The 262,147-nt window shown below is 32.6% G+C and overlaps 1 protein-coding gene and 1 non-coding gene across 2 annotated transcripts; both read left to right on the top strand.

The window, feature by feature from the left end:
• The first annotated feature begins 67,805 nt into the window (after nt 1–67,805).
• Sytbeta (Synaptotagmin beta) lies at nt 67,806–210,267 on the top strand. The gene is made up of 8 exons (XM_072520311.1): nt 67,806–67,994; nt 167,351–167,578; nt 190,405–190,642; nt 199,132–199,416; nt 203,116–203,323; nt 206,240–206,463; nt 206,788–206,942; nt 210,012–210,267. Exons 1-8 carry the CDS (start codon nt 67,806–67,808, stop codon nt 210,168–210,170), a joined length of 1,686 nt encoding a protein of 561 aa, XP_072376412.1. The 3' UTR covers nt 210,171–210,267.
• A 41,195-nt stretch (nt 210,268–251,462) lies between these two features.
• On the top strand, nt 251,463–251,565 carry LOC140432959 (U6 spliceosomal RNA). The gene has a single exon (XR_011949863.1). It is a non-coding gene; the product is annotated as a U6 spliceosomal RNA (small nuclear RNA).
• Nucleotides 251,566–262,147: the final 10,582 nt, after the last annotated feature.

Here is a 262,147-nt window from a genome sequence, read left to right as displayed (position 1 = left end):
TATTACCAAGTAATGCATATCAGAGACCAATTCATAGAGTTCGCTGCAATTTATGCGATTCGCCAAGCCTCTAGTGTGCAGGATTCCGAGTTCACGTAAATTTAATGTACTCGGAACTTGATTCCAAACATACTTAATACAGTTAAGATAAGACGACCTTAAGGGTAATGGAAAATGAGAAACAGCTTGAGGTTTGTCGACTGGCAAGCCGGTACGAAGTTGCATTATTAAATATTAAGAAGTAAAAGTATTAAAGACAAAATATACGTTTTGACCGAAGCAGTGAGAAAATTTTAAACAACATTGTTGATGATTTTGAAATTCAATAATTTGTACGTTGATTAAAATTCCACACCATAATGTAAAATCCACACCTCATATGAAAAACATTGTGACTCATTTTTGCTTAGTTTAGGGGAGAGCGATTTAATTTTTTTTTTATTTTTTTACTTCGTCAGCTTTAATAATATTTTTTGTAGTTTTCTTAATCCATATTTTATGTCTTTTCTTCAACTTTTCACTTTCACGTATCACGTTGTTAAAACTTCCTGATTTAGGTCTAGTTACCATACCAAGTTTTTCAAGAATTTTAGGTGAAAATCATTTTTTTTAATAGAAAAAAAGTCGCATCCACGGTTATTGGATGGAGAAAAATTAAATAACTACAGATTATAGCAAATGTTTAAAGATTTTAGAAGTTTAATTATATTATCATAGGAACACTCTTGACTTAGAACTTCTGCTAGAGAGTCCGAAATATTGTAACGATGTCTTTCTTGATCATATTTACCACAATTTATTAATAAAAAGTGTTCAACTGTTAATTAAACGTTACACTGATCACATACGGGTGGGTTATTCTTTGTGAAAATGTAAGTGTGTGTTAACTTGCTATGTCCTAGACGTAGACGCGCAAGCACAATTTGTTCACGCCTGTTATGTGACGATAGAATCCACTGGGAAACATTACTCTTTATCTTATTTAGCTTAAAATTAGTATGAGACCACTCACCTCGCCACAAACACAGTACTTTATTTTTACAATAGGCTTTTAAGCCATTGGAAATACACTTGTGTATAGGCTCCGAATAATCGCTTAAAATTGCCTGTCGTGCAGTCCTATCAGCTTCTTTGTTTCCCGTTATTTTGATGTGTGAGGGTACCCACAAAAATTGAACTCTTCCTCCATGTTGATAAACTTGGGACAGCTGGTATTTTAGTCCCTCCTCCTCTATCCTTTATCCTTCGTTAGGATGTGGTGACGTTATGGTATTTGACAAATGGTTGCTATTCATTCTTCTCTCCCCTGGGCGCGGTGTGCTGCCTCAGACAGAGAGTAAGCGGTAGCGCACTTTATTTGGTCTGACCATCGGAGTGGTGATCTTCCTCGGGTTCTTTTACCATCTACCTTGCCTTCAACCACCAACCTCTCCATGCCTTCCATTCGTCTGGTAATGTGTCAAAAGTACTTCAATATATTTTGGTTGATGATTGTGGTAAGCCTAGTATTGATGTCGAGTTCTGTCAATATTGAGAAATTTATTCGATGTGATGTCCAGGGTATGCGCATCATTCTACGATACTTATACCCACATTTCAAAGGCGATTATACGTCGTGAGTCGGACTTTTTAATGGTCCAAGTTTTTGACGATAGGAAAGATAAGCGTCCATACTAGGCGCAGTTTCGTGTTCGTGGTTATGTCCGTATCTTTCCAGATTTTAGTAAGTTTGACCGTTTTTGATCTGGCTGGTATTTTAGTAACTTTTCAAAAAAATATGTTTTAAGGAGTTTAGAGAGCTAAAGGAATCTGTTATGATCAGGACTTTTGTGAAGGTAAGCCCGATAAAAAGTTTCACAACACGGAATATAGCGTAGAGCTCAGCTGAATGTGTGCTATATACTAAGGGTACACGGAAAAGAATATTGTTTTCTAAGGAAACGATTGATGCCCCCACTCCGTCTTGGCACTTGAATGCATCTGTATATATTTTATAGTAGCCAGGGTACTTTTCTAAGAGGGCTTCAAACTTTAGCCGATTAAGGTGTAACCTCGGAAACCTTTTTTGGATGGTGCTAGAAAGGTCATCAATGGAGATACTGCGGACGGCAGCCAGATGGTTGATGGAGAGCGAGTCGTGGGTTCGAAACTAGCTTTGGAACCGGGAATGAGTCCAACGGACGAAATAAGTAAAGATAGGATAAGAGATATTAGAAAAGGTACAGAAATAAACAAAAAGACAGATGGGTTAAATAACCAAAGATAAGATAAGATAGGGAACAGGGCGCCACTTAATTTTTTTGGGGTTTAAGGAGAAAATTAAGAAATCTTAGAAAAGAAAAGGAATAAAGAAAGATATTTTGGTTCTGAGACCAAATATAAGGAAAGATCTCAACAGTTAACTATTCAATAAATTTGGTCAACACTCTACATAAACAAATAATAAATATATTAGGTGGACTCCGTCCGTCTACTTACCTACGAAACTTAATCGGCCTGATCTTTCTACTTATCAAAGGTATAGTAATATTTAAACGTAAAAAGCAAATATTCAGTTAAGGTTATATCAGGAAACCTTGTTAGGAGTCGACAAATAAAATACATACATAAAACAAAAACAATATATTCAACAAGACAATGATGTCGGTAGCTGAATGTACATACAAGTAATAAAAATACACCATCAATTATGAAACAGTGGTGTACACATAAAAATAAGCAGTAATATGAATAATAAGTACCCTTTACAAATACAACAATATAATAATGCACAGATTTAATTATCAGCGAAGAGAGCCTGATAGTGAGTAAGAAAAAATTCAACCAAGGTTGATTAAAGAAGGTCTCTCGTGGCTGTTTAATGGCATATCTCGAGACACTGGGTTAAAAATGCATAACAATTATTATAAATTTTATTTATATAGTACATTTAAAATTTGGGACTATTTGGGAGTAGGAATGAAAGCTTTGACTTAAACGGTCCGCTGTGCTGAGAAAGCAAAGCAAATTCTCCCAATATTTGAAGCACTGTCGAAGACAAGCAAAAATACGGTTTAAACTGATAATATATTTTACATTCATTTAGATAAATCTACAATTATTAGTGCAAAAATAGAAGAAAATAACCAATTTTATAAATAAATTAAGTTTATTAAAGATTTTTAATGAGTCATTTGATTCAGCATGAATCATATATAAAACAATACTACAATATACAATAAAAATTTTAGAAACCATGCCGTCAATTCTTCTCGTGTTCTATCGGTACAGGTGAGTCCCAGGTAAGATAAACTTACTACTCAAGAAAGAAGGACTTTTTGGTGAAACATAATTGTATAGCATTTATGACTTTGGTAGGTAATACAAAAATAATGGAATTGGTCAGGCAAATAGTAGATCATAACAAAAGAATAAATACCGAGCTTAAGGATATTAAAAATATGATAGGAAATATAGTAGAGGAAATAAAGGATATCAGAAAGGAACATAGTAATTATAATCTAAAAATAAAAGAGTTTGTAAAAAAAATGAAAATTCAAGAAAGGAAATGTAGAACATGAACAAAAAATAGAGAAATTAGAAACAAACACTTCCAATTAATTGGCAAAATCACTGCCAGGGAATGGGAATCCCCATATCAAATGACGTACTGTTCTTCCTGAACTTTGCGGATGACCAAGTCGTCCTAGCTCAAGATTCTTATTATCTAGAATTTATGATAAAGCGTCTATATAGAGAATATGTAAAATGGGGGTTACAAGTCAGCATGAAGAAAACAGAATAATTAGTTATCAAGTCAGATGCAAGGTTTGAACTGTTGATAGACGAGGACGTGGAAATCAAACAAGTGGAAACATTTTAATATTTAGGTGCACTCATTAATAAGGACAGATTATGAGAAACTGAAATTAAACACCGAAATAATCAGGGACGTAAAATTGTAGGATGTCTTAACTTCTTATGGTGGGATCGCAACATTTCCAAAAGGAGCAAAAAAAGTATAGAACAAACCATGGTTGAATCATTTCTTTGTTATGACTTTGAAGTATGGACAATTAATGCAGACCTGAAGAGAAGACTGTTGGCTGTTGAAATTGATTATTTGAGAAGAAGTGCTAGAACATCAAGACTGAAAAGGAAGACCAACGAATTTATAAAATATAACATGAATGCTACAGAAACGGTCATTGACAAAATAGAAAGAAGACGTTTAAAATGGTTTGGACACCAATTGAGAATGCCTGACGAACGTTGGCCCCAAAAACTTCACAGATAAAAGCCCCCTGAAAGAAGAAAAAGAGGTAGACCGTGAAACTCATGGAATGAAGGAATTAGAATAGCGATGGAATCGAGAGGTTTGGAGGAGGAGCATGCCTTGGATCGGGAGGATTGGAGGAGGAGAACGGGGATACGGTAATAGCCGTCTCCAAAATTTATTGTATTTACAATTTGGATCCTGTAATGTAGATATACGTGTGCCAGAAAGAAAAGAATAAAACCAAATTAATATTGAAAAGCTTACCAATATACACATAAAATGAAGAACAACTAAAAAACAAAATAGAAAACTTTATAAATAAAGGATTGGGGAGAATACAGAAACAAATAGAGCATAAAATAAATAATATGTTGTGTGAATCTGTAACAGTTGGCACCGTCTGTTGCTCACCGAAAAGTATCATCACGACGAAACAATTCCAGATCAAAATCTCTAACCTCCAAAACCAAACAAAAAACAATATATTACTTTTATTATTCTAATATTAATCCTTCAGTGAGCGCACCAGTTTTGTAACATGCAAGGTCGCTTGCGGACTCTGAGTCCTCACTCATTTATGACTTTATTTTATTTGAACTAAAAATAATTACCTGAAAAATATTGTGTTTATCTTAATTAAAATTATAGAAAATGAGTCAACAACAGAAACGAAAGAGGAAAGATATATTTCATATAGAAAATGAACAAACTTTTAACACATGTAAATTTTAACAAAAAAATTTCTAAAAAACGGTAATTTTTACAAAAAATAACTAAAAACAACTTAGTTTCTATTGCAATCATTGTATATAAAATTAGCATGTTACAAACACATACATTTGTGGCATCTTTTACAAAAGCATTTCGTAGGTCTATTTTTCTTACGGTCGCAATATTTACATCTGAATTTTTGGGGAAAAGACATAACTGGTTGTTGTTTTTCTTTTTGAAAACCACAAATTTCCCCAATTCTTAGTTTCAAAGTTTTTAAGACGAAGATGATTGAAGCCCTTGTGTGCAAATGATCTTGAAGTAACGCAAAACCTCATCATCAACTTTGGTGCTACAGCCCTATAAAAGAGCCTCGACCTTCCCAAGTTTATTATGCCAGTCAGTTCTATCCATTGCCAACTGTTGCCAGTTTACTGCGCCTATTTTTCCACCATCCTTATCTACACCATCCCTTCATCTGAGTTTTGGTCTACCCCTAGTTCTACTTCCCACAGGTTGTGACAAGGATTCTTCTAGGAGGGTTGTTCTGCTGTGATCTTGCCAGATGTCCTGCCATATCTTAGTCTTCCTATTTTTATAGGGGATATATCTCGTAGTTGTACCTCCTTCTCCAAACACCATTTTAACAAATGCCACCGAATATTCTTCTCAGGATCCTTGGGTCAAATATAAGCAGGAGGTTTTCATCTGCCTTGGAAATGGTCCATGTTTCGGATCCATCTGTTAACACTGGCTGTATAAGTGTTTTGTATATGGTTATTTTTATTTTTTGGCTTAAGTTTCTGCTTCTCATATGTCTACTCAGTCCAAAATAGCATTTGTTTGCTAGGATTATTCTTTGCTTGATTTCTTTCGTCATGACGTTCTCCTTGGTGATCCTAAGGTAGGGAGCCTAAGTATTTGAATTTGTCCACCACTTCAAAGGTAGAGTTATCAACCGTGAACTGGTGGCCGATGTTTCTGGCTCTATTGTTGGGTGTTCATGCCATTATCTTAGTTTTCTCCTCATTTACTTGCAGGCGCATATTTTTTGAGGCGTGTGACAGGTTGGTATACATTTCTTCTAGCTTGCGTGTTGTGCGGGCAACTAGGTCAACATCATCTGCATATGCCAAAATTTGGGATGATTTATTAAAAATGTTTCCTCTGTTGTCTATTTGGGCATCCCTGACTGTCTTTTCCAGAGCTATGTTGAAAAGGAGACACGCCAGCACATCTCTCTGTGCATCATTGTAGCCTTAACCAATCTTATCAGTTTATCGCGGATGAGGAATTCATCTATGGCTTCTTAAAATTTATTTCTTATGACACTATCATAGGCCGATTTAAAATCTAGGAAAATATGGTATGTGTCGATATTAAATTCATTGGTTTTTTCCAGTATTTACCTTAGCACAAAGATCTGGTCTGTTGTTGATCGACCAGGTCTAAAACCACTTTGATATTCGCCAAGAAGCTCCTCTGAATTCAGGCGACCATATAAAATACTCGAAAATATTTTGTATGCTGTATTAAGGAGGGTTATTTCCCTATAGTTTCTATATTCCAATTGATCACCCTTGTTGTGTAGCGGACAAACGATCTCAATACACCACTCTTCCGGGATTTGTTCCTCATTTCAGGCTCTTAGTATGATTTTACATATATGATTAGTCAGAGTAGCAGAAGTTCCGCGGGTATACCATCACTTCCTTGAGAATTATTATTTTTTAGGTGTTTTATTGCATCCCTTACTTCTTGAATTGATGGAGGCTTCAATGGTGTATTGTTTCTTGCTCCTGGGGGTGGTTGATTTGGATCTTCTACTTCGATAGTAAGTAGTTCTTTATAGTGTTTCACCTACCTTTTCAATACTTCTTCCTTTGTATTGAGTATATGCCCCTCCTTATCCTTACATAGTCAGATCCTTGGTTTAAATTAAATTATCCGGTTTTAAATTCTTTTCTTGCTTTATTTAGATTTTTATACAATTTTCTTTTTTGATTTTCTTTTTTTAATGCCTCAAGTTCTTCCAATATTCTATTTTCCTAAGTTCGCTTTTTCTCCGATGGATGTACTTCTCTTCTCTTCTCAGATCTTTATATTTTTCTTCTTTGCTGCGTCTTTAATATAATTTTTACACATTTCCAATGCAAAATCCAGGTCTCGTAAAAATTTTCGTCTTACCATGGTCTTCTCTTCAGTATTATTTTCATAATAACTGTTGATTCCAGGAACATTCAGACAAGCATAAAAACGTCCATTGGCCACCTTCTTGTAGTTCTTGCGCAATTATATGTCGCACATAACTTGTCGACAACATCGACGCCGCCTTTGGTCTGATTATATGTTGTCAATATTTCAGGTTTGTGGGCATTTCCGGTTTCAGCATCTTTTCTGTCGCCAAAATACATACTTAAAGCCAAAAGCACAACATTCTTCTTCTTTATATAATAAGAAACAATTGTACAATTTTTTCTAAAGGCAAAAATACTTGACCTTTCAGGGTGATTTCCTTGTACAAATAAAGGACGCAATTCTCTTTTATTCTTCCGTAGAGTTCCTACAATGCTTAGCATAATATTTTTCCTGAATTTAAAATTGGTTGAATATGTCGCTCGACAATAGAAGAAGCTGAAGTATCTACAAAAAAACGACCCTTCTGGCTGACGACCAACTCTAAATTCGCGGTGTAGAACATCTTGGCGACGCTCAAAGCAAAAATTTTAATGTCATACTTGTTTGGCTAGCTGGATAATATATTGTTGAAAAGAACAGGCTTCTAATTTTTTGTCAATAGTTACGAATTCGGAAAGGCTATACCCAGCTTTGCAATTGCCAACAAACGAATAAAAAAACTGTCGAATTGCTGATGAAAAAAGTTTATCTAACTTTTTTCTCTGCTCACAGTCATCTTTTTTATCAAACCTGATACATCTGAGAAGAAACTTAAACCGTTTCAGTTAAATCGTGAGATTTAACTGAAACGGTTCCTTCAAAACAATTCCTTCACCGCTGCTTTCCCACAAGACTTCCAAATTGACATGGCACTTTATATATTCTTGCAATATGTAAGAGGCCAATAAAAGCTCAAATTTCATCTATATTGGTAGATCTAACATCTCTAGCGCTAGCATAGTCACTGGCCAAAGATTTTATATACGTATTAATATTTGCCACTATTATTTTCAGCATATTAACATTTATAAAAAAACTCCAAATGTCCTTAGTATTTTTTAAATTTTTAGTATCTCTTTTTGGTCCAGACAGCTACTCTAAAATTTTTTCCTTGGTAACTCTCATCCTTATATTTGAGCGGGGAAACATAATCCACTTTCTACCGTCCTTTCCCATGGAAGAGAGTGAGACTAACTTACGTCTATTCTCCAGAGAATGGTCTTTATCCTGGTAACCCAATTTAGCTTGGACTCGTTTGTGTTCTGATTCGCTTTCCCTACTTTCTTCCACCACATCTTATTTGTCAGTGATTATGTCATCAACACTTTTCTCAGCTTCACTGTCTTCATCTAGGCATTCTTCCATTAGACTCTTTAAAATGATCTGTTCTTTCTCGTAACTCATTTTTCTAAAAAATAAATAATTATTGATTTTTGTTTATTATACTTTGTATGCAACGAAAAAAATATATTACGTACAAAGTACCGTGCGCAGTGATACTGCTCGAACATGATTCTGTTAAAATATTATACTTATATTATTTCTAAATATTTATTTAACCCTGGAACCTCATACTTGGGTGTGAGATACCCATCAAAACACTTAACTGAATGTAGCATGCGCGAATCGCATTTCAATGTTAATACCGCTTCATGTAAATTCAGTCTGTAGTCTGCCAAGGACAAGTTTGTAGTTGCTGTCTCATTTGAGCGACATTTCCGATCACGAGAATTTATTGAATAAGCGCTAGGGTATGTAGCACCCATGTGTGAGGTTTCCGATAATTTATTAATTTTTCTTATAATTATTTTTTAGTGAAATGGCTTCATGTGGCTGGAAAGAAAACTGGGAAAAACGTCGTCCGTTGACCCAAGCTGAACTGGAAAGGGAAGCTGAACATTTATTTGTTAATGAAAACAACGAGGATGATGGTGAAAATATCTTTGGTACCGATTCTGAATCTGAGGAGGATTATGTCGAAGAACAAAACTCCAATACCGACACTGATGAAAGTGAACAAAGTGATAGTGAAACAGATCATGAACCAGTGAGAAATGTTGCAAGTTTACTTGGAAAAAACGGGCATCGTTGGTCTATAGAACAGCTCTCAAGGCGTGGTCGTACAACAGCCGCAAATCTTGTTATACGTTTACCGGGCGGCAAAGGAAATGCCAGGATATTTCAGTCTTCTGAAGAAGCCTGGAACTTACTATTTAATGAAGAAATGTTAGATATTATCGTTCTTTTTACAAATGAAGAAATCATTCGCAAACGTGAAAGTATCACAGCGCAAAGTTACACCAAATTGACAAATAAAATAGAAGTTAAAGCCCTTATTGGGTTATTGTTCATATCTGGTGCATTACGTATTTCTAACTCTAGTGTTGATGAACTTTGGTCCCTACAATTTGGAAATGGAATATTTCGTGCTACGATGTCGCAGCAGAGGTTTGCATTTCTAGCTGTATGCCTAAGGTTTGATGATAAAGATACAAGAGCAACAAGAAAAGTAGCGGATAAATTTGCACCCATACGCGAATTATGGGAAATCTTTATAAGCAACTGTACATCATACTACACCCCTTTTCAGCATTGTACTATCGATGAACAGCTAGTAGGATTCAGGGGGAAATGCCCATTTAAAATCTATATGATTAGTAAGCCCGACAAATATGGAATAAAGATAATGATGATGAATGACTCTAAAACATTTTATATGGTTAACGCTATTTCATATATTGGAAAACTCCAAACACAGGATAAGGAGTCAGTACCAGCTTTTTACGTTCGGAAATTGTCGGAACCAATACATGGAACCAACAGAAATGTAACAGTAGATAATTGGTTTACTTCAATACCTCTTGCTGATCAAATGATGAGACAATTCAAACTAACTATCTTGGGTACACTAAGAAAAAATAAACGAGAAATTCCACCGTCTTTTCTCAGTAAAAAAGAAGTAGGTACATCATTATTTGCATTCGACGAAAATAAAACTATCATCTCATACACTCCAAAGCCCAAAAAAGTTGTTTCTTGCTGTCAACATTACATCCTGATAATTCATTAAATGCTGATACAGGAAAACCAAACCTTATACACACCTATAATGAATCAAAAGGAGGTACAGATACGTTCGACCAATTATGCCATTCTTATACTACATCACGAAAATGCAGACGATGGCCACTAAGAATTTTTTTTAACATGCTTGATGCAAGTGGCATAAATGCAATGGTGCTATTTTCTCTCGCAAATACCCATTGGAAAGAAACTGCATCTAATAATAGAAAATCTTTTCTGAAGTCTTTGGGAATGGCTTTAATTGAACCACTAATGCGAGAGAGACTTCAAATACCTTCTTTACCGAAATCACTCAGGCAATCAATTTGTGGCATTCTCCAAGTTGAAGACCTTCCAACACAACATCCCACAAGTTTAGTGAAGCAAACTAGGTGTTATCTCTGCAAAGGAAAAGATAGAAAAACGAAGCATGCATGCTCGGCTTGCCATAAAGCATACTGCATGGAGCATAGAGCGAAACTTTGTTGTGAATGCAGTCACCAAAATGAGTGAAATTGAAATACCTGGCTAAGAATGACTATGATTTCTTTAATCAAAAGGTGTTAGATTTTAGTTAGAAAGACCATTTTGTTGTTATATTAACCCTGGAATATCACACCTATTTTTTTTGACATACACCTCACATATGGGTATCAGATACCCATTGATTTTTTGTGAAGAAATAAATAAAAAAGTAAATATTTTATGATTTCCAGGGACTATCTAGTCACTATTGAATACACATGAATCATTAAATCAATCATTTTATTTTCTCTCTCTTAATTGTAGTCATACAAAAGAAAAAAATAATAAAAATGTTTAAAAATATTTAACAAACATTTTCTAAAAAACCAGAAACCTAATTCAAAATATTTTACCTTAAAACCACAGCATTACTAAGTAACTTCACTTATATTAACATATTTTCACAACGTACTCATCTTTTTTAGTGAAATAAGATTTCTGAAAAAAAAGGTAACACAGAAAGGCGTGCGCGCTTGCCCACTGGAGGCTTAAAAATGCAACAATTCTGTTTGAAAACTCTAGAAGAAAAAGCACTAGAGTTTTGGAGCTTAGTACATAGTACATACAAAATTTGGCAAAGGCTTCCGTGACAATCAAGAATTCAGTCGGCTAAATATATTTAAGATTTTTTTGGAAAAATTGTTTGATAAAAATTTATTTATTTGTAATATTAGCATATTATATTATAGTACAACATTTCAAGAGTATTATTTGAAATTTTGGTATTAAAAATGACGAAAATAACAGCTAATTTTACAAGATGAAAAAAAAAAGTTACTTTGCGGTGAACATCATAATTGGATCATCGGTTGATGAAAAACTAAAAAGATTTCGCTAATGTTTGAGTTTTTCTAGATCGCAAGGTCGAGATATTAGTCATGTTATAGTTTTTTACAATTTTAGAAATAAAAAAAACGAATATTTTTAATTTTGGAAATTTTTTTGTTAAAATTTGACTTTTTTGATGTTGCAAAAATTAATTACAACAACAAAATAAACAATATCTCGATGATGCGACCAAGTAATTTATCTAGAAAAGAAGTTTGCAAAATTTGAAAAGGATCAATCAGTTAGTTTTCGAGATATAGTGAACACCGACTTGAAAAAATTAATCCGAGAAAAACACAATAAAAAAAAGCTTATTTTTTTATACCCACCCAGCATCGTCTATTGCAGGCCCATATAGCGACGTGCTTCCTGCTTAAATAGCTAGAGCATTTTTGGCTTCTGCTTTCGACAAACTCTACCTTTTTTGTTGCATCTGCAGCCATTTTCTCCACTCTAGCAGCTAGATTGTTGTCAGTAGTTAACACTGTACTTCTTTCAATTTCTATGTGAGTCATGTCACTCACCTCAGTCACTCATCTCACTTACTCACCAAACTCACTCACCTCACTCACTCATCAAGCTCACTCACCTTACTCACCTCACTCACTCAAGTCACTCACCACCTTCCTCACTCAATGAACTGGAGATACTCCTGAAGAGTTATACTATTCATTAAAAAAAATAAAAACTCTCCTCCCCCCCCCCTTAAAACGAGACGTAGGATAAGGTACGTGTTCTATAAAATTGGCTCATTTTCATAAAAATATTAAAAAAATAATATCTGCCTTGTAAACTTTTGTTTTTTAATTTCTTACTTATATTTGCTTATTAAACTTATTTGCTAAATATATACATGTCATATTTGTTCCTGTTATTTATACCAGTCTTTTCATGTTCTCAGAAATATTTTCCCATTAAAATGCGTATTTTACATTTTCGGGATCACCGAAGGTTATCCAGGGAAATCTTTGATTTCTCACCCGGACCTAATTACAAATTAGGCTTTTCGTAGGCTTTGAAATCTCTCGTTATAGCAATATTTTTCCAACGAATTTAAATAACCTTGACAAACAACGAAAATAAAGAAAAATCAGCCCGGTGCGTCTGTATTTCCTTTATCGTTATCGGAAAGTAAGAGAGATAAAAATTTCCACGAATCTGGACGATCTGCGACGATGACACGGTGCTTGATAATTTGGAATTCATTCAAGTTGCCGGCTCTTCCCAAGGAACAACCTCGCGATCGCATCAAAACAACGTTTTGATCTGAAACAGCTGTTACATCTTTTTGGGAGATTAAAGAAAATTAAGCGCCTAGTTACTGGCAAATTTTGGCTTTTGGTATGTAATGTGTGTTTGCTTTGTGTTCTATGTGCGCTTTAAGGAAATAACTTCCAAAAAACTTCGCAAAAGTCTATTTAGTTTGGATACCATATTTCATAACAATATAAATTATATTATTTTATGTATTATTTTTGAATTAAAGAATAAAAAAAGAAAACAATTTCATTTTCATTTATAGTTAATAAAGTCTTTTATACCAACAATTTTAATGATTTTGAAAATTTTATACTTGTGTTGCCTATTTTTTGGTCGTCCCTGATTGGATGAAACTATATTATTTGCTTAAACCACATTCTTAACATAATAGTCGCAAATAGGATGAAATTGCTTTTGATAATTACCGTCAAACTCTTGTTACATATTTCATTGTAAAAGATGATAAAAAAAATTAATAATGTTCTTGTTTTTTCATTCGTTGTTTTATCTGTGTAGTTTGTCTTTTTAGATTAGTAACTTTTTCAATATGGTTAAGTCAATTCTACTACAGTTTGTAGATGAACTTGCAATAAATTTTATTTGGTGTAGGAAAATTAGTGTGTATTATTTTACTGAACGTTTGTTTTCTAAAGTTCATCAAAAAGTACTGATGAACCATTTCATTTTCTTGTATTACTCTCTGATTCAAATAGACGATTGCATACCAGATATTTACTAAATTTTCTATTTTTAATGTAATATCATTACTTAATTATTATACTATTATTTTAAATTATTACACATATAACACTTAGTGACATTGATGCATATTTTGAATTCAAAACATATGTGATAAATACAATTGTTTACTTCGAATTATACTTTTAAACGTATTAATTGTTTTATCTAATGTTTTAATATTGTATTTGCTGCTTAGTAGTGGTTCATTTGACACACCTTTGACATATATATTTCTGGATTCATTTCATATAAAATTTTTATATTAACAACAATTATTCTAAAATCGTTCGTTTGCAATATTTCTTTACCGAAAATTATATATGTAATGTAATATATATATATATATATATATATATATATATATATATATATATATATATATATATATATATATCAATACATGTATATCTTCTTCTTCCTCTTTATAAGCAATTCTGCTTGTTCATTCTGTAGAAGGTTGTCACTTCATCTTTTGCTTCTTCTGCCGATTGGTGACTTATCTCTTGCTATTTTAACGACAGGTCTCCCTATTCTGCTTATATAATTATTCCATTCTTTCTATTTTCTTCTAATGTCTTCACTTCTCTTTCGATCTCTCGGCGTATTTTCTGTAGTTCTTCTCAGTACTCATCGCTCTACCGTTTCCAGAGGCCTTTGTTTCAATTAATTGTTTATACAACATAATCTTAAAATGTCCATTGTCGTAAGCTTCTTTACATATTTAATATCATTGACTGTTACATGTCTTTTTAAGGTAACACACTTATAATAACTTTTCTATGGATGTTTGGTTTTTCATATTGTTCTTTTTAGATGAACGGATGATGCTTTCTGATTAGAAAGCGAAACGTCTTCAATAAATAGATGAAGTAGCCACCTTCTTTGTCTTTTTTCTCTCCACCTTTTGACCGAAAAACCCACCATTCTTCGAGTGATACTTAATTTATATTGGATTGACGGTCGTACTTCTTTTCTCGATATATATATATATATATATATATATATATATATATATATATATATATATATATATATGTATATATATATATACATATATATATATATATACTTATATTATATATATATATATATAATATAAATATATATATATATATATATATATATATATATATATATGTATATATATATATATATGTATATATATATATATATATATATATATATATATATATATATATATATATATATATATATACTTATTCTCAAATTCAATTTGTTAAAAATAGTTATTTTTAACATACAATCAATAATTACATCCACTTACATATAATCACTACCAATTTTTGACTACCAATTTTTACATTTTCGCGGCATCTGTCACCGCTCCCCACCTGTTTAATTTGTTGGTTCCATTTCGGTGCCGTTTTTACTTTCAACCTGTTGAATTGCGTTAATAGCGGCTGGGAATTAATATTATAAGATATGTATTCATTTTTAAATTTCCAACGGTGTGCATGTAGTACCATAAAAAAAGGAAATAATTATTGTTATCTAATAATTTTTTAACTATTTTACTACTTAAAGGTACTGTGTACTTACAATTACAATTAAATCCGATTAAATCTGTTACATGGATTAAGTAATTTTCACTACAAATCTTTCAAATACGAATACACTATGTAAATTTTTAATTTTTATCTTTTAAGTTTTTGTCAAACTGGGTTGATTTTTTACCAATGGAATGTATTACTTCACATGTAGGTCACTTTTTTACATTAATTATCTTTTTTCATTTTATATTGCGATGCAATTTTTTCAACATACCTTTTCCTTTTAATTCAAACGAACGGTTTTTCTTCTAAGATCAGCTTTGTTCTTACAAATATGAACTAATACTGTTTTGTAAATATAAATAATTTTTGATTTTCGATAATATTTGGAATGGTTAACATCTTAGCTTGTTTCTATTTCCTCCTCTTATCTAGCTGAGATCTTCAAGAGTACAGCGTACAAGGGATTTTAACTCATTTCATTTTTTTTTTCACTGATTCTTATTTATTTTGACAATGTATATATATATATATATATATATATATATATATATATATATATATATATATATATATATATATAAGAATAAGAAAAAAGAAGTACTTGTGACTCGTTTGGAACAAATATATAACTGTTTTGGATGGGTTGGAGTCAATAATAGGGCTATTGGTTAACTATTTTTTTATCTCGAGCTTTCAATTGTGTTTACAATTATTATCAAGAGCTAAAAAAGACAAAATACTTACAAGGTTGAACTAAAAAGAAAAAACAATTTTTGTTAACTTACCAAATAAAAATTAGTTTGGTAAGTAAAAAATCACTGCTTACATGTTCAAAATATTTTATATAAAAATGTTTTGATCTAAAAAATGTTTCTCCGAAAATTTCTATAATTTTGAAAACATTTTTTTAATATAAAAATAATTGAATTTATAAATAAGTTCAAATAGCAACCAATTACAAATAGCCTCAATGTCATAAATGCCAACATAAAATTTTTATTTTTGACAATTATATTGTCAAAAGTAAAACTTCGTTTAAACATTCTTTTTTGTTTAGTAACAAAAAGAAGAAGATTTATTCACCCTTGACAGATGTCTGAAAGAATGTGATAGATATATGGAGAATTGAATATGACATTTTACAATTTTTATATATAAATCATAAAGAAAGAATATAATTATATATTTTACTTAAATTTTGAATCTCAGATCTTTTGTTTAAACTCTTATCATTTTTGCTAATACAAACCATTTCCAAAAAAGTCCTTTTAAATTTATTACTTTCACTACATAAAATTTTAATGTTATCAAAATCCATAATATGGTCTTTATCGATTACATGTTCTGCCAAAGCACAAGATGGTTTTTTAATTCTGCAATCACTTTTGTGAGAAATAATGCGATTTGAAAGATTTCTTCCGGTCTCACCAACATATTCAGCCTCACACTGAGTACAACTAATGCTGTATACTAAATTCGTTTTTTCAAATTTGTCTATAGGATATTTAGTTTTAGAATATAAAGATGAAATAGTTTTGATGTTCTTTGTTGCTATTTTTATATTGTCAATAACCTTTAGTGTTTGTATTAATTTAGGTGTTAATGATGGTATAAAAGGTAGTGAATGATAATAGATGTTCTGATTGTTAGATACAATGTTTTGAGATTGAGCAAAAAATGGTGTTAAATTATTTATATTACCAATATTAGAAAAAAGCATCCTATGTAGCATATCTGGAGGATAAGAGTTTTCAATTAGAATATTTTTTAATAACTGAAGATCTTCCTGTAGATAATCTACAGGAAGATCTTCAGTTATTAAAAAATATTCTAATTGAAAACTCTTATCCTCCAGATATGCTACATAGGATGCTTTTTTCTAATATTGGTAATATAAATAATTTAACACCATTTTTTGCTCAATCTCAAAACATTGTATCTAACAATCAGAACATCTATTATCATTCACTACCTTTTATACCATCATTAACACCTAAATTAATACAAACACTAAAGGTTATTGACAATATAAAAATAGCAACAAAGAACATCAAAACTATTTCATCTTTATATTCTAAAACTAAATATCCTATAGACAAATTTGAAAAAACGAATTTAGTATACAGCATTAGTTGTACTCAGTGTGAGGCTGAATATGTTGGTGAGACCGGAAGAAATCTTTCAAATCGCATTATTTCTCACAAAAGTGATTGCAGAATTAAAAAACCATCTTGTGCTTTGGCAGAACATGTAATCGATAAAGACCATATTATGGATTTTGATAACATTAAAATTTTATGTAGTGAAAGTAATAAATTTAAAAGGACTTTTTTGGAAATGGTTTGTATTAGCAAAAATGATAAGAGTTTAAACAAAAGATCTGAGATTCAAAATTTAAGTAAAATATATAATTATATTCTTTCTTTATGATTTATATATAAAAATTGTAAAATGTCATATTCAATTCTCCATATATCTATCACATTCTTTCAGACATCTGTCAAGGGTGAATAAATCTTCTTCTTTTTGTTACTAAACAAAAAAGAATGTTTAAACGAAGTTTTACTTTTGACAATATAATTGTCAAAAATAAAAATTTTATGTTGGCATTTATGACATTGAGGCTATTTGTAATTGGTTGCTATTTGAACTTATTTATAAATTCAATTATTTTTATATTAAAAAAATGTTTTCAAAATTATAGAAATTTTCGGAGAAACATTTTTTAGATCAAAACATTTTTATATAAAATATTTTGAACATGTAAGCAGTGATTTTTTACTTACCAAACTAATTTTTATTTGGTAAGTTAACAAAAATTGTTTTTTCTTTTTAGTTCAACCTTGTAAGTATTTTGTCTTTTTTAGCTCTTGATAATAATTGTAAACACAATTGAAAGCTCGAGATAAAAAAATAGTTAACCAATAGCCCTATTATTGACTCCAACCCATCCAAAACAGTTATATATTATATATATATATATATATATATATATATATATATATATATATATATATATATATATATATATATATATATATATATATATACTTCTCCTTTCTGTCCTGTATGCTGCTTTATTTCTTCAATTTGGGATTTTAAGTTCTCCTACGTCTTTTTCAATACATTCTTTTTCTACCTAGTTTTTGGCATTCCCTTCTTCTCTTTCCTCCTATTTCTGCCGTTAGTATTCTTTTGGGTAGTCTTGTGTTTGGCATCCATTGGATATGTCCCAACCATCCCGTTCTTTGAAATTTTATAATTCCTACGATATTCAGTTCTTCATACGCCTTCTCTTGCTCTATAGTTGGTCTTTTTCTTTACATTCTATTCCATAGCTTTCCTCCACATATTTTCCTAACGAATTTTCTTTTCCAATTTTAAAGCATAACTTGTTTGGATTTGTTCATTGTCCATGTTTCACTGGCATATAATGCTATAGGTCTTATTACTGCCTCATATATTCTCATCTTAGACCTTGTACATTATGTTTTTACTACTTATATAACTTCTTTAGTATGTATTCAGTACTTTGCTTTACGGTCTTGAGGCATGGACTCTTAAACAGAAGAATGTTAAAAATCTTGAAAGCTTTGAGATGTGATGCTACCGCCGTATACAAAAAATAAGTTGGGTGGATAAAATTACAAATGAAGAGGTAATACGCAGAATAAATAACGACCCAGAAGTTATACTGAATATAAAAAAGAGAAAACTTGAATACTTTGGCCACCTGATGAGAGGACAAAAGAACACATTCCTACAAAATATAATGCAAGGAAAAATCCAAGGACGCAGAAATCTAGGCCGTAGAAGAATGTAATGGATGAGAAATTTAAGAGAGTGGTTTGGCTGTACCACTAACAAATTATTCAAAACAGCAGTAAATAAAATTAGAATTGCCCTAATGATATCCAATCTCCGATAGGAGAGGCACTCAAAGAAGAAGAAACTTCTTTCGAGCAAAGATACTATAATTACCATCCATAATTCTCGCTTGGATGTCCTCCTTCATATTTGGTTTCCTGGTAAATTTCGCTCCTAGGTAATAGAATATTTATATTTTTCTATATATTCCATATAATATAATTTATATATTTTTCTTTGTGTGACCATTGTCGTTATTTTGTCCATTCCGCATATTTCGTCTTTTCTTCATTTGTTTATTTATGTATATCATTTTTTTCTTGCTTTTTCTTCTAGTCTTTGTAGTATTTTTGGTTATTTTTGTTTATTTTTGGCTATCAATACTATTTCATAAGTGAATGCTAGGCATTGCTGTTTTCGTTAATATAAAAGTCCTGTCCTGTTGACTCTGTTTTTTTTGACGACAATTTCAAAAAGGATAAAGGATAATGGATAAAACTGATGACAGTTGGTCCTCTTGTTGCATTCCCACACTGACTTCAAACTTTTTACTCCATCAAAAGCTTGCTCAAATTGGGTCACTGTAGATTTCCCATATTCGTAGCTTTCTACTTATATTTCGCGTAGCAGGAAAATTTGATTTAATGTTCTGCATCCTCTTCTGAATCCACATTGATATTCTCCTATGACGTTATTTATTTTTTGTGATACCATATGTTTTATATATACTGCAAGTAATTTATATGCAACATTTAGCAGCGCTATTCCCCTGTAATTATGACATAAAATTATGTCACCCTTTTTGGAAGTTAGATACAGTGTGGCTTTGGTCAATTTTTTCCGTATGTGTTCTTGTTCTCATATTTCTCTCAGTAATTTTTTTAATTACTTAATTTGTACTCGCAGTTTCTTTTTTACTTCTTATATTTCTTTTTAATTAGTAGGTTTTTCCTCTGTTGGTTTTTGATCGGTATTTTTCTTCAGTTCTTCTTTTTTATATTCTGGTGCAGATATTTCATTAAAAATATTTTTAAAGTGTTCTTTTCATCTGTTCAGTTTCAGTATTTCCTCGTATTTTACTAAATTTCTTCTATTTTAGCTTTTGTAATGTACAGGTTTTATTTGATCACCCTTTTTATCATTTTCTCTCCTTAATATCTTTGTTTCTAATTTCTCTATTTTTTAAGCTTTCGTCTATGCATTTCAATTTATCTTAATTGTATTTTTTTTTTATTTTGATTTTTTGGCTCATTTTCCTTGGTCGTTGTATTTTTTCTCTAAATCTAGTGTTTTTCTTATATTATTTTGAGTCTTAATGTATTTCGTTCACCTAGTTCTATTTTAAATTCCTCATAGACTCATTGCTCGTATTAATTTTTTATATTTCTGATTCGCGCTACTTTGGTCATACATACTTTAATTTAGACCCATGTTTGTTTAACATTTTTATTTTCTGCAATATATAATTCTCTGGTGACTACTCTTTCATATTTACTTTTTTCTTCTTCTAAAAAAAGTCTAACAGATTAATTTTGCTTTATACTTTTTTTCTGTTGGTTTCTTAGAATTGGTATAAACTGATTCATTTGTATTCTGGCTCTAAACTTATCTGAGCGTGAATCTGATCCTCTATATGTTTGTATGTTCTTTACACATTTTTCCATGTCTTTTTGGACCAGCTCATGATACTGATTTATAGTTTTTTCATCTAGCGATCTCCATGTTCCTTAGTATATTTTTTTGTGTTAGAAGTACGTGCTTATAATGATCAAATTTCTTTCTTTTGCGTAATCTATTAGAAAGTGACCGTTTTTGTTCTTTACTTCATGCAAACTATATTTTCCTATGGTAGGTTTCTTCTTTTTCTTCCTTATATTTCTTCTTTTCCTATTTTGGCATTAGCATCACCTATCACAATTTTCACATCGTATTTATGAATCTTTTTGAATTACTATATCTATTTGATTCTAGAAGTTTTTCTTTATTTCTGTATTTTCTATATTTTTCTCTTTACTTAGTGCATGTATGTTTAGAAATAATATTTTTTGGTATTTCCTTATTCTTAGTATGCCTATTCTCTCTGAAATTAATTGAAAGTTAACGATTAGCTTTCAGATTGTGCTCAACATTTTATTTTTCCCCCCGGTATGAAAAAATAAATAGTCGTTGATTTCCATTGGGTTTTGCCCTAGTTGTTTATTTTCCTGTAGTGATACAATTTTGAATTTATATCGTCGACTAGGTGTTTTAATTTTCCTCCCTCGTAACTTTCTTTTACATTAAATGTCCCTACTACTACTACTTGTCGGTTTATAACGTTCTCCGCCGTTTTCCGACTTCCAATCGCCACTTAGACCGGTTGTTCCATAGATCTTCTTCTATGACCCTCTCTCTCAGTTCTTTATTTATTCCTTCGCTCCAACTTTTCCTCGGTCTACCTCGTTTTCTCTTTCCTTCTGGTTGCCACTTTAGTATTTCTTTTGGCATTCGTTGTTCGTCCATTCTTTGTAAGTGTCCGAACCAGATAAGTTGTTTTGTTGTTAGGTCATCTGTGATTGTTCGTTTGATTCCCATTATTTCTCTAATGCGTTCGTTGGTAATCCTTTCTCTTCTAGATCTTCCTGCGGCTCTTCTCCAAAAATCCATTTCCGTCGCTTTCAGCGTTGACAGTGTTCTTTCTTTCAGTGGCCATACCTCACAGCTGTATAAAGTGATACTTTTTACTATAGTCTCATATATCCTCTTTTTATTTTCTTTGCTGATGGATTGGTCCCATAAAATGGTGTTTAACATTGTGATGGCTTTTCTCCCTGACGTATTTCTCTCTCTTATGGCTTTGTCTAATGTTCCATCTTGTGAAATAGTGATACCTAGGTATTTGTAGTCACAGCAGTGCTTTATCGTAGTGTTATCGTCTAATATGAGATCTTTTTGTTCTGCTCCAATGCACAGGTATTCGGTTTTCTTTTTATTTACTTCTAGACCCCATATATCATACTCTTCAATTAATGTTCGTGCCATATAGTTTAAATCGTCATAATCTTGAGCCATTATTACTTGATCGTCTGCAAAGTTAAGCGTATATACCATAGTATTGGTGAGCGGTATCCCCATTGTCCTGCATTTTTGTTTCCATCTTTTTAAAGCACTTTCGAGGTATATTTTAAATAAAGTGGGAGACAAGCAACATCCTTGCTTTAATCCTTTTGATGTTATAAATCCTGTTGTTATTTGTGTCCCCGCTTTTATCTTTATTATTGGTTGGTTGTATAGCACTTTGACGGCTTTTATTAATTCTATATTAATATTCGTGCTTTCCATTGATTGCCACAGCTTCTTCAGTGGAACGCTGTCGTAGGCTTTCCGTAGGTCGACGAACAACATATGAATCTCTTGATTCCTTGTCCCTATTATGTCCCTATTAATATATATTCGTTTATTGCTTTGTTTCTAATAATAATCTGTACATTTTATCCATCTCGTGTACCTGTAACTTGCGAAGTCTCCTTCGTTATTTTAGTCTGTCGTAGTTGTGCTGCTAGTTTTTGGATTTTGTTAATATCGATGTTAATATTTCTTCATCTCTGAATAGTTTCTGGTATTCTATTTTGACATTTTTTCCATTATGACTCTGCTATAGCCATACTTCTAATTTCTTTCTGAATAATTCTTTCTTTCTATGAGAAATTGTCATTTATATAGAATCGTTTCTCCGTTTTTTTTATTTATTTTTATTTTTATTACTTCGAGAACTACTGGAAAACTTAAGTTAATATTGTAACAATTTAATTTTAAATGATTCTAACTGAGGTTTGTCAAACTCCAAACCATCTCTAAACTGACAAGAGAGCTTACCTTTTATATTATTATGGTAAATTTATAATTGATCTCACTTTACTTTTTATTCTTTGTGATATTTCTGGTCCCAAATGTAAGTCTTATGTAGTGTTCTGCTAATTTATACTTCGTCTTTTTATCTCAAATTTCAGTAGTCAGTTGATCTGTCATGAGCTTTCTTTTATTCAGTTAAGTTTTTCTACCATATATTATCTGCTTCTTTCTAACTTTATACTTCAGCACTTTACAAGCACTCCTTCTTTGGATTATGCTAAAATTCCAAAAATAATCCTGCACCAACTTCTAAGTAGTTTTGGATCAAATAATATGTTCTTTAATATTATTAGTTTTTTTACCTTATTGAAAAGTCAAAGTCTTTCTTTATTCTTTATTTAAAATTGTTTTCTTTTTAACGTAATTATTTAACCCTTATGAGTAGATATATATATATATATATATATATATATATATATATATATATATATATATATATATATATATATATATATATATATATATATATATATATATATATATATATATACTCATTCAGATTCCCCAATATTTAAGAGTTTACTATATATATATATATATATATATATATATATATATATATATATTCTTAATAAATTTAGAGATAGATTCACTGATTTGATTTATATTTAATTACAGAGACAATCACTTTTTAATAAATCTGTATTTGATTCTTTACTCCACCTAATTCTGTTCTGAAGCAATTTTCTTGTGGCATGTTAAAGTTATTGCTTATTAATGGAAATAAGCCACAATTAAAGATTAATGTACGTTTATTAACGTTTCAATTTCCACTTCGGAAATCGTTCTCAAAATACAAACATTAGCAAATTAAACAAATTTTGTTTTTTTTTTGTTACTTGGTGAAACATTCTTCTAATAATTTAATTTTATCTGTCTTATTTATATTGACAATTCAGACATACATTATACATTTTAAAGTAGACGACTTTAAAATGATATTGCCAATATTGTTGAGTTGCGTTCCTGGGACGACTTTACTTGTAAGATAGTTCATTCGATTACATGAAATCAATTTTAACTTGAGAATATCCATCAGAAAAAATCATAGCATGTAATTCGTCTTTAAAAAGACAAATACATGCTATGATGACGATAAAAATCTCTTGTGATTCCATCGTAAATTATGAGGGAAAAACCAGGAAAAAAAACCCCATAATACTATCCCGACATGGTAAGTATTTGCTCGTGCATTTAGTTTACTTTCAATAAACACCAAGTTCTTATTTTGTATGTTTGTTATTTAAAAAACATAAATTATGTATCCTCTATATGTAACCGACTTATAGATAAGTATAATATATACTTATAGCATGGGATAATGAACATAGGATTCAATGGAATGATTCAAATATACTCCTAAAAGAAACGGATGGTAAAAAGAGAAAAATCAAAGAAGCGACTCTAATTTTGCTAAATGAGACCAATTGTGTCGCAAATTCCTCTGCAGAATGTAGTAGAATCTGGTTACCCATATTAAAAGAGGAAGTTATTAAAAGGAAAATACCAGTATTAGTAAGTCGGTAACATATAGAGGATACATCATGTATGTTTTTTAAATAACAAACATATAAAATCAGAATTTGGTGTTTATTGAAAGTAAACTAAATGCACGACCAAATACTTACCATGTCGGGATAGTATTATGAGATTTTTTTCCTGGTTTTTCCCTCATAATTTACTATAGAATCATTAACAGGAGATTTTTATTGTCATCATGGCATATGTTTGTCTTTTTAAAGAGGAATTACATGCTATGATTTTTTTTATGGATATTCTCAAGTTAAAGTTGATTTCATGTAATCGAATGAACTATCTTACAAGTAAAGTCGTCCCAGGAACGCAACTCAACCATATTGGCAATATCATTTTAAAGTCGTCTACTTTAAAATGTATAGTGTATGTCTGAATTGTCAATATAAATGAGTCAGATAAGATTAAATTATCTTAAGAATTTTTCACCAAGTAACAAAAAAACAAAATTTCTTTAATTTCCCAAGTAATGTTTGTATTTTGAGAACGATTTCCGAAGTGGAAATTGAAACGTTAATAAACGTACATTAATCTTTAATTGTGGCTTATTCCCATTAAGATAGTAATTATTCCACCTAATTTTAAACACGTAGGCGTTCCGATAAGTTGTTAGCCTTACCGCTCGATGGCGCCAATATTATAATATATACAATAAGAGAAATCCACTATCGTGTAATACATTCTCGTAGTTGGATAATGTCAAAATTTTAGCCGAATCGAACTCATAGTTGAAGTGATTCAGTGGTGAAAGCGGACATGTTGACAGATTAAAAAAAAAATGGAAAAAAACCAATATCAAAATTAAAGGGCGCTTAGATGCTGTGTACGGTGACTCGTGTACTTCGATGGTAACCGTCAAAAATTGGTTTATTGAGTTTCAACGTGATCGCACATCAGTTTTTGATGAGCCACATCTCGGTACCTCGAAAATGGCACCACGAAAGATAACGTGACAAAGGCACGCAGGTATGTCATATCCCGTATAAAATATAGGTCATGAGCAAACTGACAACACAATGGCTGCCGCGTTTACTCAATTCAGATAACATGCGCAACCGTAAGACCACTTCAGATCAGTGTTTGACGCTATTTAAGCGTAATTCAAAAGAGTTCCTATGTCGTCATTTATCCATCGACAAAATATGGATCCACTGGTACACACCAGAGACCAGTGAAATAGTCAAAACAGTGGACGGCAGCCGGCAAACGGCTGGAGGAGGGCAAAACTGTCACAGGGCACTACTATGCCAAATTATTGGTTCGATTCGATGCCGAATTGCAGAAAAAACGACCCCATTTGGCAAAGAAAAAAGTGCTTTTGCACTATGACAACGCGTCAACGCATACCTCCATCACCGCCACATTATTCTCCAGATTTGGCCCCCTGTGTGACTTCTTTGTGTTTCCAAACTTGAAAAAGGCATTCGCTGGGCAGAAATTTAAGTCGAATAAAGATATCATCGCCGCACAGAAGCCTACTTTGTAGACCTCGAAAAAACGTATTATTCAGACGGGTTAAAGAAGTTGAAGCATTGTTGGGTCAAGTGTATCGAGCCAAAAGAAGACTAAGTTAAAAAATAAATCGCTACTTTACCAAAATTTTCGTTTTTCTTTTGTAGGCTTACTTATTGGACCGCCCTAGTATTCTTAAGTGTGAATATTTAGTTAATATTCCATCACCAATTCACATTTTTGCATCTGATCTATGAATTTTGTTTTTAGACATCGTTTGGTAAATTTAAAACATGGACAGTACTTAGTATTTTGTGATTCGTTCAATCGAAATTAAGTAAACTTTAGAATTTTTTATTTTTTGTCCTTAATTAATTTATTTTTCTTCTACCTTTCTGCTCATCATCATTATAATTAACCTTTTTATTAGCATAATTTTATTGTATCCGATTTTGAATACTTTGAATCCAGTTGTGCTGAATGCGCTTATTGGCGGACGTCCTCGATTACAATGAGCATCATGTCTACCTCTCCATTCTAAAATTTTCTTGATCTATCTTCCACCTCTGGCTCTGGTAACATGGCTTGCCAGTTCCATTTCGGCTTTGCAATTCTGTTAACTGCGTCCGTAATACCAGTTTTTCTCCTATTTGATTTAAAGACCTGTCTCTGAGAGATGTATTCAACATTGACCACTCCATTGTTCTCTATGCCATTTGCATTGTATTGATTACTTTTCTGGCAAGAATCAATGTTTCTGCTCTATACGTTAAAAGTACACAGTGTGGGAATACACACTGATCAAAGACTTTTCTTTTCAAGCACATAGGAATATCTAATCAAAAGAGTTCCCTCAGTTTTCCGTAAGCTGCCCATGTTAGTCCTATTCTCCTGTTTAACTCTGTTGTTTGAATGTCTCTTCCCAATTTAATTTCGTGGCCCAGATATTTATAGGTTTAAACTTGTGTTTTGTAAAAGTTAATTTTAAAGCCATCTCACAGCCTCTGGAATGATTATCTTGACTATATAATTTTCTATAGTACTTGATGATTTTCAGGTTTCCTTGTTAATTTTTGTAAATATAAACTGCACACTTAACTTTGTAGCACACCGTTCTGTATATCGTGTGTTTTAAGAATACAGATATATAAAAAAATTACAGATATATAAGAATACTATGACATTTTAATTTAAGTAAAATTATTTTATTGTCTTGCTATCTGCTCCCGTTAAGCTTTTTCTTCCAGTACAGTAAACAATTTATTGAAACCTAAATGTAATTTATTTCTGTGATTTTCCGTCTGGAAGATATAATTATGTCTGTTGGAATAAACCAGACTTTCAATTTCCCATCCCTGCTACAATAATATTTATTAGTTCAGATTAAAGAACGGTACGAGTGAGCACTCTACATAAGCCCTTATTTGCTTTGCGTGCTTTTCATATATGAGTTTTCAGACAAATTTTGATGATACTTTTAGCGAACGATACGATTTGTATAAAAAAACGAGTTGATTTAAACTTAATTATTATTTTATAGCTTTGGAAATATAATTTTTTAATTTAGAATTAATGTAACTAAATAATAAACATTTATTTAAAGTGCATTCTAATAAAAATAAGCAATTATAAATACGTATATACCTATATATATATATATATATATATATATATATATATATATATATATATATATATATATATAAGAAAAAAGAAGTACTTGTGACTCGTTTGGAACAAATATATAACTGTTTTGGATGGGTTGGAGTCAATAAAAGGGCTATTGGTTAACTATTTTTTTATTCTCGAGCTTTCAATTGTGTTTACAATTATTATCAAGAGCTAAAAAAGACAAAATACTTACAAGGTTGAACTAAAAAGAAAAAACAATTTTTGTTAACTTACCAAATAAAAATTAGTTTAGTAAGTAAAAATTACTGCTAATACATCTTCAAAATATTTAATATAAAAATGTTTTAATCCAATAAATGTTTCTCCGAAAATTTTTATAACTTTAAAAACATTTTTTTTAATACAAAAATAATTGAATTTATAAATAAGTTCAAATAGCAACCAATTACAAATAGCCTCAATGTCATAAATGCCAACATAAAATTTTTATTTTTGACAATTATATTGCCAAAAGTAAAATTTCGTTTAAACATTCTTTTTTGTTTAGTAACAAAAAGAAGAAGATTTATTCACCGTTGACAGATGTCTGAAAGAATGTAACAGATATATGGAGAATTAAATATAACATTTTACATCTTTGTACAAAAATTACATCTTTGGCAGAGCATGTAATCGATAAGACCATATTATGGATTTTGATAACATTAAAATTTTATGTAGTGAAAGTAATCAATTTAAAAGGACTTTTTGGGAAATGGTTTGTATTAGCAAAAGTGATAATAATTTAAACAAAAGATCAGAAATTCAAAATTTAAGCAAAATTTATAATTATATTCTTTCTTTATGATTTATATATAAAACTTGTAAAATGTCATATTTAATTCTCCATATATCTGTTACATTCTTTCAGACATCTGTCAACGGTGAATAAATCTTCTTCTTTTAGTTACTAAACAAAAAAGAATGTTTAAACGAAATTTTACTTTTGGCAATATAATTGTCAAAAATAAAAATTTTATGTTGGCATTTATGACATTGAGGCTATTTGTAATTGGTTGCTATTTGAACTTATTTATAAATTCAATTATTTTTGTATTAAAAAAAATGTTTTCAAAATTATAAAAATTTTCGGAGAAACATTTATTGGATTAAAACATTTTTATATTAAATATTTTGAAGATGTATTAGCAGTAATTTTTACTTACTAAACTAATTTTTATTTGGTAAGTTAACAAAAATTGTTTTTTCTTTTTAGTTCAACCTTGTAAGTATTTTGTCTTTTTTAGCTCTTGATAATAATTGTAAACACAATTGAAAGCTCGAGAATAAAAAAATATTTAACCAATAGCCCTTTTATTGACTCCAACCCATCCAAAACAGTTATATATATATATATATATATATATATATATATATATATATATATATATATATATATATATATATATATATTTATATATATTTATATGTATTTATATATACATTTATATATATATATATATATATATATATATATATATATATATATATATATATATATATATTTATATGTAGTATATACAGGGTTGGCCACTCAGAAGAGTCCACCCTGATATTATTTGGCAATATTTTCTATAGAAAATATACCATGTGTGGCTCATTGTTAGACAGGTATTTTGCTGGAGAACTCAGACATCCATATTTCCTCGATATTAACTCTATTCTTGTAAAAAAGTATCTGTTTATTGAAAGTGTTACACATTTTAAAAACTAAACGTAATGTCCATGTTGTGCTATTGTCAATTTCCGTTCATATCAAAAACTACATTAAAATGAATTTTGCAACATTAATAGGAAACTTTATTAAATTTAACGTAAATAAAATGAACTAAATGTCAAATTAATAAATTCGTAGTTCCCAGAAGTTTACTTATCAGCTGTAACTATTTAAATGTTCAACATTATATCCACTAATGTCCATACAACTATAAAGTCGCTGTTCGAAATTACGAAGAACATTTTGAAGCATTGACACTACCTTTGAACCAACATTTTGGAGCAGTATATGGGCTACTAGACTATATTCATGTACTATTCATTATTTCAGTTCTTCCAATGAAGATGTAATGGTATTAAAAATCCTGATTTTTTAAATAACCCCATATCAAGAAGTCTAGAAGAGATAAATCGGTGGCTTATTAAAGCCGCAATTGGAGAGCTGCTTATGGGGCAGCAAGATCACCAATTTAACTCTCCTAGACTTCGTCATATGGTGTTATTTAAAAAGAAAGATTTGTAATACCATTCCAGCCTCATTGGAAGAACTAAGACAACGAATAGTACATGAATGTAGTCTAGTAACCACTAAACTGCTTCAAAATATTCTTCGTAATTTAGAAGAGCTACTTTATAATTTTATGGACGTTGGTAGATATCATTTTAAATATTTAAGTCAATATTTATAGCTGACGAATAAACTGTTTGGATTTATAAATATATTAATTTAAAATTTAGTTTATTTTATATACGTTAGATTTAACAACGTTTCTCTATTAATGTTGAAAATGTAGTTTTATTTTAGTTTTTGACATGACCGGAAATTGACACCAGCAAAACGTAACGTTTAGTTTTGAGAGGTGCAGGTTACACTTTTACTAAACTCTTACTTTGTCACAGGAATAGAGTTAATGTGGAAAAAAAGCTGGATGTCTGAATTCTCAAATGGAACATTATCATTAATGCTCTATCGGAATTAATGATTTAATTATTCACCACTAGGTAAAAGGGGTTGCTTGTTTTCTGTTTTGACCAGAATTTTGACCAGAAAGCACCACCATTACGATAATCAAGACTAGAGGTGGCCCACTATTGGCTGGCTTATATATTCTTCACCTGCAAATTGATTATCACCGACAGGCGGTTATAGTCTGTTTTAATATGAGGGTTTCGAATGCATTACAACTGACATAAGAGTCGTTTCTTTTGTTTGATTTTGCTGATAATATCGGGTGGAAGTGGTGGTTTCGTAGGGTTGATGACTCTATTAGGGACTGATATCTCAATCGCTTGATTTATTAGATCATGAATAACTGTGATACCATTATTGATATCATCAGAATAGTTTAGATTACCTAAATGTGGAGTGTTAATAGACAGGCGTTGTTTGAAGAGGTTCCAGTCGGCGTGATGATACCTTAAATTAATGAAACAGTTTCATTAATCTAAGGTTTATAGTCTCTTATTGTACAGAGAGGATTTTAGGATAAAGGATTTATTATCTGTTCCGTGTATGTGTATGTGATCCGAAGTGATCAAATCCCAATATGCACTCGTCTCCCAATACGTCGACCACATCATAATGTGCATATGACGTGATCTACGGACGACATGGCGTGGGCATTCAAAAACGTCGGCTCACGGTTATTTATTCGGTGTAAAGGAAGGTAAGGAGTACGTCGGCTAGGAGTTACAAGCAGATGCCCGTTGTTGGAGTTTCCGATGATGATCGCCTTATTCGGACTGGAGACATATTCAAGCAACGTTTGTGAGAGATGTTGGAGGGGGTATTTGTAACAAGAGACTAGTGTGAGTGTAGTGTTTTTATGGAGGTGGATGTCCACTGTCAGAAAGTCTTTATCATTTAGGATTATGTGTGGGAGATTTGTATGAGGGGAAAAGGATTCCGTATTTTATCAGGATGCCGTTACCATGTGATATCCAGCAGCGGGGAAGGTGGAGAGTGCCAGTGAACCTGAGAAGATATAATCTGTTTTGTACAGGGTGTAGGTGAGGGCTAGGATTTGTATGCTATTTTTTAAAGTGGGTTTTTGTGATGGAGGCTCTATTGCAATGTACCACTAGAATGCTTTTGTGGCTAAATACAAGGGAGGCTAAAAATTGGTAGCATCAAGTATGAGTTGACGTCTGTCAGGAAGAAGGTTAATGAAAAGCTTTCATGTCTGATTAAATGATTAAAATTCGTATGAAGAGATGTATTTTTCGGTGGTGATGGATTGTGTTTCTTGGGAAGTTTTTGAAGATTCCTTCATGTGGGGGCCTTTCCTTGGCTGAATATGCCGCGTGGTCACCGCCACAGTTAGGGTGAGATAAACAGAGTAGGGTATACTCCCACTGCTTACCCATATATTTAAATTCTTATTTATAATTATACCACAAACACTTATCACCGGTGACAACTTAATCCGCTTAGGTAAGCTTAAGTATCGCTTAAGTTCCCGAGTCTACATTTTTTAGAATTTGCAGATAAAAATTTACCTTATTACTTATTAACACCTTATTAGGAATCCTTATGTTTCTTACAAAAATAAATTGACGTTAGACAGGATTTTAGGGACGCTTAGAATTATGTTATATATTAGTCAAAATGGTACTAGCACAAATATTATAACAAATGAAAATATAGCAAAGCAATATAAAAATGGATCTTTGATCGATTTTGGCAGTATTTTGGACAAGATTTAGGAGTTTTCTGATCTTCTTGTACTGGACAGTGATCAAATCTATCAAATCTTGTATGCTTACAAGGCGATGTATATCTCACCGTCTTAGCAGACATTCTTTAGTTTCATCCATCGGAGTATCTTCATAATTTAAATTCTTTTTTGTTCCAGAAATTATAAATTCTTTTATTGTTATTGACATAAAGGAGGAATTTCTTTAACTTTAAATGGCTGCTTTACCCATGTTGGGGTTGGAGTAGACTTTATTGGATTTTGCTAACCCTAAGCACTTCATGGTTACAACTATATCCACTCTTAATATCCCTGTAAAGAGTCAGAGAAAGTTTGTAAAAATAAAAAAAAAAATTAAGTATGTATCAAACAATTATGTAGCGAAAAATTTAATATATAAATTTTTTTAAATTTCCGTTTATTTAAAATCTCTTCTTTTTCTCATGGCGCCGTCTCCTTTCGAAGGTTGGCGATCCAAATGGCAATTGTAGTTCTGGAAACTGCTGCGCGAAAGACCGGATGAGCGGTCGAACCATCTCCTCAGGTCTTTCAGCCACGAGTTCTGGCGTCTTCCTACTGATATTTTGCCCTGTACTTTTCCTTCCAGTATAACTTGAAGTAATTCATATCTTTCGCCTCTCAACACATGACCCAAGTATTGCATTATCCTCTGTTTGATTATTCTTAGTAATTCTTTTTGTTTAGACATGCGACGAAGTACCTCAACATTAGTAACTTTTTGTACCCATGGAATTCTCATCATTCGTTGAGAAGGATATTATATACATCTCAAAGGCATCTATTTCAGAGTCCATTGTCCAACTTTCACAGCCATACAGTAAGACAGAAAAACGTAACATTTGATCAATCAGATTCTAAGCTGTAGACTAAGGTCTGATCTTGTAAAAAATGTTTTCATGCTCATGAATGTTTTCCTTGCTTGTTCGATTCTTGATAGGATTTCATTTTTTTTTTTGATTACACTGACTATTGATATTTGCTCCCAAATATTTTATGGAATTTACCTGTTCTATTATTTGACCCTTGGAATACACCTGTACGTTTATTGGTGTCTTTGAAAATACTAAAGTTTTAGTTTTGGAAACGTTTAGATGTAAACCGAACATTTCGCTGTGGTGAACTACCGCATTTAATATATTTTGTAGTTCTTGTGCGTTGCTTGCTATTAAGATGGTATCATTAGCATATCTGATGTTGTCTATGCTGATTCCGTTAATCTTAATTCCGCCTTGGATCTCCTCTAATGCTTCTCTGAATATAGACTCCGAATACAAATTAAACAGTAGCGGTGATAAGACGCAACCCTGTCTCACTCCTCGTCGGATTTGTATATCTACGGATGTTGTGTGCTCTATTTCGAGATAATTCGCAAGTCTTGTTCGTTAACTCCAGTTGTTCTCAGAATTTCGATAATCTTTTGATGGTTAACGCAGTCAAATGCTTTTCCATAGTCAATAAAACATGCATATACATCTACATTCATGTCTCTGCATCGTTGCGTTAACACATTTAAAGCAAAATTTAGAGTTAAAATCTCTAATACTATTAAAAAAAGTAAATTGGGTATAACAAAGTATTAACTTTTTGGTGATAATGCATCATTTGGTGATAACTCATCAAACGCCATAATAATAATGCTAAAAACAAATTATTTTGTTATACAGTAAACAATCATTAAATCTACAAAGCAACAGCTTTGTGATAGCAATTTTATGAATTATACAGTTTACAGTTTTCATGCTGTTTCTCAATATGTTGAGAAAGTTATTTGACTATAATGAGTCACCCCCATATAAAAACAATTGCAGTCACCATAATTTTGAGGTATTGGTGGATATTTGTCAGTTATAAAAAATCGAAGGGCAAATTTAAAAAAATGTATTACAACTATTAAGTCAAATCAAATACTTAATAGACTCCACCGCTATAGCGATGAAGTCATTAATATTCTGACCAAATATATTTATTTTTACAATTATATTTTTTCCTTTTTCAAATAAATGGTTATCTTAATATATATAACACGGTTATTCTGAGACACAAAAGTAAGGATATTATGTGCGACAATGATAGTTAATTTCGACAGAGTTGCTGAAAGAAATCGTCATTTGTTTTCATCTTCTTTATCCCACACATGGTTTTTACGTGAAAACACGAGACAACATAATAGAGCGTTCAAATTAGTTATCCAGTTTATATTACTTCCATGAAAAATATATCGCGCTATTTTTAGCGGTGTTACATTTTATTTCTGATGAAAATTTTGTGTTTTATTTTATTTTTTATTGGTTTAAACTTTTTATACGTTGGTCCAAATGTTTACAGGAAAAGTTCAAAGAGTCAACCGAAAGTGAAATGAAGTTAGATTCAAATATAAAAGTCGAAGAAATTGCGCTCATATTTTTAGCTCGTAATCAAAGTTTGTTTATTGTTTAACGAAGACACTCTGAAAACTCTTCTACTTCTACAAAAGGAAATGACCTTCCGCACAAAAGCTAAGTCTGTTACTATAGGCTAGCTTAAAACTAGGGTTTACAGACTGGTGAGCCTCCTCCGATAGGGGCTGCAGGACCTTGACGTTGGTTCGGAGGCTTAAGCTGACTGTTCAGACAGGGCTGTAGTCTGGCGTAGGAAGTGGAACAAGTATGTGTGTGTGAATGAATGGGATCTCCCTAATAAGGAGCTCTCTGTTGAATGAAGGTACCCCCTATAAACGGGCTAGGCCTAGTGAATGGGAAGTATAGAAACGTGTGAAACGACCACGCTAGAACAGTTCCTGTCACCACATAGCCCTCTGGGGTATCTGGGAATCTTTCCCAGGTATTCGAGAGACTAGGAAGGGAAGAACTGTTTCAGCGACCAAGAAGCAGCCTACCCAAGCTAAGGTGTGAGGTAATCGTGCCGATGGCTGTATGGCCACAGGGTTTTATGTGGTCGTGAACGATCCCCCTGGGGAACCAGGCAAACCCCACTGTATAAAGCCTTCCCCTGGTAATGCGGGGCTCTGCCAGGGGCGACCAAGCTTTCCCTAGCTACTCGTGGGAACAACATGTATACGAAAAATAAAAAACCAAAACCAAATTCTGAGGTTGGACCAAAACGTTCACCTCAGTCTGAAGCCGCAGATAAGGATGGACAGCAATGTTCACCTCTAATCTCGGCCAAACCGGAGGCTGGACCAAAACGTTCACCTCAGCCTGAAGCCGGAGCTAAGGATGAACAGCAATGTTCACCTCAAGCTTCGGCCCAAGCGGAGGATGGACAAGGACCACCTCGGGAAAACCGGCCAAAACGCCACAGAATTAGCGGCGCCGAGGCAAAAAGAAGGAAGAAGGCCAGAGAGGCGATGGGAAAAGCACCCACGGGAGCAGCTCATCCCTCTCCAGCCCCTCCCAAAACAAAGGTGAAGATGCCCACATCGGAGGCTGACAACGGTTCCACCTCCAAAAGAGGACAGGAACCAACAGCCCCCGGTGTGAAGCGCCTTCGCCCAAGTACCTCCACGGAGGGCACGCCGAGGAAGCATAAGAAGTCACGCGGTGGTGGAAACACCGCTGCGCCTTCCCAAAGCTTCGCCGAAGCTACCTTAAGACATCTTAAGGTTGCTATTATAGATAAGTTAAACCCGTATGGAAAGGTCACCGCCGACCGGGCAAACCTTATCAAACAAAGCCTAATCGAGGAATTGGACAGAACAATCTTGTCACCCTCGAGCAGCCAGGTAAAAGCACCCACGTTCAAGTCGTGGACTTACTCAGGTGAGATCATCAGAGTAGTCTGTGATGACGATGAGGCGCTTGCATGGCTGGAAAAGGCTACATCTGACCTCAAACCGTGGGAGGAAGCATCACTGGCTGTTGTCAGTCAGGATAAGCTCCCAAAACTTACCAAAGCCTCTCTATGGATCCCGGAGGATGCTATTAGCACCTCTGATGACCCAGAAAGAGTGCTGCGGAGGTTAGCGGCGCAAAATCCAGACATGGCAGTCGCGAGATGGTGCACTTTTCACCATGAGGTAAAAAAGGATCCTAAAGGACACCTGTTTGTCTTCGGAATCGGAGACGATGACATGGTTGTCCTTAGGAAAAGGGCAATGAGGCTGAGCTGCACGTTTACCTCATTGTATCTAAAAACAAGCACAAGCAAAGTGCAGGATACCTCCTCGGAACCAGGAACCTCAGACACGCGGCAACCGACTGCGGTTGCTGAGACTGAGACAACCCTGGTCCCACAGCAGGGAGAAGATCATCAAATGATGGTTGACGAACTCTGCGGAGGAAGTTCCGAAATAACTGAGGCTGCCCCCTCCTCAACTGAGGAGGAAATGGACACCTAAAAAGAGCCGAAACGATACCTAAGCCATTGGCAAGGATGTCGAAAAAAATAAGGTCACTATTATTCAATGCAACCTCCAACACAAAAAGGTGGCAACGGCAACACTATGTCGCCGCCTGGATGTAACGGAGGATGCAATAGCACTAATCCAAGAACCTTGGATAAATAAGACCAAAATAACTGGTCTTAGCAGCCTAAACGGTCAAATTTTCAGCTTACCAAGCAATCAACAACCGAGAACAGCAATATATGTTCCCAGAAAAATCAAAGCCTCCCCTATGGCGCAGTTTTGCACCTCAGACGTAACTGCGGTTAAAGTGAAGTGCCCATGGGGAAAGGGCAAAAATAGAGAGTTGATACTAGCATCAGTCTACCTACCCTCAGATGCAGCCACCCTACCACCAACAAGGGAAATGGAAGATCTGGTAGACCATTGTCTCAGTCAGAAAGTAGAACTTATTATCGGCTGCGATTCGAACTCTCACCATCTAGGCTGGGGCAGCAGAGATAACAACGCCCGAGGTAAGTCTCTTTATAACTATATTACTATAAAAGATTTGTATATCTTAAATAAGGGCACCGAACCTACCTTTATTAATGTTCGTAGCCAAACAGTCATCGATATCACGCTGGCAACAGCTGAAATATCGAATAAAATTCAGAACTGGCAGGTATCGGAGGATATTTCTATGTCCGACCACCGCTGGCTAACCTATAATATTAGTCTGGAAAAAAGCCTTATCAAATCGCGCGACCCTAAGAGGACGGATGTAGAACTCTACAACCGACTCTTAGAAGATGCTCTGCGGAATGAAAGGGCTTCAACTCCAGGAACTAATACAGAATTGGAAAGGTATGCGGTATCTATCCAAAACAAAATAAGCTATGCTTATAAAAAATCCTGTCCAATAAGGATGGTCCAGGAAAGTCGCAAAACCAACTCTTGGTGGTGCACTGAATTGGAACACCTTAGGAAGACAGCAAGAACAGCTTTTAATAGAGCAAAACGCACCAAACTCAAAGAGGATTGGGATTCTTACCAATCAAATCTCAGAGAGTTTAAAAAAGTCTGCAGACAAAGACAAAGAGCTGCTTGGAGAACCTTCTGTGAGGAAATCGAAGATTTCCCGCAGGCTTCCAGGTTACAAAAAGCGCTCTCAAAGGACCCACATCGGCATGTCGGCATACTAACGAAGGAAGATGGGAATAAAACTTCCAACCTTCGCGAAAGTGCTGAGGTCCTGATGAAAACACACTTTCCCGGTTCTAGTGTCTCAACAGCACCAAACCGGATGGAAGAAGCAATCATACCGTCAACAAACGACTGGCATCTCGCCAGAACAATGATTAATGAGGAAAAGGTAAAATGGGCCATACTGTGCTTCACCCCTTTCAAATCACCAGGGCCTGACGGCATATATCCAGCCCTACTACGGTGGGGACTGGATATCCTTCTGCCGCACCTCGTGGAAATATTCAGAGCCTCTTTGGTTCTGAGATATATTCCTAGGAAGTGGAGAGAGGTACGTGTGGTCTTCATACCAAAACCAGGTAGGATGGACTACACCCTACCAAAGGCTTTCCGACCAATTAGCCTAACATCCTTTCTGTTGAAAACGATGGAAAGGCTATGCGAGAGGTACATAAGGGATGAAGTTCTGGTCCATAACCCACTTCACCCAAATCAACATGCATATACTTCGGGAAGATCTACCGATTCTGCACTGCATCATGTAGTGGGAAGAATTGAAAGATCGCTGGATAATAAAGAATCCACCCTAGGTATATTCATAGACATTGAGGGAGCGTTTGATAAAACCACATTCCCAACTATCACCCAACAGCTCAACGTCAGGAATGTTCCCCTGGCCATAAGCGAATGGATATTCAGTATGCTCTCTAATAGAGCAATAAGCATAAATGTAGAAGACGTTTCTGTTAGAGGCATGGTTACGAGGGGCTGTCCACAGGGAGGGGTGCTATCACCACTACTCTGGAACATAGTTCTAGATACCCTGGTTGACCAACTCAGCAGCAACGGTTTCTACACAATAGCCTATGCAGACGATATTGCTGTCCTGCAAAGCGGTAAGTTTGAGAGCACACTATGTGAGAGATCACAAGTTGCTCTCCGACTAATAGAAACATGGTGCAAGGAACACTCACTATCTATAAATCCAAAGAAAACTGAGATGGTCCTCTTTACCAGGAAAAGAAGAATCACGGGCTTAATACCCCCAAGGATTCTAAACTACAGTCTAAATTTTTCTGACGAGGTGAAGTACCTTGTTATTACCCTTGACAAGAAGTTAACATGGAACTCACACTTAGATGGTAGAGCTAAAAGAGCATATATTGCCTATGAGCAGTGTCGACGAACGGTCGGACGCACCTGGGGCCTCACGCCCAGGGTGATCGCCTGGGTCTACACCGCTGTCATTAGGCCAATGCTAACTTACGGAGCTATTGCTTGGGTACCAAAAGTGCTACAGGCAACAGCGATTAACAAACTAAACCATATTCAGCGGATGGCTTGCATAAATATAACAGGTGCCATGAAAACAACACCAACTGCTGCAATGGAGTTGATCATTGGCATCACGCCTCTAGATATATATGTCAAAGAGGTGGCGCTAGTGACAATGATGCGACTGCGCTCAGCTGGTGCAAACCTTGATGTAGGAATGGGACAATTGAGAACTCGTTTCTGGCGAGAAGAGTTGGATGCGTTACCACTTCTACAGGCAGGCTGCGACTCAATTGAACCAAAGTTTGTCTTCAACAAACCCTACAAAATTGAAACAGGACAGTACATGGAGACAAACGTGGCAAATGCCTATTGCATATACACCGATGGCTCCAAAATGAAAGAAGGCTCAGGATGCGGGATATACTCCAGATCACTGAACCTAAGAATAAAGTGGGGTATGGGCAAAAATGCCAGCGTAGTTCAGACAGAACTGACTGGTATCTCCATAGCCGCAAAAGAGATAACCCAAAAAGGTATAGCAGGTAAAACTATAATCATCTGCACAGATAGCAGACAAGCGCTACTAACCTTGAATAGACCACGTGTCACATCAGGTTTAGTAATGGAGTGTCACAAGTCACTAACCCAAGCTTCGGATGGTAATACCATCATCCTGAGGTGGGTTAAAGGACACAATAGGAATAAAGGCAACCGCATTGCTGACCAATTAGCTAGGAAGGCGGCAGGCCTAAGACTCTTAGGACCTGGGGATCTTTTTGGTTGGTCAACTACAACAATCGCGGAAATTGTCAAATGTCACTCCCATACTCAAACCGTAAAAAGATGGGAAGAAGGGAAAGGATGTAAACTTGCCAGGGTAACACTAAGTAACCTTGAAGAGTCAACATCTAAGAAGTACTTGGGAATGACCAGGAAAAACCTACGTTTGGCAGTTGGTTTTTTAACTGGTCATTGTCAACTAAGCAAACACCTCCATACACTGGGGCTAGCAGACACACCTCTATGTAGGAAGTGTGAACGAGAAGACGAAACTGTAGAGCATGTCCTATGTGAATGCCCAGAGTTATCGTTAATACGAGAGTACGCGTTCGGCGAGTCCTGGCCAACACCTGCCCACATAAGAGAGATGTCTCCTGGTGACTTGTCCACCTTCCTAGAATTGGCAGGATGGACAATGAGCTAAGGGTGACAGCTCCCTGGGAGGATGCACAATGGGTCAATTGTGGCCTAAGTGCTGTGAAACTTAACTCGCCCTCCCTACTCTACAGATACAGATACTGGCGAGCCTCATAAGGAAAGATTTTATACCCAAATTTGGTATATTAGAACAAGAAAAAGGTCAGTTTCTGAGGACGATGTCATTTGTAATCACCACTCTATAAAAACTGTCCAATACGCACATTGGGGATGGAGTATTAGTTGAAAGCCCAACACGTCAGAGACAGTATATGTAAAGAGCAAGATTTTCTACGGAAACAGCAGTAAACCATCTCGTACAGAGGAAAAACCAAGAGAAACCAACCATATTGGATTCATTTCTCGATATAGAAAAAGCATTTAACCTTCTGTGCAGCAACCACAAGGACGATTCATTTAAAAAGAATAAACAAAATAAGCTGCAAATGAGGCAGCATGTAAATGGGGCTGCATGCTAAGCAGTAATACAAAGAGATACAGTGTCGGTACAAACCAAGATCTGCGTGCAAGGGATAGTCTGTGAAATCTGGATAGGCTAATATCTAGACATAGCAATAACAGACGTCCTTTTTTGGGTTGTGCAGATGGCGTCTTAGCCCACGTCAAATTAAATTTCGCAGTCAGAGATAGAATGCACCTGGTTATAACTAGTTATAGAATTTATTTTTAAATGTAGGGCGTATAATAAGCCCCAAAAAGTACAAAATTATGAAATTTATTTCAACGAGAAGTTCAGAAAATCTCTGCTTTTGGTAGTTGCTGGATGTATTAAGTAGCTTAGTATATATTAGTTCCGGTCACAAGTACGAAAAAAGGAGGAGAATTTGCACCAGGAAGGATCTCCGGCAGTAAAAACCTTGCTAAAATCATGAAAAGAAGGATTATGGAAAATAGTATAGATAATAGGGCGTTTCCCTTAACCGACGAGCAGTTGTGGCCTAGCCTGACCCCCGTGAAAAGTGAGCTAGGGCTACTCCTTAGAGGATGGAAGCGGCCAAAGTAGCTAGTTCTGAGAGTTGCAAATCTCAACGTCGGAAGCATGACAGGTAAAGGAAGAGAGCCCTATGATTTCATGCAGAGAAGAAGAATTGGTGTACTTTGTGTGCAGGAAACTCATTGGAGTCACGGCAAAAATGGAGTAGGTATTATTTTGAACAACAAATAAAAGAAACATTTTGTAAAGGTAACCAAAAGAAGTGATAGAATAGTGAGTGTTTAACTGAATACAAGGAATACCAACGTAAACATCATACGTGTTTACGCCACGCAGTTAAGATGTGAAAACAGGAAAAGCAAAAACTTTGGCCTTCGATTGCGAGATGCTTGAGATTTCTGTAGACGAAAAGTCTTTTATAGAAGGTGATTTAAATTGCCATATTGGTAGAGAAAGAGCTGGAATAGAAAGAGTTTAGGGAGGTTTGGGGATAAGAATAAGAAATAATAAAGAAAATAGTGCGATTGACTTTGCAGTGGTATGGAATCTGACTATTAATAATACGTTTTATATAAAGACTGAAGACCAAAATGTTATCTATAGAGGCAGGGAAAGGTACAGTCAGATAGATTTTGGGCTGTGTAAAAGAAGTCAGCTAAAAGCGGTTACCAACTGTAAAGTGTGTAGCTAGTCAAGAGCGACCGGTCATAGTGAATACGGAGACAAGTATGTGGCGGAAATGAAAGAAGTAGAACACTAGAAAGTAAAGTGGTACGACTTAAAGGATAAGGATTTGGCAATAGTATTTAAGAGTAGAGTACTGTAAGAGCTTAAGAAAAAATATAGGATAAATGACTGGTGAGAAGACAATAGGTAAGTTGTGACGCAAGTATGGAGAGAAACTACTAGGAAAAACAATTGGTAAATGACCTCTAAGAAACAAAGAAACTTAGTGGTAAAACGATGTAAAGCAACAGAAGGTTAGAGAGGAGAAAGGGACTAGAAAGTATGACAGGTCTAAAAGAGAGAAAGATAAGGATATATGCAACGTAGCAAAGAGGAAAGCAAAGCGCGCTATAGCTACTGCAAAAAAATATCATCTACACAGCTGTATAAAGAGTTGAAGACACCCGAGGGGATAAAAAGATTTTACAGCATTGCTAAAGTAAGGGACAAGTCATAAAAGACCTTGACTCACGTGCGGCAGATTAAGAGTGCGGATGGAAGAGTGTTAAGAACCAATTTTAAAATATAGCAAAGATGGTGCGAGTATTACGAGAAAGTTGCTACATGAAGAACACCAGAGGAGAGATGCAAGGTCCCAAATGAAAATATAATAACGGAGATAGCGAGGAATGAAGTTGTCAAGGCGTTAAATAGGATAAAGAATGGTAAGGTAGTAGGACTTGATGGAATACCTGTGGAGATTGGAAAGGCTTTAGGAGAGGAGGCGGTTGATATTTTGTTGCAAATAATGAGAAAGATATATAAAAAAGAAAGAATGCCCAATGCATGGAAAAAGAGTGTAATGATTTCATTGTATAAATATAAAGGGAACATTCCGGACTGAATGAACTATAAAATGATAAAGTAAATGTCGCACAAAATAAAAATTTGGGAGAGAACTGAAGAGCAAAGGTTAAGAAGCGGGGCATCAATAGGAGAGGAACAGTTTGGGTTTATGCCAGGAAGGAGAGCAACGAATGGGTTGTTTGCTTTGAGACAGTTGATAAAAAACACAGCGAAAAGATCTTGAAATACTTAGATATTTAATATTTATAGATCTTGAGAAGATGTACGACACAGTTCTTAGACCAGAGCTATTGAGGTGCATGAGAGCAAAATGGTTCCCGAGGAGTATTTAAGACTTGTGAAGGATATGTATGAGGAAACTTACATTAAATTAAGTACTTCTGTCGGTTTGACCAAAAATTTTCCAGTGATAGTTGGTTTGCATGAAGTCTTTTCAGTGAGTTCTTACCTGTTTAACCTTTTTATGGATGTACTGATAGAGAAAGTAAGGGAGGGGTTTGCTTGAAAAATGATCTTTGCTAATTATATCCTGGAGAATGGTTAGGGACATAAACTTGCTTGTAAAAAAACTGGAACAAGTAGGAGAAATTAAATACCTTGACTCCTACATAACGGAAAATGGGACACTAAATTTAAAAATTGCTTACAGGATACAGATACAGGCTGATACTTTATGATTGATAAATTGGGAAGGGGCTGAAAGAAAAGGTATATAAGAGTATGGTAAGACCTGCATTCAGGCAAAGAAGTTGGAAATAGCTGAAATTAAAATGTTACGGTGGATGTTGGTTAACACCAGAAAAAACAGGATCAGAAACGACTTGATTAGAGAAAGAGTCGAGGTGACTAGTCTTAAAAAATATTTAAGAACAAAGACTGCAATGGTTTGATCATGTCATACATATAGATGAAAACTATGTAAGACAAGGAATAGAGCTAGTAAAAGTTGATGAAAGCAGAGGTAGAGGAAAAATGAAGAGAAGATAAAGGGACTGTGTGGCAGAGGACTGAACAGAGAAAGATTTAGGTGAAGAAGATCCGATGGACAGAAATGAGTGGCGACGAAGAGTAAGGGAAAAGGGAAAAGCTGAGGAAGAAGAAGAACAAAAAGTATACAACGAGAAATGTAGTGGAATTTGGTTCTCTAAGCCAAAATGGTACAAATCTTTAACTGGTGAGTAAAATTAAGTTCCTTAGGGGTAATATTAAATTCGAAGTTTACTTGAAATCAGGAAATACGGTAGCCAGGCGCACTTATTTAAACGTGTGGAATTTATACAAGACATGTTTACAAACATGATGGTACTTATATCTGTAAACGAAAATTTATGAAATTTATTTAAATTTCTATTTGCGTCTTCCATTCTGTTCCAACCATGTTCCAAGTTTTCTTTTGTATTTTGATGTCTACAATTATTGATATATCCAATATAAAGTTCTTTTTTATTTATATGGTTAAAATGATCTCTTTTAAGAATTTATCTCGAAAATCTTAAGGATACATTTTTTTATTTAAAATTTTAGATATTGTTATATTTTGTATTATACAATTATTTTTTATTTTCATTTTATATTATAATAGTTATCGGTATTTAATATTTTAATATAATGTAATGTAATATTTTAATAATTTTGTACCCTATTCTTATTTATCTAAACCCTATATTATTTATTATATAATCCTTTATGTGTTATTTCCTAAACGAGACACGTTTCAAGTAGTAGCAAGCAACATGAGTGACCTCAATTAATTACAGCCAGGATAACCACAACTGAATCGATATCTCAGTGGGATAACATTTGATATTGTCACATTAAAGACCAAATTTGACCAGAATGCACGTATACGCTAAGCATAAGGCAATATTAGAACATTATTAATGGCTTAGTGCTGCTAATACGAGAGTATTATCGACAATTAGATGTATATTCTGTACATCTTGCTCGAAATACCGTCTTTAAGCTTTAAGTTAAGATTTTCCAACATACCAAAAGGCAAAAAAATTATTTTAAAATATAGTGGTGTGTTTTAATTATGTTAGTTATTCTATTTTAAAATAAATAACTAATTGAGGAGAGATTTATGGTGACGAAGCTTTTGGTGGCTAAGATTGAGTCCATTATTCTGTGATTCTTTTATTAGTTTCATAGTCCCGATGATAGACTATGAATAATTGTTCGAATAAAACTCCGAAACCGGTCTAAGAAATACACCATCAATAAGTAGTTAATTATCTCAAAGGATTGTGAGTAAAGACTTTTCTTTTCACATTATTTAGATAAACTCACATAGGCAACCATTTCAACACCTTTGTTTAGACCCACGGATAGTTTGCCGTGAGATATATTTGAATATAACATTATTTTATTAATTTAGAGTATTATACGACAAAAACTGAATAGAATGTTTATTGTTTGTGATAGTGATGTTTACATGTTTACGTTCAAATGGGTAATGATAGAGAAAAAATGTTCTACGTTGCAAAACTATACAACAAAATGTCTATTATAGGAGGGATAACAAAAAGCAGTCTTCGCATCTAAAATTATACCTTTTTAATTTGGGTAATTTTTAAGGTGCGCACACACAATTCATAATGATCCTTCTCTGAGAATAACAAAAGTACCAAGCAAAAAATTATTCAAAATAAAAACAATAGCCAGCTTTCTATTTTCCCTAATTCCATAGCCATTTACCAAGATAACCATTGCACTTGTCGACCTTCAACAGAAAGGTACCGGGTGGTCTAATAAGCCGATCTCTCGGCTATATATCAGAAAGTATTCATGTTATAACTTTAGGAGAAAAAGTTACTTTGTAAAAGTGGAGTGTTACATGGAGTGTTGTTATCGTGCCATTTATTGCAATATGGGAGATTATGAAAAAGAATAGAGCCGTCTGCAAGTTATTTGGGATGAGATTGTGTCTGATGAGGACAATGAAAGCGAATTTGCCGATGCTTATTTGTCAGAAGAATATGAACCTGAATCTTCCAATGAGTTTGAACGAAGGATCCTGAAAAGAATATTTGGTGGCATCTGTGAAAATGGTGTTTGGAGAAGGAGGTACAACTACGAGATATATCACAGATATAAACATATATTTGTTGGTAAAGACGTAGTATCCCTTATAAAAATAGGAAGACTAAGATGGGCAGGACATCTGGCAAGATCACAGCATGATGATCTTCCAATGAGTATTCTTCTGATGGTTGCGAGAAGCCAGTTCCCAAAAAGCGTGTCAAGAAAAATGATGAAAAATCTGGCAAAGGTACTTCTAATGTGGTTTCTGCAACCGTAAGTTATTGAACTTTATTTTTATTTTGTCAACAATAAACAGGTAAACTTTTTGTAGATGGATTTGAAATCTGGTTAACATGAAACTATTTCACTCCAAGGAACAAGGACTGTTGAACAACAAACAAATATTATTGATGTTACTATACAAGAAGTAATTGATATGGCCACAATTACTGAAGAAGTGTGTCATAGCGAGCAATTTCAGTAGAGGAAAGTTGATGGAACATCGCTGAAAACATTCGATTACAGTGTAAAAAACGATGGAATAAAATCTTCGTATTACGAGAATTATATAGATCAAGAACCATATGATTGTTTCAAGATCTTCCTTAGTGGCGACATAATAAATTATATAGTTGAACAAACCAACTTATATGCACAGCAGGTTTTACAAAATTATACTACACCGTCAAATAAGAGGAAACACAAAAAGAAGTGGGTTCCCACAAATACTTCTAAGATGGAAAAATTTTTTGGCAATATTATGTGGATGGGATTAGTCAAATATCCTCAAATAAAAGCATACTGGAGTAACGACATTTTGTATACAAATTCGATAAAAAGTATATTGTCTCGAGATCGTTTTGAAGAGCTATTAACGATGTGGCACTTTAGCGACAATAATGACCAAGAAGCTAATTGAACAGTTTCAAGCAGTAATGGTGCCATGTGAAGAAGTATGCATAGATGAGACACTTGTGCCGTTTAGAGGACGCCTAAAATTTAGGCAATATATAAAGAACAAACGGCACAAGTTTGGCCTAAAACTGTACAAATTATGTACTATAGGTGGGTACACATACAATTTCAAAGTGTATTCTGGTAATGATGATGATGATGATGGTGATAATCAAAGACTGATGATGGTAGTGCTTCCGCAGGAGTTGTGTTGCATTTGATGGATAATTTACTTGACTGTGGGCGTACTTTATACTCCGACAACTATTACACAAGTGTGAGTCTTGCAACCAAGTTATTAAAAAGAAATACACACCTAGTTGGCACTGTAAGAGCTAATCGTAAACTCAGTTCACCCAAAGTGGTTAATACTAAATTAAAAAAAAATGAAAATGTTGTTGAAGAAAGTTCTACTGGTATAGTAATGCTTAAGTGGAAAGACAAACGTGACGTGATGATGCTTACGACAAAACATCAAGCAGACACCACTAAAATAAAGAACAGACTCGGTGAAATACAGAAACCAACTGCTGTCATTTGTTACAACAGGTGCAAGAGCTACATTGATTTATCAGATCAACTCAAGTCTTACTCTCATTGCCTTAGACGAGGTAATAAGTGGTACCAAAAATTAGCAGTTGAACTGATTTTTGGCTGTGCATTAGTAAATTCCTTTCTAATATATAAGGAGGTAACACAGAAAACAATTCAAATAACGGAATACAGAGAGCTGTTAGCTGCAAGGTTATTATTCGGAAAACATCGTGTGGACCACTAAGAGAACGAAAAAGCAGATGATATAGAACTAGAACACGTTTTGGTACACCATAAACGAAACCGTTGTGTTGTGTGTTATAAGGCCTTAAAAGAATCAAATGACAGAAACACTGCAGCGAATACTTGTTCCCGATCAGTTTGGCAATGCTATGGGTGTAAAAAGAATTATTGTATTCCTTGTTTTTTTCAGGAATATAAGATGAACAAGAAATAATATTTTTTTCGTAATTTTACATGTTTTGTTATAATTTTTTGTTATAACCGTTTTGTAATACACGCCGTCTAAGTGAAAGTATACCATGTGGTACACCATTTGTGCCACGCCGTCCAAGGATCAAATCGAGTGTGAGACACTTATCGTCTCACGACGTACGCAACGTGTTAAACTTTCTAGTTTGTATAATTTATTCTGTGGTTTTTCTGATATATGTTTTTTTAAATTTAATTATTTATTAGATAGTTTATTATTATTTACATTTTTAAACATAATGTATGAAAATCTGCATTGTAGAAAAAAGCATAAAAGACTCTACTTCTTGTGTTCGATATAACTTTTACTTTCCTATTCAAAATTAGCATCTCCAATTCTTCATTCATACGTAATTAATAATTAAAAACCCTGTAATTATTTTATATTTAGAACATCGTATTTTTGGTCAAAATAAACCAATATAGCATTGACTAAAATAACTTGCGAGGAACAAAAATAATCCAAAACATCAGTTTCAGTTTGACTTGATTCATGGAGATGATAACCTCATTTATATATTGATCAATAGTTTATCTGTCATATTGTTATGTTCAATTCCTAATCTAATTAATCAGATATATTACGTTGTGTTCTGACGTAAAACACTACTATATATAGCAATAATTGGTTGGTGTCGTTTTTAGATGTGTATATTGGGATGTAACTGCATTATTCATTTAATTAATAATAATTGTAATTTAATATTTCAATGTCGATTTAACTCAATAGATAGGAAGGAAATAAGTAATAGATTAACAAAATAAATATATAAATACTTTTTAAATAAATAAATAAAAGATTAAATACATCAAAGAGAGTTTATACTGTTTAAACACGTTTTTTAAGCAACTCAATCAGCTACACTGGATGTGGAGAAGTCCTGATGACAGTACCAAAACTGAATTTATTTTGTAATCTCAAATATTAAAAAAAATTACATAATATACGTTATAACGTACAATTGCCTGTACAATTCCTAATAAAATAAGAAATAATTCTTTATGCCCTACAGAAATGATTCAAATATTTGACCTTCTACGGCTGAACAGTATCCCTATCTGTCTGTCTATCCCCTGTCTAAAAAGAAGTCTATGGGTGTTAGATCTGGAGATCACACAGACCACTTAATATCGCCTGTTCCACTGATAACTCAATTCGAGAAAGTATTGTTCAAGTACTTCCTATATATTGCAGTGTTGTGAACTAAACAGCCGTCTTGATAAAACCAAACATTCTCCAGATTTACACCAGGAAGATTAAGAATAGCAAGAAGAACATGATTCTGTAACAAATCGAGGTATAGGGGAAGGTGGGAGAATATCGACCGCACGGTAATATCGTTCACTCTTAAATTTCATCCAATTGACGTCGCAGAGCAAAACGAATGAGCACATGTTGAACGCGTCAACAACAGGTGGTGCATTGGCAACTTGATTTTCATAAGCCATAGGCTCTTAATGTCTAGTAAATTTGTGTTTTGTGGAAGATTTTTATAAGATTCTACAATCGTATTTTAAGGTAAGGGATCCTTTATTAGCCGAAGTCAGCATTTTAGTATTCACAATGCCTGAAAACATATTAGTGATGTAACGAATATTCGCATTCGCATTCGTGAACATTCGCATATTTTTGCATATTCGCATTCGCATCCGCATTCGCGAAATTTGTGCGAATGTTTTGCGAATATGTATATGAGAAAAAAATTTGAAGATTCGGATAATAAAATAAAAATCCATTCACTTCTCAGTTTTTTTATTAAGAAAACTCACTTTATTTTACAAGCTTAGAAAACTATAAAAAAAAAAGCTAAAAAAATAAAAACAAATTATTCTCTAAAACTGTTATTATCCTGAAGTTTTTAATTTTAAACAATCATCTTGAAAAAGCTAAGAATTATTCAACTACAAACTAAAAATATTCTATATGTTTTTATGTAAAGAGTTTAAACAAACAAACATAAATAGTTCGACTTCAGTTAGATAAGTTCAGATAAAGTTAGTAATTGTAATTCAGCAATTTTCGGGACAAGATACATATATGTATTGTACGCTACACCGTAATGTAATACAGTACAATATGATCAGTATAATTGTTCTGACAATTGCTGAGTTACTAAATTTATCTGAACTTATCGCTGAAAAAATTGCCAATTTAAAAAAAAAGGAATATTCGCATTCACATTCGCATTCGCGAATGTCGGTGGCATATATTCGCATTCGCGAATGTTCAAAAAATGACATTCGTTACATCACTAAAACATATTTCTAGAATACAGATAATATAATTTCAGGTTAAGTGTTTTCTAAAAAAGTTCATGTCAACAATGAACACACTTTCGGATAAAATCGATTATAGTGGTCGATTTTACCTCAACTTGATCGATATTACCCTAATTGTGATAGATCTCAGTTAATGTTATTTATTTCAGATCTCACAAAACTATCACAGAAAAAAAACACGGTCCTCATGGGGCGAAGAGGCGATGGAAAGACCCCCTTAGCTATATGGCTCACAAAATACTTTCGATAAGAGGAGCATCCAAGTTATACAGCATCCCTTATGGAACATTGCAAGACCGATAAAAAGGTCGTTTCGAGATCAAAAGAATTACACTATAATGAAAAGCTGTCTTTACCAAGTAAGAGGAATCCGAATTTGTATCTAGAATTTTAGAACTGTCGAAGGCGTTTGTTGGCCTTACGTCCCATATCATTCCTCAAATAGTTTTTGAATATGCAGAGCAAAATTAAATATATATTTAAAATGGCAACGAAAATGTGTGGATTATAGTGGTCGATTTTACCTCAACTTGATCGATATTACCCTAATTGTGATAGGTCTCAGTTAATGTTATTTATTTCAGATCTCACGAACCTATCACAGAAAAACAACACGGTCCTCATGGGGCGAAGAGGCGATGGAAAGAGCCCTCAGCGATATAGCTCACAAAATACTTTCGATAAGAGGAGCATCCAAGTTATACAGCATCCCTTATGGAACATTGCAAGGCCCATAAAAAGGTCGTTTTGAGATCAAAAGAATTACACTATAATGGAAAGCTGTCTTTACCGAGTAAGAGGAATCCAAATTTGTATCTAGAATTTTAGAACTGTCGAAGGCGTTTGTTGGCCTTACGTCCCATATCATTCGTCAAATAGTTTTTGAATATGCAGAGCAAAATTAAATATCCATTTAAAATGGCAACGAAAATGTGTGGAAAAGACTGGTTTTATTCATTTATGCACCGTCACCCAGAACTCAGTTTGCGTAAACCAGAAGCAACAAGTTTAAGTATAACCACTGCTTTTAATCGTGAAGAACTAAAGATATTTTACAAAAACTTGGCAACTCTATGTGATCGTTAAAAATTTGAATGTCATCAAATTTTTAATGTTAATGAGACGGGTATTAGTAATGTTCATATTCTCTGTAAAATTGTTGCTGCCAAAGGCCAGAAACAAGTTGGTGCAATTACCAGTGGTAAACGAGGACAAACCACGACGCTAGTATGCGCTTTTAGTGCCTCAGTTCATTATATTTTACCTATGTTTATCTATAGAAGAAATCAGATGGAAGAAGGTTTGGACACAAACGGTCCTATTGGGGCAATATACAGATGTTCCAAATCAGGGTGGATAACGGAACAACTTTTCTTGAAATGGTTGAAACATTTTCAGCGGCATGTTAATGTTAATAAAGACCATCCAGTTCTTTTAGTGCTAGATAACCACACAACGCATTCAAGTCTGGCTTTCTACAATTTTTATCGTAACACCGGAATAAATCTCCTTTTACTGCCGCCGCACACCCCCCACTGTCTCCAGCCTCTAAATATCACGTTTTTTTTCTCCATTCAAGACAGCTTACTACCAAGAATATGACAAGTATATAAAACAAAAAAATATAAGAAAATCAATACAACAAACGTTGCGGAACTTGTTAAAAATGCCATTAATAGGGCTGCGTCTGTTGAGAAGGGTGTAAACGGTTTTCGAACCACAGGGATCTGTCCCTCCAATCCTGATGTTTTTTGAGAAAAAGAATTAATATCTATACTAGAACTTGTATGTGTCTTCTCTGCCCGATACACATCAAACACCATCGCCAACACCAGTTCCCCTAGATAAACTACCAGGCCCCAGTGGAGTCCAAAATAAAAAACTGACACCAAAAGCAACACCATCATCAGAAGATTCTTTATCTAAATCAGAATTAAAGAAAGTTTCAGACATTGATCTGAGCGACGATAAAGATAAATCTGTGCACCTAAAAAATGAAAGCTTATCTCGTATATCTTTCAGTGAATTATGCCCTTTACCGGCACTATTAGTCAGTAGTTATACAAAAACTAGAAGCAGGCGAACTCAACACTCGACCATTTTAACATCAACACCATTAAAAGAACAATTAGAAAATAAGGAACAAAAAAAAGCAAAAGAAGAATGAGGTTGAGAAAGTTAAACGAACAGTTGGAGCTACTAAGATAAAAACAGAAAATGTACCCAAGAAAAAGACTAATGGCGTGAAAGCACAGCAAACACGAGAAAGCGAAAAATATGTTCATGCTCAAATATGCAGCATTTTCAGAGTTTGGATTAAATGAATTATGGTGGAGATGTCGCCTCTGTGGTCTCTGGGCTCATGCAGACTGCACGGAAGCGGATACTGCTACTATTTATATTGCTCAAACTGTAAATGTAACTAAAGAAATATGTATTAAATGCTTAAACCTAAGTAAACTTAACCATGGAACTTGTCCATCTGTGATCGATATTTCCCATCCTTGATCGATATTACCCATCTCCATTGTTTGATTGATTGATATTACCTGAATTTTATGAGTTTTAAAAATATATATTTTTTTAAAATATTTGTAATTATTTTTTCCTTCCCCTACTCTACTTTACAAGTTGCTCTCAATAAAAAATGATCCTATTATGTGGTCTCTTAAAATGCCAGTCCAGACGTTAACTTTTTGAGAACGTTGAATTCGGTACACAGGTTTTGCCGCGCCCCATACCTCGTAATGAAAGGATTGTGTCTCCTTACTAACGAAACAGAAGATTCATCAGTAAATAAAATGTTTTTAATATAATTTGGTTCATGATTAGCCTTTATTATTAGAGTTTCACAAAACTCCATTCTTCAAAAGTAGTCCTCTGAATGAATAAAGATGATCTCAAAAAGAAAGACTATTTCTGATCTTTCTGATCTCTCTCTAGCTGTAATAAGCGCTTTATTAACAATTAAAAACAATGTTTTAAAATGAAATAGGTCCAAGATACTTATCGGAAACGATAAAACAAGGTTTGAACTTGAATTTAGGTCCTCGATGAATTTAAAAATAATGTTTTTTACTAGTGTTTTTGAACCTTGAAACTCGTAATTTTGCGTTTTTCTAAATTTTAAATTATTTATAACTCGAAAACAATTAAGTTTACAGAACAACTACAAGAGACATATTCAAAATACTAACTGAGAAGAACTTCAATATAGTTAAGCACCAAATAGAGAACTGGGAAAGGAATGCAATACCTACCAACTGAAATATACTATGTTTTAAAAGCAAGTGTGTTGTTTAATATGAAAATTGGAGTATTTTGCCCATGTCATGCGATACACAGAACGGTGCTTTGGAATATGGGGTCTTTATCTTAATATCCAGGGAAAAATATGTAAAAACAGGGGTGGTCGAAGAAGAATTATCAATAACTTAGCTTCGTAACCTACGTGAGTGGTTGGTTTAATTAGTCTTCGCCATTCTTCTTTGGAGTTGCGGTAAATACAATTATGATAGCCAATGTTTAGTAATGGACGTTGTACGAAAAGAAGAAGAAGAAGAAGATAAACAAGTCAAAGGATTTTTACCAACCAAGACGGATAAATTAAGAAGAAATAGATAAAGTTTATGAATTTAAATACTTGGACTATGAGATAAGAATTAGTAAGATCAAACTTTCGAGATATATTGCCATATAAGCATGGGCTGAGCGGCTTTTAAGAAGCTGAGAGACGTATTTCAGTTGAACATTCCTATTTATTTAAAAAATAGAATGTGTTTTACTTATGATCACATACGCCGCCGAAATATTAACGTTGACAAAAGGTTAAATAAACAAGCTAAGAGTGGCGCAGAAGGAAAAGGATAGAGCGATGTTGATAGTCGCCAAAAAAGACAGAATACTGAACGCCGACATAAGACGGAGAACGAAAATAGTTGATATTTTACAATGTATCACACAGTCTACATGGAGATGGACAGGTCACATAGCTCGAATAATCAGCAACCGTTGGACCAAGAGCCTACTAATATGGAGATCCAGAGAGGATTAAAGAAGTAGTGGTAGACCACCAATTAGAAGATATAAAGAGGATAACAAACAACTAGATAAACAGCGCTCAATATCAGAATATGTGGAAGAAGTTGGAAAAGACCAATGTTTAGCCGTGGACAAGAATGACTGACTGAGTTATATGTTAAATAAATAAATAAATTTGTTCACTTTTATTATTTCCAGTAAAAGGTTTTAATAACAATTTACGGCAGATATAAATCAAAGAAAACATCCACAAATATTAAACAATAGATATAGACACGGCGGAAAGCTCGGGTTCGTTCGGAAAAATATTTTGCGAGAGATATTTTTATATAATTACTTTCATGAGATACCTCAAAATAAGATTCAAGAAGTAGACCCGCGAAAAATTGTTAAACTTTTTAAACAATTTTTTTAAACAAATTATAACAATCAATTTTTTTGGCCCAGGCAATTTTTTTAAATTTTTTGGATCATTCTGAACAAAATAAGTCTCCTGCAGTTTTTTTGTAAACTTGATGTGCGAGATAAAGTTTTAAAGTTATAAATAATTTAAAACTTTTTAAAACTGTGTAAATAAAATCTTGTTCTATCATTTTTCAATAAGTATTTTGGGCCTATTTCACTTTAAAACAAACCACTCTGCTATACGGACTTCATTATTATTTAAAATACAATGGCTTAATAATTATTTATGGACCAAGGGTATTGTTAAGATGATAACGCCTGGAGAGCAACATAATCCAGCCAGAGGGCATCTGGCCCGAGGAATGGATGTTGCTCAATGGGCGTAATTATCCGGTAACACCAGTGGTACATACAAGACTTTTCACTTCACATAATATAAAATTAAAACTGAAATATTTTTACTTTTTATTTTACTGCGCCTACAAAATATATGTGAGTATGAAGCGCATATGGCAGGGCGGGCGCTCATTTGTACAATGAGAATTAAAACCGTCAAACTTTTTTGTCCGATCTTGTTTCTCTCTACCTATAATAAGTGCTTTATTATAATAAATACTGTTTGCTAAATTATTTACAATTAAAAAACAATGTTTTAAAATAAAGGAGGTCCAAAATACTTATCGGAAATAATAGAACTAGGTTTGAACTTGAATTAGGCCCTTGGTGAATTCAAATATAATGTTTTTTTAACTGTGTTTTTGAGCCTTGAACATCGTAATTTTGCGTTTTTCTCAATTTTAAATTATTTATAGTTCGAAAACAATTAAAGACATTGGTGGATAAAGGTCATATGTCACAAAATTACGTTTTTGAGTAATGAAAATTTTAGTGTCTTTTGTTCCAAGTTATTTATTTATTTTATAAATTTGCATTGCTACAGTTTTTTAAACAGGTATCTGAAGGTATTTTTTACACTTTAAATTGAATTTAAAAAAAGTTACCTTAAACGAAATATTTCAAATTTTTTCGACATATTGCCTGAATCCACATAGTAAAAATAATTAAAAAATGTTAGGGTTAAGTGGATTAAAGAGTTAAGTATCAAAAATGGACATTTATTAAAAAAAAACAAAAAAAATACAATACAGAATGTAAAATTAATAAAAACAAATTTTTTAGTAGGTTCTTCTTTTCTTTTTGAGATTTTCTTTCCTCTATCGCGTTTTCATAAAACCATCTGTACTCTTCGGAAACCAATTTTATTCGGTCTCTTAAATTTTCCAGTTTTTCCAAACTTAAACCACCAATTTATTTTCCTCCAGTCTTCTTGGTCAATATTCAGTTCTGGTAAGGTGTGCTGTCCTTTTTTGTCTTAAATCTACTTGCTGAAATGCCATGTAGTCATTATGGCATGTCTTATAGAGATAGAGGCCAAATTCGTTCACTCTTATCCATTTTACATTATCACGAAAATTAACCTTTTCCTTTGAACTATTTGTTTGCTTTTTATATAAATAAAGGTTCGTCAGCAGATCTTCAAAGTCGTAGAAAAGATTCTTTATATTTACACAAATGCTATCTTTTGTGCTTGTTGATGTCGTAATGTTACGATATTGATCTGGAATAAAAATTGACTGATGTTTCCGTAGAACTTTTTCAATCCTTCCAAAGTCCCTGTCAGAATCTAAGTGGCCAACTTCAGGAAATTTATGCTCTATTATTTTAAAATAGAAAACATTGAAGACATGTGGGGGAAAATTAAAAATACTGTCTTGGAGGCACCAGACCAAAGTATACAGAAAGAAAACCGTAAACATAGAAAACCATGGATGACAAACGAAATATTACAAATTGGAGAGGAGACGGATGGTAAAAAACAAAAACCTAACAAGATACAAAGAACTCAATAGGGAAATGGAGAAAAAAATAAATGTAGCTAAGGAAGAGTGGATAAGACTACACAGAAAGATTAAAGAAGTAGCTGGAATATGGAAACCCAAACACTTATCGATTGTAACAAACAAAAAAAACCAAATGGAAATGGACCCTGAAAAACAAAAAGAAATATGGGAACAATATCTTAAAGATTTGTTTGGTGATCAGAGAACAGAAGAGCCCCCACAAATAGATACAGATGACGAAGAAGATACACCGAAAAAGTTTTCCAGGCAATAAAAGACGCAAAGAACAACAAGGCACCCGGCGAAGACCTAATATCAGCCGAACATTTTAAACACCTAAGTGATAATGCTGTCTGGAAATGAACATCCCCCTACAACATTATATATGAACATGGCATACTACCGCATGACTGGCTAACATCCACATATACAGCTCTTCCTAAGAAACAAAAAGCAAGGAAATAAATGTGAAGACCATCGAACTGTATCCCTAATGAGTCATGCCGCTAAGATTTTTATGCGAATAATTTATAACCGAATTCAAAATAAGTGTGAAGAGTAAGAGTCGTTCTCAATATGGCTTTAGAGAGGGTACAGGCACTAGAGAAGCAATTATGGAATTGACACTGATGGCGCAAAGGTATCTTGAGGTTCAAAAACGGCTGTATGTGTGCTTTGTCAATTAAAGAAAGGCCTTTGACCGCATCAAACACGGAAAATTGATCGAGGTGCTAAAAGAAGTAGGGTTGGATGGACACGACATAGCTATCATAAGTAATACATACTGGAACCACATAGGATGCGTTCGAACAGAGAACGGAAACACCAAGTACATCAACATAGAACGAGGAGTGCGTCAAGGGTGCATTTTATCCCCCGTATTATTTAATGTATATGCCGAACATATAATCAGAGCTTCTCTTGAAGATCGCCCTGAAGGTGCCAGAGCCAACGGAATCATCATTAACAATATAAGATATGCCGATGACACCGTAGTATTAGCAGAAACAGAAGACCAACTAAATATATTGATGAACATATTATCAGAAGAAAGTCACAGGCTGGGCTTGGACATTAACTTTTTCAAAACCAAAATTCTGGTATTCAAATATGCGTAATATGCTCTGTAACTCCAAGCTATCAGTCTCAATAAAATTGAGAACACTAAAGTGTTATGTGTGGTCTCTATTACTTTATGGCTGTGAGACCTGTACATTAAAACAGTATGACGTCAACAAATTAAATTCATTTGAAATGTGGATGTAGCAGCAGAACTACGAATGAAGAAGTACTGAGAGCAATGAACACACGCCCACATCTGGTCAATACTATCAAAATAAGAAAGACGCCATATCTAGGACACATAATGCGCTATAGGGAATTTAAGCAGCTCCAAGTAATATTAGAAGGCAAGATTGAAAAAAGGGGCATAGGACGAAAGAAAAAATCTTGGCTACAAAACATCAGTGATTGGACCCACACAAAAGGAAATGAATTAATTTATCAAGCCCAGAATAGACAGAAATTTGCCATATTGATCGCCAACCTCAACAGAGAAGGCACTTAGGAGCAGGAGGGATTTTAAAATATCCATTTAAAATAAGATCTTGATATAGACCTACAATCATAAAGTTTTTGTTCTGACCAGAACATGAATCTGACTATATGATCAAATGATTAATTTGGGGATGGTCTTCGTTTAAAAGCTTACAAAATCAGAATAGACAACTCGGTATTTCAGTACTACCTTGCTTGGCTACATCTTCAGTCTACCTAAAAAAGTAAGATTTTGATCCTAATGAAGTTATGCAATGTATACCGAAATTATACAGCCACATTCGACGTAAATAGAATGATCTTGATGTTAAAAGCTTAGGTAACGGCATCGTTTGTTGTAGATCCATTATAATGTAGTAGATATTGTTGTCAGTTATTGGCTTTTGCCTATCTACTTTTTGAAATTCAAATGCAATGCTACAGTTTTCTTTATGCTCAATAGTATTTTCTCCAGAATCACATGTGCTACATGTGTCACTTTTTGGATATCCAAATGATAGATTGCATTTAGTATCGAACACATGGCGATACATGGAAAGTTTAACTGAATATTTTTCACCAATTTGTTGTTCATCACATCTTTTTAGGTATAGTTCAATCATTTTTGTTACATTTAATAATGGTGACAAATACTTTCTATTCTGATTTTTGTTTCGAGATTAATGAGAGCTCTCAGCTAGAAATATTTGAACATATTGAGTAATGTAATCTACTACCTCTTCATAGATGTTGTAACGCCTATTTGTATGTTGCCCTTATTAACTTGGACTTGGAGCTGCTTGACCTTGTTTAAGTTGTTTTTAAATATTTAATATTTTCTTTGAGCCAACTTTGTATAGCGAATAAATTGCATCCTTACAACAGATGTTTTTTCTCTTTCGTAAGTTACTAAGTATTTAAAAGAACACTTTCTTAACTTTTGCTTTTTACCTTCAGTGCTAGTTCGGTGTCTTGAAACTTGATTTATGTCAGTGCTTTTAAATAAAAGACAATTTTTTGCCTTATTTTTTAATTTATAAAACTTGTTCAATATAGATTCTTTAGCTTCTAGGCTGAATTTGGTTCCACACTTTAATCTGCATGTTGCTTTACATAATACTAAATCTTCCTCAATTTTTTTACTGGTACAATTTTTCCATTTTGAGAAACATATTCCAACCCTTTTTCTTTTTGAATCGCTGCCTTTTTTTCTTCCATTTAACAGGGTTGATTTTTTTACGAGCTTTCTTCTCTTTAAGCTCAAAAATTTTTTTTGCCGTCCTTTGAGGTTTGGAAACAGCAGGTCCTTGTCCTTCTGCGAAAACATGTACCGCACCTTGACTGTTTTCAATGTTGGTTTTTATTTGAAATTCTTCTGTCTTATTTTCGGCATTAACTTTTACTTGGTTGTGTATATTCGGCATATTTTGTTCCTTTTCTTCATTTAACATATTTTTACTACATACTAAGGAATTATAAACCTTTCCAGCCAGGCTTACGTCCTGTATTCATGTGTTTTTTTCATTTTATACCAAATATTTCAAAAGCACAAAACCAAATTTTTACTTATTAAAACCTCTTGGAGAATAATTTTATTGAAGTTTGGACGATGCATAGTGTCTATGAGATTTTGAAACAGTCCAAATGACTGATATTGCAACAAAATAGTTAATACAGATTAGAAAATATCTAAATAACTTTGATATTATCTTAAAAAGAAAATTATTATTATATTACCGTGTCAACGAGGCTGGAAAGGTCAAGTAAATATTCCCTTACTGACAAAATTTCCAGAAGTCGATGGTATATCTGAATGTCTGTACAATACTGTTTATTGAATAGCTCGTCAACTTTACGGGTTTTTAAATCAGACGAACATTTAGGAGGACATACACCTAAAACCAACAAATATTATAAGTATGTGATAAAGACTGCAGTAAAAAGCATTAACTGGTAGCTACTTTGCAAAAAACAAGTATTAAATATACTTATTTGAACCTTCATATAATAAAAAGGTAAAAGAAATAATAAGTTAGACTTACTCACAATCAATTTAATTTAACTAATCGGACGACCGGTTTCGCTTTCTATAATATGCAAAGCATCTTCAGGTCACGATACAAAGTTAAAATGCTGAAAATAATAATCCCATATTAGGGTGTTGTCTAATAAAGATAAAATAATTTTATCTTTATTAGACAACACCCTAATATGGGATTATTATTTTCAGCATTTTAACTTTGTATCGTGACCTGAAGATGCTTTGCATTTTATAGAAAGCGAAACCGGTCGTCCGATTAGTTAAATTAAATTGATTGTGAGTAAGTCTAACTTATTATTTCTTTTACCTTTTGAAATGGACTCACACAAGCAACACATTCATGATTATTCATATAATAATGTACTATTACCTTCTTTAACAGTACTTTCTTCTTTCTGTTGAACATATAGTCTGTAAATTATTTTTCCTCTACTCTCCATAACTTTTTCGTAGCTTTTTGACTTAAAAACTGTAAAAATGTTTGCACAATATAAATTACATATATTGTTCTGAAGCTATTTTCTTGTGGCATTTTAAATTAATTTATATTAAAATGGGAATAAGCCACAATTAAAGGTTAAAATACGTTTATTGACGTTTCAATTTCCACTTCGGAAATCGTTCTCAAAATACAAACACTAATGTTAATGTAAATTAATTTATATTTAAATGGGAATAAGCCACAATTAAAGGTTAAAATACGTTTATTGACGTTTCAATTTCCACTTCGGAAATCGTTCTCAAAATACAAACACTAATGTTTGTATTTTGAGAACGATTTTCGAAGTGGAAATTGAAACGTCAATAGACGTATTTTAACCTTTAATTGTGGCTTATTCCCATTTAAATATAAAATAAATTACATAGTTACACTGATTTCCATAACATGACCTATAAAGTTAAATGTCAGACAACCAACTGCTGAGATACTAAACATTTGAGTGGATAAAGTTAATATGTCCGCGATTTTGGACATAATAAGTTTATCCACTAGAATTCGAAAATCTAGTGTGACATATTGCTTTAATACCTTCCTATTTTTTTTAATTAGCTAAAAATAGGTAATTTTAAAATTTTACAAGGTTAACCAGTACATTAGAAGAACAAAAAACCAATAAAACAATTTTCTCAAAAAAGTGACATATGACCTTTATCCACTTATGTCTTCAATTAAGTTTACAGAAAAACTACAAGAAACCTATTATGTTCAGAATAACCCAAGAAATTAAAAAAAAAATTGTCCGAATCGAAAAAATGATTGTTACAATTTGTTTAAAAAAAAAATAGTTTAAAAAATTGTTACAATTTGTTTAAAAAAAATTGTTTAAAAAAATTTGGACAGCTTTTTCCATGAGAATACTTTTCTGAACGAAACCGAGTTTTTCGCCTTGTAAAGCCTAATAAACAGATTTAAAAATTATGTGTTGATAAATGTTTTTTTTCAGTCCATAAAAATATTTACTTATATTGGACTAATTGAAATTTTTTATATCAACAAACTATAATTTGTACACAAACAGTAGAACTAAAATAGAAATCAAAGGAGAATTAATATCATAGAGTCACAATATAAACCCATTATTGTAGAGGCATACACAAAGATTTCCAATAGAAGACAAGCAGTTGCACAACAATCGAGCCTAAAACATCCCCTGAACCTTTCTCTATTAACGTCTAAATAGCAAAATATTGACACTAATTAAACTAAAATACCATAATTTTAGTACTAATGGAATTTAAGGACCCCACATTTAGTCCACAGAGAACTACAAATATAGTCTGAGATAAAGTATATATACAGAATGGCACGAAAGCAATACCATAGAAAATACAATATATTACAAATAAAAATATTTCGATTACATTTCTTTAATATTATTGAAAATTACAAAAAAGAACGGGCTAGTTTATTATGATGATGAAAAAATAAAAATGCATATATACGCCAATCACGACAGTCACAGAGTTGTTATAGAAGATATAATTTATCGATTAAAGAATAGAAAGTTTTAAGGATTAAAATCATATCAAAACTACATGTAGAGCCAGGTGACCTAAAACATAACATAAAACAAAGATCTGCCAGGCTATACAATAGATTCACAGCTATATAATTCGCTATATTCAGCTAGACGACAAGTATCTGGTTTTACGAAAAATCTGAACTCTTCAGTTTTCAATAACTCCCAAACTCCAACTTCCCTTCCTTGCCGTGATGATCACCAAACACCTATCTAAACGGCCTTTAAATCATCATCACTCTTGGCAAATACAGAGAGTTGAGATAACTCTCTGGGGAACATTGTGAGAGGTGAAAAGTACGAACTTTTAAGAAATATCATGCAGGGCAAAATTAAGGGCAAAAGAAGTGTGGGAAGAAGAAAAATATCGTGGCTTCGTAATCTACGTGAATGGTTCGGGTGTAGTTCGATTGAACTTTTTAGGCGCGCTGCTAACAAAGTCGCAGTGGCCATGATGATTTCCAATCTCCGCTAGGAGTGGCACGAGAAGAAGTTATCATTATCATTATCCTCTGATAAAGGCAGACATGTGCATTTGTCTGAATTTGATTTGGATTTTAAAAATTGGTTTAGATTATCTAAAAATTTAGCAATTATAGCACTTGATTGGTGTTAATTTTTCTTCGTTTTTACGTCACAGAATCATTTCAAATATGTCCTGGTGATCACTGGAATGTTTCAAAGGCAGCAGTCTTCCATACTGTAAGAAAAATATCTCATTGCATTGCTCTATTACGTCCTCGGTTTATACAAATGCTCCAGAACTGCAGTGAATTAAATAAGGTGCAATTTAAATTCTACCACACTATAAGATTTCCGAGGGTTCTTAGAGCGATAGATTGCACATATGTGCATAACAATACTAGAGCGTACATAACTCACCAATATCGTTCTGAAACACTTTTATTGTAGGATCTAAATACAATTTACTATTTTTAGTATGAATTTTACTTTACACAAAGTTTTACTTTAAAATTAGTTTATTTTGAAGTTTTAATTTCCACTTAGGGAAATCGAATTTCCTTCAGAATAGAAGAACACAAACTGTATCTAAGGAACAAGCAAATCAGTTAGCCGTATATATTTATAATATACCATTAACCTCATGGAGTATAACAGTTTTGATCCTCTCCGTTAAGAGTTCCGATCTAATTTCTCAACCATCATCATCATAAGTAGCTCGACAATCCGTTGTGGATCTTGGCCTGCTCACAAAGAAGTCGCCACTCCTGTCGATTCCTAGCAACGTCTCTCCATCTTCTGACCCTTAGAATCTGTAGGTCTTCTTCCACATCATCAATACATCTCCTTCGTGGTAGTCCTCTACTTCTTGTGCCCTCTGGTTTTAAAAATGTTCTAGCTGATATCCTAGCAATGTGTCCAGCCCATTTAAGTCTCTGCACTTTAACGAATTTCACAATATGTGGATCGGTGTATAACTGATATAGTTCAAAGTTGTATCTTCGACGCCATAGCCCATTTTCCTTTACGGCCCCAAAAATCTTTCTTAGAAATTTTTTCTCAAAAATGCCAAGATATCTTCTATCATTTTGAGATAAGGTTCACGTTTCAACCCCATATGTCAAAACCGGTCTTATTAAGGTCTTGTATATATTAAGCTTTACTGCACGTTTTATATTTTTATATTTTAAATGTTTCTGGAGACCGTGAACAGGTCTGTTTGCTTTTGCCATGCGTCTTTTTATTTCGTCGCATGTCGTGTTTGTTACGTTTACTAGCGATCCAAGATATGCGAATTCTTAGACTTTCTCAAAAGTATAGTTGTTAATTTGAATTGTCTGTTGGATATTTTGGGGGTTTTTCGGAAACCAACATATACGAGGCATGTATTATAAGTAAGTACCGTTTTGCGATTCCGCCGCCGCAGCGCTACGGTCGGCGTTCCGCGCATGAGCGCTGGTTACCTACATCTCTTGTCTACGCACTGACGCCATTACAGTCTGATTCTTCATTGTATACTTGTTAACTCCAGTGTTTAAGATGCCTCCAACAATCGTGAGTCACGCTGATTGTGAGGTACGGTCTGTTATACGATTTCTTAGTGCTAAAGGCGTAAAACCGATCGATATTCATCGTGAGATCGTTGAAGTTTACGGACAAAACATTATGAGTGATGGAATGGTAAGGAAATGGGTTAGAGCATGGCCGCACAAATGTGCATGATGAAGAACGGAGTGGGCGTCCTTCGGTCGTTAATGAAAATTTGGTGCAGAAAGTGGACGAAAAGGTGAGAAAAAACAGACGCTTTACAATTTCATCATTGTCCGACTGCTTTCCTCAGTATTCTCGTAGTGTTTTGTATCGCATTGTTACCGAGAACTTGAATTACCGGAAAGTGTGTTCACATTGGGTTCCAAAAATGTTGACGGATTTGCACAAAACCCAACGTTTAGGCAGTGCACTGACTTTCCTTGAGCGGTACCACAGTGAAGCTGAAGATTTTTTAGACCAAATTGTTACTGGTGACGAAACGTGGGTGGCCTACGTCACACCAGAATCGAAACAACAATCCATGGAATGGCACATTCATCATCACTCAAAAGAGTGAAGTTTAAGCAAACAATTTCTGCCCGGAAAATCATGTGCACAGTTTTTTAGGACAGAAAAGGAGTATTGCTAGTGGAGTTTCTGCCTCGTAATGAGACAATCAATGCAGCGTCTTATTGTGAGATATTGAAAAATCTGCGTCGTGCAATCCAGAACCAAAGACGTGGCAAGTTGAGTAAGGGTATCGTTTTGCTGCATGACAATGCCCGTCCACATGTGGCAAATCAGACCAAAGATCTCATCAAATCATTTAAATGGGAAACTCTAGATCATTCTCCATACAGCCCTGATCTGGCGCCCAGCGACTACCATTTGTTCCAGCACTTGAAGAAAGACCTGGGCGGTCAGCGTCTTCAAGACGATAACGAAGTCAAAACATTTGTGATGCAGTGGTTAACAAGTCATTCGGCAGAATTTTATCAGGAGGGTATTCAAAAACTGGTGCCACGTTATGACAAGTGCCTCAATATTCACGGAAATTATGTAGAAAAGTAGATTAAGGTACAGGCTTTCATGTAAAAATAAAATTATTGCCATATCTTTGCACGTCTTTTTTTAATTCCAAAACGGTACTTACTTAAAAAACACGCCTCGTATTTGGTTTTTTTTCGTTTAACAGAAGTCCTAATTCACAGAACTATTAAAAATAGTATCGTTAATTCTAATATTTAATTGTCTGATTGCCTTTTCCAAGGCAATATTAAAGAGAAGATACGCCAGCGCGTCCCCCTGTCTGAGACCATTTGTATTGTGTCAAAGAACGTAGAGTTTTCTCCTACAATTCTAACGCATGAGCTTACGTTTTGCATTGTAAGTTGGGTCAACTTAACTAACTTAGGTGGGATCCCAAAAGTCTATCATTGCATTATATATAATACAGTTCTTTTCACACTGTCATAGGCTGCTTTGAAGTCGACGAAGAGATGGTGTGTATCTATGTTATATTCTAGTGACTTTTCTAGAATCTGCCTATGTGCTTAAATTTGATGTGTAGTTGATTTTCCAGCAGTAAATCCGCATTGATATTGACCAACAATATCCTTTGTAAAATGTTTTTGAAAGTCTTTGAAACAATACATTGCCAAAGATGCAGATGCCAACAGATTAATGCCTTTATAGTTCTTACACTCCAGTTGATCACCCTTTTTATGCAACGGACATATTATTCCCTTTAGCCACTCTTCTAGTACCAATTCTTTCTGCCTTATAAGTACTATTAGTTTGTGGATTGCTGCAAAAAGTTAATCATCACCTTTTTTAGACATTTCCGAACAGATTTCATCAATTTCTGGGGCTCTATTGTCTTTAAGTTTTGGAAATCATTTGACACTTCTTCTCTTGTTGGGTCTTCACTGTGTAGTTGACGTTTTAGATTTTGTTGATTGGCTATGTTGTAACCTCCTTTCTCAACCGCTTGGATTAATTCCCCCCAGAGATTATATGGAAGACATTAATTTTCACGTGTTTGAATTTTTTAATGGACTGTTCATTAGATGTTATAATTAAATCCAGCAATCTTTAATATTTATATAATACTCCGGTATTTTTTTATATCTATGTACGCAAGTTGATGGCTGATGGATCGCGACAATGGTATGTGGAGAATATGGTTCAATCACGAGATATACTAATATTATAAAGAACCCTCCATAGCAAAATTTTTAAGGGAAATTCTCAGTGGTTGGCTGTATACCATAGCTTAAAAAACTTACCATGAGGTAAAAACTTCTTTTTGTAAAATGCTATAAAATTTTATTATTAAAATTTTTAAGTATTATCCAAAATTATTTTTCAACTTTTTAGAACGTTTTTAATCCTATCAGATCATAATCAGTGAAAAACCTACAAATCAGTATAACCACTTAAAAATAAAAACAAAAGTGTAAAATTTTAACTGTTAAATTAAAACGTCGTTAATACTTACCTTTATAAAGTAGTTGGAACTAGCCTCATAATGAGGTCAGATGACCCTTAAATTACATAATTTGAGTAAAGATTACATTTTTTAAGGGAACGTACAATTTTCCAGTTCGAAAAAGAGAACCTTACGCCTTGAGAGGTAACAACCAACTGTTGACAAAAGGAAGTAAAATTGATTTGAAATGACAAGACCTTCAAGACAAGTGATGGGTATCTAGTTTTTTAAAAAATAATCTAATAGTATACGTACATTAAGGGTGGATAAATTTCTTTAAAAAATGTATCCAAGTGTTGCTACGCCACTGGTAGCAATTAACTTACACGTCTTAAATTCTACCTAGGGAAATTCTCCAGCAAATTCTCATTAAAGCCAAAATTTATTAACTTTCTCCAACCAATACCCAAAATTTCTCTGTCTAAAAGAATTCAAAAGGTGAGTTTTGTCCCCCGCAAATCCCTTACAATAATCAGGCATTGCAATAAGAATTTTTAGTATTTCAGTATATATTTGTATCCCAGCTAAGCTGGTCGCTTCTTGTTTAGAGTTTTAACTCTCGCATTTTAGTTATCGTTACATAGCTTATAGTTAAAACCTGAACGCTCATTATTAATCAAGTATATTCATGTGGAAGAAAACGTCCTTAGTTGAAGTGATAATTATTGGTAACATTTAAATCTGTATCAGTGCTAGTGTAGTGTGTCGCAAACTAGTGTATGGACAGTAATCGGCGGTTTCAATAAAAGAACTTGCGCTAAAACTTTGGCTAGATAATAACTTAGTTGTAGTAACATTCAATTATTAAATTACGTATTTTTTGAACTGCTTGTGTGCTTATTTCCCACGCCAGTGGGTGGTCCTTCGATTTGAAAGTAATTACATGACTTAGTACGCTCTAAATCGTAGGAAGATCGCCATCCTAATTTGTTGGGTAAATGCCTGTTTAACTCTATTAAGGGGTGTTAGTTAGAATTAAATTTATATTATTGTTTAGATGATATATAATTAAAAAAAAATTGTTATTAAAGAAAAAATATTATTTGTATAATGAATAATTAAAAAGGTTGATAAATAAAGAAAGATAAATATTTGCCTTTAAATAATGACGTCATTTAATAAACGGACTTAAAAAAATGAGGATTTGATAATAAATCAATAATGGTAGGTTGAATTTGGAGAATATACTGTTGATAATATAAAGGTTTCGAAGACATGACCGAATAACTAGAGATTCTAATTAAATTTAAAAAGTGTTGATGGTTGCCTATGTGTGAGTATCTGTAGAAGTCCCAATTCATATACGTATGGAGAATCTATAGTCTTAAATTATAAATAAAATCCTCAAAAAAATTATATTTTTTAATTTTAAGACCTATAGAAATCCATGTATCAATAAGATTTTTTCTTAAAACTTTTGAATGGCATCTTTTATACGACGCTTGATATGAATTTTTAAAAATAGTACATATTTTGATATTTTGATGTAAGGTATTTTTTATATTGTTTGGTCTTTTGTTTAATAAATGTTTTATTACAATTTTGTTTCAATAATCAAACAAACATTTATAATAAATTTAATGATTTAAAAATATTTCCATTCCAATAAGTGACAGAAAAACACTTATTACCTTTTGCTATAAATACCTAAATACTTATTAAAAGATCTTTTTAGATAATGGTGGGGACCGCAGTCTTTGGGGCGGCCCTCGGAACCGGGACAGCTTTACTAATAGCTATGACTATAGTGGTCTACAAGTACTATAGTCTTAAGAAGAAATCAAAAGAATGGCACTCCCTGGACAAAATGCCGCTACCACCGACACTAGAACGATTCAACAAACCTTTCTATCCACTGCTGAAAACGGTGAGTAAAAATATAAATCTTGACATAATATTTTAACTCCTTATTGTATGTTACGTTGTTCGTGAAAAAATTTGACATTTTTGGCATGTGCCAGATTTGGCTAAAACTGTACTTATCTAAAGAAAATGAAAAAATGAAATCAAATCATATTTAATATATAGTAAACTTGTGGTTATCCGAGTTAATTGGGACCGTAACAACCTCTCATACGGAAAAACTCAGTTAACACCAAGATTGGTGGTATAGGTAGAAAAACACGTAAATGACGATAACTGTAGTTATTTTAAAGACTAAAAACTAATGCAGTACTGTGGATAAAAACATTTACATTATTAATATCACTGTTTAAAAAAGTCTTTAATTCTTGCGTAAGCTTCATTCCTATTTTTAAACCTGGCGTCGACTTTTTAAAGCTGGCGTCTCTTTAAATCGACTGGCGTCGATTCTATTTGCTGCTTAATGTATGTGATAGCTGCTTGCTTCAAGGGCCTAACCCATCAGATTCAAAAATATTTTAAGTTATCTCATCTGTATCTTCTTCGTGGTTCATGTTTAGAATTAGATCGGCAATTGCGTCATCTTTGGAAGGAGTAGGCAGAAGAGGGCAAAAACATGTTATGACGAGAAATGTTCTACACAGCTGGAAAAAAGAGAAACAGTAAGGAAGACTTGGATACAACTGCAAACAGACCAAAATAAAAAGGAATATGACGACTGCCGAAAAGAAACAATAAGAATAATACGCACAAAGAAAAGAAACCATGAACAACAAAAATATGAAGCTATGGAGAGAGACCGGCCCAAACCATGCTCCAGAGAATTCTATAAAGCAATTTCCTCTGAGAAAAGAGTAAATAGAACCAATTCCATCCATACCCTGTGACAATCAAGGCCGTATAATAATCGACGGTAAAGAAGTAACTGAAGAATAGAAAGAGTATTTTAGGGACCTTCTAAATATCATACAGGAAGAACATCACAAAGAAGAGATCTATATGACAGCGGACATGTCCGTCAAAAATCCCTTCATTGAAGAAACCCACAAGGCCTTAAATAAGCTGAAAAATCACAAAGCTCCGGGTACGGACGATATACCAGCAGAACTTCTGAAATATGGGGGAGACGCACTACATCGCCAAATCCACCAGCTAATAACGCACATATGGTTAGAAGAAAGAATACTAGCACGATGGAAGGAAAACATAATAGTGCCCATCCACAAAAAAGGGGACAAAACAAAATGCGCGAATTATAGAGAAATTTCACTCCTAAACACGGCATATAAAACCCTCTCAAACATCATTCTTAGTAGACTAATCCCTTATGCTGAAAATGTCCTAGGCGAATATAAAGCCGGTTTTAGGGCAAACATATCAACGACAGATCAACTATTCACGCTGAGACAACTTCTAGAAAAGGGTTGGAAGTATAACAGACCCATACCCAATCTTTTCATAGACTTTCGACAGGCATATGATAGCGTATAAAGAAGCCAAGTATGGAATGCCATGGCGGAGTTTTTTAATGCCAAAGAAACTCATTCAGAAGACCAAAGTCTGTTTGGAGGGTTTAATATCTAAAGTACGTGTAAATAATAAACTGTCTGGCAGCTTTGAAATCAACACTGGACTCAAACAGGGTGATGAGTTATCTCCACTACTTTTTAACCTTGTATTAGAGAAAGCCATGAGGTCGGCCAAAATAAAAACAGAATTGCTATCGGTTCAAGGTTCCAAGGTATTACTCGCATATGCAGATGCGAAAATCAAAAAACCTTACAAGAAGTTCAAAGATCAAAATCTATAAATCCATCGTCAGACCTGTAACAACATACGGATGCAAAACGTGGACCATGATCAAAGCAAACTAAGAAAAGCTCAGACGCTTTGAACGAAAAATACTTAGAAAAATTTTCGGACCTCGCCATGACATCACCACAAACCAGTATAAGATCAGAACCAATATTGAATTAAAAGCACTCTACAATGACGCCGATATTGTCCAAGAAATTAAATCACAGCGACTAAGATAGGCAGGCCACGTGCATAGACTGCATAACGATAGACTGGTAGAACTGGTATGGGAAGAGATTCCCACAGGCAAAAGACCCCTCGGACGTCCCAGAATGCGATGGAGAGATAACATTCAAGCAGCTCTCCGGAAAATGAACATTCCATTTGACCCTAGGTTGATGGAAGACCGAGCAAATTGGAAAAAATTTGTACAGTCAGCCAAGACCCACCCAGGGTTCTAGCGCTACGTGATGATGAATTGCGTCATCTCTCACTTCCATTTCTTTATCTCCATTCATCCAATCAATGACGTCTTGATTTCTGATTGGCTAGATTGGCTATAGTATCAACTTCACAGTCATCAGTTTTTTTGAAGATCCATTGTTTTGCTTTCTATCTGAATCAGATGCAATCCAATAGCAAATATGTTAAACCGTGATCTTCTTTAATGCGTCAATTACAGTCAGCCCTTCACTTCATTGCTTCTCTCACGGCCTAGGTTGTAGACAAGCATTGAATGCCATTGTATTTTTGGATTCTCCTGTTGAAATAGGTCTTAATTTTAATAAAACAGAAGCATTGTTGCAGATCATGATTGTAACTCTCTTCTTCTTTATCTTTTAGAATAATTTTTTGTAATTTGGAATAAAATGTTCCAATTTCAGTTTTTCAGTTGAGTCAGCAGAAAGTTTTTCGCCACAAAGAACGGATTGTCAGATACCATTTTTTTTTTCTTACATGAGTCAATTCATCCCTTACTAGCATAAAAGTTTTCACCTTCAGCCATAAACTTTCTGTAAAATGCAATAGCTTTTGCTTGGAGTATTGGGCGACTTATCGGGCTGCCCAATCCTCTCATTTGTAAAAACTACAAGAACCTCAGAAGTTTATTCATGGTCTTCTTTCTTCATGGACTTCCGCGCCAATCCACTTCCACCACTCACACTTCGGTTAACCGACTGTTCGATTTATTTCATTCCGTTTACGCTTCCAATCTCCAACAGTTAAGTATCCAACACCTAACTTTGAAGCAACCTTCTTTATTGATTTACTCTTATCCAACTCACTCTGATTAACATAGGAACAATAATTGTAAAAAAAAACGCGATACAGAAATTTCTGGAAATAGAGCGATGACCAATTTCTGAAAGTTTCTGCTCGACCTAACAGCGCATAACAGTTCGCAATATTTTGACTCACCAGATAAGACTTTTGTCTCGGTTAACCAATGTGCTCTGATATCCTAGACCTGATATCTAAAATATGTACAATTGCTCTTCTACTTAACGATAAATGATGAAAAACTGTGTTAAAAAGAAGGTTTAAAGTACCTACATCCAATGCTAAGAGAAAGGAAGAAGGAATGTGAATACTGGACTTTATACAGAGAATTAATTGATGACGATGAAAAATATTATGGATATTTTAAAATGAATAGGATTCAGTTTAAATATGTTTTAAATTTAATTTCACCTTCAGTTAAAAAACAAAATACTACATTTAACGAAGCCATACATATCAAACCAAAAAGTATTTTTAAAAAGAAGAGGTATCACTTTCGTACAAAAGTCCTAATTGTTTATCACTTCCGTGATTAATTATCACAAATCAATAAAAACACATGCATAAATGACAAAATAGCCTCGAAAATTATTTTTTTAAATAACCGGTATCAAAATCAAATAAATCCCTAAATAAACAACGGGGGGAAAACGACGGACATCTAATTCACATTATCCTTACCAACCGGTTACGACTCGTTATGTAGCCGTCGGCATCAGTAAAATATTGATTTAAAACCATTTAAATTATATTTTTCGGAAACTAAACGCTATGTGCTGGAAACGCAACGTGCACGATAATATGCCACGACCTTTTAGTTTAAAAATTGTACAGTTATTTAAAAAATTCCCTAACATCTATTCAACAGATTTCAATAATTTTAATCGAAGTCCTGAATGCTCTTTTGAATGTAAAAAATTTACAAAACCAAGTATTAACAACTTTTCTTGGCTCTGCATAATTTTGAAAATTAACTTTTATACTAAAAATATTTTTTTGTGTAATTAAAAAGGTTGCATATTACATTTAAGTATATGAACAAAATTTTTGAAAAAACATTGAGTTTTGATTCTTTTTTTATGGTTTTTACTAATTTTGCACTAATAATAACTATTTATCAATTTGAAATTTATTCTATTTTATATGAAATTATTAAAAACAAACAAACATTCAAATGTTTCTAAAATGCACAGCTGCCGAGATATAGCAACGAACATGAGAAAAACCTTAACGGATGTTTTTTCGCAAATTAGAACAGAAAAAATTTAGCCCGCCGTCTGATATATACAGGGTAAGTCATAACTATTGGGACATAGACTAAAGACAGGTTATTTGGGCCAAAATATGGCTATTAGGCCAAATATGCCTTAATAAAATGTTGCTGAGAAAAAAGTTAATTTTTGTTTTTCGTTTTTTGCTAATAGTTTCCCTGTATATTTATAAATTGCTATCAAAATTGGCACAGAGGCATAATCTTAGACAAGAAATAGTATTTTATTTACAATTTTATGTTTTGTCATAGAGGGCGCCACGTGGATCATTCCTAATGATCAAATTGATTCTAAACTTTTTCTGATGAAACTTTTTAGTAATTTTTATTAGAAAATATGACGTAAACATCATTTTTACGTAAAATTGGTACTCTTATTTAAACATGATAATTTCAACCGTTTTCGATAAAAACGCAGTCGAACTGCTTAAAGTCTTAAAAAAGGATTTCAAATATTATTTCATTTATGAAAAGTATGCTTTGGACTGTCAGATAATTGTTGTTGGTAAATGTCATTTGTTCAGAGTAAATTATTTTTGATGTGACAGTGTAGTGTAATGTTGCATTTTTTAAAAGTAATCATTACTTTTTTTGATTAAAATGCCTCGTCACAATCATTTTACTAATGAAGAAATGCGATTTAAATAACTATTGGGACATAGACTAAGAGCAGGTCTGCCTTATATAAATATGCCTTAATAAAATGTTGCTGAGAAAAAAGATACAGGGTGTTAAAGTTAATTTTTTTTCGTTTTTTTGCTAATAGTTTTCCTTTATATTTATAAATTGCTATCAAAATTGGCACAGTGGCATAATCTTAGACAAGAAATAGTATTTTATTTACAATTCCACTATCAATTACCAAACTAATAAACAAAGTTGCAACTAACGTAAGGTTTCCGTTTTGACGATAAATCAAAACTAAACACACTTTAACTTAAAATACTTCACCAAAACTCAAACTAAATGCCTTTTCTAATTTTTTTTATAAAGGATTTTCGGACGTTAAAAAAATATTATTCTGTCCCCTTATAAGATTAGCTGCATTTTGAATGTATCTCCAAAGTTCGTCTCATGTATTAATTTCATTAGCATAAACTAAGGACTTCATATGTCCCCCAAAAATAAAAATCTAGCGGGTTGTACTCAGGACTTCTTGGTGGCCATTGAAAATCACTGCCTCTGCCAATCCATCGTTGAGAAAATACGTCATTAAAATGATTTCTAACAGCTAATGAAAAATGAGGTGGCGCTCCATCCTGCATAAACCACATTTTTCTTCTTACATCCAATGACAGATCATCTAAAATATCCCTAAGAGTATTTTCCAAAAAGAATAAATAAGAATCTCCATTTAAATTCGAAGGAAGAACATAAGGCCCTAGTAGTTGGTCGCCTATAATTCCACACCAAATATTCAATTTAAACTTATACTAGAAATGTCTAGCTTTAATAGCGTGCGGGTTTTCTTCTTCCCAATAATGACTATTTCGCCAATTAAAAACCCCTCGTCTGGTAAAAGTTGCTTCGTCGGTGAACATAATATTCTTAATAAAGTTTCTGTCATTGCGATGTTTATTCAGAATACGTTGGCAAAACTGTAACCGTCGTGGAAGATCTGTTGGAAGTAAATTTTGAACAGGAGTGAAGTGATAAGGATGAAGGTTCTCTTTTTTTAGAATTCTAATAATAGACAACTGACTTACTCTTGTTGCTGCTGATAGATGTCGTAAACTTATTTTAGGATTTTCATCTACTCGAACCAAAAGTTCATCTTCTTGATTAGTGTGAAATGACCCAGTTTCACCTAAACTACGATATAATCTTGCAAAAGTTTTGTGATTTAGTTGCCTTCTGTTTGCGTATAACATTCCATACCTTCTGGCTGTAATCTGGCATTTCAATCAAAAAAAGTAATGATTACTTTTAAAAAATGCAACATTACACTACACTGTCACATCAAAAATAATTTACTCTGAACAAATGACATTTACCAACAACAATTATCTGACAGTCCAAAGCATACTTTTCATAAATGAAATAATATTTGAAATCCTTTTTTAAAACTCTAAGCAGTTCGACTGCGTTTTTTCGAAAACGGTTGAAATTATCATGTTTAAACAAGAGTACCAATTTTACGTAAAAATGATGTTTACGTCATATTTTCTAATAAAAATTACTAAAAAGTTTCATCAGAAAAAGTTTAGACTCAATTTGATCATTAGGAATGATCCACGTGGCGCCCTCTATGACAAAACGTAAAATTGTAAATAAAATACTATTTCTTGTCTAAGATTATGCCTCTGTGCCAATTTTGATAGCAATTTATAAATATACAGGGAAACTATTACCAAAAAACGAAAAACATAAATTAACCTTAACACCCTGTATCTTTTTTCTCAGCAACAGTTTAATAAGGGATATTTGGCCCAATAGCCATATTTTGGTCCAAATAACCTGTCCTTAGTCTATGTCCCAATAGTTATGACTCACCCTATATAATTATATGTATTTTTTCAATAAATAGACTTGTAATTCATCTTTTGTCGGCAAAAGTCTTACCAGTACATGGGTGCCTACAACGTCATTATAGGGTGTAAAAACTTCAGCTGTAACTATTTACCTGCAACATTGACAAAAAAAAATTAAAAAAAGAATAAAGTGAACTACAAGACTATCTTAGAGATATCACGGAATCGGAACTCAAGGCGATTCTAAATTAAAAAAAAATATTATTGAGAACTACAAAAGTTACTTAAGTACCTTTCCAATCACATAAGGGTTACTGGTACTTTTAATTAATCTTTATAATTTATTCCAAGAAACGATTACGCACTGTTTCATTGTTCTCCTTGTCAACTTAGGGTTATTGGTATTAAAGAAGGAAATGAAAACTGTAATTCAAAACAGAATTAATGTACATTATCATCCATAAAAGTTGTAATAAATGAATATTTTAGCACAATAATTTGAATAAATTCTGATGATACCGTTTTGTTCTCCATCCATACGTTTTATTCCAAAATTTCATCAAATCGTTACACAATCTGTAAGGACTTTCAAAATAACTACGGCTGCTATCCGGTAGATGGCGCCAGCACCGTCAGAACAAAATTTCTGTAAAACGATCTGCCTAATTCCCGCTGATATCTTAAAATCAATATTTTCGCTGTCAGTATCAATTTTTCAATCTGTTCAAATACGTTTATCGTTATACGTAGTTATAGGTTGTTTATACAGGACACGATCGATAGCTTCAAGCTATAGCTTTTTGTACAAATACAATAGTAGGCAAGCTTGTCTGAAAGCTTTAAGAGACATTTCCCTCATAAGAAATTAATTCATTTACAGGCTAAAAAACTAAATAAAAATAACCTGGGATTTATTAGAGAGATAAAAGTTGCTTTTGTGTATTAAAATAGTCTTACTATTTATTTTTTATAAAGGGATACCTAGTAAAAGATTGTAAAAAACACAAGCTTCTCTATTACATATATATATATATACCTATATATATATATATATACAATGAGTAAGTCCCAAAAGAACTAAATCTTTTGGTCACGAGGATATCGGTCAAAGGAGAAATAATATAAGGAAATCACAGTTCCATTCCTATATTTGACGACGTTTCGCTTATTGTATTTTAAAGCTTCATCAGTTCAATCTAAAAGAATACAATGGTAGTAGGCAAGAATATAAAACATGGAAAAAGAACTTACGAGTGGTGAGTGAAGAATGATAAGGTGTAAAATAAACACACCATTTTCTTGGTAACCGTGGTCAAAATATTAAAATGGTGGTGTTAAAATGGTAGCTAAATGTTCATATATAGTAGCATTCATGTATAACAACGAGAAAAAATTTTACTTTAAAAGTGAAAGAAATGAATAAAAACTAATACGAAGCACTATAAAAACCCGTCACATTGCACGTAAAAAAACTTTTAACAGTAAGGTGTAAAGATAAAAACAAAAAATTGACAAAATACACCGGCACAGAGCTGTTTGTTATAACAAAGTTAACATTTAAAAAAGATTTTATACTTTCCTTTAGGGCGCATCTCAAAATTAAAGAGTTCTAACCGGAAAACGAATGTCAAGTTACCGGCATTTACGTTGAAGTAGTTGTATGTGTTTCATGGTTGTGTGTTGAGACAACTTATTGGAGTGTGAGACGAGTAGGCGCAATACACAAGAGCGCAAACGAACAACGCAGAGGACGCTGAAGGAAATAAAATTTTTGAGTGGAAATGTCTACAAAACCAATATGTAGTGAAGAAAGGTTGAAGTCTGAAATTTATTCGGCGATTTAGTCAAGGAAGGAGAATATAGATTGTAAAATAACTAGAGGTTTAAATATAAATTAGGAATGAATCAGTATAAATGTATAAAGGTTGGATATAAGGAAGTACTAAGATGGAATAAAAAGAAGGTTGATAGGTAGCTGGGATGTGATGATAAATGATCAAAGGAAACGGAGATGAAACAGTCTAGACAAACGAACGTCGAAAAAATTGTTTCATTTGATTTTGGGAAGAAGAGAACGAACAGGTCAAAATTCTTTGTACAGAAAGCAACCATTTCAAGAGAAGCTTCCTAGAAATGTGCAACATTTTCCTCAATCCTTCCACCATTAATAAACGTACTGACATCGACAACCTCAGTTTAATATACCATTCTCTTCTTTCCAACATCAAATAAAAAAAATTTTTCGACGTTCGTTTGCCTCTAGACTGTTTCATCTCCGTTTCCTTTGATCATTTATCATCACATCCCAGCTACCTATCAAGTGCTATCTATCGTAGTTCTATATCCAAGATACGAAAGATATGTGAAAAAGGTACTTAAAATGCAAGTTACAGAAGAAATACCATTTTAAAATCAACTTCTTTTAAAACACGTTTCTCTAATATTCTCTCGTACACTTTGCATAGGATACCCAGGAGTGTTAAACCTCTATAGTTACTACATTCCTGCCCATCCCATTTTTTGCTAGATAGGTAGAATAACCCCCACTTACCAATTTTTTTTATTTTGCTCTCACTCCATGCCTTAGTACAAACTTTTGCTAGCAATTTAATGCCCTAGTCGCCAATATTTTGTATCATTTCGCTGTAATTTTATCAAATCCAGCAGCCATACCTTTCTTAAATTTTTGTATAATTTCTTTTATTTAACTTATTAAGTTAATTTGCCTGAATTTTGGTCTTCTTCTCTACCACTTCTGATACTTCTTGGTTGCTGTCTACATCATTTTGGGTGTTCAGTAGGTTCTGGAAGTATTGTTTCCATCATCTAAGATGTGATAATTGTCATGCAATAGGTGTCCTTAGTTGTTTCTTATCTGCTTTGGTATTTGTGGAGACTTTTTGGTTCTTAGATTCTTCAGAGTTTTAAAAAATACCTTTTGGTTAGTGTGGTCATCTTTTTCCATCTTGTTTACACATTCTTTCGACATTTTCTGTTTCACTGCTAGTACCCTTTCTTTGACTTTGGTTCTCTGCTGTTTGTATTTTTGGTAGTTGCCTGTGGTTTCCCTTCTTAGATAGTTATTCCAAGATTCTTCTTCTTGGTCTTTACTTCTGCTTTTTTTTGATTGTTCTACCAGTTTGTACACTTCTTACTGTTGTTACTTATTATTCCCTAAACTTGTTTACCACTGTTTAGGAGCGCCTTTTTTAGTTCCTGCCAAGCGTGGTCTAAGTCACAGTCCTATTCAGTTTGCTCTGTTAAGTAGTTATACCCATCTTAGTGTTGCAAAAATGTATTCATTATTATTAATTTTTTTTTCTCTGCATAGATCGATAATACTTTTCCCATTGTCTTTTTTTATTGCTTCTTCATATGGTCCCAATACATTTGGAGTTTGGGATAGGGATAATATTGACCAATTTATCTTCAGCAGTTACCAGTCTTATCTTTAGAATCCATCCGGACATGGATTCCCACTCTTTAATATTTTTTATTAGGTTATTTGGCAACCTATACCTTCTTGTGGCCTATCACTGCTTTGTGACACTCGACTGGTGATAAGGAAGTGTCCATTTTTCAAAAATTTGTACTTTTTCCTTTTTTTGTTTCTGTTATACCTACTAAGTCTATTTGAGTTTTCTCAAATTCTTCAGCAAGTTCAACTTCTTTGCCGTTAAGACTTCTAACATTCAATGTTGCTAATGTCAATCCTTTAAGATTGGGAACTAATCTGTTATTGTGGGCTATGTTATTAGACTCTTTCTTCTTGGATATGGGTTTGAAATATTTGCCCATTATTTTCTCGCTCGTTGCTGGCTACATTTTTAGCGGTTTTTATTCCCTTGTCACTCTTTGCCCACAGTCTTGCTAATTATTTATATATCTTTCTATGTCTTTGCTGCTTCTTTCATAATTGCTCGTGTCCATTGTTATTGCCTGATTCGTAATAGTATATTTGGAACAATGGTTTACTAGTTTTTTGTCTCCATTAAGACTATTTTGTTCTCTTTATTGTCTCATTTCCATCCGACCTTATTAATCCATATTTTATTTAAAGCAATTCGTACATCATTATTACCTATTATCTGTCATTATTTCGTTCACTCTAAGATCTTCTTTATTCTTCATCTTTGTCTCAAATAGTACTTTAAACGGCGTAGATTCAATGCTTCTTTGGTAAGTTAAAGTAAAGAACTGTTGCACATTTTGGTTATTACTGGGATTAATGTTCTATTGATACGTTTTACTTGTCCATTGTTCCTTGGCACACCTGTCGTAATTTTAATGTGGTTTATTTCTTCATTCTGATAATACAGTCAGTGTATTGTCAATGCTGTAGAAAAAATAGAACAGATAGTACATATATAGTGAAACTGGGCTACACACGTGGTTAGACACGTGGTAAGAATAAACGATCGACAGACTAAACAGATAATGACGTGACGTCCTAGATTTAACGCATATAGGAGAAAACCTTCGGTACGACGAATATGTGCTATAAAATGGGTTACGGCATACTAAATGTGTTGATGACTTCTAAGTTATTCCTATCTTCGGGCATTCGATCTTTTAAAAACAAAAATTAGTGCGTAATTTAGTTATTCTACATGCATAACTGGAATAAACGAACACTACGTTAAAAATTTCGTGTTTAACTCTATTTGATTTCTCTATATTTGCCCTACAGGGTTTTCTATAAAATGCTTTATTTATATTTTCGTATCGTTTTGGTAGGACTATCAAAAGCTTACTGACTTACGAACTTCGCAATTATGTTTTACGACTCTAATTTTTCATTCAAATGCCTCTGGTATTCTTCTTTTTTTTTGTTGGATGTAGCTGAAATAGTTTCGGGTAGATATAGTGCTTTAGAGCAGCCATGTTAGTGCAGTTTGTTTTCTGTGTAACAAACCACATGGTTCGGGAAGTCCCACCACAAAAGGGACAAGGAAAATTTCAATTAAAGCCACAAAACTAAAACAAAAGATCTTATGTTAGCAACACCATAAATTTTAAAATATTGCCTTGCTATTAGGTTTTACAGAATTACAAGTTTTTAAAAAGAAAATGCTAAGTATTTATGGTAAGGGATAAATGAATGTGCATACACCTACATATAAGTAAGTTGAAAAGAAACGTGGTTTAGAGAGTGAGGTTATGTCAAGTCAAGAGTCGTCAACTGAAAAATATTTTGCTTCTCGTTAAGCTCATAGACATTTATATGTCTATTGTTAAGCTAACTACAGGGTTTGAATACGGGAAATATATTAAAAATAAATAAGAATATAATCGAAATAAGTGAAAATTAAAATTAAAGAAAAATTATCATACAGAATATTTAGTAAATATAAAGTGAGTGCTAACTAATTCTAAAAGAAAAATAGTAAAACAAAACAGGAAATTAAAAACTTATAAAATCAAACGAAATTGGAATAAATAATTGTTTAAAAAAAATATCAAACATTACTCCAATTAACTCTCTCTTTAATTCTGGTTTTTTGTTATTAAAATAATTTACATTAAATATGACATCTTAGAAAAAGTATCTTTCTTAAAAAATAGAGAGTATTTGTGATCGTGGAAAAATCAATAAAGTTGTCTAAAGTGGAAAAAATAGCATTGTTTTGGATTGTGGTTTAAACAAAAGCCCTGGATGATAGCTAAGAGTAAACTTTTGTTGTAATTACTATGTAAATGGGAATAAGCCACAATTAAAGGTTAAAGTACGTTTATTGACGTTTTAATTTCAATAAACGTACGTTAACCTTTAATTGTGGCTTATTCCCATTTAAATAGTAATTACTTTAAAATGCCACAAGAAAATAGCTTCTAAACTTTTGATAATTTTAATACCTTTATTATTTTTCTTCTTCTAGTGCCGTCTCCATTAATGAAGGTTGGCTATAACGATTGAAAATTGGTCTCTATTTTCTGCTTTTCTTAAAAGCATCTGTGTGTTTAACCTTGTCCAGTCGCGAATGTTTTTCAGCCATGATATTTGTCGTCTACCAGGACCACTTTTTCCATAGATTTTACCCTTTATGATCAGCTGCAACAATTCGTACTTATCATTTCTAAGTATGTGCCCCAAATATGCTGTCTTTTTCCTTTTAATATTGGACAAAAATTCTCCGTCTCTTCCATCTTCCATCTTCCAGATCTTCCGTAATCCAGACTTCTAAGTATTTCATTTTGTCCACTTGCTCAATATCTTCATTTTTTATTTGGATCCTTGTAATGACTTTGCCCCTCTTACTGATAACCATGGTTTTTGTTTTCTTTATGTTTATTGTTAAACCAAACTATTCCTCAGTATCACAAATTGTGTTTAGTAATGTCTGCAGGTCGGTCTCACTTCCAGCGATAATGACTGTACCGTCAGCATAACGGATGTTATTTAAATTTTCACCATTTTTCTTTATCCCTTCTGTACAGTTTTCAAGTGCTTGCGTAAATAACTCTTCGAAATATATTAAATAGTATTGATAAAAGTACATAGCCCTGTCTCACTCCTCTACTTATCTGTTGCGCATCCGTATTATTTACATTTAATGTTACCACAGCCTGTTGGTTTCAATAGAGATTTCTCACTATGTTAGTATAATTTGTGTCGAGTACTTTTCTCTTCAGACATTTCATGAAAATGTTATGTTTAACTTTGTCGAAAGCTTTCTCATAGTCTATAAATGCAACGCACAGATCCTTTTGTTGATCTCGATATTTTTGGGCAAGAGTTGTGAAAATATACAGAGCTTCCACTGTTCCGAAGCCATTCCACTTCACTCTCTGAATATTTTTGCATGTATAATCTTTAAAAATGTTTTTATTAAGTGTGACATTAAGCTGATTAATCTAAAGTCATTAAAGTGTTTGGGGATTTTCGTTTTTGGTAGCGAAACAAAGGTCGATAGCAGCCATTCTGTAGGTATCTCATTAGATTTGTATATGTTGTTAAAGAGTATATTTATTGCACTTAAATTGTCTTCGTCTATAAGTTTAATCAGCTCGATATGAACTTCATCTGGCCCAGGACCTCTGCCATATTTTGAGTTGTTTATAGCATGTTGGACTTCGTATTTTAATATTATTGGAGCTTCCTCGTTATCAATTTGTGTTGGTTCCGTTCTTGTGTCCATGAAAAGATCTTCAATATATTTAGTCCATACTTGTTTGATTTCAATTGGGTTATTAATCGGTTTATTGTTTTTGTCAATTAATCGGTTAGGTGCATTTGATCGTGATTTTCCAGATAATTCTTTCACTTTTTTATGTAAATTATAATGATCATGCTTTTTCTGCAATTCTTCCACTTCGATGCATGTTTCCATTATCCACTTGTCCTTAGACTCTTTTATTTTGTTCCTTATTAATTTATGTTTTTCTCTGTACTTATTTGAGTTTTTGTTTCTATACTTTCTTCTTTGTTGCATGATTTCCAGTATTTCTTGAGTCATCCAAGGTTTTCGGCTTTCTGTTTTTGTTTTGTATAGTTTTCCTCTATTATACAATATTAGAAAATTTTTCAAAAGGAAAAAAATATCTTTTCAGTAAATTTCGGGGAAGGCAGCAATTGTAAATCTTTCTACAGTTGACAATCTAAATATCGAAAAGCTAAAATATACTGTACAGAAATTCCCAAAAATAATATAATGACATTATTCATGGGCGTAACCAGGTTTAAGGAATTGGGTGGAAATTTAGGTTAAAAAAACGACTAAAATTTCATAAAATAACCTTTATATTTGTGAGAAAAATATAAAAGGTGTAAAAAATAGATAGAGAAAAAACTCCTAAAAGGAATAGGAAGAGTCCTTTTTCGAGTAGGGTGACAGTATAGGCTAAATAAAAAAATGTACTGTTACATAGCGGTACACATTACAGAAATAACCCTTTAAGTGACAATATTTTTTTCTTTATTTATTAATTACATCTCCTCGTGCATATTCAATGTGACCTTAGATTTACGAGAAAAATATTTAAAAAATTTCGCGAATGATTTTTGTTAAATTTACGCAAAAAGTGACTGGTAAATATAGCTACCAGGGTTGTTTTAGAATGGCAACAAAGTGCCGAAGGATCACTGGCAAATATAAATACCATTATATTTTTCTTATGTTTTTTTTACAAAACTTAAAATATACAAGTATATAAACTTATGTATTAACTAACAATTATAGAAACCAATATATTAATTGTTGTGGTATGGTTTAAAACAAGTTTTGCATAAAGCAACATTACATTTTTTACAAATTATATTTGACTTGGTTTGTTTGTTTATTATGGCTACACCTTGCATACTTTCGATAGGTTCCCTTGACGATAAGATGTTCTGTATTTTTAAATTGGGTCGAATTTCTCTGGGTTCCTGTGCGTTTTCGACACGTAAATGTAGAAATAAGAGAATTTTGCCAGATCACTTCTGAACTGCAAATGAGACATGAGCTTCTGATTACTTTTGTTATTTCTTATATCTTCTTTGTACAAAATGTAGCTATTGTGGACTTCTGGACTTACAAATTATTATACAGGGTGTTTCAAAAAAAGGTAACCCCGTCTCTAGGGTAGGTAAAAAACTGAAAAATAATTGGGATTTGCTTAGTAAAAAATTTTTGTAACGCAATCCGTTTTCAAGATACAGGGCGTGGAAGAAAAAAAAATTTACGTATTTTTTACGATTTTGCCGAAACTACCTGGCAACATTGTAATGAAATTTTATACGAATATGTTTTGGAAGCTGATACATCCCATGAATTTGTTTTTATATCTGATTCTCATAGAGGGCGCTAGTTCCACGGATCGTACTAAGTATTAGTCAATATAACTTTTTTAAGAGTATACTTATTAATCAAAATTTCAAGTAAACTTAAACATCATTCAATTTTACACTAAAAAGGTACTCTTGGTAAAACTCGATACTGTGTACCGTTTTCGGAATCATTGAGTAATCATTTTCCGAATCGATGGGTTGGTAGAGGTGCAGAAGCTTCGATTCATTGGCCTCCTCGGTCATGCGATTTTAACCCTTTGGACTACAGTTTGGTCGTATATTAAGGAAAAAGTCTATGCTGCAGAAGTAAATTCACGCCAAGAATTAGAAGAAAGAATTCAACGTCAATTTAATGACATCATAGCTGATCTCTTATCGTTTAGAAGGTTAATGGAATCTTTAGAAAAAGGAATAGACTTGTGTATTCGCGAAAACGGAGGGCATTTTGAACACTTACTGTAATTGAATTTTATTTTATGTTTTTAGTCATTAATTTAATTTTCTTCTTGTGAGTTTTGTTTAATTACTAACTATTTTATACCAGCATCAATTATTACTTCATAATTTTCAAATCAAAATATTCCGAAAACGGTACACAGTATCGAGTTTTACCATCAGTACCTTTTTCGTGTAAAATTGAATGATGTTTAAGTTTACTTGAAATTTTGATTAATAATTATACTCTTAAAAAAGTTATATTGACTAATACTTAGTACGATCCGTGTAACTAGCGCCCTCTATAAGAATCAGATATAAAAACAAATTTATGGGATGTATCAGCTTTCAAAACACATTCGTATAAAATTTCATTACAATGTTGCCTGTAGTTTCGGCAAAATCGTAAAAAATGCGTAAAATTTTTTTTTCTTCAACGCCCTGTATCTTGAAAACGGATGGCGTTACAAAAATTTTTTACTAAGCAAACCCCAATTATTTTTCAGTTTTTTACCTACCCTAGAGACGGGGTTACCTTTTTTTGAAACACCCTGTATACGTTAAATGCCCATATATCTGCTGTAGTCCACTATGGCCATAGGACAAACAACTTTTTCCGATTGCCCTATTTTATTGGTACGTGATATTTCTGATATATTTTGAATTTTATTAATGTTACTGGCAACGGTCACACATTTCATATCCCTAAAAATAAGTCCGATTGACTCATTTTTAACTTCTTGTCCAAGCATAAGATCTTAGGAATTTATTTTCTAGTTTGCCGGATTGTACCACAAGCACATAGCTTCTTTCTAATGAGTTTTTCAAATAGCGAAATTGTTGAAAAAAAAAGTTATCAAAGTAAAGGCAATAATCTGTTTCGGCAAATGATTTGCTTAAATTTAGAATGACATTTTCTTCGAATGGATCACTAGTATCCCACATTTTTTGCCCTAGTAGAGCTCGAAATCTAATAAAAAACCAGTTTCGAACCAAGCTGATACCTTAAAGCTTATTTGGATAGGCTTCATAGGCATGTATTGCTTCAGTGATGATCTTCCTTTAAAAACGATCATACTTTCATTTATGGAGAGATGCCTAGATGGTGTGAAAGCGTACAGAAACTTAAACAGAAAGAGGCCTAATTTTAAAAAGTTTATTAAAATCCGGATTTTAGGTGGGGGAATTTTTGTGTTGTCGTTTATATGTAAATATCTCAAGACTTTGAGGCAGCTTTCCACCGTGAAGATATCGGTGATTCGGTTTACTCGAAAATTAATGTCGTTAGATCAATTCGATTTTAATTTAGGTAAAGAATGAAACCACATTATTATAAGAACTGCTACAAAACCATCAAATTCTGTGCTATCTAGCTCCCACGTAACATTTCCTTGTTCGGCATATAAATTGAATTGTGTGCTAATTTAATTACACAAATTCTTTTTAAAAAAGGTTAAAGTATGTCCTAGGAGAAGCAGCATGTATACCACCACAATTATTATGCTTTCTAATACTTTTTTTGAACTCAAAATTCTCATAACTCAAGGGAGTTTTTTTGACATATAAATTCTAATGATTTTTTATTTACTATTTCTTTATCTAAACTCATGTGCCCCTGAACATTATTAATTGATCCCGATGGATTATTGTTTATTGTTCATTCATTCTCGCTACTCGATGAAGAACTATGTGTTAATGCAAACATTTTTTTTTAGCTTTTTTACGATTTCTAGAAAAGAATGTGGAGTCATCGTCAGAATTATAGAAAGTGCTTTTAACTTCTATTTCAACATCTGCTAATTTATGTCCCAAATAAAGAAGGGCTACCCAGCACCGAGTATCCTTGGCATCGAAATCTCCTCCATAGTCCGAGTAATAGCACGCATTATTTTCGGATGTTTCCAAAAAACGTTGCAGTTCTGCTTTATTGAGATGTTTTTTGACAGTTTTTTTCAACAATACCGATTTTGTTTCTGAAATAAATACGGACCATCAGCCTAACTCACAATAATGTTACATGGAAATAATTGGGATACCCTGTATGAGATTATAACACTTCTGTAAATATAACTATATAAAAACAATGTGATAAATTTTAAAACTTCGTTACTGCTTATCAGTTTTGCAAGATGTAATAATGATAACTGGTTTGATTTGACAAAAAAATTGAATATTTGAGTCTTTACACAAGAGGTTATATATCCACTAGATACCTTTCAATGGTGTTTAGCTTAAAAAACACCATTTTCTTAACAAAATTCACACCACTACAACCTATTAACAATACTTACTAAATTATTTTAATTTTTTTTTTAATTCTAACAGGACAGAATGAAACGCAAAAACCACTTGTTTTCGGTGTAAACGGACGGTATGCATTCTTACCAGAGATACTAAAGAGATCAAGAAAAGTGCGTAACACTCAATTTTGGAATGACTGCCGTTCCAAAATAAACTTTAAACTCATACGGTAGCTATTGCTACCACTATCACTTATAGGGTTATTGTTTTGTTTTAAATATTATATTCTGCTCTTATGTTTCCTTATTTTGTTTAAATATGTCCACTACTTCATTCGCATCGATTTCTATTCCATAGTGAATGTTCATGAGCCGTTCATTTTTTTTTTCTTTCGTTGTGTTCCGCAAGTAGTCTTCTTTGGATTGAAAAAGTCCTTTCTGGGGTACCAGTGAAAATAGGTATGCTAGCCTATATTTTCAGTCATGTATAAATAATTTGTATATAGTTTTCGGTCACACTTATCTAAGCATTCCAAAGCTGATTTTGGAGTAGGAGCGGTGAGAGTCATATACGCTTTTCACATTTCAAGTGTTGCTTTGAAGATAGATGTACTTTTACGGGCAGAACTACCGAATATATATAAAATGCCTATTCAATTTCACAACCAGCCGCAAAAGTTGACGATGACACACCAAATAGTGTGATAGTATTTTAAGGTATTTTGTAAACCTCTTAATGAATTTTTAAATTATATGATCATAAAATGACATAAATAAACTTATTTTGTAAGACGTGGATATAACCGACGCAGAAATGTTACAACGTTTCAAATTCCTTCCAAGGATACGTGAAATAAGTAATATACCACAACTTTCTTTGAGCAAAACCTTAGATTCTTCATAGAGATGGAGGTAATCTTTGTCAACTTTATGCCTTAAAAATTGTAAACTAATAATAACATCATCCACGTAGCTAAATGCCGTGATGAAGTCTGTGTTATGTCGTACGGCCGTAGCGTCCTCCTGGTTTTCAGGGGTTTCTGGAAGATCTACGACCCCGCTCTTAAAGAGGATCTCAAGTTTCGAGAGTCCATCTTCGTTTGGCGGAGTTAAATTGGGATTCCGGCCTCTACGGGTGAGAAGCTCCGCCAGCCTCTGTGGTAGGTGATGGTACACCGGCAATCAGAATTCTTTAACAGTTCGAGCTTTCTTACAGACAATATTCTTACAATGACTTAATATTTGTGTTAGAATTCTGATGCGTAGTGTATGTCTCAAATTCCACAGAGATGTCGGCCTTCTCACTTCGTGTAGCCGCGTTCCCTCTTCTCGAGAGAGGTACAAGAATGCCGGCAATGTCGACTCTTCCTGCTGCCAGTCGCTTCGGGTTGCTACCTTTCGCTAACAGTAATTCCTATAGTTAATATTTGCATAAGGTTTCTGAATACAAAGTGTTATTGCAGCTCGACCTGATCGAAAAAGCAATTACAAGTCCCCGTCGGGGCTTTCATTCGCTCTTTGCCGTGACAGGCCCAAATAACGCTGTGGTCAGTTCGACACAATTTGAAATAGTTCTAAGACCAATGTCTTTTCTATATTAGAAAGTCGTGTTCTACTGCCAGGAAGCGTTTTGTAGTCGACACGCCAGTTCTCGTACTCTTGATAATTTAACTTCTAAATTGGATAATTGTTCTTGAATTCGACGTCTTCGACGATAGCAGGATATTGGTTAAATAATAATAAAACTCAAAGTAGCGTGGTAGCACACCGAGCCAACAAGGTCTAACAGAACTAGTAGTGTATGACGACTGGATCCCGATCGGAAGATGTGCTGCTCTCTTATACACATTGTTTTTGAGAATTTGCAGCAATCTTCCGCCGAGAGGCCAATGACAGCGTAGTTAATAATATGCGCTGTGATTGGCCGGCCAAAGTAACAATCTTTGTTGTGATTGGTTACCTTGGCGACAGTTAATTGCCTGAATTTGCATTGGTGGCGACAATATATAGCTCATGACTTCATCAACAGGTACATAATAAAATTTGGAGATCAAAGTGTGTTAATAATTTAGACGACTTGTTGCGATGTCTCTATAATGTGGCTAGATTGAAGATCTTTGAGAGCATTCACAATCGCTGAATAAATTCTTTTAAATCTTACAACGTAAGAAAGACCGCAACAGATCCCGAATTTTTTTGGAGCAGCAGTGCGTTGAGCTGAATGTCTAAAGCAGTAACCAACAGGCTCTACTCTAAAAACATCTCCTTAAATTTATGTTGTATAATATATTTAAATGAAAATATCGCAAGCACAGCGAGACTTGTTTCATATGCGCAATGTAAATCATTTCTTTAGCGAGAACCGCAAAAAATTTACTGTTGCTGTTTCTTTCTTTCAAAAGACAACTGCTCATCGACTGAAAAACCGTTTTAAGTCTTAAAATTTTGTGAACGTTTATATCTTATCTTCTTGGGTTTGGGAGTTTGAACCGTCAAAAACCTCCCTCTGGTTACGCCCGTGATATTTGCTATCTTGATGGATGCTATCTAGATACTGTACGGCTTCCTTTTATTTGTAAGGTATTGTACTATTTCTAACTTGTAGATAAACAATCAGTACTATTTTTATTATAAAATAAAGATTTTAGATTTATTTATATTATCCGTTTTGGTGCTAAGGGTAAAATAAAGCTTTTATTTTAAAAATAGATAGTCTGCGTCAGTCAGGATGACTTATTAACTCAATTACTATGCTATTACTCTCCTTCGAGAGATTTAAGCTCAAATAAAAAAGACGTGACACAAAAAGGTAGGAAGAGAAATTTTTGAAGTATCAGAAAGAAGTTAATTGAAGGTTACTTAATTCAGACGTGGTGCGATATCCAGATATTGTATTACGTCACAAATTTGTGCAGAGAAAGAGAAATAAAAATACACGGATGTGGAACAACACGACAGTATCATTCCATTTAAGATGAAAGCTTCTGCATAAATTTTTTGAAATGTTTAGTAGGTAAAAGATTATAAAGACACATAAAGTTAACAGAATTCCTATCAATGGCTATTTAAGTAAACTGCAAAATCAGAGCTTGCTAAAATTGTCCACCTGGCAAATTTGATTTAATAGTGTAAGAGGGTACTCTTGTAGCGATAATTGTCATCATCACTATCTAGTTTTTCGCATCCACTGCTGGACATAAGCTTCCTTTATATGCCGATAGAAAATTGTATGTAAGTTTTATCTAGTTATGCTCTATTCTCCTTATGTCGTCTTATAATGTCTTATATTTCCGTTCTTTTGCGAATCTCTTCGTTTTGAATGCTTTTTTTGTAAGTTTAATTCCAAATATTAATTTTTCTATTTTTTTTTTGATTTTCAGTTTATTAGAATTATTTTAACTAAGCGTGAATGTTTCGGGTTCATATGGTATAACTGGAAGCATGCATTAATTGTATATCTTTCTGGATACTACAAACCTGGATTTGAAGAAAAACCGCTATTGTTCTGCAGTCTTCTTGGTCATCACACAAGGCTTTGATAGAGTGTGGCATACACGTTTGCTGTATAAAATTAAACAGCAACTACTATTTGAATACTATAGGATATTTGAGTCCTACATAACAAACCGATATTTCTAAATAAAATAATACGGTACCTCAAGCTGGTGAATTCTTATACCTATTATACAAGGATGACCTACCTTCTTCTGATCAGTGCTCCATAGCAATATTTGCTGATGACACCATCATCCTTTCGTCCCACACAAATCCATTCGAAGCATCTAGAAGGTTACAAGACCACTCAAACACCATTCAGATATGTTTAAGGAACTGGCGAATCAGGGCTAATAATAGTAAATCAAACCAAGTATTTTTTATAACTAAACGAGAGAGTTATCTACCTATCTACCTATCTACCTATCTACACCTAAATAATGGCTTTTATCTTAATAGACGGCTTTCTTGGAGAGACCACATCTTCAGTAAATGAAAATAACTTAGATTAAAATTAAGAGAGACTTTCCTGGCTACTTGGAAAAAGATCTGATCAACTTTCTATTAACAGAAAATAAATTATTAGTGTATAAATAATTCTTAATATGGACCTATGGCATATAACCAGAGATTTTAATCGAAGGTCCTTAGGCAGATTGTTAATGCACCATATTACGTCTCTCGAGTAAGTCATACATCGTGGTATTTTAGGGATCTTTGTGCGCGAAGAAATAAAAAAACTACAGTGCTAGGTATTTAAAGTGGTTAGAAGTTCGCCCAAATTCTAGTACTTTTGAACAACAGCAGTCAAGCGAGAAGACTTAAAAACACGAAATTCTTAATGGAATATATTTAATAATTAAATTGTTTATATTAAAAGAAAATTTTTTAACTAGTAAGTTTCATGAGAAGCAGGTTGTAAACAGACTAGAGGAAGAAATAAATAAAAAACTAGAGAATCCAGTCAATCGGGATATAGATGAAGAGTGGCAGACCATACAGACAGCCATGTCAGAAGCAGCAGAAAAGTGTATAGAAAGAGAACATATAAAAAGACGGCAAGACTGGTTTGATGAAGAATGAAGGAATAATGAGGATGTATGGAAAACCAGCCATTACAGTGAAAATACGAGCCCAAAGAGCTAGATGGGTTGGTCACATTAAACGAATGAAAGTGAATCGAATTGTTAAAACAATACTAAAGGAGGAAGAAATGGGGAAAAAAAGAAGAGGGCATCCAAAGAAGAAATGGTTGGAAGCAGTAAAACAAGACATATAAAGCAAGATATATATATATATATATATATATATATATATATATATATATATAATAAAATAGAAGCAGCCAAGTTAGAAAAGGAGCATATTAACATATATATATATATATATATATATATATATATATATATATATATATATATATATATATATATATATATATATATCATCATCATCATCATGTGCAGCTTTATTAACCGTTTCCAATTACGGTGCAGCCTCCCTTATTTCAATGTTATTCTATGTTCTTATTATTATTCGACGATGTCTTAGTTATTCGTTGTTCTAATAATTTGCGCTCATTTGCGCCCATATTTTTCTATCTTGTGCTATTCGAGACCACGTTGTTCCTGTTAATTTTCATATATCATAATCCCATCTGAGATTCGGGCGCCTCTTTGGTCTCTTAGCGTTCCTGGGGTACCACATAGTTGTTCTAGTGGTCCATCTGTTATCTGTTCTTCTTGCCATATGTCCTGTTCATTGCCATTTCAGGGATTTTATTCTTTGGATTACATCAGTCACCTGGGTTTGCCTCCGTATCCATTCAATTCTTTTACGATCCCTCTTTGTTATCCCTAGCATACATCTTTCCATTGCTCTTTGAGTTACTTGAAGTTTCGACGTTATTTCTCTCTTTAATATCCAAGTTTCACATCCATATGTCAAGACGGGTAATATGCATTGATCAAATACTCTCTTCTTGAGGTATAGTGGCATTTTGGACTTGAAGACTATGGAATTTCGTCCGAATGCTGACCACGCTTGTTTTATTCGTCTGTTGATTTCTGGAAGTAGTGATCCCGATTTATGTATGAGCTGTCCCAGGTATATGTATTCATCTACTACTTCTAGCGAGGTTTCATTAATTTTTATTTCCACGTTGGCGATCAGATCATTGCACATTATTTTAGTCTTTGCTAGGTTCATTTTTAGGCCTACCTCATTGCTGGCTGTATTAAGTTCATTAATTTGTAGTTGTAATTCTTCAGGACTTCTAGCAATTAGAATGATGTCATCAGCGAATCTAAGATGGTTTAGGTATTCTCCATCTATACATAGACCTTGGTTGTTCCAGTCTAATTTCCGGAAGATATTTTCTAAGGTTGCAGTGAAGAGCTTAGGGGATATGGTGTCTCCTTGTCGCCTATATATATATATATATATATATATATATATATATATATATATATATATATATATATATATATATATATATATATATATATATATGTATATATAATAATTTTAATTAAATTTACTTGAGAAGATACCATCACTGGCAGGTAATCTCTGCCCATGTTAACTTCTTTTCGTTTGGTTACAAAGAATCGCTTATTTTATCCCTACGTTCACGTTTATATCCTTATTTTTAAGTTGTAACTGCATTTTTTTAGAAATTAAATCTAACCGAGGAGTTAAGTACAAATGATAAATATTTATTAGTATTATTTAATAACATTTAACATTTTCCTTAAAAGCCCCACGTTTTGTCAAGGTGCGATTTTGTTAAAAGTCATTCAGAAATGGTTACTACAAATCATATATGTGCTCATTTTCAATTCATGTGAGCTTGGAATTCAGAAAATCGTTTAGAAGAGTCAACATGTAACCTAAATCGAATTTGCGAAAATCAAATATTGAAATTATGCAAAACAGGGAGCGGAGGAATCTGGATATATACTAGCGTCTTAATTTGTATGGAGTGTTCGTGGAATTATCGAAAGAAGACAAGTATATATATATATATATATATATATATATATATATATATATATATATATATATATATATATAGTAAAGCGATTTATTCTACTAGACGAAAACTAGTCACAAATATCAGTATTTTTAATATTTGGTCGTCTATTTACTGTTTCAATGTACATCTTATCTTATGGGACAGTTTCGACCGTATCAACACACAGACAACCCTAAACACTTTCGAATCTAAGACTGAAACTCAGAAGCTAAAATTAGCGCATTTAAAATCTAAGACTGAAACTCAGAAGCGCAAATTAGCGCATCTAATTGCCGAACAAATTCCAAAAACAACAACGTTAAAACCCACTACAGTGGTTCATATTTTTTTTAATACTCATATTTCGTCCATTGCCACTCAAGCTTTAGCAAAAGGTTTCAATTACTCTGTTACCCCAAGTCACATTTCAATTGAGACAATCATGTGTCAAACTGAAGAAGCCATCTCCAGTTTACCTTCCGAAGATGCTGAAATAACTGGACAAGGCACCGATAGAGTTCTTAGAAACTCAAAGCCTCCTACTCCGAACATTAGACAATCCGAGAAAAAAGCCCTAAGAGAACTTCAGTAAAATCCAAATCTAGTCATTCTTACCGCCGATAAAGACAATGCCACCGTCATCCCAAACACTTCTTCTTATATTAATAAACATTCAAATCTCTTTAATACTCTACACTACTGACCAATTCCTAATAATTCAACAACCAATCTGAAGAAAACAACAAAAGCCATTATCTCTTCCAGTTGACATAAAACAATCTCTATTTCCTCGTGTAAAGTCTTCCAGAACACCTCGAATATATGGCTTACCCAAAATTTACAAACAGGATATCCCTCTTCGTTCCATTGTCAGTGCATACAGCTGCCCTACACAACCATTGGCCAAGTACTTGGCCAAAATTCTACAACCTCCCGTCGAAAATGCTTCATCCTTCGTCAAAAATTGTTTTCATTTGATCAAATCAAAAAGTACACCATTTTAGAAATAAACGTATTTTGTTAATGATACGCATGCTTGTATTTAATTTTTCGCAAAACAAGCAGGTACCTAGGTATGCTGTGAACTTAATAGCAAAGTCAAGGCGTAAATACGAATTTGTTTTTTATTAGTTGTCAAAGTGCCGTGCGAGTCATTATTTGTCCAAGTGCTATTAGGTTTTTTTTATAAACCACTTAAGTTAAAGGTAAAATGCCACGTAATAGTGAATTTTCTAATGTAGAAATAGGCGATATGATCTGTTTGTATGCCCAGGAAATTTTTGTTCTAGTACTTTACCCAATATCCCAATAGAAGGCAACCAAACCAAAAAACTATTAGATCATTTTTCGACAGATTAGGCGAAACGGGTCATTTCATCCCAAAAACAGGAATGCTGGAAGACCGAGAGTTCCGAGACCGATTGATGCAGATATGGAGGATGAAATTGTTGTGCGTATTGCAGAAGATCCAGAAACTAGTACAAGGCTTGTTTCTGCAGCCACTGGTATAAGCAAATCTATGGTGTCAAGCATAATACGGACAGAAAATCCGTATCGTTTTACTCTAGTACACAATCTTTTACCGCAGGATTTTCCAGCAAGGCTCCGATTTAGTCAGTTTATGATAGAGCGGCATTTAGACGATCCAATGTTTTAGGCCACATTTACTAGAAGAGGTGTGTTCAACTGGCGCAATAGCCATACCTATGCGACATAAAATCCTCATGCATTTCAAGAACATTTTTTTCAACATGAATTTTCCATAAATATATGGTGTGACATATTTGTAGGACTATTCGAATTACCAACTAGGCTTGACGGAGTAACGCTTTCAAATTTTTTGAGAGCAGATTTTCTAACCTAGAAGTTAGAAATTATCTAGATAAAATTTATCCTCAAAGGTGGATTCGTCGAGGTAGTGTATACCCATGGCCAGCACGTAGTCCTGAACTAAATCCCCTAGACTTTTATTTGTGGGACTACCTAAAGTCACTTGTTTATAAAAAAAATAAATAACCGTCAAGAGTTATGGCAAAATATTGTAGAAGGAGTTAACGTAATTAGGATTAGAGTTAACGTAATCAGGAAATTGTAAATTTAAAATAAGACAAAACTTACACAAAAGATTTAGATTATTTAGTTTATCTAATGGTAAACATTTTGAACACTTATTGTAATTTTTTTTTGTTTAGTTTTAAATTATTCACTTTGTCACTTTGTCAAAATTGTTTTATATTCACTTCATTATTTTTGTAGCATTTTTTTATTTCATGCACGTCTCTAAATAATACGTTTATTTATTTCGATATAACGGTGTACTTTTTTGATTTGAAACAAGAATAACTTTTTTGTGTATAATTAAATGTTTTTTCATGTTTTTTTCCTAGAATGTTTATACACAGCAGACAAAAAATTATGGTCACATTAATGAACCAATGTTATGGTAGGTGGCGCCACCTAGTGTCAATGGTAAAACTAATATCATTTTCATATTAAGCATACTAAATAATAGTTTTCAATATATTCCTAAAAATAATGTAAAAAAATATTAATGAATCACCCTGTACAACGAAAACTAGCAATATTTTACCTAAGCAATTTGAGCTCAAACTTTTTATTTTGATGTCAGCTATCACCCATTAGCTGATGTCCAATTAATTATGGGACACCCTTTAGACAAAACTTAAAATATTGTGAAAACTAAATACAGTATCCAGCAAGAACATTTATATCTCATTAAACATTTTATGTCCAACACTTATTTCATCTAAAATAGGGATAAAACTGTTTTATCACTACCATTTATTGAAGTTATCATAAAAAAACCAATCTTAAGATTTTCATTACTTTGTTTATCAAAAACCCACCCATACCAATCGTTACTTGCATGCAAACGCTCATCATCCTCCTTCACAAAATAATTCAGTCATTAATACCCTTGTCTCCAGATCAATACGCCTTTGCGATGATACAAGTAGACCCACTGAGTTCTCTAGTTGGAAACAAGCCCTCATCCAAAAAGGTTACCGCGAAAATCACATCAATAAGAGCATTCACAGACATCAATCTCCCAATCAATCTCAACCCAAAGACTCAGACTCTCATCATACAAAAGTTTTTCTTCCTTATATCAAAGGTATCACTGACAAAATCGGCAATCGTCTACTGTCAGAAATGTTTGCGCCAACCCCCTCGCCAATGACCACACTAACTCCCACGCCAACCTCCATACAAACCACGTCACCATCGACGGTATAAATGACCCGTCCTCTATTCCCATCACCAGTAATGCATTGATTAGTGATCAGTGTAGTAGTGTCTGTGGGCTCGGAAGCCCTGAAGAAGACATCAAAGAGGATGTCGAAAGCTCGGCGCACTGATAATCGACGCAATTCAATCCGAAAGACTGTTTGATATTAATTCATGTAATAGTATTAATTTGAGATTGTTTAATACATATATATATATATATATATATATATATATATATATATATATATATATATATATATATATATATATAGAGGTATGGAAAAAAATTATCTAACTATAGGGCATTAAGACAACGCAACGAACTGAGAAAAAATATTATATAGTATACATGTAACCACATGTCTGTCTGTGATAGACCCGTAAGCACTATGGGCAGTGTTGTCTGTACATTATTTCCGAAAGAAAGTTTATTTTTTAGATAGTCTAGGGAGATATTTCAACCATGTGATTACAAGATTTCAAAGCAGGTTCATATCTTAGATTACATCAACAGTTTCTTTAATCTCAATTCATTAAAAATAACATATTAAATTCTTAACGGCATAAATTAAAACAATTGATTCTAAAAATAAGAATTTTGTAATTTTTAATAAAACTAAACTAAATTCAATTTTTAAAAAGTCCACCACGTTTAGCCAAACAGTAGCATAATCTAATACTGACCAACCGAACGCTGGCCGTTCAACTGGCCGCTTATGCCGATTATATTATTATTATGGGTAGAACATCAACAGGAGCACAGGAAACATACACAGAGTTAAAAACGCAAACAAAATGGCTAGATCTGGAAATTAACACAGAAAAAACAAAAATAATGATACAGACGAGAAGAAATATAGTCCCACAAAACATTATACATAAAGATGACATTGAAATGGTTGGAAAGTTTACATACCTGGGAGTAGAAATATATGTCGACGGATCAGAAGATAGAGAAATACGGAACAAAATAACGCAGGCAAACAGAGCCTATTTTGCCCTCTTCCATACACTTCGGTCTAAAAATGACCACCGAACTACAAAGATGAGAATCTATCAAACCTTAATTCGGCCAATAGCATGCTATGGCAGTGAAGCATGGGTCCTGAAAGAAACATTAAAAAGCAAACTCGACACATTCGAAAGGAGAGTACTGAGGAGAATACTAGGACCTCTAAGGGAAAACGGAATCTTTAGAAGTCGATACAACAACGAGCTTAATCAACTTTATAAGGAAGCACCACTGTCAGACTTCTTTAGAATACAACGATTGCAATGGGCCGGACATGTGATAAGAATGGGAGAGGATAGGCTACCAAAAAGAGCACTAAATGCTAGAATGCAGGGAAAGAGACCGGTTGGAAAGCCAAGCAAGACACAGTAAACACCGAGGCACAAGCCATTTCAGGAGTCCGTGTATGAAAAAGATCAGCCACAAACAAGCAAGGGCGGATGCAAAATATTAAGGAGGCCAAGGCTTAATTTGGGCTGTAGTGCCGTAGAAGAAGAAGAAGTCCAATCTATTATATAATTGCCTTTGGGTGTTCAATAACATTTCGGGTGTTATGCTTTGAAAAGCCTGAAATAATTTCTAATGTAGTTCGTCTAAATTTTCGGCACGTGTATGTTCATGTCGGTAAATTTGTTGCTTCACATAACTCCATACGAAAAAGTCCAAAGGTGCAAGATAAGGAAAGTGAGGTGCATTTTTATGGTACCTTTTGTACTAATAAGTCTATCTTGAAAGGCAATGTTTAAAAGATCTAAGACCTCCCATGCACTGTGAGATGGACAGCCGTTTTGCTGCAACCAAATTTACAAATAAGAACATACTTTTTGTAAGCTACAACTCTTCTTGGGCTGGGTTTACAGACTTCATAAGTACACCAGTTTTTTGCTTGTTTATAAACTATATATTTTTAAGAAATTTTTTTCGATAAATACTTACTTTCTGAGTTATTAGTGAAAAACCGTCTGAAAACGTAGTTTTTATTTTGAAAAATGAACATTTTCACTCGCGAATAACTCAAAAAGTATTAACTTGTTATTTAAAAGTTATTAAGTGAAAAAAATCCATTTTAAAAAGTTGCTTAGAATTAGTTAGTTTGTTCATTTCCGGACTTATTTTTAACATATCTTTTTTCATCCCCGAGAAGGGGTGGTTTTCACTTAAGTAAAAGCAACAATGGGTCTAAGTCCAAACGAGATGTGGAGAATAAGAGGAACCTTAATCGAAATTTTACAAATCCGTGGTGACGAGGAAAATTACACTTCAAAACGGTCATATACTGGAGTAGTCGATGAAAAGAGATATTAAGCAGATTGCATCGTATAAGTATCCAAATTCGGTTGAGCAGAAAAAAACAGATATATTATGAGCTCCCAGATCGCATAGGATTAGTCTGAACAGCGTTTGCTAAATTAAACTATTTATTTAAATCAGAGCTACCCATATGCCTTAAAAGGAAATCTTTGACCAATACGTGTTACCTATACTCACTTATGGATCGGAAACATTAATATTTATAAAACAGGTAGTGAACAAGATTTGCGTGACTTAGAGGACTATGGAGTACTCTGTTGTGTGTCTTTTTGATACACCGAATACCAAACAAAGAAATACATTGTAGAAGAAAAACAACAGCCGTTATCAAAAAATTCGGGTCGCTTAAATAGAATTGGTCAGGACATATCACCAGACTATCAAATAACTGGTGCACAAAACGTATTGTCGAATAAAGGCCAAGATGAAAAGCACTACGGAGCAGAGGACGTCCACCATCCAGATGGACTGACGACCTGAAGCGTATTAGCAGTAACTTGATGCTAGCCTCACAAGATAGAGACAGGTGGAAAGAGCTGAGGAAGACCTATGTCTAACAGTGGATGCATACATGTTGATAATGATGATGATTATTTAAGTAATTGCTCTAACATAAATTAGTGAAGAGCATGAAATAGAAGAAATCTCTACACATTAAATAAAGCTTATAAAAATAAAAAAAGGCAATCACAGTTTTAATCGGCGATTGTAATGCGAAAACTGGAAAAAGAAAAGAAGACGACCTAGTAGAAAATTTGAGCCTATTATCTCAAAACAACAAAAACTAATAAATTGTGTGTGGCATTTTTTGTAGCGAAAACGAGTTTCTAAATAAATAAAAGCGTTGACTTTTATGTAGATTAAAGGAATAAAGGATATTTTGAAGAAAATAATAATAAAACCTATTTTAGAATATTGTCAATATTTTCAATCTATTATAAAACTATTACTTTAACTCAGTCATGGAAAAGGTAGCAAAGCAAATCTTTTGAGTAGCTCAAATAGAGCTACGCGTAACGTGTCAACCATAAATCACTCTAACGATATTAAAAATTCATCCCTATGTCGTGGCTCGTTTCAAAGCGTTAACCTCGCGCGTTTTCCAATCGGCATCCCCCTAGTCCAACCCTGCGGGAGTGTCCCCCCTCAACCTGTTGAACCCTGGCTCGAATCGTAGCGCCCTTTCCTCTATCATCAGTATGTGAAACGGCGTCCTAGGGCGCTAGTCGCTCTCCTTTACAATGTCCGATAAACGAAAAAATAATCGTAGATAAATATTAGTAAATAGATTAAAACAAGAGGAAAGATGTCTGGAATAAGCCCGGCTAGTTGTTGGATGACACACAAGAGGCTGGAATCATGGGCGAGAGCGGCAAAGGAGCGGGCTTTGGGCAATCATTACCATCATCCTTTGATTGGGAAAAGTGAGAGTCAAGGAAAAAACGACAGCAACAGCTCTGGCAGTTTAGAGGTATGAAGATTTGTTTATAATTAATTGACGCACACTGTTCCACGCGCATTCTAGTTTTCGATGAAAATCAATATGCCATTTTTTGAGGTTAAATGGATTTATATCACATTTTCTGTCATTATTTCCTCTACACATCCTTCGCGCATTATTGGAGGCAATTAATAAATTATTATGAGATCTTAAAACAATCATGGACCTACTTTGGTGTGTTTTGTTCAACATTTTGCCATTTTGAATACAACAATTTTCTAATATAATAAAATTATTTAAAAATATTTATATGGTCTTTTTGTACCATATAATTTTTAATAATAACTTAAAACACATGCTTATATGGTAGTTTTCTCATGTCTGTACAGTTTCTATAACAACCATCTATGACGTATGCGTGTTTAATTATGGCACGTTTCGAATAATATTGACAGTGGAAAAATATGAAATATCAATTCGCTTGGATCTATTTCGTAGTGATCAGGTGAGATGCAAAAAAGTAACTTGTGTCCATTATGCAATTTCTTTAATTACGTAATAAATAGAATGTTTATTTGGTGTAAATATTTCCAGAAATTATGCTTTAACTAAATTTTTATTAAAATAAATATCTAAATGTCTCAAGGTAAAAAGAACATTTTTCTTCAGAAACCTAATTTATTTCAAGATTAAAACTACTATTTCAGCAATTATTCTTCCTCTTATATGGGTACATTTTTAGGTGTAATATTTATAGGCTATTGATTATGTCCTTTAGAACGGAATTACAACGTTAAAGGGGTTTTATTGTTTCATATGGTCAATGGACCCCAAAATCTAAAAACACCGCAGAGTGCTACCATTTCAAAGGGTTTTTTTTTAAATAGATTAAAAAACTATTTTTTGCCCCATAACGTTTTTATATAGGGCTATAGGTAAAGGCATTATAATTTACAAAAAAAACTTTTCATCCTTCCTCTTCAAAATGACATTTAGTAGAAGTCTTTAAAATTCACAGTATTCGAGATACGATTTTTTAAAATTTGCCACTACACCATTTATGGGACATTTTTTCTACTTTTTTTGCAAAAATTGTTCTTTAATTGTTCTTTTCCACGCAGTTTTAGGTTTATGTAATGGTACAATAATTTTAAAGAAAAAACACTTTAAAATGGTCTACTGTAAAAGATTGTATGAATAATTTTAAGTAAGATATGATTCTTTAAAATTTTTTATTTTTAATGGTTTTTGCTATTTACGGCAAAATGCAAAAATTACGTATGATAGGACACTTTCATCAAATCTATCGAATTTTCACCATCGATTTGATACAAATTCGATTAAAAAATTTATTTCACACGTGTAACACATTTAACAGGTTGACTGTGTTCTCAAAATATTTAAACCACGGAACTGTGCATTATCGGTCCCCCGGGACCGGTAGCTTGACGCGAACACGATGCGTTACCGACAGTCGGGGACCGGTAATGGCGTAATTAGCTTTGATATTTTTACAGTTCTATAATATAAATTATACCTGTTTTAAGATCAACTTAAAAAAGTAAAAACATATAAAAACTTACCACTGTCATCCGTTTTTTGACCAGGTTTCCTGTTAAGAATGTCTTAAAGTGTCAAGGCAGCCTACTATTTTTTACTTAATTAGAGTTAGATTAAAAGATCAAATTACAGAAGACTTCTTAATATTTTATTAGTATAAATGGGATTTAAACAGAAAAATGTGTAAACTAAATAATATGTACTGTATTAAAAAAAAAACAGTAAAGATTCAGAAAAACAAATTATTTTTTATGAATGCTATCAAAGCAAGATAAACATCCCTGGTTGTCCAGGACATTCATTGCAACAACTTGTTACTTTTGTCATCATTTTACTTGTCTGTTTGCTTGAATGTGTTTCGCTGAATTTATGATAGCATCCTTGGCATTGTCTTTTCCTTTTCTTTTTAGGTCCTAAAGGTTTAACAAAAGTATGTAGAATTCTTTTGCATTGGTGTCTTCGTGTGCAACTGAAGTAAAAATAACTCCCGTGCAAATCTTCTTCTAAATTCCAGTATACATAATTTTGTGGAACAACTAATCTTGTTATAAATAATCCAGGCATTTATAATAGCTGTTTCAAGCAAAAATTTAAAGGCTAGTTTTTGGTCTTATTTTAAAAAATTTTTTAAAACGGAATTATAAGAACTCATCTGATCACTAAAGTCTACTCCTTTTTTTGCTTAATTGTAATCAATAATTGCCTTTGGTTTTAATACAAGCTCATGTTGCCAGTTTCGCTTTCATGTTAGTTCCAAGTTAGTTTTATGGTTTGGATCAGTACTTAACACCAGAAATGGCCGTTTGTTTATCTATTTTTTAATACCTAAGGAGTTATTCTGAGTACCATAAATTTCTCCCTTTTTAATTTTTTTTTGGCAAATATTGCTTTATTTGCAGTCTTCTTTGACTACCAAAATCCGTTCTGAAGTTAACGCAACTTAAAAATTTTTGTTCGATACTTTTAAAACTTCACCTAACTTATAAAGCCGATCATTTTTATTACACTGTTTACTATTACAAAAATAAATGCAACGTATTAGTAAAAGGAACCTGTATCGTCTTATGGTATTCGTAATAATTACTATTTAAAAGGGGATTAACTCCAAAATTAAAGGTTAAAGTACGTTTATAAATCTTTCTCAAAATACAAACATTAGTAAATTAAACAAATTTTGTTTTTTTTTTTTTCGTAATAAACTCATTCCTGAACATGGGATCTTTCGACCACTATCAATTTATTGCGGGACCATCAGCTAAGCCTAGGACTATACATATTGAAAAAAACCGTTAAATTCTGCTATATAGCAGTCAACTTAGGAATGTATACGGGATTTTCATCGATACATATTCAACAATATTTCTCAAGCAAATCTATTTGTTTCAGTAATAATATTCTGTAAAATATCATCGGTTTCAAATAATTTGCAAGCATCTATAAGATTTTTTATTTCTATCTATCTATCTATATAAGGATTTTTACAGCTGTCGCCGCCTTCCTTCTTTTAGCCAACGTCTCCAGTCCTTTTTGTTTTGCCATTCTCCATCTCTAAGGTCTCGTCTTTCCATGGCCTCGTCCACTTCATCCCTCCATGATCTTCGGGATCTACCTCTTTTCCTCCTTCCTATTGGACTCCAATCCGAAATCTTTGCTATCCACCTTGTACGATCTGTTCTTCTCACATGTCCATTTTTTATTTCGTTAATGTTAAAATGTAATATAGATATATCTTGATATTGTTTCAACTCACTAGTTCTCACTCTCACATGCCACTCGTTTTCATTATCATTTTCAGATTCTGACATTTTTTCGCTTTTAATTTCTGTCTCATTATCATTATCGAATAAATTACTCGCACTTACATCACTGTACAATTCTGAAGAAAGAACATAGTTTTTGCCAATTACAGAATCGTCCATTTTCATTGTCACTATTAGGCAACTCTGCAAGCACATGGTCTCTTCAATCAGTTGGACTTTGGCGTGCATTCACAATACTTGGGTTATCTTCGTTATATTTTTTATTTTCAACTGAAGTACTCGGTTAAAAACCGCTAAATGTTTTTCTTTTAGAAACGTTTCGAATCTTAAGACAAGTATAGCTGTTTTCAGCATTTTGAACGAACATTTAAAAAAAAAACTTAAAGAACAATTTTTGCGAACAAATAGGAAAAATGGTGTGAGTGGCAAATTTTGAAGAACGATATTTGGAATACTATAAATCTTATATACTTTTACCAAACGTCGCTTTAAAGAGGAAGGATAAAAGTTTGTTTTTTTTTGTAAAGCAAATCCTATGACTATGTTCCGTGAAAAATGTTATGGAACAAAAAGAAAAATCGTGTGTGTTCCTATTTTTACTTCGGTTTTTGAATACATTTTTGTTAAAAAAAAATATTTTTGACTTTAAATGTAACATTTTAATAAGAAATTTAATTTTAAACAAATTTTCTGTAAATTAATGTTTACGAATACTGCATATAATTCACCGAAATGCATATAATTCACCGAAATGCACGCTAATGTACAGAAACAAATTCACCCCTTTCATAAAAACGCACCCCTGTAAATGGTAGTACTTCGCGTTTTTTTTATATTTGAGGGTGCATTATGAGTGATTTTCTGCTAAAGTAGTTTGTTCTGATATATTTGGTATACTAAAATAATCTTTAATGATCCTCTACATTTTAAATTAATATTACCAATGTACAATGTAAAGGCAAAAGGGAAAAATATGGAAATATGAAATACTAAATAAAAAAATTAAATTAGTGTTTATTTAAATATTGTGCAAATTAGATACAAATAAACAAATAATGTGCAGTTTTTTAGATATGCTACCCGAAAGATAAACTCTGTGCTGTTTTTAAAAGATCATCATCTTCATTCATCCTTCTGCAGCCAAAGTTAAACATAGACCTCCCTTTTTCTTTCTTTTCTCTGTCAGTTCTGTCGGTTTTAAGCTATCTGCTTACAGTGCTCGTCCATTCTTTTAATGTCGTCTGTCTATTATGTAGGTAGTCTACCTTTGATTCTCTTATCTGCTCGTGGTCTCTACACCATAATTTTTTTGGGCCACCACTAGTCATTCATTCTATCTACAAGGCCCACCCAATTCTACTTCAACCATGCTCTATGACTTCCGTGAGACCTGTCTTTATTCTTATTTTCTCATCTCTAACCGCATTTCCCCATTCTTTGTGGAATGAAGGAGTTTGAGGGCGCCTATGTCCAGCACTGAACGTGATGAATGAAGACTGGATGATGATGATGATGATGAACCATATTTCTATCAGTCAGTCCAAATAACAATCGTTTCTTGTCTTCTTTGGGCTACTCTGAGTTTGGTTGCTGTGATTTGGATGTTTGATAGACCTCCATATGCGGCCCATGCTAAAGTGATTCCTGTTTGTAGTTCAGTGGTTTTATTGTCCCTAGCAATTTAGATTGTATTACCCAAGTATAGAAAACTAATTGACTGGCGCCCAAGAGAAGACAAACGCAGCAGAGGACGACCACCAACACGCTGGATGGACGACATTGGACGAATATCCAAGAAATGGCAACAAGAAGCACAGAACCGTGAAGAGTGGCAAAAAATGGGAGAGACCTATGTCCAGCAGTGAACAGAAGAGGTTGCATGATGATGATGACCCAAGTATTTATATTTATGATCTAATACTATGTTAACAGCGAAACCGCTGTTAAAAGCCTAGGTTTAAAAATTGCTTCCCAAGTATCATTTCTTAAAGCAGGCATTTCGGAGGAGGAATTCTCACATATCCTTAGCTTTAGAAGGCAAGTTTATGTGTTTTCGCCCTCCGAAACTTTTGAGCTTCAAACATCTCTTGTTCTCTCCTTCGAAGATAATGAAAACCGCATCTTCTTTTCTACTGACAAAATGGAATGTTTCGTCAGTAAAAGATCGGGGCAGGTCACTTCAAATTGCACAAATTCACCAGAAAGTACCCCTTCTGACCAGACAATTGTTTCATCTCCTGTAAGAGCCGAATCCACGTTTACTGAAAAAAGCCCAGAAACCAACACTATATCTTTCTCACCAACAAAGATATCTCCTCCAGTCAATAATATACAACTTACATCATCGAAAAACAACTCGTCATTAGAACAACTAAGTCAACATATGACAGATACACAAACATACTATAAACGCACACACTCAGAACTTTCTTCTCCTAGCGACAGAACTAGCATAACTGAAGAATCTACTCATAGTGAACAAACTAATATCTTTGCCGAGTTTTCCAAACGACAAAGCAAACAAAAAACTTAAAAGGTCAAATTGAGACTCAACCCTATCCGAAATGGCAAAAAACAATCATACACGAACTTTATAAAAAAACTCCACAAATATTTTTAATCCAGCAGATAACATAATTGCTCTTCTTGAAAACTGTTACGGTAGCAGCGATCCATACGCAGAAGCATTAAAATTTACACCAGACATCAAATCACTTATTTCTACGTTATACCAAATCTATTCCAACCTTAATGAGAAATCAACCAAAAATAGACTAACTCGTCTTAAAAAAATTTAAGGACAAAACCGAACACTTAAGGGGTGATTCTACAAAGTTACCCAATCTTGACTTCTCACACGAAACAACTGATGATGAGTACATCTCTGACACATCTCAAAACCCACAGATATCTCAAAAATCGTCTTATTAACAATAAGAGGATTTTTGAACCTTTGGAAAATAAGCAATACCAACTTCTACCACCAAACATTTTCTACCACCAGATCCCACCAATGAAAAGAAAGGACAAATCTACTATTCGAAGATTGAGAATGGGGCACACACGCCTTACACATGGACACCTAATGAATTCCAGGAATCAGATTTTGTGCCAGTTCTGCAACACCACGACTTCCGTTACACATCCACTTCTTGACTGTCAACACTACCTAGCGGCCAGAAGAAAATACAATCTTGGTAACAACCTAAAAGACATACTTATTTCAAAAAGCAGCAACTATAAAAATGTATTAAACTTTTTAAAAAACAAAAATTTATACAATTTAATTTAAAACAAAATTTATTATAAAAAATGTATTGTAACTAATTTGTACCCAATGTAAAGTATTAACCATGTAAACATTAATGTAAATTGTACCTGTCTCAATAACCATTAGCTGTCGAGACACGTATTTTCTAAATAAAAAATAAATGTCTATCTATCTAAAAATACTTATAATTTGATTTTAGTTCTTTTTTACATTTCTGAAACCACTATTTGTATGGCTCAGTTAGCTTAGGATTAAGTCCATTTATTGTTATTGAATTATTCTCTACTGTATATTAAATATACCACCTATTACAATAAACAAATAAAAAAATAAACTTGCTTTAGACTCAACTACCGTGGTCTCTTTTCAGACATTTGTAATTTTTATATACTTTCTTTCTGGTAGGAACGATTGGTGATACGAATTAACCAATCTCTGACACTCGCCAATCATTTCACAAGTATACCAAGTTGGGATACCACTTTATTCTAAACACTATATTTTAAATTTTTATTTAGTTTTTTTATTAAGTAGGTACGTAGTTTCTGAAATTTTAATAAAAATGTTCAATTTAAATTTCAAGATTAAAATGTCACCTTCAAACTGTTTTCGCGAAATGGAAAAGTTTTCTTTGATCCGACATTTAATTTTTCACAGTCTACTCTTTATTATACATTTTGATACATGCATACACACAAGTAAACACACCTTTTGAAAGTTGTACGTACACTTTGTTGCTTGTTATTATAATATATATTTAGATTAAAGGAAACGGAATTAAACCAAGAATTTATTGATGATACATGTTTTTTATGTTTTCTCAATAATGTACGGATTCTTTTAATAAAAACCTTCGAGTTGGAAATCGGCAACAAAAACAGCGTGGAAAGTCCCTTTTGTTTTAGCTTTATAATGATCGCCAAATTTGCTGTCGAAAGCAATAGGCTTGATATAAATGATATTAATAATGAAGGTCCTAACTTTGGGAGATTTAGGATATTATTGTTGTTTTTAGTATTTACGCATAGCCTTAGGGCGGTTGAGGTGCTATATATAGCTGCAAGATTATATATAAAAGTTAAAACCTAGAAATTATACAGTTTAATAATTCTGATCCAAATTGTTGTAAGTATATACACATTTTGGGAATGTTTAGGATTTACATTGTAGAACTAGGTACATTACGGTTTGTTCTGTGAGTTATATTTATTAAACAAAATATAGTGTATGTATTTAACTTTTGAACTTACTTTAACATCCAATTCACTTTCTAATCATATTAAGACCTCCAACAAAAACACATTATCCTCTGAGAAGTTTTAGTGGATCCTGTATTTTATGGTACAGCTGGTTCATAAAAAAAAAGATGTGCCTCTTAGTAAGATTTGATCATTTTGAGCAGTGTATTTGATTTATCTGACATTATATTATATTTGATTGGTATGACATTATGACAGACAAACAAACAACAAACAATTAATTACATATTGTTGCTGTTATTATTTTTATTATTGTTAAGGAATAAAACAAACGACCTAACTCAATAATATATTAAAAGAAAGAATTGTAACCAAATTAAAAGGTAACTGGGCATTATCAGAGCCAGCAAAACATTTTAACAGCTTGTAGTCTTCGGTCCATCTGCGTGAAAGGAACTATGAAATTGTCTTCTTCAGAGAGCTCTTCCCAAACCTGTTGTATACCGTGCCACAGCTCTTTAGCATTTTGAGGTATAAAATTACTGATACAACCGTTTTATAATAACCCCCCACACATTCTCGAGTGGGTTTAAATCTGGACTGTAGCTGGGCCATGGTAAGGTTTCGATGTTGTTATTCTGGAGGACAGGACAAATATCTTGTGGAGAATAAAATTATTTTCTAGATACAACTATTCCCATTCATCTAGATGCTCGATGTCTACCAACATACAGAGGATTAAATATATTATTATATGGTCTATATACCCTAATTTTGCCCTTTTTAGAAGATTGAAAAATTTTCTCCTCTGTAAATATTACCCTGACCCAAAAATCTTGATTTTGGAGCTGATGGTTTAAAGCAAATATAAGTCTTGATAGCCTCTGTTGTGGTGTAAGAGCTTGTTTTTTTTTGCTGCAGGTAAGGAACCTAAGATGCGATGCTTTAATTCTGAGCCAAGTTGTCTATCTTCCCGAAAACTGTGACATAATTCTAGCAGTTTTCGCATATTAAAAAGGATTCTCCTCTAATCTCTGCAAAAGCGAACGATCTTCATGAGCGGTAGATATTTTTGGTATTCCAGAACCTTGCTTTCTTTCGAGAGCTTCTTGTTTTCTCCATCTTTTATTAATATTAAAAACTGTTGTTCTGCTTACGGTAAAATGGTTTGCTACGGCAGATAGTGACCAACCATCATCTAATTGTATTACAATTCTTGCTTTTAGTTCTTTGCTAGCATGTGGAACCATTTTTTAAGGTTGAACAGAATAAGTTATCTGACAAATTTAAGATTTGACAGTGACAGTGACAGTATGTAAATTAAGTATTTATCGTCCAAAATACGCTGCTCAATTTTCTACAAAATACGCTTTAAGAGTCGTATCAGTTTTACCAATAAAAAATGTTTTCTCAAAATAAAGATTCCATAATATTAAAATCAAAGTATTATCTTACAATAATCTTTCTCAGCAATTTGTCGAAAATTAAGATTTTACTATTTTTTGTTAATTCAGTTGTGCAGTACCTACGCAAAACTACTGCAACTACTGCAATTATTTTAAGGAAAATAAAATTAATGGCAATTCACAGTGGCAATGAAACTGAAAATTCACATCAATTACAATAAATTTCTTTCTACTCTATGTAAAAAATATTTTTTTAAAAGAAAATGCAATTTACTATATTTATTTGTCCCAACAATCACATCATAATGCTTTGTATCTTCTTATTCCGCCGTCTACTTTCGAAGGTGGGAGATTCAAATGGCAATTCTAGCTTTGGAAATTGCTACACGAAATATTTCCGCGGATGAGCAATCAAGACATCTCTTTAAGTCTTTTAGCCATTCGAATACATGTTTCGAATGTTGAGTGCTTTATTTTAGTTGTTGCCGTTTGGTACTAATATAGTTCTGAAATAATTCGCGTCTTGTTTGTCAATTCCAGTTGTTCATAAAATTTTGATCATATTTTAATGGTTAACGCAGTCAAATGGTTTTTGATAATCAATAAAACATGCATATACATCTACATTCAAGTCTCAGCATCGTTGTGTTTATGGCAAAAAGAACTTCTTGTGTTCCCAATTCATTTCGAAATGAGTGTCACTCATCTGAAACTCACCTTTCCTGTAAATTTGTATATGGATGATTCTGAGAAAAGTTGTAAGGACATGAGACTTCATGCTTAATATTCCATAGTCATTGTATTATAAGCAATAAGGTTTTTTTGGTAATGTTGCGAATGTTGATTTTAGCGAGTTAGATGGTAAATTACCTATGTCAATATATTTTATTGAATAATGCTGTTATCAAGTCTAGACCATTACTTTCATTATTTGCAGTTACTTTAAGTACTTTGTTATTAATAGTGTCTGGACCGATGGCTTTTGCGTTTTTCCGAGATTTCACTGCATAAACTTCTTCTTTGGACCTTTTTCATTTAGTCGATCACTTTCTCATTTAGTGGATGTTATAAAATAAGGTCTATCACCTTAAAAAGAGTGTCTAAGTGTAGTCTTTCAATCTCCCTAGTTTGCCTTCTGTACCTATAATTATTACGTTATTATTATTTCTTAATATTGTCTCTTGTCTCTTTCTGTATCTACTTGTCATTTCTTTTACTTTTTCATGGACATTAAACTTATCTTTTTTGAAGTTATTTAATTTCTAGGCATTTTGTTGGTATAAAGTTTTCTTTAGCTGCTCTGCATTTTTTCCAATTACTGTATTGATTCTTTTGTATTCTATTGCATCTGTTTTATGTTTTCGTTTAACATCTATGAGATAGATCATTTATTGTATTATCTATTTTCTTGTATCTTTGTTATTTTCGGTTTTAGAGCAGTCCATGTTACTTCGTCTGTCTATACCCAGTTTTCCATCGTTCCTATTTCTTAACCTTGACACTTATTTTTTTTTTTCTTTAAAGGTTTTTAAGTAGTGAGATGTCTATTTTTTGTTACTTTTCCCTTTTATTTTAGCATTTCTCTTTTGTTTAAATTATTCTTACTCCTGGTTAAATTTTGTATAAATTATTAACAAAAGATCAGAAATTCAAAATCTAAGCAAAATTTATAATTATATTATTTCTCTATAATTCATTTATGAAACCAGTGAAACATCACATTTTTAATTTAATTTTCCATATACCTGTTACACTTTTTCAGGTATACTTCATCTAATTTACATACCGTTGCACGTCATCGGCGTCATAGCCCGTGACGTCATATGATACCAACACGAAATATTTAAGCGGTAGGTGTGTTCTTTTTTAGAATCACTTTGCCGAGTCGACTGGCATTACAGCCACTAGACATATTTTATTATTTACGCGTAGAACTAATATTTAAAGATTTCTATTAATGTTAACTTAAAAAAATAGACAACAATATGTTTAATTTAATTTGTATAAATGCATTATAAAGCGTTTTTATGAAGAACATTTATTCGGAACACACTGTAACTGTAATCGAACCAAGGTGAAATTTTGGCATAAATTGGTCACACTTATTTGACAGTTGCGGTGTTGACACTTTTTGTACTTTATTATTTTAAATTTTAAAGTGATTACCTCTTGTTTTATATTTTTACCTATCTAATAAAATCTGTTCTTTTTAGATCAAAATTAGTGTGTTTTACTTCAAAAATGTCACGTAAGAATTTAAATAGTCGCTGTAAAGAGTATAATAATAATTATGTGACCTATTTGATTTAAAATGGATTCAGGATTTTTTTATACTTTGGCAACTATGTCAACTTCGATCTCTGACGTAGATAATGACGTGCAACGGTTTGTAAATTAGATGGACTGTATCAGTTAATAATAAATAAATCTTCTTTTTATTATTAAAAAAAGTTGGCATTTATGTCATTGAGGGTTATTTGTAATTTTATTGGTCGCAATTTTAATTTAATTATAATTAGTACATAATTATAATTACAGTACTTAAAACTCTCCACTCCTTCAAAGTTATATGGGTCTATTGTAACATTTTGCATTATTCTATCTCGTCCCCTTTGTCTGTTGATGCACATGTATTTGGTTTCTCTTCGTTTACCCTTAGACCAGTTTTCTTTGCCTCTATCTCCAATTTATTAAAAGTCTCCTTCACATTGGTGACTGTGTTTCCCACAATGTCAATGTCATCTGCGTATGCTAGTAGTAATTTTGGTCCATTTACTGTCAGTAATTCTGTTTTAAGTTATGCTACTCTTACTACTTTCTTCAGGATGATATTAAAGAGGAGAGGGGACAGCGCATTTCTGTGTTTCAGGCCACTGCTTATTTCAAAAGATTCTAAGAGTTTGTTACCTATCCGTATTCTGGATGTAGACCTATTCACGCATAACTTAACAAGCTGGATAAGTTTTTTTGGAACTGAAAGTTCTGCCATTGCATTCCACATCTGATCCCTTTTATTGCTGTCGTACGCTTGCCGAAAATCTATGAAGAGATTATGGATAGTTCTATTGAATTCCCATCCTTTTTCAAGCAGCTGTCTTAGAGTAAAGATCTGATCTATAGTCGATCTATGTTTTCTGAAGCCGGCTTGGTATTCCCCCATGAAATTTTTTACAAACGGTGTCAGCCTACTTAATAGCATGTTCGCTAAGATTTTATAGGCCGTATTAAGTAGGGAGATGCCTCTATAATTAGAGCACTTGGTTTTGTCTCCCTTTTTATGGATGGGGATTATTACACTTTCGTGTCATTTTGTTGGTATTTTCTCTTCTTTCCATATAAGTGTCATTAGTTTGTGTATTTGTCTATGTAGAGTTTCTCCTCCGTACTTAAGGAATTTTTAGCCAGTATATTGTCAGAGCCTGGAGCTTTTCCGTTCAATAATTTGTTAATTGCTTGCAATGTTTCATTTATTTTGGGGTCCTCTACCGGTAGGTCTACCCCAAAATATATATTTTCTTCATGTTCTTCCTCTTGATGTATGTTTAGTAAAGTTTTGAAATACTCTTGATATATTTGGAGCAGTTCTTTTTCATTTATTATTAATTCATCATTTTTTCTGAGTACAAACACACATCTAGATCTGAAGCCTTTCTTTTCGTTTGCACTGATCTGTAAAATGCTCGATTATTTGACTGTTGCCTATTCCTTTCCATTTTTTAATATTTCTGTTGTTCTTACTTTCTTTTTTTCTCTCTAATTAATTTTCTTGTTTCTCGGCATAAAGTTACATAGTTTTCTTTACTTTCTGCTGTTCCTTGTTGAAGCATAATGTTTCGCTTTATCTGTCTGTCGTGTAGTTCTTCTTAACATTCTCTATCAAACCATTTCCTTGTCCTTTTCCTGCTTTTGCCTATTATTAGTCCTGCTGACTCACTAATTGATTTTTCCATTTCTTGCCACAGCCTTTCGACATTATTGCTCTGGTCTACTGTATTTAGATGCTGTTTAATTTCTTGTTTGTAATTTTCTTGGATTTCCTCATTTTGCATTTTCTCGATATTCCATTGTCCCAATGCTTCGTTGGCCTTAGGTTTCTTTGAAGATATTCTCAACCTGATTTTTGCTCTTAATAGGTGATGGTCTGTATCTCCATCTTGTTTCCCTGAGGCTTCTTACATCCAGCACATTACTTCCACGTCTAGCATCGATAATTACGTGGTCAATTTGGTTCCACGTGGAGTGGTCATTAGAGACCCAAGTCTGTTTACAAACATATTGTTAGCCGATGCTAGCTCTACGAGCCTTTGTCCATTGTTGTTTGAGATATTGTGGAGGCTGTGTTGTCCTATTGTCGGTCTTAGGTTAGGTTCTTTGCCAATTTTTGCATTGAAGTCTCCACAGATGATCTGCATGTCTTATTTGGGGATTTTATCAAGCGTTCTTTCGAGTTGTTCATAGAAGTAATCTTTAATATGTTCGTCTTTATCTTCTGTCGGAGCATGTGCGGATATAATTGAGATATTGTACCATTTTCCTTCCAATCTAATATAACAAAGTCTTTCACTAATAGGCGTGAAAATTACAATACTGTTCAGGTATTCTTCTCGTACTACGAAACTTGTGACAAATTCGTATTTTCCTGTCTGGTTTCTACTGTAGAAAATAACCGCCTTGTCTATTTTTATGTTTCCCGTGTCTAGCCACCTTAGTTCTTGTATTGCCGTAATGTCCATTTCTACTTTTTCTAACTGTTTTATTGCATGTATAGATGCTTACGTCCGGTACCAACTTAAAACATTCCATATTCCAACATTCAAAGTCCTTTTTCATTGTGATTGTCGTTTTCCATATGTATCTGTTCGATTCCGAGGCAAACTTGCAGTTTTAATAACAGACTGTTTTTTATAAGGGCAGGTTGTTGGCCTTCCGCTTAACCCTCTTCCTTTATCCGGGCTTTCAACCGGCAAGAAAGACTGTTAAGCTACTCGATTTATCCAACAGTCATTCCAGCGGAGTTTTTTTTGTATTCTTTTAAATAACTAACACCAGCCACAGTATTTAAAATAGAACAACATACACCACAGAGTATTTTAAAAATATGTTCATTTTAAACACTCCATTTACACTACAGGAACTTTTAAATATTTTTTCAACTTGCAAAAATTCATCTGCAGGTCCTGATAACATCCCCTTCATATTCCTAAAAAATCTTCCCATATCTGCCGTAAAATCTTCTTATACTTTATAACATCATATGGACCAATCAGAAATTTCTAATATTATGGAGGGAATCTATTGTTATACCAATCAAGAATTAGGACAAATTTCCGAATAATCCAAATTCCTACTGTCCTATTTCACTGTCATGTACCTTGTGTAAGTTGCTAGAAAAACTATAAATAAAAGACTTGGTATCTAGAAAAACAAAACTTAGATTCAGCTTAATCCGAATTCCGTCCATCTCGAAGCACGGCTGACAACTTAGTAATGATACAAACGGAGATCACAATCGCCTTTTAAAATAAGCAAGATTTAATAGCAACATCGAAAACCATCGACACTCCATCACGTTCTACGGTAATGACCAAATTAAAAGAATACAATATTACGGGAAATGCATTTTCGAACAGTTTCTTTCTAATCGCCGATTTAAAGTATTAAATAACGAAAAAGAGTTCCTCAATCTACATTCAGGAAAACGACTTACCCCAAGGATCAGTTCTAAGTTCCACTTTGTTTATAATAACTATTAATGGTATTTGCAAGAATATTCTGAATATTCTGAATATCCTGATTTTATATTGCCGCGGTAAAGATACGTTCGCAATTAGAAACTTAATTCAAAAACTTCTTCGTCTATAAGTTTTATTATTAATTTCTCTGCTAAAAAATCAAAAGTACTCAAATTTAGTCGAAGAACACGTAGCATATTATTACCTCAAATTACATTAAATAGTACTCCGCTAAAAGTAGCTAAGGTAGTTGGCATTTTAGGTAATAAGAGTGCTGATACTACTGCAAAAGAAGCAATTACAATAAAATCAGATCAGAAAACTGGCATCAGATCTAAAACCACTTTTCACCAGGTTCTAAATAAAAAAGTCCTGGCAAAACCAATGGAAGAATTTCACCTCGAAATTACACAAAATACAAACTACCATCAAAACCTTTCAGCTGCCTAACCTATGTAGAAGAAATAAATTAATAGTTCGCAGGGTAATAATTGGTCACACACGGCTGATACATTAACACCTGATAGCTTCGAAGAAATCACATGTTTGTGTGAAAAGTGTAGTGAATCATTTACCGTTCCATATGTTCAATATATACACAGTGTGTTAAATACGAGCAAGAACAAAAAAATACTCTATACAAGGGCTTACAAATGTGATCCTCAGCCAATTAGAACTTGTTCAGAATGTACTATAATAGTTTTCATCGTTCTTGGCGTGTGCGTGTAAAAACACTTGCAATAAGTTGTTTCATCTGTCTTTCCTTGTCTAAGCTCGATTCGTTTACCTCCTCCAGTGTCGTGTCAAACGAAATAATAGTTATAAAAGAAAATTATAAATTATTTTTTATTAAATTTCTAATAACGGAATATACGTATAAATTGCGAAGAAGTATTTTTCTAGCTTGCAGTACAATAGGACAGGATATAATGAAAAGTACATTTTAAAAGGATTTTGAAATATACCCAAAACAGTGTTAATTATTTAACCCACTTTAATTAAAAAATGATACAGATTTTTTAAGTTTTAAGCACTGTAGCGAATTCTGAACTGTTACAACGTACTGACCTTGATTAATTAGCTAATCAGTCAGCGTCTTCACTGGAACTGTCTTCATCATTGGAATCTTCCGCCAAATGGATGATAATCCTACTTTCATTTTCATCATATGTGACCATTTTTGCCCAGTCGTCCTGAATTAATTTTTCCGTATGGTTAACACAACTCGCCCACACTGCAGGTGTTGCCTCAGCTAATGCATCGCCCCAAATTTTTTTCACTGGTTCATCTCCACGTCCATGTTCTCCAATATGATGATCATAGTATTGTTAAGAAATGCCTCAGGCCAACTCAATCGGATTATATTGACAGTGATATGGAGGCAATCTCAAAACCTGATGCCTATGTTCTTGGAGTAGCTCGTCTATAACGTATCTCGTATTTTGTGGTTTATTCTGGCGACAAAGACTCAATAGCTCTGTCTTGCCCGAATGGTCGTCAAAAATTATTTTTTTCGCTCGTAACCATTCTTGTAAGTCCGATTTTTTCCAACTGGCATTCGGTAACTTTTCTATTAAAGAGCTATGGCATGAGGCATTATCCATAATAATTAGAGATGGTTCCTCTAACATTGGTATCAGCTTTTCGGAGACCCACTTTTTAAAAGACTCTTTATCCATGATATCGACGAATCATGATAGTCTGCACTCTTCGATTTCGTAGATTACAGTAATCCAGCATCTTTAACAAATCTTTGCCTACTTTTGGCATGTAAAACAACAAAGCGTTCACCTGTATTTTCGTGTCCGTTTCTGATGCTTTTCACACAGTCATCTTGCCAAGTACCTTTATATGCCCCTTTTAGGAATATCCATGTTTCATCTAAAAAAACGAACTGAAGTGGGCTTGGACTTAAAAAATTTCTCATATAATGCCTCAAAAAATACAGTCGTTTGGAGACAATACATGGTTTCTCACATAGCACTCGTCTACTATTTTCTAGTTTGTATGAAAACCCACAATCTTTCATAAGACGCCACAAACTTGTATCAGAACCGTCATAGAGATGCTTGTTTCTTAATTGTGTATTTAGAACTTTAATTGTAACGTGCTTTCCTTTTGCTTTCATGCCATACAGTACATTTCTAATCTCTCCTTTTATAGTATCGCTGACATCATTAGTCTTTTTTTTTTGTACATTACGTGACTCTCCTGGTGTAGTAAGAGCTGCCCCTGTCTTGTATTTACTCTTTATTCTTGTCACTGTGCGAAGACTGATTTTCAAAGCGTCCGCTACTCGTTCATGTACCGATGATAACGAAAGCAAAGGTTTGTTGTTTTCTTTTTCTTTTTTAAAATACTCCAATAAATGACCTACACATTGTCGCATTTCTCCTGTTATCGTTTTTCCCGGCATTTTTTTATTAAATAGAACAATTAGTTATTCACAACAAAAAATAATAAGTAAAACTGCTCGGAAGAAATTCCAACAATGACTGACTAAAATCGACTAAAACAACATAAAATATCAATGGTAATTGCTACAATTATAAACCTATTAGCCAGCTCATTCAAGAACAATGCTACAAGTCATTATTGCAATGGGTATCGGAAGAGAGAGAGTTAATTGATAAGAAACTGGAATTTTTAAGGTGTCGAGAGTATTATTTTATGTAATGGAATTCCACACAGTAAGAGCTCAAACTATTAATTAATTAAAAACTGTTTACTTATAAAAACTATTTCATCAGCTACTTCAAACCTGCACAGATCAGGGTAACATGTTAAAAACAAACACGTCACTTCCAGCTATCTGTATTCGTAAAGAGGCCGAACTTATCACCGACACCGTATCGGCCAAACGCATCGGTATTATTGCTACAATACTGGGAGACGTGAGTGGTCTCTTTATTCCCTTCTCATCGCACTTTACCATGACGAACGTGACTCGCACAATTGAATTACGCATCTATGTATCAGAGAGAGACGAATATTAAAAATTCCGTAGTAGCTTATTTCAGGCACACGTCAAGAACGATGAAAACGAGTATAGATTTCTTTCGAGACGCGAACCTAATACAAAATTTAGTGTTTTCTTTTTTATTACTTTCTCTTTTACATATTTTGTTTATTGTTAATTATACCCAACTGACCCAGTGTCAATAACCTTGTAGCGGAGACACAATAAACTAAATAAAAAAAATAGATTCAATTTTTATATTTTTATATTTTATTTTTCTTTCAAATTTTTTATTTGTATCATTTCACCTATGAATTAATTCGATAGTTTTTAGTTATGTTTTGTAAAAAAGTGACAATTGTTTAAGAAATAATTATCCTACCGGAAAAACAACAATTCAATTCCCAAATACAGATAACTATTTATAAAAATTTGCCAAAACTTTTAGACAGCATAGTTGTCAAAAATTATTTTATGCATCAAGTAATCATTTGGAATTGATACCGTACATTCAATGATCTCAACGAAGCAGGTGTTAAAATCAAGTGTTGCGCAATAGATTTGTTACCCATGTACCAGCCGATATGTACGACACTGCAAAAAAAGTGATCTAAATTACGATCCGAAACTATGTGTATGAATGCCGTACTGGTACCAATATTTTTGTACGGCATTAGGTCGCAGATCATTATTTTTGTATTACCTACCCAGGTTATGAATGTCGTACAAATATGTTTGGCCAAAATGACACTACCATCCCCCCTTGAGTGGTAAGTTTACATTAACACAGTAGTCCCTGTACATAAAAAAAAGTTGGCAACATAAGTTGTTATTACCTATTGTATTGATTTATATGTGATTTATGCTGAGTCGAAAGACCCCTTAAAAATGTCCTATGGGTTTGTACTCTATTACAACAAATTAGTAATGGTTTAAATAAGGGACAATATGTTTGTGGTTTCTTCATTTTATGAGTCGCTTATGATAAATCTTATTAGGTCTTCATTTCATCTTTTAGTTTTGTTAAATATTTGATGATATTATATTTATTATCATAGAATATTAATTTAGACCAATGAATTTCAACAGCCGTAACTTCTGGCAATAACTACGATGAGTAAAAAAGTGGAAAATAAATCCCTAAATACTTTTATATAGATAAATACTGAACAAATTAATTATTATTTATTTATTTTTAAAGAACTTAAACGTTGTTTTTGATGTATTGGCAAACATTTTAATTCAACCATAATAATTAATTCAATATGTAAGTTTTTTACCAAAATTCAATTAGGTATTTTCTGTATTTGCAATTATTAATTTTAATTTATTCAATCGAGCTGAGTAGGCTTTATTGAATTTAATCTTGTTTACAAAATACAATAATTAGTAATATTAGTGCATATAATTGATAATTTATACAATGAACTATGCATTACCCAACGTAACATGTTTTAGTTCAAATCATTGTCAAGTTTAAATAATTGGAACTGGGGAGCACGTTTATTAAAATAATTGGTGTATACTAACTATACTGTAGGAAATAATATCTCTCACACTCATATATTCTGACAATCTCTATTGATTAAACTTTCAGTTAATATTCTATGTTATACAGTGTGTAAAAGCCAAATGGAATAAATTCATTATTTAGGTTACTGTACATATTTATAAAAAATCCAGAAACACGTCAAATTTAAATTATAACTTGACATTCTTTAACGTGAATATGCAACCCCTACCTTCAACCCCCTTAGAATGACAGGTACAAACCCCAATTTTTAAAATAGGAAGTATAGGCTTGTGATATATCGTTTGAAAGGTCTTTTCATTCTTCATTCAAAAATGTTGTCGCTTTCAAGTTTATTAAGATAAATTAAGATAAAATAAATTAAAATCATGTGGTTACCGAAATTCGCTAAAATATACTCAAAACTTATTTCCCGTTTAGGTCTTGATAATGAGAAAGTGAACAAAAACCATAGCAATGTGGTTTGTAGATGGTAACCATTAAAAAACTTTAAAGAATTTCCGTGGCAACGTTATTTTAACACGCATTAGTAAATTGTTTTATTTAAGTTGTCAGTATTTTAATTTAAGTAAAAAGTTCGTTTAATTCAATTCTGAAAAATGGTTAGATTAACGGAAATGCATAAAATAACAGTTTTACAAATGATTGATTACGGAGATAACACCCGAACACAACAGGAAGTAACTTGCCTATTTCATGAGAAATTTCCTAATTTACATACATTTCCATACATCGAGTAGACAGGAATCCACTACATTCAATGCTAGCCATACATCGATAGTAAACATATTAAAAGAAAATAAATTGCATCCCTATAAGATGATACCTACTCAGGAGCTCATGGAAGACGATTTTGATAGGAGAACTTTTTTTTGTGAGCAAATGATGGACATGTTGGATAACAATATTATCCAGTTAGAAGACGTTATCTTTTCTGATGAGTGTACTTTTTCACTTAACGGTCATGCTAATCGGCAAAATTGCCGCTACTGGGCCACGGAAAATCCTCACTGGATGAGAGAAGAACACACTCAATACCCTCAAAAGGTTAATGTTTGGGCAGGGATTGTAGGAAACAATATCATTGGTCCCTTTTTAATTGAGGGCAACTTGAATGGCAACAAATGTTTGGCACTACTTCAAAATGATGTCATTCCAACGTTGGCAAATTTATATTTTGATCAGGAAACCCTCAAGTTCCAGCGAATTCGATATGGTTTCAGCAGGATGGAGCACCACCACATTAACAACTTAATGTCCGGCAGTACCTCGATACAATATTTCCCAATCGGTGGATAGGGAGGCGAGGATCGATTGAATGGCCAGCGCGATCACCTGATCTTACATTATTAGATTTTTTTTTATGGGGATATGTGAAGAGCCATGTGTACAAAACTAAACCTTCTGATTTAAATGACTTAAAAGAACGAATAACGCTTGCGATTAGGTCGATCACGCCTGTTACGTTAAATAATGTTAGAAGACAGTTTTATTTGAGATTAGGATGTTGCCAAGACGTTCGCGGTGAACATTTTAAACATCTACTTCATTAACATTCATAGTTCTTTTTCGTGTTCTACATCTTATTACGTTTTGCATTACATTTTAGTTTTTGATTGTATCGTAGCGAATTTCGGTAACCACATGATTTTAATTTATTTTATCTTAATGAATCTTAATAAACTTGAAAGCGACAACATTTTTGAATGGAAAATGAAAAGACCTTTCAAACGATATATCACAAGCCTATACTTCCTATTTTAAAAATTGGGGGTTGTACCTGTCATTCTAAGGGGGTTGAAGGTAGGGGTTGCATTTTTACGTTAAAGAATGTCAAGTTATAATTTAAATTTGACGTGTTTCGGAATTTTTTATAAATATGTACAGTAACCTAAATAATGAATTTATTCCATTTGGCTTTTACACACTGAATGTAATTTTTATAAAACATCCTAACGTCATGTTTTGCAAATAATAAGAATAATAAATTAGTACAAAATTGCTGTTTCATAGTTATCGGATTCTACCTAATGACCGTCTTGTTATTGGCGAATCGCCCCTCTCCTTCTCTACTACTATATTTGTTGTCATTTTGTTTATATAATAGTTTTATTCTACTGTTTTCTTTCTTACTTAGTCTTTTAGGTTCTCCACTTTTCATCTTCATTGTAATATGTACTTCTAGCTCTGTCCAATAATGAATTACCATCAATTATTTGTCTAAGGGTTTCCATCTACTATTTCTAGCAATTTTTTGTGTTCTCTCTGCATCGGGTCGTGTTTCTGTCGCATATGCCAGTATTGGTATGATGACTGTGTTATAAATTCTGCCTTTTATTTCTTTCCCGATATTTTTATTTCTCTATAATGTTTGATTCGGGTATCTTGTGGCTCTGTTTGCTCCATTGACTTGATCTTCTACTTCTGAGCTTTCCGTAGCTAGGCAGTGTGACGCCCAAATATTTAACCTCCATTACTTGTTCTATTATCTGTTAAAATTATTGTTTTGTGTAAAACGTAATGAGGTCGGTGGTTAAATGATTTAGAATAATAATAAAGACAAAAATGCAATATTTTGATTGTGAATAAATTAGCAATTAATTAAATATCACAAAAAATACCTAGCTTAACTCATTGCTATTATCTGTACAAAGAAAAAACACTTAACCTTGAAATATTGGTGTATTAATCGTAGCAAGCCGTAGAATAGTAGAGTTGTATCTACACGTCGTGACAAAAGCACAAAAAAGTACGTAACCGATCAACTGGATGTGTTTCGTTCGCTGTCTTGATAAAAAGAGTCGTTTGCCTTTGTAAGGATAAAAATCTGCACCTACCAATTCTAAGGAGTGGTCGTCGGAAGCAAATCCCCATACATCAGAGCTATTGTAATGCACTTCTGAAAGGTGATAATTTATACTAAATGGTCACAGAAATTTGATATTTTACAGCGTTTTCTATGTTTGGGACGTATTCTCCAAATAACAAAAAAAAGTTAGTTTCTTTGAACTTAAAAACAGACTACATATGCAAGCCAGTTTGACAATGGGCAGTTGTAAATCATCTTTACTTTTTTTTATTTAACAACCCATTTAATTTGAAATCTGTAAATTTTGGAATGGGCCAATATTAATGACAGTAGCAAAACATTTAGAAAAACTGTCCAGTGACAGACTTCTTTTACTCATCTGAGGTTGGGTTGAAACTTTATTACTACACAATACTACTATGCACTAAACTATAGAACAGTAGTAAGGTACAAAAATCTGACAGGCATATCACATGGACGTCTGATTAGGGGTTGGGTCAATGCGTTGGGGTGATTTTCTATGCATTCTACATACTTCTGGGAGAATTTTTCGTCTTTAACAGATTTCATTTTAAAATCACGAGCAATGAAACTGTTAATTACTTACCATGAAGCATTTACGATAATTCCAAGTACATTGGACTAAAATCTTTATGGGATTTCAATATTTGAGTTCCCCCACAGTTGAATTCCATAGATATACTTTGTAAATTAGCTATTAATAACTGTTACAATAATTGTTATTTACGACCTAACATCTACTACAATTTGCTTGCAAGTTTTAGGCCTAGTTGCTTTCTCGTAGCAAATATATATGTCTTGTGTCCTTCAAATTAATCGTCGGTACCTATTGACTCCCAGATAATGTGCATTTTCTTTTTGTAACATGAACTGGTCATTTAATGCTGCAGTTGGGTAAGCACCTTTTCGTAGGGTGTAAGTGACCTGGATAAATGAAAAGCAAAAAATGAAAAAGTTTTGTTTGATCTAAAACACTAAAAAATAAAAAAAAAGTGTAAGTTTATCAAAATCTGCCTTATTTCTATGTGGCAAAAAAATATATTTGTTGCCATTGCTCCAAGGGAAGATCATCTAGTTTCGGTATAATAAAGTTGTACAGCAAATCCAAATTGCGATGGGTAGCTCTTTTAGACCACTTTTGGACTCTTTTTTTTATTTAAACTGATATAAGTAAACTGCTAATCCTACGGCTACGACCTGGATGCACGGCTCGGCAACCACTGTTTAATACCTGCAAAAATAAAATACAATGAATGCCATAAAATCTAAACGGCAATTTATACACACGCGGCAAAGACAGTAAAGGACAAGTCAGAGGAATAGAGATGGAACGGGTCGATTAACACTCCCTCCGGCGAGGAGCGGAGAGCGACTAATCAATACCTAGCCACGGGAAATAATATATCCGTCTCAGATCAATACTTCAAGACCGGGTACGGAACTGCCACTAGATCAATACTCTGGCAGAAGCGGTTGGCTTTCAGTCAATACAATAGGACCAGTAAAGTTGTTATCAGATCAACATTCTGACGAAACTCCAGGACGGTTGGCCTTCAGTCAAAGCCCAGTAGAGTTTTCGCTAGATCAGCACTCTAGAGAAACTCAATTCTCTCTTTTGGCGTACGATGGTTTATACCGACGTAGGCCTTCCATCTTCTATAGCGCCCGTCGATGGAAGAAAAACTTTTGGTGGAAGTGCGTGTGTACAGAGCGCTGACGGGACGGGGCGATGCACATCGTTACAAAATATACTTCCGGAGTTGAAGTCTTCTCCAAAAAATACGGTCCAATCAATCAATGTGGTAAAACAGCATACCAAGTATTTACTGTTTTAAAGTCAAATGGTTCTATTTGCCATGAATATTGCTTCATCAGAATATAAAGAGGAGGTTTAAAGCAAAACCGAATAAATCCACTAAAAGCGATTATTGTAAAAATATTATTTTTCTGTGATGCAAAAAGTAAATATTTTTTTGTTTGTCTTATTCGCAAATACTATTAGAGAAGTCATAATAAAACTTTTGCTACAATATAAATTTAAAAAAGTGATACCTACTTAGTGCAAAAGAAAATTTAACCAAAAGTGGATTTATTTGGTTTTTTTTTTCTGAAATAACTGGATTTATTTCATTTTGCTCACAATTTTATTAGCAACAATTAACACAAGTATTATTTTTATTACTAATACAAAAAAAGGCATATGACATTTGGTAGACTAACAGCATATCCAATTTCAATACAAAGTGCAAACTCTTCTTCTAGACAGTTTCACTTATTTCTTAGTTCTTCTTTTTCTTAAGGTATTTCCTGAGTACCTTCAACTTAATTATTTTCACATAATAGATTTGTGTACCACAAAAAAGTTTCGTCACTTTTCCACTTCTTTCTATATTGTTATTTCAAGTCGTTGGACACTTTTTTTCGCAGGTTTACTTCGGATAGCAAAAGACTTTTCCCCTTTGTAAATATAATGCTGTAAGCATGAAATTAAAATTTTAAATCTGTGTCTTTTCCAAACAGATTCTTTTTAAGTCTGATATTCCAACAATCTTGTTAAGGTACTTTAGCAATTCCTTGATATAAAAATTTTTCCAGTGTTTTCCAAAGTCTAAGACTTTTGCACTTCCAACTTATGAATAATGACCAATATATTCTTCTTTAGATCTAATAGTTAAATTCTTTCTAAATATTTTTTCAAGTCGCCCAAAAACTCTATCTGCTGGCATAGAACTGTGACCAAATGGGAGTTTTTTTTCTGACCCACACATCCATCGCAGAACAATCTAATCTAGTTATATTATCCAGTTCCAAAGATTTTAGGTAATCGAACAAAGCAGATGACACTTCTGAAGAGCCCCTCCCAGCCTGATTTTCGGTCCAAATATAAAACGTTGGATTTTTGGAGTTCATCCCAACACAGTTAAAAGAATATAGGCTTATTTGGTGTGAATAAAATGCTTCAGAAGAGGTCGTGGGTGGTAAGGGTTGAACATACTGCAGGTCAAAGCAAAATATCGGGGAATTTTCAGGCTCTTGCTTAGAAAGCTCGTAAAAGGCTTTTGGTCTGTTTTTATGAACTTAATATAGTCATATAATTATTTTCTCTTTTTAGTCTTTTTTCGACTTAATTAAATGCTTTAAATTTAATGTTAAATTTTGTTAGAAAAACCTTTCAAAACATAAGGTAGCCAACTTCGTACTGACTTTCAGCCTGTTCATTATATATACTTTTTAATGCTAAGATGGGCAGCTAAATAGATCCGAGATTTTTTTCGATTATAATGACTTTCGTATAAATTCGCGTACTTTTTTCCTCTTATCAAAAGTTTTTGTTAAAATATGGTCCCCCACTTTTCGCTGGAATAGTCTACTAAGTTAAAATTCTTACATAATAATATGGTAAGTAACCTGTAGTTTTTAACACAAGTTGCTGCCATAAAAAAAGTCCTCCAGACTTTAACTACCACTGTTGATCTTGTTTTCCTAATTTTTTTAAAGAAATTTGCTGCCCTTGTTCTTGGTCGGGGATTATCTTTAATATACCTCTTTCTTACGGTACCAAAAACGATTATCATATGGCAGAGTTTCACATCTTGAATGCTTTTTTCTGGTACCCTATACAGCTTACTTATATTTTTAACATCTGATGTTTTAATATTTTGGCATTGGTATGTTTTATTATCATGTGAGGAGGGACGTTTAAATTTCTGGATCTGGATCTTTGTACCTAAAATAAAATACCTACCTAATTTTAAAAAAGTAAAAAAACTAAAAAATTCAATTGTTTAACAACTATTAACTTTACTGCAAAGATAGAAACAATATTTACCTATCTACGATGTATAACAGAACCTTTTGAGTCACCTGCCTCTATCCCAAAATGATCTATAATCATCTACACCTAATAATCGTACCTTTCAACTTTGCCTCTTAGCTTTCGGGGATGTTTGCCTTATTCTGCTTCCTTGATTGGCTTCTTCCACAGTTACTGACTCGCCCAAAAAATCTTCTACCATATTTTTTATTTAACAGTACTTCTGTTACTGAAACTTCATCAAACGTATCAAACTATGTATATTATTTAAAAATTGCTAAGAAACAGTTTATACCATAAACCAAAAAAATATACATAACAAACTACTGCACCCAATGGTTATGTTATTATATGTTTACAATACTTACTGCACTGACTAATAAACAAAAAACACGCGGTCACTCCAGTCAATGCGTAAATATGCAGAGGAGAAACAACGACAAAATTTTTGACCACCCATATTACATCGTCATATCTCTAATAACTGGCTACTACATTGTTCGAATTACACATTTTCATAAGAAGATAAAGTAGGAAATGTGTATTTATAGATTTATTTGGTTTTGAACAAAAAGTGGATTTATTCGGTTGTGCATGAAAACATTAATATCATCATTAAAATTAAGTAGGATTTATTTGTTTTTGCAGATATATATTTTCTATATGGTGTAATTTAGCAAAATAAACCGATATTGGCCGCTAACGAAATTTTCGTAAAAGTGGATTTATTCGGTATTGCTTGAAACCTCCTCAAATATTGTGGTGGAAGAACCGGTCATTCAAGAGTCAACACAATCATAATATTAGAAGGTGTGAACAAATTTTGGTGGCTCTTGCTAAACTAAATATAGTTGCTTTTTTTCGTAAGCTTAACTTTGGATTTTTGCTTACTGAATGCATAGCTAGAGAGCAGTTGCTATATCGTCGTCTTCGTTAACTTTTTTCATTTTTCTTTGTCTTCAACAACTCTATATGGTTCTATATGTATATAATAGATATTATGGATAAATGTGGATATATTTGATTACATACCTATACGAAACAGCCCCAATACCATAGGATTTTACAAGGTAAATTGGTTGTTGAAGAGTTAGTACATTCTGTAGAAATTTATTTTATTTTACCAATAATGAACAGAAATTTGTTGATTATTTTTTACTGTAAAATGATCAAAACGTAAAGTTACGTATTTTTAGATAAACACGCAATAGGCAAATTTATTAAATATTGTTCGCAAATAACGGGATTCAATATCTGCACGTATAGAATGCCTTGTCCTATTAACAACAGTTTCAGCTTTTATTTGATTGTACAATATTAACAACTGAAAACAATTATACCTATACATTTCATATATTTTGGTGCAAAATTAACTTATGATGAAATATTACAAGGATAATATATTATATAGTAAAAAAGATAAAATGCACGTTTAAACTTTTCTCATCTAACTATTTTCTGAACCAAGAAAGTTCAACTTATTATTTTGTTTTTATTGAAGTCATTAAATATTTAATCTATTCATAAGATTATTTTTATCTTACGGTTTAAATATACATAACCACTAATTTCAGAGAAGTAGGTAAACCGAACTCACCAAAATAGATACGGACAAACAAAAACAGTTAGCCAAACTACTATACTCTGTTTTTTAACCAGGAGGAGTAAACTAAAAAGACAGATTCACACCCAAGAAAGTTACTAGAAAAGTCACCAAATACATCTTCTTTTTTGGGTTTGAATAATAATTTTTCGAATTCACTTCCAATATATATTATTTAGTATTTCTAATTACAATAAAAAAATGTTGGACTGTTATGAAAAAGTTGAAGAATTTTTAGAGTTTATTTATCACATTAAAGAAGAAAATCGTAAAAAGAACGTATACGAAAGCGATATATTCGTGATAAAATGGTATCTAAAATCCAATGGAATTTTACAATACTACTGTTGAAGTCTGCTTATATTCCAATACAAGCTAAAGTAATGTGCTAATAAAATTAGCATTACTTTAGTAAATCTTGATTTTAACAATAACTATTCTGCAAAACTAACCTGTTGCCTGTTTTATTTTTGCTAGCGTGGCTGTTATTTTCATTCCAGAATTATCAATTTTGATTTGTTTATTTATACATGTTTATAATGTATAAGCAAATCATGTTTTGTTTCTCATTTGAAGATATATGACCCAAATCTACCCGACATTTTTTAGGTGTAGAGGAATAATTACCACTAGTACTTGGCATTGAATCCACATTGTTATCTTAATAACACTAATATGTCGCGAAATAGTTCTGAAAAGAACTGTTTTTTATATAAATACAAACGAAATATCTAAAAATGTAAGGAATAACGCAGAAAATACAAAAAAATCGTCGATATACTTAAATATTGAATTTTAAAATTTCACAAATGTCATTAGTGTCAACATGTCATAATTTAGTGGAGTAAACTTGCCTGCGGTTGGACCAATTACAAACAAGCATTACAGCGCGGAAAATTTGAATTACTCCTCCTGGTTAAAAAACAGACCATAGCCATATACAACATACAATCTATGGCTAAATATGAAAAGGTCTACGAATTAGAAGAAGAACTATCCAAGATAAAGTGGGATATTGTAGGACTGTCAGAAGTGAAAAGAAGAGGCGAACAATACATGCATCTAAACTCTGGATATCGCTTATACTATACAGGGAAAATAGACGAAACATTATGATGGAGTATGTAACAATAAAACACTGAAAACTTTGTTTTCAAAACTTCCACAAAATTTATTTTAAATTCTTATCACTACAGCTGTTTCGGCTGATTGCCTTTCTCAAGTGATCTGTTTTTGGCATGGGTTTACACTTTATAGTCTCTAATGAAATAGGTTGAGGAGGGGAGAACTGTTTGTCTCAAGCTGGTCATTCAGAATTATATCTGTGTTTTTTAATTTGTTGATTTCCATAGATTCTAACAAAGATAGCTTAACGCCTTTATTTTGAATGTGGAGAATTTTAAATTCGTCATTAAAAGAATGATTATGATCTAGAAGGTGAAGTGCGTATGTAGAATCTGTTTTTCTATTATTGAAAGCCCTTTTATGTTCTGCTATTCGTTTATTAAAATTTTTACCTGTTTGACCAATGTAAGTTTTTGAACAGTCGCCACATTTAAGTTTGTACACACCACTGTGTAAGCATTTTTTATGTTGGCTCTTGTTGTTTTTAATATATTTGCCTAGGTTGTTATTTGTTCGGAAAGCTGGTGTTATTCCTTTCTTTTTTATGTGTTTGGCTATTTTTGTTGATATTTTGTCTGCATATGTAATCGAGCAGAAGGTACTGGGTTTTTTCTCTGGTGGTGGAAATACTAAGTTCAGGGCTTTCTTGTGTAGTTTTTGATTTAACATTTTATTAATTGTTTGTTCGTTGTATCCATTGTTTACTGCTATTTACTTAATGATATTTAATTCTGTCTCAAAATTGTATTTTGACATAGGAATTGCTGTTAATCTATGTAACATACTATAATAGGCTGCCAGTTTAAATTGGCAAAGGCTGCATTGTAAATTCAATATGACTATAAAGAGAATTAATATACGATAAAAATTGATCGAGCTGCCTGTTAGTTCCTGTGAAACATACCAAGTACGTCGTCTACGTATCTCCACCAATATAAAAACCGTTTGAATATGGGATGTTTTGAAATCTTTGTCTCTAGATGATCCATAAAAATATCTGATAGCAAGAGGATTGCCCATTATAAGTCCTGCACTCTTATTTGTATATAATTCATTATTAAATTCAAAGTAGTCCTGGTTTATGCAAACTTCAAGAAGATGTAAAATTTCATATGTAATGATTGGATTTGTACTATTTTGGTCTAAAAGGTTTTTTATTAGAATAAAAGTTTCTGTAGGAGGGATACTAGGAAAAAGATTTTTTACTTCAAATGAAATTAATCTGGAGTTGTAAGGTAACTGAAAATGTTGTATTTGATTGACTAGTTCTATTGTATTTTTTATGGTAAATTTAGGTGAAAATTTAGTGTATTCTAAAATAATCTCTAACAGTTTTTTTTTAAGTTTATATGACGGAGCTGTATAAAAAGACACTACAGGTCTTATTGGGTGATGCGGTTTGTGTAGTTTAATGAAAGAGTATAATTTAGGAGACTGTGGGTTCATGATACTGAGGTATTTCTGTTCTATTGGATTTACTATTGATTTTGAATTTTCTAACGCTAGCTTAATTTGTTTTTGATACTTTTCTGTTGGATCTTTGTGTAACGTTTCAATGTTTAGATTATTTAAAAATTCTATTGTTTTGTTATTATATTCTATTTTATCTACAGCAATAGTAGTGTTACCTTTGTCTGCTTTTGTAAACACTATGTTGTTTTCTATTGATTTATTTTTAATTCAAATGGCTATTTTATTCTCTTTGTAACAGGAATTTTTGGTTTCACTACACACATCTGTAATAGATTTTGCAATTATACTTTTTTCGATATTGTTAGCAGTTTTGTTTAATGCTACTTCACATTCTACACCTAAATATTCTAAAGTTTTCTGATTATTATGTTGGGGCAAGTTGTGTTTAAATCCTTTCTCTAAAAGTTGTATCTCGCTATTACTAAATTTAGTATTTGTTAAATTTATAAATCTATTGAAAAAATTATGGTTCAAAAAACTTCTTGTATAATGAATATTGGGTTTTTTACTATTGCAAATTAGATTATTTAGTTTTTTACAGTGTGTATTGAATTTTTTATCTATTATATTATCTATATTAATTCTCACGTTAGAATCTAGGATGTCAAATTCTATATTATTTAATCTATAATTTAATTCTGAGTGACATACCTTAAGATAAACAGCTATGATATCCCGCTTTTTGTATTGGTATTTTCTGTCGTCTTTCAGCCATCTGGTCTGGCCGGTCCCTTTTTGTGCGGCGGGGCTGTGGTTCTTGGTTTTTAACTGAATATACTTCGGGAACACTTTATTTTGTAAACACATATTTAAAAACCAGATGTTTTGTGTCGCCAGTCTACGTTTCAAAAGTAATCTTGAAAACAATATGGTCAAAAGTCCTGTACTGACTTCTTTTAAATAATTGATGGATTCGACCGTTACTTGATGGAAATTCATTTTATGTAACAATAAAACACTGAAAACTTTGTTTTCAAAACTTCCACAAAATTTATTTTAAATTTGTGTTTGTGTTTTAAATTTTAAATCTGGTTTTTAAATACGTGTTTGCAAAATAAAGTGTTCCCGAAGTATATTCAGTTAAAAACCAAGAACCACAGCCCCGCCGCACAAAAAGGGATACATCACGGCCAGACCAGGTGGCTGAAAGACGACAGAAAATACCAATACAAGAAGCGGGATATCATAGCTGTTTATCTTAAGGTATTTTACTCAGAATTAAATTATAGATTAAATAATATAGAATTGACATCCTAGATTCTAACGTGAGAATTAATATAGATAATATAATAGATAAAAAATTCAATACACAGTGTAAAAAACTAAATAATCTAATTTGCAATAGTAAAAAACCCAATATTCATTATACAAGAAGTTTTTCGAACCATAATTTTTTCAATAGATTTAACAATTTAACAGATACTAAATTTAGTAATAGCGAGATACAACTTTTAGAGAAAGGATTTAAACACAACTTGCCCCAATATAATAATCAGAAAACTTTAGAATATTTACGTGTAGAATGTGAAGTAGCATTAAACAAAACTGCTAACAATATCGAAAAAAGTATAATTGCAAAATCTATTACAGATGTGTGTAGTGAAACCAAAAATTCCTGTTACAAAGAGAATAAAACAACAATTTCAATTAAAAATAAATCAATAGAAAACAACATAGTGTTTACAAAAGCAGACAAAGGTAACACTACTATTGCTATAGATAAAATAGAATATAATAACAAAACAATAGAATTTTTAAATAATCTAAACATTGAAACGTTACACAAAGATCCAACAGAAAAGTATCAAAAACAAATTAAGCTAGCGTTAGAAAATTCAAAATCAATAGTAAATCCAATAGAACAGAAATACCTCAGTATCATGAACCCACAGTCTCCTAAATTATACTCTTTCATTAAACTACACAAACCGGATCACCCAATAAGACCTGTAGTGTCTTTTTATACAGCTCCGTCATATAAACTTTTAAAAAAACTGTTAGAGATTATTTTAGAACACACTAAATTTTCACCTAAATTTACCATAAAAAATACAATAGAACTAGTCAATAAAATACAACATTTTCAGTTACCTTACAACTCCAGATTAATTTCATTTGACGTAAAAAATCTTTTTCCTAGTATCCCTCCTACAGAAACTTTTATTCTAGTAAAAAACATATTTTGGACCAAAATAGAACAAATCCAATCATTACATTTGAAATTTTACATCTTCTTGAAGTTTGCATAAACCAGGACTACTTTGAATTTAATAATGAATTATATACAAATAACAGTGCAGGGCTTATAATGGGCAATCCTCTAAGCCCATTGCTATCAGATATTTTTATGAATCATCTACAGACAAAGATATTCAAACAGTTTTTATATTGGTGGAGATACGTAGACGAAGTACTGGTATGTTTCACAGGAACTAACAGGCAACTCGACCAATTTTTATCGTATATTAATTCTCTTCATAGTCATATTGAATTTACGATGCAGCCTTTGCCAATTTAAGCTGGTAGCCTATCATAGTATGTTACATAGATTAACAGCAATTCCTATGTCAAAATACAATTTTGAGACAGAATTAAATATAATTAAGCAAATAGCAGTAAACAATGGATACAACGAACAAACAATTAATAAAATGTTAAATCAAGAACTACACAAGAAAGCCCTGAACTTAGTATTTCCACCACCAGAGAAAAAACCCAGTACCTTCTGCTCGATTACATATACAGGCAAAATATCAACAAAAATAGTCAAACACATAAAAAAGAAAGGAATAACACCAGCTTTCAGAACAAATAACAACCTAGGCAAATATATTAAAAACAACAAGAGCCAACATAAAAAACACTTACACAGTGGTGTGTACAAATTTAAATGTGGCGACTGTCCAAAAACTTACATTGGTCAAACAGGTAGAAATTTTAATAAACGAATAGCAAAACATAAAAGGGCTTTCAATAATAGAAAAACAGATTCTACATACGCACTTCACCTTCTAGATCATAATCATTCTTTTAATGACGAATTTAAAATTCTCCACATTCAAAATAAAGGTGTTAAGCTATCTTTGTTAGAATCTATGGAAATCAACAAATTAAAAAACACAGATATAATTCTGAATGACCAGTTTGAGACAAACAGTTCTCCCCTCCTCAACCTATTTCATTAGAGACTATAAAGTGTAAACCCATGCCAAAAACAGATCACTTGAGAAAGGCAATCAGCCGAAACAGCTGTAGTGATAAGAATTTAAAATAAATTTTGTGGAAGTTTTGAAAACAAAGTTTTCAGTGTTTTATTGTTACATAAAATGAATTTCCATCAAGTATGGTCGAATCCATCAATTATGATGGAGTAGGATTTCTTGTCAAAAAGTATCTCACACCATACATTTCTACATATAAAAGCGTTTCCGATAGAGTAGCTTATAGACTTAGATAATAAAACCAAGATTAGGGTTATACAAGTATATGCTGCCACAACAACACATCAGAAAGAGGTAGCTGAAATGTTCTACGAAGATTTGATAACAGGATTAGAAGAAAATGATACAAAGTATACCATCATAATGGGAGATTTCAACGCAAAATTAGGTAAAAAAAAGAAAATACTGAAACTAAAATAGGGATGCATGGTTATGGCATACGAAATGAAAGAGGAGAAAAATTATATAACTGCTTAGAACAACAAAATTTATATGCCATGAACACACACTTCAAGGAACCAGCAAACCGAAAATGGACGTGGATATCTCCTGATAAAAAGACGAAAAACGAGATCGATTACTTCTTGTGTGGGAACAAAGACATTTTTGAAGATATAACTGCTCTCAATCGATTCACAACTGGCAGCGATCATCGCTTTTTAAGAGCAAGGATTCATATTAAACAAACGAAAACTAGTAGAAACAGGCCACATAGTTATTGTAATCAGATAGATCAAACTAAAATACGACAGAAGGGAGGTGAGTACAGAAAAGTCTTAAGAAAATAATTTGTAAAACATTATCAACAAGAATACTCCGACATGAACATAACTAATAAAGAAATGCAACGAAAGCTCTTGAAAGCAGGACTGACTGTTGCAAAGAAAACGAAAAATAAAGAAGACAGAATAAGTGACAGAACAAAACGGTTGATGGAAAAGAGAGACACATTTCTAAGCAAAGGAAAGCGAAATACCAATGGTTGAAAGAATTGAATAAACAAATAAAGAAGGGAGTAAAGGAAGATTTAAGGATCTATAATGAAAAAAAGGTAGAAAAAATAATAGAAATGAACCGAGGCATGAAATGCCTAAGGTCAAACTTAGGAAAGCCTATAATAATCTCATTGAAGGATAAAGATGGAAAAGAAATAAGAGAAAAGAATGATATCCTAAAAGTTACTCAAACATTTTACCGTAATTTATAGTCCTCAAACAAGAACCCAGATAAAACTGCAAAGGAAGATCTTAAGAGAAAGATAACGAATGTCAACTCACAAATACTCTCTAACATAGAATCCTTCGAAATAAAACAAGCTATGGTATAACTAAAGAACAATAAGGCTCCGTCCTCAGATAGAATACTTGTAGAAATGTTAAAGGAGGGGAGTGAAATTATTCTCGAAGAATTGAAAATTTTTTTCAACTAATGTCTTCACAGAGAAGAAGTCCCAGATGATTGAAATGAAAGTTTAACAATACTTCTCTTTAAAAAGAGAGACAGGGAAAGTCTGAAGAACTATAGACCAATCTTCCTGCTGTCCTAAATGTACTAACTGTTCATGAGAGTAATAACTAACAGGTTAACGTCGAAACTCGAATATAAATGCGAGGTTGACTATGGTGTTTTTCGATAAAAATGAAACGACGAAATACTACAAATCCTTAAATATTAACCATCGAGAACTTAAGCCACAATTAAAAATTTGTAAAGACACTAACGGTAAAATACTACATGATAAAAACGCAGTTCTTAACAGATGGGCACAACATTTCAGCGAACATCTAAATATAAACGATATTGAAGGAGGTTACAACACGGAAAATCAACAAAATCTACAGCGTCAACTACACAGTGAAGACTTAACAAGAGAAGAAGTGTCAAATGCCATCCTAAAACTCAAAGACGATAAAGCCCCAGGAATTGATGAAGAGATGAGAAGAGTGGCTAAAGGGACTAACATGTCCGTTGCATAAAAAGGGTGATCAACTGGAGTGTAAGAACAATAGAGGCATTACTCTGTTAGCATCTGCATATAAAATGTTCGGCAATGTATTGTTTGACAGACTTGCGGATTTACTGCTGGAAAGTCAACTATACATAAAATTCAAGCACATAGGCAGATTCTTAAAAAGTCACATGATTATAAAATAGATACACACCATCTCTTCTTCGACTTCAAATCAGCTTATAACAGTGTAAAATATAATGCAATCCAACGCAATATGTTATGAAACTATCGAAAACAATAGCAGCAACAAATCGTAACATAACAATAACTGGTTTTCATCGATCGAGAAAAAACTTCTTGAAAATAAACTTACCATAATAGGAACTAAATCCACAAGGAAAATAATTCCTGCAGCTGGCTGTATACCACGTATAACAAAAGAGGTTAGTCTTTGTATGTGGGTATATTTTATTTTATAAAAACCCTTAAAAGGGCAACATTAAAAGCACGAACGTTTTCGGAACAACTGTTCCATCATCAGGTTAAAATACCTAAAATAAGTATAAAACATTTAATTACAGCAAACGTGGTTTAAAATTTTGACAAAGGTTAAAAAACAAAATGGTTATACTTACAGGTTACCATGCCTGAGCCACCAAAATATTTGGGTAAAAACCCTTTAAAATGTAATGTGTTACCAAAGATTGTACATGATGTTAATAATATTATATGATGTTTAATATTTTAATTAAATTTTACTTCAGGTAACATACACCCATGCTTAAGTGAGTTCCAGTGTCAGGAGAGTAAACCTCTTCAAACGGACTACAGCTGGTAACTGATTGATAAGAAGATACCCATGAACGGTGTCAAAAACAAAATGTCAATGTACCATGAAACAATATTAGTTAAACATAGTATTACTACAGCCAAAAGATTAAAAAAATTTTTGATGATGTTAAAATGATAACAGCAATCCAGGTGTTGGGATTTAAAAATTTTTTCTATAATTATTTAATATTGGATGTAAAAGATGTAAATTACTGGTGTTGTTGAAGGTCATGTTTAAGAGAATGACGTATGCATTAGGCAGCTTATGTTACTGTTTATCGTATGGAGTGTGGTCTAAAAAGTGTAATTTGTGACGAATTAGCTTAAATATATGGAAATGTCCTTTTATGTTGCTTACATCTAGGACAAGGAAAAAATAAATAGTATATATTTGTAGCTAATGTAAGACTTCGTATTTAAATGAGATTGCTTAATACTGCTCGTATCGTAAAAATTTAATATAAGTGAGTCCAATAGATTGAGAAAAGGGATTAAAAATCTTCCGGCTGAAGGAATTAAAGTTATAATATATGTAAATATATATAATAATAGGAACTCTCCGCAAAAATAAAAGAGAAATACAGGTACAATTTCTAGATGTAAAACGAAGTGAAATCCCCTCATCAGCGTTTGCTTTTTCAAAAGATGTAACTTTGGTATCCCATGTTTCAGAAAAGAAAAAATGCGTTCTACTTATAAGTTCTATGCATTTTGGAGACAAAATAAATGCAGAAACAAAAAACCCAGAAATTACAATGTTCTACAATTTGACTAAAGGTGGAGTTGATACGTTTGATCTACTCTGTCATTCGAAGACAGTTGCTCGAAAGACGAAAAGGTGGCCTTTAAGGATTCTGTATGGAATGTTAGATCTGCTGGAATCAATTCTTTTGTGTTACATAAATTTCAAATATTGCCGAATTGTAACCGTTCTACTTTTCTCAAAAACTTAACCGATTCTTTGGTGGAAGATTATATGAAGCAAAGAGTAGAAAATAACCGACTGTCAAAAAAGTTAAGACAATCTCTGAGACAATACCTTGGATATCCTGACGAACTACCACCCCAAGAGCCACAAAAGCGTTCACGTCGTTGTGATTTTTGTCCAAGATCTCATGACCGTAAAGGACGCCATATTTGTATTCATTGTGGAAAAAATATATGTGCAGAACATTAATTTAGCATTTGTCAAATATGTAAATCTTAATCTTGATTTAAATATTTTGTTGTGGTCAGATTTGTTTATCATGTTATTTTTACTACTAAAAAATAGTTATTTTTATTTTGTTGTTTATTTGTTAATCATACTATTATTTCGGTATTTACTGTAGAAACATTAAACTGTCATATAATAAACTATTTAAAAATAAAATAGTACCAAATGCATTTTTTTATTTTCATATTTGAGTAAGCTTTTATTATATTTTTATTTTATTGTTCCAGTTCCCCCACGTTGTGGTTCTAGGGTTAATGTTTTTTGAATAAGTGACTTTCTCTGAACTTTCGATATGAATTTAGAAAATAAAATATTATTTAAAAATTTAAAAAGTTATTCTATTTTTTTTATTAGCTTAAAAATATAGTTGTTTAAAAATTCCTCAGGCTCTTCTATTCAACAGATTTTAATAACTGAGTAACTTTATTTAAAAGCTTGAATGTCCTTTTTTACGTAAAAATGTTTTTAACGTATTATAACTTTTTTTGTTGGCATTGCATACTTTTAAAAATTAATAACATTTTTTTTAAATGTAGATTGCAAAATTATTTTGCTAAAACTAGTGATAGTATTTATAGGGTGATAGGGTGATCATGTTGACCTCACGTTATAAATATTTTTAAAAAAATGTAAGCATTCTGAATAATCTATACTCGGGCGAATTGATCATTGCAATTTAAACCACAATTTATCCTTCTAGAGATTTATTTTATTCACAAAAAAACAAAACAATGCTAATACGCCTTAAATTAGGTTTCACAAACAAAAGTTAACGATGATAGTAAAAATAACTGAACTAATGAGCCTTATTCATTAAAAACTAATATTTTCTAAAAGTTGTAATAGCAGAAACAGGTCATGAAAAGTAAACTTTAATATGCTTAAACCAAAGAATGACAAAGTTGGGCTAGTACTTCAATGTAGAACACCAAAATTTTAAACGTCTTTGAACATAAATATGTATATTAAACGCTATAGCGGGATAAGATGGTCAAAAGTGCACCCGCACCGATCAGCAACGCGACTTGTGCTTTAAATTAAGCATATAAAAACATGACTTCATACAAATTTTTAGCTTCCCAGAGCCCATAGAACCTATTAAATCTAAAAAAGAAGCTTTTTTCGATTTTATTTTTTTCTGGAAGCAATTTTACTTTAAAAAATCTGAAAAAATTCATGACCATGTATCTTTTGAATACAAAATAGCCTGATTTTTTTCAAATGTTTATATTGAAAATTGAGCTCAGGATAAATCATTGACATTTTTAATAATTTCTTGGGTTATGTTAATAATTTTTGGCTAACTTTTAGATAATAATTTTTTATGTGTTTTTTTTTTCGTTCTTTTAAGTGGCCAAGGCAGAATTTTCAATTTCTGAGTAGAAGTATTGAAAAATCAAAAAAACCGTTTTTTTTATAATTTATTTGCACATAACCTCAAAACTCAGTTGATAATTCAATCCTCCACATTATCACATTCTTTTGTAAAAGTCGCCATTTAACTCTTTCATAAAGATAAAATTCGAAAATACCACGTTTTTTTTATCCTTATCTCACTTTTTTTATCTTACCTCAAAATCAAATAGTTAGATGTATGCTTTTCCATCTATTTTCTTACGGGCTATGAATCATCATTGTTAAAATAATCATTTTTAACTTACAAATTTTAAAATTGCGAATAAATTGTGTTTTTTTTTTAATATTATCCCACTTTATTGGCTCATAACCTTAAAATCTAGAAGCTAAATGATCGAATTTCTGCGTATTTTTCATCGCACCCTTCAATTTTGTTATACCACTTGTCTTTTGTTTCTTAAATAGTCAAAACTCGAAAAAAACATAAGGCTTTATGATTGACCCTTTCTCAACAATTGTTTTATCGCTTTTAATCGCATATTATCACTTTTGGTGCGCAAGCCTTAGATGATAATGCATATTGCCTACATATTATAGTCTAGTGCCAAAGTTACTAGATAATGATAGAGCACGCCTATGGGATATATCATTCCTTTGTCCTAAAATCCGTTGCGAGTTAATATCGAAAATCTCGAGTCGTATTGAAATACTCGAAGTAGTTGGTCAAATCGAAGTTTAGAGTTGAATATTATAATTGCCCTGTATTGCCATGAATGTAAAATATCCTATAGGCGCGCGTATCGTACTCTATGATACTCTCTAAGACGAAAGCTGTGGCTTATTATCGAATATTCCTCTTCTCCTAAAATCCGTTGCAATATTATCGAGGATCTTGAAAACTATCAATCACATGGATTGCACGTATGCGTACGCCATCAGTTCAAAATAAGCGTAAATTCGGTCATTTAGCTACTAGATTTTAAGGTTATGAGCCAATAAAGTGGGAAAATATTAGAAAAACACGATTTTTTCGCAATTTGAGAATTTGTAAGTTAAAAATGATTATTTTAACAATGATGATTTATAGCCCGTAATACATGGAAAAGCATACGTCTAACTATTTGATTTTGAGGTAAGGTAAAAAAAAGTGCGAAAGGGATAAAAAACGTGGTATTTTCGAATTTTATCTTTATGAAAGAGTTAAATGGAGACCTTTACAAAAGAATGTGATAATATGGAAGAAAAAAGGTTGAATTATTACTGAGTTTTGAGGTTATGTGCAAATAAATGGTTAAAAAAAGGTTTTTTTGATTTTTCGATGCTTTCCGCTCAGAAATTGAAAATTCTGCCTTGGCCATTTAAAAGAATGAAAAAAAAATTACTATTTAAAAGTTAGCCAAAAATTATTTAAGAACATCGAAAAAAGCTTCTTTTTTGGATTTAAGAGGTTCTATGGGCTCTGGGAAGCTAAAAATTTGCATGAAGGCATGTTTTTATATGCTTTATTGAAAGCACAAGTAGCGGTGCTGATCGGTGCGGGGGCACTTTTGACTACCTTATCCCGCTATAGTCTTAAAGAGATATTCTATATATCCATTACACCAACCCGTTTTTTAAACATTCATACATAAGCTGTTTCTGTTGAATTAGGAAATTCAGGATAGGAAAAAATGGCAATAATATCACTTTAACCGAAAATTTATCACGTTCGATCAGTTTGAAGGCCTTCTTAACTTCATCCGTAGATTTGTATCCTACAACATCTTTTTATCTTATTGGATTTTTGAATTTTAGCAACATAGCGATAGTATTGCTTCTTCCTTCTTGCTCCCAATACCTTTACTAATAGAGAAACTACTCCTTTGATGTCATTCTTGTTATAGGCAAAATAATCAACCATCATTATTGTCAGACTCATCTAAGTTAGACGTACCACTTTCTGTTTCGTTATCACTTTGTTGTTTTTCTTCATTGCCGCTTTCAGTTTCATCAGATTGCTGAGCTACAACACTTTTTCCTGGCTCGACATTTAGTTTGTTTTGCTTAATATTTTGCCTGTATGGTGCAGCTAAATATTTTTTCTTCTTTAAATAATGTACCAAAAGGTTATCGATTAGGCCTTCTATTTCTTTATCTTTTCTAGGTTTCTTATTTAAAACTTTCTCGGGAGAGAAAGGGAAAATTCCCATGGCTGCAAAGGAGGAAACAATATTTCGTCTTATAGCGTCTTTCGTCCGCTGTTTTTGTTTTTTGTCCATGTGCTGAAGGGTACTGTTTAACAAGTTTAGAAAAATTGTTTTATCTGTTTTGGTTAATGTGGGATGACAGTTTGGTTAATCACTAAGACTTTTCCTTCAAGTCATCTGAAAGGGACGGAAAAAATCGACATCATGTGGTTGGGTCAAATGTGTTGAGTTTTTGACCAAACATATAAAGCCCACATTGTTTTGTTCGCCTAAAAATATGACCTCATCGGTAAAATGTGAAGAAAATTTATCTCCTTTTGTACTTTTTGCATATAGTTAAAAGGTCAAACTAAACCAATCCGCAAATATCTGTAAATCTGTCCATCCATGACGGGTGCGATTATATGTATCAAGAACCTATAGAGAAGCAAGATAGTCCTTTTAGACCATTCGGTCCATTTTAACCACATTTTTTGGCTTTATAAATTACACGTGGTGGTAACAGCAATCCTGAAACCGAAATATACATCATTATAGTCGTTGCGGCTTTAGTAAAATCCCGTTCGGGATATTTGGTGCCGCGTTGAAATTACGTTTTCTTATTTCCGGAGTTATCTTGTACATTGATCTCGACGTAATTAAATAGGTTATACGGTGGAATATTTTCTAATTTTCTACGCAGAATCTCGAAGTAGGTAACAAGTTTCTTTTGAAATATTAGCTCTAGGCCTTTTAATATTGGTAGCCACTTTTTGGTTAATTTCTCCTTTTTGCCGTCTCAGTAATGAATATACCCAGTCAGTTACAGGTAAATTGTGTTCGAAAAAAGGCACTTGTCGACCCTGGGCATCCAGGCATTCAAAACACTTTTGCCTAAATATTTTATATCTCGCAAGGTAAGGTGAAATTCCCAGATATGTTTTTCTTCGTTCGCAGAAAATTTTTCCATTTTTTCTTTCATGTCAGCCGTTATAGCGGTTATTAAGGGCTCCATAGGGAATTTTATATTCGTCGGCAGCGTGACGTAAGGATCATCCTTCCTTTAGATTTCGCCCCTTTGGATCAATTTCACCCCATTTTACGGTACCCAAAAATTATTAAAAAAATATTGATTTTTCATTATTTTTTAAATGGATTTTGCTAATTTTCCAATAATAATAATCCAGATTTAGCCATACGGCTCACATTCCCTCTAAGGGGAAAATTCACTCATCCCAGATACCTACGGTATCAAAAGGATTGAGCTCTGGTGGGACTCTTTCTGTGTTATCGAGCCCTAGGTGACTTGGTATGTTGGAGTATCTCCCAAAAATTTTCGTACACATCTGGACGTCGCGAGGAGTACAGCTTTCTGTATGGCCTTATAGAGATGTTCATTTAGACCCAGCTGTTTTATGTTCTCTAGGAGGTTTTTGGGAATAACACCAGTAGTAGATAGAATAATGGGTACTGTCTGAGTACTTTCCATTCTCCATTGTCTCCTGATTTGTATTTCTAGATCTCTGTACTTTCGTTGCGTTTCGTTCGTGGCGATCCTTTCGTTGTATTTAACACGTAAATTATTGGTGTTGGGTATCGCCACATCAATAAGTGTTGTTTTCCTAGTAAGTTTATTAACTAGTATGAGATCCGATTTATTATGTGCAACTGGTTGGTCTGTGAGCACAGTGCGGTCCCAGTATAGCTTGTAGTTGTTATTTTCAAGCATTCTGTCAGGGACGTATTGATAATAAAGAAGATGCTTGGTTTGGAGAAGTCCCAGTTTGTCAGCTAGTTTTTGGTAAATAATCTTTCCGACTGAGTCATGACGTTTTTTATAATCAGTGCCGACAAATGCCTGGCAGCCACTGGTAAGATGTTGGATGGTTTCTTGGGCTTGACATTCATATCGGCATTTGTCATTTTGGACTTGAGGATCTTTAATAATATATTTCAGGTAATTTTTTGTTGGAATAACCTGATCCTGAATGGCAAGTAGGAAACCCTCAGTCTCGGGAAACATCTTTCCTGATGTCAACCAATAGTTCGACGCTGTACTGTCGACATATTCTTGGCTGATCTCATTGAGATGTCGCCCATGCAGAGGTTAACTCATCCAGGTGCGCATTTTTTCTTGCTTAGTCAGATGGTTTATGCGCATTTATTGTTCCCTCAGTTTAAGTGGCGTTGTATCATCTACTGCGCAGATTGCTCGATGTAAAGTAGATGTCTCAGCCTGAACCTGAAAATAAGTTCTTAAATTAGAAATTTGTTAATCCAATTGCTCACCTATATCCATAAGTCCTCTTCCCCCTTTATACCGTGACAATGTTGTTCTCTCTACTGCACTGCGTGGTTGATGTTTTTGCGCCTTTGTGAGAAGTGTTCTTACTTTCTGCTGAAGATCCTCTATATCCGTTTTTGACCACTTTATAATACCAAATGAGTAGCTTAGCGCGGAACAGGCATACGTATTTAATGCCTTAAACAAATTTTCACTATTAAGATACGACTGATTTAGTTGTCTTACTCTTCGCACGAATTCCGAAGTTTGTTCAGTTTTCATTTGTTTATGGTCAATTTTCCGCGCTTGTGTTACTCCGAGATATTTGTAAATATTATTTTCACCCATTGCCTCGATGTTTTGGCCATCTTGCATATCGAAACCTCTGGGCTGAACCTTTCCGCTGACTATATTTAGTATACGGCACTTGTCTAGTTCAAAATGCATACTAATATTATTTGAGAAATTTTCTACAGTTTTTAGCATCTGATCTAAGTGGTTTCGAGTGGAAGCTATTAATTTCAAATCATCCATATACAACAAATGATTAAGCTTCGCCACAACAGTATTGTTATTTTTGATGCTAAAACCTGAGTCAGTGGAGTTCAGTAGCTGAGATAGTGGGTTCATCGCTAAACAGAACCAAAGAGGACTCAATGAGTCCCCCTGGAAAAGGCCCCGGTTAATTGGGATATCTTTAGTTTCGATGTTGTTTTCACCGGGTATTTGAAGGTGAATTTTAGTCTTCCACTCTGTCATTATATGCTTTAAAAAGGTCACTTTATTATCATCGACTTTATATATATTCAATATATCTATAAGCCATTCATGCGGTACTGAATCAAAGGCCTTCTTGTAGTCGATGAAGGCGGTGAAAATATTCCTTTTTTTGGTGTACGCCTGGTTGGAAATGAGTCGATTATAAGTTGTTCTTTGCAGCCCATGGAACCCTTAGCGCATCCCTTCTGTTGAGGCTCTATGATATTGTTTAGAGAACAGTGTTGGTAGATAAGCTGGGCTACATAGGATGTGACCAATTTGTACAAAGTTGGAAGACAAGTAATTGGACGGTACTTGGCTGGATCTTGGGTGTTTGATCCTTCGGTATTAGATAAGTGGTTCCCTGAGTGAAAAATGGTGGTATTTCCTGCGGATGATTAAAAATAACATGATTAGTTAATACTGCTAAGAGCTCGTGTACACTCCAAAATTTCTTTAGCCAGAAGTTTTGAACTCCGTCTGGTCCAGGAGATTTCCAGTTATGAAGCTCTTTCGTCTTCGTCGGCAGTGAAAGGTTCATATGGAATATTACTGTAGTGTTGACAGTTGTTCGTCGTTTCTTCAATCCATCCAGCATTGTTGTTATGAGTATCTGGCGTCGAAAGTTGGTTTCCCCAAAACTCATGAATTTCTTCTTGGCTTGGGTAGGATTTATTTGCATTTTCTACAGTAGAATTAAGTTTCCTATAGAAAGCTTTCTCTGCTTGCTCAAAAAGTATATTGTCACATTTCCGGTTGTTACTAACTTTGTATCTCCTCAGGCGATCTGAGTAAACAGATAGTTTTTGTTTTAATATGTCCAGACATTGTTGAGGTGTGTTGTTTTCTGGATCATGTCGTGAGTGTCTTAGAGTGTTAAACAATATTTCTTCAGCTCTCTTAATGATCTTTCTACTTTTTACTCCTCTTATGTATTCTGTTATTTGTCCAATGTCCCTACGCAGTAATTCAATCTTCCTCAGCAGTCGTTTTTCCCAGGGTGCTATTCTGTTACCAGTCCTTCCGATGTTGTTACCCCGTCGTGTTCTGATCTTAATGCCCATAACATTAGCAATTGCTGTTGCTGCACAGTAAATCAGCATGTGCAAATATGATGCCCATAATGTATGGGCTTCCACGATATAATTGGGTAGGACTCCAGTGTTCATAATTTGTAACAGCGCTCCTAGTTTCTTAGAAGAGTTTATTTTTGGTAGCGGTGGTCTGCTAAGTGAGTTTGTTCCACTAACACTGGTACGGCGCGTGCCATCTCGTTTACCAAACTATCGTGCAACTCGTTATTGTCCTGCTGTGTATTATTAGGTTAAGTTGCTTGTATGAGAGGCTCAGGAATCTACTCATTAGGGATTTCATTAGGGACTTGGTCTGCAACTTGCTCTTGGTTATGGATCTCCCGTCCGATTTCGCTTCTGATGATGTAGCGTCTAGTCTCTGGGATAAGATTGTTTCTTAAAATTACCCGGTATTGGTCTGCTACTCTTTGTTCAGATACTTGGATTTCTGGGTACTCCCTGCAAAATTCGGCATACAGTTGTTGTCCATAGCCGATCGTTTCTCGGCCGAGGTTTGTCACCTTATAATAAAAGCGCAAAATATTTTCATTCATGGACACAGTCCATTTCATGCGCTGCCTCGGTCGTTCCGCTTGAGTGAGCGCCGGCTGATGTTCCAGCGCAGCGCCTTCAGCGAGTAGAGCTCTTGTTGTTGTTTGGCTCATTTGTGGTTCTTCTTGTTGTTGGACTGTAGCTAATTGTATGACAGGGGCCCGCCTCCTCAACACCCTGCCACCGACGTCGCGCATGCTGTCACATCCAGCACATGCTATCAATTTTATCTTGTAGTGAATATAATTACAAAACTTTTTTTGTTCTTACAAAATTTTTCTAAATTGCATATTTACCGAGGTAAAGTATCAAAAAAGAAAAAAAAAATTAAATTTTTCTATTTTTTTCACAAATTGTTTAATAAAAAATTAAGTTCGCTTTTTGAAATGTCGACTTCGTGAAATTATCATTTCTAATAATTTTTTGAAGCAATTAAAGCAAAAAAATATATATGATTGAATATGATACATATACGAGGCGTGTTTTTTAAGTAAGTACAGTTGTGGAATTTAAAAAATACGTGCAAAAATATGGCAATAATTTTATTTTAACATGAAAGCCTGTACCTTAATCTACTTTTCTACATAATTTCCGTGAATATTGAGGCACTTGTCATAACGTGGCACCAGTTTTTGAATACCCTCCTGATAAAATTCTGCCGCCTGACTTGTTAACCACTGCATCACAAATGTTTTGACTTCGTTATCGTCTTGAAGACGCTGACCGCCCAGGTGTTTCTTCAAGTGCTGGAACAAATAGTAGTCGCTGGGCGTCAGATCAGGGCTGTATGGAGGATGATCTAGAGTTTCCCATTTAAATGATTTGATGAGATCTTTGGTCTGATTAGCCACATGTGGACGGGCATTGTCATGCAGCAAAACGATACCCTTACTCAACTTGCCACGTCTTTTGTTCTGGATTGCACGACGCAGATTTTTCAATGTCTCACAATAAGACGCTGCATTGATTGTCTCATTGCGAGGCAGAAACTCCACTAGCAATACTCCTTTTCTGTCCCAAAAAACTGTGCACATGATTTTCCGGACAGAAATTGTTTGCTTAAACTTCACTCTTTTGGGTGATGATGAGTGTCGCCATTCCATGGATTGTAGTTTCGATTCTGGTGTGACATAGGCCACCCACATTTCGTCACCAGTAACAATTTGGTCTAAAAAATCTTCACCTTCACTGTGATACCGCTCAAGGAAAGTCAATGCACTGCCTAAACGTTGGGTTTTGTGCAAATCGGTCAACATTTTTGGAACCCAATGTGAACACAATTTCCGGTAATTCAAGTTCTCGGTAACAATGCGATACAAAACACTACGAGAATACTGAGGAAAGCAGTCGGACAATGATGAAATTGTAAAGCGTCTGTTTTCTCTCACCTTTTCGTCCACTTTCTGCACCAAATTTTCATTAACGACCGAAGGACGCCCACTCCGTTCTTCATCATGCACATTTATGCGGCCATCTTTAAATGCTCTCACCCATTTCCTTACCATTCCATCACTCATAATGTTTTGTCCGTAAACTTCAACGATCTCACGATGAATATCGATCGGTTTTACGCCTTTAGCACTAAGAAATCGTATAACAGCCTGTACTTCACAATCAGCATGACTTACGATTGTTGGAGGCATCTTAAACACTGGAGTAAACAAGTATACAATGAAGAATCAGACTGTAATGGCGTCAGTGCGTAGACAAGAGATGTAGGTAACCAGCGCTCATGCGCGGAACGCCGACCGTAGCGCTGCGGCGGCGGAATCGCAAAGCGGTACTTACTTAAAAAACATGCCTCGTATATGTATGAACCATATATGATTTACCAGACACTGTCTGGCCTATTAAGTAGTTTTGACACATCAACACATTTAAAACTTCTGTGAAAACAATTTCATCTAAAATTATACCTAAAATTGCGAGAATCTTGGAAAACTAAACATTAAAATACGAAATTATATTTTAAAAATACCTCCTTATTTAAACTAACGACCTTTAGAAGCCTGTTAACACTTCTATATTATTTTCATTTCCTTGTGTAACAGCTAATTAATGTCGGACGCTGTTTTTAATTCAACAAAAACTTTATTTCCAAAACAAGTTTTAATTAAAGCATTATGTTCTTTGCACTTTATGCTTATTCGACGCCTTGGTAAAATGAGTTTTTAGAACGTGGGGAATAATAAAGTCTCAGAATTAAAATTAAAGAAATGTCCTTTAAATGTATTTTATTGCCTATTTTTGTATTCCAATATTAGATGACAAAAGTAGACACCTTCATTTTAACACCTTTAAAAACGTTTATACTGTTAAATAACAAACATTGAAGCATTTTAATTAATATTGTTCGGGAGCCATTTTCTTGTGGAATTTTAGTGTTATTTAGTTTCTTTAATTGAAATTAGTCACAAATTCCTGTAAAAATATGTTCTATTTTAACAAAAAATTAGTATCTTTAAATATATCTTGGTTAAAAGAAAATACGCCAGTTTTTTCAAATCCATTGATTATGTTAATCGGTGTCAAAGATAAATACAGTCCATCTAATTTACAAACCGTTGCATGTCATTATCTACGTCAGAGATCGAAGTTGACATAGTTGCCAAAGTATAAAAAATTTCTGAATCCATTTTAAATCAAATAGGTCACAAAATGAAAAAGTTTCTATGCAGCCGAGACATAAATATAAACTTAAGAACAAGAATGTTAAGGTGCTATGTTTTCTCCGTTCTGCTATACGGCATGGAAGCCTGGATGCTAAAAAAGATAAACATCAAAAACATTGAGCTATTCGAGATGTGGTATTACAGGAGAATGTGGAAAGTACCATGGACAGAAAGAGTAACAAATCAAAATGTTCTGCTGAAGATGGGGAAGGAATGCGAACTCATAAAAACCATACAAACGAAAAACTGGAATATCTGGGCCACATAATGAGAGGAGAAAAGTACTCTCTGCTTAGACTCATAATTCAAGGAAAAATCTCGGGAAAGAGAAATGTGGGACGTAGGAGGATTTCCTGGTTGCGAAATTTAAGGGAGTGGTATGGGTGCAGTTCAATAGAGTTGTTCAGAGCTGCAGCCAACAAAGTAAAGATTGCTGTGATGGTAGCCAACCTCCGATAGGAGACGGTACTGCAAGAAGAAGAAGGTCACATAATTATTATTATACTCTTTACAACGACTATTTAAATTCTAACGTGACATTTTTGAGATAAAACACACTAATTTTGTTCTAAAAAGAACAGATTTTATTAAATAGGTAAAAATATAAAACAAGATGTATGCACTTTAAAATTTAAAATAATAAAGTACAAAAAGTGTCAACACCACAACTGTCAAATAAGTGTTACCAATTTATGCCAAAATTTTAACTTCGTTCGATTACAGTTACAGTGTGTTCCGAACAAATTTTCTTCATAAAAACGCTTTATAATGCATTTATACAAATTAAATAAAACATATTGTTTTCTGTTTCTTTAAGTTAACATTAATAGAAATCTTTAAATAATAATTCTACGCGTATATAATAAAATATGTCTAGTAGCTGTAATGCCAGTGTACTCTGCAAAGTGATTCTAAAAAAGAACACACCTACCGCCTAAATATTTCGTGTTGGTATCACGTGACGTCACGGGCTATGACGCCAATGACGTGCAACGGTATGTAAATTAGATGAAGTATAATTATGTAAATGAGTACAGATCTTTCCAGGCTTATCATAATATATCGCACCATCAATACAAGACTATCGTAACTGAAAAAGTTGTTTTTTACAGAATCAACAATTTTAAACTCTTTTAAAAATAAAGTTATTGAAGTAAGTATTTTTTGTGAGTTTCTAATAGTTTTTACTTTTCATATTACTATAATATACAAAATATAAATTAAAACTTTGTAAATAATTATTTTCATACAATTTCAACTTGTGATAGTTTTGCACGGCTAAAATTTGATCATTTAAAAGGCAGTTTTGACATATTATATACATTACAATACGTTAACAATAACAACACAGTAATTTTAATACACTTTATTAATGTTAAACAAAATAGTAAATACATAATAGTATTTTCATTCCGTATTGGCATGATCCTCCATCATTTTAGTTAAACTTTGCTTCCATGTCCATGTACAACTTATGATGTTCTTTCTTCTTCTTGCAGTACCGTCTCCTATCGGAGGTTGGCTACCATCACAGCGATCTTTACTTTGTTGGCTGCAGCTCTGATCAACTGTATTGAACTGTACCCGTACCACTCCCTTAAATTTTTCAACCAGGAAATCCTCCTACGTCCCACATTTCTCTTTCCCGAGATTTTTCCTTGGATTATGAGTCTAAGCAGAGAGTACTTTTCTCCTCTCATTATGTGGCCCAGATATTCCAGTTTTTTCGTTTGTATGATTTTAATGACTTCGCATTTCCTCCCCATCTTCAGCAGAACATCTTGATTTGTTACTCTTTCTGTCCATGTTATTTTCCACATTCTCCTGTAACACCAGATGTTCTTTGGGAATGGCCAAATCATTACACAATGAAACTAAGTCAGCTTTTTTCTTAGTTGTTATCGCCGGAGGTACGTTAAAAGCAGGAACAAGACTAATATCAGCCACTGTTTTCTGAGGGCCTCTAGGTTTGTCTCTAATTTTTATTTCAGAAAATTCGTTGTCATCAAAGTTAGTTTTATAAAATATCGACTCTGGATGGTATTTTTTAAATTTAAAATTTTTTATTTCATTCCAGCAGACCTTTTGCCATTTTGTGCCGATGGAATAATTTTTACACATTGTTGCACTAAGATTTTTTAAATCGTAAACGTTTTCAGTCTGGGTTTGGATGATGGAATATGGTTTACCTTTTTTATTTGCCAGTGCCATAACTGGAACCCATTGAGACGGAACATACATAGAGGTACTCCTAAGCATTCTTTCTTTTTCTTTTTCTATAGTTGAGTGAACACTATCGCCCTCGTTTTGGGTATGTCATACGGTTAAATATTTTTGGTAGATTGTTGAAATTGATAATACATTAACAGCCTATAAATACAGAGCACAAACATATTTGTTTTTGTTTTGTCCACAGCAGTTATCAAAATAAAATATTGCTATTTCTTTCTCAACACAATGGTTTTTTAGATAACTAAATACAAAACTGCCAGTTTCATTTGAACCTCTGTTAGCTATGGCTTCATGCCAAATATAGCACATAGCTTCTTTATTTGTAATATTATAAACAGTAAAATTAAAAGTACTTAGCTTACTTTTATAATAAAATGCTGAAGATTATCCTAAAGGAGTTGGTAATATAGTTTGTAAATCATACACTAAAACAATGCTTTTATCTAGATTCTTTCTTGATTGTTCTACATCATTCTGTTTTTCGGTCCTTGCTTGTTCTTTGTGTCTAATGTGAGTTTTATATTCCTCGTCCAATAAATTTTTTCTTCTAGAGATTTTGATATTTCTGGCATAAATTACATTGATCTTTTTTAGGTTTGAATAGACCAATGTTGTAATCGGTATTAAATACTTTTGCATAAATAGGCTGTGTAGCATAAGGTTCATTTTGTTCCTCACATTTTTCTTTATACAGCCTATATATAACCAAATTAAGGCTTCCATCAATGTATTCTCGAGATGTTTTTGCCCTTAAATAGTGGGATTCAATTCTTGCAATTGATTCAATATGCTGTCGGATACCTTTTAATACGGCAGTAATGGTCGATTTTTGATGACCTTGCCTTCCACGCATCTCACTTTCAACCATGATTTCTGTATTCAATTTTTTGAAACCAGTCCTTACCATCATAGTACTAATAGACAAAGTACTAACAAAAAAGTGTTTAGACACTCTAACTTAAGCTCCGTTAACAACAAAATGAAAGGCAAAATTTTTGGATCTGTTACTTCCTGCGTTCTTATATTCGTATTTTGGTGTAATTTGGCTGATACAATTTACAATAAAATCTCTCCTCCTGGTAATATCATTCAAACAATACAAACCGGTTCCAGTTCTACTGGTATTTCATCCAATCCAGCTGCCTAATTGTCTTTAGAGTTTTTGATATCATATTGATTTCATCTATCGTGATCTTCTGTCTCTCTAAAGGATTTAATTCTTGTGTTTTCTGCATTTCAACTCTTTAATCTTGAAAAAGTTCCCTAACGTACTCCTCCCATCATCTTAACTTTTCTGGTAAATCTATTAGTAGTACTCTTTTTTTGTCTTTTATGTGTCCTTGCTGTCTATTTCTACCCATTCTAGTCACTTCTCTTATTTTTTTGTGCATATTTCTCATATCATATTTTGTTTCTAGTTCTTCTATCTCTTTATATTGTTTCATCAAATAGATTTCCTTAGCTGTATTGATCTTTTCGTTGAAAATGTGCTTCGTCTAAAAACCATACATTTTCCAAAAATTCAGGATTGGCTGAAAATTGTAATTCAAAAATTCAGGAATATTCCACTCTACTGTGATAATCCCTGGGATGTAATTGTTGATGTACCTGAATTACATACGAAAATGCACCCAGCTCCTTCAGGATTCTTTACAAGGAAGTCCGTTTTAAGCCAAGATGCAACGCTGTTCTTATCTGGCTGGCTTTCGGATTTTCCAAGATTCGCTCAAAAACACGTTCATGGTTATCGTTGTTGTTAACTGTCCTGGGAAGCCCTGAGATTCCTTTTCGTTGGCACAATACATTATCCGTATTTCTAAACTTCTCAACAACCTTCAAAATTACAGCATTACTTGGAGAACGTTTATTATATCGTTGTGTGAATTGATCACATACGTATTGAAGACTTGCGCTATTACGTCGGCCGATTTCGTATGAGTGAAAATAATGGTTCACAAGAAACACTTTCTCCTCTGTACTTAACACAATTTTTAACAATTAGGCCTTATTGATTAATTGTTTAAGGATTACTTGACAAGTTTATACTAGTTAATTTGAATATGATAGCGCTCACAAAGAGACATCTATATTTTAGTTTCAGTACTGTTTATTTTGGGCAATACTGTATTTATATTGTTAAATATTGTTAAACAATTTACTTATTGTAAATATATTACAGATTGTAAATACATATTGGTATATTAAATAAAAAAAACACGCTTTCGTTCATCCCGTGCTAGTGATGTTACGGCTACCAGTGACACCTCGTTATATCTCGCGTCCCCTTTTTTCGCGTACATAGATAAAAACAACGATACGTCCCGTGGACCTTTATCGCTGCTATGAGCTAGTGAGAAGAATAAGTTTAGATTGAGCTGCTTTTAAAAAAATGAGAGACGTGTTTAAAACAATTAATGTCCCAATCCATACAACAAAAGGCAAATACAACAAAATACGTACTTAAACTTTTTGCCACAAATTTTCTGCGGCATTAGCCTAAAGAAATTCGTTGCATGGTTTATGGCCAATAAACATGAAATAAATTAATCGGAAATATTGCATACGAAAAAAATGGTCCGTACATATTGAATGTTTTATTAAACGAAATATAAGTTTTGGCAGAGCTACGTCGTTCACCAAATCTAATGTTCAAGAGTTTTATACGGAATTAGCAGAAGTTATGGACCGATTTATATTTAGAGCTCTTACTATTTTGGAATGCAGATGACACTGGCATATCCACTGTCACCAAACTTTCTAAAATAGTTGGTACTAAAGAGAAATGTTGGTTTAATAACATCAAGTGACCGTGATACAAATATAACGCTATAGGATTACTTTTAGCTACATGTTAGATGATTGCACCTACTAGTTGCAATCATAATGACAATGATTAATTAATTCAACTACAACAAACTTTAAGTACATGACAGTCAAAAGGAGACGTGACAATGAAAATATTATCGCAATAAACAACTTTTCTATCTAACGTGTATGGACCTTTACGTCTTTGGGTACAGAAATCAATCAAAAGGATTTCGTAAATAGCGAAATTGATGCACATATTGCCAGTGTGCATCCATACATCATACATACTATGCTAATAAAAGATGACATTGAAATTATTAGACAAAATGATTATTTACAGAATAATAATTAGACTAGTAGTATTTAACCTATTGATGTGGGATCTGGGTAATGACAAAGAAGACGTCCAAGAGAAGGACCGCATCTGAAGAATCAGAAAAAACTACAAGATTAATAAGGCAAATAAAGAAAACGATATTGTACTACATGTTAAAAGTCAGCGGCTGTCATGGCTGAGACATGTCCGAAGACAAGAAGATACAAAAGCAAGAAAAAAAATGTTGCGATGGAAGGTGACAGAAAGGCGAAAGAAAGGAAGACCCAGAACGAGATGATTGGATGATGTAGAATATGACTGAAATAATGGACGGGAAGGACATAAGAGAGATGTCAAAAGAAGGAAAAGAAGATTAGAAATTAATATGTTAAAAAATGTATTCAGATTTCATTCTTAATGAACAAACAGATATTGAGATATCTCCCTCCCCCTCACAAAGCCTCTAAGCCAGTAATAAATATCTCAATAAGGAGTATCAGATATTAGTTTGCACATAACAATACGTAATTGTAAATTTCACGTTTGAATAAGCTGTTGTTACAGCGAAACCAATAGTAGGCACATATCAATAATAAGTTACTACTGCATGAAACCTCCGAGAACGATCTTAACTACTTGAATAATTGCATCATAAATACCTTACAAGAAAGTCACCGAGTGCACTGTCCTAAAAGAAAATCAGATAGTAAAATCCATATACTGAAACGCTGCTAGATCAAAGAAAACAAATGAAAAGCGATAAGAATGCAGACAGTCACACTCTAAGAGAAATGAATAAAACTGTTTCGAAGGCAATCAGGAGAGATTTAAGGAAATTTAAAACCGACTACGATTTTAAACGTACTATACAGGAAAATAACAGCTTAAAAGTTCTACGTAGAAAGCTAACGAATGGAAAACGCGAAATTCATAAATTAAGAAACAAGCAAAATGAAATAATATCACGTAGAGGCAACTTAATGCAGGTCGTCGAAGAGTTCTACGAAGAATTATACGGAAGTAGACGAGAAGATCAAACAGGAATACAAACAGCAATTTCAAAGAATATCATGAATCAAGGTTTTGAACTAATGCCAGAAATAAAAGTAGATGAGATTCGACAAGCGTTAAGAAAAATAAAAAAAAAGCACCAGGAGAGGATGAAATTGTAACAAAAGCTATCGTAAATGAAGGAGATATGTTATTAAATCAATTACCACCTTAAGCGCCATTTGTATCCTATTAAATACAAATGACTTTGATAATTTTTGGCCACCTGTATCCAAACGGATACAAAGAAATACGTTCACTTTAGGATAGCTGTGAATTCAAAAGAATGTAGGGTTTGTATTTAATTTAATAGGGGGACTAATAAAGCATAGCCGTTTGGTCCAAAATTTGTTTTTGGCCAACGATTTTTTTTACAAGTTGATAATTAAACACATTTTGTTAAAAATAAAATATAATTAACTTAAATTAAAAAATAACACATTTATTTTTAGTGGCTATTAATATAAAACTCTTTGAATGAATGTCGGATTTGTGAAAAATAAAAAAACATTTGAGACAATAAAAATTTTTACAAGCACTACATTTGTGGCGAATTTGCGAAGATTTGGCTTGGGCATATTTCCTATCGTGAATGTATGTTAGCCTTTCGTAGCAAGCCATACATCTATTTTTCTTATTATCATCCACTAAAATATGATTTTCGTTGATGTTATTAGGCGGAGGTCTTATAAAATGTTTGTCCAAAAGCTGAGTGACAACTTGTTCTTTGAATTTGGTGATAGACATATTTTTCTTCGTTATTATGTGATGTACACAATTCTACTGCTAATTTTCGATACCATTTGATCCCTTTCCATAAACTAGTAGAATATGCCTTCAATTGATCAGAAATATCTATAAAGACTTTACATTTTTTGTACTCAAAAATTATTATCGGTTTTTCTATTTCCTCGCCACGTTTTTTACAGGAGCCATTGCATTGCTGTGTTTTCTTGAAATCACCTAGACATCTTTTTTTGTCCTTTCATTTTAAAACAGTACAACCTGTGTTGCTTTGTAAACTCGTAGACTGATACTTCTCTAACTTTGAACTTACAACTTCAGAAGGATTATTTATTCTGTTTGAACGTAAGGTCCCCTTTTTATAGTTTATAATGCTGAATCCAAATCAATACAAGTGGCCAACAGCGTCAATTTAGGAAAATGGGCCACCTGCATCCATTAAGATACAACAATGTTTTTATGAGAAGATAACATTATAACATATAAATTTTAAAATACACAGTTAAGTAGGGCATTTTTGATACATATTTATGAATTTTACACAGTGGCCCTCAGAACTGCGTTTCTTTTTAACATGGTGGCGCTTAACGTGTTAAGGAAACTGTTTAATCTATGTTTGCAGCAAATAGAGGTGACCAAAGAATGTTACAATGCTATAACCATAAAGAGAATTATAGACCTATTAGCCTGTTGAACCACATCTACAAGCTCTTCACGAGGTTAGTGACATCAAGATTGGAGAAAAACTTAGATTTCTACCAACCGATAGAGCAGGCAGGATTCCGATAAAATTATGGTACCAATGATCACCTTCATACAGTAAAAACGCTCATTAAAAAATCTATGGAATACAAAAAACCTCAGATAGTGAACAAACAGATATTGAGATATCTCTTTCAAAAAGCCTCATTAGAAATTAGTTGGAATTAAGACAGTAATAAATGTCTCAATAAGGAGTATCAGAAATTAATATTGTTCTGAAGCTATTTTCTTGTGGCATTTTAAATTAATTTATATTTAAATGGGAATAAGCCACAATTAAAGGTTAAAATACGTTTATTGACGTTTCAATTTCCACTTCGGAAATCGTTCTCAAAATACAATTGAAACGTCAATAAACGTATTTTAACCTTTAATTGTGGCTTATTCCCATTGTTTCGCTGTAAATGTTTTTACAGTGAACCATGTCAAGTTGACATTCTGTGGAAATTAAAAATTAGTGTTGTGTTTTTGTGATTTGTATTATTATTAAAAACGATATTAGTTTTGGATTTAATTAAATATTTTTATTCCAAACATATACCATTGTAGAATTATTTTAAGCTACATTTAAGAATTACGGTAATCTTTTAATCATACTAAATATGAATTTACCTTTCAGAGGTACGCACTCGGGAAGGACTCGCGTGTTCTGTCAATAATTTGAAAATGAAAGAGCAGGGACGAGAACTGTTCCTCCTGACGTTTAATTTTAAAATGTAGGTCAACAAAAATTAAGGCCATTCTCTACGTTACGTCCAATTATATGAGTAAAATTTAAGTTGTGCCATTCAACTAAAGATCGTTACATTTAATGGACCTTGTGAAACTTTCACTGATTCATTTTTTTTATAATAAATACAATGAAAAATCTTACTTCTTTAAAAACATATACTCAAAAATTAACGTACGGAAAATTTCATACATACATACCTATCAATCAAGAGAAAAAGCTGGTTTTAGACAGAAATTACTTACAGTTTCCACAAGGAAACTAAGTTCCTGTAGCTGGCTGTATACCATGTATCACAAAAAATTTGTTAAAATCCTTTATAAAAGGTATATAAATTAAAAAACCCAATCGGGCTATGTCATGAATACAAACCGTTTTCGGAATTCATATTCCATCATCAGCGTCTAGGTGTACATGTTTTGAGCCACTAAATATCTGGGTAAAAACCCGTTAAGAGTTATAGGTTACAATTTAGTTTACATTATTTAGTCATATGTTAGGATGTTTAAGTTACCAGTGGTTTTGATAACATGGCAACGTACGACATCACATGAAGCAAAGTCTACGAGGACTTTGATAGCAACATCAACCATCAAGCAACATCATAATTGCTAGCATCAAGTCCTTGTAGACACTTTGTCTCAGGACCAGCAACTTCATGGGTGATTCATTTAGAGGTACTTTTTTGGTGGGTATTTTATTAGAGATCGTGCATGAATAGTTTCAAACTGACATTTTGCTTTTGTTCAGTATTGTTTGACATTTCATGATGAAAAGGCTAAGCCCGTGCAGCATCTAGAAATTATTAAGTTGTATTTTGAAAATGGGAGTTCTCTGAGGAATGTGTTTCGTGCGCTTAGAGCAATTTATGTTTCACATAATCGGCCTACCGAACGTACAATTCGCTTTGCGATTAGTAAGTTTGAAACCCAGTTTTCATTATTAGATAACACACGACCAAATAGACCACATTCAGCACCTACTGAAGAAAATATAGCGGCGGTAACGGATAGTGTACTCGAAAATAACGAAGAATCGATTCATCGCCGTTTTCAACAGCTTGGCTTGTCATATGCATCAACTTGGCGTATTTTACGTAAGGATCTTGGTTTAAAAGCATGCAAAATTCAATTATTGTAAGAGCTGAAGCCGACCGACCTTTCGAGTGGTCACCATTTCAGTCGATGGGTCTTGATAAACTTTCAGAAGATCCACTGTTTTCGAGAAAAATGTTGTTTTCGGATGAGGCCCATTTTTGGCTTAATGGGTACGTTATTAAACAAAATGCCCGTATTTGGGGTGAAGAACAACCCAAAGAGGTTCAAAAGTTGCCAATACACCCTAAAAAAACAACTGTTTGGTGTAGTTTATGGGCTGATGGAATTGTTGGTCCATATTTCTTTAAAACAGAGGCCGGCGAGAATGTTACTGTGAATGGAGACCGTTATCGCGCCAAGATAACGGACTATTGAAGGTACCTGAAATTAAAGCTCGTGGTCTCGGCGACATTTAGTTTCAACAAGATGGCGCCACTTGCCATACAGCGCGTGAAAGCATGGCTTTGCTGCGAGAACGATTCGGTGAACAAATTATTTCATGCTTTGGATCAGTGAATTGGCTGCCTAGATCCTCTGATATCTCACCTCTAGATTCTTTCTTTTGGGGCTACCTGAAGTCCAAAGTCTACATGAATAAACCAGACACGATTGAGGCATTGAAGGCCAATATTACTCAAGTCATTGGTGAAATATTAATTAAAATGCTGGAATGAGTCATCGAGAATTGGAACTTCAGAATGAACCAACTTAATTGTAGTCATGGATAACATTTAACAGAAATTATCTTTAAGAAGTAATTGTAAAGAATGGTTCCTTTGTACGATAATAAATATTTTGAAATAAAATATATTTTATTCATTGTTTTTTCTTGTTGAAAAACGTACCTCTAAATGAATCACTCTTTATATAAGACTAAATAATGTAAACTAAATTGTAACCTATAACTTTTAACGGGTTTTTATCCAGATATTTAGTGGCTCAAAACATGTACACTTAGACACTGATGATGGAATATGGATTCTGAAAACGTTTTGTCTTCATGACATAGCCCGATTGAGTTTTTTAATTTATATACCTTCTATAAAGGATTCTAACAAATTTTTTACTTAAATTTTTCTTATTTGTGTCTTATTAAAATATTAATTTGAAAAACTATTGAATATAATTTGTATAATTATTAAAATGGCTCGTTGATTTGAAGGCAGTATTTGAATGTATGAATGTAACTTGATCATAATAAATGCCGTACAAAAAATCAAACTAACTATTGATATACACACCAGATTATCTGGAAAAAATCAAATTGATTTCACGTAAAAATCTTATACGGGCTTTTGAAGGTTCTAAAATGTGTATGAGGTATAGCTGATAAGAATTTTGAGAAGACGTGTAGCTAATTTTGCTTTGTTTTTTTATAAAGAATTTAGAGATTAAAAAAAACATTTTTTTGGTCTACAAAACGATTCTTACACATTTTAAGAAAGATCTTTCAATATGAGATGTCTGTATAATTATTACGAAATAATTGTAAAATTTAGTAACTTTTTATGGAAAAATTCAATCAACTGATTTGTCCATTATTTTCCAATTTTTATGGAAGCTAAAAATAGCACAGTTCTTACCAATTTTTTGAGCTACCCCAGTTAAAAGAAAGTTGTACGTGCTGCAGATGCTCGAACAGTTCTCACCTTCACATTTCTTGGCGGTGTTTCACAAGTACCATCACTTTAACGGATCATAACTTTATGTATTCTTTTACTACTTACAGAATCCATAAATTACATCATAAAAAATAGATCCTCATTTATAATCTGTTTAAGTTTCAGCTTTTAAAGTTATTAAAGAATAGAAATATGATTTATTAAAAAAATGCCATCTTGGTTTTTACTGGTCATGGAAAATTATTTTTTCTTTTAAATAGGCGATTTTTACCAGCTCTTGAGTGAGCCTACCTACAAGCATGTGGCATAAAAATTGTCAAAGTTATTGTAATTGTTTATAAGCTAAAAATAAGTCTACTTTTAAACGGTTTTATCAGATTTGATGAAATGTTAAAATTTGAATACATCTTAATACCAAAACCTCAAATAATTTTTTTTTATTTACAAAATTGCTTCAACCACTAGGGGTTATTAGCATGGTACAATAAATTCCATAAATGTTAATATGTTACACTATATTTTGTGAAGTAGTCTTGCATTTTGTAAAAAGTTTATAGTTTTGTCATTATTGAAGCCGTTTAAGCACTCTTTGGATGAAGTGGGTAATCCAGCTTGAAGTCATTTTAAGGTGTACAAAGGGCAGTCCATTAGCACATGGTCCACTGAAGTTACACAATCACAACTGTAGCATATGGGAATTTGTTCTTTACTTAGAAGGTAATCGTATGTTAACTTCATATGGCCTATACGTAATCTAGAGATGCATACTTGGTCTCGTCGCTTGAATGGGAGTTTGTATACAGCTACCTCTTGCTTAATGTTTTTCATGGATGTCTCTGAATTGTTCCAGTGTAGTTGCCATTCCTCGCTTATTTTGTTTCTAAAATATTGCTTCAGGTCGCTATAAACGCATTTAGTGAATAATGTTGATTGCGGATTTTTTGCTGCTTCCCTGGCCAACTGATCAGCTTTTTCGTTTCCAGTTATACCACAGTGTGACGGAACCCAAAGGAATTTAACAAATCGGTCGTTTTCTTGACATCTCATTAGTTCTGACTTTATAAGCAATAGAATGGGATGGTTTGTGTATAACTGTTTCATAGAGCTGAGAGCACTTAAAGAGTCAGTTATTAATAAAGAGTTTTGTATGTTTTTATTATTTACAAATTTTATTGCTTGCAAAATAGCAAGAAGTTCTGCGGAAAATATGGTTGCTCGTAGGGAAAGTGAGAAGGAGTAGTCTTGGTGTAAAGTTGAAAAAGAAGCCCCTACCCCATTGTCAGATTTAGACGCGTCTGTAAAAATGAGGGAGTTATGAGAGCAGTTTAATTTCTCTGCTGCTTTCTTTTTAAATATACTACGTGGTGTGTCATATTTGTTATTGATAGTAAGACTTGTATCGCAAATAGGCAGCTGTATAAAACAGGGGACTTAATCATTGTGAGGTGGTAAATGTCGATGTGAATCTGTCAGCAAACGTGTTTTTAAATGTCGGTATATGTGGATTGGCTGACAATTTAGCAGCATACACAAGGCTGAGGTAGTTTCTTCTTAGTTGAAGGGAAGGTTCACCTGATTCACAATATAAACTTTCAATTGGGCTAGTATGATGAGCTACCAGTGCTATGCTTATTGCTGTATTGTGTATTGGGTCTAGTAATTTAAGTATTGATGCTTTGGCTGAATTATAAGCAACTGCGCCATAATCTAGCGTGTTGCTTCGTTGAACGCTCGAAGTCGAATGAACCTCAAATAATTGATTATGCGATCTGCTAAATATATATATATATATATATATATATATATATATAATATATTGTACATCGTGTGTTGCAATATAATATGTAAATTGCATATATCATAATGATGTTTTTGCAAAAAGGTTCAAAAGAAAATTAAATATTTCAGAGAGAACATTTCGATATAACGCATTTGCTCATCCAAATGTAATTAAACTAGTGCCTAGGACTCGTTCGGATGATCCCTCTCAATTACGAAATTAAGGACAGCCCGGAGCCAATGCTCTGGTTTGAAATCCGGAAATGTTCTCATAAAATATTCTGTTTTATTCTGAATGGCGTCAAACCGTTGAAGTGTTGAAAGCGGCCATTATGGAGTGACGGCTAATTCATATTAATATAGATAAATACCACTCAGCGAACGTGACGTTTTTGCGTAAATGAACATTTTCTCTTTTACAAATAATAAACATATGGAATACGAATAAAAACACAAGCTTTGGGAGCATGATGTATGGGTAGATTCTATGATAAGTTGAGATTTTCTCAAATTTTTAAAAATAATTGCAATATTTAAATTATTTTTAGTACAACAAAGGTCCAGCTTACATTTAGTTGTCTAGCCAAATATTTTTAATTATTTATAGCCCAGTCTGGTTATACAAAAATCATCGATTTCACGGCAAAATGTTTCGCAGATATCTGAAGCTTTTAAGACATAGGTGGGGGTTACCAGATGACGAATAGATAAAAAGATACTCCTATTTTTACCTTGCGTGTTTTTTAAACAATAATTTATGGTCAGAATTTGATTTTTTATTTATAAGTTTTTTCCCTTATAATTTAAATAAACAATATTTATACCATTTTTTTTGTATCAAGAATATCTTTATTTTCCCGTTTTTTCAATTAAAATTGATAAATAATTTACGGAGATATTTGCAAAAAAGCAGTTTTTTTGCACTAATTTATAAATTTAATTAATTTTTTTATTAACAAAATAAAATGTTGTTAATACATTTCAACATTATGGAATTACCGTCCTTTAAATTTGTGCGAAATTTCCCCCCGATCGGTCAAATAGTTTAAAAGTTATTTAATTTGTTTATCCCTGGGACTAATTATTTAAACCATTGAACTTGCCCTATGAATGATGCTAGACACATTTAACAAATTTCATAGGATTCTTTAAGACTTATACTATCTCAGAAGTTACATGAATATTGAGTTTTCATCGAAATTATTTACAAAATAAACGTTTGAAAAAGGGGTATGTTTTTTACTTATAAACAATTGTAACAACTTCTATATTTTTCAAGCTACAGACTCGTACGTACAACCATTAGATAGCTAGTAAAAAAACTCACATTTAACAAAAAAATAAACCTTCTATAAACAATAGGAACGAAGTTAGCGACAATTTTTTTCTTAATTATATCTCCATTGTTTATAAACATTAAGAAGTAAAATTTGCACAAATTTTGAATGAAAATCTAAACTTTATATTGAATTTTATAACTATAAAATTCATCCAATTTTTCGAAACTTAAAACCTTTCGAAACGAAGTTACTTTCGAAAGATCGACATAGGAAAGTGGAGGGGAAACTGTTATAGCTCCTCTCTGCAAAATTTAATATTATGGTTACGGATTTATCATTCAAAAGCTTCAACAGTTCTGTAGGAATTTCATCAGGTCCATTTGCTTCTCCGTTTAGCGTTTCTTATTGCGTATTCTACTTCTTCTTTCAATATATCTTGCCCAGTTGCATTGATTATCTGAGGTAAGTTGTTTCTATCGTCTTCAAATAATTCATTCAGGTGGTCTGTCCATATTTTTATTTTATTCTCTAGATCTACAATAAGATTTCTATCTTTGTCTTTAAGTTTACCTATTTGGCATTTCTTTATGCTTCCTGTTATCTCTTTTACTTTTTTGTACATATTGAACGCATCGTACTTTTTCTCATAGGTTTCCATTTCTTCACATTGTTCTTTAATCCACTCCTCTTTGGCTTCTTTTATTCTCTTTTTTATGTGTTTATTTATTTCTTTGTATTTGTCTGGGTAATCTTTCTTCTTTGTTTCATCAAGTCTAGTATATCTTGTGTCATCCACCCCTTATTCTTTGTTGTTGTTTTTGTAAGATGTTTCTTTCCTGCTGTTTGTATAGCTGTATTTATGTACTTTAATTTTTGGTTAACGTTGTTTGTATCGTTAATTTGTTGCTGCACTGAACTGAGGTTTTCATTTATTTCTTCTCCTGTTTCTTGTCGTATATTTTTGTTTCTAAGTTTATTTAAATCTAGTGCCTTTCTGTGTGGTCTTCTAATCTTTTTTGGTCTCGCCTCTATCACAGTAACTACCGGGTTATGATCTGAGCCTATATCAGCTCCTGGGTACGTCTTAGTACATTTAACAGCATTATGATACCTCCTTGCTATCATAATGTAGTCTATTTGATTTCTCACTATTTTTTCTTTGGTATGTTGTGGAGATGTCCATGTATATAACCGTCGAGGAGGTAATTTGAAAAAGGTGTTTGTTATTACGAAGTCTTCACTTTGGCAAAATTAAATCAATCGATCTCCTCTGTCATTTCAGTTTCCAAGCCCATATTTTGCTTCTTGTTCTCCTACCTTACCTTGACCCACCTTGGCATTAAGATCGCCCATTAATATGTTAATGTATGGAAAGACTGAGTTAATAAGTGAAGACAAACAACCTGCAACAAAAAGGTTCAGACCTGACAGTGAAGTCGAATAAATGATCCAAATTTTAATTTTTAAACCAATGTATGTAAAGAAAATAAAAAAAGTAAAGTTCAATAAACATTACAAAATTTAATAAGGCAAGTGATGAAAAAATCGACTTATTTTATCAAAGCAGTAAGGCAGATTAGATTAATATTGTATATCATATTTGTAAGAAAAATAGAATAAAAATCAATATTGTTAATTATAAAAATACAAACAATTATAATTAATATAAGGAATATAATAATATAATGTGTAAAAAATTACCTGAAATTTAATTTATAAAATATATAAGGATTATTATATCACTGATATAAAATGAAAAAACATATGTTGATTTTCCGGGATTTTCCGAGATTTATGGGGGGTGAAAATTATGTTATCATTATTAATACTGCGACAGACTATTCGAGCAAATAAAAAAAAGTAAGTATTTAGGGTGAATTTCAAATGGACTCAATTTTTCCGAGTTTTCCCATATTTTCCGGCCAGTGAAAACTATGTAGTTATTTATATTTCGACGAGCTACCCCAGAATAAAAAAAAGAGGCTTGCAGCTGCAAAGGAAGCCGACATAATGCAAATTTTTCCTACGTGTTGCAATTTGAAGTTCCGATGCCGAAAAAAAACGGAGCTGAAACAGATATCCTCTCCACTTTCCTATGTCGATCTTTCGAAAGTACCGTCTTTTCGAAAAATTAGATAAATTTTATATATAAAGTTTAGATTTTTATTCAAAATTTGTACAAATTTTACTTCTTAATTTTTATAAACAATGGAGATATGATTTTATAAAAAATAGTCACTAACTTCGTTCCTATTGGTCATAGATGATTTTTTATTTTTTAATGTGAGCTTTTTTACCAGCTGTCCAATGGTTGTACGTACAAGTCTGTAGCTTGAAAAATATAGAAGTTGTTACAATTGTTTATAAGTAAAAAACATACCCCTTTTTCAAACGTTTATTTTGTAAATAATTTCGATGAAAACTCAATATGCATTTAACTTCTGAGATAGTCTAAGTCTTAAAGAATCCTATGAAATTTGCTGAATGTGTCTAGCATCATGTATAGGGCAAGCTCAATAGTTTAAATAATTAGCCTCAGGGATAAACAAATTAAATAACTTATAAAATATTTGACTGATCGGGGGGAAATTTCGCACAAATCTAAAAGATGGTAATTCCTTGATGTTTAAATATATTAAGAGCATTTTGTTTTGTTAATAAAAAAATTAATAAAATTTATAAATTAGTGCAAAAAAACTGCTTTTTTGCAAATATCTCTGTAAATTATGTATCAATTTTAATTAAAAAAACGGGAAAATAAAGATATTCTTGACATAAAAAAATGACATAAATATTGTTTATTTAAAATATAAGGGAAAAAATTTATAGACAAAAAATCAAATTGTGACCATAAATTATTGCTTAAAAAAAACGCAAGGTAAAACTAGGAGTATCTTTTCATCAATTCATCATCTAGTATCCCCCACCTATGTCTTAAAAGCTTCAGATATCTGCGAAACATTTTTCCACATTTTTTTTTAACCAGACTGGTCTATTAACCTTCGAAAATCTAATAGGCAAAAATGGTATATTCTTCGTTAGTTATTTAAAAACAGAACGATATTCTTTCTGCTGTCTTAAGTTTACATCGTGTAAACGTTCATCTGTTACTTTATCGTTTTTGTGTAGTATGCCTTCCTCTGCTTTTCTACATTATTTCCATATTCTTCAGAAAACGCTACACCGGTACCTTATGCCTCCAAGCGGCAAGCGTTATTTTAATCCGTTTCTTTTTTTTATAAATTTTTCATTCTTTTTTTCGCGAATTCTCATTTCTACTCGTTAAAAAAACATTATTTACTAATTACACAACGAAATTTTGAAATAAAATTAAATTTCATACAACCCGACATTTACTCATTTTGTCGTAGATGTAACACTTTCCAATATATTCAGAAAACTTTGTTAAAAATAGGGGTCTGTAACGTAAATTCTTTGTTTGATATTTTTTTCCTGAATTTTTTTTTTTTTTTGCTCAAATGGTAGTTATACACAACTCTTTAGTCAGAGCGAAATGATCTTCGTCCCCAACAGCATTTACTTTTAAAGAACATCCCAGAGGTACTTTTCAGTGCGTCACAGTTTTTCGATTTCTTTCTAATGCATTAAGTTGGATGTGACCGAAAAAGCGGTAGTTCCGTGATTAAACAGAACTATATTACAGCCTTAGAATAAGCTTACATACATAAGCGGTTCTTTCCTAACCTACGTTTGATTCGTTTATATTAAATTTAGATGCGCGCTTTCTCTAGCCAATCAAATACGCCTATTAATGACAGTTGACGTAAAACTTCGTCCATGCTGGCCATTCTCTCGAAGTGTTGAACAGCAAAGGACGGCTGTCGTTCACGTCAGTATTTGTAAATATTGGATGTTTATTTGTATTTGTGTAGGGCCAAGATGACAAGAGATACGAAAAAAGAACAAGCAAGATTGCTTAGATATTTTCAATTGGAAAAGAAAGCTGGACAAACATTATTACCAATTTCTGCTGTTCGTGAAGTTAGTTGAAAATTACCCTGAAAATAAAAGTGTTTTATTTACTGTTTATTTCAGCGTGTTGCTGAGGCGTTAGATATTTCTTTGCCAACTATAAGGCGATTAGCAAATGAAGGAATCCAAAAAAAAGCTGATTCTAGTTGTGAACTCAAAATTAAAAATCGCTGTGATGATTGCCAAATTTCGACGCGCAGATAGCCCCTTGAGAAGAAGATACAAAAATTCAATAAATGAATCATTTTGTCGTCAATTTGAAATGTTTTCATATTTATAAATTTAATAAACAATATTGTTTACTTTTAATTTTTATTAATATTGGATTACCCCCATTACAAAAAAATATATCTTAACATATTTTGTAATAATCGAATCTACTCAGATGACCTTACAATAAAAATACTAGTAATTCCACAAGCTTTTCACCTGTGGCTAAGTACGATCCTGGCATCTGTCAGATTCTTCAATAATTATATGAAATAATTCTCGACACACCTAATTCATTCTATGACGTCATAATTAATGACGCACTGAAAAGTACCTCTGGGATGTTCTTTTACATTAACCTTAGGTCCTATTTACAACAATGTTTAACTTGTAATATTCAGCGAATATTACAAGTTACAAACTAACATTTTTTTTGTTTCCATTGCCCACGATATATTTTATTTATTGATAATATGCTTTAAAACGTCGTATTTAATAAACCTATTTTCCTAAGGTTTAATTTTTTAATTTTACGTGCATAAAATTTAAGATTCGAATTTTATTAGAATCTGAACAACATACTGAATAACTTATTGTTCTCAGGAATTTAATATAGAAAAGGAACAATTAAACGTCCAACCACCTCAGAACTCGTCCGCACAAGATCTGACAGCAGAAATATTGAAGACACCTTTAGAAGTATGCTCAGCGCATGTACCTCCCCCAGCACTACAACACCAGTCCAAGTCATATCCTACTGGACAGCCGCTACTATGCAGAACCCCTAGCGTATCCAGTCAAAGTAGCCTTGATAGTACGGCGTCGAAACAGGTAAAGTGTCTACCAATTATTAGAATTTTTTTATCGACTTTTGATACTGCATTTTGCTTATTTTGCAAACATCAAAACGAACTAAATTAAGAGAAGAAAAAAAGTACTGTTATGTGAAAGGTTTAAAATCGTTACAAACCTAAGAAAAACTAGACTAATGAAGTACTTTATTACTACTTTACTTCTAGTAGTACTTTACTAACGAAGTTCCTTTATGTTAAAATGTTCCTATAATTGTTAAAGTTAAGATTGCCAATTTTGAGTATTGACGGTAACATATCTGTGACTGAGGTGAGTAAGCTCATAAGTCAAATTTTCCGAATTTTTTTTTTTTGATAAAAATGTGTAGGTGATTTGTAATACTATCATCGGCTCTAAGCACTTTAGTCTACTATGCATTTTTACAGCTGTTATTGCGAAGTGTGCATAATAACCATACTGAGAAAATACCGACTTGAGTTTGTGAATAAACACTTAAGTCGACTTATGTGAAGAGAGCCAGTTGGAACTTGCTGTCTCTTGTTGTCCCGTCGGTGACTTATGTTACTAGGCGTTAATGAAACATTACATGCAGAAAATAATTTAGCCTAAAACAGTTCAGTTTAGTTTGATATTGCGAATAACACATGTCCAGAAGTTTTTTGTTTAAAGTGTCTGTTGATGATGAGTTGATAGCAGATACATTCCTAAAAGCAATTCTGTTTTGATGACAAAATAATAATACTACAAGCAATTTTACTTAGAGCGTAAAAATCACGTCAAAAGCTGCAAAAACCACCGGACCCAAGAAAGGCTAGATAATTACGAAAAAAAAAAGTAATTCGGGAAGTCATATATTACAAAAAATGGTAAAATAATTCCAGAAAGACCATTTCAACCTCTGCCACTATGCCGAGCAAAGTGCAAAACAAAAATCACTGGAAATCAGCTGAAAAAAGTTTTTCCCGAATATTGGAGTTTGGGAAGTTACGACAAGAGAGAAGCTTATATAGCCAGTCTTTTCACCATACATCACAAAAAATCGCAGAGGCCTCATATAGACCATCCAGACAAAGAAAAATTTTGCCTCAAAATCTACAAATATTTTTTATGAATAAATGGTAGCCATATTTCTGTTTGCCGTAAATGCTTTCTTTTGACTTTCAATGAAACAGACAATTTCATAAAAGTTATCGCTTTAATAAAAAGAGCATAACCTGCGGAAACAAAGACTGATTCTGCCCAATGAAAGAATATTCCACCAAACAAGTGGTCTGAAGAAAAATTAGAAGAACTCGATAAGCATATTTTGAGTTTCCTGAGTTACGAAAGCCACTACTCACGCATCCAAACAAATAAAAGATTTCTACCATCAGATTTGACCCTAGAAGCAATGTATTCCCTATAGAAGGAATCATACCAAATTTTTGTGTCGTATCCATATTATAGATCTAAATTTCATAAATTGAATCTGTCGTTTAAAAAGCCTCAAACGGATATTTGCCATAAATACGACAAGTTAAAGGGGCCATTGGTGTCTAGAAAAAAAGACGATCAAGGAGAATCTTTTCGCTGGCATGACGTGCAATGGCTAAATTATATAAAATGGGATAATGGGAAAATATTTTTCAAAAAATCCTTAAATGCAGAGAAGCCATTTAAGGAAATTTCTTTTATTAGACGAAATGGGTTGGGAAATTTAGTTCCCCCGTTGAAATATAAGGCGGATGTGCCAATAAATAAAGAAAAAAAGAAGGATCTTCTTGATTTGCTTCCCTTAATCCCTACAACTTTTCATGGGTTCTATGAAAATCTTTCATCGATCGAAACAGCGTTGCTGGACTATTCAGGTATCGACGAAGATATTGATTAAATAGTTATTATGTTTAAGTGGTTCATTCTTTTTTTTAGATTTATTTTTTTTAGTCACGAATTTCATTTTTGACATATTTTTTATTTCATGGGTGGTGGAAAATTTGGAGAATAGTCTATATTAGTATAAGACATCTATATAGATAATTATAAAAACAACAATTAAAACCAAAAAAAGTAACACGTAATTTTGGGCTATAAAACGGATTTAGAGGTAACCGGTGAATATTAAATCGCTTCTACTGCAAAACTAGGCAAAATGACTTATGTGCTTTCTCACCACGGTCAAAGATATATGATTCATTATTTAATGGATACTGAAAAACGTCTACTATTCCACAGATTAAACTTCTAGCGATTATAATATATTGATGAAAAAATTGTCTTGACGTTAAAATATTTTTGTTTAAATTCAAAATGGTCGTTCGATACATTGACCTTCAAGCTTTTCCAATTTTAATAAAAGCTTTGTCGATGTTGCATATTATTAGGATATATGTTTTAATCAAATAAAACCCTTGAATTTCTTTTGTTAAGACAGGCAATAAAAAATAATCGTATAACAGAACTATAGGTTGGCCTGTAACATCAGGGGATTCCTCAATCTGTCTATCAAAATTGAGGGAAATTGTCTTCTTGTTTCTCAACTTTCTCGCCTTATATGAGACCCTCAAAAGGATATTTGTGATTCTACGTGTTCCATGATTGTGTACAACAGCGTTTCTTGACCTGTGATCCCTGGACCCCTAGGGGTCCGCGAGCATGTGTTAGAGGGTCAGCGCTCTTATCTATGGACTTTCAAATTAATAAATAAATGTCAGCGATCACTCCAAAAAAACAACATACAAAGCGCGCTAATAGTGATGAAAAGGTCACAAACGATCCGTTCACAAAGATCGAATCTTTTCGAAGACCCGTGATTGATACAATCATTCTGTGACCCTATCGTTCGAATGATCCTATGAATCATGCCTATGAATGACGCTGTCTAGTGTTTACGAAACGAACTGTGTGATCGCGACACTTTGCTCGGTCAAATTAATGCATGAAGCGTAAAAGATCGTTCAAACGCTGACTTCAGTTTCTCAGAACGGCGAAACCATTACGCTACAAAACTGTAAAATTATATACATTCGAATTGTCCAGTCAATTAGTCAATGGTCCCGTTATCTGTTCTTTTTAGTTTAAGGATTGAAATTATTGTTTATACTCATTTTATTTGTCGTATGTTTTGTTTACATGCATTGTTTTGCACTGTGTTACGTTGAAGTGTAGATAACTTTATAGCTAAGTATTACGTTTTTAGTGTGATTGTGACAATGAAACGCTGGTTAAAGCCAAACGATTCCGAAGCAAATGAAAGACCATCGACTTCAAAGGTTAAACGTCGTCAGGTTTGTGACGATTACTTAGCTTTCGGTTTTACATGTATCAATTTAAACGATGAAGAAAGACCTCAGTGCGTCATATGCTATGAAGTTTTGTCGAGTGAGTCAATGAAACCGGCCAAACTCCAACGTCATTTAGAAACAAAACACCAAGACCTTCGTGAGAAATCGCTTCGCTGTATTAGCGTCTTACAAAGTATCCCCATTAGTTGCAAAAAGTGGTAAGCCTCACACCATTGCAGAAGAATTAATACTACCATGTAATATGCGTTAAAATTATGGTTTCCGCTATGTTGGGAGAAAAAGCTTCAAAAGAATTGGACAGAATTGGAACATAATTAATGACATATCAGGAAGTATTAGAGAGCAAGTGATTTTAAATATTAAAGCGAGCAGATTTTATGCTTTGCAATTAGATGAGAGTACAGATATTAGCAATGACGCCTATTTGCTTGCATATTTGTTCACTACGAATATAACGACGGCATAATTAAGGATTTTTTGTTTTAAAGGCGTCTGCCTTCGCAAACTACAGGTGAGACGATATTTGAAATATTGAACGACTTTGTTTCCACTCATGAAATACCGTGGGATAAATGTGTGGCAGTTTGGCCACACATTTGGGCAATTATCTTTAGTATCTTAGAAAACACGAAACTTCGAGACTACATTCTCCCACTTGGAAATATAATTCAACCGAAAAATATAATCTCTTCTAGATTATCTAATAATCGCATATGTATGTATTTATCCAATAAACAAATAGTGGACGATTTTATGAATAATCATGGTCAAATAGAAATACAAGGTGAAATTGTCAGAGCAAGAAGGTTAGTTACACCAGCGGAGCGACTTGTGCTCTCCGGCGTATGTCCTTCAATACCGCACGACTTGCTAATCATTGAGTTACAAAAAATCACATCCTTAGTTTTCGAAGACAAATCTATATCAGTCCTCACAATCTAACACTACCAGAGTCATTTACTCTTTTTTTTGACAACACGACATATAGAATATTCATTTCTCAAAACAGTTTAGTTTGCTTTAGATACAAGAAGCCAGGATACATCGCTTTACAGTGCTCCGAACCACTAGCTCAACTAAACCCCAACCAAAACAATGAAGCATCGGTATCCAGCGCAACAAATATATCCTTGCAAGTATCCAATGACACAAACCCTTCTCAGTGTGAACAAATGTCTATTTCTAATATCCCGGAGATACCGAACAAAGTAGATGCATCAAATAAGGACAGTCACATAATTAATCAACCAAAAAGAAACTTTGATGAAATTATTTCACCTGAAGCAGATCCATCTTCAAAAGAATGTAACATTTTTACACTACCTAAAGTTCAAGCAAAATCTAAAAAAGCTAAAATTAGTTCAGCAAGCACTTCTGAATGCTTATTTTCTCTCTTACTTGACCCTGCTAAAAACTTCACAGAAAATCACCCTCTACCTTTCCCTCTAACCGTTGATCAACTTAACATGCTCCTAATGAATATCACGGGGTCAACAGATCCTATAATACAATTTAAGAATATACCACAGACCTACCAGCTTTGTCCCATATGCTTAGTCAAGTTTATCCCCATTTAAAGGAAAGATCCATAAAACGTAAATTCACGTCCATAAGGGAAAAATCCATAATTATCTTAACAGTGAAGCATCGGAAGCAGAAAGTGACATATCTCAGTTAAGCCAACATTAAATTCAAGTCTCTACTTCAGTGGAATATTGATGGTTTTTTCCATCGCCTTGCTATGCTCCATCATTTAATTAGTGAACAATCTCCTGATGTAATATGCCTACAGGAAACTAATCTGAATCCCCCAAAAAAATATAACTCCAACCAATATGACTGTTTTCGCAAAGACAGGATAACGAGTCTACTTCCTATGGATACCATTTCATATAGGCATAGAAGGGAATGAAGAAGCAGATACTAGTGCGCGTAACGCTATCACCAGTGACGCATCAGAAACAGAGTGTCGGAGTATCGCAGGCGATCTAAAAGTTTATTTCAAAAATAAGGTGTTAAGTGCGTGAAATCCGGAGTGGAATGGCTCTAGTTCGAAGCTCAGAACCATTAAAAGTACAGTCTACAGCCAGAAGTAGAAGATGCCAAACTATTATTACACGTCTACGACTTGAACACTGGTGTATACTCATGCCTATCTCTTCTCAAATAGTAAACCTCCAAAATGCAAAATATGCAATACAGTAGACAGTATAAAGCACTTCTTGATAGACTGTCTAAAGATGTAAATCAAAGACAGTCTTACAATTTGCCAAATAACCTGAAAGCACTCCTCAACAAAAGTTTAGTTCCGAACAATTTATTAGGTTACTTAAAATGTATAAATATGTTACACAAAATTTAACTTAATTAATTGTTACAAATGTTCAATTGTTCACAAATTGTAATTAATTGTTACAATGATTGATTGTTACAAATGTTAAATTAAATATTATTACAAATGTTACAGGAATATCGCTGATAACCTTTGGTTGGATGCGACTTTGTTTCTTTAAATAAAAAAAAATAAAAAATTAGTAGCAAGAAACAGCACCAGCCTTCACATTAATACAATATTTTTTATTTTCATAAAAATGATAATTTTTTCAGTACTTCAATAAATTGTCCTAATTTAATTGTGTTTTTTATTAAAGGGGTCCTTGAAATTTTGCTTGATTCTCTATAGGTCCGGGGACTGAAAAGGATAAGAAACGCTGGTGTACAACATAGGATTGATTATTAGAAAATAACATTCATTTTCTTTACTGTTTAAATCTTTACCTTCCCGAATGAGAGGATATTGAAAATTTATTAATGTTGCACAGATTTGGTATACAAATGAAGAATGTGGTACTGGACTGGAAGGTACAACACTTAAAACTGTGTAGCATTTAATGCGCCTTATATTGCTTTCTACATGAATTTTTGCTTTAGTAAATGTTTTGGTTTAAATTAACCGTTGTGGTGTAAATTGAGCAGTTGTTAAAAAAGGTGGTATATTTAAACTTACATCTGGAGGAAGCAAATCAGAAATTAAAAATCCTTTATCTATTAATTTATTTATTTAGCAATTATTAAGTCACCCCATACCATCTGCTCTAATATACTACATTTTTTTACTATTTTCTTGTCAGATACTGAACCTGGATATAATTTGATTGCATAAGTAACTACTCCATTGGGAGCCACTCCAATTAGACCTTTTAAAGTATTTCTATGTTTATTATTCTACAATTTGTAGAATTGTTGAAACATGTTGGCATACATAATTTATTTTAATTACTGCGGTGAATTTTCTTCATAACATTTTTAAATAATATTTCATGTAGGACATACAGCTAGGTGTAGAAAATATTAACTACTGTGTTACATGAAATTTTAAATCTATTGCCTAAATCTTCATTTTCAAGATTTAATTTTAATTTCATCAATGTAATTAGTGACTGATCAATTTTAGGTATATTGACGACAGCCCAACCTTGATAATAATTTAATTGATATAAGTCCATTAACTCATATAAACACATAAATACATATTTGCAGGGTAAGACAGTGTAAAGCACAAATTTTTTATCGCTACTTTGAATACATCGAAATGAAAAACAAGAAGACAACTTCTTTACACTCTCCACTTTTTCCTCAAGTTCTTTCTTCAAAAAGTAATTTTCAGCTTCCATCGTTGCAACCTAAGGAAACTAAGTAGCTTTACTGAATGTGCTGGATTTATTTTCTTCTTTACTACTTACTGGGGAAGTAGGTCGACGTGAAGGTACCGTGTCCTGGTAAAGACTCCTGGAAAGTACTGACTGAAGTTTTAGTTTCCACATTTTATATTTAAATAGATTAAAATGGATATCTCAATAAAAGTAAAACTACTTTGTTTTGGTTCAGAGCAGTTGCTATACTGTTCTGAGGAGACCTAAAGAGGTCGAAATACGTATAAGCGGCTTGTCGCTGCCCTGTATCGAAACAAAAATATAATACCGTCATTATGTAAAACTACTTACTTTGCTCTTCTTGATTTAGATGTAAGGGTTGATTGTCCATAAAAAAACCGTTTGGCTTTGTTATGCTCGCAAATTGTTGGGCGATTTTGTCGGTCACAATTCACAAAGTAGTACGAGCAAACCAAGGAATGAACAGATGGTTCACTGTCTTTCCATTTCTAAATCAATAATAAACTAATAAATTAAGTTCTTTTTCTTCACTATATTTTCTTAATTTAATAATGTGATAAACCTCTTCTTTTCAGTCGGATTCCTTTGGAAACATAAAAAATCTACATATTTCTCTTTCACTATAGAGTTTACAATCCGGGGCATAGCACATTATCATTTTTATTATACAAAATACAATGGTTCACATAAGTTCCTAGACTTTGCTTACGATTATCACTAACAAATTATATTTCATATAAATATAAGATCGAATTATGATGGTATTATCGTAAAAAACGCTATATTTAAGCAGAAAAAGCACCAGAGGAAGTGAAATTTCAACTTAAAAGGAAATTAAAAGTCTTGAGATTGGGCAAACCCTGGCTTTTCTAGCTTTGTTTAGAAAGTGATAATATTAATAATATGGCAGCCGTGACGTCACACTCCGGCTGTCCTGACTTTTGACATTTATGATGAATTTTTACTTTTGAGAATCATTACGAATCGAATCCTAGTATAAATTTTTTATTTTTCTGTTTGTTTTACCACAGAATAGACCACTCAACAAACAGCGAAACGAAGGGCTTTTTCGCAATCCAAATTTCTGTAAGACTCCGCCATGTTCTAAATAGTTTATCTGTCAATCTATAAAAACTGAAGTTTGTTTACGTATTGAGAAGTGTTGCTTCGTGTGTGTTGTCTAATAGTAAAAAAAGAATAATACTGTTATACATATTTTTGTATATATATATATATATATATATATATATATATATATATATATATATATATATATATTGTTATGATGTGTTTTTTTTGTTTGAATGATGAGCAATGAGTATTTTTAATAATATAATATATAGGGTTTTTATCGCGGTTCTCAAAGAATTAGCTTGTAAGTACTTTTTTAAATTATCTTTATTATAACTATTATGAAACACACATATATATCTAACCTAGTCAATGTAAATTTAAAATAAACTATCTTTAAATTGATATTCTTATAAAACTAATTAAATTCTATAGACAATCTAAAATTTAAACAAAACTATCTTCAAAATTGAAATTGTTATGACACTAACTAAATTATATTAACAAAATTTTGTACCTTTCTTTCACTGAATGCCTAAATGAACTGTTTTCCACTATATATATTCTAATCACCACTGAATATCTTCGTACTTCGGTTATCCTTGTTTTTGTGAAATTTCTTTTTCCAATTATCAGCTTCTACCAATTTAAGATATATTTTTCTTCAACAGCATCTATACACCACCAACCAAACCAGCAAACAGCATTTATATTTATTCTTCTTTTCAATATACCAATATCCAATTATTATAAGTTGATTTATACTAATCTCCAACCATAATATAATTTAATTTCTTCCAATATACCTTTTTTATCTTCAATAATTATTTGTGTATAATTATAAATGTGCATTAAATTATATGCATAATTTTTAATCTTCATTTAACTCACTATATTAAACTATTGGACTATTTGTACTTGATTCACTGACTCTAACTAACTTTCATAATAAACTGCTTGACTTCTGACTAAAAAACTTAAAAACTCTTCTGACTGCACTATCTAAAACTTTTCTGACTAAAAACTTTCAAAAACTGCCATCTTGAATCCAAATCACGGGTATTTATATCTTTTGGACATTCTAGAACCATCTCGTAAGAGATCATGTTCCAATTTGTTCTATTTCATACTTGTATGAATTTTCTGGAACAAACCATTTCGCAAACATGGCCATCTCCGGAGATCCAGAGAATTCCATTCTTTTCTATTATTAATTTTGTTTACATTTAGGCTTTTCAGATCAGAATATATAATTAAATTAGTAACTTAACATTCTAATTTAATAAAATACACATTTCAAACAATATATTATTATAACCCACTTATATTCGTAAATATTCTTAAACGTCACTTCAGAGTATAAATATCTGTCAATCTCCGAGAGTATTTTAGGTTGCCTAAGCACATGGCTCACTTAAATCTATTTACAACATTAAAATTACTAAATACAACTTTTTACAATTATTACCTATATGCTAATTTATTAAAAATGCCCTCACATAAATATATTTTTATTAAATTCTCTAGTATATAACTTATTTAAAACAACCAAATATCTAATATTATGTAGTATATAACTTATAAATTATTTTCTATAAACCCCAATCGTCACAATACCCCAAAAATAATATTTAAAATAAATAATTTACTTATTATTTTTTTAAATATTAATTTTCTCATATCTTATTAAATTTAATAAATTAATAATTCAATTTTTTTTTATTTAAAATGTGTTAAATACATCCCTGTTCGCTGTCTATGTCAAAACAGAGAACAACGGAGCACAGTTCGGCTATTCTATGGTCAAACTGTCATGTCAAATGGAGCAATGGATGCGATATCAGAGAGTAAATATAACCTTAATTAAAAATATAATAGATATGGTGTTCTGTTTATTTATAGACAAATTCTAGGAATTATTTCCATTCAAAATAACTTTCATCAATATAAATTGGTAAGTTTTTCCACTTTATTATATTAGAAAGACATTTTTATAGCAATTATAGTATCTAACCCCAAATTATGATTTTTAGGGTACCAAACAATTTCCATATGTACAAAATTCAACAAGTATGATGTCAAATTTATTCACAACAAAGAAATCTACCATCTATCTATGAAATGGATCTATCAGTAAGTTATTAGTGTTATTATATTTGTGTTAAAGGTATAGAAATCATTATTCAATCTCTTCATGATATTGAAAAATGTCGTTGATATGAAATATGCCTCTTAGTCTGTTTTCTGCATCTATTAACACATAACTATTTAGTCCATTCTGATTTTCAATTGTATATGGACCTTCAAACATTGGTTGTAATTTCTTACAACGGTTTTCTTTAACATTACTTTTTCTAAGTGAACGAATTAACACTAGGTCTCCTTTTTGAAATGTGATTGGTTTTTTTATATTTCGATTTTGTCTTCTGATATATTTTTTAGCTTTCCTCCTAATTCGGTTATTCACTTTCTGCATTACTTGTTCTAACATATCCTGATTATATTCACTAATCCACTTTCTGTTTCCTATATGGCCAAACATTAAATATTCTGGTACTTCCTCTGTATTCAAATTATGTGTATTATTTAAAAAATATTCCACTTGTGGTATATGTTGCTGCCAAGTTTCGTGTTGATTTTGACACAGTATCCTTAAATATTTTATAACTTCTTTAATATATCTTTCTGCAGGATTTGCCTGAGGATGTCTGATACTTGTAAAATGAATGTTGATTCCCTTTTTCTCACAAAATGTCTGAAATTTTTGGTTGTTAAAATATGTAGCATTATCTATTATGCAATTTCTAAATGGTCCTATTTCTTCGAAAAATTGATTAATATATAATTTTAATGTTTTAACATTTGTTCTAGAGCAGGGATATAGTTTAATAAATTTTGTATATAAATCAACTATCACTAGTATATGCTTTTTTCCTGTTGGACTGAGAACTAAATTTGAAATAAAATCCATGGAAACTGTATTTAGTTTTTCATATACAACATTAGATTTATATGTGTTCTGGTTTTTGAAATTCTTTTCTTTGTTTAGTTGACATATTGGGCATTGGGTAGTAATTTCCTTTGCTATACTTATGTCATTCTTTGCAAAATAATTGTCCCTAAATAGCATCCATAGCTTTCTTGAACCAATATGCATATAATTGTTATGTAAATTTTTCAATATTTTCTTTGCTAAAGTTCTAGTTATTACATATACTTCTATGCCATTTATTATTTTATAATAAACTCCATCTTTCTTAAGGACTTTTTGTTTTTCACTCAAATTGATCTGATCTCTTATAATTTCTTCTCTAGAATATAATCCAGTACTGTCTACTAATTGATTTAATCCAATTTTTATTGTTCGCTGCCCTTTTTGTGGTGTATTTTCTAACCTTGATAAAGCATCTGCCACTATATTGGATTTTCCAGAAATGTATTTGATTTCAAAGCAGTATTCACTAAGTATTAGACTCCACCGATGTATTCTACTGTTTCCATATTTGTTATTTAATATAGACGTTAAAGCTTGGTGATCTGTTTCTATTGTAAATTCATTACCCAACAAATAAAATCTTAATTTTGTGACACAGTGTATTATACTTGCTAGTTCTAATTCTGAAACTGAGTAACCCTTTTCATGTGGCTTTGTAATTCTTGAAATGAATTGTATTGGGTATTCGACCCCATCATGTATTTGTAATAATACCCCTGATAATCTCTCTATTAATGCATCTGTTCTTAATATGAATGGCTGTGTGTAGTCAGGATAGTATATTTTCAAATTTGACAGAAAAATGTTTTTAATTTCTTGGAATGCTAGTTCTCTTCTCTGATCCCATCTCCATTTTACACCTTTTCTCAGTAGTTCAAGTAATGGAATTTCTTTTATACTTAGATCTGGTATCATCCTTTTATAATAATTAATTATTCCAATAAATCCTCTTAAAGTTCTTAAATTGTGTGGTGTTTTATATTCCTGAATGACTTGTGTCCGTTCTGGATCCATTTCGATTCCCTTAGTATTAAGTTTATAACCTAAATATATTACTTCTTTTTGAAAAAATGTACATTTTTCTTGATTTATTTTTAGTCCAACTTTGTCTAATCTATTTATTATAATTTTTAGGTGTTTCTCATGATCTTCAGCCGTTTTAGAAAAAATTAATATATCATCAATGTAGTGAATTACAAAATGTTCATATTGATCTAAAATATCATGAAGACATCTACATAGAGCACTGCAAGATGATTGAAGTCCAAATGGTACTACTTTGAATTGATATACTACTCCATCTATCTGAAATCCTGTATACTGTCTACTTTTTCTTTCTAGAGGTATTAACCAGAAACTATGCTGTAAATCGATTTTAGTGAAAAAAGACATTCCTGTGATTCTTCCTAATATTCCATCTATACTCATTGGTGCTTCAAATTGCTTTTCAGTAATCTTGTTAATATTCCTTGCATCCAAACATAACCTGATTTCACCTGATCTTTTTCGTACTACTACTATGGGGTTAATAAAACGTGTGTCTGCCTTCTCAATGATCCCATCTTCTAACATATTATTAATTGTTTTGTTTACTTCTTCTCTGTATTTATATGGTATTGGGTATGATTTTGTTTTAAAATCTTTTTCTTCTTTAACTTTTATACTATGGATATAATTTTGTGCAATTCTATTTTCTTTATTGACAAGTCCCTTGTGTTGCTGCAATATGGAAATGACTATTGATTTATATTCTTCAGGGCAATTTAAAACTTTCATCATATCTTCTTCTTTACAAATCACATTATTCTTCAATATGTACTCATTATTCCTTGCTTCCAATTTTACGCACTCCGCCTCGTAGGCATCCATCTGCTTAAAATTTCCATTCCTTAAATATTCACTACAATAATTATTCTTTACATTCTTTTGGGACAATTCCCTATCATCAAAATACATTTCTTCTTCATAAACATCATTATTTTCTTTTAATAATATCCTATCAACTCTTATTCCTTCTTCTACCTCATCTTTCTGCATAAATTTAATTATTTGCCCTTCCAAAGTTACCATTTTTTCTTCAAAATCTATCTTTACTTTCTTCTTTTCCAATTCATCATTTCCCATTAATATATCAACACATAAATCCTTGACAATAAATCCTTGCATATTAATTTCTTTATTAAGAATATTAATTTTAAAATTGGCTAGTTTATCAATTTCACCCAACTTCTTATTATTTGCACCAATAATTTTAATTTTTGGAATCTTTATTATATCTGATAGTTTTAATGTATTAAAAATAAAATTCTCCGAGACTAAAGTACTTTCTGAACCAGTATCTATCATAATCTTAATCATTTTATTTTTGGCCAAAGCATTTATATAAATTAAATTAATAGATTCAATAATTTTCTCTTCATCTAAAGAAATAAATTCAGAAGGTTTTTCATAATAGCAATGGCCTAACTTGTAATTCAGAAAGTTTACTGCACAAAATTTTGATTATTAGAATTGTCAGATTGTATCTGACCACTTGGATCTGATGTCCTATGTCTTTCCCTACTATGACTTCTACTCACATTTTCTTGCCTTGTACTATTTCGTTCCCTGTCTTCGCAGCTTCTATTCCTTCGAACACAATTTACCTGTCTGTTATAGTTAGGTCGCTCTGTATTTTTTTTATTGTTAAAATCTTGTCTATTATTATTAGTACTGTTATTAAAATGTTGTCTATTATAATTAGTATTATTATTAAAATTTTGTCTATTATAACTAGTATTATTATTAAAGTTCTGTCTATTTGGATTAGTGTTAGTATTATTAAAATTTTGTAAATTATCACCATACCTAGTATTATTGTTATATGATTGTCTATATTGTTGATTATCATTTTTATTATATTGAAAAGTATTGTTGTTTTTTCTGTTGTTATTATTACTTGTCATATTGCCTCTTTGTATTCTTTGAATAAAATTAATAAAACTATCTATTGTTTGAATATTTTGTACAGTTACGGTTTGCACAACATCAGCATCAAAATGTCTAGATACATTTAAGACTGTTTCATCCTCTCTAAGTGGTGGTTCTAAATATTTTGCAACTGTTATCAATTTCAATGCATAATCTACCATATTTGATTTTAAATTTTGATTAAACTTTCCAAAATATAGAATTTCTCTAAACTTGGCTTGCTCTAGTTCACCCCAATAATAATTTAAAAATTTATTTTCAAATGTTTGAAAATTATCTAAATCATTCTCAATACTAGCAAACCAAGTTGCTGCATTGTCATTTAATGTCATTCTAATATAATCTTTAATATCATTAATATTATTCACCAATCTTAATTTATGTTTTAAACTATTTATGTATACTCTAGGATGCAAATTTTTTATATTACCAGAGAATTTAATCCCAGTCTCATTTGTTAAATTTAAGTAAGGTCTCCCTATGTCTCTCATTTGTGAAATATCATCTATTCTCTGTTCCACATTTCTTATTTGATTACAATTTATTTGGATATTTTGTTGTATATCGTCTAATTTTTCTTCTGTGTTTCTCCTGTCTTCGTTAATTTTTACTTCTAAGTTACATTTCTGTAACTCTATTTTCTGTTCTATATCTATCTTATTATCTTGAATAATCCTCTTTACTTTTGTCCTCTCATTGTCTATCCTTTTCTTGTAGTCATTCCGTATACTTTTTATTTCATTTGCTACTTTTTTCTCTGCAGCTTCAAGTTTTTTATCCATTTGTTTTACAATTTTATTATTATTATCTTCTATTTTCTTTTCTAATTTTCTATAATTCTCTTCCAATTTCTGTTCCATTTTTTTCATGTCTTCTTTGACTTCTTTTGAATTCTCTTCCAATTTTTTCGTATTCTCTTCCATTTTCTGTTCCATTTTTTTCATGTCTTCTTTGATTTCTTTTGAATTCTCTTCCATTGTCTTGTTCATCTGCATCATTAATGACATCAAAGCTGCCATATTGACATTTTCCTCTCTTTCTGGATTCATTTCTGCAGTATCTTGTGGAACTTGAACTAAACTCTCCTCTTGTATAGGTTGTGTTTCTACTTCCACATCTTCTTCATTCTTTTTGCTTCTTGTACCTTTCTTTCCTTGAGACATTTTGAGACTTTACTTGTTCAAATATAATTAAAAATAAAATCTATAATTTTTTTTTCTACTGATAATTAATTTAATTATATGAGAGCACTTATCTTCCCAAACTAATTCTTTTAAATAGAGAGCCACCGCGTTGGGTGCCAAATTGTTATGATGTGTTTTTTTTGTTTGAATGATGAGCAATGAGTATTTTTAATAATATAATATATAGGGTTTTTATCGCGGTTCTCAAAGAATTAGCTTGTAAGTACTTTTTTAAATTATCTTTATTATAACTATTATGAAACACACATATATATCTAACCTAGTCAATGTAAATTTAAAATAAACTATCTTTAAATTGATATTCTTATAAAACTAATTAAATTCTATAGACAATCTAAAATTTAAACAAAACTATCTTCAAAATTGAAATTGTTATGACACTAACTAAATTATATTAACAAAATTTTGTACCTTTCTTTCACTGAATGCCTAAATGAACTGTTTTCCACTATATATATTCTAATCACCACTGAATATCTTCGTACTTCGGTTATCCTTGTTTTTGTGAAATTTCTTTTTCCAATTATCAGCTTCTACCAATTTAAGATATATTTTTCTTCAACAGCATCTATACACCACCAACCAAACCAGCAAACAGCATTTATATTTATTCTTCTTTTCAATATACCAATATCCAATTATTATAAGTTCATTTATACTAATCTCCAACCATAATATAATTTAATTTCTTCCAATATACCTTTTTTATCTTCAATAATTATTTGTGTATAATTATAAATGTGCATTAAATTATATGCATAATTTTTAATCTTCATTTAACTCACTATATTAAACTATTGGACTATTTGTACTTGATTCACTGACTCTAACTAACTTTCATAATAAACTGCTTGACTTCTGACTAAAAAACTTAAAAACTCTTCTGACTGCACTATCTAAAACTTTTCTGACTAAAAACTTTCAAAAACTGCCATCTTGAATCCAAATCACGGGTATTTATATCTTTTGGACATTCTAGAACCATCTCGTAAGAGATCATGTTCCAATTTGTTCTATTTCATACTTGTATGAATTTTCTGGAACAAACCATTTCGCAAACATGGCCATCTCCGGAGATCCAGAGAATTCCATTCTTTTCTATTAATAATTTTGTTTACATTTAGGCTTTTCAGATCAGAATATATAATTAAATTAGTAACTTAACATTCTAATTTAATAAAATACACATTTCAAACAATATATTATTATAACCCACTTATATTCGTAAATATTCTTAAACGTCACTTCAGAGTATAAATATCTGTCAATCTCCGAGAGTATTTTAGGTTGCCTAAGCACATGGCTCACTTAAATCTATTTACAACATTAAAATTACTAAATACAACTTTTTACAATTATTACCTATATGCTAATTTATTAAAAATGCCCTCACATAAATATATTTTTATTAAATTCTCTAGTATATAACTTATTTAAAACAACCAAATATCTAATATTATGTAGTATATAACTTATAAATTATTTTCTATAAACCCCAATCGTCACAATATATATATATATATATATATATATATATATATATATATATATATATATATATATATATATATATTTATATATATATATATATATATATATATATATATATATATATATATATATATATATAAACATATTTTAATACCATAAAGAAGTATAATAATATAAAAAAAGTATATTATAATAGTAAAAAAAGAATAAACCTGTTATAAATATTTTGTATATACATATACATATTTTAATACCTTAAAAAATCGATAAAAAGTAATAGAAATCGACTGATTTTCATCACTATTTTGAAATTAACTCTCAAATTCAGTCGCTTTTTATCGGTTTTTAACGTATAAAAATACTTTCAGTATGGTAATTTGTTTGTTCAAAAAAAACAAGTCGATATTTTTGACTTAAGACCTTTTTACTTATCAGTACAGAAATGATATATGTGTTATATTAAATTTTACAGAAAAAAATAAGTTTTAATAATTACTTTGTTTCTCGGTGTAACTATAACTTTACTACTGTTTTGAACGACTTCCTCAGTAGTGCATGAATTTTCTGGAACAAACCATTTCGCAAACATGGCCATCTCCGGAGATCCAGAGAATTCCATTCTTTTCTATTAATAATTTTGTTTACATTTAGGCTTTTCAGATCAGAATATATAATTAAATTAGTAACTTAACATTCTAATTTAATAAAATACACATTTCAAACAATATATTATTATAACCCACTTATATTCGTAAATATTCTTAAACGTCACTTCAGAGTATAAATATCTGTCAATCTCCGAGAGTATTTTAGGTTGCCTAAGCACATGGCTCACTTAAATCTATTTACAACATTAAAATTACTAAATACAACTTTTTACAATTATTACCTATATGCTAATTTATTAAAAATGCCCTCACATAAATATATTTTTATTAAATTCTCTAGTATATAACTTATTTAAAACAACCAAATATCTAATATTATGTAGTATATAACTTATAAATTATTTTCTATAAACCCCAATCGTCACAATATATATATATATATATATATATATATATATATATATATATATATATATATATATATATATATATATATATTTATATATATATATATATATATATATATATATATATATATATATATATATAAACATATTTTAATACCATAAAGAAGTATAATAATATAAAAAAAGTATATTATAATAGTAAAAAAAGAATAAACCTGTTATAAATATTTTGTATATACATATACATATTTTAATACCTTAAAAAATCGATAAAAAGTAATAGAAATCGACTGATTTTCATCACTATTTTGAAATTAACTCTCAAATTCAGTCGCTTTTTATCGGTTTTTAACGTATAAAAATACTTTCAGTATGGTAATTTGTTTGTTCAAAAAAAACAAGTCGATATTTTTGACTTAAGACCTTTTTACTTATCAGTACAGAAATGATATATGTGTTATATTAAATTTTACAGAAAAAAATAAGTTTTAATAATTACTTTGTTTCTCGGTGTAACTATAACTTTACTACTGTTTTGAACGACTTCCTCAGTAGTGCAACTGTCATTCTCCCTCCGAAATTTCTGCAATAGGAACATCCGTGTACAAGGTACCGAAAAAGCTTTCGCTTCTTGTTGGGTGGTGTATTCAGTGGTTTTACTATTTTTTATTAATGTTTATACTTTAATTTTTTACTTTTTATTTAATGTCTGTACTTTGTTAGTTATTTTTGATGTAGTTTTTAATTTAAACCTGCTTAGAGTAAATATATAATGACTAGAAACTAATTTATCGAGAGTAGTGAATCGATCTGAAGTCCAGCTATTCCATGACGCTACTTGTGACAAATGCATTTTGTGGCGACACTTTCGTGACGCTCACCTCAGCATTTCACTATAAAGAAAAAAGTAAAATAAAACGCTAGTATAGAAGCTTCGCTTACAAAAAATTATATCGTTTAATGAAAAAAATGTTGAACAATTATTATGCATATAATATATTAAAATCTATATGTTCAAATATAACAAATTTTATTTATACTCGTCTAATATTTGCAATATCTGACAGAATATTTTTGTTCCATAAAAAGTTTTATTTTGTTTTATTTTATTCTATATCGTATATTTAATAAAACTCCCTGCAGTATCTTTGAGGTAAATATTTCTAGTAGAAACTTCAAAGTTTTCTCACGCAAAGGTGTTGGATATTCAAAAAGTTTTAAAGACTGTACATATTTAATAAACGTATGATTAATTGACCGCCTTGAACTTTAAACTGGCATGCTATTAAATGGATGGGGTAATTGCAATTCAATATAGTGGAGTTGGTGTTAGAGGTACACCTAGAAAATTGCACTAATACATCTCTAACCAAGGAGGTCACGGGTGCATATATTTCTAAAAAAAGTAGCATAACACATTTACAATTACATTGATATAAAATTTCTATCACGTGGTAAGTCTCGAGTGGTGGTCCCTCGTCGGAATACGGTTCTAATATTAATATTAAAGCAGGATACGTTCTTGATCTGTTATCAAATGTATTATTGATTTGCCATCAGTTTAAGGAAATAAATTATGAGGACTAAGTGTATAAGTATTTAATTAAGTTAATTAATATTAAGTATATAAAGCCTTTATTATTATAGAGTATCATTAAAGTTTATCAAATTTTTCTAGTTAAAACAGTGTCATCAGTGAGATCTAAACTAATTCGCCTCTTCGTCGTGCAGTCCGGATGGTACGTTTAGGCACAGTATATTGCTTAAATAGCAATATACTGTGGTTTATAATATAGGTACGAACTAAATGAACTAGAGCGATTGCTGGAAGTCAGACTATCTCATCAAGGTCTTTCGGCTACTATATACATAGACACACCATCGCAACAAGACGGTTTGTTCCAGAACCATCGGACAAAAAATATCGTATCAGTCTTCGTATTTACCAACTAAATATAAAAGTACTCAGCAGGTCAAGCGATAACCTCAAAGATTCTTCTAGATAACAAGATTGTTAACATTATTCATTCAAAATACGCATATGAATAATGAGGATAAGCTGAAGACAAGGTGGAGAATTGATACAAGTAACAATTGATATCTGATATCTCATGGTTTACTGTCATTAGTAGATAATTATTTTTATATGGGCGTATCGTTGGTGTTTTCGAAAAAGATACAGAGGATATATGTGTGGACTTTAAAAGATATAACGAGTTTTTATGGTGTTATATTTATTATTATTTAAATCAGATTGAAATATATTTAGATTCTATCGTGTTTTTTGTCATTGATTGCGTTGGTATTTCTTTTTATTTCTATTGATTCGTATATCTCTTTATTCTTTTTGTTGTATTCGGTTTTCAAAGTTTTGATGCTTTTGAAGTCAAATTTATGCTTTTTCTCATTTTCATGTTTCGTGAGCGTGGTGATGTTGGTTTTGTCATATTTGTGAGCATGAATTCTGGATTGAAGCAGTTGACTGGTTTGACCGATACAGACACCATCACAGTTAATACATGATATATATATATATATATATATATATATATATATATATATATATATATATATTATCGTCATTATCATTATCATACTCAGTATATTCTATCTATTACTGTGCAGTCTCTCTTACCGACTATGTATATTCTTCATTTCTGTCCACAATTATCTAGTATTCGCTTTTCTGTGCTATGTTGTACCGGGTTTTTTTCTTATATCATAGCCCATCTTAAATTTGGACGTCGTTTTGGTCTCTTGACGCCTCTTGTTTACCACAGTGTAATTCTAGTGAACCATCTATTCAGTCAGTTCTTCTCGCTAAATGTCTCGCCTACTGCCATTTTAAAGATTTAATTCTGTGGATTACGTCAGTGATCTTGGTTTTCTGCCTAATTCATTTTATTTTTTTTTTCGACCTCTCTTTATTATACCTAGCAGACATCGCTTCGTTAACTTTTGAGTGACTTTGAGTTTCGCTTTTATCCATTTCTTTAATGGCCAAGTTTCGCAGCCGTATGTCATGATTGTTAATATTTACTGATCGAATGCTTTTTTCTTTAGGTAAAGTGACATCTTCGATTTGAAGATAACAGCATTTCTATTAAAAGGTGCCCAAGGTTCATTTTTCTGTTGATTTCTGGGGGTAGGAAAGTAAGATTTATATATTAATTGTTCAAAGTATACATACTCGTCTACTGTCTTAAGTGCAGTGTTTTTTATTATTACATCTTGCAGATCCACTAGCTCGTGTACTTCACTGCAACTTCATTGCTAGCTGTATTTAGGTCGCTTATAAGTTCTTGTAGTTCTGCAGGATCATTAGTAATCAGAACAATGTCATCTGCAAATCTTAGATGGCTAAGGTATTCTCCAGCAATGGATATGCCTTTGTTCTGACAGTCCATTTTGTTGAATATATTGTCTAGAGTTGCAGTCAATGTGTTATTGCGTTACCTTGCCAGACGCCTCTGGTAGTGGAAAATTCTGGAGTGTTTTTATAAATTTTTACTTTGGCTTTTGCTTGTCTGCATATATTTGCAAAGTCTCTATAATTTTGACAAAATGCCTTGATTCGTCAAAGCTTCTATTACTGCCTTGAGATATATAGAATCAAAAGCCATCTCGAAATCTATGAAGGTTATTGCTAGTGGTATCTCATATTTTTTAGATCTACTCATTAGTTCTTAAAGTTTATAGATATAATCCAGGGTACTGAATGCCCTTTTGAAGCCAGCTTATTCCCTTGAGTGTGCAGCATCTAATTCATTTGTTTATCTGTTGTTGATTATCTTTGTGAATATCTTGTATATGATTAACAGTAGACTTATAGGTCTGTAGGTTTTGATATCCTCTTTGCTACCTTTCTTATCAATGAGAATTGTTTTTGCTGTTATCCAGTGATCTGGGGTAGTTTTTGATCTTAGGTAGTTTTTAAGCGTATTTAAACAGCTACCCTGTTGTGCCATCTATTCCAGCTAGTTTACCGCATTTTATTGTTGTAATTGTCGATTTTACTTCTTTTTAAAGGATTTCTGGTACATCTTCTTGGTTACTAATTGGTTCTTCAAGTGTTTCAGGTGCTTTGTATAGTTGGCTATGAACTTTTTTTACGAGTTGTATTATTTCTGTCTGTATATCTGTTTGCGTCTTCCCACTGATAAATGCTTTCTCTGTTTTTTTATGGTTTTTTCTGTTTTGGATTGCATTTTCTACCAGCCTTTCATTGTATTTTGTTAATATGTCTTTCTTAATACTTTTCCTTATTGCCATACAAAGTTCTATATAGTATATTCTTTGTATATTATTACTTACTATTATTTCCCTTCTTTCTTTGGGCATTATTTTGGTTTTTTCTGAAATTTTACTATATTCATTTTGTTATTGCAGGCCTTCGATTTCTTTGAAACTGTCAAGAATAATTTCCATTAATTGAGAGTTTTACATTTGATTATGTAATCAATTGTCTTTGCTTAGTGATCCGAGTTTTCTTTTCGATTGTTAATATTTTTCCCGTTTACTCTTGGTTTTGTGATTAATTGTATTCTTCTTAGTTTATATTTAGAAATTTTTTTGCTCTGATTAGTCTATGGTCGCTGCCTGTTTGAAACTTTTGTATGTATTACACTGACATATTTTATTGTAGCAATCTTGTTGGTTAGAATTTCGTTCTTAGTGGAAACAACATTATTCATAACTTCTAAGCAGCTACGAAAACACATTATGAAGTTGAGTTTTGAGACTGATATAGTCCGTAGCCGAATACTGCTTACCAGTTAAGTTAAATAGTGCCCACTTTAGACCGATTGATGTTTAACTCCATAGAAAAATTAAGAAGGTTACTGGTTGTATCAGGTCTACTTGTCTGTTCTGACTTCCAGCGTTCAGCGATATAGCTCTAACCACTCTGTATAGGATATATAGAAGTCGTCACGAATTAGAATAAACTTATGGACAAACCTGTCTGGCAACAACCCGACTGTGATTCCGAATCACGCTCTGGTGTCTTGCGAAACAGCTGTCTAATGTCGCTGTTAATTATTTAAACATTATTGTTCACGCCGGGAAAGTTTTAAATTAATTCAAATATAGCACCAAAAAATATATTGATGCCCGTTACTAAGATTGTTTTATATATTTAAGGGCCATCGAGGATCTTCTCCACAAATTCGAACGTTCGCTCCTGATGGAAAAACAACATTTCACCACCATCACGAAGCCACCCATACTGCAAGTTATCCTCTTCGAACGTCTAGTCGATCCCCGTCTCCTCTTCGAGCAGCGTCTTTAGATATTAGATGTTCGTCGCCAGGAACTGCCCATGCTTTATCAGAACTTAGAACACCTTCACCATCACAATCTAGCCTAGCTTCACTTACTGGTAAGTTTCTTATTATTTAAAAATAAATAATAGCTACATAAGAATAGGATACGAACTTTTACAAATGTATATATATATATATATATATATATATATATATATATATATATATATATATATATATATACATATATATATATCGAGAAAAGGAGTACGACCGTCAATCCAATATAAATTAAGGATCACTCAGAAGAGTGGTGGGTTTTTTCGGTCAAAAGGTGGAGAAAAAAGACAAAATTGATGGCTACTTCATCTATTTATTGAAGACGTTTCGTTTTCTTAATCAGAAAGCATCGTCAGTTCATCTAAAAAGAACAATATGAAAAAACCACACAAGCATGGAAAAGTTGTTACATGTGTTACATTAAAAAGATATGTAGCAGTCAGAGATATTAAAGTTGTAAAGACACTTAAGTAAATGGACATTATACGATTTCGATGTATAAACAATAAATTGAACTAAATAAGTTAACAATTTGTTCAAACTAAGCACAGCAAAAAGAACATGTGGTTTTGTTTTTTTTTATATAAAAATGTAAGTAAAAAAACATTGAAAAAGAGAATGAAGAACTAAGAAAATCATAGATGCACTTCCAACAATACAGCAATAGTTATGATTTAATTTTAACTTTAGGTAGCATTATTATATTAATTAATATTGAAATTGAATAGTGTAATGTATAATGAAATATATATATATATATATATATATATATTATATAATATATATATATATCTATATATATTTGTAGAGGCAAAGAAAAGGTTTGGAAAAGAACCCTCAGAAATTATATTAATTACGTATTCGACTTATTGTATTTTAAAACATTTGGATTTAATACGTTTGAAATTATTATTATATTTGTTATATTCAATAACCATTTTTGGTTTTATACTCATATTTATGGCACAGTATACTGTTTCATGCCATACTAGTTAATTATTATTTTATTACTTAATTATCAACATATCAACCATATATTTTTGAAATTAATTTACTGCCCGTGGAAGCTTAATGACACAAAAACAGTGTTTATTGATAACTTTTATTAGTAAAAATACAATATATAAAATTATTATATATTTATAGATATTTACGTACATCTTTTACGTACGTCGTTCTGAATAATATTTAGTTGGATGGAACGAAAGCTGGCTCTATAATCCCATACCCTTATAAATAAAGGGATTTATGCCCATATATGACATACAACTAGAACAGAAAAACATATATTGCCTTAATAATATATTATAACTTTTCACATTTAAGACATTATAGCCTTCTTTCTTGATGTCCCGCTTCTGCATCACCCGCTGTTTGGACAGCTTCCTCTTCGGATCGTGGATTTTTCTGTCATGGACACCTTGGCTTCTATCCCTCTAGGTACTTGTTTTAGGCTTCGTACCTACTTTCCTGATTGGTTGTCTTCCGCAACCACCCAGCACCACCCTGATCAGATGATCAGGTTCTTTGCTAGGATGTCCCTGGTCTTTAGGAGTCTTCTTGTGGCTTGATGGAAGAAGAATCTTGTCCTGTTCTTCCCTCAGTGGTGTATACTGGAGTGTTTGTCTGATGGTTGCATTTGTTCTTGTCTTCTTATGTTAATTCCTCCATTATCCAAATCATGAATGTGTTGCTTATGTGAGTCCATTTCAAAAGGTAAAAGAAATAATAAATTAGACTTACTCACAATCAATTTAATTTAACTATCAGACGACCGGTTTCGCTTTCTACAATATGCAAAGCATCTTCAGGTCACGATACAAAGTTAAATAAATGCTGAAAATAATAAACCTATATTAGGGTGTTGTCTAAAAAAATAAAAAATTTTAACATTATAATTTGGACTTTTGCTACAACTTTTGGACTTTTGGACTACAACAATTTGCCACATATTGTAACATAACTTTATCAAAGAAATTTGATAATTACAAGCTGATATAATTGCACACCCACACAATTTGTACATCCATTCTTATTCATTGTCTCACAACTGTCACCTTCCAAAACAAAAATAAAAATCTCAATAAATAACACACATTTCATAAATATATCTCCAGAATAAATATAAATAACTTTAAAGAACTTAATGGTATAGAACATTACTTTCATCAAACAAACAATTACATTTACCTATCTCTACTTCATTGGATAAAATCTGTCTCCTCAAGAACTTCCCCGTTTACTGTTAAACAATTACTATAGTTGACTTGAGTTTTCCAATCAACAATACAAGATAGTTTGAACCATGTTCTTTCAACCATCAATTAATAGAGTACCGGCATGTAAGAAATGTTTTATTTATTTGTTTATTTATTAATTCATTACAGTTTATTAGACTATTTTACCAATTTGTGGGTCTTACCTTGTCTGCTTAAACATTTTATTCATTTTTAAAAACCACAGACATGTAATATTGGCATAATTACTGTAATTTATATAATTTATATCACCTATCTTTGTTTTACCTTTATTAGACAACACCCTAATATGGGTTTATTATTTTCAGCATTTATTTAACTTTGTATCGTGACCTGAAGATGCTTTGCATATTGTAGAAAGCGAAACCGGTCGTCTGATAGTTAAATTAAATTGATTGTGAGTAAGTCTAATTTATTATTTCTTTTACCTCCTCCATTATCCTATAACATAATGTCTCTGTTCTTTCCAGTTGGTCTCCGATGTGACACTCCATACGGGGACTGCATATAGTATCACCGATCTCACGTGTGCCTGGTAAAGTTAGATCTTCTTTACTATTGATAGTGGGCTAGACCTAAAAATATAAGGTTGTGTCTTTTCGCTACATTAACTTCCACCTTGACTTGTTGACTGTTCTTGAAGTTTAGTTTTTTATCAAGATGGACTCCAAGATTTTTCCTATTGTTTCCAGTAGGATTTTGTTCTGTAGCTTTCTGATCTTCCTTCGTCTTTCCTTTTGTTTAAGTAGAGGCATGATTTTTGCATGTTTAAAGATGTTTGCAAAATGCGTCTTTTCCAGGCAAAATCTGAAGATGTAGTAGAGCTTTACTACTTTTTTCTTTGATAGTTCCTTAAGAGCTATGTAGTGGATGCCTTCAACTGCAGGAGCTCTGCTTTCTTTCAGTCTTCTGATGATTTTAGCAACTTCCGTTGGATTTAGGTCTTCGTCCTCTAGTAAAAATTTGGCACTTCTTTTTATCCTTTCGTATTCTGCGTTGACCTTCTCGATGGCTCTTGCACCCGACATATTTTGATTTTGCCCATGTTCTGTAGCCATTTTCATTGTTATGACATCCACTTTTTCTTGTGTTTCGAAGTGTGTTCCTCGTCATCAATTATTTGGGACATCTTCTGGTTTTCATGGTTTTCTTTTGCTCTTCTTATGTTGTTGTGCTACTTCTTTTCGCTGAGACTTCTAAGTCTTGCCCTTGTTTCTTCGGATAGTTCCTTCGTCTCCGTAGTCCTTGATGATCCCATAATGATCACCATAATGATCGGCGAAAAAACTCATTTAATTTCTTTCATCTATCAGACTTTAATAGCCTGCGCGTATGTTAATTTGGTTCTAAGACCTATAGTTAGGCTCTAACGAGGTGCAATGGGAGAAAATTTAGTTTTTATGTATGATAATCCACCTCCAAATACCAGCATTGTGACTACAGACTTCCTTAAAGCAGAAGATATCACTGTTCTGGACCCGCCTGACTGTTCACTTGACTTTAACCACCGTATATGGCATTTGTGAGATATGCATAAAAGAAGAATTAGAGCTTGCTGGGATAATCCACAAAACATTGCACAGCTAGAGTGCAAGCTGTCCTTGAAGAATGGAACAACGTACCTCAACAAAATGTTGACAATTTGTTTAGGAGCTTTTGTTGGGTTTGAATTAAAGTTTGCATAAGGGCTAGGGGTGGTTACACTGACTACTAAAAAACATTAATAAATAAAAACAATTTAAACATTATTCGTTTTGCATTAAAATTTTTCGTGCTATTGACTTATTTGAATTGAATTGAAATGTGAATTATTATTGATTGAAAACAAATAGTTTCAAATTATTATTTTAATAAATTACTGTTCTTAAATTTGTCAGTATTGCTGATTAAATGGTTTTAATATAAATATTGTTTGACTTTGTTTGTTTAAATTTACTTCAAATATCAGATGATACCATATATAAGTTTGATTCTGTGTACTACTTACTATAACGCTACTACTATAATACTCTTTTAACAGTCGACAGACAAAAGAAATTTTAATAATATCTTTTAGATATTTTGATGTTATTTATTATTTTTAGGGAACTAACGACAAGTTTGACATTTCAATTACCACTTTAGTAATCGTTCTGTAGAAATCAAGACGATAAATTAAACGTATTTTTAAATGAAATTGTGGTTAATTTCCACTTAAAACAATTGTACAACAAATCGTTTTAATCTAAGAAACTTTAAAAAGAGGGAGTAGATAAAAAAATGCTTAATTCTTTATAGGACATGTAGTAGGGGAAACGTGGGTACACTGAGACGAAAAACTTTAGGTCTTCATATTTTTTTTTTCAAAATGTTTTTATTTACTAAAGTATGGCGAAAAGACATGACTAGGTTAATTGGTAATTCATATGAACACTTAAAGTACCAAAAATATCGTATAGAAAAAAGTTTCACTGAAACAAAATAATAGGTGCAATTGTCTCCCTGTACCCTTCCTTGGGGGAACAGAGAGACAACAGTATCTTTTTGATGTATTATTGTTCAAACTAATAGACAGTTTTCTTAAATCGAAATTTATTGCTGTTTATTAAGATCTGTTACAAAAAGAGAAGAAAAATATATTTTGGGTCACTCATACATGTTTTAAGAAATAGTATTAGTTACTAAATTAACAAAAAATGACGCCATCTGGTAACATGCGGTTCTTTTAGTATTTTAACAATTTGACCTGCAGAAATAGTACAAATGTCCGTGACATTAGGAAATACAAAACATTTATTGTTTTTTGAACTTTTTCTTATAAAGTTAACTTCGACAGCCATAATTTTGTGTTTTACAACTTGCCCCACAAAATACTTTCTCGCTGTTTTATTTTTGGCATCATAATCAAGTCTAGCCAATATGAAATCTTTGACTTGAATCCTTGAAACTATGAATAGGTCAACCGTTAAATTGGTAAACTTTTCTTAGCATTATTTGAATTTTCAAGGCCTATTGAACTATCTGAATCGTGAACTGAAAATTTTAAAGAGGAAGAGTCATCAGATTCTATCATTTTTTCCTCTATGGAATCAACAGTTTTAATCGCCGTCTTCTTTATTCTAATTTTTTGTAGCTCGTCTTTCCCTGGTGTATCTGTAGCGATTATTGCCTTTTCCATTTTTCTTGTTTTGCGTATTGCTGGTACGTTGAAAACGTTCCTCGTATTTCCACAGAAATCCCACCTCGTAATTTCATATATTTTTCTGGTGTTTTTTCCTTTGTTCGTCAAGTTGATGAAGCTGAATTTCACTAGTAGAAGTAGAAGGTAATTCTTCCAACGATTCTGGGGGAGATGGTTTATCTATATAGGTTAAAGACATGCCGATTAAATGGAAAAATGCCTGTCTTCTTAAAAGCTGCAGCTATGTTTACAGAGGTCACAGCTCGAGGATAGGCCACTCCTACAAATGATGTCACATGATATATAGTTGCTGGTGTTGCTGGATTAGCTTTATGACACGAATGTAAGGCGTCATTGTAAAATATATGAAAAGGTTTCAGAAGACTTACATCAGGCGGCTGTAATTTATGTGTACAATGAGGAGGAACTGTTAGGATTAACACCATTCTCTTTGCACAAATTAATTCCTTCTATTGAGATTTGAGTCTAATTGTGCATTATTAAGAACGAAGGGGTTTTTTTTTAAACTTAAGGTGTGCTTGATAAAATGCTTAAATACTTCTATAAAGCACTGCGTGTTCATCCAGCCGGTTTTCGTAGCTAGCACGTGGTAACTAGTAATCTTCGTTCGCCACTTTGAGTTGTCGAAACTTGCTTGACGCCCTTTTGGGCTACAACCTTAGCTGAACTGTTTGCGACTGTCAAAGTCCCCGTTTCATCCAGGTTATAAATTCTGAGGCCATTTGAGAAATTTTCGTGCCTTCTTGAAACATTTTCTAGTTTTTCAAAAAATAATTTTACATTATCAGGATTAAATCCTGTTGCCCCAGCTAAACTACAACCTTCAGGGGTTCGTAGGCCAAAATTTGGATGAATTTTTCGAAATCCTTTGTATCAATATATTGATACTTGGCCTGACTATTCCCAATTGTCCGGTAGGTTAATATTATTACCTTTGGCCAAATCATAGGTTAACTTGCGATAGTTGGTTACAGTTAGCCCATAAAATATCTTTAAGCAAATCACAAATATTGATCAAGAACTTCTTCTAACTGTGACGAAAAAATTTGTTTAATTTTGTAGTTAGGACTCATCCTACAAGTAGGGTCTTCTTTGTATTTTTTTACATACCTGCTTAAAGTTTGGAAGCTTAAGTTTGTTTCCCTGGCAGCACAGCACATTTTCATACCATTTGTAACTAAAAATACCACCCTCCTATTTGTTTGTCCGTGGATCGACCAACGGTTTTTGCAGTTTTCTTTGGTCGCACCATACTGCAAATAAACGATGACTAGTAAGTTTAGTTAGTTTAATTTTTTACCAAAAGGAAAATAACATAATTTTATAAGGGAACAGTGACACAAAATATAAAATGTCTCATTGTACCCACATATGAAATATCTCACCGTAGATACCAACATTACAATTTATTCAGTTAAACGACTTAAAAATATTTTTGAAACTAATGCGTAAGAAAATAACATGCCATAGACTTACCTTAAATACGTAATTATCGGTTACTATCAACACCATAATTTTATTGTTAATAGTTTGTTTCATACAAACTTAGTGTTGCCAATGTAAAAATAGAAATTATCCGACTGTTGGGAGCAAAATATCCGAAATTATTCGAATGTTAGGAACCAAATATCCGAATTCATAAAAATCGAAAAAGAAGACTAATTTAAAGGCATAATTGACATTGACAGTTGACATTGACACATTGGTAGATGACAAATGGCAAGAAAACAAGATTAGTTTGATAGAAAAATATTTATTTAAATAAAAAATAACAAATAATACATAAATACAACAAATTAACAAATTATTAACTCCTAAAACCTATATTAAAAACAGTTATTGTTTACATACATAATCATAATACGTTGTAGAAACCAGCTAGGTACAGCTAAATCAAATACCAATGAATAAATAAAAAAAGCTAAATAAAAAGTTGAAAAACTGAAAAACTAAGTAAAGAAGGGATAACAATTCCTGTTCTTTTATTGACTCAATAATTCCCAAATTTCTTAGCCTTCCATTTTGGCTGTATTCTGCGTCCAAAGGGACTTTAATTCACAGCCGATATATGGTTAGACGACCACACGATGTTGGTCTATTAGGACAAAATGATTTATATTTCAAAAATAAAAGCCTATATTTTTGTAAAATATTTAGATAAGTAGGTACATTTTTTTGGGTGCCTTAAAGGTATCTACTGAAAAAACCAGATATGTATATTATTTATTTATGTAAGAAATAGCCTTTTGAGCAAAAACCCCCCTCTGATAGTCCACATTTGTGTATCGAAGTGTTAATCCTAAACAACTCGTGACCAAAACTTGATTTTTACACGTAAATTATTTGTTTTGTAATGCCGCATGCCACCATGGAATGGAAATTTTCTTCGCTTGCTAGCCTACAGGGGAATTACTTGATTACTTCGACCTTTTAGACTTGGATTGAAATGAAATTCGATTTTTGTCAATTCCAAAGATCCGTGGATTTTTGTACAGTAAAATAGTAAACCAAAATTATACTATTTATCAACAGAGGGCGCTGAAATAATTCATAGGTTCCATCATCTTCGATTAGGTATATGAGAATAGAATTTGCAGTTCTATGTACATTCGCAAATTTAGCTATTTAAGCTTATAAAAATTTAAATTATATTTAAAAATAAAAAGTCGATAGACCCTTGAATTATCCGAAATTATCCAAAAAATTGTTCAATCCGAAAATTATCCGATGGTCCACGAAATTATCCGAAAATCGGATAATTACCCGGACATTGGCAACACAGGACAAACTTTAAATTTGCGAGCAAAATAATTACTTTGACAATGACTGAACACTTGACATCGACTAAGAACAAAATGCTTCAAACTGTCACTGCTTCTAAAAGATCAATATCATAGCCAACTTAGTTTTTTAGCGATGCCAACAATCGAAATTCAATTTACCAAATTTTGGAAAATGTCTTTGTCTCACTGTGACCTCTTTTTCCCTACATGGCGACAAGAAATTAGAAACTTAACAATTATTTCGATACTATTTACTATTTCTTATTGTTATTTTTATTTTGCTGCCAATCCATTAATTGTTACACATTTTTTTTCAATTCTAGGAGGATCTACAAGCTCTTGTAATTCTCCAGTTCCGGCCTCACCCAGGACCGGCCTAGGACGATGTTTGTCTCCACTTTTTATACACCGAACAGTCACCGTTCCTGATACGACAGGAGTGCCACCGCCCGCAAGTCCTTTAGGAGCCATCCAGCCTGATTTGTACTTAAGAAAGGATGGACCTTTGTTCATTGCGGCGCCAAAGTCGTCTCCAAGCCTAGGAAGACTGCATTTTAGACTATCTTATGATTTTGATAAAAGTGATTTAGTAGTTCATCTGATTGAAGGTGAGTTAAAGTAATGTGTATCTATAGTTCTTAAAATTTAACCGTTCAGTGCTAATATGAATTATTTAAATATAAGTGCTATAGAGATAAGTGCTATAGTTATAAGCCCTAAGGGCTTTGAAATTTCAAAAATTTCAAAAGTTTGAGAAAATACAAGTCTAGATAAAATAAAGATAAATCTCCATTAATAACGAGACTAGTGATATAAAATTATAACGAATAAACAAAAATTGCTTTCCTGATAACTCCATGTGTCCAACTCATTGGTATTTTAGACATAGGTTGCTTGTTTTAAATAGAACACTTTGTATTTTATTACATTTTCCGATATATTTTTTTAAGCCAATTCGTTTGGTACTAATATTTCCTATACCTAAATCCAACCACTAGCAACACAAATTATTTCAACATTAGTAAAGGGTAGGCAAACAACTTCCCTTATTTCGGGTGATATTTTATTATTTTTTCATAAGTTATTAATTCTGAAAAGTAACTAAAAGTAAAATCATTGACTAGTTATTTTGTATTAATTTAATTATATAACTTACCAACTAAAATAACTAAATGTAATATTAAACAAATCAAGTTTTGTAATAAGTAGAGCTCGGGAAATATGCACTTAAAAAACCCTAAAATATGCATGCAAATATGCACAAAAAACAGTTGAAATATGCACTAAAATATGCTTTTAATGCTTTTATGTAATTAATGCATATAACTAAAAAACGCAGTAATACGTGAATTGAAGGTATTTAATTTATTTTATACTAAAGTCACAAAAAATATTGATTGAAATTTATATTATCTACATCATTATATTCATTTATTTCTACTTAAAAACTTATTTTTACTTTACATGAAGTTAAAGGAGCAAACTTAAAATATTCTAGAATTGAGGGTTCTACCTGTAAAATTAAATTATCTTCACAATTCTCCATTTTAATAATATATTATTTATTTGAATTATTTTTTGTTATCCCTCATTATTGTTTAACACTGCGCAGAATTTTTCATAATTTTGTTGGTTTCCCCAAGGTGTTTAATTTTTTCATATTATATATATATATATATATATATATATATATATATATATATATATATATATATATATATATATATATATATATATATATAATTGATGGATTCGACCGTTACTTAATGGAAATTCATTTTATGTAACAATAAAACACTGAAAACTTTGTTTTCAGTTACCTAACAACTCCAGATTAATTTCATTTGACGTAAAAAATCTTCTTCCTAGTATCCCTCCTACAGAAACTTTTATTCTAGTAAAAAACCTTTTAGACCAAAATAGTAGAAATCCAATCATTACATCTGAAATTTTACATCTTCTTGAAGTTTGCATAAACGAGGACTACTTTGAATTTAATAATGAAATATATACAAATAACGGTGCAGGACTTATAATGGGCAATCCTCTAAGCCCATTGCTATCAGATATTTTTATGGATCATCTAGAGACAAAGATTTCAAAACATCTCATATTCAAACTGTTTTTATATTGGTGGAGATACGTAGAAGACGTACAGGTATGTTTCACGGGAACTAACAGGCAACTCCACCAATTTTTATCGTATATTAATTCACTTCATAGTCATATTGAATTTACAATAGAAACAGAACAAAATCAATCCATAAATTTTTTAGATTTAAAAATTATCAGACTTAAAAACAAACATGACTTCTCCATATTTCATGAACCTACCTATACTGACACGACTATTCATAATTCATCATCCCATCCCACACAACATAAACTGGCAGCCTATCATAATATGTTACATAGATTAACAGAAATTCCGATGTCAAAATACAATTTTGAGACAGAATTAAATATCATTAAGCAAATAGCAGTAAACAATGGATACAACGAACAAACAATGAATAAAATGTTGAATCAAAAACTACACAAGAAAGCCCTGAAATTAGTATTTCCACCACCAGAGAAAAAACCCAGTACCTTCTGCTATATACAGGCAAAATATCAATAAAAATAGCCAAACACATAAAAAAGAAAGGAATAACACCAGCTTTCAGAACAAATAACAACCTCGGCAAATATATTAAAAACAACAAGAGCCAAAATAAAAAACACTTACACAGTTGTGTGTACAAACTTAAATGTGGCGACTGTCAAAAAACTTACATCGGTCAAACTAATAGAAATTTTAATAAACGAAAAGCAGAACATAAAAGGGCTTTCAATAATAGAAAAACAGATTCTACATACGCACTTCACCTTCTAGATCATAATCATTCTTTTAATGACGAATTTAAAATTCTTCACATTCAAAATAAAGGCCTTAACCTATCTTTCTTAGAATCTATGGAAATCAACAAATTAAAAAACACAGATATAATTCTGAATAACCAACTTGAGACAAACAGTTCTCCCCTCCTCAACCTATTTCATTAGATACTACTAGCGGACCAACTCGACATCGAGTTTTTTAAATGAAATTTTTATTTTGCGAGAAAAATATACAATATATACAATGACCGGAATAAAAATATTTTTATCAATAACTCAAAAACTATAAATGATAATTTCGTTACATTTTTAAACTCTACGTTGAATTCTCTATTGATATATATATATATATATATATATATATATATATATATATATATATATATATATATATATATATATATATATATATATAGATTGGTTTAAAATGTTCTCCTACGTCTTCCGATACTCAGTTGCCACTCCTCTCGATTCATCCATTCTATGTCTCTGTCTTTCATTTCTCTATTGATGCCTTCTCTCCAACTAAGATGGAGTCTTCCTCTTTTTTTTCTACCGTAAGAAGTTCACATTAAGACTTCATAGTTTACAGTTTTAGAATGTATTTTCTGTTTACTTTAAGGATTTAATCGGACATTGTATTATAGTTTATAAAAATAAATGTAATGACATTCTTCTTCTTCAAGTGCCCTGTCCGTTGCGAACGTTGGCTATTAACATGGCAATTCTGATCTTATTTGCGGCGCTTCTGAATAGTTCGACCGATGTGAGCCCGAACCACTTCCTCAGATTTTGGAGCCACGAGTGTCTTCTCCTGCCTGGCCTTCGCTTACTGTCTATTTTTCCCTGGACAATCAATTGCAGTAGACGGTACTTATCGTGTCTCAATATGTGGCCTAGATATTCAAGGTTTCTTTGTTTAATTGTATTCACGATTTCTTTCTCCTTTCCGATTCTTTGGATTACCTCTGTGTTGGTGACATGTTCGGTCCAGGATATACGAAGAATGCGTCGGTACACCCACATTTCGAATGCTTCTAGTTTTCTCGTGAGCGTCTCCGTCAGCGTCTAGGCCTCCACACCATACAGTAAGATCGGAAAAATGTAGCATTTAACTAGACGTAGTTTTAGGGGAAGAGACAAATCCCTGCTTATGAGGAGCTTTTTCTCAGAGTAATGACATTGGTAGTTTGAATTTTAACCAGTAATAGGTTCCGCCTGTATAGTATAAAATATCATATTAAAATATGTCAGATCGGATTTAAACTACATTAAAAATGCATTAAACTAACGTTCGATTTTTTTATTAAAAAAAAAGTTTTAATGTATACAAGTGACCTATTTAACAAATAGAGGGGCCCTTTTTGTTTTTAAAAAGAATTAATTGATAATCATATTTCTTTTCTTTCATAATATTTTTCTTTCAGCTCATGATCTCGCCAGTAGCGACCAGGGTGGATTTAACGACCCCTACGTCCGCTTAACCCTTACACCAGAGGTGGATTCCAGGAAACGACAAACAAATATTTGCCGAAATGATCCCAATCCCCTTTTCGATCAACATTTTAAGTTTCCAGTATCGCACGAGGAATTGCAGTCCAAGACGCTTGTATTACAAGTGTTCGATTATGACAGGTATTTAAAATAATTATTCTGTAAACCGTGTTTACGTAGAAAATGCAGTTGAGTGAAAACTAGAAAATAGGTAATTTGGCCGGTTACTTGGGCGTTTTGCTGTTCGAAAATCTTTTTCTCAAGCTTCAGTATGAAAAACCAAGAATCTGACATTAGACTAATAATGTCAAATTTGGCAAACTGATTGTTCATCGAAAATATAATTATTTTATATTCTTTACTGTTTTGTTTGAAAAAAAACGAATTTAAATAAAATATAGACTCATCAAAAAAGTTATTTCCCAAATATTTTACTTTCCCAAGTAATTTATGAGTCGCGTTGACTACAATTTAAAATTTTGACTAAACATGGCCTTGGATTATATTCTGCGACCTTGTAAAAAAATATGTATGGATAATTTCGTTTTTGTACCACCAACAAAATCGCAATTGTAGTAACTACACAACAAAATGAATTCCACTATAAATCAAATGAATGAAAATGTCCTAAATTAAAGTTATGTTGGCACATAAGGATGTCAATAATTGCATTTTATACCTTAATGCGCTATATCTGCGATCGATAAGACGCAACCTAATTTACAGATGTCGCGAATTTCGTGAAATATGTTTTACCATTCTCTACAATCATGGTATAATGGGTTAAATATTACACAGTATATGTACTCGTATAGTTATCTGTTAATATCGGTGTCTCTTGTGTTGTCTTGTCTTGTATAAAAAAATTAATTAAGAGCAGCAGGTAGCCTAGCACATTCAACGTTATAGCCTTATCGTATAAGCTCAAATCAAAATTCTATACTAGATTTGAAAACTGCTTCTGCTTCGAATATGATTGCTGCATATAAAACAAATATTATTGAAAATGTTGTCTGTTCTCTAGTCCTTCTTTAAGCTATTTCACAACCGTCTATGAAAGAAGAGTTCACCATTGTAGACCTGAAACCTAAAAGATATTCCACAGAATGAACATAAAAAGATCATCATCATCATCAGTAGCTCGACAACCCTTTCTGGGTCCTGGCTTGTTTTAGGATTTTCCGCCATTCTGTTCTGTTCCTTGCTTTGTTTTTCCAGTTGGTAATTTTAAGTGTTTTCAAATCTTGTTCCACTTGTTCCATGTATCTAAGTTTGGGTCTTCTCTTTGACCTTCTCCCTACTGGTATTTGCCTTATTATATGTTTTGGTATTTCAGTCTCCAACATCCGTTCAACATGGCCCATCTAGCGCAGACGTCCGATCTTTATGGATGTTATGACCTCGGGTTAATTGTATGCTGTGTATACTTTAAAATTATATCTTCTGCGCCATATGTTATTTTCTTTCACCCCCTTATATATGTGTCTAAGGATTTTTCGTTCAAACGTACCTAATAGTTTCCCATCGCATGGACAGTGTCCATGTCTCTGATTCATATACAAGGAACGGTTTTATCAAGATCTTGTATATTTTGCATTTGGTTTTTCTTGTGATGTTAGATCTTAGATATTAATTAGTCCATTATATATTTTATTAGCGATAATAAAATAGCAAACATAGAAAGATACTCATCCAAAAAGGAAAAACGGGTTTTGCAACAGCTGAAGATAATTTTGTTTTGAGATTCTGATGAAATTATATTGTTATATTATAAAAAACAATAAATAGTAAATATTTTGATAGACTGTCGTAATAATTTAGAGATAAAATCTATGAGTCATTTGGGAAATAAGAAAGTTTTTTCCGTCAAGATAACAATCTGGTATAGAGGTTTACAATTTCGATGCCCAAACTCATAGCTTGTTTGTGAATTACGGTATAATTTATATTATAAACAGGGTACTGTATAGAAAAATAACATGCGTTTTGTCAAAAAGCTTAACTCTTTTTTAAACCAATGGCCGTCTATAAATATTTACAAAGAGATGTCGAGGAGCTTCTTAATTTTTTCCTTTTATTATAACCAGATTTAGCCATACAACTCACACTCCTTTTGAGGGAAAAATTCACCCATCCCAGATACCTACGGTATCAAAAGGATTAAGCTCTGGTGGGACTCTTTTCGTGCCATCGAGCCCTAGGTTACTTGGTATGCTTGAGTATCTCCCAAAAATTTTCGAGGACGTCGTAAGGAGTACAGCTTTCTGCATTGCCTTATAGAGATGTTCATTTAGACCCAGTTGTTTTATGTTCTCTAGAAAGGATCTATCAAATATATCCTTACCACTTCAACAATTTACAAAACAAAACAAAAAATACAAACCTTATACAAACATTATAGTTAACATAAGACTAGGTACAATATTCCGTTAGCTTTCATCAAACTTATTTTTGAAACTATTTAAACTAGTAGCTTTTATTATGTCATTACTTAAACTGTCCGTCCCATTTATCAAAAACTCGGTGACTAAAAAGTTTTGAATTATTATAGTATGCAAAATCGGGCGTTGGTGGTAGAATAAATTGATTGTGAGTAAGTCTTATTTTTATTTCTTTTTACCTATTTAAAAAGTTTTGAATACTCCTTTTTCAATTTATAATTATGTCCTCTTAGTCTGTCATCTACGTTAATTTTAAAAAAGTTTGATGTTCTCCAAAAATTGTCCCCTAAGAATTCTATAAGGAGGTATGTCATCCCCTTTTTCTCGTCTATGACTTAATGAAGGCAACTTGAGCTTTCTTAGTCGGATTTCATAGCTTAATCTTCCATAACAAAATGGTAGCCTAGTAGATCTTCGTTGTACTCCGTCTAATAAACTAATATCCCTTTGGAAATGGAGTGACCAAACTGACACTACAAATTGTAGGTGAGGTCTGACATAACTTTTGTAGAGTTTTAAAAACAAGTCTGGAGACATTCTATGAAAGTAGATCCCATATCATTGTAACACTGTTATGTAACACTGTTATGTCTTATCTGTTATATATTTTTTTCAGATTTTCCAGAAATGATATAATCGGAGAAGTATCAGTAGTCATGAGCGAGTTTGACGTTGCAAATAGCGTAGAAATTTGGGGCGAGATTACAAGAAATAAGAAACCCAGAGAAGATACACAAGAGATTTTGGTGTCTCTTAGTTATTTGCCTTCAGCTGAAAGATTGACTGTAGTTCTTTTAAAAGCTAGGAATCTTTCTGTGTCGCAGTGTAAAGGAAACACAGGTATTGCTTATCTAAATAATATTATTTTATTTTTATCTTAAATAATATTAAGGCTACCTTTGTAGAGCACTAAAAATTTTACGTAGGATATTTTTTCCAAAGTCTCGTTATCTCGCCAAACGTCTTGTAATGTCATACAAAACTATCTCTATTCATTTAATTTAAGCTTTTCTTTTTCTTTGACATCTGGGTGCACATTTTGACAATTTTTGTAATATTAATTTTTTATAAATTTTTTTTTGTAAATTATGCCCAAATTTTAAACGTTTGAATTTGTTTTTTCAGTTTCATTTTATTTAACGTATTATTGTATATTTATTTTAGATTTGCAAACATTTGTTAAAGTGTACCTGATAGTAAATGGAAAGAGAACTAAAAAGAAAAAGACCGCAACTAAAAAAGGAAGCTGCAACCCTGTTTGGAACGAAGCACTCACTTTTACACTGGCTGCAAATCATGTGGGTAATGCTGCCATTGAGGTAAGAAATTTATTTTATGTCTAATTAAATTTGTTGGAAAGCAAATATAATATGAAATATAACATTATTAAATGCTGAAAAGGTTTCCATATTTATTAAGAAATTATAAAGTCGATAATAATTCTTTTTGTAGACCCCTCAAATAGAAGTCTCAAATATGTAGACCTGTATCATCTTCTAGACAATCACATTCCGTTTCCATTTCACCTTCATTAGCGGTGTTATCTTCTCGGTTTTCTAGAATATCCTCATACCATTTAGGGTCTTTTTCTTCTTCCCACGTATTTCCAAATTCTTGTATCATTCATGTATTTTTTAACGATTTTTTTCTTTTCTTTTAGTGATCTTCCTAACTAGTGTCAATACACTATGAGTCTTTTTTACCTGTCTTAAGCAACGTTTTAGGTACTTCAGAGTTACTTTCAAACCTAAAGTGTTCAAAGCAAGTGATGGTTATTGGTGGAGGATAATTTTTCGTCAATATAATTTTTTTAACATCTGATATTCCATTAATTTTTTTTAAATATGATTGCAATTGTTTTAATCATACATCATACAAAATCCAATCAGATAAAAGGCTTTTTACAGCTCCAAAAGAGCGGTAAATTTCTTTATATTCTCTCTTGTCTTTAAAGCAGCACATTTTCTTAAGGGGCCTGCGTAGCGCAAGCGGTAGGATGCTTGCCTCGCATGTCGGTGGTCCGGAGTTCGAATCCTACCGCCGGCAAGACAATTCGACAACTAGACATTTCTAAAAATGTCTATAGGCCCCAGGTCGACTCAGTGTGAATAAAATGAGTACCTTGGGTAAAACCAGGGGTAATAATAGGCGGTTGAAGCGTAGCACTGGCCATGTTACCTTCCTTGTATACCGTAGGCCCTAGATATAGCAGACTACCCTGCTATACTCCCAAAGCCGCTAGCGGTATAAAACGGGAGACTATTATTATATTTTCTTAAGGCTTTTTCAACGCGCCCAAATACTCTGTCAGCTGGTAAGAAGCTGTGACCTCGAACAGGGAATGTAAGATGAATTTCAGTAAAGTTTTCATTCAATTTTTCTTTCAGCCGATAATAGTAAAGGGCATGGATAACATGGGTGTTTTTATTTTGCCCTTCACATCCGTCACAAAATTAACGAACTTTTTTTTTAATTTCAAGATATAACTAATCCAGATGACAAAGTAAAGCAGATTATACTTCCATCCTGGTCTTGCCATATTTTCTGTCCATGTGTAGAATACTATTTATTTTACTTTTAGCGTGCATGTCCACACAGCATAAAACGTAAAAACTCACTTCTTGAACATAAAAAGCATCATTAATCCGTGTTCGTAGAAGGGGCTGCACTTGCTGCATATCAAAGCAAAATGTGATTGAATCCGGTGGCACTTCTCTTGCTAACTCATAAAAAGCCTTGCCTCTTTTATTATGAATTCTGTACCCACTGTAACATCAAGTCCCTTTTTCCATGACATCCTTTGCTATTTTAATTTTGTGCTTTATTCAAGTACACAGAAAACAGCAATCAGATGTAGGGGAAGACAATCCGATATTGAATTTTGTTCTAAAAATATTGGCAAGCATCGTCTAATTGGTAATACGGTTATAATCAGTACAGTGTGAGATGTGTAGTTTATAGAATTTTGATATATTTAGGTTTTCAGATAAATAGATCATCTTCTGATTTTGATCTGATTTTGATCTGTTGGTCACTTCGCAGCCTTTTAGGTTTTCAATAAATTCAATAAAATTTTTCTTTATCTTTATGAGAAACCTTTCCCCCTTCCTTTCCCCCTCTTCGTTCTTTTAGTGCAACAGTATTGTGTTTCTTTTTACAAACTTTATTTACTCTTCGCTCACTGATTCATAGAGCTGTTGACAAGAATTTTAGACAAACTCTTGTGGGTCTGGCACCCTTTATGGGTGTTATATGATAAAGAGTATTAAATAAGCGAGAGCGAGAGTTTGGCTTGATATCTCGTTTTATTTCCACGGGACCAACGGTTATCATGTAGGATAGTTATGTATCTTGCTATGATTTATCAGTCGTAGCGTAAAAGGGTTGCCTTAATCGTCTTATATCAGATAATTTAATATTACTGCATTTGAAGCTCTTACCTGAATTATTGCATGGCCTCCCAAACTTCTTTAGTAAGAGATCTTTATATTCACAACTACACGTAATTTAAATCACCATTTAAAACCGTTAGAAATAATAAATGTTAATGTGTTTTTACCTTTTACTTTTTTTGACCAATCTTTTAGACACTTTAGCCATTCTCTTTCGACTTCCCTTGTTACCATCTTTTACACAAATACTAGATTTAATTTCTTCCATTCTAGTAAACTAACGCAGTGTCTGATGCAACGTTACAAACAAACAAGTCCCTCTAAAGTACCTAAGTAAGCAAAATACATTCTTACGCATAACAAAATGAACAGAACTGTGATTTCCATCTTTCGGTAATTTGCTTAACTGAAAAAACCTTTCACAGAAATATATTTTCAAGAATTTATTGCAGTTTGGTTAAATATGATGGATTTATGTCAGTTTGCTTGGTCTGAAAATATGATTTAATGCATTTTTGTTTCGTTTTGAAATATTCATACAGCAATATATTGGATATAAAGCACATTACCTGAAATAAATAGTTCGCGATGTACATTGAACTAAACCAAGTACTTTGTAGTATTTACTTAAAAAATGTCTAAAACTGGATTTATTGTTTTTTGCTTAGTTGCTCCTCAGTTAGTCTATAACCATATTGGATTTTGCAGACTCTAGCCAGTTGTTCTAAACTTGTAACTTCTAAATTATGGTGTTAAAAGAGCTTCACCTTAGTGCCCTTTTTGTTATTATTTTGGGAACTACGACTTTGTCTTTTCCGTTTTAAGTTTATTAATCTTTCTTTTCTTTTAAAAGCTTCATCTTCTAGATGCCCAATCAGATTCCATTATATTTATCTAGTGATTGAATTATTTTACATTACATGAACTTAGTCGATAAAAAATCTAAAACTTGCGTTATATTAGTTGATCAATTTGATTTTATGTTTAATTATCTAGTTATCGGTGTTTGACCAAGGTACCGACATAATCGTCAACAACTCACTAATCGGCAGCTGCACTGTAGGCCCTAAGGAAAGTGGTCCCGAAAAGGACCACTGGGTTGACATGACGCAAAGTCCTAGGAAAGCTATAGCCTGCTGGCATACCGTAAGGTAAATCTCTGAAGAATATATGCTCAAAATAACAGAAATGTGTCAGCAGCAAGAAACACAAATAAAAGGAAAAACTCTTACAGACATTTTTTAGATGTAAAACATGCAACAATTCAACTTAAATATAAAATTTAACATAAACTGATATCAATTTGTTATAGATAAGTGATTATACATTGCGTTTCTTGCTGTTGGTATTATAGATTAAATTTATATTTGTATTGTGTGCTTAATTGCAAAGATTTTTACTAGAATGTATTACTTTAACCCAGAAATGTATTTAAAAACATTTTATTATGATTTTATTTTTTTAAAAAGGACATTTAAATAATAAACAAAAGGATTTAAATATTAAATTAAACTTCACCAAAAAAATATACAAGAAAGGAACTAGCATTTAGAATATAACTTAAATGTTAGAAACCTTAAAAAAATATAGTACAATATGTTTTTATAACTATATTATTTAGTAAAACCAAGTATTTGCATCATAAAATAAAATAAAAACTACAAGGCCTGTAGTTTTTAGTTGTTTGATAAACAATTGGTTAGAAAAAATTTCAAAAGTATTCCAAAATATTAAATTCGTAAGGAGACTGAGTTCAGACAAATTTATCTAGTGGCCCATAAATCCAGTGAATATTACAATTATTTTTGCTCAAAATAATACAGACTTGCTGATGACTTACTTTCTTATATTCACTAGTGTTTTATAATGGTAGGTACATTGTATTCGAAGTTTCTAGACCACAGTCCGAAATTGTTTCTTCGTGAATTATTTTGCTTTGCAACTCTGCAGACATTATTAAAGACGAGGAAATAGCGGAAGTGGACGTATTCTCCTATCGCTGCCACGGTCGGTTAGTGATATATCGGTTGGTCTGAATTGGAATTTCCGGTGTATTTGGGAAAAGGTTTGTATGCCGTACCGTTAAGACTATCTTCTTTACGATTTACACTAATTAGATGTTTTTAAATTTCAATAGCTTCTCTACTTAACTCCATAACTTGCGTGCCTACTATTAAGATCCTAAGATCTAAGCGCCCAAGATCTATAAGGCACTTATGTCTTTTCTTCTAATCTACGGAACAAGCAAATATAAGTGATGTTTTTAGTCGTCTTCACGCCGCAGAAATAAAAAAAAATTGTTTTCCGGTATCCAGAAGAAACTACTGTTATCCTAGAGGAACAGGCAAGAGTAGACAAGGAAAGGTGTCGTTACACTATTGGAGAATATAGAATAGGAGTAAGAAACGTAAGAGGTAACATAATAGTTCGGTTATGCTAATAGGAGAACGTGTCCATTTCCAGCACGTGGCTTCCAGCTTAAGTTATCCCCAAGACGTCTCTATTTATGAGGATCTTATCGGAATATTTTGCACGAAAAACAAGTTTTGCAAGATAAAAAGTTTAGAGTGAAACAATTGTGAAATGTCGATCCTATTATCTTATGCGATAGTTACCAAGGTCTTAAAAAACGGTAAAGTGTTTAGACCAGATAACGTTCAGAAGGAATTGAATTTTCTACAAATATATAAAATATAAAATCTAAATTTGCCGTATTCCTTAAAACACCGGGTGCAAAAATGTGATGAGTTTCTACTAACTAACTTAATGAGTCAGATATTTGAAGATTTAAAGTTTATATAAAAGTTCTACATGGTTCTACATTCAAGAAGACTTAGGAACTAGGGAAATTTTGGTCGCACTATCAATGCTGCTACAAATGTGCCAGAATCAACGATTTGTATACTTGGGCTTTCTGATAACCAATAATGTCAATTGCTCCTCAGAAATCAAGCGTAGACTAGCAATGGCCCGAACCGCAACAGCTAAATCAATTAAAATACGGTAAGATCAAACAATAACTAGGAATACTTAGCCCAGGTTGGTCAATGCCCTAATTTTTCCCATTGCTACATACGCAATTGAAACATCTTCTTCTTCTTCAGTGCCTTATCTGGTCCGGATGTTGGCGATCATCAAGGCTATCATGGTTTTGTTGACTGCTCTGCGAAACAGCTCCGCGGAGGTCATCCCAAACCATGGTCGCTTATCCGGTCCGGATATTGGCGATCATCAAGACTATCATGGTTTTGTTGACTGCTCTGCGAAACAGCTTCGCGGAGGTCCTCCCAAATCATTGTCGGAGGTTTTTTAAACACGAAATACGACGGCGTCGCGGCCCGCTCCTGCCAAATACTTTACCCTGAGTAACAAGTTGAAGAATTCGATATTTTTTTTTTCGTTTCGCATCACGTGCCCGAGGTACACAGGCTTACGTTGTTTCACTAAATTAAGCACTTCTTTTTCTTTTCTCATGCGCTGTAGGACCTCAACGTTGGTGACATGGTCCACATACGATAGTTTTAATATCCTCCTGTAGATCCACATCTCGAAGGCTTCAATCCGCTTTTCTGTGGCTTGCGTCAATGTCCAGGCTTCAACTTCATATAGTAACACTGGAAGAATGTAGCACCTCACTATCCACATCTTGGTTCCCAAACTGAGATCACTGCAGCACAGCAAGGATCTCAACTTGATAAATGTAGACCGTGCCATTTCAATTCTGGATCTAATCTCTTGAGCGTAGTCCCATTGTTAGTTGAGGGTAGTTCTAAGGTAAGTAAATCTGTCGACTTTCTGGATCTCTTCGCTACCTGCCATTAGTACCCCGGATCTAAATTTACACGGCTGACAACCATGAGTTTAGTTTTCTTAATATTAAGGTCTAGTCCGTATGTTACGCTCACAGTTCTCACTCGGTCTAATAAGGCTTGTAGACAACTGAAATATGGACTCTCAAAATGAACGAGGACCATGGAACTATTGACAGTAGAAAGAAAAGCAGAAGGCCGAAGACCAAGAGGAAAATCTCCAACACGATGGGCAGACCAAATGAAGACTTTGGTGGAAAAATTCCTACATGAAGCCGTCCATAATACGGCACAGGATCGCAGCCAATGGAGACAAAAAACTAATCATATTTAGAGTGTTACAATGCCCTGACAAGGTCTTAAGGAATGAGGAGGAGATGTTTCACAGAGTATATCCAAGCATTTGATGGAGTCAAATATAGTATGAACAAAAAGTTTAGACTCCCAATATCTAAAGATCATTCAGTATCCTTAAGAATACCGGGTAGCAACACTATACTTTAAAAGCCTAACATTTAAATAAAAATAGACAGATTAAGATTAATAGACAGACAAATAAGAATAGACAGTTAAGGTTGGATTTCGTTACAGCGTACCACCATTCGCTGATATGTATATTTCTGCCTCTTGGCTTCATCAGAGCGAACTCAGATTTAGGTTGAATCCTGAATTCGATTTCCGATTTAAATTTTCATTTAAATAAAAGTTTTACTAATTAAAAGTGCATTAAAATGAGGCTGTGTACACACGCTTTTTAATATATATATATTCTGAAATTATCTTTCAGAATGCACTTAAAGGTTCAGAATATGGCAGAAACATCAAGTAATAGATCACTCGATAAAGAAATAAAATATGGCTTCGGGAAATATTACGTATAAAGTATAAAACATATAGAAGAACTGAAGCGTAGACGTTAGAAGTTAAGAGTCTAATAGTAGAAGCTTTTGAAATGTGTTCGAAAATATTTAAAAGTTCTGCATCAAAACTACATGAGAAGATGAGCTCAGCGAATATTTCTAACGTGCTCTTTCACTTCAATCTCAGCAATTTGTTATATTGCTACTCGATCTCTAGGATTTCTTTTTGTTCTTCATGTAACCCTCGTCCATCAATTGATGAATGTAGGCCTCGCACTGCAGCTGCCATATTTCTCTACCTTCTCTGACTTTCGTTTAGATTTTCAACACTATTTTTTAAATACTATTCACTCATCATAGAGATAGCTTTTTAATATATCTGTTTGTCATACGCAGTCTTAATTTTATTACTGTGAATGTATTTCTGCAAATATTCTATCTTCCTACACTTTTACCTTATTATAGTACCAAGCCAGGGAATTCCCTTGTCTGAGTCCATCATTTATCTCAAAGAATCGAGAATTTTCTCCTTGTATCCTAACGCTGGCTTTTAAGTTGAATATTGTCATTCTCGTTAATAGGATAAGTTTTTCTGGTATACCAAACTCACACATTGATTGGTATTGTACTGTTTTCTTGACACTGTCGTATGCGACCTTAAGTCATGGGTTTTAATGTTAAACTCTAATGTTTTCTTGAGGATCTGTCTTATTGAATCAATCTGGTCAATTGTTGATTTTTCTGGAGTAAATCCGGTCTGGTATTTTCCAACCATGGCAACTGTGTAAACTTGTAAGCTTTCGTAGAGAATATTTTCTAGTATTTTTAAGCAGTTGTAAGCGGGGTTATACCTCTGTAGTTGTCACACTGGAGCTGATCGTTTTTTTTTATGTAACGGGCATATCACGCCTTGAGACCATTTACAGGGCATCGTCCCATTTTGCCAAACAAGAAGTAAAAGTTTATGCAGTGCTTGTAGCAGGCATCTACTACGTCCATAATCTTATTTTTAGATTTTAAATCTTCCAGACTCTGCTTTACTTAACTGTAGTTTTTTTGACATTGAAATACTCCTTACCCGAAAAATTAAACGGGGGATTTGGAATTGAAAAGGAGACCTATTTCTGGAATAACTTACCCCACGGTATATAATATTAAATTATTACTGTGATTATATTATATTACTGAAATGATACTTTAAAAGCTTATAAAGTGTGTGCTTTCAAAATTATTATTATCCCAGATTTAGCCATACGGCTCACACTCCCTCTAAGGGGCAAATTCACTTATCCCAGATACCTACGGTATCAAAAGGATTGAGCTCTGCTGGGACTCTTTCCGTGTTATCGAGCCCTAGGTGACTTGGTATGTTGGAGTATCTCCCAAAAATTTTCGAATACATCTGGACGTCGCGAGGAGTACAGCTTTCTGTATGGCCTTATAGAGATGTTCATTTAGACCTAGCTGTTTTATGTTCTCTAGGAGGTTTTTGGGAATAACACCAGTAGTAGATAGAATAATAGGTACTGTCTGGGTACTTTCCATTCTCCATTGTCTCCAGATTTGTATTTCTAGATCTCTGTACTTGGCGATCTTTTCGTTGTATTTAACACGCAAATTATTGGTGTTTGGTATTGCCACATCAATAAGTGTTGTTTTTCTAGTAAGTTTATTCACTACTATAAGATCCGGCCTATTATGCGCCACTGGTTAGTCTGTGAGCACAGTGCGGTCCCAGTATAGCTTGCAGTAGTCATTTTCAATTCTGTCAGGGATGTATTGATAATAAGGAAGATGGAAGATAATCTTTCGTACTGAGTCATGGCGTTCTGTATAATCAGTTTAGATTTAAATTTAGATTAATTATTATTATTAAGATAATTTTTTTCGCGATTTGTAATACATTCGTGAAAGATCTTTGCAGTTATCAATATAAATACTTTTATTTTGCTCACTGTAAGTATACTTCACTGATTTTTTAAATGTAATATTTATCGATCAACGTTACATGTTAAATTAATATATTGAATTATATTATAACCTCTTGGAAGAATGTACTGTCCAATGTATTTACTGTATTTAGTACTATTTACTAAATACTAATCGTGTTACTGTCTAAAGTATTACTATCTTTCGCCCATTGTTTTATTCATTAGTTTGATTTAGTGTTCGCTGTTAGGCATCAACTTCCCCGGAGACAGATATTTTAATATGATCTAAAACTTGCTTAGATTTGATGGTATAATATATGCAACTATTTCGATTGAATGAATGAATTTTTATTTAATATTAAACAGTTCTGTAAGTTTTAATATTAAATAGAAATATCAAAATTACCAAATAATAATACTTGGTGTTTATGCAAAATATAATTACAAATAAGAGAATTACGAAAAAACACAATAGTGACCCAAAAGTCTTAGTAAAAGTTAGCATTAAAAGAGTTAGCCCATATAGAGGAAAACAAATATTAGATTTAAATTTCTTTGGTTTATAAGATTTAGATTTCTTTAAACTTAATATAAAAAAATATAGAAAATAACATATCCACAAGATAAATAAATTTCCTGTAGTCAGTTGCTACCTAAAAGTCTTTATAGAGACTAGGTACGTGTCAGGTCCGACTACCGCAGTTTGAGATTCTTGCGTTGCCATGAAGTAAATTATATTTAAAACTTAAATATCTTATAATATTATCAGCAACTAATTGATTAAAACTAATTTAACAATATTTAGTGGCTTTACATATGTAGGTATATGTATATACATATATTTACATGTACTCACTTATGTTGAGGAAACATTAACACTCACAAAAAAGGTAGTTAATAAGATTCGTGTGACTCAAATGGCTATGGAGCGCCAGATGTTGGGTGTTTCTCTGAGAAACCGAATCCCAAACGAAGAAATGCGTCGTAGAACAAAAACAACATACGCTATCGAAAAAATCGCGTCGTTAAAATGGAATGGGCCAGGACACGTCGAAAGATTATCAGACAACCTATGGACAAAAGGTATTTTAAAGTGGAGACCAAGGTAAGAAGCAATACGGAGCAGAGGACGCCCACTAACTAGATGGACTGACGACCTAAAGCGTGTTAGAAATAATTGGATGCAAGCCGCATAAGATAAGATAAGATAAGATAAGATATGATAAGAGACAGAAGGAAAGAGCAGAGGAAGACCTATGTCCAGCAGTGGACGCATACAGTTGAATGGTGATGATGATGACATATGTATGTCTAGTAAAAGCATCTTGTGATGGAATAGTCCTAAAACGTTCTGTGATATAGTCTGAAAGGTTTCTTTTAAAGAAATACCTTTTATAAAGGATTTTTTTAATTAAAATAATATATAAGATATTTACAACCATTTATTCAAATAAGATTACTAAATAGCAGGCAAAGTCGTAATAAACAATTCTAGAGTTTTTTACATGATCTCATTTAATAGATGCAATGACATAACAAAATATATAAATTGGAGACTTATTGCCACCGAAAATTATATTCATTAATGATAATTGGATTTAGAAACTAAAGAGAGATTCATAAATAAGTTTTTTAGTCAAATTTACTCGAAGCTTTGTCCAATATCTCGATCGGCACGAGCCAATTGCAAACAAATTTCTTGACAAGATAAAAAGTCATCACAAAATCGGATATCTTGTTGCACTCCATTATCTACGTTGTACTCCATTATTTGCGCTGTTTGTGGAATACTAATTCACTCATTGATGATATAAGTTCTCTCCTTTCGTTTTAATAAAGTTTGATATAAAGAAATTGATAGTCTTAATATTGTCTCACAACAAAATAAAGTTGTGAAGGTGCTTTAGCTAGCTTTAAAAATTTGCTCATGATCAATATAGCTCTGAATAGAAGCTACAGTAATAATACAAGAACAGTGATCACAAAATCACTCTTTCCGTGTGCAAGCCTTAGCTGTTTTGGTCACAACCTCCTCTTCTTTGATCGGCCTATTTTCCAGCATTGTTTTGACCATACTTAGTAGCATACTTTAGTGGATATCTTCTTTAATACCGATGTATCATAAAGAAAATTTGGTCGTACATGATTAAATGCACCTTATATATCTAGAAAGGCAGTTAACGCAATATCTCCATTAATAATGGAGCGACTAATTTTCTGAATTACTACGTCCAGTGCTGTTTCTGTTGATTTTCTTGTTGATAGGGATCATGATTGCCATTGAGAGGATGATATGTCAATGGCCTCTTTTTAATATATCTCTCAAGCATTTTTTTGGTTGAGTGTTACAATTGGTCACATATTAAAAATAAAAACATTTTAAAATAATATGTTTTATTTTCTTCTGACCTTCGCGTCGTTCCGCTTCTGCACCGATTAACTGGTTCGGCTGCTTCTTGACTGCTTGACGTCTGTTTCTCTAGATACAATTTCCGACGCTGTCTTACTTTCCTGGCGGATCTTGTTAAATTGGTGGTAGTAGTTTGGTAATAGTCATGTTAGTGTGCCATGGTGATAACACGTGCGTCTTGTAATCTTTTTTGAAATATTTTTCATGAACCTTAAACGTAAGAATGCTCTGTTTAATATTATTCACTATTACTAATTTAAATAGATTTTGACAGATTTTCATATTATGTTTTTATTATATTCAGTATATAATCGGAAGAGAAGGGATGAAGGCCGGAGGTCGAAAACACAGCACTTGAAAAACAATTTAAAAATAAATTAATATAATCTGTATCTGTTTTTCTATATCTTGAATAAATCCGGAAATGTTAGACCTTACTAAGATCTCGGTCACCGTGTTTATATTTGTATTTAATTAAATGTTTGTTTACCCAATAATCTCGAATAGTATTTTTTATTAAGGTCTCGAGGAAATTGATGTTAAAGGAATAACTAAAGATAAAACCATTTTTAAAAAAACTTTAAAACGACAATCATTTTCGTTAACGGTATCTTCCCTAATGATTAATTTGGAAGAAAATAGCTGTTGATATTAAGGATGCCGATTGTTAGATATACTTTCAAGTATCAAAGTGTCTAAAGTTACCAAGAATAATATTTTAAATACTTAAAATATATAAAGCAAAATCTGATCAATAATTTTTACGAATGATAAATGATCAGAGCAATTCCCTGACAGGTTTCAAATTGATCAATTTTAAAAATGTATTTATAAATTCTTGAGACATTTATCTTTTCTTTATCAATCAATAATCAATTAATCAAGATCCCACTGCAAAATCACGACAATCATAACGTAGTTAATCAAACTCACATTTTTACATACATTTAAAATTAGGAGAATATATTAATAATAGGTTGCCAGTCAAAAAGTGGCCGCAAATATTTTTAATTCAATTAATATTAATTTGTTTTTGACGAAAATGTTTCGTTCATTTTTTTTTAATAAAATACGCTGCTCGTAGCTTATGTGCATGTTTTTTATATCAAATTAAAGCTATTGTTTTTATTATAATAATAAAAGGTCACCTGAAAAAAAAAATTGTCACAAATTAGGGTTTCCAGACATTAAAAACGCGAAGTATCAAAGAAAAGTAAAATAGAGTTAGCACGCAACTACATTAATTTGGTAAGTGATAATATGTATATTATTAACACCATCTATCGACGCATGCTTTAAAAACTCACACAACTGACACAAGCCATGTCAAACCAATCTCCTCTTTTACTTTATCTTTAATACCTCGCGTTCTTAAAAACTTTCAACCCTAATTTGTGACCATTATTTCTCAGGCAACCTTATATAATTAGATTAAAATAGCTTTAATTTGGTGAACATAGATATACGTCATGAGCAGCGAATTTTATTTAAAAAATAAAAGAACGAAATTTTTGTAATAAAAATTAATTAACATTAATTGGATTAAAACTATTTGCGGCCACTTTTTGACTGACAACCTGTTACTGATATGTTTTCCTATTCTTAAATGTATGTAAAAATGTGAGTTTAATAAAATACGTTATGTACGTAATGATCTTGCAGTGGGATCTTGTACTAAATGGATAATAAAAATTTCAAGATATTATTTATGAAAATACGGTCATTTAGTCCAAGAAAATATTTTTTAGTATTGACGAGACTCTGATACTTGTTACATAAAAAATAATATTGTTGATATACTAAGAGAGATAAATAAATAATCAAATGCATCTCAAATATTTATTAAAATAATCAAAATAAGAATTTTTCATTTAAGTTTTTAATAAAAATACATATGAAATGTTTGTACCTACATTTATAGCAGAAGTTAGGTTTGGATAATATAATATACCGATTGGACTAAAAGAAGTGGGACGGTCGAATAAAAATCAGAAAAACAAACTAAAAAACCTGTTTTCCATATTTTTCAAAAATCTATCACATAACACCAAACTCCCAGCTCCACCCCTGGAAACAACTTTAAAATCTTAAGTAGAGACCGCCATTTTTATTGCAGATAGATTTGGATTCGTTTGCAAAAATTAGCAACTTTTATTCAGATCATTTTTTCGAGCAATAGATGACGCTATAATCGAAAAAAAAAAACGATTTATCCTGTTACCGTAGGAAAATTATGAAGGCGGTCTAATATCTCGCGAAATACAATGCTAAATGAAAAACCAAAAATCCGACGAGAATGACACCAAATACGACCCCCATCACCACCTCTGGGGTGGAGTGGAGGCAACTTTGAAATTTTAAATATAAACCCTCATTTTTTATCGCAGATTCAAATTCTGCAAAAATTCGTTAAAGAGTGTATTCACTACCATAAAAATTAGTTTGCGGACTTCTAATGTGTACTTGTTTTTTTGGAATTACAGCGCCATAATACTGCAATCTAAAAAAAATTCAGATAACACTTGTTTACTTTTTCATGCAAGATCCAAATCTGAAATAAAAAATGGAGCTTTCCATTTAAAATTTTATTAAAGTAACTTTTTACCTCACCCCAGTGGGGAGGGGCAGGGAGTCGTGTTTGGTATCATTCGATGTATTGAAAAATATTAAACATGTCTTTTTTAGTTTGTTATTTTGCAGTGTATTCCTGGAAATATTAGACCATTTTTATAATTTTATATAAATTGGTTTCTATTTAAGATTTCAAAGTTACCTCCATTCTCAGCCCAGGGGTTGGATGTGGGGGTTCGTGTTTGGTATCTTTCAATAGATTTTTGTAAACTATTGGACACAGATTTTTTAGTTTTTTGATCCAATGTAAATTTTGCGGAATATTCAACCGTCCCGCTTCTTTTGGCACACTCTATATATCTCTATATCCCTAGTGAATTAATTTTATGATATTATCCCAATAGGAATAATGTTATATAAACAAAAACATAGTAAAAAGCATTTTGTCCTTGGTTCCTTTTTTGCTTTGCACTTCTCTTTTTTGATATAAAAGAATGTATCTTCCTTCTCGATAAAGGAGTTTTTTACATATTGGTTATGGCCAGTTTTATTGTAATAATTTATAATTTATTAATGCACTATGGATGCAGTACATACTATTATAGGTATTACTATTAAAAACTTTTTTAATTCTGCCAAAAAGTAATAGCAAACCATTACACATTGAAATAATAGTCAATATTTTTATATATCTCATTTAGTTTAAAAGTCGACAATGATCTTAAACTCAAGATTTTATTTTTGTATTCTATAAATTTTCAACTTATCTTCTTATACAAGACGTAAAGAAAAAATGGTCAAACATTGGACTGTTATTTTAAGTGCAAAGTTAAATAAATTTATATCATACAATTATCATTACAAGTGCTGTAATAGACATCATGAAAAACAACTTAGGGTACAAACGAAATAACAAGAGGCAAAAATGGATGACACACGAAATACTATTACTAATGGAAGAACGACGAAGACACAAGAATAAACAAGATGGCAGCAATATGTATGAAAACATTAACAGGCAAATAAAAGCAAAAATAAGAATAGCAAAAAATGAATGGCTTAAGCAACAATGTATCGATCTAGAACATTTACAACGACAGCACGACGACCGTAATTTACATAAAAAGCTTAAGGAGACTGCTGGAATATACAGAAAACGAAGACCAACCATCATAGTTAATCAGGATAACCAGATAGTGCTGGGTGAAAAGGAAAAAATTGATATATGGGAAAATTATATCCAGGAGCTCTTCCATGACGAAAGACCCATGAGTGAAGTTTATACAGACGACCAGCTGACTGGCCCTTCAATCACCAAAGAGGAGATAGAAAAGGCAATATTCAATTCAAAAAACAATAAGGCACCTGGACCAGATGAAATCCCGTCAGAAATACTCAAATTACTGGATGAAAGGGGAATTTCAGCACTACACAAAATATTTAACTTAATTTATGAAACTGGCTGCTATCCTCAACAGTGGTTACGCTCTACCTTTATTCCCCTGCCCAAGAAAGTCAATGCAAAAAGATGTGAGGATCACAGACTCATTAGCCTGATGAGTCACACTTTAAAGATATTCTTAAAAATACTACATCAAAGAGTATACAAAAAATGTGAATGGGACATCAGTGACTCCCAGTTCGGGTTTAGGCAAGGTTTAGGAACACGAGAAGCAATAGTAGCAACACAGGTGCTGGTCCAAAATTGTTACGATCAGAAGAAGGATGTGTTCCTATGCTTTTTAGATTACCAAAAAGCGTTTGATCGTATCCAACACCACAAGTTAATGCAGATCCTCAAGAAAGTTGATATAGACCAAAAAGACATAAGATGCATTGAAAACTTGTACTGGCATCAAACGGCACAGTTAAAAATAGACAATTCTATATCCAAACCCATACATATAAGAAGGGGCGTTCGGCAGGGATGTGTGCTTTCCCCTCTTTTATTTAACATTTATTCGGAAGCCATATTTCAAGAGTCTCTGGAGGATGCAAAGATGGGAATCAAAGTGAATGGAGTACTGATCAACAACATACGATATTCTGATGATGGTGTCTTAATTTGTGACAACATAGTCGATCTTCAACAACTTGTCACTATAATCGGAGAATACAGTAAGCGAATGGGATTAGAGATTAATACCAAAAAAACCAAATTTATGATCATCTCCAGAAACTTGGATGCACTTGAAAGCTCCACCATAACACTGAATACTAAGTCCATTGAAAGAGTGAGTAAATTTAAATACCTGGGATCGTGGCTTTTTGAAGACTGGGCATCGGACAGGGAAGTAAAATGTCTCATTGAGCAAGCTCGACAAGCTTTCGTAAAATTCAAGAAGGTACTGACTTGTTCAGAGTTCGATCTTCAACTGTGACTAAGGTTTACTAAGTGCTACGTGTGGTCAGTGCTGCTATATGGCGTAGAGGGCTGGACGCTCAAAACGAGGGATATAAACAGATTAGAAGCTTTCGAAATGTGGCTCTATCGCCGTATCCTAAAAATACCATGGACAGCGAAAATCACAAATATAGATGTCCTTAAAAGAATAAACCAAGAACGCCAACTTTTCGAAACCATCAAGAAAAGGAAAACGGCGTATCTAGGTCACATCATGCGAAATGAAAAATACCAGTTCCTCCAACTTATAATCGAGGGTAAAATTGAAGGCAAGAGAGGAATGGGACGCAAGAAAATGTCCTGGCTCCGAAACATAAGGCAATGGACAGGGATTAACGACATACAATCTCTGATACATATTGCAAGAAATAGAGAATTAATGGAAAATGTGATCGCTAACATCCATTAGTGGATTTGCATCTAAAGAAGAAGAAGAATATCATACAATCCTAAAACTAAAAAAAAAACAACAAAAAGTTAAACTTTACGAAAAATGTTAAAATCCAAAACCCTTAAAAAATACAAAATCGGAATAAGATATATACTATAAAATAGAAAATTTTTAAAATATTGAAATATTAAAATACACAATTAAAGAGCATGAAAGTATTACAAACTCATGGCAAAGGCTGACAACAAATACATATATAATAATAAAAATATTGTTCAAAAATACTTTGGAAAATTACCAGAATAATACCAGAAATTACTAAAGATGATGTTAAAAATGCCTTAAAGTGAATAAAAAATGAAAAAGATCCTAAAGACGATGAAAAAACAAAAGAGGTGATTACAGCTAGAGGTCAAACTACTTTGGAGACAGTTAAAATCCTAATCACCAAATGCCTCTTTGGCAGGAAAATAGCGAAAACCAGTGATAAATTGAAAGCTATGCCTGGATCATACTGTGAATCACATCATAAACTGCCGGTTTAAATTAAACACAACTTGAAAAATACATCAGTTAAAACAGCTAATAGTAAATAATGAGAAGAATTCCAGATGAAACTGATATACAAAGAAAAACTACAAATAAGAGAAGACAAGAATACAATAAAAAGCTGGAACATTAGAATTAGTGGAAAAAAGAAGAGTTATGCTACCACATACTACAAAAACAGGAAGCAATATTCAAGAGATAGTAGAGCTCAGTAGTAAAATAAAATGTATTTGTATAAGAGATAAAAACAACCATATAAATAACGTATCAAGAACTGGAGCAAGGTAAAAACTGTCATAAAAGTCATAAACTATTTAACAAAGTTATATATTTTACCCGAGAGTTCAAGTCACAACTTCAACCCATTTAAGATCATCATGGAAAAGTAAAAACCAACATACATAGCACTGCAGAAACCTGGAAAAATTACTGCTCATAATTATACAAAGTCACTTCAAAAGATTCATTAATCTAGAACACAAGAAATATGCAATTAGAAAGGCACAAAAAATCATTTTACGACCAGACGTAGTAAAGGCTCTCAACCAACTAAGAAATTAAAAAAACCCAGATATCTATGGCATTCCAGCATTTCAGCGGAGACTAAAAGCAATGTGTGAGATTGGCGTCGATGTAATACTAGGTATCTACAACATGATCACAGGTGAATGACCTGATGATTGTTGCAAATCAACCTTTTGCCCTCTCCGTTAAAAGGATCACTAACTGTATGCAGCAATTACAGAACCATTGCCTTTATTCCTCATGAAAGCAAAATCCAGCCACATATAATCAATGAGCGGTTAAACTTCGAAGAAGTAGATAGATTTGTATACTTGAGCTCCCTAATAACCAACAATGGCAATTGGTCAATGAAAATCAAGCGTGGACTTTTCAGACTCAATCAGACTATTAAAAAAATGAACCGAGCATACCCAAATTACTTCTGCCACATAGCTAAAAGACCTGACATTATGAAACTATTTATTGCAAAAATTAAGGAAGAAGGCCGAAGACCAAGATGAGGATCTACAGCACGATGGGCAGACCAAACGAAGACTCTGGTGGAAATATTCTTACATGAAGCCGTTTAAATGCTTCATGATCGAAGTTAATGGAGACAGCAAGCTATCACTGTTTAGAGTGTCACTACGCACTGATAAGGGCTCAAGAAATGAGAAGGAGTACTTCTTGGTGTTATTTTCTGCCTGGTAAAATAAAGAGGCTACAATGGAAATTCCACATCAATCTCAAATATAAAGCAGCCACAAATATTTTTGTTTTCTTCCAGATACTCCTTAACAAGAACCCCAAATATGAGACTTTTCTATGTTTTACGATATTTTTAAGGCGGGTCTCTTAGACTGCTCTTCTAAATACCTCTTTCTCTGTAACAGTCTCTGTCTGAGCAATATAAGTAACCTCAAAAGAATCCAGATCAATAATTTTTTAATGCATTAATTTAATTTCATTGTAGAAGTAAGTTTTCTAATTTTTTTCTACTGCTTCGTTGTTTATCTAAACATAAGCAGTGTTGTATTTCCATTTTACTATATGTAACCGAAACATAAACTCTGGGATTAAACGGTTTGAGATGCCTGAAAGCCTCTGAAATATGGGAATTGGAAAAATACTAAAGATCTTATGGACATAAAGCAGAACGACTAAAAAAGTTTCTAAATGGTAAGATCAATTAACCTTTTACGCCAGGCGCGCGGACATAATCTCTGCACCGAACTAAACTTCTCAATTTTTTAAAAACTACCCTCCCTCACGTTCTAGCCCGCCCATGTACCTCACACAAATATTAATTGATTTATTTACACGAAGTCCCAGTCGCATCCTGTTCTTTGACGTAAAGGTATTAGTAATAGCAGACAAATTCTCCGCGGTAGCCTTGTTGTTTTGAAATTTTGAACATTTGTCAGATATTGTGTATTTTAAAATGTTTGCGTATGAGGCAGAACAAGAAAGTTTGCAACGTCTAATGGACAAATGCCTTCGAGACGACGACGAAGAATGTACGAATGTATGACGATGACGGAAAAGAAGACGAAGAAGAATATAACATAGAACAAATGGATGAAAATAGTGATACAGAACAAGAAATTTCTGATACGAGAGGTGCTGAAATAATGGTTTCTGCTACGCCTTTCTTTCCTGGCAAAGACATAAATACAAATGGATGAAACATATTCCTCCAAGATATGTTAGAACACGTTTAGAAAACCTAATTACACATTTTTCAGGAGCTAAAGAAGTTACCAAGAATTTAAAAGGTGAACTAGATATTTGGAAATATCATGATCATGATCATGATAACCATTACTGTTGAATCTATAAACAAACATCGACACTCCCAAGAAAACTATAATCGAGAGAGTAACGCAATAAAAGCAGCTAGCAGATTCCAAGACCTTATCTAGCTGCAATTTGGAGTCATATTTGGGGCAACAACCACCAGGTCCTTTTATTGTAAGTAATTCTCCATCGGACGTGGTAAAGAGATTATGTGAGCCTATAAGAGGAACAAAACGAAACATTACTACTGACAATTGGTTTTCAAGCATACCAATAATCCAAACCTTGCTTCATGTTTTCAAACTTACATTTCTAGGAACGTGTCGCAAAATAAGAAGAAATTACCCCATGAATTTTTTAAACCCACAAGCAGGCCTATTCGATCCAGTATGTTTGCTTTTTATGATGATATTACTTTGGTATCCTATTTACTAAAACTAAATAAAAATGTACTCTTCTCTAGTTTGCATCATAACGATACAATTGATGAGTATTTTATGAAACCCGAAATGATTCTTCTATAAAAGGGGTAGTTGACGTAGTAGACAAGTTATGTGCTGCCTACGACTACGCTAGGTATATTCGACGATGTCCAATGGTAATTTTTTATTTTATGCTAAATGTAGCTGGTATAAACTCCATGGTCCTTTTCTGTTGTAGTAATAGTGAGATTGGCTTACCACGAAGACAGTTTTTGCACAATTTAGCATTCGCTCTGATCGAACTGCAGCATAACGTCCGTGCTTTCAAGTAAATATATCACATATCATATTAGCGAAAATAAGGTAAATTACTAAGGAAGATCCTATAAATCACTCTCGACTCATTCCAGGAGATAGTAAGGCAAATGTGGCTTTTGCGACGGAATAAAAAATAGACCCAGCAGTCGCAAATTAAAAAAGTTTGGAAAATTTATGTGTGGTGAACCTACTGTTTATGCTTGACCAGATTTTTTTAAATATAATTTTTTTTGAATTGATTTAAAATATTCATATGCATTTTCTTAGTAATTATTAAAACTTTTATATTCTAATTAATTGTTTCGATTTTCAATAATTGTTTTTTCGAACATTTTACTCAGAATAAATGCTCTAGCTGTAGTTTATTATTTTCAAACAGTTGATTAACATCTACTTAAATCATTTTCGAAGTTAGTACAATAAATTTAAGCCAGTAGATTTAACAAAAATATAATATGTGGACAAATATTCCACGTGCCAGCCGCAGTGTCTAGATTATAAGCGCCAGCAGTGGAAGAATATACAAATATGTAAAAATGTATTACGTATGACTGAAAAAGGAGAGACACAATGAGGCATAGAAGAAAACTAAAGAAAAAGGGAGGTATAACCAGACAAAATGGCTTAAAAATCTAAGTTATTGGACAGACAGAGATTAATTTGGCGCAGAGATTGTCAGTATTCAGTAACAAAGTGGATACGCCTAAAAAAGAAGATACGAGATTTACGTAACAGTTGTATTATTTATTTATGTAGCGTATGGCTCAATACATGAAGTAAATACAGTAATAATTGTAAAAAACGTAAGTACATAATTCAGAAATACAAACATAAGATTATATAAAAACGAACATAGACAAAATACAGATAAAATACAAGATAATACAAACAGATAAGGTTATATCTTTAAGACAAGTTGAGCTATCCATTCAAGGCTTGCAGGAGTAGTTTTGAAAAAGTCTTTTGGGTCCCCTCGATATGCCCTCAATTCACATGTCTCCACTATGTGTTGGATGGTTTGATATGGAGCTCCACAGTCGCAGCTGGAGGTAGGCTGTTTTCTCCATTTATGTAGGTTGTGTGCGCATACTGCATGTCCCGTTCTAATTCGGTTTAGGCTCTTCAATATGTTTCGTGGCTGGTCGAAGCCATCAGGCTTTTGGACTGGATCAATAAGGTTGGATACTTCAGGTGGGGTTTCCTCAATCCACAGCGTGTGCCATCTGGAGGTAACATTGAAATCATCTGCTGTTAGCTGTTGGGCTGCTCTTATGGGTGGTTTTCTGGGGATGTCTTCATGGATTGGTAGTTTTAAGTTTCTATTTACTTTCGAATACTCCGTTATCAAGGCCTTTTGTCTTCGTAGAATAGGCGGAGGAATATGGCTAAGGATCGGAAGTCAATATAGTGGAGTAGTCTTGATGCAGCCGCTAATCATTCTCATTGCTATATTAAGCTGCGTATCAACTATTTTCACATGACGACTATTTAGCCAGACCGGTCCACAGTACTCTGCCACAGAATAAACCAAACTTAGCACAGATGTTCGTAGTGTGTCCGCAGATAGTGTACTACAAATAACTAAAAGTTTACAAATTTAATAATTTTATTTAATTTGGATACTATGTTTTATTAATGATATTCTTGGGATTTTAGCTTCAAAAGTTCTGTTTCCAATCTAAATATTTATTTGTTGGACACAAAACAAACTTTTCTTGTGCACATAATATAGTAAATTAAAAATTGGTTTATTTTAAGTTTTAGAAGTTGTAGTCTAATATAAGACCATTTTTCTTCACTTCTTGTATATCTAAAAAAAACTTTTAGTCTAAATACCAAAACGCTTATATAGAGGCGCAGGCGTCAAAGTTTTATCGACGCTAGCCTCACACTTATGATGAATGTTGCTGTCTTATGTAATATTCTATAATATACACCTAGGATTAGAAATTTTATTATCTCTATATTGAAAATGTTTTTTGAACATTTTATGCAGGGTGCGCAGGAACGATTTTCTATAAAAGAAAGTATCGGCGCATCCTGTGAATATAAAACGAGTTGTAAGTTAAGCACGGGTGTTAAATGTTAAATAATGTAATTGTATTTATAGACGGGGTGTTGCAAAATTAACAAAATATGAGAAAATACAACTCATAGATTTACGTATCTCATGATGCGGCCTAATTTTTTAAACAGTTTTGTCTTCCAAATTATTTTATTTGGATTTTATATTTTTTATATTATATCTATTATTTTAACATAGAAGGCCTAATAAATTACAATAATTTTGAATTTTATATTATATTCTTGGCAATATGAAACAACATTGTTGTATGAATATAAAAACACTATGTATTTTACTTTAATAATTTAAGGCCTAAAAGTTACCTGCATTGCTACTTATACTTAATTACGCTCTTATGATCAAAATAAAACAATAAATTGTTCTGTATTTTATTATCACTCGGTCAAAACGTATAAAAGTCCTAAAAGTATGTGTTTAGAAGAGCTGTATATATCTTATATTACAAATGAGGTAATTTTTAGCAACATCTCGTCAATAGTTTTAAGTTAGAGCTTAAGACTCCCGCAAAAAGCTTCGGTATGAATACCAACCTTACTGGTTTGGACTCGAACAGTAACGGCAGACCCGCCTCCCCTGACCTCACCACATTATTTTTAGTAAATAAACGAATATATGATAGAGAATAGAAAGTAGCATAGATGCAGTAAGTTCTATGAAGTTTCAAACTTGGTTTTGAAACGATAACCATGTATTTAAATTCTTTCTTGGGGCCAATTCTTGAAATTGTAAAAATGAATTTCTGACAGAAAGCAGTTCTTTCTATCAATACATAAAACGATAAAAGTAATACTTAGAAAATACTTATAATATAATTTTTATCGGTTCAATAAGATGACAAAGAAAAATATGAAAAATATGAGGACGAAAATAGAGGACAATGACAAATATAGAGGAGAAATGTTTAGGTTTGAGATTTAATTCAATAGATAATATTTATCTTTCATGGAGTACTCTGTACATATCACTAAAATATTAAATTCAATATATTGTATATTTCACCCTTCTTGACCTGTAACTTATCATATCATGGAAATAAAAACTAGTGTTTTTATTAGTGACAGGGCTCAATATACCGAACAAAATTGAAACTCATAAAACATTAATAATTATGAGGCATATGTATATATATATATATATATATATATATATATATATATATATATATATGTATGTTTATATATATATATTCAGGGATTCTACAGTATTCACTGCCTTCCCTCGCTCAACCGTTTCCATCTCTCTCTGTTGTTACATTCTCCATCGTTAAGGCCTGTCTTACTCATGGCGTCGTCTACTTCGTTCCTCCAGGATTTTCGGGGTCGTCCTCTTTTCCTCCTTCCTACGGGGCTCCATTCGGTTATTCTCTTTATCCATCTGCTGTCGCTAGTTCTTCTTACATGTCCATACCACTATAAAATAAATTTTAATAAATATTAAAAATCAAAGCAAATCTTACCTATACGCTTTACAAATATAAAATATGATACTTATGGCATCACTGAATAACTTGTTGGCTTCAAAGGATTGCAGAATGGTTAGTTGCGGATGTTGGCTTTACAGGATAACTTGCTGAAAATGTCAGGATCAAGCCCGTTTTAGTTCTGAGCAGCTATTATCCTACGCAGCTATTAAATTAATTAGGCCAAAAAAACTAAAATAATAAATGTCGAGTTAGTGACTGCATAGATTTTAAAATATGTCCTTGCCATATGATGCTTGAAAATAATTACAATATTAAATAGAAAATAGCAAATTGGCAAGGATAAAATGAATATAATAAATATTAAACAAATTAGTTATCGTTATGATTATGGTAGATCGGCTCATTTATGAGCCCTTCAAACACCTACACCTCCTAAGACGGATCCATTTTATCACTCCTATCATACTAACTAGGCCCATAAGGACCTATTCTTCGGCGTTTCTGGAGCTCAGGCTGTTCTGAGCTCCCATCTCTGCAGTAATCAGCAGGGGTTTTAAGTCTGAGCCCTTCCTACCGTTCTAAACGTCTAATCCTTTAGTAGCCTGTGGCCTCACAGAAAACCACAAATCTCTTTAAGCATAACTCCCTCATTTGGTTCGGTTGTATAAAGATCAAACCGAGGATCTTCTGATAGGCCAGTACCGGGCAGTTCGAGAAGACGTGTCAGGAGGTTTCCTTCTCCTCATTACAAAGACTGCACCGTGGACTATCGGCCAATCCAAGCAGATGAAGGTGCCCCCTGAGTCTACAGTGGCCGGTAAACATACTGACCACCAGAGAACATGTTCTACGGTCTAGGAGCAGAAGGCTTTTGAATGGTCCCACTATGTGGAGCCTAGCCTGTCATACCTCCACAACTGGTCCAGGAATCCTGAAACCTCCAGAGAAAAAGCTTTTTGAAACTATGCCGACCAGTACTGAAGGGCACTCCAATCACGGGTTCGACCAGCAGAATGAATGCGCCCTGTCGTGCAAGTGCGTCAGCCCGTTCGTTCCTTTTCACGCCTGTGTGTCTCGGTACCCATACCAAGTTAACACTATTAGTCCGAGCAACATCAGCAAGTGCTCTCTTGCACTCAAGAACCAGCTTAGAGCTGACTTTGGGCGCTTCCAAAGCACTTGGCGCTGCTTGAATTTCAGAGCAGATAGAGATGGTTTTGCCTGAGCAATCCCTATATATTATCTATACCAGGACATACCAGGATTGCAAAGATCTCTCTGAAAGACTGATCCATGGGAGCCAAGAGCCCGGTCAGATTCAAATCCGATTCCGCTCTCATATACTCCGGTCCCTTATCACCTGTCTATTCTGGATCCATCCGTGAACCAGGCGAGTCCGCTTCAATGGATCAATGCCGGCTTCCGTTCCATCCACTCATCCCAGTCAGGAAATTGAAACAAGAAGGAGGATGAGAACTCAAATTGAGGGGCCATGCTGTCCTGTACCATAGAGAGCACAGGACAAAAATCGAGGGTCTGTCTCCAGATGTCACAATAGCCCATCCGATCATTAATTCCCAACCAGTATCCAGAGCAGTAAAGACGATGCTGCTATGATGGCTTCGTGCTCTACAATAAGATGTAGAGAAGGCAAACTTAGCAAAGCCTCAAGAGTCGCTGTGGGAGTGGTCCTCTTGGCTCCTGAGATGCCAACGGATTTAACAAATTATAATAAAGATACTAACTGCGTATTGGATTATAAGTTAAAAAGAAACATGTGAGGAAGAGGTCATGTATGTTTAAAAATAAAATGAAAGTTAAAATTATAAAAAGACACTTGATATTGGTTAAAATTAAATATAACTTATGCCAAGAAAAGATAATATTATAAGATTAATATTATAAATGAATTATCAATCCAAGCATGCCTTTTTATAGATGAACAATATTTATAAAAAATATACCACTTCTAGAGAATTGTGGCAATGGCAGAGAAGTGAACTGAGGCATAGAAATTTATATATTCCATATCTGTGACATAAAACAGACTGGAGTCAAATATAGCAAATACAACTAAAATATGTGAATACTGAAAATAAAAAATAAAGACTAAATAATATATTTAGTGGATTAAAGAATTAAGATAAGAATTGGAAGCCAACTATTTTTAAAATAAAAATAGTAAAATAAAAGAAAGTTATTAAAATCAGAAGAAATTGAAATAAAATAATGATTAAAAGAAAAATAACAAACATGTGAGGTTTATATCGTTACAAACTGAAAGCATTTAGATTGTAAGTTTACAGAATAATCCTGAAAATATCGTGAATTGATCATGTAATAAAGAGTGAATAATAAATACCATTAAAAACAGAAAACTGCAATACCTGGGACGTGTTACGAGTGACGAAAGATATTACATGCTTTAATTAGTTAAACAAGGGAGAGTCCAGGAAAAGTGTAGGAAGAAGAAGAATCCCATGGCTGTGCAACTTACGAAAATGGTATAGATGCTTATCTATCAAACATTTTAGAGCAGTTTCATCTAAGATCAGAATAATTATAATGGTTACCAACCTCCGCCACATAGATGACACGCAAAGAAGAAGAAAGGTTATTTTAGTTTTAGCGAATTGCTTGTGACCTTCCTGAAAAAAAAAAACATTTACGTCAACTAGTACCTAACATTTTAGACAAACTAATCACGTGATGAACGTGACTAGAAAAAAATATCGTTTCGTCGATAAAACAGATTTAATATTAAATGACTTAATATTAAAAGTTAATCCGGATATTATATTATTCATGAAGATTTCGCCATATTTAATCCGTTTATATTTGCCATGGTTTATTAAGTCTATCATTATTTTGATTTCATATTTAGACTTTAGCCTAAAATGGAACCAAACTATTATACTTATTTGAGATTAGTATTTTAAAAAACATATAATAAATAAAGTGTCGCATGACGTCTTTCTTTAAAAGAATCAAAGCTGAAGAATAAAAGTGGGCGTCAAGAATGCTAACATGTAATATACCTACAATATATATCTTTCATAACCATTTCACACTGTAAAACATTATAATCAAAAGAATATAACTTTAAAACAATGCAGTACAACACTCATTATTACACAAAATATATTTGCAAAAAAGAAGCAAAATTTTCTTACACAATACGAAAATGACAAAACTTAGATGATTTAAAGATGTTAGATGAAATTAGATTTAAAAATCTAATTTGTGTTGTCAGTAAAAGTGTATTGTAAACAATGAATTTTAGAGATGGGAAAAAGTTCAAATTTTCCAAATAGTTCCTCATAAAGAAGTCATTATTTTAAAAGCATATATTTTTATTACTAATTTCAATATATATGTTACCGTCCTTATTACTATAGTAAATATTTTTCTGCTGCCTATTCGAAAGTTTTGAAACGATAGACACAACGAATAAGAAAATAGAAAATATTAAGTTTGGAATAAACTGGGCCAAAATACAATGTTTGGTCCATTTGGGATATTGGTCATCAAGTTCCAATTGTTCCATTTATTGATCGCAACAAAAATGGTAAAAACATTCAAAAATTATGCACTGCTTAAAAATGTACTGACCTTGACATCTAGAAGGCCACATTTATAAAGTAAAAAAAATTATTATAACCAGGTAGGTTATAGTTAGGTAAATATTTATACAAGACTTTGTAACTAGAGAATGCAATAATTACCACAATCCCATTAAGAAAGTACTTCCATTTTTTCCAATATTCTTTAGTGGCAGTTTTATTGTTCTACAATTTAGTTTATGTTGAAGTTATTAAAAAGTTAGTTCCTTCGACTCCTTCATTCTACTTTCGCTCTTTCATACCCCCGAAAACTGTCTGTCTCCCAAGACTAGATTTTTTTCTTCTGATTCACTTGTTAACTCAATGTTCATGATAAGATATTTACCTTCAATAGGAGGTTTAATGATGCCACCTCTCTGTTACCCTTTATTGACCTTTATTGGTTAATTTATCAGCTACATTTCCCAAAAGTAACTTAATTTTATTTCTACAACAAATTTTTTAGTCTTTGATAATCATATTTTTTCAACTTTTTGAAAAAAAAATTAAACCTCTTTATTTTTATAGTTTTTTTCTACTATTTTTAATTGTTTTTTAGTAAGGTTTTTTTTGTATACAAATTCGTTTTGCTTCTTTCTTTTTAGCATTATAGTATACTTGTAGTCTTTATCAAACCCTTTATCAAGGTGTGTTTCAACTTTCATGGCTGCATAGCTGCATTTCATCGGTAGCTTTTCTTTCCAGTCTCTTATTTATTTCTCCTTCTAATTGTTCTACTACACTTGCTTTGTTTTTTTTTTTCTTTTTAGCATTATAACATTCTTTTTTGCTGTTTCGTTTCTGATTTGTTTAGTTTTCCCTTTTTTTTGGTCTATGGTTCTTTCCTAGTTTTCATCAAACGAGTCTTCTCTCTTCGAAATTTCTATTTCCCAAAGCTTAGGTATCTTCTATTATGGATGTTTGAATATACTTCAACTCTTTGTCGGTAGCTGTTATTTTCAGTCTTTTATTTAGTTCTTCTTCTAATTGTTCTACTACAGTTCTATTTTGAAAATGACCTTGGTATATTCCTGTTTTCTTTTATTTTCTTATTTTTTTTGTATGTCTTCTTTGATTTTGACTACAGTTCAACCAATTAAATTAGGAACTCTATTGTGTTCCTAATTTAATTTTCGATAAACATAAGGTCAATTTGATTTTTCGTCACTGGGTTCTTGAGAGGTACGTAAAGCTTGTGAAGGATATCTAGGGAGGAGAAAAAAAAAGGATTTGTGTCGGATTGTTTGGAAGTTTTCCAGTAATGGTGGGTTTGCATTAAGTCAGTTCTTCACTGATTCCCTACCTGTTAAATCATTTTATGGATGTACTGACAGAAGGTAAGGGAGGGGGCTCCTTAGTCAATGCTCTTCGTGGATGATGGACATTGAATTGCTTTGGAAGAATCTAGAACGAGTAGGAGAATTTAAGTACCTTTGCTCGTACATAACGGAACATAAAACACTAGGACGAGAAATTTCCCATAGGATACAGGCTAGTTCGTTTAACTGGGAGCGAATAAGCAAGGTACTATCTAATTGAAAATCGGTGAAGAGCTGAAATGAAAGATATACACGAGTCTGCTGTGGCTTGAGTTGGTGTACGGTGGTGAAGTGTGGTCTGCAAAGAGGGTCCAAGAAAAGAAGATAGAGGTAACTTAAATAAAAATATTACGGTGGATGTTAGGTGGAGGTAAGACTAGAAGAGATAAGATCGGGAACGACGTGATTAGAAAATAAGTCAAGGTGACTAGTCTCAAAAAAGGTTTAAGAACAAAGACTGCAATTGTTTGATCACGTTAGATGTAGAAATGTGAAGTACGTGGGACGAGGGATAGAGCTATTAGAAGTTGAGGGAAATAGAGGTAGAGGAAAACCTAGGAAAAGATGAAAAGACTGTATAGCAGAGGACTTACAGAGACAGGTTTAAATGAAGAAAACACGATTGATAAGGAACAGCGATCCCCGAAAAGAGAAAAGCTTTTTTATTCCATTCTACTGAAAATTCTATTAGTTTTTTCGTATGAAAAACGACGAAAACTTCTAAAGCTTTAAAAAGAAATAGACCAGAAGTAAAAAAGATAAATCTATTTATTAAACAGTAAGAAATTTCTACATAAGGAATATACCAATAAAAAGCTTAGCTCTCACTTAGGTTGTATTAAGCTGAGGAGTAAGAAACTATATTAAGGCTTCATTGTAACTACTTCGATTAAATTTCTTTTCCATTCGTATGAATGGTGTATTTCTATAAAATGAGTTTTCTTATTCTGGAAGGTTAGGACGTTTATCTCCTTCCTCTCAAGTATTTTAATCATCTATAACACCTTCTCCAAAATTATCACTGACATAAAGTCATTTATTTCTTAAGCAGTGTAAGTTTTCTATAACTTTCCCAAACAATTCCTTAATAAAAAATTATTTTTATACTCGTATAAACAAATATTAATTATAGAATTTAAGATAATTTCTTGTATAAAGACAGAAGATATATTTGTCGAAGAAAATACTGCTTTTTCGGTATAGACGTTAGTTTTATGCTTATTTAGGTACATAATAATTCATTTAAATAATGCTGGCTACAGGGACCATCAATTTGAAGTATCGTAATAGTTTATAAACGCTTAAAATGGCGTTTATGCGTATTACAAAATAAAATCCCTTACCAAAAAGCCGATCCATATATGAAATTATAGGCCGGGTGGTAGATGTTTACACAATATCTAGTTTAATTTTATCAAGTTTTTCTTTAATATATCTAATAATCCAACTTGGTATTATACTTTATTCAACTAACCATTTAAAAACACATATAATTCTAAAAAAATAATTGTTACTTCTATGTTCTTGTATGTAGTTAGTATCAAGAGCTTTATATTATTATAAAAAACCTTATATAGAGGGCTATCTTAAGTCCTTACTTTATATTAACATTCACAGAAAATTTAGTTTATTCTTTAAAATGAATAACCATTGTCACTGTTAATTGACAAATATCCTTGAAATATAGAAAATAGTAATGTATTTTTAAATATAGACTATATTTATTGACTTTAGAATAGCAACTACATAAAAGCTGTTAGCTAAAATATCTCCGACAAAAGCCTGGCCTAACTTGAATGTTCTGATATTTACACCGAAGCGTTTTGCCTTTATATTATATCAAATACATATTTAACTATGTTGTTATGTAGAAATAAGATTACCTAGTGTTTGATATGTACATACTGGATTATTATGACGTAAGAAAATAGTATTCTCCTACACGTACATAATGTTTAATGTGGTTATGTTATACACTTATTCTAGGCCAGGCAAATAAAGGTTAAAACATTTTTTGATCTCATTGAAGATCTACACATAAAAAAATTATATCTGCATAAAGATTAACGGTTAATAAAATTTCCGTTTCAGTTATAATTCACATAAACATTGTAATGAATAGTTTTTCGAAAAATTGTCTGTTTTTTCTTTGTTTCCCTGGTCTAATACGTATTTTTACTGTGTGTTAAAGTTGATAAAAAATATTTAGAAAAAATTAAACTGTTGTTTTTTAAGTAGGAATAATATCGTATGATGTACCGTATACTTATTTGTTTGCTTTTTTTTTGTTTGACATTTCTGTGCCAATTTAGCGAGAGTCCTGTTTAGTACACAAAAGACAGGCAACATTGCAACGCCACATTTTTTTTATATTTTAAGTATGTACTATCAAAAAGGAAGCTGGTATACTATTTATATTATATCAGACTGTTCTGAAGCTAGCGATTACCATTTTATCTTTCTTCTTGTCTTGGGTGTCTTTTACCGCACTTATTAGCATTTTTTGTTGTTCTGCCCGTAATAAACATATTATACCTATATGCTCTTTTCACTGCCGTTATGGATAGATTCTTCTATGGTTGTTTTTGTTTTTTTCTTCTTTCTTCGAAAATGGCCTTTCACCCTTTCCAGTCAAATCATTACTGCTGGAGTAAATTCACAATTACAGTTTTATCGCATTATGTTATGGTATTCTGTCAAGCAGGCAGTGATGCCAAGATGTATTTTTATTTCCTTAATCTACACAGTTAGGCTAAACTAAAAATATAAATACTGTAGCTTTGGTAAAAGAGTTTTTTACGTCTACATGTATAATACAACTAGAATTCAGTGGCGGATCCAGAATTTTTAGTCGGGGGGGAGGGGTCATGGGATATAGGATTTAGGGTACAACATTAAGGGATCTTAAACTTAAATAAAAAATAATAATTTAAACCCACATACTCTATGACAGTAAAGTCAAGTGTACAAGACTATTAAACTGAAGGAAAGTTATTAAAATATAAATACTGAAAAATCAAGGACTGTCAATTTAAACTAGGTATTTTAAAGAAAATTAATTTAAACTCACCTATCCTATGGTATCCTATAACTCAAGAACAAACCAAGGATAAATAAGTATAAACCAAAGTTAAGTAATTTAAAAGCAATAACTCAATCTAAGTGTAAACATTAATGAATGTAACAAACATTCCTAATAAACTCTATCTTATCGTTGGATATCCGATATCAATTTGTAAAGAACATTCATTTATTCCTTATTGCTATCCGGAGTGAAAACATGGACTCTCGGAATTACAAGTATGAGGCGTCTAGAAGTATTTGAAATGTGTGTTTTTCGAAGGATGCTGAAGGTTTCGTGGACAGAGCACGTGATCAACAACGAGGTGCTGAGAAGAATGAGGACTGAGAGAGAGCTCCGAAACATTGTAAACAACAGAAAAACGAGTAATCTAGGACATATTTACAGAGGAGAAAAATATAACTTTCTACGACTCATAACAAGTTCTATTTCTACGCCAAGTCTTTAGACGCTTAAGCGTAGAAAAACTACGCTCTACTGTTGCTGCACTGACTGGCAGTGTAATTAATATTTGCAGAAATATTCTGATATCTGGATACGTATGAATACCTATCGCAGTTTTCTACTTACTTACTTCTAAAATAGAATCAGGAAGTTTTTCATTATTTTGCACGACTCTTTTCCACTTTTAAATCCACAGTGAAAACTCTTGTTCTACTGTAAAATATGCAGTGGATGGTCCAATAATATCCTGGAAGGTTCATAACTTTCGGTAAAAGTCGTTCTTCTAAAGCAGTTAAGATATTGTCTAAAAGATATTTTTGACAACAGGTTTGATGAGATACTACACGAGGCATCTTCAATTCAATGTCTAGTTGTTCAGCTATTTTCTTTACTTCATACTAAAGTTTGCTAAAAACAGATTCAGCATTTGATCTTTTATTTTGAAGAATGCATTTAGTGTCCTATATGGCTTTAGTAGCCTTCTTCAAATCTAATTTTGTTGACTGAAGAAGACGACTAAGTGATACAGTTGTACCTTAAACATCACTAAGACAAACTACTGAAATGAGAAATTCTGGGCTCCTAATAGTTTGCATTAATAAAAATGCATAAGCTGACATTTTACTGTCCTTCCAAGTAGAAATTGTTTTAAGAGCGTTGTATATTTTGATGATTGATTCGCCCTGGAACTGAAGATGACCTTCATGCCTTTCAACCCGAGTTTCACAAATACCTTGGACAGCAGCACCCAGTTCCTTTATTTATATTCACTAACGTATCAGACAGAGCTAATGCAACAACAATATTCACTTTAATATTTATTATAAATAAATTATAAAATGTCGCACACAGTCTCAACAATTATAATACATTTTCAAATTACAAACAACCAATTCGTGAATTAGTAGACAAAACTGAAGATAAGATAACCTAATACAAAATAAAAATGTGCTGATTTCTTGCAAAAAGTCATGTCATGTACATTGAATGAGCAATAATGTGTGAGCGGTAATTCTATCTTATCGATAATCGAACGATTCTCTAGCATTTAAATGACGAATTGACAAAATTTGAATATCGCGTAACTCTGAATTCGCTTAAGTCGGGGTAGCGTTATTAGTAGTATTTTTGTATTCAGAATTGTTGATTTTTTTAAGAGCAATTTGAAAAGGCTTTTAAGCTAAAAAACCCTTAGAATAAATGAGTTTGAATCATTTCAACTTTTGACTTCCTGCTTATAGGGTTGATGGGTTTTAAATTATTTTTTTTAGGATTATTTGATTGATATTTAATTTTGTTTGAGGGGGTGGGTCATGACCCCCATGACCCTCCCTTGGATCCGCCATTGCTAGAATTACTGCACAAAACTATTTAAATTTTTTATAAATATTTACGTTTTAGTTCTGTAATCGTACTCTATTATTTTCGGTCAATCAATTATACGTAAAAGATTTACTCTTGGAGTCCATTTATAATTACAGTTTTTAATTTAGTGGATAGTTCACTTAGTCTTCTCATAATTCGCGCGTATGTCGTGGTATGCTTTCAAGCAGGCAGTGTTGCCAAGATGTATTTTTATTCCCTGGATCTCAAACAAAAGAACACCGTTTTGTCAAACTAAAAATATAAGCACTGTGGCTTAGGTAGAAGAGTGTTTATAGTATAAATATTATTACTAAACAATAACAGTTAAATTTTTTATAAATATACAAGTTTTAGTTTAATATAATCAAACTACAAAATAAAAATTATGTAAAGGTCTGTAATACATACAGATTGTAATGGAACTATAAAAAAAATGAAAAACCAATGTCTAATTCACCAAAGACTAAATAAAAAGAAATCGTAATTTTGAAAATTGGTATAACTTCAAGAATGTATGCTTAATTTTTGTAAAATAAAATTCTATATACTTATAAATGTTGATAAGGACAAAAACATATTTGAAGTATTTGATATAAAGTTCACGATGGTTCCTAAATTCTTCTTATTTGTTAATATGTCTTTTTTGTGATCTGAAAAATTTTTAGCCTATAGCCGAAACCACAATGGTTCTAAAGAAGTTCTACCTGACAACATGATATCCTCTAATAAAAATACATTTCACTTAGCGGTGTTATTATGCCGCTATACCCTCTCTGACAAAAATATGTCATCGAATTCAAAGCCGTGAGTGATAGAATAGTTCTTTTAAAACTAAAAGGCAAACTACATAAACCCAATATCATACAAGTTTATGCACCAACCAGCATAGTAGACGACATACAAGTCGAGGTATTCTAAAAAAATTGGAATTAATAATTGCCAACATTCCTACAAATAAAGAAATGACCTTAATATGCGGTGACTTTAACGCAAAAGTCGGCAATACTACACAGCACAATGACCTAAAGAATGTACTGGAAAAGTTCAGCATGGGTCAGAGAAACGAAAGAGGACACCACTCAATCGAGTTTGCTATCACAAATATTTATTCTATTCTATATCTATTATGAATACTCGATTTAAACACCATGTAACTGACTTTATAATTGGAAAAGTCTAGGAGGTAGCTCTAGAAATTAATTTGATTTCATCCTCACTAATATTCGCTGAAGATCAACAATCCAAACAGTCAGATCATATCCAGGGTCGATATACGGAGCAGATCATCGTCTCCAAGAAGTGCAAAAAATTATGCTCTCTATTCCTAAGGGTACATCATAGGAAATATGGAAGATTATTGTGTGTAACAACACCCTAAAGCTAAATAATCATATAAAACAGAAACACTGGATAACATATAAATCCCTTCAAATAATTGAGAATAGAAGAAGTCTTTGTCAAAGTAGTACACATAGTGAAAGGGAAAATGCTAGTTTAATAATTCTTAACAAAGAAATAAAACGAAGATGCAAGGTTAATAAACAACAATACTATCACAATATATGTAAAGAAATTTAGAGTCACATTCAAAACAATCAGCCGAGAGATCTATTTATAAAATACTCTACATAACAAGAGACTTTAAAGCTAGAACTTGGGAAGTTAAAGACCACACAGGAACCCTGAGAACCCACAGAGAAGATATAGCAGAGACATGAAGATTATGTTGCCAGGATCTAATATGCTCGAGATTTAAATAAGACTGGCGATCAGTAAACTCAATTATAACAAAGTACCAGGTCCAGAAATGATAGGTAACAGCAAAAATAAAATATGGCATTCCAAATAATGGCATTAGATAAAATCTACAATAATGACAATATATAAAAAAAGGATTTTTCATAAATGCGACAACTATAGAACCATCTCTCTTATCTCACATACCATCAAGATAATGCTACATATAATCAATGAAGTCTGAAAACTTTCCTACAAAGAGAAATGCCCCAAGAGCAATCTTGATTTACCAAATGTAAAGGTACTCGAGAACACTTTCTAAACATAACACAAATAATAGAAAAATCTAGGGAATTCAATATCCCACTATACATTTGTTTTATAGATTATCACAAAGCATTAGACAGGGTCAAATGGCAACACTTATGGCAAATACTAAAAGGAATAGGGGTACTAAATCACTTAATTTCACTTATAACTGAACTATACGAATACACTTGGGGGACAGTTAAAGTGTTTGACACACTCCCAAACGAATTCCATCCAGCACAAGATGTCAGACAAGGATGGATACTTTCTCCACAATTATTTATTATATATGGGGAGCATATTTAAAGAAGATAGATTAAGTTATGGGAAAAGGACGTCTTAATAAATGGTCGAGAAACAAGCAACCTATGTTTTGCAGATGGCACAGCCCTTCTTGCAAATAGTCAAGTCAAGAAGATTTAATTAATCTCATACAGCTGGTTGAAAATAAAAGTCAAATATTTGGTCTGCAGTTAAACACATCAATGACAAACATCATGACAGTGGATAGACTACATAACATAACCATGATTGACCGGTTTGTGAATGTCAGCTCACAAACACAGGGACACTAGAGGAAGACATAAAACGTAGTTGTGATCTAGAAAAAGTCGCCGTAGTCCAAAACATGGAAAGACTCTCAAATTTCAAGAACTCTGACAGAAATAATGACGTATAGATATAAATCTACGACAAGCAGAAAGAAGAAAGATAGACGCAACTGAAATGCTCTGTTGGAGAAGAATATTACGAATTCTGTGGACTGACCATCGGACAAATAATTCAATTTTACATTAACTAAAGGTCAGCAAACGGCTCTCCAGAAAAGTCCATCTTCAACGAATAAAATATTTTGGACAATTTATGAGAGCATACACAGAAAAACATGGAAATACTTATTATCCAAGAAATGGTAGAAAGTCGCAGAACACAAGAAAGATCCCCAACAAGATGCATGAGTTAAAAGAAATGACCAGAGACAGAGATCTTTGGAGACGGACAATATACGGCATCAAAAGAACCACTAAACTGCCTCCGAGGGTTCAGGTCTGGAAAAAGATTCCACTTTCTGTAATACTCCTCTGAAAATGCTACAAAGTACTTATCTACAGATGCAATAACTCCTGGATTGGATGAAAAGTACTAAGTAGCATGGGAAGTTAATGGAAGTTCAAGCGAGCCAAATTTATGGCAAAGATTAAATACTCTAGTAATTCATATTGCAGATACCATTAAATTACCAAGACACTTTTTGCATTCTTTTATTGGAAATAGTTTTTTTTTGTAAGCCGGGTAAGTTTTCATAAATGTTTATATCCAGTCCCGTTAGAAGTTGAATAGTATGTATTCTCCAGTTACAGTTGTACTTGTTTAGAAAGTTAATCTGCTAAATTGTTTTCACATCCCAAAACATTGACGCTAAAACCTTTAGCATGGAAGGCACATTTTGGAAAGTGTCAGACGATTGGCTTTGGGATCTGCATAGGGCAGATATAGCACTGGTCTTGCGCAAATTTGTTCTTTGTATAATTCTTAGTGTAAGAGGTGACCAACACAATATGTCTTTGTAATCCTTAGAGTAATTTCTCTACTATTGATATCCTGATCTTTCAAAGCGATAAAATCCACTTTGACAATGACATCCTTTGTGCTTTGTAATATTTGTAAGTCTTTTCAGGTCATCAGCTTAGATATTTTCAGCATTACGAACAACCTAACTACTTAAAACGAGTTCATATACCTAGTCAACTACTCCCTACAATAGGGAGAAAGATTACGCGAATAGTGCTGCGATGTCTGGTCGAGACCAAAAACTTATCACCCCACCTTAGTATTTGTTTTATTAGCTGTGCCTATCTTCATATTATAGGCCTATATTAAGCCTCTCCTTGTTTTTTAGTTTCTTCAATATTGCCGCACATATTTTTCGGTCTTCCATAAGAACCTGTAATGAACTAGTTTTCATTACACGCTGATTTTAGATGCTAAATATAATTTCATCCTTGTATTCCATAATTGTTTCAAATATAGTTGAAATACCTTTAAATTTAGCGACATTCTGGAGTTATGGTCTTGAAGTAATCAAACAATAAAATATAAATTTGACATATCACATCAGTTTTGATTGTTCAAACGTTAAAAATACCAAAGTTGTAATTGTTACTGTATAGTTATTATTGATTATGTATTTATTTAAAAAGACTGAATGTAAGTCAAAGCTTAAGTTGTCCAGTTTTGAAAAACAACTTAAAAACCTGCTACATGCATATTATACTCCGGACGTACGCAGTGATAGATACGATAAAGTCCATGGAAATCAATAAATTACACAAACATGATTCATTTTATTTCAAATTATTCGTGGAAATAAATTACAAATTGTAAATTAGATCATTTATTATTGAAGTTGAGACTTTTAAATCGGAAATCATATATTCTGTCTTTTTCTCTACATCTCTCTATTTTTCCCTGTTTTTCTCAATCGCCCTAAACATTAAACTAGTAAATAGGAATCTAGAGGAAATACAGACAATATCGGGATTAGTCTAGGGACCAGCTAGGTCACCGTGGTCTTTTCAATTCTGATCAAAACTCAAGTTTTCTTTATGTACTTTTGGCTGCTGATTAGTAATTTCGAGGGTGGATTTTATCCGATTAGTCAAAAATTTGTAATAAACAATTTTATGACTAAGAGTTAAAATCGACTAAAAAAATCAGTAATAATCGGGTTTCATTTATCAAGACACACAATAAATATTAACACTAAATGTTTGATACTTTTCAAGAAAAAAAATTTAAAGGACCTGATCAAAGATATACTGTAGATGGGGATATTTTGATCACACATGTAATTTTAGTTTAATATGAAAGTATCCCCAATGTTATTCACTTTGAAAACATATTTTGACAAATCTTATTTTATTATGACTTTTTAGGGTAAAAAAAAAATATGAAACTTACAGAAAATAATGTATTTGATGATAATGAAATCGAACTGTACTTCAACATTTTAAAAACTACGAATTTTACAGAAAAATAAGGTATGTTAACGTGTTTCAAATTAAACTAAACTTCAACTACTTTAATGTCTTTTTTAAAAATGCATTTGGTGCTTCCATCTAAACACTCTATAGATGCGGGATTTGGTAAAAATTCAACTATATCCTCCTTACTAATTTAGGATATGTCGGCATCAATCATCTTAAATTCTATCTTGCTGGGTTTTATGGATTTATAGCCTATGACTATTACTTCCGGCTCTACCTCCAAAATTTTACAGACATAGATATAAGTTTTTTTCCTCTCTGAGATAAGAATTTTGCTAAAATATATCTACCTGCTTGAACCTTATCTACTTCAGACTGCACTTCGTTTTTCTTTCTTTTCTAACAAGTCTGATTCATTTTCGGATATGTGGCTTTTTTTATCTGAACTATCTTCTGATTGCTGCTCAATTATTGCTGTTGACACACTAGCTCCGGGAGCTACATCCAGTTTCTTTTTTCCTGTTTTTGGTCTCTCTGGTCCTCCAAATCTTTGCTCCTTTAGAAGTGCAGTTAATGCATTTTCAACGGCGTCCGTGGGATCTTGTGGAGCGTCATCTGTTGGCAATTTCTTATAAACTTCACCCGAGCAAAACGGATAAATACCAGTAGAACGAAAGGAGCTAATTAAGTTTCGCTTTACTGCTGACGCAATTTTATCCGTTTGTTGGGATGGACCACCTTTCGAAACTCGAGGAGTGACTTCGTCAAGAGTTTTTAATGTTTTCCTTAAAAGAGATGAAACCATATCTTTTGGAACTGTACTTAGTCGCAAATTTTGTAATTTCCAATCCGTTAACGTCGTCCTCCAAGCCTGTTTCATTGACCTGAAAAAGCCCACGTCCAGTGGTTGGCACAAATGGGTAGAATTTGGAACTAAGCATATGAAGTCAATTTCATGTTCAGCACACATCTTAAGAACTTCAACATCCATGTGTGACGACAAATTATCTCCTATCAAAGCTTTTCTTCCTTCTAAACGTCGTGCATGGGGTAAAAAGCAAGTTGTGAACCAGTCTCTAAAAGTTACGCCATCTATCCATCCACTTTGAGTACGATTATAACTCGTCCCTTGGTTGCAGCATGGTTTATCGCAGCAAGGTAAACCACGCGGTCCATTTTCCTTCCACGTATCATACAGGTGAATGCTTCTATAAATGACGTAGGAAGGGAGAAGAGTTTCGTCTGCAGCAGCACATACCATAATAGTGGTACAACTTTTGGAGTGATTCATCACTTTTTCGGGGTACTTAATGCCTCTTTTGTATATGCAACGTCTTTTCCCTGGATCGTCTGACAAATTAGATTCGTCATAGTTGAAAATGTTGGAACAGGGCAAATCTTTAATTACTGGCTCCAAGTTATTATAAAACTCTTCTAGTGTAACTCTTGAAACAGCAGCTCTAGCACATTTAATATTTGTTGCTAGTCGTTGCCCAAACGAATCCTTATGCCTATTAAGTAGGCTGTATGCCCAGTCAATACCAGGCAGATTATTTTGAAATATAGCCACGTTTTTTCCTTGTTGATCCAAATACTATTTTGCCATCATTCATAGGTCCTGAATAGATAAAGGAAAAACCCAGTCAGCACATTTAGCGGCTGCTTTTAAAATTGCTACCTCCTCTCCTTTGGTGAAAATAGTAGGACGTCCGGGGGTGCCAATATGTTTTCCTTTATATCTGTTATACAGGGTACCAAAGGGAATTTTATATTGCCTTGATGCTTCTCTAATAGATGGTGTACCTTCAACTACCCGTTCAATGACTCTTTCTAAATTTGCTGGAGGGTAATCAGCGTAACTTCTGCTGCCAAGTAATCTTTTATGCTTACGGGGCATTTTCCTGCAAGAAAGAATACGTTTAAATAATATTTATTTGATTAATATTTTCATCTGTTCGAAAAAACGATTATACAGATCGTCTGGGGTAACATTGATCACACGATCAATGTTGCCCATTGTATTGATCAATGTTTCCCCCAGTAATTTCACGCCGTACTCTTAATCACTCCCATAACCTGCTTACATTATTTTCAGTGAGATTCATGATCAAAGTACTTCTAATTACTACATGAAAGAATACGTTGTATAAACAATATACTTACCGTGTACGAAGTTTTTCACTTAACAAAATTGATGTTAAACTCAATACTCCAAAAAAATGCTTGTACTTCTAGCACACGCGTGTGTATCGGTATCGAATGGTCATAAATACTAAATAACAGTAACATTGCTGATTGCTGCCGACTAGGCAAAATTCGGTTCTCGGCAGTGGCTAAGCGCACACGCCTGAGGCATATAATTAATTTTTAAAGTTTTGATCAAAATAACCCCCGAGTTCAAAATATCCCCAATCTACGGTATATAAAAAATTTTCAAATAAAATTTGTTTCTTAAAAAAAAGAAATGGCGTTTACTAAACATTAATCCAATAATGAGAACTCGAGGTAATATAAAATTAGTGCAAAATGGTTGCAAAATAAAATCAAAAAAAGTATTTTTCGCAGCTTTTTCAATCGTAACTCGGCTTCCACACATGAAAACGAGCTTTGCAAACCTGTATTCTAAAGCATAATATATAGACTTTTAAATAAAATTTGCTAAATTACTTTCTTTATATGTATCAAAGTTACCCGTTTGAAGTTGTAATTTTTGCTTAAAAAATTTGTAAATTAATTTGTTTAGAAGGGTTTCATGTCAATTTGAGAAATTAACATTTATATCTGAATTCACATTAATGACAGACAAACTCAAAAGGAATATTTTAAGCTTAGAAAAATGTTTGTAGGTTTATTTTTGGCCAATATATTAATATTTTAATAGCGCGAACTGACGCGCAATATCGGCTCGCAATGAAAAGGTACGCACGCGAATTTCGAACCACTTGATACAAAAATCCACCCTCAAAATTCGTAATCAGAAGCCAAAAATTAAAAAAAACCTTGGATGGACCCATCAGAATTGAAAAGGCCACAAAATTGACCTAGTTGGCCCCTAGACCAGATAGTATCTTGAGTTTTTTCGGTTGTTTCCATATTTTATACCGTAATTTCCAACAAAAAAAGTTTACTATAATGATTGGATACGAGATGATTGTTTTTAATTGTATATTTTAGCGTTGTTTGCGTATACGTCACCCCGGTAGATAAAACAAATATTTGTATACTTTTTAAGTGACAATACTAAATATATACAAAATCAAAATTGGTTTTTATGGCAGCCTTGATAAGAAAATATGTAGTCGGATGTTATGAGTTTAAAAATTTCCCATATTAACGACTATGTACATCAGTATCCTTATTGTGGTCATATTCTACGAAGAAAGTCTGAGTGGTTACTTTTATTACAAGTACAGTCGACTCGCGGTTATCTGAAGTAATTGAGATCGTGACTACCTCAGATACGGAAAAACTGGGTTAACACCAAGATTGGTTGTACAGATAGAAAAACACGTAAATGACGATAACTGTGGTTATTTTAATAACTTAAAACAATACAGTATTGTAGATAAAAACATTTACCTTATTAAAACCGCTATTTAAAAAAGTCTTTGATTGATTTTTGCGTAAGCTTCATTCATCTTTTTGAAGAGGCGATGTTGCACCAACGTTGAAAATGAAGGACGCCTACTGACGTCGATTCTTTTTGCTGATTAACCTTTCCGTGACCGTGCGGGGTATTTTAGGTACCCCAAATGCGGTTTTGTTATTATAACTTTTTAAAATATTTTTATTTGTTTTTGTTCCTCCAGGTAATCTTAGAAAATACATTACTAAATCCTTTTTTTATAAAAATTATTAGATTTAATTTCAATTTTCTATTAAAATTGAAATTAACTACTTGGGGTACCTCCGTTACCCCGCACGGCCTGCTATGTATTGGAATCATATACGTATATTCCTGTCTTCAGCTAGTTAAATATAAAAACAATATTCTATTTTTAGATTACTGTTAGTCTTTACTTTGCTTTGCTTCACGTATGTGTGATTTCGGAGAAAATGGCGCGACGTAAATATTATACTGAAGTGGAATTACGTAGAATTTTAGAAGAAAGTGACATTAGTGACGATGAATACGAGCTTGGTGATAGTGAATCAGAAAGTACGGACAATGTCGAAGAACAAGAAATAGTTCTAGATGAAAGTACCGTCCTTGAAAACGAAAGCGAAAAATCTTCTTTTAAGCCAGTTGCCGAAATACTAAAATCGAAATCTGGATATGAATGGAAAACACAACCACCTGCACCTACAAGGCGCAGGGCTTATAATATAGTAAATTGTCGTGAAGGTTTACAAAATAATAGGTGAGTATACATTTTGAAAATAAACAAACGTTTTGATAAATTCGCAATTTGTTTTAGCATAGTTCAATAAAAGAAGCATTCCAATGCTATATAAATGAGAATATGCTAGGTGACATATGCACGCACACAAATCGACACGGAGAAGTATATACTGAAAAATTTAATGAAAATCATCCTGCTGATCAAACGGTTTGGAAAAATGTTACAATTACTGAATTATACGCTTTCATTGCAGTACTTATAGAATATAGAATCACGAAAGAAAACTTCACCTGGCGGAAATGTGGGCCGAAAATGAACTATTCAAACAACCATTTTTAACTGCTGTAATGTCTCGAAATATATTCAAGATGATCTATAGACACATAAGATTTGATGACCTATCCACAAGAATAAATAGAATAATAGAAACAAAAGATAAACTATAAGCAATTCGCAATACATGTGATCAATTTGTAAAAATTGCATTGATAAGTATTCACCTGGTGAAAATATCACAGTCGATGAGAGGTTAGCTACATTCAGAGGAAAATGTCCATTTAGAGTTTATATAAAAAGTAAACCTGGTCGATATGGAATAAAAATTTGGGTTTGTTCGGACTCTGATACTGCTTATATTTTAAACAGTCAGATATATACTGGAATGATAGAAAAACAACGAGAAGTGAATCAAGGTTTTAGGGTAGTTTTTTTTTACCTGGATTCCCCTAGCTGAAGAACTGCTAAGACATCAACTTACAATTACGGGAACTCTAAGGGCTAACAAAAAAGAGATTCCTGCCTAATTTGCTTCGAATTCTGCGCACGAAGAACGTTCCTCTATTTTTGGATTTTCTAATGATTTCACATTAGTGTCCTATGTACCTACAAAAAAGAAAGCAGTTATTCTTTTATCGACACAGTTTCACAGCAGCGAAATATCCTCTGATGAAAAAGCAAAACGTAAGCCTGAAATTATTTGACACTATAATAAAACCAAAGGGTCCGTTGACCCATGTGTTCGTTCAAATGGGAGATGGCCATTTAAGTTTTTTTGATGGAAATTTTTGATATGGCTGCACTCATTGCCTATATTATATTCACTAAAAAGTTTCCTGATTGGACAAGTACTGACCCAAGTAGGCGAAGGATTTTTTTTACAAAACTTGGCACAAGAACTTGCACTCCCAATAAGCTGGAACAGAATAGCAATAATTTTCACAAAACTGTAAAAACCGCAATAGATGTATTTCTTTCTAACAGTAATGCCACAGTATCAGAAAACCCTGCTAGAGGAACTCAACATTATACAAATCGAAGATGGAGCTTTTGTGCTAGATCACGGGATAAAAAGACTAAAATATCATGTAGTATGTTCAGAAAGCCCATTTGCAACATACATTGAGAAGAAAGTAAAAAATTTGTATGCCATGACAGTAAAAATAATGAATTTAAAGATTTTAGTTAAAGTTAAAAATAAAAACAATGCATATTTTTTTAATAATAAAAACGAATTATTTTAGTTACTAGTGCTTCATTGTATAACTTCCCAAACAATAATGTATAATTTAAAATAAATATTAAATTATTTTAGTGGGGTACCATAGTTACCCCACACGGCCTGAAGCGCAAGTTTTTGTAGCACGGTTCCGGAAAGGTTAATGTATGCGAGAGCTGCTTCAAGGGCTTTTAATCCATCGGAATGAGAAATCTTTTGAGTTATCTCATATGAATTTTAGATCGGCAATTGCGTCATCTGTCAGTTCCATTTCTTCATCCCCATTCATCCAATCGATAATTGCACATAATAAAATTGATACGATACAGGGAAGAAAGGCATGGCTTCTGTACAAGAATCAGAGGCAACATTGTGAAGAGCTCTACATTTTTATAAGAAAAAAGTAGAGCTAGTAGATTAATATTAACAAACATCCTTGCGCAAAAGTATAACACATCACTTTGTAAGGTGGATGGTTATCTAAATGTAGTTTATACACTGCTACAAGTACATCTCAAGAATACTGTTATTACATGCAAGATGAACCATATAGATATCTTAATTTAACCAGTAGATGCTTGTATTCAATTTGATTTCATGTAATCTGCTTGTAATATAATTTGTTTATTTCACAAATAAAATTTTGAAATAGTCTTCCGATTTAAAAGTTAAAGTTAAAAGAAAAAAAGGTGACATTTTATGTGAAAATTAAAAAAAACAACAACAAAATAGTTTTTATGGTATTTGTATATTAACGCCATCATCTATTAAAAAAATAATCAATGTAGGATCATTTCATTGATCTGATTCTACTAATGCCTTAATTGTTGTTTAAAATGGACAGCTTAACAAGTTCGGATTAATTTTAAATAAAAAAACGATGTTGATGTACTTTTCAAAGTCTATATGTAACTGATGATAATCTACCATGATGGATAACTTTTAGGGTAAGATTGATGTAAAAGAATGTATTATTATTAGTATTTAAATTAAATCAATTTGTACGCATACTTAACGTTTTTATTGAGACATGCTTAATATTCTATATTTTATAAAATATCATGGACAAAACAAGTTTTCAAATACAAATTTGCAGATGATAAGGATACATTTTGTTTTAATAACAGTTTAAGAATTTAACAACAACTTCACTAAACGGTTTTAAGTAAACATGTTACTGATTTAACACTTACAAAGAAAAATACCGACTCATGTTCTTCGATGTTTGGCGTAGACTTGCAGCTGCTGCCCTACTATTGTATACCTGTTGACGTGGGTCTTTGCATACTTACATGTATGATTTTTAACCGGAAATGACATCAAAACCAGAACTAAACATTCGAGCACAACTTTTCAATACGCGTCGATTGATATCACATGTACTATTTCTGAGGCTATAATGTGGCACTTCAGGTAATAACTTTTTAGTTAAAAGTGATATAGAAACTGATAGTATATATTTGTTATCATCTTGACAAGGTGCGTCGAATAATATATTACTATTTCAGCTACCTTAAAACAGAAATTCCGGTTTCAACCCTGAACCGGACGTTCGAGGTCAAATTTATCAACTTTTGTAAAATCTTTGAATTATACCTTCTCATTCGACACCTCATTTGTCATTATATCTGTTCTAATAACGGAGTAGTTCTGTTTACGGACAGACAGACAGACATGTATAATTCAAGGTTTTCACATTTTAATGTGATAAAATGGGTAAAAACACATACCACACGTTGTTTTCTTTTAGTAGTGCCTATCAGTTCTGGATGTTGGTGATCACCATGGCTATATTTAGTCATTTTATCCGTTTGTTTGCCGCAGAGCGGAAGAGGTCAGTGGTAGTTATGTTTACCATTTACGTGCAGCCATGAAATACGGCTTCCTGCTCCAGTGTTGCCATTTACCTTTACTTGGATAGTTAATTGAGCAAGGTCATAACGTTTTTGAGTTTTGATTTTCATCTACATTTCACATTGCTTTCCTATTTTTTGCAGGACTTCCTCATTGGAGATAAGTATAATACTCGACTTTTTCGATCGCCTGTTGCTTAATAATTAGTTAACCGTTTAAGATTAGATGTTTACTAGTAATAATGTTTACTTTTTTTTTCTGTAGGTCATTTTCTCCTTCTTTAAGTGCCATATCCGTTACGAAGATTGCCAATCCTCATAGTCACTCTTACTTTCGAAGTAACTGGTCTAAAAAATTGTTTTGAGCTGCAACTATGCCATTCTCTCATAGTCTTTAGTCAAGATATTCATTTTCTTCGAACATTCAAGCTGCCGCAAGATGTATTTTCCTCAATGCATTATGTTTACCAGCGATTGTAGTTTTCTTTCTTTTCCTTTCGACTGTTTTTGCGTCGTTATTTTTAATATTTTAACATGCAATACATAATCCACTCATGAGATCTTCAGACTCATTCTATATTGTGTCCACGTCTCAAAGGAATTTTCTCCTTATCGCCTCTCGATTAAGTATCTACGATGTGACTCCATAGTACAGTACAAGTACCTAACATTTAGTAAATCGTATTTTTAGAGCTAATGTCAGATCTTTGTAATAACGAACCTTTTTCATTTTTATAAAGTTGGCACGTATTTTTCCAATTTCAACTTTTATTTTTAAGTAGGTATATTGTTTTTTTTTTCTGTTACTACTGTTCACAAGTACGTATAAGTACTTCTTTACTCTTTCGATATGCTGGCTTCCCCCCAGTAGGGTTTCGTTAAGGTTGTTCGTACTAATTTTCATGAAATTGGTTTTTCAACGTTGATACGGAGGGCATATTTTTCACTGCACTAATATTTTTATTTATTGAGGTCTCTATCTATTACTGACTTTAGTTATGCGATTTCTCCAGTCTAGATTATCTAAAATCATTGTGGCGTCATCTGCATAGCTGATGTTCTTCAACCATTACCGTTTATGTATATACTGTACAGAGTTTTCCTAAAGACAAATTCTATTTTGATTTTGGTCGTTTAATTGTAATAAATGTTTCTCATAATTTTCAGGTCATTGTCATCTATTCTAGTGTCTCTCATTAAAGTTCTAGATTTGTCACGTTTTACTTTGTCAAATGCTTTTGCATTCCTGTATCTCTGGCGAAAAGGACTTCTGGTATTCCCAGAGCGTTACAGAATACGAATTGTGTTCTTGTTACTTGTTCCTTTTGTAATTTATTTTCCAGATTGTAAATGAAGATCCAGTTTCGTATTTGGTGTTGATTGTATCGCCAATGACATGTCATACATCGCGAAAACTTTTTTTGACATATTTCGTCCAAATTCAATCTTCTGTTGTATTTCTAAATCTAAGTTTTCCTGTTTATATGTTAGATGTTTAGTTTTCTTATGTTTGTATAAACCTGCAGCTTCCTTGATCATTATGTGAAGGTTAAATAAATTATGTTTTTGTTGTAGTGATTCGGTCTCTGCACAATTGTTGCTTAACTTATTATCTTTGGCTATTCTGATGGGTCCTTTTATTGATGATAATTGATTTTGTTGTATTAATTATTAATTTTACTCCTAAAATTTTGTCGGTCTTCCATCGTGCTCAGAATCTCCTCAGTCATCCACTTCTTTAGCTTTTTTGAGATACTTTTTTTACTTTCAGTTTTGTTTACTAAATCGCTTAGTCAATACTTTAGTTATCGACTTATGAAAATGACATATCTTGTCGATCTGTTCCTTCCAAAATCGTTGTTGTTCTTTGCTTATGGAGATTATAGTTCTTCAGCTATTATTTGTGTGAAGATTTTTATTATTGTTTACAATAGTAATATTCCTCTATAATTAGCTAGATTTTTTCTGTCGACTTTTTGAGATATTAATGTAGTAATGCTTGCAACTCTGGAGGTACTTCCTCTTCCTGAATTATGTTCCTCTAGTTTCCGAGCATATCGTTGGCTGCAGTTAGTGATCTACTGCTATACGATCTTGATTTTAACTATTACAAAGATCAAGTTCTAGGGTGGTATTTTAAATGTATTATAAGATGTTAGTGATTCTCCTGAAAACTGCAAACTGTGTAGTATGTAGCATATATAGATACTACCCGCAGTTCGATACCAACAATCCAAATGGGTTTTGGGATGGTTTCGTATATCAATGTTTTACTTTCTATTAATAGTTTTGATTTTCAACGTACTACCCATTACAGCTTGCATATATAGATATCAAATTGGTTTCTTTTGGTGAATACAAATAACTAGTTTCTCCAGGTTAATCTGCGATCAAGATACATACCATACAGGATTGTATATCTTCATTCTGCAGCAGACACTGTCCAATTAAAGATACAGATGGAAAGATTTTTGTACGAATAGTAAAAGCTTGAAAGTTGAAATATCTTGATTTCATTTATTCGTAGTATCCATTTTTTAACTAATTATAAATATTGAAATTTGCCTGAACTTTTTATGCTGCACCAGCAGTTCTTTAAAAATTTTCACGATAATAATATCGTATCCTGGACCATTTTTAAGATTAAATTTGGTGTGGTTTATATTATACATTGTTATTATTACTTTCATGTGTTTCCTGTAATGGACAATTTGTCTTAAGTAGGTACATTATGTCCGGATGGTGGATATTTCCTAGTTTGCCTCTTAGTCCTTCTATGATATGGGATCTTCTTTCCACCCTTTTTACGCCTAAATATAATAACCATGGTCCAATGGTATGCCTTGTCATTGGAGATCATTCTGGAAATTATTGCACTATGAGTTATGGTATCTTAACAGTATTAACGGTATTTTTTTTGGTTTAGCGTTACTTTTCATTTATTGCACCAGCTCCACCAATAAGAGTGCATCTTAGCTTAATCGAATACAAAGCACTCCTTCGCAGTGCGGAAAGGTCATGTGGATCAGCATACAGAAGTATATTGTCCGGTAAGATCGCTTTATGGGACTTAAAGTTATATGGGACTGCTAAGTGGAGAGTGAAGTGTGTCGAGAGTTTGTCAGTGACTTTGACTCAAACTATCAGATATATAAAGATATATAAAGTTGATAAAAAATTTGTAAGAAATGAGATGCATACGAGAAAGTAATACTATACACTACAATATTTCCATCGTTAGCAAGTGATCAGCAAAATGCAAAATCATTTTTCAAACAATTCTATTAAACAAAAAAATTATATGTGCAATTATTGGGACCTCTGCATTTTGTACTCTATTAGAAAATTAAGTTAGTCTCAATAAAAAACGTATTATCTTCCTATATATTTCTAAATCTTCACTTATGAAGTAACACACAGGGTTTTACAAGTATTCTGTCCTAGATTTTAGTTGAGATTTCGCCTTATTTACACAAAAGTACACAAGGTATTTTTATATTGTATAAATCATATATAATATCTATCGTTTAATATGTGTGATTAGTATCTAATATAACAGTATGAAATGTGGAAATAACGTGTAATATCTGGTTTACAAGGAAAAATATTGTTTGGTATAAAATTCACTAGGGAGTGCCAAGTTGCAATGCTGGTAAAGATCAATTGTTTGTTTCTGTAGTAGTTTTTGACAGTTTGGCAACTTTTCAATGGTAAAAAAGATATCGATATATAAAGGTTTACAAATTAATATCTTGAAGGCGATTATTTCAAAGTTTAAAGTAAAAACGCTCGTTTTACTTTGATCGATTTTATTTAAATATATTTTGAAGGAAATAAAAAATTATCTTCTTATTTACGCATACTCTTACGACTGTTTCACCTTTGGATGTCCCCTTATTTAATGTCCAGGCTATTCCTTCATCGTTGTTTTCTTCGTATTACGCCATCCCGTTCCGAAGGTTGGTGATCCAAATAGCAATTCTAGTTTTGGAAATCATAGAAAAAAATATTTCTGTGGTCGAAGTAGCTCTATTTTTCACCTTTTAATATATGATCCACATACCTACTGCATTTTCCTTTCAAGTAATATTTTTTACCCATGTGCTAAAAACTTCATCATTGCGGATCTTTTATATCCATGAACCTCTCAAGTAGATAAGCTACGTTTGTATCACTGCCATAATAGGGGAATTAATGTGTTAGAGGGAGAAGTACCCTTTAGGTAGGTAAGAGTGAAAACGATATAATTTGACGTCACAATAACCGCCCAATTTCTTCCGTTGGAACTTTGAAAAACAATCAATTACTTGACATGTGACATAAAACGTGATATCTTCTATATACATATATTTCGAAGGCCCCAATTCTTTTTTTTTCCATTTTCCAGTCCAAGATATGAGCTCCCAGATATTCGTTGGAGTTTTTTGTTTTATTTTTTGTCCCTCGACATATCTTTGAAAAGACTAGTATTTTGGGTTTGGATATGTTTAGATAAATGTCCAATATTTCGCTATAGTGTTTTGTAGCTGATACGTTGTTTGCTATTAGGACGGTATCTTCGCGTATCTGATGTTTGTTTTATCGTAATTCTGTTGATCTTAATTCCACCCTGGGCCGCGTCCCAACGCTTCCTAAATATAGATTCAGAGTACAGATTAAACAGGAATAAAGAAAGATACAGCCCAGTTTCACACCTAGTCTAAACGGTATATATTCCGATGATGTTTGTTCGATTTGAACTACTAACGCTTGGTGCCAGTAAAGTTATGTGATAACGCGTAAGACTTGTTCGTCAATTCCGGTTGATCTTAGAACTTTTGTTATCCTTTATAGTTAACGAAATTAAACGATTCTGGATAGTTTATAAAAGATGTGGATACATCTACATGCTTGTCTTTGCATCGTTGTGTAAGTATGTTTAAGAAAAAAAAGTCTGGCGTTCTCAATCAATTTCTAAATTAAAACTGCATGTTATCCATTTGATTTTCGTATTTCCTGTAAATTCTTATATGGATGATTCTAAGAAAGTTTTAAGTTGATGTAGTTGTATGTTTTGTTAGCTATTGTAAGATTACAGTGTTTCTTGTGATCTATAATTTAAATAGATTTTTTGTTTATCTTATTTCTTTGCATTTTATTTTAATTTTCTGCTGGAACCAAGGTCTTTTGTTGAACTTCTTGTGATTTATGTTTACTGTTCTCGTCCCTAGCGCTTCACATGATGCTGCCATTAAATGAGTTTCAAGGATTTTCCATATCGTTTCTATATTGTCTTTTTCGAGAATTTTACCTATTTCTATTTTGGATATTAGTCTAGTACACTGTTTATTAACTTCTCTTTTTCAGTTGTTTGCGATTTCTTAGTTTGCCTTTCCATATTCATTCATATTTTACCAAGAAACAAGCTGTGATCACTTCCGTATGCTGAGTTTAGATTTTTAAAATCTAGTTTTTGATATGGAGTTACATAGTCTGTAGTTGATTTTTGGTTTCTCTTATTAGGATATATATATATATATATATATATATATATATATATATATATATATATATATATATATATATTGTTCTTTCTGAAGGAAATAATTCATTGACCCGCTATTGTCGTTTAGAGTTTAGAGCATCTTCGGTACCTATACCTATTTTGGATGAATGTATGTTATATTAAGTATTTCCGAGTAGAGTATTGAAGTAATCCATTAGGAAGAGAGCATCATCAATCGAAAATTAGGCACTTTACATAATATCTAGGGCACTTTGCAGTTAGTCATAGAAACCCCTTTTTCTTCAGGACGGTATATATGCTTGATGCAACTATTTATGTCCTGTAATTATATTATATTCTTCCTTAGATAAAGTATTATTATCTTATGCTGTTTTTGATTATTTCCTGGACGAACGTACTCTCTTATTGCTATTTCTTTTTTATCCACGAATTGTAGCCTTTTTATCCTAATTACTTCTCCACATATATCACTACTTATGTGTCGCAGTTCGTCGATGATTTCTTGTCGCCTGAATGAAACAAAAATTGTGACTACTAGAAGATAAAAAAACACACAGAAAAATATACTAATTTAAATCACATATTATTATTTTAAAAATGTAATATACCTCTTAATAAAAAGGACACTTTGTCGAAGTTGAAAGAATCGTTTGCAAACATAAACAGTTTCTAAAGCTAAAAAAACATTGGCTCAAACAGTTTTATTTTAATAGGAACGTTGACTAGCTTTCATCAGTTGTAAAAACATTTGCTAATGGTGTAAAAATAAATTTTATTACTTTGTTTCCCTAGAAGTTGCAATTCATTTGAAAACTGATGGGTTTGCACCGTGATACTGGATCGATATATAAATAATTTTTATTTAGATTTTCCCAAGTCGTTTTATATCCTTAGAGATAATCTAAGAATAATAGAGAATGAAGAATAATTTGTGCGGAAATAAAATAAAAAGTTTTTATAAATAAATGTTTGTGAATTATATGTAACATTTTCTAATCCAACAGAATCAGTTGTGTGAATATGTGTTTTGTAATAAATAAATATTTGTAGAGAAAAGTACAAAATATAGTATATATTACCCTCACAGAGAGTTTACAGCAAAATACCACCAACAAGCCACAGTAGTAACATGTGATTATAACATGAGTTGCTCTGAAGGCAACAAAAAACCTTTGTTCTATAAGGGGTAATCGGATAAAGAAAGAACAATATTGGCATACAGTTACGTATATATCTTTCAGAGTTCAAGAAGTAAGAGATCTTAGTATAAAAGCTCCGATACACACAGTAACTGCTACAGAATTTAACAAGTGAACAATACTTTATTTAACAGTCTTTAACGCTCATAAACTTTTCAAGATAACAACGCAAGTGCAGCATTCTGGAATACTTTATTATACAGAAGACGAATACGTCTGTATATTACCTAAATATACAGTAGACACTGACAAAAAATTCAAATATCTGGTTGTAAAAATTATATATTAGAACTTATGAAAATGTCTTAAATAAAGAACAGAATATAGCTGAAGGTAATTTAAATAAAAAAAAACAAAAATCTAGTCAGCATGAGCACAGATGACAATGCGAAATGAAATCACTGATGCTATTCGGTTTGTACTCACTGGCTTTACCAAAGAACGATCATCTTACATCATGTTTATAGCTATATATTTTTCCTTTTACTAGATATATTGCGTTATTCCCTAATTGCGTATATATATGGGCAATGTACAAAAATTTTAAGCAGTCTCTTTGTTGCACTAAGAAATCTATTTTTGTGTAAAGATTCATCTGGATGCAATGTTGTATAAGTACCTACCTATCTACAAATAATGAGTATCTGCCTTTTATTACATGTATGCATTCACATTTAAAACAAATGTATATGTAACTTATTTTGAAGTCGTACTGTGTACCTATTTATCTAAATAAATAAAATTGAGTAAAATATTGGTGTTTTTTTTTTTTCGTTTTTCCTAATTCTACAGGTAGGATTATTCTTCTTTTTTACTTTCTTTGCAGATATATGTTTAGAACTAAATGTGCGGATAATAACTTTTTGACGATTACTTTGTTTTAGATGCATTTAACCGCCACGTTGATACACAGGGGAACAGCAATTTCGTTGTCTTAAATATGTGACTTGTTTTAAACTAACTTTTGGCTTCTGAATCCAAAAATAATCGATTTTAATTTTGCCTATCACGTCAACTTTTCAAGATACAGGATACTACCAAAAGTTAATCAAATTGTGGATATAAAGGAAAATAGTAAACACTTACCGAATATACCAACTGTTTACAAAAGCATTTACTGCAAGTTAAATTGTGTTCATCCAAATGATTGTTTAAGTTATGATAATTACACATTAAAACAAAATTTTCGCTCATAAGTTTTTTCTAGAGTGTTGAATCTGAGAACATTCTTGCTTGATGCTCCAACAATAGTCAGTCATCATATGTACATCTCATCCACCTTGATGATGTGCCTCCATAACCTCCAAATCTTGATGGAATCTCTCACCCTGCTCATCATTGACTGCACCATAATTTTTCGAAAAATCAGTAAGATGGCTATGTAAAAAAATGCAGTTTGATGTACATGTAGCAACCTAGCAGGTTAAAGCTCTCCAAGAGTTGCTGGACAATTTTAGCTTAATTCTGTGTTCCAATAAAGTCTTGAGAAAGAAAAATCTTGCACACATATATAAGGGCACAAAAAAAAGGAATATGACGAAGAAGATAGAACTCTGAACTATACAAAATATACCAGGATCCGGATATTATAACATTTATTAAAATAGGACGGCTGCGTTGGATAGGACATGTAGAAAGAATGGAAGAAGGCGAAATACCAAACAAAATATTCAAACAGATGCCAGTAGGAAAAAGAACAAGAGGAAGACAGAAGCTGAGATACTTGGAACAAATAGAAAATGATATAACAACAACAAAAAAAGCACGAAACAGATCAGAATGGAGAAGAATCCAGAAACAGGCCAAGACCCAAAAAGGGTTGTCGAGCCAGTGATGATGATGAATAAAGTCTTTAATAATGTGAAAGCCATCTAAGAATTCTTCTCACTTTCTGACATTGTCCCGATAAATATTCATCTTTAACCCAGGAGTGGACGGGTGTGGTCTATTGGTTCATGCAAGAATAAAAAATAATTGTATTTTAATTGTTATTAATATTATACAAATGACCTTTTCAGTACCTTTCAATAATTGCTCACTCCAACAAATGGCAATATTTTGGGAACAAATTTATTTTTCGGTTTTGAGATATTTGAATATATGTCATGATATACCCCACCCGTCCACTCATGGTACCTTTGGAAGATAAGATTCATATACTTGTAATGCATTTTTGTCGGTTCTTGACCTAAAACATAATTTTTTTGAGGCTTTTATCGGATTTATTAAATTTTTGTCTGCTCTGAGCGTGTACATTTTACTAGTATTTTTCACATGTTTTTTGTAAAACCCCCATTTTATTAAAAAAATCAGCTACTTAGAAAAATAAATTCCTCCTGATACAATCCTACTTTCAGGGACTCCCCGGATGCAAATAGCCCTTGGTGAAATCCCGAATTTTTGAATCGAGTAGTTT

This window comes from Diabrotica undecimpunctata, chromosome 1 (assembly GCF_040954645.1).
Source record: "Diabrotica undecimpunctata isolate CICGRU chromosome 1, icDiaUnde3, whole genome shotgun sequence".
NCBI lineage: Eukaryota > Metazoa > Arthropoda > Insecta > Coleoptera > Chrysomelidae > Diabrotica > Diabrotica undecimpunctata.
This window is presented reverse-complemented; position numbering and strand designations above follow the sequence as displayed.

Bases quoted from the DNA above. Each gene is read 5' to 3' on its own strand.
- Sytbeta (XM_072520311.1), top strand. From the start codon at position 67,806: ATGGTGGGGACCGCAGTCTTTGGGGCGGCCCTCGGAACCGGGACAGCT. The intron at 190,643-199,131 runs GTAAGTTTCTTA...TTTCAATTCTAG, and splicing joins TAGCCTAGCTTCACTTACTG to GAGGATCTACAAGCTCTTGT. The intron at 206,943-210,011 runs GTAAGAAATTTA...TTAATTATCTAG, and splicing joins TGGGTAATGCTGCCATTGAG to TTATCGGTGTTTGACCAAGG.